This window comes from Triturus cristatus, chromosome 10 (assembly GCF_964204655.1).
Source record: "Triturus cristatus chromosome 10, aTriCri1.1, whole genome shotgun sequence".
Classification (NCBI taxonomy): domain Eukaryota; kingdom Metazoa; phylum Chordata; class Amphibia; order Caudata; family Salamandridae; genus Triturus; species Triturus cristatus.
In genome coordinates this window covers 903,637,903-903,904,132 of record NC_140593.1, presented here as the reverse complement: position 1 = coordinate 903,904,132, position 266,230 = coordinate 903,637,903, and the positions used below count along the sequence as shown (strand labels likewise).

General features: G+C 44.1%; 1 protein-coding gene and 1 long non-coding RNA gene across 2 annotated transcripts; one reads left to right on the top strand and one right to left on the bottom strand.

Moving 5' to 3' along the window:
* Positions 1-25,090: 25,090 nt before the first annotated feature.
* On the top strand, positions 25,091-128,744 carry LOC146796218 (uncharacterized). Its single transcript, XR_014969581.1, has 3 exons — positions 25,091-25,266; positions 44,904-44,972; positions 128,077-128,744. It is a non-coding gene; the product is annotated as an uncharacterized LOC146796218 (long non-coding RNA).
* LOC146796217 (cathelicidin-related peptide Pt_CRAMP2-like) lies at positions 68,632-174,754 on the bottom strand. Its single transcript, XM_085628723.1, has 4 exons — positions 174,450-174,754; positions 99,600-99,713; positions 97,012-97,095; positions 68,632-69,937 (listed from the first exon to the last, which is right to left on the bottom strand). The coding sequence occupies exons 1-4, from the start codon at positions 174,618-174,620 to the stop codon at positions 69,728-69,730; spliced, it is 579 nt and encodes a 192-aa protein (XP_085484849.1). The 5' UTR covers positions 174,621-174,754; the 3' UTR covers positions 68,632-69,727.
* Positions 174,755-266,230: the final 91,476 nt, after the last annotated feature.

Here is a 266,230-nt window from a genome sequence, read left to right as displayed (position 1 = left end):
GCCCTGACTTTTCTGGACGCAGGGCGTCCTTGCCCCTACTAGGCCAGTTGGCCCAGGGACTGCCACAGATAGTGGCTAATGTGAGTTTTTGCGCCATTGTACCTTTCCTGCACCTCTGAATGTGTTTATGCCTCATGTGCTTTGCTTCACACCTCTGAATGTATTTTATGCATCCTGTGTTTATGTGTTTAGACCCCTACAGGTAGAGTGATACTTAGGTGGTTGTTTTTCTCCTAGTACAGGTGATGCTAGTGAGGTCCTGATTCCCTGCGCAGTATTGTCCTAAGGTGGTTAGGGTTGCGTAGGTGGTACTTTCTGGTTACCAGTAGTTACTGGTTGGGTGTTATATATGTTATTGTGTACTATGTTCTCAAATATTATTCCTACGTTCTAAGTGCTATTTCTACAAAGTGCTAATTCCAGACAGTGGTCCATGTGGCCCTGTCCCCTGTATATATAATCTCTTGTAAATTCTGCCCGTGCCTGTTGGCACATTGTAAAGTGTGTGTTTTTATCTAATGTGTTGTGTATAATACAAAGGTTATTTTTATATAATACCTTGTGTGGAGTTTCCTTTGTGGTGGGCCTTGGGTGTTGTTGCTGGGTGCGCGCGCAAACGCTTTACACATCGCCTCCGGGATAAGCCTGTCTGCTCGTGCCAAGCTACCAAGGGGGTGAGCAGGGGTTATCTTTGGCGTGTAACTTCCTTGCCCTGACTAGAGTGGTGGTTTCTGCCTGACTTTGGCGCAAGCCTTAGCCAACCAGAAATCCCATTTCTAACATTGGTGATCAGCGGTGGGATTTGGAATTGCGTTTGCGCTGTACCGCAGCGGCAACTGGCCGCACTACAAAACTCTGCATTTAGATAATCACATGGTATAGGGATTATTGTTCTAAGTTTGTTTTTAATTGTCATTTCTTTGGAAATGTGTTTTTGTGCATTGTGAGTTAGGTGTCCCTAGCTCGGGAGGGTAGATCATCCCCCTAAGTGCATTGTGTTTCTGGATTCACCAGACGGTGGGATCCAGTGGTGGCAGCGTAATAGTGTCCAGTACATTTGTCCCCCGCCCTGCGCCCAGAGTTGGTACCTGTGTCACTTGGTGGTCAGGTTGAGGAATCAGGGGTGGTAGAAACTGCCTTACCAGTCCGAGGGGAGGGTTGTGTGTGTGGATGAATGGTGTGTGGCACTAGGCAAGTGAGTGTGAGTTCTCTGGGATAGAGAGCTTGCCGAATCCTTTGTGAATTGTGTACTCCTGTGTTAAACTCAGACCTCTAGGTTCCCTGTGTGATCTTTTCTCTAGAACGTCTGCCAGAATGGAGCCTTCTTTTGATCTCAGTGATCTAGTTTATTACAGTATGCAGGAGTTGGAAAGGTTCTGTAGAGAAAGAAACATAGGGGTGAGAGAGTCAGACACTGTGTACGAACTGAGGAACCACATGATTGGATGGCAAGCAGGTGAATGGGAACGTGAGCGCAGTGAGGAAGAAAGGGCCCGGGCCTCACACCTGGAGGGTGGTGGGTCTGTGGGGAGCCCTGAAGATTCAGAAGAAAATGACAGTACCTGGACGCCAGTAGAGAGTGAGGACCCCGTAGGTAGGGAGTCCCTTGCTGGGTCCAGCGTAGGAGATAGCGCCTCATCCCTTTCCCTGTCCCCTGAGCATAGTGGTAGTTTTCTGGATTCCCCAGTGAGGGTGGAGTCCAGTGGTGGCAGCGTTATAGAGTGCAGTACAGAGAGTCCCATTCCCAGTTCCCCGAGTGTGGTACCTTGTTCCGAGAGGAGGAGGAATATAGGTTGACGTTCAGGGCCAGTAGGAAGCTGTCCCACCATTCTTGGGAGGAGTTTTTGGGGGAATGTGATGATGCACTGTATGATTGGGTAAGGGTAAACACGAAACAGGATTTTAAAGGACTGTATAGTCTGATTATCAAAGAGCAGATGCTCAGTAGTTGTTCTCCAGGGTTGCGCCAACACCTGTTGAGGTATAACTCTTTTTGTCCATTTGAACTTGCAGAGGAAGCAGACCGCTGGGAAAGGGCCAGAGGTTCTCTAGTGTCATTAGTGAGTGATTCCAACAATAGTGGGTCAGAGATCCTCCAGCCCAGCGTGGTGGAGGAGGCTCAGTGAAGCCCAGCTAGGTCCCATGATAGCGAGGAGGGTGTAGGGGCTCACTGCCTGGCTCAGTGGAGCAGGAGTGAGGGGGTGACCGAGGGTCCCCAGACGCCCGAAACCCTGCCTCGGGACTTGGATGGTTTCATGAGGGAACACCAAGTTGGGGACCTAGGCTGTCCTGTTAGTCCACTTGAGGAAGATCTCTTAGTGAGTGGAGGACCTGGAGCGCCTGTAAACAGGGCTCCTGTGGTTCTGGAGTCTGGCAGTACCGCTCCGGTAGGGAGGGTACAGGAGTCCAGCGTGAGTGATTGGGGGATGAGTTCCCCAGTGGAAGAGCCGGTGGGTCAGGGACTTCCCAGTTGGGCTAGGATCCCGTGTAGTGACCAGGGTGACACCACTTCTGTTCTGGGGGATCTCCGCGCACTGTCAGGTGGACAGGGGACGGGAGATCAGCGCCAGTCAGACAGTCGCTCGACATATGTGTCATTTGATAGCCTCAGGGGGAGGGAGTGTTAGTCCCCCAAAATCCTGGAGTGCCAGGCGATTATTCCACCAAAGGTTCTAGGCCGGAGGTTGGAAGGCCAGGTTCGGGATCAGCCTGACCTGAAGGGTGGGACGTCTGTAATCAGCGTCCCGACCGGTTCTTCTTCCAGAGGTACCGCCCCAGTTGGTAGGGAGCAGGGCTCTGGAAGGGGGTGCAGAGGGTGGGAGAGCCCACCTCTGGCCCCGGTACAACCTGAGGGGTTAAACCCTGGGTTGGAATGGCGTTCTAGGTGTACCCCTTGCCAGAGGAGGAGGAACCCTAGGAGAAGAGGTAGGGGGAGGAGAGCCTTCCCTGAGACTCCTGGTCCGCCTGAGGGTGTAGACCCTAGGCTGGAGAACCAGTGGCAGTCTAGTCCTGTCTTTCAGAGAGGAAGAGTGGAGAATGGCCGCTATGTGCCAGGGGTTACTACCCCCCACTCTGTGATTAGGCAAGGACCGGTGGCACCTGGGTGGCCTAGGGCCTGGTCTTGGCTGCGGACAGCTTGGGAGTACCAGTGGGGTAGCCCAGTTGGTCCAGACAGTGGTGTTAGAAAGAATTCCATGGGTTCACCGTGGCGTAGAACCGGAGGGTGTCCCTGCAGTTGCGGGCCCGCGTCCGTGTTCTATCGCCCCAAGCAGGGAAGTCCATCACGGTGGTGATTGGGCTGCCCTGCGTTTTGGCTGGAAGGGGGTTGTGTTGGACTTGGCCCTTCTGGCAGGTTCACCCCTGAACTTTTTGCTTTTTATTGGTGACTTGGTGTGGTGATTTTTGGTTTCTGCGCACTTTCCCTGTGTCCCAGGGTAAAGTGCGTGCGCGCTCTGAGTGCATGTGGTGAGATAGGCCTGCCCTCCCATAGGAATGCATGGGGAATGTATGTGTCCCTAGTAGTTCCTGATGCGTGGGGTGTGCAGGCCCGAGTTTGGTATGTGCGGACTCGTGGGAGAGAATGCTGCGCGATGATGTGTGCGGCGTGCATGTACCTAGTGTGGAAGTGCCACTTCTAGAAGTGGGCACTTCTGTGTGCAGTGTGTCTGTCGCGTGATTGGCTGGTCATGTCATGTGACGGGCTAGGGATTCCCCAGAGTCAGGATGAGTCACCCAGTGGTGAATGGGGAGATCAGCAGCTAGATGGGTGGGAGGAGTACACCTGGGTCCTAAATAGGACAGGGTTTTCCACACACAATGCTGGCTCCGCCCCCTGTGGTGCGACTGACGACCCTAGCCCTGCCAGTGAATAGAGTGAGGGGCTGAGCACATCAAGGGTGCTCCCCAACCAGCTGCGACTGGTTTTCCCCCTCACCCTGAACCCAGAACAAAGGGTTTTGCTGTATAAAAATGGGGCTGTGTCCCCACAAAAACTGTTCTCTGCCAGGATCTTACCTGAGGGGGGCTGCTGCTGGACCAGAGGACCGCCACCTGGACTACCTCCCTGCCTGGAGGCCCAGTGAGCTGGCTCTGGGTCCAGCCTTGCCCCCCACCCCTGCCCTGCTGCATGCAGGGAAGAACTTTGCTGGATTCTACGGGGATCCTCCTTTAAAGTGCTGGGAGCGCTTCATGTGTGTCCTTAAGCGCCTGGAAGCGCTTTTATTCGCCTTAGCGCTCAGGAGCGCTTTACTGCTGCCAGCCGGTGCCCACCCGGCATTTGCCCCGTTCTCTGCAAATCTTAGAATCCCCTGGCAGGTGCCCACCCTGCCAGGGACATTGCCGCAAAATCGAGTGCCCACCTCGATCTTTTTGAATGATAAAAGCGAAGCGGGTGCCCACCCCGCATTGTGGCGCCCGAGCGGGAGCCTACCCCGCTTTATTGAAGAGTCAATATCCCTAGCGGGTGCCCACCCCGCCAGGGACCTTGCCGTTCTAGTTCACCCCCCTCGCGGGTGCCCACCCCGCATCACCGCGATCGGACAAATCACCGCTGCAGCCCGGTCCGGGCTTAGAGAGGAAGTCAGGCAGTCCTGGTGCTGACGTGGGCGGGGCTTGGCCCAGCGTGACGGGAGTTCCGGCTATCTGCCCGGGAGCGGAAGAAGCCAGCGGAGGACAGCGGAGCTCCCCTGGGGAAAGGAGAGTCCCGCGCTGCCCAACGACACGAGCAGGAGGCAGACGGGAGCCCACCCCGCGCACCTGCAACCGCCAACCAGGTGAGGAGGGGCCCGGGGGGGTGAGAGAGAGCCGGGGCACGTTTCCAGTGCCTGCCCCCCCCCCCCACGGGGATCCCGAGGAAACTGCTGGTGTGCTCCCGCCGAGGAAGGGGCCATCAGTATTGTAGAGAGTCCCCCGAGTGGGACTCGCACCAACGAAGGGGGCAGTATTCCTCTCAAGCCCAGAAGGGCTACCGCCAAAGGGGGCATATTCGTTTTAGAGCTCAGTGTAGCTCCAACGTACGGGGGCACATGTGTTCTGAGAGCCTAGAAGGCTCCCATGTTTGACCCATCATTTGGCTAGAGCCCAGAGAGGCTCCAACGCGTGGCCTACACCATTCAGAGCCCAGACAGGCTCCAACGACTCCCATAAGTGTTCTAAGGGCCCGAGGTGCCCAGGCCCCAGTCCCTACAGCTGCCCAGCACTTAGTGGGCAGCTGCAACGTTTAGGTTGGGGCCTCTGTGTTTTAGCTTGCGCAGCTTCTGCAGCCGTGCCCTGACTTTTCTGGACGCAGGGCGTCCTTGCCCCTACTAGGCCAGTTGGCCCAGGGACTGCCACAGATAGTGGCTAATGTGAGTTTTTGCGCCATTGTACCTTTCCTGCACCTCTGAATGTGTTTATGCATCATGTGCTTTGCTTCACACCTCTGAATGTATTTTATGCATCCTGTGTTTATGTGCTTAGACCCCTACAGGTAGAGTGATACTTAGGTGGTTGTTTTTCTTCTAGTACAGGTGATGCTAGTGAGGTCCTGATTCCCTGCGCAGTATTGTCCTAAGGTGGTTAGGGTTGCGTAGGTGGTACTTTCTGGTTACCAGTAGTTACTGGTTGGGTGTTATATATGTTATTGTGTACTATGTTCTCAAATATTATTCCTACGTTCTAAGTGCTATTTCTACAAAGTGCTAATTCCGGACAGTGGTCCATGTGGCCCTGTCCCCTGTATATATAATCCCTTGTAAATTCTGCCCGTGCCTGTTGGCACATTGTAAAGTGTGTGTTTTTATCTAATGTGTTGTGTATAATACAAAGGTTATTTTTATATAATACCTTGTGTGGAGTTTCCTTTGTGGTGGGCCTTGGGTGTTGTTGCTGGGTGCGCGCGCAAACGCTTTACACATCGCCTCCGGGATAAGCCTGTCTGCTCGTGCCAAGCTACCAAGGGGGTGAGCAGGGGTTATCTTTGGCGTGTAAATTCCCAACGCGGACTGCAGACTTTCTTTGATAACAGCAGCTCACGAAGGTATGGCTTCTGCCCATGCCGGCGTTTCAGAGACTGTTACTCTCTTACAACAGCGTTACTGGTGGCGCGGATTTTATAAACAGACTTGTGCTTATGTTCTTAATTGTGACATCTGCCAGCAGATTAAGCCTTCAACTGCTGCGCGCCCGCCACAAACACAGTTGTACATATCTAATAAACCACTTGGATGCGTTTATTTAGATCACTGCGGTCCTTTCTCCTCTGATACTGCGTATAAGTACATCTTAGTTGCAATGGATTCGTGCACACGCTTTCTTTGGGTATGGCCACAACGGAGTGCTGATGCTCGAACTGTCATCAGGGATTTGCGTGTCTTTGTAGGAATTTTCGCATGTAGTACCCTTCATTCTGGCCAAGGTCCTGCGTTCGCCCCTTAGGCATACAAAGAAGCCATGAGATCTTTGGGGGTCCAAGTCAAATTTTCGTCTCCACACCGGCCTGAGGGCACTAGTGTTGTGGAGCGAATGAACCGTGACTTAAAGCAATCCCTGACAACTAGGGTTTTAGGTACTGACAGAAACTGGTTGGCCCATCTGTATAGCGTTCAACATGCACTTAATTATCTCCCTAGAAGGTCTCTGGGTGGGCGGACCTCATACGAAATGCTCTTTGGCATAAAGATGTTTGTCCCGGACCTTGATGGTCTAGACATGGCGGCGGCGGCCGCAGCCTTTGACGTAGATGATCACTGTGCAGTATTACAGAATCTACAAGAGACCAGAGACAGTCTTCCAAAGGTAACCTTGCCCTCCACAACTGATGCTGCGCTTCAGATTCCGGTAGTCGGCTGGCTACCTCAAGTTGGTGACCTGGTCCATGAGAAGGTGGAGAACAAGAAGGAGTTCGGCCCCTCTTATCGTGCTCCGGTACCAGAGCTTGGCGTGCAGGGTATGAGAACAGTCATTTTACCTCCTCTTCCTGGTTGCAAGGCTAACAGGTACATCTCCATTGGCAATTTCAAACTACAGCGAGTGGCCGATTCTTCTTAGTATGACTCCAGCGGTCTCTTATCCAGCAATGCTGAGAAATTCTGTTTTGGCTCCAGCAACTACCAACAGGCCTGACATTGCCATCGAGATGGTTACAGTCACTAATCCTTTGTTGCCTCCACCAGCTGGTGATCCAGTGGAAGATACTGCATATACTTATCCCACAGATGTGTCATTGCCTGGTTTACATTCATCTGCAGCTGAACAGTCAAGTTTTTCATTTGACACTAACTCTATGACTTCCAATGCCCCATCGAAAATTTCTATTTTTGCTGCCCGGTTTAAAATACATTTTTTAATTCCCTTTGGACTTACATTTGGCTGGTGCTCGTAGCTGTTTTTTTGTTTATGTCCATTGGATTTGTGGATGTGTTTTTTCGTCTAGGAAATGGACACTATCTCACCGAGAGATCTACAATTAGATCAATTGATGGAACTTTGGCCCCCCACTCCTCATCGCACATCATGAAAAGGGACCAGACTTTTGTGAATATTGCCGCCTGGCCTGTGTGAGATGGGATTGTATGGGATGCTGTTAAGTTTCAAATTCATGGTCCCACTGAGGTGATTGATGTCCCCAATGTACTTCGTGTCTCTACGGGGGATGTTGTAAAATAAAACATCTGCTCTGATGATTGGGATGTCCAAGCCGTAGAGGCTCTTTTTTCTGATTTAAAATATTATGCTGCTTTTGATGCTGAAGATTTGTATTTAGACACAGCTAATTATGGGGAGTTGTTTTGCTACCAAAATTATGGCAATCATTTCCTACATAAAGCAAATACATTTAGGAATTTAGTAAATTTTACGCAATGGGAACATTGCCATGCGCACATTGAAGGCAGCTCCAAAACCCTTGTTAACAAATTTACATATTTTACTGGTTTCAGTGTGTCTGACCCTGAAGCGTTTTATTTTAAAGTAACTGCTGAGTCAGCTTCCAAAGTTAGGCTGACCCACACTAAATTATTATATTCCAAGTCCTTTATGAATGATTTGGCTATTGGGGGCTATGAGCTGTGGAAAGATACCATTGATCTTAAATCTGTGTGGGGTCTAAAGCATGGCAGGTACAAGGAACAGAAGCTCTGCATCATGCTTGCCTTATCCCAAACCACATTTTGTTTTTGAATTCTACCATTTTTCAAACCACCTGCTTTGGATTGGCTACTTCTAAAAAGATTAATTCCCCCTCTGTTCCTGATCTTGGCGCTTATCCGAAATGGGATAATCACACAGATCTGTCCCTTGATGCATTGCAGTCACTTATTACGAATACATCCTTCAACATCTTCAATTTAGATCCTGAGGGATGCTTGATATGGCAGAAGGGTTCGGACTCTTGTCAACTTCGTTTTCTGGGTTTGGTTCCTGGCTATACGCAAGTTAGAGTAGACCCCCGGTTTGAATCATCCCATTCTGTTACTACCTATTCTGTGGGGATGTTATGTCAGAACTGGCTGCAACATTCCACCTTGGCATCTGTTAAACTTAATTTATCAAAATTAAATGACAAAGTACATTTGAATGATTTTGTTAAAGGTATGGTGGGTGGCAGGTCCAAAAGATGGGTGTATGCTATCTATAACGAAGTTTGGAAATCATCCCAAATTGAAGCTACTTCCAGATTATGAGCTATTGATCAAGCACATTTGCAAAAAGTGCTAGCTGTTATCGATAATAGCATTAACACCCTTTCTTCCAGGATTTATACATTAGATAATATTGTTTCATCTGTCGTGGATATTGTACAGTATGATATGTCTGTTTTATACCATGGTCAAAATCAATTGCGTTCTATAATTTTCATGGACTTTGCAAACATTGAAGGCTGGGAAAGTTCCCTGGGACTATATGAATACATCGTCTTTGTTCCTGCTGTTTAATCTGACTGCAAAACAACAGTTCATGTCCATGAAAGATGCAACATACTCATTATTGCATATTGAAAAGTTGGAACCTTTACCTTTCTCTGTGGCCGAATCGAACTCAGCTGTGTGGCTTATCCACGGTTTGATCACCTTGCCGTTTCCATTGTTTGAGTTTAATCCATGTATGAAACATTATGCCCTAGGTAGATATGAACAATTGGGCACTGCTTTTCTGCATGAAGTTTGGTCGCTCCCATTTACATACAGATGCATGAGAGAGGGTAAGGAAGTTTATTTGAAAGGAGACAAATGCACGTCCACACCTTATCACTCAGTTGTCTGTAGGCAAATCCAATTACATGGCGCCTGTAATGTTCAGGCACCGAATTTAGCTTGCATTCTGAAGGGAAATCCTGTGCCAGCCAGTGCACCCACTTTTACATTATTAGCTAACGATAGTTATTTGCTGTTAAATAATTAGGCATGCTGCGGGATGCTAGTGGGGATTCCGTACATTGTAACTGTATCACAACGCGTAGTCTGCTGTAAAAATGTCCTTTTCCCGCCCGCATGGGAGACTAGATGTATCCATCTGGCCTTCCATCTCAACCTTGAAAGCAGAGTTCAACAAGATGAGCAGAATAAGGGCTCTATTGTCTCAAAAAGAAGTCACACTGACTTCCTCCCATGAAACATTCGTCCTTCACGTAGCAAACACCCACACCGAGGTGCATGCGCTTTTGAATATTGATCTCCCCCTTCATTTCGGTGCTCTGATTCATACTATATTCAATGCCTCGTCAACAACTGGCATAGTGCATTTTTTCAAAATTGTGGGCTCCGGCCTCATGACCTCCTTCCAAACAATATTTGGTGTGATACCGGCATTTTTTCATTCTATTTTTTCCAGCGTCTTCGGTGGGCTTCCGTTGATTCTCGCCCTCACTGCTGGTGTGCTTCTGTTGGCCTGCTTGCTGCGCAATGGCTGCACGATATGTATCACACGACAGCCTGCCCCGGCTGCTTCAACTGCGTAACCGGATGCTAGAATACTATGGAACACTACCTCTGGCCACTTTAAGCGTAGCCTATGGATTATCCTTCCGGTTCTCCTACTTTACTTGCGTGCAACCTGTTTTCCATTGCCTCAATTGTCCATTCGAATGGGCTCTGGATTTGTGCCTGTCTAACTCGGCGTCTCCTGCCCCGGATTATGATCGACTGATGAGTCCCTTAGTGGCTCATGAGTTGGACTGTTCTGGCATCAGGATTATGGCCTGTGGAGCGGCACAAGGAGTCCTAGGGATTTGGGATATATATGCGGCAGCATATGACTTCTTGGCGAGAAGTTATCTTGAAGAACACGCAAGTTTTCCTCTGATTGTGCTAGAGGCTCCAGTTATTGAAGAACATGTATATTCATTTACCTTACTTGACTGGATGGCAAAATCTTTTACAGAACATTATAATGACTTCCTCTTGGAGGCTGTTGGTACTTATTGTGCTTACACGTTGATGGATTAACTTGGGAGTTGTCCATCTTCCAATAGTCCAACCCCAAATTTTTGAATTTTTTCCTTTTTTTTACTCCACACTGGGCTCTTTCGCGCCTTTGCGAGATGTTATTTTTTTTTCTTTTTTAAACGGGTTTTTCGAACTGTCACTACCAATTATATGGATGGGCAATGCATGAACTTGGTTCTGTCTCTATCGAACTTGACCTCTGCGTTCCAACTTTGCTTCCCTATTTTGTTCGTGGTCCGATCAAGGGAGGGTGTAGTGGAGACAGAGTTCCATGTACACACATTGCTATGTTAGCATAAGCGCCTTAGATGTAAAACGCCATCTTGCCACTTTTGCTGCTTTTGCACGTGACACTGCAGGTAGCTGTTATTACAAGAAGAACTGCTTGCTTGCTTTTTCTTCACATGAGAACGGTCTGTTGTTCACATCCCTAGACGTGCACTGCGACCTTAGTCTGAACACTGTGTGCAGAAGCCGTCAAGGTCAAATAACAATGTATGCTTTTGAATTCATGTTGATTGGCCCACGCTCTAGCCATAACATGCACACAGCTGCAAATATCTGAGACTCGGGTGCCTTTAATATTGCATTTGCATGCATGATTCAGACACTTTGGAGACAACCGTTTTCAGACACAGAGCAGAGCTGATCCTGTGATGTGATTCTCCTAAGCTGATATTTACGGTATGGGGTTCCCCATTCAAACCTAGAGACCTTCTATTAGTTTCATAAAACTAGCTTACTAACGAAGGGAGGGTGGCTGTATTCCACTATCATTTGTAATATGATTTCTCCCTTCATTTTCCATGGTATTGTAACAATGCTGATGGTTTTGTTTTTAATCATTTGCCTGCTTATGTTAGCCAAAGTACTGCTCCTTAGGGCACGTAGTTAAAAATAAACATTTTAAACTTTACTGTGTCTCTGATTACTCTTGTTGTGGACTGATATGAGAATAATAACGAAAAGGTGTTTCTGATTCCCACCATTCCTGAGAGTACTCTAAGTCACTTGTTCTGGGTTGTCTAATCATTGGTAGCTTCAAGATGATACGGAGAACGAATGAGACACTGATGCTAGTCGGATAGGGGTTCTGGGTACTGAGGTGAGTTTTTAGTAAACCGCAATTCACTGAGGTCCTGGTTTCCTGCGCATAGTTCTGTGCATGAGCAGAATCCCTGCAACACTACCAGAGTGTTAAGCACAGGTTAATTTGGTGTCTTTTTGTGCTCCATCCTGACAAGGACTGTGATTGTTGCACACCCTCTCAATCAATAAGTTATTGTGCAACCCACTTGTAGGAGAGTAGGGTCTGCTATCCTATGGTCACCCCAAATTTTTGCTTTTTGCTTCACTGGTTTTTGACATATTGAGGCTGTGGGCCTGCCAATAAGACCCCCAGCCTGCTGTTCTCTCTACTAAATTAAAACTATGCACCCTAGGTGCATAACCAATTGGAAGTGGATCACCCTGTCAGCCCCTGTACCAGTGTACACTAGGTACCCAGGGCATTGGTGTACCCAAGGCCTGCCAGGGGCTGAAGCATGCATTATGCCACCCCAGGCTTGGCCTAACAATTTGACACAACTGGCTGATCACTCAGCTGGGGTAAGTTGGTGTAATCACCTCTTACTTAGGTGTAGTATACCTATACCTAACCTTAAATGGGACACCTGGTAACCTATAAGTCACTCCTATGGCAGGCCTTAACAATCCTGAAGGCAGAGTGCTTGGTTCCATGTGAGATGGTGCTCTGGCATGAGCTGAGCCTGTCTGCAGTGGTCGGAACAACTTCCTTCTACTGTTTACAGATATCGTCATACCATATACTCTTAAGTGCATTATGAACCTCGCGGTTAAATGCTATCTTTGGTTTGGCTTTATCAAAACATGTCGAGTAAGGTGTCATACGAATTGGAATACTAACCCCTCGCCAATTCTGGCGACGGGGTTAGCATTCCACCCTTCTAGAGGGACACGCCATGTACAGTACCTGAAACCCGGGTAAAATCAGACATGGCCTCAGCTCCACAAAATGGATGCTGCCACCACAGACACAAGTCTGCCCTCCTGCTGCTGGGAGTCCTTCCAGCTTGGGAGGTGTGGACAAAGGGTTTCCTGCCAGGGGAGGTGCATGCACCACCCCAGACAGGATTTTGTGTATTGGTCAGGTAGGGCTTGAAAGAAACCAGACATGCCTGTGGCTCACAAGGAGCCTCGGTGCATATGCCAGTTCAAACCGGTCCTGGGGCACACCAGTCCCGGGCCTGGGGCAAGCTGGACAAAGGATTGGGGGTGTAACCACCCCCCTTCCTGGTCCCACCCATAGGGAGGGACCTAGCAGGTAGTCCGGCCCCTAGAATCCGCTTAAAGGTAGGAGCTGTGTCCTAAGACTTCAGACATCCTGGAATCAACTTGAAACTAAGAAGAAGACAGGAACTTCGACATTCTGCTGCACAGAAGACTGAAGGAAATCTCCCCTGTGGTCAGGGAGTGACCACCTTGCTAACGCAAGCACCATCCAGCGAATCAACGTCTGCTTTGCCGCCGCCTCCCGCCGGAGCCCGAGCTCAGAGACTGACAAGACCTGGACCTCCAGACCTCTCACCGCCCGATCCACAGTCCCTGAAAAGAGGAGACCCGTGGAGGTACCGAGACACGTGGAGCCAGCCATCTTGAAACGACCACGACAAGCTGACAAGTGCAACAACCGAGGCTCCCTCCAAGTTGTGCTTTGGGATCTGAGAAGCCCAGCCCTCGAGCAGCATCTGCACCAAAGGTGAGCCCTCCAGCATCTCCACGATCTGCGTGGGGCCCTTCTGCATTTTGCCACTCGACGCGCCTAACCGGTTGCTGGCCCGCTGGCTAGTAGCCATCTTGGCGACGAACTTTACAAAATACACCACTGGTCTGGTTGCTCCAGACTGGCCCTTGCTCCCCTCCAAAGGAGCAGTCCCTCTGACCTTGCTGGTCAGAACCATTCAGCTTATTTCATCTCCTACAACAATTGCTTTTGCCAAGGCTTGTTTGCTTCGATCAAGTCGCCAACACTGCCGACAGCGAGAACCTGCGTGGGACAGCTGGTGAACCGACTCCTGGACGTCGTCGACCTCCAGGGACCACGTGGCTGCAGAGACAAGCTACACCTTTCTTCCTGTTTGCACCCGACATTGCCTGGTACCCACCTGGTGCCACGCTGGTCACTGGCTAGTGACTGTGAACACTGTCCCCTCTGCTTACAGGTCTTCAACATCTCCGATCCACTCTTGGATCCACCGCATCTCTCCCGGACCGACCGCCTGCAGCCTCTTTGTCTTCAGGCCCCACGGAACAGATAGAAGAAACCCGACGCACTTCGAGGCCTATGCACCCGCTTCCTGTGGGTGAGGTAAAGCTGGCACTCCAGTGCCCAAGTGTAGTATTGCATCTCTAGTGCCTGTGTTCCAAATCTTGAGTTCCTAGTCCATCCGGAAGATCCTTTTTGCAGTAACTTTGTACTTTTTACGCACCCATTGAAACCTATGGGAGCACGCGTGTGACTATTTGCTCTGCACACGCCACCCGTGGACCTCCTGGTCACTAACTGAAGTTAGCTCCTTGTAGGCCCAGCGATTCTAGAGGCCCTAGGCCTTTTCCCTTTTCTGTTCGTGGTACTTATACCACTATTTTAGTATATGGTTCGAGCGGCCACCAGGGCCTATCCATATAAAGTGCAACTTCTGTGTATTCTACTGTAATCTTGTTTGAGGATTTGTGCTCCTGTGCTCATAAAGAGACTAGGGGTTACTTTGAGAAATAAATACATATATATTTTGAATATATATCTGTGTGGTGTCCTTTCATTGGTATAAAAGGGGGTTGCATTTGGTAAAACAGCTGGCTTAACACGCTTCACGAGTTTAGCCTCAAAGACTGCTTAGCCTACGCTACCACTAGGGCAGCTAGTCCGAAAAGGTTGACTTACAACCACACCATAAGGGTTGCTTGGCATGGTACAAGGTGATCACTTTAACTAGTGAGCATCATATACCAGGCCAACTTCTCACATTGGTGAGCAGCGGTTGGATTTGAGCTTGCTGTGTTTTACCATTGTAATCTCTTGGTTACCAATTGAAAGATCACATAGGTACCTGTAGGTACATATAAAACAAGATTAGATATACATAAGTTCTACTGAACTTAGTTGTTGTAGAGCAAAGGGAGTAGCACACCCTGACTACAACTGCTAGATAGGTTTAGTAGGTAAACCCAAGTGTAGGTAGATTGCAACACATCCACCCACACTTAAGAGCAATGGCTGGGGCAGAGGGGTCCACTGTACCCATCTCTGTTGAGAGTGACCCCCAGAGGGCACCATCCATCTTTGCTACCCTTAATCAGAATGAGCTCAGGCATTTGGCAACTCTTAGAGGCCTTAAACAGCCCAAGAACCCTACCTCTGCTGAGCTCAGAGAACTCTTGCAAAATGATGAGAATCAGAGAGAGCTCAAGAAAGCTTCCCAGTTAGCCCCCTTAGGGTCAGGAACAGGAGGCCCCCCTTCTGAAGATGCTACAGAGGTACCCAGTTCCAATAGTCACCCCTTAGATGGCAATAATACCACAGAGGATGAGAGTGATAAAGGTGCTGATACAGAAAGTAGTGATGATGAAGGGAGAACTAGCCCAGTGCCAAGTGTTATACTTGGCCCAGCTAAACTAAGGCTATTGGGGACTGACAGTGGGTTTACCCCATTGGATCTCCCCAGTGGACTTAACACAGGGCTTGGGAGGCAAAGGAATCGCTCAGGTGACTCCAATGCTTCTCATGGCTCTAGAGGCTCTCAAGGTCACTCCAGGAAAAGGATGACCACCCCTCAGAGGAGGGAACATGAGGCCAGAATGCAGGAAGCCCAGCTGAGGATCAGGAAGCAGGAGCTAGAAGTAGCCCTGATGGAAGAAAAACTGAACAAGGCTAGGCAACCTAGAGAGAGTGGGTATATACCCACTGGTGGCAGCATTGTCCCTAAGGACAAAGATAGGGTCTTTGATAATAGGAACCTGTCTAAGGTTGTGCCCCCCTACAAAAGTGGGGATGACATCCACAAATGGATAACTGCTCTTGAGAGAGCCTGCAAAGTACAGCAGGTTCCTGAAGACCAGTGGGCAGCAATCCTCTGGCTCTCCTTTGAAGGAAGAGGCAGAGACAGACTCCTCACTGTTAGAGAAGAGGATGTCAGAAATTACAGAGTCCTGAAGAGTGTTCTGGTTGATGGGTTAGGCTTAACCACTGAGCAGTACAGGTTAATGTTCAGAGACACCCAAAAGACACAGACTCAGGACTGGTCTGAATATGTTGAATGTGCCACTAAGGCTTTGGAGGGTTGGTTGCTGGGAAGTAAGGTATCTGATTTTACAGGATTGTATAATTTGATGATGAGAGAACAGATTTTAAATAACTGTCAAAATCAGCAACTGCATCAACACTTGGTTGACTCTGATCTGACCTCTCCCCAAGAATTGGGAAAGAAGGCAGACAAATGGGTCAGAACCAGGGTTAAGCAAAAGAACCAGAACCAGGGCCAAGGGGGTGATCAGAAGAAAACAGACCAAAAGGGTGGAGATCAGAAACCTAAAGACCAGAAGTCTTCAACAGGGCCCCAAACTACTGCTAAGGAGGGTGGGTCCCAACAGTCCAAAAAGAAGAAAGAAGGTCAAAAGAAACCCTGGTGCAATCATTGCAAAAATACAACTCACTGGACTAGTGATTGCAAAAAGGGTGGAGCCCCCAACACTGTTGCCCCTAAGGCACCTGCTCCCAGGACTACTGTTAGCAGTGTTGGTCCCCAGACAAAGGGTGTAGTGGGAATCACTATGGGAACTGATGGAGATTCTGACTTAGACAGAACCCTGACACAGGCAGTCTTGATCTGTGATGGGGACATTGATTTGTCCCTGACTGTGAGCCCCAGTAACCTGGGCAAGTACAGACAGACTCCTTTAATTAATGAAAAAGTGGCTCAAGCCTACAGGGACACATGTGCCAGTGTCACTATGGTGACACCAGGCTTTGTGGACCCTGGACAGTACATACCAGGTGAGAATTACCTGGTGACCAATGCCAGCAATGCCACTACTTCACATAGTGTGGCAGTTGTTAACTTCTCATGGGGAGGGGTAACTGGCCTCAAAAGGGTTGTGGTTAGTGCAGACCTCCCAGTAGAATGTTTGTTGGGCAATGACCTAGAGAGTTCTCTATGGTCAGAAGTGGAGTACAGGACTCATGCAGAGATGTTAGGTATATCATCACATGTCCTTGCTGTGACCAGGTCACAGGCCAAAAAGTGCCTCACTGAACCTCAGGTCTTGGATCATGGAACAATGGACCAAGCACCTACCAAGAAGAAGAACAGGAGGGTCAAGGCTGTGCCTTCCCCCCTGCCTCAGAGTGATGATCAGCCTTCCCAGGAAGCTGATCTAGAGGACCTTGAAGGAACTGTCCCTGAAGAGCTGGAACCTGATCAGGTTGAGTTTCTGGGGACAGGGGGACCTTCAAGGGCTGACTTGAGGCAGGCTCAGTTATCCTGTCCCTCTCTTGAACCCCTCAGACAGCTGGCTGCTGCTGAGGCTGCTGGGAATGCTCAAGGTACCCATAAAGTGTATTGGGATGAAGGGCTCCTTTATTCAGAGGCTAGAGACCCCAAGCCTGGTGCTACCAGGAGGTTGGTTATACCTCTGCAATTTAGGGGCTTCCTTCTTACCTTGGCCCATGATATTCCTTTAGCAGGACACTTAGGCCAGAATAAGACTTGGGGCAGGCTTGTCCCTCACTTTCACTGGCCTCATATGAATGAAGATACAAAGGAGTTTTGTCGCTCCTGTGTGACCTGCCAAGCCAGTGGCAAATCAGGTGGCACAGCAAAGGCCCCCCTAATACCACTACCTGTGGTGGGGGTCCCCTTTGAAAGAGTGGGAATAGACATAGTGGGTCCCATGGATCCTCCCACTGCATCTGGGCACAGATTTATACTGGTGGTAGTGGATCATGCCACCAGGTATCCAGAGGCAATTCCCCTTAGGACCACTACAGCTCCTGTTGTGGCCAGGGCCCTGCTGGGAGTATTCTCCAGAGTGGGGTTTCCTAAGGAGGTAGTATCTGACAGAGGTACCAACTTTATGTCAGGATACTTGACAGCTATGTGGAAGGAATGTGGTGTCAACTACAAGTTCACCACCCCTTATCACCCACAATGCAATGGGCTTGTTGAGAGATTCAACAAGACCCTAAAGGGTATGATCAAAGGATTACCTGAAAAGCTCAGGCGAAGATGGGACATCCTTCTACCCTGCCTTCTGTTTGCTTACAGAGAGGTCCCACAAAAAGGAGTTGGCTACAGCCCCTTTGAATTGTTGTTTGGGCACCCTGTAAGAGGCCCACTGTGTTTAGTGAAGGAAGGATGGGAGTTACCTCTCAAAAAGCCTAAACAAGACATAGTGGACTATGTACTTGGTCTCCGCTCCAGGATGGCTGAGTATATGGAGAAGGCATCCAAAAACCTTGAGGCAAGCCAGGCCTTACAGAAAGCTTGGCATGACCAAAAGGCTGTCTTGGTTGAGTTTCAGCCAGGACAGAAGGTATGGGTGTTGGAGCCAGTGGCCCCAGCAGCACTCCAAGACAAATGGTCTGGACCCCATACAATCCTGGAAAAGAAGGGAGAGGTCACCTACTTGGTGGACCTAGGAACTCCCAGGAGTCCCCACAGGGTACTCCATGTTAACAGGCTTAAAGCATATGTTGACAGGGCAGACATGGGCTTGCTCATGGCTACAGATGAGGGACAGGAGAAAGAGAGTGACCCTCTCCCAGACCTGTTGTCTCAGAACCCTGAAGATGGCTCAGTTGAAGGAGTGACCCTTGGAGGCAACCTCACTGCCCATCAGCAGACTGAATGTAGACAGGTTCTACAATCATTTTCACATATGTTTTCCTTGATACCTAGTCAAACTGACTGGTGTACCCATGTGGTGGACACTGGTGACAGTCTGCCTGTAAAGAACAAGCTTTACAGACAACCTGACCACGTCAGGGACTGTATAAAGGCTGAGGTACATAAAATGCTGGAATTAGGTGTCATTGAACCCTCAGAGAGCCCCTGGGCTAGCCCAGTGGTTCTGGTCCCCAAACCTCACACCAAAGATGGCAAGAGAGAGATGAGGTTCTGTGTGGATTACAGAGGATTCAATGCTGTCACCAGGACAGATGCACACCCTATTCCAAGGGCAGATGAGCTCATAGACAAACTAGCTTCTGCAAAGTTTTTGAGCACATTTGACTTAACAGCTGGCTATTGGCAAATCAGATTAGCTGAGGAGTCTAAGGCCAAAACAGCATTCTCAACCCCAGGTGGGCACTACCAGTTTGTGGTGATGCCCTTTGGTCTGAAGAATGCACCTGCCACCTTCCAAAGGCTGGTGAACCAAGTCCTTACTGGGTTGGATGACGTTTGCGCAGCATATCTTGATGACATTGCTGTCTTTAGCTCCACCTGGGAGGATCACCTGATCCACCTGAAGAAGGCTCTTGAGGCTCTGCAAAGGGCAGGCCTCACTATCAAGGCTACTAAGTGCCAGATAGGGCAGAGTAAGGTTGTATATTTGGGCCACCTTGTAGGTGGAGGCCAAGTTCAACCACTGGAGAGTAAGATATAATCCATCAAGGAGTGGTCCCCTCCAACCACCCAGACTCAAGTTCGAGCTTTCTTGGGCTTGACCGGTTACTACAGGAAGTTTGTTAAGAACTATGGGTCCATTGTGACTCCTCTTAATGATCTGACATCCAAAAAGATGCCCAAAAAGGTTCAGTGGACAGTAAGCTGTCAAAAGGCATTTGATGACCTGAAGGAGGCCATGTGCCCTGCACCTATCCTGAAAAGTCCTGACTACTCCAAAGAGTTTATTGTCCAAACAGATGCTTCTGAGTTGGGTGTGGGAGCTGTGCTGTCACAACTTAATGTAGATGGTCAAGACCAACCCATTGCTTTTATTAGCAGAAGGTTGACCCCCAGAGAGAAGAATTGGTCAGCTATTGAGAGGGAGGCCTTTGCTGTGGTGTGGGCCCTGAAGAAGCTGAGGCCATACTTGTTTGGCACTCACTTCAAGATTCAGACCGACCATAAGCCCCTCTTGTGGCTAAATCAGATGGAGGGTGAAAACCCCAAACTGCTTAGGCGGTCCATTTCCCTACAGGGGATGGACTTTACAGTGGAGCACCGGCCAGGTACTGACCATGGGAATGCAGATGGTCTCTCCAGGTACTTCCACTTAGGACATGAAGACGAGACTGGTCAAGGCTAGTTTAATGTCCCAGCGTTTGGGGGGGGGGGGTTGTGTAGGAGAGTAGGGTCTGCTATCCTATGGTCACCCCAAATTTTTGCTTTTTGCTTCACTGGTTTTTGACATATTGAGGCTGTGGGCCTGCCAATCAGACCCCCAGCCTGCTGTTCTCTCTACTAAATTAAAACTATGCACCCTAGGTGCATAACCAATTGGAAGTGGATCACCCTGTCAGCCCCTGTACCAGTGTACACTAGGTACCCAGGGCATTGGTGTACCCAAGGCCTGCCAGGGGCTGAAGCATGCATTATGCCACCCCAGGCTTGGCCTAACAATTTGACACAACTGGCTGATCACTCAGCTGGGGTAAGTTGGTGTAATCACCTCTTACTTAGGTGTAGTATACCTATACCTAACCTTAAATGGGACAACTGGTAACCTATAAGTCACTCCTATGGCAGGCCTTAACAATCCTGAAGGCAGAGTGCTTGGTTCCATGTGAGATGGTGCTCTGGCATGAGCTGAGCCTGTCTGCAGTGGTCGGAACAACTTCCTTCTACTGTTTCCAGATATCGTCATACCATATACTCTTAAGTGCATTATGAACCTCGCGGTTAAATGCTATCTTTGGTTTGGCTTTATCAAAACATGTCGAGTAAGGTGTCATACGAATTGGAATACTAACCCCTCTCCAATTCTGGCGACGGGGTTAGCATTCCACCCTTCTAGAGGGACACGCCATGTACAGTACCTGAAACCCGGGTAAAATCAGACATAGCCTCAGCTCCACAAAATGGATGCTGCCACCACAGACACAAGTCTGCCCTCCTGCTTCTGGGAGTCCTTCCAGCTTGGGAGGTGTGGACAAAGGGTTTCCTGCCAGGGGAGGTGCATGCACCACCCCAGACAGGATTTTGTGTATTGGTCAGGTAGGGCTTGAAAGAAACCAGACATGCCTGTGGCTCACAAGGAGCCTCGGTGCATATGCCAGTTCAAACCGGTCCTGGGGCACACCAGTCCCGGGCCTGGGGCGAGCTGGACAAAGGATTGGGGGTGTAACCACCCCCCTTCCTGGTCCCACCCATAGGGAGGGACCTAGCAGGTAGTCCGGCCCCTAGAATCCGCTTAAAGGTAGGAGCTGTGTCCTAAGACTTCAGACATCCTGGAATCAACTTGAAACTAAGAAGAAGACGGGAACTTCGACATTCTGCTGCACAGAAGACTGAAGGAAATCTCCCCTGTGGTCAGGGAGTGACCACCTTGCTAACGCAAGCACCATCCAGCGAATCAACGTCTGCTTTGCCGCCGCCTCCCGCCGGAGCCCGAGCCCAGAGACTGACAAAACCTGGACCTCCAGACCTCTCACCGCCCGATCCACAGTCCCTGAAAAGAAGAGACCCGTGGAGGCACCGAGACACGTGGAGCCAGCCATCTTGAAACGACCACGACAAGCTGACAAGTGCAACAACCGAGGCTCCCTCCAAGTTGTGCTTTGGGATCTGAGAAGCCCAGCCCTCGAGCAGCATCTGCACCAAAGGTGAGCCCTCCAGCATCTCCACGATCTGCGTGGGGCCCTTCTGCATTTTGCCACTCGACGCGCCTAACCGGTTGCTGGCCCGCTGGCTAGTAGCCATCTTGGCGACGAACTTTACGAAATACACCACTGGTCTGGTTGCTCCAGACTGGCCCTTGCTCCCCTCCAAAGGAGCAGTCCCTCTGACCTTGCTGGTCAGAACCATCAGCTTATTTCATCTCCTACAACAATTGCTTTTGCCAAGGCTTGTTTGCTTCGATCAAGTCGCCGACACCGCCGACAGCGAGAACCTGCATGGGACAGCTGGTGAACCGACTCCTGGATGTCGTCGACCTCCAGGGACCACGTGGCTGCAGAGACAAGCTACACCTTTCTTCCTGTTTGCACCCGACATTGCCTGGTACCCACCTGGTGCCACGCTGGTCACTGGCTAGTGACTGTGAACACTGTCCCCTCTGCTTACAGGTCTTCAACATCTCCGATCCACTCTTGGATCCACCGCATCTCTCCCGGACCGACCGCCTGCAGCCTCTTTGTCTTCAGGCCCCACGGAACAGATAGAACAAACCCGACGCACTTCGAGGCCTATGCACCCGCTTCCTGTGGGTGAGGTAAAGCTGGCACTCCGGTGCCCAAGTGTAGTATTACATCTCTAGTGCCTGTGTTCCAAATCTTGAGTTCCTAGTCCACCCGGAAGATCCTTTTTGCAGTAACTTTGTACTTTTTACGCACCCATTGAAACCTATGGGAGCACGCGTGTGACTATTTGCTCTGCACACGCCACCCGTGGACCTCCTGGTCACTAACTGAAGTTAGCTCCTTGTAGGCCCAGCGATTCTAGAGGCCCTAGGCCTTTTCCCTTTTCTGTTCGTGGTACTTATACCACTATTTTAGTATATGGTTCGAGTGGCCACCAGGGCCTATCCATATAAAGTGCAACTTCTGTGTATTCTACTGTAATCTTGTTTGACGATTTGTGCTCCTGTGCTCATAAAGAGACTAGGGGTTACTTTGAGAAATAAATACATATATATTTTGAATATATATCTGTGTGGTGTGCTTTCATTGGTATAAAAGGGGGTTGCATTTGGTAAAACAGCTGGCTTAACACGCTTCACGAGTTTAGCCTCAAAGACTGCTTAGCCTACGCTACCACTAGGGCAGCTAGTCCGAAAAGGTTGACTTACAACCACACCATAAGGGTTGCTTGGCATGGTACAAGGTGATCACTTTAACTAGTGAGCATCATATACCAGGCCAACTTCTCACACCACTTAAGTAGCATTTAAAAGATGTCTCATGACTCACCCCTAGAGTAAGCCCTGAAGAGCCCTTAGGGCAGTGATACTCAAAGTACGGCCCCGGGGCCGCATGCAGCCCTTCTGACCTTTAGGTGTGGCCCTCTGGTCAACAGCAGCCCTGGGCTGATGTCTACTCGACAGAGTACTATCATTAAAATATTTTAAATAAATAGGCAAGTGTTAATTTAAATGTTAATTGTAATTAAAAGGAGGAATTAAATTGGGTGTCCTGAACTGCCCAATTTTAGGAACACCGTCATTTATAGAGACATCTTACAGCAAGCATGCAAAAATATGGTAAAGACTCTTAAAATTCAATAAGGGTATTTCATTAACATACAGAACCTTTCACCGTAGTAAATCAGATTCTATCAGTGCATTGAGAAGTATTTTTTTAAAAGGTGATAGTTTTCAATCATGTCTTTAGAAATATTCATGCCATCTTGGCAAAATGCCAATGGTGAACTAAGAGGCAAGCCAGATAATAGGTGCACCCTTTGGGTGGCTGGGGTTGCTATCATACATGAACATTATAGTGTATCATATGAAACAAAGGAGAAGTTTTTGTACAGCGCACATTCTTAAGTCATGTATTTCAAGGTCCTCTTGTATGTGAAAATGAAGAAAAAGGAGGGAAAGTAAAATAAAACAAAAATTACCCAAGATCACACAATTTGGTCAATGGTAAAGCCGGGATTGTTACCAGGTTTCCTGTTTCCACTTTGTGCAATTCAATTCAGCCAATAGATTTATATGCTTCACCTCCCTCACACCCACCTCCAACCCCGACCCGACCACTCCCTGCTGGTATCTGTGCGGCCCTTAGTCACATCAGAGACCAAACTTTGTGGCCCCTGGGGAAATGTTTGTGAGTACCCAGGCCTTAGGGCTACGTGTAGTGTATTTAAAAAAGTTAGACATGTACTTTTAAATTTTGCATGTCCTAATAGTGAAGAACTCTTAATTTAGTTTTTTACTACTTTCACAATCACACATTGCTAAATTATTAGTGACAAATTGTGAACGTCACTGTGCCAGTGACTGTTGACCTCTGAGATCCACGAAGAGAGCCAGAAGCATTACAACCGATCCTTGGAGAGAGCACACTTGTAAAACACTGCTTAAATCAAAAGATTGTGCCTAATGTCGAGCCAGGAGCCACAAAAGAGGTGTAGAGAAATTTAAACTAGGAATAGGAGATCCTAGTTGAACATTGTGTTCCTGAAAATGGGAACTCTTTTGAAAGGCCTAACTCAGCATCCCAGTGCCCACCATGAACAAATATAGTGGTAGATATAAGCAAAGTGTAGCTGTGGTACTTTTAAGAGATTGTGCCAAAGGTAAAGGCAAGGAGGCTTATCTTGTTTCGCAGTGTGGTCTTTTATTCAGATTTGTTTGCAATTTTTATAGGCAAGGATGTTAAACAAAACAGAATATCTGCAAATTATAGATTTCTTCTATCTCTTTTTGTTCTTCTAGTCTTTGGGTGTGGCTGGATTTTCCTGGGGTGCTCTCGGTGTAAAGCAAATCAAGTGGTAAGTAAGGCGTTCAGAAGCAACACTTGAGAGTATCCGTCACCAACACCTTTGGGATTTATGTGGGAAAAGAAAGAGTAACCCTGTGAAAATACCATCAGGGTTACAGGTTTAGCCCTCCCTCTAAATAACAAAAAAAGGGCCTCTTCTCTTTAAGTGCATCCTAATTTCCTCCCACCGGTACAAAAGAAAATGGCATATGAAAAGGAAAATGTAAAAATATATGTAACGTAAAATCTAGGCTGTTTGTTTGCAGTATTTCTTCTCTGATACAGGTCTTACTGCCTTCTGGTGAGACCCACACTTAGGGATTCTATTATACCTGCTGCTCAGCCAGTGTGAATGTGCTGTGGAATGTTGGTGTGCAGAGTGATGTAATGGAATGTGAGGATGCCTGGATGTGGAGAGTGCCAGTTGGAGGATGGGCTGAGCAGCAGGAATGCTGCTCCTGGTGGGGCTCTACTTTACATCATAACAACTTATCCTGAATAAACCTACTTCATATTTACATGGACTACGAAGCTTCCTTCTTCATTACAACATATTTTGGCGATGATTTGAAAAGACCTACATGTGCAAATGGACTGAAAAAGGAACAGACTGAGAGAAGAAAATAAATGTAAGGATCCTTTGAAACTTGTAAAAGAACCTGCCTGAGAGGCTCATATGCAACCTGAGATTGAAGAGTGAAGACTGAAGTAACTCCTTGATGTAGAACACAGTTTTCTGGCAGCCTGAGCCCCACCAGTGACCAAGAGACCAGTCGGCCCCAACTCGGGTGTGCCAGATCCTGCTGTGTTTTCCTGTTTTTTTAGGTGTGAACCTGTGCTCCCACGTGTGAGCTCTGTATCGCTCTGCCATCACTGCAGCGTGCGAGGACCTGCCGTGATGTATAAAAGCCCAGCCTTCGAGCTCTCATACAGAGGTGAGGTGCTCTGAAACTTAATGCTATGCAGCACGCACGTGCCCAGAGCCACCCGGCGTACGTGTGCTGTGTTCTGGTCAGCTGGTTCAGTCTTGGAAGTCTGGTTTCCTGCATCTGTGCTTTCGACCTAGAAACGCTCCCTCCAAGCGTAACGCTGCAGCAAAACTGGAATCGGTAATCTTCTGTGTTGCCATGGATATCTAACCAGGCTTGTGCGTCCCTGTTTTCTTCAACCCTTCCTGTAAGTGGTGTACTCAGGTCAGCAATGAGTAAGTGTGCTGGGACACACTTCGAGCCTGACACCGTTAAAGTAGTAATACATTGTGAATTTGCTATTTATCTGCTCATGCGAACATGGATATCGATATTTAAAGTTCTATGTGGTTCCATAACTACTTTGTCTTGGCTGCTGCGTGTGGGAACTGTGCTGTACTTCGGGTGAGAGGTCGCTCACCGGAGCTTGCCACTTGTCCTTGCTCAGTGCTTTTCTTTTTTTGTTCAATGGTTTACTTCTTGCTTTGTGCTGCACTGATAGTGGATTCTTTATTACATAACCTGGGTTTGCCATTTTGCTATTTTTCTCTTCGGTTTGTGTCGCACAGTGCTTTCTTTGCTATTTCGCATCTGACCTGTTGATATTGTGCTGTGTCTTATCCTTATACGTATACAGTGTGTGGGTACTACTTTCTGAGTGTTGCATGTTCTAGATTTAAAGATGAAGGGTAGAATTTTTGCCTTTTTACTGGTCTTTAGAGTTTTTTTTAATGTTTTTTTCCCCCTTCCTACAGGGTGAGGGTGAAGGGCACGGTTTTAGCCAAATGATGTTTGGGAGGTCTAGTTTCCCCTTCAATGTGTTCGGGTGATGGGTTGTGTTAGCCCTTCATGTTTCCATGATGAGTTTTTCTTTATGCTTAGTGTAGAGCTTTGTTCCACACTCACCGCCCTAACTTTGAAGGGCTTGAGTTAAAGGCAGATTTGCGAAGAGTTTGTTTTTGCTAGCGTGTGCTGTTTTCTCTTACTATTTGATTGGGTGTAGCGCTGTACACTTTTACATGTTCTGTGTGGAGCGTCTTTCCACATGTACCACCCTTACTTCGGGTTTGGGTGAAGGGCTGAGTTTAAGCCAGATTTTGATGGGTGAGTGTTTTTTCCTGGTGATTGCTGTTTCTCTTACGATTTGGTTGGGTGTTGAGTTGTGCTCTTTGATATGTTCCGTGTGGAGCGTCTTACCACACATACCACCCTTACTTCAGGTCTGGGTGTAGGGCAATGTTCATGCCATATGTTTTGTGTGGAGTTGTTTTCCACACGTACCACCCTTACTACGGGTAAGGGTGGAGGGCAGCGTTCATGCCGTTTGTTTGGTGTGGAATCATTTTCCTCATTTTCTATTGGTTTTTTTATTGCTCTTGTTTGTATGGTTCCCTACCGCGCCTCACTGTTGGTATCCTTCGTACCACTTTCTTGTTGGCCTGGCCAGCCAGCTTTTTTTTGGTATCTGGGTTTAGTTTGTGTTTTGTGTTGTGGTAGTGTGTGCTTTTCTTTGGTTTGGTTAAAAAAGGAGATGATGTGTGCATATGCCTTTTATTATCTTTATGGTTTTCTTTGCTTGTATTATTTTTAGGTCTCGCTGAGTCAGCGCGCATGCACTGCTCGGAGAGACTTTAGTAGGTGAGTTTTGAAAGTGCTGCTGGCTGGCGAGAAGCTTGCGTTCACGCGCGAACCGCCAGCCTTAATTCATGCACGTGAAAGCATTTGCCTTTACAGCCATGTCATAAAACTGATACTGACTACCATTTTTAGAGGAGGTAGCTGTAACTGCATATATCGCGTCACAGGCCGACAGTCTACTACACTTACCCGTTCGGGGTACTCCTTCGTCACGCAGTCTGTACACATTGCACCTGGTCCTCACTTCGGAGTTCCTGCTCTAAATATTATTGTTATTATTATTTGAGGTAGTTTAGCGGAAATGCAAGCGATAAGAAGGAATTCCTCTTTCACTATTCCGAATCAGTCACAAATTTGGGTTCCGCCTTTCAAGGTGCACAGCGGGCGCCATCTTGGAACGGATAGCAACCGGCACCACTGAACGTAGAAGGCAGAAACAAACCTCAAAACACGCTTGATTTCCCATAAATGTATCCCTTAGGAATTCAAAATATTATAAACTATAGCTTGTTAATTAATGATGTCATTGACTCTTTTTTATTTAACGGGGCATGTGAGTCAACATATATTTCCTGTATTACCTTGTTGAAAGATTTATTTTTCCTGCCACATAACGTCCCGAATTTAAAATGGTGTGAGGGCAATATGGTAGTCACACGCCTTTCTAATTCAAGGCAGACCCGAGTTAGTTATTTGCTCAAGTAAGTTCCTTTTTTCCTTTCATCAGCTTTCGAACGTTCTATGGTCTCCTAACTCTCTGAAAGAAAACTAGAAGGCATACTACAATCACGTGACCTGGAGAAGACGGTTCTGACAGGTGGCCATAATGCCTGGATTACCTTCTGGCAGGGCTTTAAGTGGGATGAAAAAACTGGGGGAGGGGTCTCTCAAAGGTGCGTGGCCAATGTAATTAAGGGCGTGGCTTTAAAAAACGTGAGCTAGAAATCTGTACTTAGCATAGTGTGCCGCCAGACTTGTATTTTGCTGTTCCTGTCATTGCATCCAGATATATGATACAACAAGTAACATCATACCTACAACAAGTCAGGACTATTGGTTTTGAAATTTGTAGGGGTGCATCTTATTCACTGTTAGTTGGCACCCGCAAATAATCAATGTATATTTAGATGTGTCGTGCGAAATGTATTAAGAAATGTATCAGCTATATCGCAACATAGAAGTGTTAGAGATGTGAAAACATATTGTGAATGTATTCAGTAAAATGCATGACGATTAGGTTTCATTCAATGCAATGTATTAGGTTAAACGTGTGACATGTTAAAATTACTCATGTAGGTCGCTTATTCATGTATATGAAAGTAAAAGTACTAATGCTTAGAATGTGATTTAATAGCGTGTTTAACCGAGTAGAGGCCCGAATGCACATATATCGTTGAGAAGAAAGGCCTGTTATTTTCTTATGTTAGCTGAATGCGGTAGGCCGCAAATGATTTATTCTGGTAGAGGTTTTGGGCTGCAGTAAATTGTAAAGTTAAAAGATGCAAAGTATTTCTCCATCCCATGATCTCACCGCAGGTGCAAGGACAGTTGCTTCGTTAGTAGAAAAGGTCTTTGTCTAAGAGTTGAATTATGGAGGAAGCCAGACATGGGAGTACTTTGGAATGTGCCAATCGCAACTCCTAGTGCGGACGGTGTCTGGGACCCAAGGCCAAGCTGATGGACGATGGAGGATGGACAGCTCTGGATGGAAAAGTACTGGAACAAGACCTGGTTGAGAAGGTGTGCCGGAGGGCGTGTTCTATGATTTGGGGTTTTGTATTAGGGACAGCGCCCCGTGGGTTGACCAGAGTGGAGTAGAGCAGAGGAGAGGAGAGTAGGAGTGGAGTAGAGCAGAGGAGAGGAGAGTAGGAGAGGAGAGGAGCAGAGGAGAGGAAAGTAAGAGGAGAGTAGAGCAGAGGAGAGATGGGTAGAGAGAGAGGAAAGGTGGGCGAGGAGCTAGAAGGAACACTTTAGATCGAGCTCTCTCTAAGTGAAGACTTCTTAGGGAGTTTCACTTCTGACACCTTTTCACGATTTCTTGGGTCTTAAGGGAACGCTAAGTAGAAATGTCAGCTAGCATAGAGTAGGGACAGAGATGCTTTTGGATTAATGATTCCTAATATTGACATTGGCTTGGTAGTTATCTACCTCATGCTTTTAGAAGTTGTACTTTTGTTTATATTTAGTCGAATGCGGATTCTTCGTAGAGTAGCATTTGTGTTAGTGCCTATTTACCTGTTGTGCCTTGTGTTAAGGTGCCTATATCTGCAGATGTTCATGTTGATAATAAAATCCCGAGAGCAATAGAAATTGAGTCTTGAGTCCGTAATTATGTCAAATTGCGAAAGTATTCTCTGATAATTGTGTTTGCTCCCTCCACGCTATTGGGCAAGTAAAAAGGTTCAATCGACCAGAGTGGGTTCTTGGAGATAATGGAAAACAAGAAATTGGGCCCCAGCAGTTGGTAGCAGAGGATGGTTACTTCCGATAGCGAGGGACGATTAGACTAGGATAAGTGATCCTTGAGATCCATAGACGATAAGTGATGGTGAATCATCAGACGGTGAGCAGCAGACGACGGCGGATGATGAACATTGACGGAGAGTAGCAGTGCGGCAGGAAGCAGCAGTTCGTGGAGTGAGTATGAATAGGATGAGATGTTGTAGATTGCGGTGTTGATTTGTTGTGTGATGTCTTGCGGAGTTGGAGTGAATGTTGAGTGATTGTGAGATCAGGCTGTGAGCGCGCGCAGCCCGGGAATTGTGGTGTGGAAGACACCCGTGGTAGATTTTTTTGACCACCCAAAGGAGATCGTGAGGTACCATCGATCACCTGGACCGAGATAGGGGGAGCGAATGTGTGAGTGCATGACAACTCGACGCTGGTCGTGGGTTGCTGTATGTGGATTTGAGTATTTGTAACCTATCAGAGGCGATCTGTCTGGCCGGACGGGGACAGACAGTTGCCAACCGAGGTCAACAATTTCGAGAGACTGTTGACGAAACAGTCAGAGGATGTGTACGGACAGCCAGAGAAGTAACTTGTTTGGGACAAACGGTTATTTCAGTGTATGAATGGGACGAATGCAGGCGTGAGACGTAAGCGTAAGGAAAGGGAACTGCTGCGAACGAAGGAAGGTGACGTCAGAGAGTGTCGCGCTGTGATAGGCTGGTTGGTGTTAGTCGCGCTGTTATTGGAGGGTTTGACATCAAGAGGTAAACAGTGTGGGATCGAATTTTGTCAATCATGAAGTGTTTTAAGGTTTTTCGAGAACTGTGTAGAGGCGACAAACATGTAGTTTCTCGAGGAGGAGAAGAAGCTCCTCCTGAGGATACTCCAGCACATTACATGACAAGGAATGGGGGATTGCATACAATAATTTGGCTTGAGAATTGGAATAACATGACTCAAAGTGAAGGAGAATTAGCTTTCCCGAGATATTGTTCATTTAGATTAGAAGTTTTGTACCAGTTGAAGTCTGTGATGGCGTCTTTACGACCTTTGCCCAGACCAACACAATTTGAAGCGCTACATGCGTGGATTAGAGCAGCGCATGATAGGAAAAGAGACAAAACCCAGGAAAGAGTGAAAAAGTCGATTAAGGCGTTCCAGAATGCCAGATGGGATGCAGAAGAGAAAAGATGGAGAGCACAGGCAATAGAGGGAGATAGACTGTACCCCTTATTGATGACTTCGGAGGGGATAAAGAACATGAAGTCAGATGATGAGGATGATAGTGATACGGAGGATAGCCTATTGGAGAGGTTGTTATCAGAGAGACCACCTCCGTATAACCCAGAGGTCCCAGAAGAGACGTTGGTTCAGATAGAAGAGACTAGAGGAGTAACAATCCAACCAGAGACGAGAGTAGAAGGAAGGATCTCGATAGGAACAGAGAGTACAAGGAGCCAGTCTGTGGCTAGCGTAAAGGTCGAGAGAGATGTGAGGTTACCGGATGCTCTAAAGGTACCGGTCACTATTGGACCTATTGTTTCGATTTACCACCCAGATTCAGAGGAGGTTGCGAACCCAGAGCAGACAGCCGAGGGGGTAAGGAGAGAGGTCGCAGAAAGTGGCCTAGTGGGTGGAATGGCCCAGACTCCGAACCCTATAGAATCGAGTACACCATTGCCAGCCATGTCAGACTCATCTAGGGGACAAGGAGAACAGAGACCAGAGAGGCCGAGGTCTCTGATGGAGTCGAGATCAGGTTTACGATCATGGGTACCACCAGTGAGAAACCAAAGCCCAAGAGGGATGACAGCAGAGAGAGAGCGGGTCATTTTCATGAATCGGTCTGCTCCAATGGGCATCCCAGAAGAGAGTAGGTCGCAGGAGCAAGAATGTGAGGACAGCGATAGAGAAGGGGTAGTCTGCCGAGACGTGCTGAGAGGAGCCCTGAAAGGGGGGATGATAGATGTAGTAAGGTTAAAGGCCGAATTGGATGAGATAATAGGTGAAAACTTACCCCTTGAGAGAGTATTAATATATGGACCAGATGAATTACTCTTCGTAGCGAAGGATGTGATTCGGAAAGCACGAGTTGCACATGAGAAATTGTCAGAATTGGCTAAGCGATATGAAGTGGATCTGTCCAAGACTAAAACATTGCAAGGAAGTCATAGGTTGCAATACAGTGACCAGGAACTGGAGGAGAAAAGGGTTACCGGACTGAGGACCCATATCAAAGATCTGATCACAGCCATGCGTGCATGGATGATGCTTGATAAATGGGAAGAAAAATGGTCCAAGAAGAAAAGCTCTAGGAGAACGATAGGAGAGACCCCACCTCCGGGTGGAGGGGTGTTGGAGATAAGGATTTTCCCTTTAAGGGAAGTGCAGAATGGAGGATACGTGCATGTACCCTGGAACAGGGGTGATTTGGCGGCATTTACGAATGATTTTCCCTGGCTTAGGGAGAAGCCCGCAGAGTGGTATAAGCAGGTTGACCGCTTTGTTAAGATCGCGAAGGTATTGCGGATCAATTTGAATACCTTATTTGATATTGTGATTCCGGGAGATTTGTGGGCAGCATGCAAGATTGCCATTGAGTGTCCGGCTTACGAGCCTGATAGGAACACGATCACGAATGGTCCGTCACCGCTAGTGATGAGGAAGTACGAGCAAGTGATTACTTGGTTGAAGTCGAAAGTCTCACCACAAGACATCGATTGGGTGAAGATAGACAGGACAGTGCAGGAACCTAAGGAGACGGTACATGAATTCTATGAGAGACTCTTGCAGGCTTTCAAGCAGTACAGTGGCCTAGATGCGTTGGACACGAAAGATATGGGACAGTTTGTTTCAAAGTTTGTGTTGGGATTGAGGCCAGAGGTTAGTCTCATGATACAGCAGCATTTGATTTGTTGGCAGAACAAGCCTGTTGATGAGATTTTACGGTACGCCAGATATTGCACAGATGAGATTGAATCCAAACACAGGAAATTGAAAGATAACTTGATGCTTGTTCAGATGCAAACCGCTCAGGGACAGCCTAATGGGGGAGCGTTGGTAAGGAGACAGGGAAATTATCAGGTGGGAAATCAAAATGTTCAGGGGCAGGGAAGGCCAAGACCAATAGATCCTAGAACAGGTATGGATGTGGAGATATTGAAAAAGACTACAGCATGTCATCAGTGTCACCAGGTTGGACACTGGAAACGCGAGTGTCCCCTGAACCCATGGAATCAGATACAGCCGGAAGGAGAAATAGGTCAGGTCCCTGGGGCGGAGGCGGTACCGATAGTGACTAGACCTAAAACGCTAAAAGGGGGGACTGGTGTTCCGCAGGTGCAGGTTCCCCAGCCACCCTGAATACAGAATATACAGCAGGGAGCTCGAACTTATTTGCACATGCCAATGTTTGAAGTGAGCGAGGAAAACGATACAAGCCTGTTGGCACGATCATGTTCAAAGAGACAGAAGGATTGCATGCTTAGAGCCATCCTAGAGGTAGATCAGAAAGGACCCTTTGTGGAAGCAGACCTTGACGGTCACCCTACAACCTTTTTGGTTGATACGGGGGCTACCAGATAGACTATAAGATCGGCAGTGGTTCCAGGTTTAGCTCTTTCTGGACAAAGTATCCAGGTTGTTGGTGTGGCAAATAAGAAACTGATTAGTCCACTGACGGAGCCAATTCCAATCAGGATAGGAAATTTCAGTGATCGACACCAGTTCGTGGTGTGCGATTCTAGTCCGGTTTGCTTGTTAGGAAGAGATCTATTGTGCAAGCTCAACTGCACAATCTACTGTACCCCGAAAGGAGTGGAGGTACAGACGAGAGACGAGGACGCGACCTTTAAGGTTGCGAATCAGCGTGTGTGTGTAGAAATGTACCCAGCATTGACGGTGGAGGAGCTTCCACTTGATCTGAGGGACTCAGTGTTTATTGACGTATGGGACCTTAGTGGTGAGGAGATTGGTTTAGTCAAGGGAGTAGACCCAGTGAAAATCCAGATTAAACCAAACGTGGAGTTTCCGAGGACACCCCAGTATAAGTTATCTCCTGAAACCATTGCAGGGATTAAACCTGTGATTGAGTCTATGATCAAGCAGGGAATACTAATGGAAATTATGGGTGGCCCATGTAATTCGCCTATCATGGGACTACAGAAACCAAGTGGGAAATTTAGGATTGTGCAAGATTTGCGGAAAATAAACGAAATAATTGTTCCATGTTGTCCAGTGGTACCGAATCCATCTGTGATCCTATTTCAGATCCCATGTGAAGCTGAATGGTTCACAGTGATTGACTTGTGTCAAGCTTTTTTCTCGATTCCTCTACATAAGGAAAGCCGATTTCTTTTTTCATTTTGGCTGGAAAATCGTGTGTTAACGTGGTGTCGTATCCCACAGGGGTATACAGAGAGCCCATCTATCTTTAATCAGATCTTGAAGAAAAATCTTGAAGGTCTTGCGTTGCCACAAAACTCTGTTTTAGTGCAATATATTGATGATCTGATTGTCGCGTCGGAGACGGAAGACGCCTGCAGAATTGATACCGTTGCTCTGTTGAATTACCTGGGAGAGAATGGTCACAAGGTGTCTCCAAACAAGCTGCAATACTGTTTGAGCGAGGTACAGTATTTGGGGCACCGAACTGAGAAAGGCAAGAGAAAGGTGTCTCCAGATCGCATTGATGTGATTTTGAGAATGCTGGTTCCCTCGACTCAGAGAGAAGTCAGAATGTTTCTGGGAATGGTGGGCTATTGCCGCCAGTGGATCCCAAACTTTGCCTTTGAAGCGAAGCCTTTACAGCGGCTGACGCGTAAGGATGTGAGTGATCCGGTACCATGGGATGATGACTGCTTAAGGTCATTTTTGAGGCTGAGAGAAGCTTTATGCAGCGCACCAGCTTTGGGAATGCCAGATTATCACAAGGCATTCGCCTTATTCTGTTGCGAAAAGGAAGGTTGCGCATTAGCAATGTTGACTCAGAGTCACGGAGGTGTCCGTAGACCAGTTGCCTATTTTTCAGCTACTTTAGATCCAGTAGCTTCTGCGTTGCCCGGATGTCTCAGATCCGTTGCTGCAACAGGTGTCAGTATCGAAAGATGTGACAGCATTGTGATGGGTCATCCGCTTACTGTTCATGTGCCACATTCTGTTGAATTGTTGATGATTAGGACTAAAACACAGCACCTCACAAATAATAGTTTGACTCGTTATGAGCAAGTCATCCTTGCTGCAGACAATGTGACGCTGAAGAGGTGTTCTGTTTTAAATCCTGCTACACTGTTGCCTATTCCAAATGTAGATGATAGATTGTGAGGACCATGATTGTCTCGATGTGACTGAACTATGCACCAAACCGAGACCTGACATTGTCGATGAACCACTCCCAGTTTCAGATGAAATTTTCTTTGTGGACGGTTCATGTTTAAGAGACAGTGTTGGTCGACTGAGAGCAGCGTTTGCTGTGTGTACCATCACAGGGGTGGTTGAAGCCGCTTGTTTAGAAGGAGTACACTCCGCACAGGTGGCTGAGCTTATTGCCTTGACCCGTGCTTGTTTGGCCGCCGATAAGATCCGTGTATAATTTACACGGATAGTCAATATGGGTTTGGTGTGGTTCATGATTTCGGACAGCTATGGTCCCAGAGAGGGTTTATGACATCTTCTGGTTCACCCATCAGAAATGGGGATTATGTACGACAATTGTTGGAAGCATTGCAAGGCCCAGATGAAATTGCTGTTGTTAAATGTTCTGCACACACTAAAGGAAACGATTTTGTGTCATTGGGTAATAATTACGCAGATGAAGTTGCTGGATTTTGTGCAGAGCAGGGATGTAATTTTACTGAGAAACATGTTGTGGAAAGCGAAGAGAAAACAGATTACGATGTGATGTTAGCTCTGGCAGACTCATGGGAGGAACTGAAGCAGTTGCAAGATGGGGTCTCTGATCAGGAGCGGGACAGCTGGATACGAGCTGGATGTGAGAAGGGAGATGTGGATATATGGGTTTCGAGTGATGGACGAGCTGTGTTACCGGAATGTTTGCTGAACCCCATGGCGATATTGATACACGGTGCTGTACATCTTGGCCGAGATGCAATGATGCGAGTGTTTCGCCAGACGTGGTACAATCCGAAGTTTCGGACGGTAGCTGAAGCTGTGTGCCAGATGTGTGTCACATGTCAACAGATGAATGTAGGAAAGAGGACCGCTGTGACGTTGAGTCACATAGGTAGGTCAGGTGGACCTTTTAATAGAATGCAGCTGGATTTTATCGAAATGCCAAAGTGTAATGGGTTGAGGTACATATTAGTCATAGTATGTGTCTTTTCCAGGTGGGTGGAGGCTTACCCGACATGTAGGTGTGACACACTCACGGTAGCTAAGTTACTATTGAGAGAACTAATCCCGAGGTACGGTTTCCCGACCTCTTTTGAATCAGATAGAGGAACACATTTCCACAGTGAAATCATGAAGCTGCTTTGTGCTGCCTTGAATGTAGACCAAAGATTACACTGCAGTTACCGACCAGAGGCTTCTGGGATTGTGGAGCAAGTTAATTGGACTTTGAAAGCCCGAATGGCGAAAGTGTGTTCTTCGACATCTTTGAAGTGGCCAGATGCATTACCTTTGGGCCTCATGAGTCTCCGTAGTGTCCCTGATAGGAGGACTGGATTGTCACCCCATGAAATTCTTATGGGAAGGGCGATGCGCTTACCGGCAATACCCGCCACTGCTTTGATTAACATCACTGATGATATGATTCTGGACTATTGTAAAGGCCTGGCTTACGTGGTCCGTTCTGTGTCTCAGCAGGTGCAGACAGCAACGGTTCCAGCCGCAAGTGACCTGTGCCACGACTTGTGCCCAGGGGACAGGGTATTGGTGCGCAAACACGTGAGGAAGAGTTGCCTGGATGCTCGGTGGCGTGGGCCATATCAAATCATTCTAATCACGAACACAGCAGTCAAGTGTGGAGGATTGCTGAACTGGGTACACGCCTCCCATACCCGTAGAGTTCCAGCACCCTTGGAAGAAACAGCCCCTCTCGAGAACGAAAACCCAGTTGAGGTGGCGGAGCCATCTGAGAGGGTAAGTCAAGCTGTAGGGGTTGCTGATGCAGCTGGTTGTGCACTAAACCAAGCCGAAAGGGAACGTGAAAGTAACACTGAAACGGACTCAGAAGAAGAAAGAGCTGCAGTGGGCAGTACCGAGTCAAATTCTGCTGAAGAAGAAAGCAGTGCACAGGGTACCAGTAGGGAGAGTGGAGGTGCCACAGAAGCAGAAAGGGTTTGGCCCGTGAGTCAGAGACGGGTAAACTTGAGATCGGCATCAAGAACAGATCTCGCCCCAGTTTCCGAAGAATCAGAAGCAGAGCAAAGTGACGAAGATCGACCCCAAGGTGCTCTGAGAAGATCGAAGAGAACAAGAGAGCCGTGCCAAAAGTACGCCTCACCAGAGTGGGCATACTCAGTGACTGATGCCAGGTTTACTGAACACGGGAAGGCTGAGATCGATCACACTGGTCAGCAGTTCTCCGTTTCCGAGAGTGGAAGTGTTGTTGAGGATTCCAGGATTGGAGATCGAAGGAATATTGACCATCAATATTCCGAGTCTGCCACTTTTGAGCATCATTCGTGGTCTGATTTTGGAAACGCTGGACATCCCAACCTTTGCAGTTATACCAGCTCCCCAAGAACTGCCAACCCTTAAACTTGAAATTTTGCAGGGGGTCCTAGAGCTGTTGGGACCGACAGTTATTCTGGACTGATTGTAAAACTTGCTGTATATAAAGTTTGAAAAGAAGATAACCTAGGCCCGAGAGGAAGAAGAATAAATTTAGGGATTTTCCGTTGGAGGGCGAAGAAGAGCTAGGGAAGTCTTCCTGATCTAAAGAAATGAGAAATTGAACTTTGTTAGAGGTTTCCCCCAATTTATGAGAGCAGCTGAACTGAATTGCTGGATGGGAAAGAGACTTGTGTCAACGGAGACTGTACTGAACATTGAGAATATTTCAAAGATGGCGGAACCTGGAAATACACACCGTAGAGTCAAAATAGTGATAGGCACACTGTTAGGGGTAGTGATAGCTGTTATATTTGCAGTAGTAGTAACCTCGTACATGGTGGCCCATAGACAGGAGGGGGAGGTTCAGGGAACACCCACACCTACCACTCTAGGACAGAGAGGGGTCACTGTTAGAGATCAGAGAGCTTGGACGCTTGAGGAGAGTCGTATGTTTCATATAGATTTGTCTAGAGCTGATTTTAAACTTAATGCTTATGCGAAGCTGTTGTATGAGTATGTTGATGCGATGGATGCGAAGGATTGTTATGTGTGCATGCAGTTGCCTGCTTCAGTAGACGAAGGTATTAGATACCATCATCTCCCATTGACATACGGGATTTCTTGTAGCCTATTGCTTGGTTTGTTTTATGAAAGGAAACAGTTTGAGTATTTCTTTTCAAATTATGACACAGTACTTCCTGAAGTTCCGGCATATAAGCATTTGAATAAGTATGATTATTACAAGTCAGAGGATAGACTTCGGAAGTATTTCATACCGACTGTGAAGCTAGATACAGCTTATGCTCATAGACATAATTTGACATGTTGGTTGTCCGAAACGGAAAAGAAGTTCATAGGTCAGATAGAGGATAGATATAGAAAACTGACCCAGACACGAGATACAGGAGATAGTCCAGTGGATTGGACTGATGAGGAGAGATTGCACAAATCTAAGGGAAGTTATGGACCGATTGCATTAGATGAAGTACAGAAGGGGAAATTGTGTGTTGCCCGTCCTCAAACTCCTAAGGAGAAGGTTCCAGTGGGGCAGAGTACGTGTGATCATACCTTTACCATGGAGGACTCTGCTAAGAACTTCTTGCAAGGTCCGGTACAGGTGATTCCGACTGTGTATTATGTATGTGGGAAGAATGCATATGTGAGATTGCCTGCGAATTGGTATGGTACGTGTTATTTGGCAATCATTTTCCCAAAGATTTATCATGCTGAAGATTTAAACCTACTAGAGTCGGGACGTCATTCTAAAGTGCGTAGAGCTGCAAGTGCAGGAGCAGTGATTGGTGATATATTCGGAGCGACTATACCTAGTTTGGGTGTGGTCCTGGATGATGTGAAAATGAGAAGATTGGCGACTGTGGTGGATGAATTGTCAATGAATACGGCGAGGTCATTGCTGTTGGTGAATGGAGAAATGTTATTGATACGGAATATGGTTTTGCAGAATCGACTTGCGTTAGACGTATTATTGGCAAAAGAGGGCGGAGTCTGTAAATTGCTGAAGGTCCAGGAATGTTGCACGTATATTCCAGACAATAGTAAGGACCTGGAGAAATACATAGACAACATTACCACAATCCATAAGGAAATAGTAGATTTGACAGAAGAGAATGTGTGGGAGAAGATTGGTCAAGGATTTGGTCGAGTGGGGACTTGGTTCGCGAACTTGGGAATGGGATTTCTTGGATCTGTGTTGAAGCCAATAATAATTGCTGTGGTTTGTGTGATCTGTCTGTGGGGACTCGTAAGAGCCTGGAAATGGTACAGAGGGAATAAGGTCGAAAGAGCCCTCAGAGCGAATGAGCAGAGAATGGCGAGATTGCAGGACCGCCAATATCAGAATCTTAAAAGGATGGAAGGGATTCGACAGAGTAGAATGATAGCAAGTACCGTTTAGATCAGCTTCTTATTCCAAGAGAAATGAGAATATGATGGTGTGATGACAGTTGTCATCAAAGGGGGGAACTGATGTAGCGCCTAAAGGTTTTGAAATTTGTAGGGGTGCATCATATTCACTGTTAGTTGGCACCCGCATATATATGTATATTTAGATGTGTCGTGCCAAATGTATTAAGAAATGTATCAGCTATATCGCAACATAGAAGTGTTAGAGATGTGAAAACATATTGTGAATGTATTCAGTAAAATGCATGACGATTAGGTTTCGTTCAATGCAATGTATTAGGTTAAACGTGTGACATGATTAAAATTACTCATGTAGGTCGCTTATTCATGTATATGAAAGTAAAAGTACTAATGCTTAGAATGTGATTTAATAGCGTGTTTAACCGAGTAGAGGCCCGAATGCACATATATCGTTGAGAAGAAAGGCCTGTTATTTTCTTATGTTAGCTGAATGCGGTAGGCCGCAAATGATTTATTCTGGTAGAGGTTTTGGGCTGCAGTAAATTGTAAAGTTAAAAGATGCGAAGTATTTCTCCATCCCATGATCTCACCGCAGGTGCAAGGACAGTTGCTTCGTTAGTAGAAAAGGTCTTTGTCTAAGAGTTGAATTATGGAGGAAGCCAGACATGGGAGTACCAATCGCAACTCCTAGTGCGGACGGTGTCTGGGACCCAAGGCCAAGCTGATGGACGATGGAGGATGGACAGCTCTGGATGGAAAAGTACTGGAAGAAGACCTGGTCGAGGAGGTGTGCCGGAGGGCGTGTTCTATGATTTGCGGTTTTGTATTAGGGACAGCGCCCCGTGGGTTGACCAGAGTGGAGTAGAGCAGAGGAGAGGAGAGTAGGAGTAGAGTAGAGCAGAGGAGAGGAGAGGAGCAGAGGAGAGGAGAGTAAGAGGAGAGTAGAGCAGAGGAGAGATGGGTAGAGAGAGAGGAAAGGTGGGCGAGGAGCTAGAAGGAACACTTTAGATCGAGCTCTCTCTAAGTGAAGACTTCTTAGGGAGTTTCACTTCTGACTTTTCACGATTTCTTGGGTCTTAAGGGAACGCTAAATAGAGATGTCATCTAGCATAGAGTAGAGACAGAGATGCTTTTGGATTAATGATTCCTAATATTGACATTGGCTTGGTAGTTATCTACCTCATGCTTTTAGAAGTTGTACTTTTGTTTATATTTAGTCGAATGCGGATTCTTCGTAGAGTAGCATTTGTGTTAGTGCCTATTTGCCTGTTGTGCCTTGTGTTAAGGTGCCTATATCTGCAGATGTTCATGTTGATAATAAAATCCCGAGAGCAATAGAAATTGAGTCTCGAGTCCGTAATTATGTCAAATTGCGGAATGTATTCTCTGATAATTGTGTTTGCTCCCTCCACGCTATTGGGCAAGTAAAAAGGTTCAATCAACCAGAGTGGGTTCTTGGAGATAATGGAAAACAAGAAATTGGGCCCCAGCAATTGCGTCTACCTGGCATTCCTTGCAGTGCACGTGCACCGCGCTTGTCTCCTTATTTACCTAATACTGGCTGTAAACGGGACTACGATAATGTGCAGAGGCAGTCTTTCTTTTTTTTTGAGCGGAGTATTTGCAGAATATGAAAAGTGCCATTCATACAGGGAACCCACTAGTTATTGGCATGGCCCAGCGCAGTTTCTCGCTTGCCCACTGCCGCTCTCTTACCCTTTATGGGTATCTATAATCTATTCCGAGCGCTGTCTTGTTGCCTTTCCCCTTCCACTTCGTCCCCCTCCTCTCCCTTTTCTCTGCGCTTACTAGTTTTTATTTCTTTAAAAAAAAAATTTTATTAAATTGTAAAGCAATAGAAGATGCGTCAAGATCGACGCTGATCTCCTATCTTCACGGTGTGAGGACAGCAGCTGACGGATGTCTTAGGCGCTCCTCCTCTCAGCAGCTGCCGGAGGTCTCACACGCTCCTCGTCTCAGCACTCTGGCCCAGCCTTATTTACTCCGGCAGCCAGGCGGCTTCTTTTTACTGCTACACGGGCCGGTGGTTGTTCCTTCTGCTATGTGTATGCCGAGGGCTCCAGTTCTGTGGTCATGTGACGCGGCTCTCTGACCCCTTTAATCATGCAGCAACCTCAATGCGACCCAATAAGTTGTTTCAGAGGGGAGGCCACCCCTCAAGCTCCAGAGGGATCCAGCAATAAAATGCCTTCGTGACACATACCAGACAGTGCATTTCTATCTAACTTGATTAGTCTAACTGCTTTTAAGCAACCCTTTTCCCCAGGTGATTCCAGGGGCGGCTGGTGACATTTGAAGGTGGTGGGGCGTGGAGGTCTGAGTTGAGTGCCCAGTGGTGGGAGGGGGAGGGGGGCTCGGGAGGGTTAAACTGACTTCTGCCAAACAGAAACAATGCCTGATGCCTTCTTTCGGCAGCCAAAGCTCAGCTCCGTGTGCGCACAAATCTATAAATTAAACCACCCAAGCCACATTCGGGAATTTCTGAAAGTACTGTACACGACACGTTCGTAATACCAATTTTTATCATCTTCCTGCTTATAAAAACATAATAAAAATAGCACAAAAAGGTTTTATTGAGACAATATTTTACAGAAACATGGATTATTTAATTTTGTGCCTACCTGGCGTCACTCTGCTTGTGCTTTCCTAGCTGCCGAATCGATTAATTATTTTTCAACACAACCTGCATCGTTCGAGAATGTTCATGAGCGCCACCCACTGCACTGTTTTATTGAATGCAAGCAAGCAACCCATATCTCTCGCTGCTGACAGGCTATTCTGTCGTTTCCAAGTGTCCTATGAATATTTAGGTCGGCTTAATAATTAATATTCCCCGTGGTTTGCTACTTGGAATGTCAGACGTTGGTAAAATCTATCACACCCCTGATACCATCGCACGCGCCAACTTGAGACAGAGAAGGGGAAAGCGAAAGATCTATTCTGCAGAGAAGCCAGAAAGCGGACAAAATACACTGAGGCAGGAGGAGACAAGAGGAGGCGTCTGATGGATAGAAAAGAAACGTAAAACACAAGAGAAACTGAGAAAATACACACAGAAATGTCCAGCGGAGAAACGGAACGATTTACTCTGACATGCCTCGCACCAGAAGCCGTCCCAGTAGTGACGCTCCAGCGAAGATCCACTTACCAAGACATCGATCATCTCTGCTCAAGAAACAACACATCCGACTCCGAGTCTGTGGCGTGTGAGAGGCTGGAGGGAGAGTGTGGTGCAGTGCGGGGCTGTGACTGTGGCCGGTGCCGGTGTCCGTCCTGAGCAATGCACAAGCTCCCGCCTCCCATCCATTTTCCAATCAGGAGGCCTGGGACTGCCGCGAAGGAAAGGGGCGTGCTCCGGTGTGGCCACCCACTGCCCTGCCCCTTGCCATTGATTTCAGTGGCGCTATGCTGAAGACGCCTGGGGCGCAGCACAGGCGCCCCATTTGAAACCAGGCATTTTCCGCTGTCTTTGGCCACTCCCTTCATGTTGACATCACTCTTTCCACATGTGCTTCCAGGGCGAGCAATATTCCTCGCCCCGGCCAGCACATGCAAGCAGGAGGTCTCGGACCTGCTGTGACCTCGTCGTTGTCCGTGCCATGAAGAAAAAAAGTCATAGTGAGTGAGTCAGACAATTTAATTTGTATTATTATTGTCTATTGTTTGTGATCGACACATGGGGCAGAGAGACTGAGAGCACTTCTTTTGACTGAGGCTGCTGCATTGCGTGTGGGGTCTTTCCCCGATCCTCGTCCAGAGGCTGGTGGGCAACGCCACATTCGCCCCTATGCACAAGCCGCCACTGGGTGATTCCTTGTTTATCGTATATGAAAAATAAATACGACCTTTAAACATAAAAGAAGCACTATTTAGTTCCTAAGTCTTCCCCCCCCAAAATAGAGCATAAAACGCCACCTGACATGTGATGTTATTTCCCTTTATTTTCCATGTTTCTCGAGAACAAGAAAAATGTAAAGGAAACTGTTTCACAGTGAAACACTTATGAGACGTGCTTTCTGGCGTTGAATCTCACATGAGGCATCAGATGTTTCAAATAACTGGCTGCTGCTTAATCTGAGCTCCATCAGTACCAAGGATCGTGCATAAATATGGGCCATGGGGAGGCGCTGCTCATCACTCCTGGCGCCCGCACTGCATCCTGTCCTCGTGAGAGCCTCTCCGTCTCTGCCTGCAGTGAGACCCCATGCAGTCCGCCATGATGAAGTTCTCCAGCAAATATTGGGCTAAGAGGGGCCTCTTTCTGGACTCGGCCATGCCTGGGGAGCTGCAGGTGAAGGTCAACCAACCAGTGAATACCGGCCTAGGCTGTCCTTTAGCAGTGTTGAACAAGGCCTCGGGACGTTCGCTTGCACCTTTCAAACACTTTAGGAGAACACGGTTATCAGTGTTGCATGGGATTAACGATATTACAATTTTTGTTGTTTTTCGTATTCTTATTATACTTTTTATTCTTGTTTGATGCATAGTTATTGTATTTATTTATTTATTTACTGAGTTTTATATAGCGCTGGCTAGACCAGGAGGTATGAGAGTGCTTTACATGAGGAAGAAACATTGTTTCACAACATGGTTACAAAATTTCTGTTGCTGTCTTGTGGACCTGGATGTTTAGCCCCAGCTCCTAGTAACTGACCTAAAAATGTGTAATTCTGGGCAGATCACTTACTTTCCCTGTGCTAAAAATTGTGAATGGATACAATTGTAAACATAATGCAACTGAAATGAGAAAATGCACACTTGATACGTATGATATATTACTTTCTCTTAGCATCCTCATGGTACACAACACCCTGTTACCTAACAGCAGGTTTTCTGCTGTATAGCTATCCATTTGTGCATAGCTGTTTTTATTATCTTTGTTGTTACTGCTGCTAACACCTTTTTATTATAACTTTTCAACATGCTGCATAGTAATTACAATACACTACAACATAGCTTTCATACATTGGCAAAACCAATAGCATGGCTAAACACTTGTAAGGTCCCAAATGCGAGACCTATTGGCTATGCCAATGCTTGTTAAATATTATTGTACACATGCATGAAATGTTTCCATCTCGTATCTCCATGCTTCCTCATCAGCACTTTTCTACAATGATTGTCTTGCATTTGTTCTGAAGTCATTGTGTTGCATATAATAGTTTAATTGTCATCCTTTGCATGCACTATTTTTAATGGCTCCTTTGTCATCTGTGTAAAGAAAGGAGATGTGTTATAACTGCTGCTCAGCCAGTGTGAACGTGCTATGGAATGTTGGCGTGCATGGTGATGTAATGAAATGTGAGGATGCCTGTATGTGGAGAGTGTCTTTTGGAGGATGGGCTGAGCAACAGGAAGGTTGCTCCTGATGGGGCTCTACTTTACATCATAACAACTTATCCTGAATAAACCTACTTAATACTTACATGGACTACAAAGCTCCCTTCTTCATTACAACAGATTCCAATCTCCCTTGTCTTTTAATTAAGTTATCTGCAGCATTATGGGACTTCTATTCCTTCTCAAATGTATGGCTGGTACAGAAGAAAGTTAAGGCTTTCTCTTTTGCTCTCCATCAACATCGCCCGTGTCCTGTATCCCTCCCGCACCCTACTCCCTCTGCCCTCTCCCCCTGGTGTCCCAATCCGGCCTGGGTACTAACACACTCTGCTGCAACTCTCCTGAGTTGCGTAAGCTACTCGGCAACCTCCGGGGATATCCACCACTTGTCTGGTCCTGACTAGACATCCTCCCCCTCCCAGTAGGGTTTTCAAGATTCTCCCAGACAGCTGCTTCCTCAGGGGTTTCCCTTCTGGGTGGAGACGTCTTCCTCTCCAATGGAAACTTCCAAGCAATCGGTCCTTCTTGTTCCAATTCTGTTGGGTCCTCTCGAGGCTTTGCAACCTCATTCCTTCTTTTCTCCTCTGGGGTCCGGGCTTTCTTTTTCTCCTTGTAAGCGTGTTCCCGTTGGCTGACATTGTGGGCCTGTTTGAAGAGACAGTCCCTTTTTTTTAATTGTGTGTTTAATCAACCTAGTTTTCTTTCTGTTTCCAGGTCCTGATGCATCAAGGGACACCATTGAGTGGACGACCAGGATGAGGATCGACCGGGGAGGATCCTCAGGTAAGTTAATCCTCACATAAGCTCAATATAAAAACCTTGTTATTGGTTGAAAAAGCTGCATTTTTCTCTAAGCAAATTAAATCAGTCAGCAATTCAAGTAAGGCACTGTTCAAAACTGTTTAAAAAATGTCTTTGCCTGCAAATAGGAAATCAGCAGGTAGTAGCCAGTCTTTCTGTGATAAGCCAGCGAGGTTTTGTCAGCAGAAAGTGGAGGTAATCTTCAAAAAAGTTTCCACCGGTATCTCCAAAGACCAGAACAGTAGATATCAGGCCAATGGTCCCTGGTAGGATGTCCTTTAGGGAATTTCCTCATCTGACTGAGGACCAAGTTAAGTTGGTCATTTCTAGCATAAAATTGGGATCTCCTTCAGCCCCATGTCTTCCCAAGATCATGCATCTAGTACCTGACTCAGTGGTCCCCAACCTAACCAAGATCTTTAGTGCCATTTTCAGTTCTGGATTGTTTCTCAAACAGTAGAAAAATAAGTTGGTTCCTCCACTGCTGAAGAAAACAAACTTAAATGCATTGAACCCGAATAGTTATCTGCCCATCTCCAGGCTCCCCTTTCCAGCTAAGCTGGTAGAAAAGGCCATGAACATGCAGTTGACAGGTTGTTGGAAGATAATCATTTGCTGGACGATACACAGTTTTGTTTCTGAACTGTCCACAGCACGGAGTTGGTGTTGGTTGTGGCCACCCAGGAAATTAGGTCTTCAGTGGATGGGGGAAGCAATGCTGCCCTCATACTACTTGACCCGCCTGCAGCATTTGACACGGTCATTCATGATTTTTTGATTGACTGATTACAGAGGCTATGGGTTGAGGGCCTAGCCCTGGCCCTGCTGCGTTTTTTTCTTACAGCTCACAATCAATCTGTGTCTTTGGAATACTACACATCTGAACTCTTTTCGTTATCATGTGGGGTCACACAGGAATCCCTGCTAGCCTGACTTTGTTTAATTTGTATGCTACACCACTGGCAATCCTGATCAAGTCCTTTGGGTTGTGGTTAGTCTCTTCTGCTGATGACACATAAATTGTGGTTTCGCTTTCTAAAAAGGGCCCAAACATGAGTAACACCTTCCAGAACTGTATGAGTGCAGTCAGCAGATGGATTGACAAAATCTGTGTTAAGTTGAACTCTTCAAAGACAGAAGTCATTTTATTCAGCAACAGCACCTCCTTTTGGATCCCTTCGTGGTGGCCAGAGGAGTGCAGTCCTCATTGGATACCAGCCAATAAGGTCTAAATCTCGGGTGTTCTGATGGACAAATTAATAATTAAGTATAAATACAGTTTAATCTCTGCATCCTTTAATTCTCTATAGATTATAAACAAAATTGCTAACTTTCTGCCATTTGACCTGTTAAAGACAGTTGTAATTGCATTGTTCTTGCCCAGAATAGACTACTGCAATGGTCTTTTTCAAAATCTTCAGAAAAAGTAATCGAACAAACTGCAAATTCTTCAAAAGGCAGCAGCTCGGATGCTGATGCGGGTCCCTAGATTCTATTCAGCCTCACAAGCCATTAGAAGGCTATATTGTCTTCCTGTAAAGAAGCGGATAATTTTCAAGGGCATCTGATTTGCTTTCAAGGCTTTCCATGGTCGCGGGCCAACATATTTGAAGAAAAGGTTCAGATGGTACCAGCCTGCCAGGACTCTTCATTCAAACCTGTCAAGAAATCTAGTCCCCCCCCCCCACCCCACAGACTGTCCTCCTGGGGAGGCAGAAGTTTCGTTATTTGCACTGCTTATAACTAGAACCATCTCCGGTAGGACCTTTAAAGCACCTCGCTCTATCAAGTTTCAGGAAATCTCTGAAAACATGTCTGTTTAGTCATGATTAGTTCATTGGTTTTAGTCACTAGTCACTGGTAAGCACCAAGACGCCGCCAGGCAAAAGTTACACTCCATAAATGTAAAAATCAATAAATAAACAGTGTGACAACTGGATACATAAAACAGTAGCAACAGTCGGGGGACCCAGCTTGGATCCACCAACTTAACCAAGTAGCAATTAATAAAATTATCTTTTTAGCCATAAGCACTGACTAGAGTATCATTTATTGATACACCAGTTTTAAAGCAACACATACCAGGTCTTTTTAAAATCAAAATATTATTTCAAAAAGTTCACCTTTATCCTTTGTGCACTAATGTATAATAAATACATTTAGTGCAAAATAAAAAAAACAAAAAAACGTAGGTAGACGTTCTATTTTAGATATTATATATGTCACAAAAATGAATGATGAATAACGTAAATTTTCTATTTGGGACAACGGCGGACCTCTCTTGCCGCACCTCACACCAGTTCCAATGACAGTAATATTTGTGCAATCAACCCCAAACGCCAGCCGTTGAGCAGCGTAACTGTGTTCCAGATCAACAAAGATTGAGCATAGGTGGGGGTGCACAGTTCAGAAAGTCCAAGAGGCAGGTAGTAATAAATAAATTACCGACGAGAAGAACCTAAGAACCACAGACACTCTGAGAACCAGATTCTGGGACTGTTGGTGCAAGTGCAATACACTACATCCTATGAATGATTTGAAATTATTTGGAAAAAGGGAATTTAGAAATGTAAGCCCTGATGAAGTTCCCCTTGTGGGAATGAAACGCGTTGGCTGGACCTTTTATAACAGATGAACTCTTTAACAAGTTGAAATAAAGAAGCTATTTATTTATTAATACCTGCCTCTTGGACTTTCTGAACTGTGCACCCCACCTATGCTCAAATGATGAATAACGTAGTCCTTGTTGAATGGGGCTTCCCACTAACCAAAAGTCAAGCACATAGTATCATCCTCAAAGAGATAAACCTAAACAATTTTAATAAGAACAAATATTATTTTAACATTTTTGATGTCAAATTTACAATATTAACGCACAATTTTAAGAAAAGATTAATTTATTCAAATAATGTTTTCATCTTTACACAATCAGAAATAGAAAGTAGCAAGAGAAGCCAGACATAGACTGAGGGAGAACCATCAGAGCAGGAAGGCATAATTCCAGGTGTAACAATTTATTCTTAAAATGCTTGTGCATTAGAGGAACACACAGCTTTACAAACACAACAGACTGCACAGAAATATCACAAAATAACCACCATTCAATCAAAACAACAAATGTATGGAGACAAGTAGAGACATTTGATATTCAGCAGTCAGAGCACGCCTTCTAGGCAATTGTTAACTCCAAGTGTTATCCAAAGTGCCTATTGGAACTCTTACTGCCTCACATTTCCACACCTTAGAAAAATACATGCTAATCCTTCAGCGTAAGCAACATAGGGCCACATGTGAGCTTAGTAGGAGGGTTGAGGATGTTAGAAAACCCATGTGTGAGGCGAACTCTATCACTAGATCTGGTATGTCTGAATTAATGCAGGCAGTGTAGGGCCTGTGCCAAGTTATTGTTGTTGACTTGAGGCTCACAAGCGTGGTCAAAAGCACACAGAAAACTTTCAGCCTACAGGCCACCCTGGGCAAAGACTGGAAACTTCTAAAGCAATCAGGTGGAGACATACTGCAAATAAGCAAGAAGAGAGTGCTCATTACAGAGGCAACGTAGTCAGAAGCTTGGCATTAATACTCTTCGGGAATTTCTGCTAACACTTTAAACAGATCTGCTACATCACCAGTGTAGAGTGAAGAGACTTCACGAGTATTTGTAGTAGTGTTTCTGTGACATTAGAGGCATCAATTACAATGAGTAGAAGAACCCAGTGTTAAGGGAGAGAGTAATAGATTTCACCTTCCTGCAAAAAGAGCAAGCATGAGTAAACAAGGGCATAAATAGAATCTTACAAGAAAGTTCATTATGTTTAGAATTTTTTTTCTTCAAAAATTAGGGAAAATAAATTCAGAACAATTTGAAACCATTGCTGATTAAAAAATAGGTCTGAAACATTTTTATTATGTCATAGATATAAAACAAGAAATCGATATGAACTGCAAAATAAAGCTGATTTGTTTCTGCCTCTTTCACCTTAAAAGTAATCGTGTGTTAGTTCAAAGTAGCATATTGGTCCTTCTGCCATTCTTTCTGCATGCTGTCTTGTAGTGGAAGTTGAGTGCACACTCCATCATCCCTAGACTCTTTACTAATGTTGATTATATCTACAAACGCACAGGTGGCTGTGATTTTGTAACCAGCACCAGAATCAGATTCAAGTGCACCCCACTCTTGGGCAAACAACAAAATCTGCCTCTCAGCAGGCCAAATGTCTGTTCTATAACCAACTTGTTTTACTTGTGAGTTGTGTAACGAAATGCCTCTTTTTGCATGTTCACCTCCACATTTTTGGATTGATGCTGCTGGTTTTTCGAATCTGAGAGTGCACTGAGGTCTGCTAACCAGATCTCAGTACCAGTGTTCTAATCCTATTCAAAAGATATGTTGAATTGGATACACCCAATTGGCAAGTGCTGACTTACTTATAAGTCCCTAGTACATGGTACCCAGGGCATGTAAGGTAGAGTGTTCACCCAGGGCTACAGCACTGTTTGTGCCACCCTGTGTATGACAAGGACAAGATGGCTCCCAGCCTGCCACGGCAGACTGAAGGGGCAGTGTTTACACTTCTAGTTCAACTTTGCCATTACAACTAATGACAAAGCCCCCACTTCCCTTAATGTTATCTGGAAGTCTCTCCTACGGAAGGCCTATGGAGCCTTATGGCAGGGAGCTATATATTATTAAGTAGGACGTATAGTTTTCATATGTCGTAACAGCAACACCTCCAAAATGTTTTTTTGCTGTGCAAAAGTCAGTAGCCCCATTGGCTAACACAGGGTTACGGCTGGCACCCCAGCCTGGCTAACCTCTGAATGGCACATACCTATGTTTGTCAAGTAAGGTATCAAATTAATTGTGGCATTAAACACGGCATGATGCCCCAGTTAAATTTATTGTCACTATTAAGAAAGCCACTTTTAAGAAGTTGCCACTCCACGCTCCAGCCAGTCTAGCGACCTCAAAAAGGCCCTGGCACACAGAGAGCTTTCTGCCCATCTGAAGAGATATGTGAATGACTCCTTAGCCCAGGAACAAAGGCATTTGCCACAGACCAAGGTTTACCTCCTCTCCCAGGATGGCCTCTTGGGATGTTAGCCAAAAAGGCGTGCTTCAAAGGGGAAGCTGCCTTTGAAGGGCCGACTGCAATAACATCCCTGAGCAGGATGACCTTTGTTCCTGCAAACAATTAGGAGACTGAGCAAGAGAGGGAAAATCCGTCCCTAAACCTGTTTACCCTTGGGAGTGTAGCCCAGTGCTAACCACACCTCTAGGGTGGGCTACAGTGCTCCTGATGACCGAGGAAGGGTTGTGCCATTTTGAAAGGGCCAAGAATGGGGCACACTGGGATAGCTAGATGCCACACATTGCAAGAAACACGTAACTAGATAAGAGGAGCCCAGTAGCCAATTGGCTAGTGACTGCGTGGCCCCCTCTGGGCTCTCTCCTGGGATAAATGTGATACAACTGGCACCTTGCCCTTCAGATCATGCTGGAATCAAAGAGAGGACTGAAAATGTACTGCCCTGTTTCCCTTAACCTGCACACAGAGAGGCTGCATCATCGAGAGGACAGCACCTGTTGCACTTTTGGGCTAGTGAGATTGGAACTGTGCCTGCGGCTCCTGACTCATGGTAAAGATGGTTTCCCACCTTCACACATAGCAGTGACTCCACCGAGCAGTTGACTGATCCCCTGGGACCAGCTTCAGGGACACAAGAGTTGAAAGAACCCAAACCGACAAGTTGGTAGCCACAGCAGAAGTTTTGACGATACCAGTTGCCGGGCGCACAGAAGGATAAGTCCGAGATAGCCAAAAGTTGAACCTGTGTCTACCGGGTCTGGGAGTGCTATCAAAGTCCAGATTCCAGAGTCCAGTAGCGCAGCATCAGCTGGCCAGCTACTGAAACTTCGAGGGACCCAATCTCCATAACAAAAGTCACCCTTCATCACCCATGTACCGAAGGACCACCACAGAGATGCCCCTGTCGACTGCACCATAACCGGAGCATCCTTTGAACATCTTTTGCCTGTGTTCTCAGCATCAGGACTACTCCTGGGATGTCTATGGTGGTTGTCCTGTAAAGTTTGGAACTTGCTTTAAAAACACTCTGGGGCCGTATTATACATGCAGCGCATTTTCCTTCATTGCGCTGGGTGCATCTTTTAAAAGGAAGGTGTGCCCAGGGCAATGAAGGAAGATGCACCATATTATGATGAATGCGCTGCCCCCCAGGGCAGCCACGCACTCACGCTGACCTGGGAGCAGCACATTCATGTGAAAAATTGAGTGGCTGCTTTGAAGCCGCTCCGTGTTTTCACAGTGCAGGCAGCGACCTGGTAGCACTTTGAAGGGTGAATAGAGATCCCCTTGCAGGTGGGTGCTGTGAGTGACTGCACCCGCCTGCAAGGGGATGTCTGGGGGGTCCATGGTACTCCCTTTCCCGCTTCAAAGGGCTGACATCAGGTGGCGCACTGTCAGTGCGCCTCCTGAGAGCTTCTTTGCCTCTGCGCACGCATCTTCAATACGGCGCAAGCACAGAGGCAAAGGCATTACTTCATTTGCATGGGGCACTCCCCCATGCAAATGAGGGAACACCCTCTGAAGATAGCGCTGGCACTTTATGTGTGCCAGTGCTATCGGTATTACAGAAGGGGCCGCTCAAGCATCTGCGGCCCATTCTGTAGAACCAAAATGCCCCGGGGGCGCGTAAAGCAGGCGCTAACGCCCATTGCACCCCCAGGCCACTTGTATAATATGGCCCCTGGTGGGCAGGTAATTGTCCAAATTATCTTTTCTGGCCCCACAGACCTTTTCCCTGCCAGACAGGTTGCCTAACCTGGGTCGGAGTACCCGCACTAACTATTTTAAACTTTTTAAAAGATTACAAGCTTTATGTTGACCAGTGCTTGTTTGTAGTTGCATTTAAAAGTGATAAAATCTGTATCTCCAGAACCCTCTGGTGGATTTGGATGATCAAGGTCTCTAAAAGTTCCAAAAAAATACACTCCATTTTAATAAATTGTTGTCTTTTAATTTATGTGCGTGACTTTCTTATTCTGCTGTTTGGTGCTGTTAAATACTTTACACTAAATTACTTTGCTAAGCCCTACTCCTCGCAGACGCAGCTATCCAGAGTTGAGCTAAGGTTAAGTAAATTATACAGACTGGACCCAGGATGGTATTTGTGAGTGTACTCCACAATAAGGCCCCACAGCCCATCTAATAGTACCCCAAATCTCACAAGTTCCATTATTCCTCCTGTCTCCAGCTGTCTGTTGAAATAAGTATGGTGGCATTATCAATAGCCATAGGTAATAGGCTGTGCCACTTGAAATGGGAAGGTGAGTATATATTTAGAAACAACAAACAACCACTAAATACCTTAACTAAACAATGTAACTTTATGTATCTTTACAAAAACAGCCACCTTTCTCCAAACTTTCCTCTCACTAGTGAAAAAGGATATAGAGGTCATGCGCGCTTCCTTGATATTGTGCAACAAGGTCAATAATGAAGCACGTGGCTTTGCATATTACTTGTATATTCAGGCAGCGTTGGCTCTTACGATTTATGTAAAGAAACGTATTCCCTGAGGGGGGCATAGGAGGACTTGGGTTCTATCCACACATCCAGTGACGTGGAAATTGTGCAATCACCTAAAATTGGGTACTATTAGCCTGTAACACAGTAGGAGGATTTGGAAAATGTATGTGTGAATTTTTTATTCCCATCAAAACATCGCAAAAGATCCTGAAAACCCTTCAACAGACCCCTCTGTGATATGCCCCCAACAACTGCACTATATGCTGGTAGCTACCAGAGGCTAGTAAGTGTAAGCAGTACGAAACTTGAATATCTGTGATATTGCTTCACTGCAATTGTCACACCTGGCTAGAACAGACAACTATCAGCAAGAAAATTCTCTCCTTTCTTCTCCTCCTTTTCTGTTCTCAAAGGCTGCTCATCCTTGTCATCATAGCATAGAGTGCCACCCAGGGGTGTAGCTTTTGGGGGGGGGGGTATTTGGGGTCTTACACTCCCCTAAAAAAGTTATTCTGTAGTAAATAGTTTACACCTCCCAATTTTACTGACTAAGCTACCCCTGTGGTGCTACCTCTGTGAAAGTTTGCTTAGCAATTTGGATGAGCTTTTATACTTTGTACCCTGTTACCACCTACTTCCACTTGATGCTAAATTCCCCATGCAAATTGCTGTTATTGCAACTATTTGCAATTTGTGCATTTTGTTTGTACAGGAATTTGTGAGTCCATAATTGGAAATTGCAATCTGGGCATTTTTAATTTGAGTTGCAAAATAATGAATCCTTAAACATTCACTACATTTTGAAAATGATTTGAACACTGGTTTTGTGACCCTTAACAAATCACAAATGGTTTATGACTTGTAAAAGCTTGGTACATCTGGCCTTCTGTTTATAAATAATGCACATGAAAGAGCGGCATCTCATAAACCATATAGGCTGATTAATGAAATGTAACGTGCTATTTATATCTTGGTTGACGGATGATAGAGGCATAATGCCCTTCACCCTTGGCCTCTTGTGAATCATCACCCCTCCTCACAATCGGGTATTAAGAGATGGTAATAAAAAGCACATTACACACATACTCTCTCTGTCACTCTGTTTCTCTGCCTCTCTCTCTCTCTTTGTCTCTCTCTCCTCTCCTCAAAGCAAAGATTAAAGTAACATTATAGTTGGGTCAATATGTCAGTGACAATATTAATGTTTTGAACTAAAAAAAAACACAGAAATTCACCAGTTATATTTAACAGAGATAACTATAACTTGTGCCCCCGCCATGTGCTGCTTATGACCTCACATATTACATCACTCATGGCATGTTCTATGACATCATTTTTGACAACACAGATGAAATTCCAAATGGAATCATTAATGACATCATGGATGACATCACAGATGAAAGATCCAATAAGTGTGTCATCTTGTTTTATAGTTTGGATAGTGACAGGTACCTACCAGATTAGTTCTCTACCTAATTGTATGCAGCCTGTGTCCAGGTAATGATTGTAAGAGATTAAAAAACACATGTTCTGCTAATGAATCATAGGTGTGTAGAGGTATTTAGCATGTTATAAATCTTTGTATTGAAGAGTAACTCTGTGTGTAGATGACTGTTGATGACTTGTGTCCAGTATGTTCAACACTAGTTTTTGGGTTCTGCAGAAAACGTTTGCAGCAGGACAAATAATCTATGTAATAGATACTAAGTATTGTAGGCAGCCTTGAGTTACTATACAGAATCGTCTCAGCATGACAACTTCTACATAACAAAGAAGACTGTGTGCACCAGGTATTAAGATATGTGCATGTGCTTGTTTTGCTTCCTACAATGGACTATCCGTTAAGGTTTCAGCATAGTATGAAGGCTGCAGGTAGTATAATCTTTAACACCTTCAGAATAGTGTCTTTTTTGCCAAGTCGTGCATAGAGTGTACACTGTTCTTAGTAGATACTTTTAATACACTGTAGTGTACTTTGCATGAGATTTTCACTGTCTGCAAACTGTGTAGAACAGGGGAAACTCTCTCCATAGAGTGAATACTGTTTACAGTACCCACATCTCTACTCATAACAACTTCATTTCTTAATGTAGGTTTGGTAACTCTAAGGGGTTTAATACAGATAAAAGCTGTCCGTATTAGGTCATTTGTTGTGGAACAGATGTTTATTATTTTTTGAAGCTTGGTTTTCTCTGAACAGTTGTATACAGACTGAACATTGTATGCAATGAAGATGTCCCATACATTTGCGGTTGATTGTTAATGTGAACTACGCTACCTGTGATTTGTATGGGACAGGGTCAATGTGGCACATAACCCATGCTTTCTACAGCTAAGGGAGTTGTTTCTCTAATGGCATTTAGGATGCCTCATATTCTTCTTAATTATTTATACTTACATTCTGAGCTGTAATGCTTTACCTTCTTATACAGCAATGTGTACAAAAGAAGCTTGGGAAGCTTGGATGATGTCATCACTGATGTCATCAATATTGTCATTTGAGGTGTCAAGTGTTGAGTTCAGGTTTAAATTATTGAGACCTAACTGGACCTGGAATAGTGCCTCTACTTTTGTTTCTTCCTTGATTGCTGTTTTTATTTATTTATTACTCTCTCCATTGGGTATCAGAGTGCTTTACAAATTTGCTTCATCTTTTGACTTGTTGCTTATTCTTTGATCACATGGACTTTTAATTCACCCAACCATGCTCCTCCTCATCTGTCCTTCCTTCCTTGCCCAATTTCTTCCCTCCAAGCTTGACTTCCCTCCCTCTCTCTCTCCTTCCGTTCTGAGGGCATGCAATCTTCTTTTTATCCTTACTTATACCTTTTTAATATTGTAGGCATGTTCTCCATCTTCCAAGTAGTTAGGTTTTAAAAAGTCACCCGTCAGGGGTCGTGCAGTCACTCAGCCGATCCCATAGAAAATAAGACTAATCCAGGGGTCGACATATTTTCAGTAGTGAGAGCTACATCTGGTCACTGAAAAGCATCATGAGCCGCTGCCTAATGTGGATGTTAGCTAATAGCACATAAATTCCATGTAACTTGAACATCCCACCTAGATACTAGTCCTTCTTCAGAGTGTACAAAAACAGAATAGCTGCCTTATTACTTCTGGATTTTTCATCATCAGCTGCATTTGACACTGTCCATCGTCTGACAATCTCCACAATACTTTTATAAATGTATTTGTTGAAGTAAGAATACATGTAATGAGGGCTCACAGGATCAGGACCAACTGACACTAAGGTGTTCTAATCCTTAGCCCATACATGCCAAACACTACAATACACATAATACAAGCTCCAGGGAAACCAGAACATTCCATATAAAGTCTGTAACATAAGCTCATTAATAACTACAGCATTTAACTTAAACACCAGAGGGGGGCCAAAAATGTAATAACTACTCTGAAAACGTATTGTGCCTTGTTTTCAGCCACTTCAATCTTGCTTTCAAAAAAGGCCTTTTTGGCAGTCTTGAGCGAGGCATGGTATTTCCTTAAGGCCTCCCAATATGTCTCTTTCTCTGTTGTTTTATACCCTTTATGCCAAGTTCTCTCACCCTTTCTGCAAACTTTTTTTCTCTTCTGCAAGAGCTTTCATAAACCAAGGAGCAGAAGGTCTGCTTCTGCCAGACTTTCAAGACATAGTAGGGGCAAGTGTGTTGACTACCGAACCTATCCAATTCTCCACCCTGATAGTGTCAGTTTCGATATATCCCACCACCTAAGGGGTGGTCTCATTGAGAGAGGCCAGAAGCTCACTCTGCTTTACTTCACTGTAAGGTTTATACGAGGTGAGGGCCTCTTCTACCTGAACATCCTTCAGTAAAGTGTCAGACCAGCTGAACCTAATTAAGAAGTGGTCTGTCCATGGTAGGGGAGAGGATCCCACATCTGCAATTTAACATTGGAGAAAACCAAATCAATCATATGATCCGCCAAGTGGGTGAGGTGTGAAACAAATTGAGTCAGGGTAAAGAAGGGCATAGTATCCAAAAAGGATACCGACTCATTAGCTGTGGTGCAATCTAAATGAATATTAAAATCCCAAGTATCATGAAATGTGAACATCTGATGCCAAATGAGATGGGGCATTACACAAGTAGTTGAGTAATGCACCAGCCTGACCAGGGGGTCTGAAAATTAAGACATCACCAATAGATTGCTGAGGAGAAAGGTATAGGCAGAACCCAAAAGACTCAGAACCAACCAGTTCATTGGCGTAAAAAAACCACAATTATAAATCTTATAGCCTGTGGAAATGGTCATTTCAATTACAGTAGTAGTTATACAGGAGAGCCAAGTCGCCATAATAAAAAGGGCACCAGGTGAGTCATCGCAAAATAAATAAAAAATAAAGGTAGCGTGTTTATGGAGGGAGAGCACATTTACCAGATATTCTGAGAATGGCCTAGCCTGGGGTGTCTTAGCCACATGCAAAAAAAGGCATTAACAGAGGGGGCACACATCCACGCTAAAGCCCCACAATGGTAAACAGCGTTAACAACGCATGCGAAACAACGCATGGCGTTACAACGGGGTCGTTATAACGACGGTGTTGTTAGTTCGCATACCGTTACAACGCAAGTCGCCACAACGACTTGCGTTGTAAGGGGCTGAAGGTGTTGGATTTAAAATCCAACACCTTCCCTACTGTCCGCACAGACTGGAGTTGGAATAGTAAATTATACTATTCCAACATCCAGCGCCCCTTACAACGTAAGTCATTTTTCTGACTTGCATTGTAACGGTATGTGAACTAACAACGCGGTTGTTGCAACAACCAAGTTGTAATGCCATGCATTGTAAACGCATGCGAAATATTGTGGCATATTCCCCCACAACAAACAAATGAGTGAGGTAGTATATTTACTTAATGCTGCCGTAAAGCTTCTTCTCCACCTTCAACTAAGAAACCCACATTCTCCAGCAATGCAATCGCTCCACTGGCTACTGTAGCTAGAGGGGAAATGTTCAAGGCACTCTGCATTGTCCACAGAGCCTCCTGAGAAAAAGGGCCATTATACCTACAAGTTACCTCATCAAGATCCCCAAGAAAGGTGACATGACGAACTGCGCAGGCAGAACCCAAAAGACTCAGAACCAACCAGTTCATTGGTGTAAAAAAAACACAATTATAAATCTTATAGCCTGTGGAAATGGTCATTTCAATTACAGTAGTAGTTATACAGGAGAGCCAAGTCTCCATAATAAAAAGGGCACCAGGTGAGTCATCGCAAAATAAATAAAAAATAAAGGTAGCGTGTTTATGGAGGGAGAGCACATTTACCAGATATTCTGAGAATGGCCTAGCCTGGGGTGTCTTAGCCACATGCAAAAAAAGGCATTAACAGAGGGGGCACACATCCACGCTAAAGCCCCACAATGGTAAACAGCGTTAACAACGCATGCGAAACAACGCATGGCGTTACAACGGGGTCGTTATAACGACGGTGTTGTTAGTTCGCATACCGTTATAACGCAAGTCGCAACAACGACTTGCATTGTAAGGGGCTGAAGGTGTTGGATTTAAAATCCAACACCTTCCCTACTGTCCGCACAGACTGGAGTTGGAATAGTAAATTATACTATTCCAACATCCAGCGCCCCTTACAACGTAAGTCATTTTTTTGACTTCCATTGTAACGGTATGTGAACTAACAACGCGGTTGTTGCAACAACCAAGATGTAATGCCATGCATTGTAAACGCATGCGAAATATTGTGGCATATTCCCCCACAACAAACAAATGAGTGAGGTAGCATATTTACTTAATGCTGCCGTAAAGCTTCTTCTCCACCTTCAACTAAGATACCCACATTCTCCAGCAATGCAATCGCTCCACTGGCTACTGTAGCTAGAGGGGAAATGTTCAAGGCACTCTGCATTGTCCACAGAGCCTCCTGAGAAAAAGGGCCATTATACCTACAAGTTACCTCATCAAGATCCCCAAGAAAGGTGACATGACGAACTGCGCAAACTACAGAGGGATAACTCTTTTATCAACTCCAGGCAAAGTGTTAGTCAGAGTTATCCTGAACAGAATGAAGGAGCAAGCCAACGCTCAGTTGTGAGATCAGCAAACTGGCTTACGCAAACATAGATCCTGCGCAGACCAGATTGCAACACTGTGCATCATCATTGAGCAGTTGATGGGATGGAACTTCCCCCTCTGTGTCAACTTCATCGTCCACGAGAAGGCATTCAACAGCGTTGACAGAAGGCCCCTTTGGACACTACGATGTGCCAGATAAACTCATAAGAATCATCAGGAACTCTTACTAGGGAATGACCTGAAAGATGGCCTATGACTCCTTCCAAGTGAGGACCGTAGTCTGCCAGGGTTGTTTGCTCTTTCCTTTCTCTTCCTGCTGGCCATAGACTAGAGAAGAAATGGGATCCAGTGGACACCTTAGATGCAGCATGACGACCTGGACTTTGCAGACGACCTGACCATACTCTCCCATACCCATCTGCAGATGCAAGAGAAGATCGACAATGTGGCAGTCACACTAGCACAACTTGGCCTCAACATCCACAGGAAAAAACCCAAGATCCTGAAGGCTAACATGGCCAGCACAACTGTAGACACTTTTGAAGGCAACACACTGTGAGAGGTTGGCCTGATATATGCTGTCCACTAATTAAAGTAGGCACCTTGGATCAGACCAAACGACCATTATGATGTATGAGGTCAAAGATAACCTTTAGAAAGCTATCCTAGTGGTAGCTGTGGAGAGCAGCCTTCAGGCTTAATCTTGAAGGAATGTAAAGCAGCTTGTTTTACCAGAATATCACCTCTTGCATTAATTAAATGAAAGGAGAGCCACACAGTAGTTATGTAAAATATGTATTTATTAATATAACACTCGCTAGTATCCTCTACCCGAGGATAGAACACAAAGCACACAATACGATATCAATAGAACAATTATAAGTAGCACAATACACAGTGGGCTCCAGGGGGAGAACAAACCATATACTAAAATAGAGGTATAACGACCACAACTCGGGTCAAGACAAGATCTGGAGCAAGTAGAATCATTGGGACCCCAAGGAACCACCCAAGGTGAGTAGATAGGGACCCCAGAGAGGACGGGTGCAGTGTACTAACACGACCGCGGGCTCCGTACAATTCCATGGGGAAGACGTGGTTGCAATTTTACAGTTTAAGGACCCTTCTAGGAGGACTTCTAGGAAACCCTTCAGAACTTAAGAGGTTGGAGCGCCACGCCACCCATGGATACCAAAGTACCAGAGTTACCCATCCCATAGGAGCCGGGTGTCTAAGGTTGAAGTGGCGTAGGAAACCGCCGTTGTTCTCTATGGAAGGCTTCAAAGTAGTGCCGCTGCCGTGAAGGTGAAAAGGGTCAGGTGAAATCCCTGAATGGATTCTTGAAGAAAGGTCTGGGTTACTTCATAGTGACCAGGGGCTCAGAGATGAATGCCCACCGATGTCGGGTGCTTCAGGTGCGAAGAAGGGATGCTTGACTCTGCAGCCACGAGGACCAGGACATGTTGATGATGACCAGGAGCCAGATGCAAGCTGTCCCACAAAGGATGTTGAGTGCTGAAGGGACGGTGCCCGGCTGGGGCTCCAACAAGCCTTGGCAAAAGCAACCCACGCAGGAAGGTCAAGCAGGTTACCGTGTGGACCAGCAAGGTCCAGGGGACTCACCAAGCAATGGGAGTCAGGACACGTCTGGAGCAACCAGGAAAGCCCAAGAGAAATCAAGATGACCCTCAAGAGGACCCACTGGCTGAATGAACAGGAGTCGCGAGGGGACTTCGAGCAAGATCACAAAGTACCAGCCCACAGAGAACTCGGTGCAAGGAGGCCGGAGTTCTTTGGTGAAAATACTGCTCAAGGTGAGGACTAAAAGGAGTCTAATGCACAAGCTTTGGAAATGCCAACAAGCATATGCACTTTCATATAGACGCGGTGCACAGATATTTGGGTTATGCAGTCCCAACGAGGGATACTGACCTCAAACTTGCTGAGAGGGTAGATCAACCTCAGGGACCTTCGGAACACACCTCCTGTGTTGCTGGAGCCTTCGTAGTCCGCAGGAGCTCAGGAGCAGCAGACCGGTCAGTTGCGTTGTGGTGCCTGCGAATGCAGGGGGGTGACTCCTTCACCCAAGGGAGATTCTTCAGTTGTTCTTAATGCACCACAGGTCCTGCATGGAGCCTGTATGGATCAAGGGCACAGACAAAGCTTTTGACAGAGAGGGAGACGAAGTCGGGCCCAGTCGAAGTCCAGAGTGTTCAGACGGTCGAAGTTCAGTGGTTTCTTCTTGTAGAATCTTGTCCACATAAAATCTAAAGAGCTACAGTCAGATAAGCCCCTTTGTACCCACAGGAGAGGGTTGGACAGATTCATGGGACCCTCCTAGGGGAGGGTCAGGACAGAGGGGAGGTTACTTCCATGTCCTTTGTCCAGTTTCGTGCCAGAGCAGGTGCCAACGGATCCCAGAACTGGTTTGAGCTGGAATATGCACAGGGACACCAAATGTGCCCTAGGTGCAGACTTTCAGGCACTCTCAGAGTGCACCCACCCAGCCCCAATACACTAAATCCCGTCTGGGAGGTGGTCACAAGGTGCCTATTGTGCTGCCTTCCTCTGCTCAAGCTTGGCTCAGCAACAGGAGGGCAGAAATGTGTCTCTGGTTGGCAGCATCCATTTTGTGCTGACTAGGTCGAGAAGGCTGGCTCCGGATAGACCAGTGACCTCACGAAGCTTGCTTTAGAAGGGTGGAATCATACCTCCCACACTGGTTACCGGTGTGGAGGTATGATTCCAAGGTGTTTGATTCCAAACACGACATGTTTTGTTTCAGCCTTTTTCGAGATAGCATTTACCGCGAGGTTATAATGCACCTCTACCTATATGTCTGGCTGAGTCACAAACAACCCGGGAGAATGTTCTGAGAAGGCTGCAGTGGGGCTCTGCTCATGCAGGGGCCCCCTCTCACGTAAAACCCAGCACCCTGCCTTCAGAATTGTTAAGGCCTGCTGTAGGGGTGACTTATAAGTTTTAAGTGTAGTGACCTATAGATATAGGGAACCTATATCTAAAGTAAGTGGTGCAAGCACCAGCTTACACAGGTTGTCATAGCAGACCTGTAGTTCCATTTTGCATGGCCTCTCATGGGTGACATAATACATGCTCCAGCCCATGGGAGGCCTCTGGGGTACTTATGCCCTGGGTAGATGGGTACCATATACTAGGGACTTATAAGGGTACCCCAGTATCCAATCTGGAGTGTACCAAAGTACATGCATAACATTTTTTAAAGGAGAAAGCAGATAGACTGGGGTCCTGATTAGCAGGATCCCAGTCAGACTAGTCAAAGCAGTGTAACATCAAGCAAAAAGTGGGGGTAACCATAAGAAGACGATCCTACTTTCCTACACGCACTACCTGGGCAGTGTCCTAGACAAGCCGGGCAGCACAAATGCAGATGTCAAGACAAGAATTGGCACATCAAGGGCTGTCTCCGTTCAACTAAAGATGATCTGGAGCTCCAAGGAACAAACCCTGCAACCCAAGTTCAGGCTATTTAACACCAATGTAAAATTGGCCTTTCTGTATGCAGCAGAAACTTGGAGTACATATGCAAAGAAACGGTTCAAAGCCGGAGGGTCAAAGGGAACTTTTTAAGACCACACAGGGTTGGATCCCCAACTCAAGTACCAGAAACAACAAGAACCCTGAGGTCTAAACTAGATGAGAAAAAGAACGAAAAGGTGATGTATAAATAACAAACAAAAGCCCAATTCACTAAGTGAGAGGGCAATCCCTTTTAAGGACGTAATCCCTCACTCACCCTGGGTGACATGCTTCATCATATGGGATTCTCCTCCCAGAGAAAAATCCTAGTTTCTCTGGGGGCTACAACCCCCTCTATGAGAGGGAGGAGCTCAGGGATGTTTTGAATGTACACTAAAAGGTGGACTAAATCCACATATGATGAGCTAATTCGTATGAGTGAGGGGTGCAGTGCTGACAAATTTGATTGTGCAGTGAAAAAAGTGTATTAAAACTAGTCACGGGACAGCAAGGTGAAGTCCTCTTGGCACAGCCGTGCCGAAGCTAGATTAAAATAGTGGATACCACCAGTCAAATGTAAACTGTGGTGGTAAACAACAAAGAGAGGTCGACATGTTTCAGCCAACACGCCTAAAGAGGCTCGGCTTTCATCAGGACCACAAGAGCTACTGCAAAATGAAGCTGTGTAAATCCTACACAGGAAAAAGGATACTGTGGACACCCAATGACTGCTTGAAGGGTGTGCATCACCTTGTCATCTTAACATCACCCGTGAAAACTGGGTGGGACCATAACCTCCACCTGGCAACCGCTCAGGAAGGGAACACCGCTCTGTCATTGGGTGTCCACAGTATCCTTTTTCCTGTGTAGGATTTACACAGCTTCATTTTGCAGTAGCTCTTGTGGTCCTGATGAAAGCCGAGCCTCTTTAGGCGTGTTGGCTGAAACATGTCGACCTCTCTTTGTTGTTTACCACCACAGTTTACATTTGACTGGTGGTGTCCACTATTTTAATCTAGCTTCGGCACGGCTGTGCCAAGAGAACTTCCCCTTGCTGTCCCGTGACTAGTTTTAATACACTTTTTTCACTGCACAATCAAATTTGTCAGCACTGCACCCCTCACTCATACGAATTAGCTCATCATATGTGGATTTAGTCCACCTTTTAGTGTACATTCAAAACATCCCTGAGCTCCTCCCTCTCATAGAGGGGGTTGTAGCCCCCAGAGAAACTAGGATTTTTCTCTGGGAGGAGAATCCCATATGATGAAGCATGTCACCCAGGGTGAGTGAGGGATTACGTCCTTAAAAGGGATTGCCCTCTCACTTAGTGAATTGGGCTTTTGTTTGTTATTCATACATCACCTTTTCGTTCTTTTTCTCATCTAGTTTAGACCTCAGGGTTCTTGTTGTTTCTGAAACTTGGAGTACAACAGTGACCACCACCAACAAACTCCAGACCTTTATCAACATCTGTCTAATGAAAATCTTCCAAATCCGCTGGCTAAACACTGCTATTTTTTAAAAAAAATTCTCCTCATCTCACCATTCAGCTTCTGCAATTCTGACAAGAAGCCATCCATCCGACCTGGGCACCCCAGACTTCTACAACTGCATTGACTTTAGGCCTAACCAGGCAATCTTCTTTGTGTAAAGCTTGGTGTAATCATAGGACCAAGGGGCATTCGGCCAGTCTTATCTCTCTACCCCATGATAAAAGCTGTGACCAAATATTACAATTATTATCATTTAAATGCCCCTGGTCCAAACGGGCCAAACCAAATGAAGCTTTGAACCAATTATCAAATAGTGGGGGCCGAGGATCTTTCCAAAGTTTGCATATCTCCCTTCGGGGCGATAAGAATTAGGTATAATAACCAGCCTCTTTGAGTTGACCGCAGTAAGTTCATCAATTCAGAATCCACACCAAAAATTACTATAGAAAGATTCAGATTGATCTTAACTTTAAAGATGGCGCCAAGAGCACGCTCCACCTTTTGCCAAAACCCGCTTAGCTTAGAGCACTCGAAAAATATATGTACATCATCAGCAGCGGAAAAGTCACATCTTGGACATTTAGAGGAGACTAGAGGGGCAAATCTAGCTATTTTCACGGGGGTATAGTATAGTCTATTAATAACATTAAAATGATTCTTTTTTAAAAATGCCGGTTTAACAAACTTATATAAGGTTTGAAGTGATAAATCATATAGGTCTGCGGCTTTAGAGTCCAAGGCTGACTGGTTCCAGGCAGCATACTGTGGAGGGAGATCTACGTTGTCTGCATCAAGGAATTTCTTGTACCAATATGCGACCTCCTTTTTTAAGGTTTAGGATTCTGAAGAGTAAACTCAATTTCCCAATTACCACACATAGACTCTTTTTCAGCTGTGTACCAGGAGGCCATTTGCAGATATTTAAATTTAGAAAAAGAGCTTCCTATTTTTTATCTTAAAACTTCCCACGGATGGATTCCATCTGAGGATACAAGGTCCGACCAAATCGCGATGCCAGCCCTTTTAATAGGCAACACAAGACTATCCTCTAAGCAAGCAGGCAGCCCGGGGGAATCACAGATGGAAGCAGATTCAGAATAGTAACCAATCCCCTATCTGCATCTAACCTTGTACCACACGATAAGTGCTGCTTTTAGAACTTTCAGGCGAACCTTTTTAAAAAACCTTGGTGCCCCGAACTTGTATAGAAAACCTTCTCCCCCGCCCTCAAGTATGGCCATTTCTCTCAATATCTTCCCCCAGTTAGTTTCCTCGGTTATGGTCAACAGCATCCGCTAAACACTGCTCTTGAAGAAATCATGAAAAGACACTGGGGTTTGATGTCACACATTCTGTAAGCTTGCATCAAACACCACCAGGCAGGCCCTGACCTGGACCCCTCAAGGGAAAAGGAAAAGAGGAAAGCTAAGAAACTCCTGGCACCGTGGCCTCAAGGCTATCTGCATGGAGATGGGTTACACCTGGAGTCAGATTGAAAGAAAATACCAAGACAGAGATGGCTGGGGATGGATTGATGGCCTATACCCCAGGAGGCATCCGTAAGTAATACCTACAAGTTAAATTCAAGCAATACAAGCCAAATAGAACATTTCACTGCAGGCTTGCACTACTTATCATCTTACCACCTTAGCTTAAGAAATCTATAGGAGGCACTGCTTTCTCAGCACAAGTTGCCAACCTGTGTTACTCACTACCAGCTGGCATTAGAATCACCCAGGAACATATGCACTTAAAAGACAGTTGAAAACTTGGGTATTTTGTAAATAAATGCACCACCTGCAGACGGGCAACAGAGCAGAGAAAACAGTCACACCTTCAACGAAATCCTAAGGTTGCAATCCACAAATTACAAACAACTCAACCAGCAAACAGCGTTCATTAAGCAGGTTAGCAAAAAAATGCTGACCTATGGGTCACCATGACATCATATAGTCATGTCCTTCCATATATAACAGTTTTTCTCCACAACAATACAAGTCCATAATATGCACCCGTCGGGACCAAATCATAACTTATACCATATTCATATAATACATGTCTACAATGAGGGCTGTTCATCACCAGCACTGTACAGCCAAATATCAAGCATCACCAAATGAACAGGCACAGAATAACTGAAGAGATCTGTCACACAATACTGGACAAATTGGAAGGACTTTAAAATAGTCCATTCACTGCAGGTCCCAAATATCTATACAATCTGACTGCTTCTTTACATTTCATATAGGCACCCTACAACCATGCCAGCTCATGACCACAAATCTACAATCTCAGATTGGAGAACCCATTGCAGTAAACAGCTAAGGTGACTATATCATATGAAATACCATAAAGGGACCTGCAAAGCTGTTCTAAGCTAACAGCATACTAAAAAACATAAAACTGTGTGTCCATCTCTTACACTTCCTCATCCAACACACTGCTACGCGCTGAGTCTCATAACACGATAACCGTATCTCAGTTGTCATCACGCATGACATAGAAAGACTTGCCACATAGGATGAAAACAAAAACAGCATCCTTCCAACCACACATCCCTACATGGTGTAGCATGCTACTCAGTAGGCAAGCACTTCAGTGCCCCACATAGGAGTAGTAAGTGTAAATGCTGCTGTACAATACATTACAGTGAGCATAAAACAGTAATGCCACATGAGCTGTATAGCAAATGTTAATTTTTGGCATCCCAAGGACCAGTTTTGTCCCTTGTTTGTGAATCATGCTGAGAGGTGAAAGTCTGATTTAGACTTGTGTTCTTACTATTGTGAAATACTTAACTTGCACTGCTCATTCTGAGAGTTAGGGCAAGAAGGGCCAATGCCAGTGAAAGAAAGAGAAGATGATACAAAAAAAGAAAAGAAGTTAAGAAGGGGGAGTGAATGAGAGAGAAAAGTAGGGGGAGAGAGAGAAAAGTGGGGTAACAAACTGCGTGAGAGGAATGGAGAAAGAAGATAATAAAAAAGAGATGAAGAAAGAAAAGGACAAGCAAAACAAACAAAAAGGATAGAATGAAAAAAATAAGACATGAAAAAAGGCAGAAAAATAAAGAAAAAGAATGAAAATACATAAGGAAGAGGAAAAGGGAAGAAGAAAAGAAGGAAAAAGAAACAGAAGCTAAATAAAATAGAACAAATAAAGGAAAAAAGCAATAAGGAACAAAAGAAAAAAAAGGAAGAAGTGATAGGGAAGGAAGAAAGAAAAAAGAAAGAGGTAGAAAAGTGTAAGACTGAAACGAGGAAAGAGCAATCGATAAGAAAAACAACGATTTGCAATGCAATAGGACTAGCATTTATGCAAGACCTATTGCATTGCAAACGGGAGTGCGGGCGGGCGGGGGGCAGGAGGGCGAGAAGGCATGGGAAGAAAATAGCGCTCACAATCTAAATAACACATACAATAAAACACTCGAAGTAAAGGAGCCAGTAGCCATGGAAGGATACAAATGACAACATGGCCGTCATAAGGAGGGACTAACAGCCTATAAACCAATCGGAAGGCAGCATTTAGAATGGACAAAGACACAAGCCAATGAAAAAGATGGGTGGGGGAGTGGGCGCAGATTCCACTCCATACTCCATTACTGCATGCCTCGCAGAGCGAGCAGCGCATGCGTCCTGCCGCTAGAGGCTCGACCGAAAGAGCAAAGAACAGAATGAAGGAAAGCTAGTAGAGTACAAGTCGAGAAGGAAGGGTAGGAAAAAAAGCACACAAAAAAAGTGAAAGAAAGAGAAAATCAGGAAAGGAGAGTATGGCGAGACAATAGGAGAGAATGAAGGAGGGGGAAGAAAAAAAATGTAACATGGCAAGATTAAGGAGAGAAAATGGAGAGAAGTAGAAGAAAGGAGAAAATAAAATAAAGAATGAAACAAAGACAGCAAGAAGTTCTGAAAGTCAGGCTGAAAAAGGATATGAAACAGACTAGAAGTTGAGAAAGAATCTTCGAATGGAAGAAGGAAAAGAGAAAGAAGGAGAAAGGAGAGAAAGAGAGAACAGAGAATTGTAGAAAAGAGAGCCAAAGAAAGAGGAAAAAGTAATTATTAACAACACAGAAAGATGTACAGAAGAAAAGGAGAAAAAGAAAGCAGCAAAAGAAGAAACAAAGAAGTAGCAAAAGAAAATTAAAGAAAAGAAATACCTTTTCAGAAGTGTGGGCTACATGGTCCTGCATTTTCAGCTTCTCAGGCGCCACAGAATGCGGTGCACTGTGTTTTCCAGTGCTACCGTAGCATTTTGGCAGCTGCATATCATCAAGCCAGCTCACATGTAATTACCATGGACGTGCTACTCAGCCTGAGACCTACTGGTAGCTCGCTGTCGACCTATTGGAGACCCCTGGACTAATGTCACAATGCATGCACAGTGCTGATAATTTTGCTATTTTTGTCTATGAAACGATGAAGACCATTAGGAAACCCCTATAACTCCTCCTTGCCCTCCCTCTCCTCTCTCACATAGAGCACTACTTCTACATTCTGGTGTGTAAAATTGGTATTTTCTGTATAATATTCTTAATTCTTACAAACCTATTATGTAAATATGTTTCATTTGTATCTCAAATAAGTGCTCTGCCTAAGGGTGCACCTCGGATAAAATGTTTTTTAAAAAGCAGTGGAAACTACTGGTAGGTCCAGGATAACATGTCCATCTGTACCTAAAATTCGGACACGTTCAGTTCCACAGACAACTCACTCTTCATTTAATTTCCGGATACAACTCTTTATACTCTGGTAAAACAATCCACCATACACATATTTATCGCCTAAATAATCAATATGTTCTCCCCCCTCAATCCCCATCTATCTCACTAATGAACCACTCCTCTCACTGCATCTACCCTCACTTCTTAAAAAATGGCATAGTCCTATGATAATCTCAAGAAAGAAATCATCTCTTTGTACCTAAAGGGATTATTAAATTCCATAAAAATAAGGTGTGCAAGAAAGAACAATTAACATTATTTGTTAGTTTATGTAAACTCCATAAAATGAGGTGTGCAAGAAAGAACAATTACATTTCAATTACATTATTTTTTATTTTGTTTTGGAAAACATGTCTAGTGATTAATTTGTGTCTGTGTTGGCACCAGCACTTATTTTTTGGTACCCAACTCATTTTTCATCCGATTTTGACAAAAGAAAGAGAAAGCAAGGGACAAAGGGATTAAACAAAGAGGAACAGAAAGACATTAGGAAAGAAGAAGAGAAAATAGCAAAACAGGGACAAATAGAAACCGCAGGGATAAAAAGAATCTGCAAACGGCAAGTAAAGAACCAGCAACAGTAGGGTGGTGGAAGAAAGAGACATGAGGTAGAATTTATGCTCAGCAGCCTTAGTATTCAGCAACCCCGGCATTCGGCATCACCGGTGACAGGTTCCTAAAAACCATGGTCCCTCCACTTATTTTATTTTTTTACAAGTACCAATAACATTTTTAATAAATAGGTAATCAGATGTCCACAAAGAATGCCCATTTAATACCATTGAATGTATGAAGTTACAAAGCATACATTTACAACGCATGCCTTTACAATGCAGTTTTTACATCGCAACATCCTTTACAATGCATTCTTTTACATCGCATGCCACTACTTCGCATTTCTAGAAACTACCTTTACTACGCATTCCATTAAATAGCATTATACCATTACAACGCATACCATTACAACGCATACCATTACATCGCATTTAAGGTAAGTGTTGGATAGTGTAGAGGTAATAATTACTATTCTAACTCCAGGGAGTGCAACAGTAGTGTAAGTGTTGGATAGTGTAGGGGTAAAAATTACGATTCTAACTCCAGTGAAGGCAACAGTAGGGTAAGTGTTGGATAGTGTAGGGGTAACAATTACTATTCTAACTCCAGTGAGTGCAACAGTAGGGTAAGTGTCGGATAGTGTAGGGGTACTATGCGTTGTAATGGTATGCCTTGTAATGACTTGCGATGTAATGCCTGCGTTGTAGTGACATGCATTGTAATGACATGCGTTGTAATGACATGCGATGTAATGGCTGCATTGTAATGACATGCGATGTAAAGGATGTTTCCTCATTCCATCACATAACATTACAGGACAGCTTATTTATCTACATCATCTTCCAAGATATAAGTCAAATATGTGGAATCCTGCCAGGATGAGTTCTCGCTGGGGGGGGGATTATTTCTTTATTCACCCCTTCGCCTTGTTCAAAACCAGGGTACTTGGAGATCAGTTCAGGCTGTATTGTCAGATTCCCCTGAGTTGGCCTCATGTGCCCAATGAGGCTGTAGCAGCCAATTCTGTGACACCATCGCCATGGTGCCCTCCGTGCACGAGTGCGCTGGAATTCCAAAAACAAGATAACTTGTCAGTTAAGGCCTGAAGATGAGAAGCCTGGCACAGCAGTGCAGTGTTCTGCCATTATTTCAGCAGTTAATGTGGCAGGAGAGCAGTTCCCAAACCTTCATGGTTAAACTAAATGAAGGCACAAAAGGCCAAAAGACAGAGCAAAGAACAAAAGCCCAGAGGTACCAGTGGGAAACAGACAGAAATGGAAGCTTTGTAAAATAGATTATAATGAGGGTAAGTAGAATTAAGCGTCGACGGCAGAAAAAATTATGCATCAGTGTTAATTTTTATGCATCAGGGTTGAATAAATTATGCAGCAAATATAGCACATTATGCAAGGTAAATCGGCACATTGTGTAACAATATTATTTCAATACCGTGTCATTTTAATACGCATCAATACTGTCTGGGCAAACGATTCACCTCATCAGTAGTAGATTATTACCAGACCACAGCAATCAGCAACTAAAAGGTGACCAATGAACCTTTGCAAAGGGTCTGCTTCTGTGCAGCATCACTTGAATTCTTCAATACGCATCATCAAATAACAAAGTGCTGATGATCTAAGAAATAATTTCCTATCTCAGGTGTGATTTCAACTGAAATGATGGCAATAGATTGACATCACAGCCGCATGATGACTGTTCTTGATCTCATTTACTACAAGTCATGACATCAGAAGGGGCATCCTATTACCTATGGGCAAGTTTCTTACTGTTCAGGACTAGGCGAGAAAAAAGTATCAATGTTACTCAAGTGCTGGAAGAAATCTCTCAGCACAACAGGGAGACTGATTTTCTGTATTCTGAAACCAAACCCTGCTTAGGAGTTTGAACTTGCAAAAGGAACCAAATGTTGGTTGGTTTGTAATGGGATGGTGGGCCTGCTGACTCTGTGGGCCCGATTCACAAAGGTAAACTTACACTTTTGTGTAAGTTTGCATTTTTTTGTCCTATTCACAAAGACTCCGAAATCGTAAAAATGCTACTCGTAAAATACCTTTGTGAATAGGAAAATAAAGGAAGCTTACACAAAAGTATAAGTAAGTTTACCTTGGTGAATATGCCAAGGTCTGTTTTCAGTGAATGGGATATTTCAGTGATACAATAGCTTGGGTTATAACTCAATCAATCAATCAAAATCCTTTATTCGATCAATTACAAAATTATCATAAAAGTACATGTATAAAAAAAACAATTTTCGATATTCAATTTAATTTAAAATCCAAAATACAATAGTTCATTTTAATCTTACTAAAAATGTTAAAATTAAATCTATAAAGGATTGTCCGTTTCCATGGTTTTACTCCTATTACATACTTTTCATCCAGTAATTGGTTCTAGTGCTGGGTTTTTCCTTTTTTTCATGCACGCCCATAGAAACGAAGCTAATGTAAAACAAGTCAGAGGATCTGATAGACTCTTTAAAAAATATAGTGCCACCCTACATTGTTTCAAATTCATCTTCTGCAATATCGGTTTTAAGTAACTATTCCTCTCCTTCTTATACAAGTTGCAGAATAAAACAAGGTGCAGATCAGTTTGTCTTGACAAGCCATCACAGGGGCACAAAGTTAAATCTGCATAGGTATAAGTTTTACCAGGGTAACCTAACATAACAGGGATCATATTCAGACGAAACCAAATCAATATGAATCTATGATGTGCATTTGTAACGTCTGAAAGATAAAGGAAATATCCCCTCTCTATCACTGGGGGGATTGATCTATAGTTCACCATTGCCTGCTTTTTACCATAAGTATCCCTTCTCTCAAACTCTACCCTCATCCTAAATACATTTTTGATCTTTTCTTTACAGATCTTTCTACATTCATCTGGAACTTGAAACAGTTCGGGTAACCCAATCTTGTTTAGGAGTTTTTCTACATAGCACAACCATCTGTATCTCTTCCACTTACCCATATTTAAGCAATTCTTAATTATTGTGTGTGTCAGGGGGAGTGTGTCCCTTCTCCAGATTGCGTGCCACAAAAGGACAGGGGCCAATTGTATTGAGTCGGTGATCTAGGGGAGTCCCAGTTCTAAGTGCAAAATGTAGTTAGGGGTCGAGGTGGGGAGGCCAACTATAGACTTGAAAAACTTGTTTTCTATAGTTTGCAGTGTACCCGTTTCGACAGTACCCCATACCCCCGTCCCATACGTCACTGCTGCTGTAACTTTAGCCTGATACATTTGTTTTATTGGCAATAATGGCCTATCGCCCAGTTTTTTAACAAAGGACTTTACTGCCGACAGGGTTCTTTCCATTACCCCTCTGCGTCCTTGCACTAGTTTTGTCTATGCCAAATCCTTATCAATAAGAACCCCCCAAGTACGGGAAGGAATCCACCACCTCAATCCTCTCATTCTCCACATGGAGGTATGGTGTTCTCTCTCTTTTCCTTGCCCCCACTATCACAGCAAAGGATTTGGTACGGTTCACCCTCAAATCAAGTGAGTCCATAAACAATACATATGAAGATATGAGGTGCTGAAGGCCGGACCCAGTCCTGGCCATCAACACCGCATCGTCTGCGTATGCCAAGATAGGTAGAGGTTGTGAATTCAATATTGGAACATCTCTTGTAGACTTGATAAGGGCTTTTTCTACTCCATTTGTATAAATGGAGAAGAGAAATGGCGCAAGAACACAACCCTGCCTAACTCCTCTGGCGATTTTGAATGGGCGTGTACAGCCTCCATTTTTTGTGTAACGTACCGAGGCCATAGCGTTGGAAAACATCGGTCTAATAAAATTTAAAATTAGTTGGTCGACTCCCATCTCCCTCATGATAGTCCACAGCTTTTCATGGGTCACACAGTCGAACGCTGCCGACAAGTCCATGAAAGCCATGTACATCTTCCCCTCCTTCATCCTGATGTATTTTTCTATTATAAGTGACAGGTTTAGACACTGGTCTACAGTGCCCCTTCCCTGCTGGAAACCATATTGGGCCTGCATAAGAATATTCTTACCTTTGGCCCAATTCTCTAGCTTAGAGAGGAGAAGCCGTCCCATTAGCTTCGCTGTCGTGTCCAGCAGGGAAATTGGCCTGTAGTTTTTTGGGTCAGATCTGTCCCCTTTTTTAAATATAGGGACTATAACACCAACAGACCAAGATTGAGGGGGGCCAGCTCGAATTATGCTGTTCATCACATTCGTCAATAATGGTGCCCATAGGTCTGGAATTCCCCGAAAGAGATCTATTGGTACACCGTTCGGGCCTGGGGCCCTGCCTGAACTACACAACAACAAGTTCTTCCTTACTTCGCTGAGAGAGAAGAACGAAGAAGAGGCCTGTTGATCATCTTCCATATTTAGAACAGGGGGTTGGAGGGTAGAGGCGAAGATACTCTCAAAATGAGCTACCCAAGCTTCCTCATCTACATTGTTGTCTACTGTAGGGTCTGCAGGATTTTTAAAATGCGGTGCATTTATTATCCTCCAGAAGTCGCGGCTGTTTCCCATTTTTGCTGCCTCTCTAAGGTCCTCCCGTATAGTTTCTTTTAATGCCTTCTCTCTATTTCTTCTATTAAGTCTGTATTTAACCCGCAGTTCCTTAATTTCTTCCTGGTTTCTGGGTCTACTTTTCAGAGCATGGATCAAAGCTCTCCTTGCCGCTGAACATGGTGAGTCAAACCATCCCCTTTCAGATTTCTTATTAATATCTTTAGAACGTGTAAGGGTCAGTTTTGCCTGCTCTAGGAGATCACAAAAGGCCTTTACCATTTCGTCTACTTCGGTCTCAGGATCTAGACATGTTGCTATATTATTAAGTGTAGCAGATACAATTTTCACAGTCAGTTTAGGTTGGTTAACATGAGCCCATTTTAGTTGTATTAAATTTCTTCTTGCCACTATTGGGGTATCTATATTTAAGATTTTTGGAGATTCCACCCTGGCTGTTTTTATCTGTAGTGATAGCAGAGCATGGTCACTATAAATTGTAAATTGGTTTTCCAACCTAGTGGCTCTTAAACTAATAGGGGCAGTGACTAACATATAGTCAATAATTGACTCTCGGTCGTTTCGTAGGAAGGTTCCACCCATTTTCCTTGATAGTGCTTCTAGGTCACCCATGATTACCAAGTTTCTCTGCTAGGATCCTATTTAGGCAGTTGCCATATTCATTGTGCATAAAATGGTTAAGGCTTTCTTCCCCCAGGTCCTCTAAACCACAAATAGGAACTGTGTTGTATTTACAGGGATATATATTAAAATCTCCCACCCATAGAAGATTAAAAGGACAATTGCTGCTATTGTTTGTGCCGTGTTCTATCGCTTTGTCGACCTCTTCCACAATAGCATATTTATTTGGGCCAATTTCGTTGTTATAAGTATTAATTAAAAGCAACATGCCTTCTTTATGTATCTCTAGTGTGAGAATATTGGAGTTTTCACTTACAGATTCGAATTTCGATACCTTTCCTGGGAAATTGTTCAGGATTAAGGTCAGAATACCCCCCTTGGCCCTCCCCGAAGGTGAGAATTTGGCTGGAGTTTGATAGGAGCAATATCCATTTACAAAAATTGGGTCAATCGACCACGTCTCCTGGAAACATATAATATCATGGTCTTGCCACGTTTTTAACCAGTTTTCATTCCTTAATTTTTGCATAATGCCTGCCAAATTCCATGAGGTTATCTTTAGGAAACATTTACTAGGCTCCTTTTGTGGTTCACTCACGATCGAAACTATTTCATTGGAAGGAAGGTGGAGCTCTAGTCTTTCGGGGCTAATTTGAGTGGTTGTAGTGGATTGATGTAGTCAATCACACTCTTCCAGGTCAGTTAATGGCACAAATCGGTTTTCAAGGGTCAGATTTTCCATCCTCCTCGAAACTCCCCCATTCTTCCACGGGCGAATCTCCCTTTGATTTAAATTTGGTCTTTGGAATGTCAGGTTAGTTGGTTTATAGAAATAGCCCAACGGTAGAACAACTATTCCTGAATCCATTATGGGTTATAACTCTATTTTCTCTTATTTTCTAAGTTTTGTAGAGTTAGAAAGTAAAGACGATTTGTAAATTTCTGAAGTAAAGATATATATGTCTCCCAAATTTAGTGTTAATATGCATATTGGGTGGAAAAAGTGAAATATATAAAGCTGTAGTACAAATAATATTATCTATATATAAGAAATTCTTCAATAAAACGAATTCAAACAGATTAACATGTATTACAATTAATATTAAACTGTGTAACTTGCACTAAAGGAGCGCTCTCCATTTTCCATTGCGCTAAGAACCGCATGTACACTTTAGATACTTAGGGGCATATTTATAATCCCCAATCGCCCAGGGAATGTCACTTTTTACGACATTCCTGTGGCGATAGGGTCTTTGCCTTATTTACAATGCAGCGTTAAGCCGCTTAAAATGGCTTAGCATTGACTTGTAAATAAGGCCCCCTTCCAAGCTATGCTTAGCGTGAAATGGGAGGGTAATGGATGCTTCTGTGGGCGTTCAACCGCAACACCCATTGATTTTGACGCTGCCTCCTATTTACAAGGGCAGCGTAAATAGTAGCAGCGCCAAAATTAAGACCAGGGAAAACCTGATCTTACCCTGGTGCAACGAGGAGAAATGTTCAATTTCTCCTAGTTTTTGCTGTTTTCATGTGTGCTGCGTTTTGCAGCACACATGGAAACAGCAAAAGGCAATGATTGTTTATGTACAGGAAGGTCCCCCTTCCTGCACATAAACAATCATTTTTTGAAAGTGCCGTTTTGCAACTTCTATGTGTGCTGCATTAAGCAGCACACATAGAAGCTACATAACAGCATTTAAAGATTTTTTATGTGCAGGAAGGGGGACCTTCCTGTACATAAACAATCTTCCCCTGAACGCAGTCACCCTTGCACTATGGTGCAGGGTGCCCACGTTGGCGCTAGGCTGCTAAGTTTAAGTTTCTTCTAAATATGGTGCAGCCCTGCATTTCTGAAGTGGCAGAGTGAGGCGTTAAGCCAAGAACGCTAATGCCCCACTCCACCACTTGCCTTGTAAATATGCCCCTTAATTGGTTGTCCAAAAGATTAGTGCCAAAGATTGTTCTCTTTTAACCCCTTCGGTGCCCGCCCCTTTCCCCGCCCTGTGCCGGCCGTTGCATTAGCGGGCGGGGTTTGTGACGAGCTGGACTCGTCATGGGCACAGCGCCACCGCGGCCCATGACGAGTCCAGCTCGTCACGGGCACCAAAGAGGTTAAAGAAAAACAAATATAACTATACTGATGTGCCTGCAACTTTCAAATCATAATTGCATTGGACATTTAGATGCAAAAGGTAAATTAACCTACACTGCTAAACCTAAGACCTTGAGGAATAGTTGACGTGCGCATGTACTTTATTATATTGAGGGTACTGCTCCTTTCATTTTAGATAAAGTTTTTTACTGATCCCAATGAGAAGATGACAAACAAAATGAGGCAACTCAATATCTTAAATGTGGTTCTCAAAATTTTATTTGAAAATTCAATATCACCTCTATGACTTCTCAATTTCAGAATGTGACCACAATGAAGTATTGTTGGGACTGGTTGCAAGGCTTGCTAGCATGGGTGGAAAAGGCCTGCAGCACAAACTGCCATGGCAATATGGGTGTTTGTAAACATCCGCCACACGCTACAGGGGTAACAGGCCCTATAGGCGAGGGCCAGGTGGGAAGGGGTCCCTGCTAGGGGCCTCCTAAGTAATTTTTCAACAGCCTTTCCATGTCAGATGGGCCAAAATGGAAAGGCTGTTGAAAACTGACATAAAAATCCAGACGGCAAAGCTGCCATCATTAACAGATTATGAGCATTTCCGACACAGTGACGGGCTCCTTGAGCCTGTTGGAAGTCCCTCCGCCCGATGCCTCCGCCCACAGCATCGTTATGCGGCGGGCACACTGAGGGGCAGATGTCGGTGGGTCCGACACCGACGTGGCATTGGTGTCAGACGCACTGACATCATAATTAGCCCTATAGTGTCAAAAATATTGGGATGTCAAGAATATCATGGTCCAGAAAATCCCAGATATGAATATCATTTTTTAAAGTGGTTAATATACATTTTGATATAGTTGGATTTAAATAATTTTTGAAATATTTTATTTTCATTACTTTTTGTGTTATAACTTACTATTTTAAAGTTACTTGTGTGCAACTATTTTTAATATAGTGTATATTTTTGCTTTGCTAATATATTTGAAATCATATTTTTCAGATTTTATTAAAATGTATTTATTTGTTGGCAGACTGTTGGGGTTCTCTGGATATAGGGTGGTAAATTTTTTTAATAGATATATTTTTATAAATAGTGTATTTATTTTATAAATCTTAATTTGTTGTTTTAGTTATTAATTACAAATTATTTTATCGATACATTTTTAATAGGATTTAAAAAATATTATTTAACTGTTAATTAGTTGAATTATTGATTATATACATTTTGTAAACAAATTTTATTCGTCAAAGACACATCCAGCGAAGCTCTGTGACCCAGAGACTTCAACCATATCAAAAGACAACATACCAGTTTTGACATTTTTCTCATGAAGTATCGTATAGATTATATACATTTTAAATTAATTTTTATAGTCAATTAAATGTATTATGTGTTTTTAGATAATAATAGTATAACATTTTTGTTTATTGTTGTGTGCTATTATTATTTTTTTCAGCAGTTTTTTTAGTCTTTTTTGTGGGTGCTGTTTTTCAGTTTACTAGGATGGGAAGTGTTTTTAATACATATAACATGAGCCGAGAGAAGACACACACTCCTACAGTGTGCTTCAGATAGATTTAATCCATGTAACCCATAAAATCAGCCATCAGAACAACTAGTGATATAGAAAAACAAACACCTAAAGCTTTTTGGTGTACTTTCCACCTTGCTCACGGGTGAAAAGCATTTCTCTTCATTGGTTTTTAAACGCATCACATGATACAGAGAACAACCAAAATGAGTGAGGACTTGCAGAGTGCATAGAATCATACACTAGTCATAGTAAAGTCCTTTGTGAAATTGGGAGGTAGATGTAGCTAGAAATTAGGTGCAAAGGTGGTACAGTGGTTTAGGTATGATGGAACTCTGTATGTTTTGGGGATGGTTTAATGTAACATATGTAATCAATATAAGTGAAGAAGATGTTTCACTTGAAACAGTAACTTCACATAAGTAGAAATTAAATGAGTTTTCAGTCATTGCTTACAGTTTTCTTAATGAATATAACATTTAAAAAAACATATATTTCAAGGTATCCTCATAAAATGTATTGATCCAAATATGGTGGTAATGTAGTGCCTCTGATCAAAAGGCCAACGTGTAAATATAATACAACATAATACGTTCAAGAAAAATCTAAGGAATATCTGTGCAGCTGGATACTATCCACAGTTCATTAGATGAATTCCACCCAGTTTGGTCTTTTGTTAGATCTGAAGACGTTCAGGGCTCAAATGTGTTAAATGCTGAATCTGGGGGACATTCCTTTATCTACATGAAGGAAGGCTGATCTGAGTTCAGTGCAGTGGGTTTAGGAAACACCTGAAGTGCAAATTTACAGAGTCACAAGTCATGGTCTGAAGTTCTAATCAATTTAGCATTTTAGTTCTCTTTACAGTGTGTGGAACATAAACACTCACAAGGATTAGCAGACTTAGCAGACCTGGTTATGATGTCGGCGTACAGACTGCCGACAGCCCATCGGTGGTGGTCCCACCCCCGACAGACCTTCTGTCTGACTGCCGTATTATGATAACGGAGGTCGGATGCAGGACTGCTGCCTCCACCAGGATCATAGATCCCGAAGGTGCTGAGGTCGGACCAGCATCCCAGAATGGCAGCCGTGCCAAGGCAGGCGCTGCCATAGGCATTATGAAATCCCTTTCTGGCAGACTTTTCATGGTGGGAGAAAAAGTAAGAAAGAGACACATAAGTCTCTAATGGGTTCAAATAGATTGAAGAGACTCGCTCATTACAAACTTATAAGCTGGGAATGTTTCACTTTCCTTAGCTACCCTTTACTTCAGACTTGCCCTCCTAGAGCTAGGACTCTCTTTCTCTCATTATTAAACTTCTGAATAATCATTGTGCCTACAGAAAACCTTGGACCTGCCGAGTCGCATGAATGCCATGTAAACTTCACCACTGGAAAACTGCTGGGCATTGACACGGAGGAGGCAGGAGGAAGGAAACCACACTCTCCACCATCCTTTGCGCTCTGGTGCGCATAAAACAACATTGCCCACCCGCAGCTCGCTCTAGCTCGGAAAACTGCTGGGCATTGACACGGAGGAGGCATGAGGAAGGAAACCACCCTCCCCACCATCCTTTGCGTTTTGGTGCGCATAAAACAACACCTCAGACCTGTGGTGCGGGACGCGCGTGGGGGACGCGCCCAGGCTGTGCCCGGGCTGTGCGCGGGCCAAGGGCGGGCCCGTCCATGCCCATCTGAGCCCGGAAGGGCTGGGCCCCCCTCTAAAGACTGCATCACTATAAGGTACAGTGCCTTGTTTTGCTATCATTGGCTGCTTGGTATTTTTTGCCGCTATATTCAGCATCCAAGTACTGAGTCAGGATGAGCAAGCGCGAGGCCCAGAGTGCCCAGCCGGGTGGAAGTATTGCGGGAACACTTGACTCCTTTCTAACTAGGGCGATGTCAGTCCTAGCACATGAGATTGAATGGATGGAACTCCGTCTATCTTTGGAGCCTTTTTTTCCAAAAAAGATCCTCTTTGGGGGCATGACCGACTGAAATTAGGCGATCTAAGCCTCTTGGAATTACCAACTGTTAGACCTCTGGCTTCTTGTACAGTTAGCTGGCAATCCTAGGTTGCTCAGGTGCCTGTTTTATAAAGAGTAAGACACTTTATAGAGAGTCCCTTACATATTGTGGAGGCGGAGTTTGAACACGCTCCCTACCTTTAAATGCCAGCCAATCAAGGGAACAGGTGCTTGGCTTTGAATTCCTGAACCTGACTCCACGCCCCTCCCTTCTCCTCCACTCAACTTCCTTGTTCCCTAACTGTTTGCTGAGCTCTTAGGAACTGTGTGCCTTTTTCTAGGTATCACTTTCATTAGAGTCTGTTTTAGAACCTATTTGCATCTCGACCTTCAGATACACCAAGAAGCCCACGCCTGACTGCCAACCCGACGACGCAGACAGTTACACCTCAGGTTAGATATTTTTGTATTTTTTCTATGCTTGTGTGCTCCTTTCGCACACAGTCCGTTAAATCTCTACCATTACGAGACCGTGTTCTGATCTTTCTGTGTTTGAAATACCTTTCCTCCCTTGAGAACGTGGTGCGTAAAAGACCTGCTCTCCCTGCAGACATTGAATTCCCGTACGCGCGAGGCGCGTTTGAATTGTCTTTCATAATTAGATATTTTTGTTTCCTCAGACTCACGATACGCGTTTGCAGTGTAGGTTGGCTACATTGCTCTTTATTTTTAAACGCGTGGTACGTGCTAGCGTTTTTGCACCGTATACATTGTTTATTTGCTGGCGCGAGGTACGCGTCTTTATTTTCTGGGCTGGATACATTGTGTTTGAACTGGTTGTTTGTCTACAAGCGCGAGGTACGCGTCTTTATTTTCCGAGCTAGATACATTATTTGAAGTATGTGTTGTGCACACTAGACTTCCTACAAAAGTTGACAGATAGGGAGTGTGTGTTTACCAGCACAGAATGCTTCTAACAGCCTGATCTTTAACTTTTACTTGTGACACCCTATGACTCTCTTCCATTTTTTTTATGAGTGACAAGATTCCTGTAAAGATTTTATTTACATTATTGACTTCAGCCTTGGAAGACTATCCAGCGTTCGCCACATTGCGACTTCTAGCTGTTACTGTACTGCTTTCAGAGATGTCCAGTCGGTAAGAGATTGTCTACCTTTATAGAGCAGGCACTGAGTTTACCTTGTATGTTTCAGGTGGGAGGGCATTCAGCTAAAGTTGTTCTGTTGTATTCCCCACAGGTTCTCTTCCGCCTACTTCCACTGTTGACTTGACTATGGGGAACCGGCTGGGGGATTGCGACATAGTCAAACCTACGCAGTCTCTCCCCACATCTCCTTGGGTCAGTTCATAGGTATATAGTATGTAAGTATATCGGGCACTGGCCTGGGGAGTGTGGGGAACATCTCTTCGCTCCTGTGGGTTGGGCCGTGATCCCTGCAACAGGTTAGTGGCATCGGCAAAACCAACCTTAACTGCATGCCCTTTGAAGAAGGAGGCCATGTGGCAGAGATTAGAAACATTGGTCTCCACCATGTTGAATCCCATTTCATTAAAGCTAAGCCAGATTGAAGATAAATTAGCAGGCTTAGAAAGCCAGGCCACAAATAATTTTCATGCACTGCAGACATTATCTATAAGGACTGGAACAGCGACTGACCCAGAGCCCAAACATACCAAGCAATACACAGAACAGATTTGATTACAATGCCCACAAAGTCAGCGCCTACACCTTCTAGTTTGAATAATCCTCCATCTACTAATTCTGATATTCACACTGGCACGATCCCTGGTATGTCCCTGGTACAACTGCTGGCACAGTTGGCAGAATTGGCATAACCACCCACAGCCACCTTAGCATGAAACATCCCACTGCAGCGGGGGATACATTAAATTGTCAAAGAGATCATCTCAACACAGTCTCTATATGCCAGGACAGGATCCCACGGGGGGTGGGGGGGGAGGCAGTCTTGCTAATTATCGGAGGGAGGAAAAATCAAATTCTGGGCTCTTGGTGTCTGGAATACAGACTGTACATCTCCCCCAGCAGCCGCTCTCCTGGTACTGGTCCTGGGCAACGTACCATCATTGAGGGAGGGCCAGATTGAATCAACAGCCCAATTGCTGTCTAAAGCCCTTCATTGGTTAACGCAAAATCTGAACGAGGTGGGGGGCAGATGCAGGAGCCTCCCAAGTCAAATGATTATGGCTAGAAGAGTTCCTTGGGTAGGCCACACAAGGAAAGAAATGTCAGGGGATTGTGTGGTCTTAAATTTTAAAAATGAATTTGTTGTTAGATTTCCTTTAGAGCAATTAGGTAATGTTTTTTTTTAAAAGCACCCATATTACTGTGTTACCACTAGGATATTTTTATAGACCCCCCCTCCCATTGGGACCAGGGGGCAACCTACAGCATATGGAGGGACAAACATGGAGGTACTCATGGGGGAACCCCAGGACACCGGACTTGAGACTGGTCAATAGATGTGCACCCCTATCTGACCTAGAAACATGCGATTGACTGCATTCAGTGAAATTAAACCCTCAAGTTAACTGTGAGAGTCATGCTACACCGGCCCCTGTTATCAGGGGAAGCCTACAGTCACCTAAATTACAACGGGGGCACATAAAACTTTTTTAAGATAGCCTCATGGAATGTGGCTGGTATTGCCTCTAAACTGAGCGATAATAACTGACTAAAAGTCTGGCAAGATCATGATAGTGCATGCTTTTAGGAGAACTGGGCAACAGAGCCAGTATTTATAAATGGATACCGCTCCTTTCAGACTTTAGCCAAACTATCTGCTTCGAGGAGGGCTAAGGGGGGCATCCTGACTGTAATTCTAAACAACCTACTGGTAAAGGTAATAAAATTTGACCTCTCAAATCCAAATTTCCCTATCCTCACGATCGAGGTACAACAGGAAGGGATATGGTTATTAATACATTTTTATAATAATATGTTCGGCCCAAATATGCACTCTATTGTGGGAGAGGTTGAGAAGGCAATAGATAACACCCAACGTAGCATCAAGAATAAGAAGGTTAACGTCATTTGGATGGGTGATTATAACATACATCCTTGTAAATACAACAGATTTTTCTATATTTGGACTAAAGGACATGGGTGGAAATCCAATATATCACTTCACCCACAATGAGTATGATAATTGCCTAAATAGGTTACTAGCCTCCCTAAATATGGAAGTAATTAGTAATCTAGACCCCACAAAAGGTAATTCAGGGGGAACCTTCCAGCAAAATGGGGCCGAGTCAACAATAGATTATATACTATTAACAAATCCCCTTAGTACAAGGGCCACAAAGGCAGGAAATTGTTTTTCGATTTTCAGTGATCATACCATTTTATACCTAGAGCTAAAGGTACTTACATGGGACCCATCTAATCACCAGAATATTTGAATCCCCATTGTGGCAAAAAGAAACGGAGTCCATTTAAAATGGGCCCACATTGATAAAATAAAGTTGATCCCAGAAATTATATCAAACATACGGGACAATATATTACTATGTCTAGAACCAGAAGCGGATCCAGGGGAAATGGTGTCTGCCTTATGTGGCATCTTAGACACGGTAAAGCTGGCACTCACAAGCACAAAAGCATTAAACAAACCAAAGGACAGGGGTTGGTTTGACTCTCCATGCACAAAAGCAAGAAAGGCGCTGACGCAAGCTTTGAAAACAGACCCAGAATTCCAGACCAAATAAAAATACTGTGGGCCTCATATAAATTGGCATGAACAAACAGAGAAAAGGCTATAAAGGAGGAGGTTTGGGCGGACCTTGATGAGGCAGCTAGAACAGGAAACAGCCGTGATTTCTGGAAGCTAGTAAATGCACCACACTTTAAAAATTCCAGAGATCCCACAATAGATACAAATGTAGATGAGGAGGCATGGGTTTCCCATTTTGAAAACGTTTTTGCCCCAAGTTTTCACCCACGCATTCCCCCCTTGTCCTTGGATCTAAACTCCTACGCTCCTCTCTCTTTTTCACTCATGGAAGTAAAAATAGGGCTGACATTTTTGTAGTATGGGAAAGGTGTCCCAATTGATTTCTTTCAGGAGAACCCAGACCTATGGGTACCCGTCTTAACAAATGTGTTGAACAGTATAGCTTTGGTAGGTCCTCCCCCCTCATGGTCAAAGGGTGTGATTGTCCCAATTTATAAAAAAGGAGACAGGGCTAACCCAAAGAATTATAGACCAATTTCCCTGCCAGATACAACATCGAAACTTATGCTCCGCCTACCCCTCTCTAAGTTAGAGGGATGGGCTAAGGAGAATAACTTCTTAATCCAGGCCCAGTATGGTTTCCAGCAGGGAAGGAGCACTGTGGATCAGTGCTTAAATTTACCACTGACCATAGAAAAATACACAAGAATGAAGAATGAAACATGGCATTCATGGACCTGTCGGCTGCATTCAACTGTGTGGTCCACGCAAAGCTATGGAATATAATGGAGGGGATGAGGGTTGACTAGGCCATACTAAATTTAATCAGACAGCTGTATTCAAATGCCGCGGCATCAGTCCGCTACACTAAATCCGGAGACTGCACACGTCCATTTAAAAAAATCGCCAGGGGAGTTAGGCAGGGTTGGGTCCTTGCCCCATTCCTTTACTCCAAATACACAAATGGAGTTGAGGAAGCACTCACCAGGGCCACCCGGGACGTTCCTATCTTTGATTCAAAATTGCTACCAATATTGGCTTATGCGGACGACGCAGTGTTGATCGCCAGAACAGGGCTTGGCCTACAACGCCTGATAACTGCATATGTCTCCTTCATGGATTCAATACAGCTGAAGGTAAACCAATCTAAGTCCTTTGTAATCATAGCTGGGGCTAGAAAAAAGACAAAACCCCGGATCTACGTGCGGACACCGAAAGAATAGCGGTGGTTGACACCTTCCCCCTATTTGGGAGTCCTTTTTGACAAAGACCTATCATGGTCAAAGTTGGTGGAAGGAAGAAAGTTGGTGATGGAGAGAAGTACCTCGGCTGTTAAAAATTTCGCTCCAAAATTGGGCACAAGACCTTTAATACCAATAAAAAACACCTACCAGGCCAAAGTAAAGGCAGCAGTAATGCACAGGGCTGGAGTTTGGGGCGTGGTAGCGCCAACCATATTGCAAACCATTGAGAATAACTTTTTTAAATCTATAGTGGGCCTCCCCCTCTCTTCCTCAAACCACATTTTACATTTGGAACTGGGTTTGCCTCATATTGCAGATTCGATACAACTAGCCCCATTCAATCTGGCAGAGGGATACATTGACTCTGACACACACAATAATAAAAAGCTGCTTAAGCATGGACAATCGGAGAATGTCTAGATAGATTTAATCCATGTAACCCATAAAATCAGCCATCAGAACAACTAGTGATATAGAAAAACAAACACCTAAAGCTTTTTGGTGTACTTTCCACCTTGCTCACGGGTGAAAAGCATTTCTCTTCATTGGTTTTTAAACGCATCACATGATACAGAGAACAACCAAAATGAGTGAGGACTTGCAGAGTGCATAGAATCATACACTAGTAAAGTCCTTTGTGAAATTGGGAGGTAGATGTAGCTAGAAATTAGGTGCAAAGGTGGTACAGTGGTTTAGGTATGATGGAACTCTGTATGTTTTGGGGATGGTTTAATGTAACATATGTAATCAATATAAGTGAAGAAGATGTTTCACTTGAAACAGTAACTTCACATAAGTAGAAATTAAATGAGTTTTCAGTCATTGCTTACAGTTTTCTTAATGAATATAACATTTAAAAAAAACATATATTTCAAGGTATCCTCATAAAATGTATTGATCCAAATATGGTGGTAATGTAGTGCCTCTGATCAAAAGGCCAACGTGTAAATATAATACAACATAATACGTTCAAGAAAAATCTAAGGAATATCTGTGCAGCTGGATACTATCCACAGTTCATTAGATGAATTCCACCCAGTTTGGTCTTTTGTTAGATCTGAAGACGTTCAGGGCTCAAATGTGTTAAATGCTGAATCTGGGGGACATTCCTTTATCTACATGAAGGAAGGCTGATCTGAGTTCAGTGCAGTGGGTTTAGGAAACACCTGAAGTGCAAATTTACAGAGTCACAAGTCATGGTCTGAAGTTCTAATCAATTTAGCATTTTAGTTCTCTTTACAGTGTGTGGAACATAAACACTCACAAGGATTAGCAGACTTAGCAGACCTGGTTATGATGTCGGCGTACAGACTGCCGACAGCCCATCGGTGGTGGTCCCACCCCCGACAGACCTTCTGTCTGACTGCCGTATTATGATAACGGAGGTCGGATGCAGGACTGCTGCCTCCACCAGGATCATAGATCCCGAAGGTGCTGAGGTCGGACCAGCATCCCAGAATGGCAGCCGTGCCAAGGCAGGCGCTGCCATAGGCATTATGAAATCCCTTTCTGGCAGACTTTTCATGGTGGGAGAAAAAGTAAGAAAGAGACACATAAGTCTCTAATGGGTTCAAATAGATTGAAGAGACTCGCTCATTACAAACTTATAAGCTGGGAATGCTTCACTTTCCTTAGCTACCCTTTACTTCAGACTTGCCCTCCTAGAGCTAGGACTCTCTTTCTCTCAATATTAAACTTCTGAATAATCATTGTGCCTACAGAAAACCTTGGACCTGCCGAGTCGCATGAATGCCATGTAAACTTCACCACTGGAAAACTGCTGGGCATTGACACGGAGGAGGCAGGAGGAAGGAAACCACACTCTCCACCATCCTTTGCGCTCTGGTGCGCATAAAACAACATTGCCCACCCGCAGCTCGCTCTAGCTCGGAAAACTGCTGGGCATTGACACGGAGGAGGCATGAGGAAGGAAACCACCCTCCCCACCATCCTTTGCGTTTTGGTGCGCATAAAACAACACCTCAGACCTGTGGTGCGGGACGCGCGTGGGGGACGCGCCCAGGCTGTGCCCGGGCTGTGCGCGGGCCAAGGGCGGGCCCGTCCATGCCCATCTGAGCCCGGAAGGGCTGGGCCCCCCTCTAAAGACTGCATCACTATAAGGTACAGTGCCTTGTTTTGCTATCATTGGCTGCTTGGTATTTTTTGCCGCTATATTCAGCATCCAAGTACTGAGTCAGGATGAGCAAGCGCGAGGCCCAGAGTGCCCAGCCGGGTGGAAGTATTGCGGGAACACTTGACTCCTTTCTAACTAGGGCGATGTCAGTCCTAGCACATGAGATTGAATGGATGGAACTCCGTCTATCTTTGGAGCCTTTTTTTCCAAAAAAGATCCTCTTTGGGGGCATAACCGACTGAAATTAGGCGATCTAAGCCTCTTGGAATTACCAACTGTTAGACCTCTGGCTTCTTGTACAGTTAGCTGGCAATCCTAGGTTGCTCAGGTGCCTGTTTTATAAAGAGTAAGACACTTTATAGAGAGTCCCTTACATATTGTGGAGGCGGAGTTTGAACACGCTCCCTACCTTTAAATGCCAGCCAATCAAGGGAACAGGTGCTTGGCTTTGAATTTCTGAACCTGACTCCACGCCCCTCCCTTCTCCTCCACTCAACTTCCTTGTTCCCTAACTGTTTGCTGAGCTCTTAGGAACTGTGTGCCTTTTTCTAGGTATCACTTTCATTAGAGTCTGTTTTAGAACCTATTTGCATCTCGACCTTCAGATACACCAAGAAGCCCACGCCTGACTGCCAACCCGACGACGCAGACAGTTACACCTCAGGTTAGATATTTTTGTATTTTTTCTATGCTTGTGTGCTCCTTTCGCACACAGTCCGTTAAATCTCTACCATTACGAGACCGTGTTCTGATCTTTCTGTGTTTGAAATACCTTTCCTCCCTTGAGAACGTGGTGCGTAAAAGACCTGCTCTCCCTGCAGACATTGAATTCCCGTACGCGCGAGGCGCGTTTGAATTGTCTTTCATAATTAGATATTTTTGTTTCCTCAGACTCACGATACGCGTTTGCAGTGTAGGTTGGCTACATTGCTCTTTATTTTTAAACGCGTGGTACGTGCTAGCGTTTTTGCACCGTATACATTGTTTATTTGCTGGCGCGAGGTACGCGTCTTTATTTTCTGGGCTGGATACATTGTGTTTGAACTGGTTGTTTGTCTACAAGCGCGAGGTACGCGTCTTTATTTTCCGAGCTAGATACATTATTTGAAGTATGTGTTGTGCACACTAGACTTCCTACAAAAGTTGACAGATAGGGAGTGTGTGTTTACCAGCACAGAATGCTTCTAACAGCCTGATCTTTAACTTTTACTTGTGACACCCTATGACTCTCTTCCATTTTTTTTATGAGTGACAAGATTCCTGTAAAGATTTTATTTACATTATTGACTTCAGCCTTGGAAGACTATCCAGCGTTCGCCACATTGCGACTTCTAGCTGTTACTGTACTGCTTTCAGAGATGTCCAGTCGGTAAGAGATTGTCTACCTTTATAGAGCAGGCACTGAGTTTACCTTGTATGTTTCAGGTGGGAGGGCATTCAGCTAAAGTTGTTCTGTTGTATTCCCCACAGGTTCTCTTCCGCCTACTTCCACTGTTGACTTGACTATGGGGAACCGGCTGGGGGATTGCGACATAGTCAAACCTACGCAGTCTCTCCCCACATCTCCTTGGGTCAGTTCATAGGTATATAGTATGTAAGTATATCGGGCACTGGCCTGGGGAGTGTGGGGAACATCTCTTCGCTCCTGTGGGTTGGGCCGTGATCCCTGCAACAGGTTAGTGGCATCGGCAAAACCAACCTTAACTGCATGCCCTTTGAAGAAGGAGGCCATGTGGCAGAGATTAGAAACATTGGTCTCCACCATGTTGAATCCCATTTCATTAAAGCTAAGCCAGATTGAAGATAAATTAGCAGGCTTAGAAAGCCAGGCCACAAATAATTTTCATGCACTGCAGACATTATCTATAAGGACTGGAACAGCGACTGACCCAGAGCCCAAACATACCAAGCAATACACAGAACAGATTTGATTACAATGCCCACAAAGTCAGCGCCTACACCTTCTAGTTTGAATAATCCTCCATCTACTAATTCTGATATTCACACTGGCACGATCCCTGGTATGTCCCTGGTACAACTGCTGGCACAGTTGGCAGAATTGGCATAACCACCCACAGCCACCTTAGCATGAAACATCCCACTGCAGCGGGGGATACATTAAATTGTCAAAGAGATCATCTCAACACAGTCTCTATATGCCAGGACAGGATCCCACGGGGGGTGGGGGGGGAGGCAGTCTTGCTAATTATCGGAGGGAGGAAAAATCAAATTCTGGGCTCTTGGTGTCTGGAATACAGACTGTACATCTCCCCCAGCAGCCGCTCTCCTGGTACTGGTCCTGGGCAACGTACCATCATTGAGGGAGGGCCAGATTGAATCAACAGCCCAATTGCTGTCTAAAGCCCTTCATTGGTTAACGCAAAATCTGAACGAGGTGGGGGGCAGATGCAGGAGCCTCCCAAGTCAAATGATTATGGCTAGAAGAGTTCCTTGGGTAGGCCACACAAGGAAAGAAATGTCAGGGGATTGTGTGGTCTTAAATTTTAAAAATGAATTTGTTGTTAGATTTCCTTTAGAGCAATTAGGTAATGTTTTTTTTTAAAAGCACCCATATTACTGTGTTACCACTAGGATATTTTTATAGACCCCCCCTCCCATTGGGACCAGGGGGCAACCTACAGCATATGGAGGGACAAACATGGAGGTACTCATGGGGGAACCCCAGGACACCGGACTTGAGACTGGTCAATAGATGTGCACCCCTATCTGACCTAGAAACATGCGATTGACTGCATTCAGTGAAATTAAACCCTCAAGTTAACTGTGAGAGTCATGCTACACCGGCCCCTGTTATCAGGGGAAGCCTACAGTCACCTAAATTACAACGGGGGCACATAAAACTTTTTTAAGATAGCCTCATGGAATGTGGCTGGTATTGCCTCTAAACTGAGCGATAATAACTGACTAAAAGTCTGGCAAGATCATGATAGTGCATGCTTTTAGGAGAACTGGGCAACAGAGCCAGTATTTATAAATGGATACCGCTCCTTTCAGACTTTAGCCAAACTATCTGCTTCGAGGAGGGCTAAGGGGGGCATCCTGACTGTAATTCTAAACAACCTACTGGTAAAGGTAATAAAATTTGACCTCTCAAATCCAAATTTCCCTATCCTCACGATCGAGGTACAACAGGAAGGGATATGGTTATTAATACATTTTTATAATAATATGTTCGGCCCAAATATGCACTCTATTGTGGGAGAGGTTGAGAAGGCAATAGATAACACCCAACGTAGCATCAAGAATAAGAAGGTTAACGTCATTTGGATGGGTGATTTTAACATACATCCTTGTAAATACAACAGATTTTTCTATATTTGGACTAAAGGACATGGGTGGAAATCCAATATATCACTTCACCCACAATGAGTATGATAATTGCCTAAATAGGTTACTAGCCTCCCTAAATATGGAAGTAATTAGTAATCTAGACCCCACAAAAGGTAATTCAGGGGGAACCTTCCAGCAAAATGGGGCCGAGTCAACAATAGATTATATACTATTAACAAATCCCCTTAGTACAAGGGCCACAAAGGCAGGAAATTGTTTTTCGATTTTCAGTGATCATACCATTTTATACCTAGAGCTAAAGGTACTTACATGGGACCCATCTAATCACCAGAATATTTGAATCCCCATTGTGGCAAAAAGAAACGGAGTCCATTTAAAATGGGCCCACATTGATAAAATAAAGTTGATCCCAGAAATTATATCAAACATACGGGACAATATATTACTATGTCTAGAACCAGAAGCGGATCCAGGGGAAATGGTGTCTGCCTTATGTGGCATCTTAGACACGGTAAAGCTGGCACTCACAAGCACAAAAGCATTAAACAAACCAAAGGACAGGGGTTGGTTTGACTCTCCATGCACAAAAGCAAGAAAGGCGCTGACGCAAGCTTTGAAAACAGACCCAGAATTCCAGACCAAATAAAAATACTGTGGGCCTCATATAAATTGGCATGAACAAACAGAGAAAAGGCTATAAAGGAGGAGGTTTGGGCGGACCTTGATGAGGCAGCTAGAACAGGAAACAGCCGTGATTTCTGGAAGCTAGTAAATGCACCACACTTTAAAAATTCCAGAGATCCCACAATAGATACAAATGTAGATGAGGAGGCATGGGTTTCCCATTTTGAAAACGTTTTTGCCCCAAGTTTTCACCCACGCATTCCCCCCTTGTCCTTGGATCTAAACTCCTACGCTCCTCTCTCTTTTTCACTCATGGAAGTAAAAATAGGGCTGACATTTTTGTAGTATGGGAAAGGTGTCCCAATTGATTTCTTTCAGGAGAACCCAGACCTATGGGTACCCGTCTTAACAAATGTGTTGAACAGTATAGCTTTGGTAGGTCCTCCCCCCTCATGGTCAAAGGGTGTGATTGTCCCAATTTATAAAAAAGGAGACAGGGCTAACCCAAAGAATTATAGACCAATTTCCCTGCCAGATACAACATCGAAACTTATGCTCCGCCTACCCCTCTCTAAGTTAGAGGGATGGGCTAAGGAGAATAACTTCTTAATCCAGGCCCAGTATGGTTTCCAGCAGGGAAGGAGCACTGTGGATCAGTGCTTAAATTTACCACTGACCATAGAAAAATACACAAGAATGAAGAATGAAACATGGCATTCATGGACCTGTCGGCTGCATTCAACTGTGTGGTCCACGCAAAGCTATGGAATATAATGGAGGGGATGAGGGTTGACTAGGCCATACTAAATTTAATCAGACAGCTGTATTCAAATGCCGCGGCATCAGTCCGCTACACTAAATCCGGAGACTGCACACGTCCATTTAAAAAAATCGCCAGGGGAGTTAGGCAGGGTTGGGTCCTTGCCCCATTCCTTTACTCCAAATACACAAATGGAGTTGAGGAAGCACTCACCAGGGCCACCCGGGACGTTCCTATCTTTGATTCAAAATTGCTACCAATATTGGCTTATGCGGACGACGCAGTGTTGATCGCCAGAACAGGGCTTGGCCTACAACGCCTGATAACTGCATATGTCTCCTTCATGGATTCAATACAGCTGAAGGTAAACCAATCTAAGTCCTTTGTAATCATAGCTGGGGCTAGAAAAAAGACAAAACCCCGGATCTACGTGCGGACACCGAAAGAATAGCGGTGGTTGACACCTTCCCCCTATTTGGGAGTCCTTTTTGACAAAGACCTATCATGGTCAAAGTTGGTGGAAGGAAGAAAGTTGGTGATGGAGAGAAGTACCTCGGCTGTTAAAAATTTCGCTCCAAAATTGGGCACAAGACCTTTAATACCAATAAAAAACACCTACCAGGCCAAAGTAAAGGCAGCAGTAATGCACAGGGCTGGAGTTTGGGGCGTGGTAGCGCCAACCATATTGCAAACCATTGAGAATAACTTTTTTAAATCTATAGTGGGCCTCCCCCTCTCTTCCTCAAACCACATTTTACATTTGGAACTGGGTTTGCCTCATATTGCAGATTCGATACAACTAGCCCCATTCAATCTGGCAGAGGGATACATTGACTCTGACACACACAATAATAAAAAGCTGCTTAAGCATGGACAATCGGAGAATGTCTAGATGGCTCAGCAATGTGGAGTCAGTACTGAAGGAGATTGGCCGCCCTGAAATGTTTAAGGACCCACTGGACTGCAGAAAGGTTTCTAAACAAAAGGTTACCAACATGTTCCCACTGATGGCGGACTACAAGCGAAAGGAATACCATAGAGAGAAACACGCTGTTAGTATATATCATCAGAACCCCCCATTAATAGAGGGAGGGTACTCCTATTTGGTAAACGTCACCAGGCCACAACATAGATTTATATTATTGAGGTTCCACATGAACATGATTTCTTTGATGCTAGGTTATCCAGAAAAAACATATAACCATTTAGATTTAAGTGTATGCCCATGTGATATTCTTTCACCACAAACTGAGTTGCATCTAATTTTATTCTGCAGGCTTTATGAGAAAAAAAGGAACGCCTACCTTAACTCAATTTTAAAGCAAGGGAATTTTAACCAATGCCGGGTTGCATTATATTTCTTAAAATCGTTATCTGATCCCTTGGTTTGCTTTTCGGTAGCTACGTTTTTATGAGCATGCATGAGAAAATGGAAGGGGAGGGTCGCCAAGAGTCTTGAGCCAGTTATGCGGTAACCTCATTCTAGTTTTTAGCACATGAAATGACACTGTTGTAATATGATTTTTACTTAAGATGAATGATGAATTATTTGTTGATTATATCTTATTATTATGTATTTTAACTGTGCTTTTATGATCATTTTAACCTGATCGAATAAAAATTGAAAATTGAAATTGAAATTGAATAATCATTGTGCCTACAGCCAACAAATCAGCACTGAATTTGATTATATTGGACACATGATTTTAGTAGATAAGTGATGGGTTATCTCTCATCAGCACCAGAAGGCCACTCCAGGAGTCCTAGTAGTATATTAAAAAAAGTAGCTCTTGTTAAATAATCCATAACATAACCTAGCTTTACCATTATTTTAATAATGATGCAAAAGCTTAGTTGGATACATTTGCAAAATGGACAATTTCGCAATCATCCACGAAAATACACAGCAATTCGAGCCACAAGTTAATTCAAAAAGGTGTATCTGGTTTTGTGAAAAGTGTTTCATATGATAAACCTCCCTTTTAGTGGAACATGAGAATCTTCTATTGCAGAATAATTGACAAAAAATAGAAATTTCTGAAAGTAATCTAGAATAAGGAACAGTATCCTGACTACAAGCTGGTTAAACTCCTTTTTGATATATTTCCAAAATGAGAGAAAACTTGAAGAGATCCCGAAATAGGTGACAAGAAAGACATGAAAATTACACAAAAAATATGTATGAGCAAAAGTTGCTGTATTATTGGAATAATAAAATAGAAAGGGCAAGAGATAGTATGGTATAAATAATTGGTGAGGTTCTAGAGTATAGGGAGAGGTAGAGATTCCAGAAAAAAGCTAGTGTCAGAGAGACTCGGGTTCAGATAAGGGGAGAGGTATGAAGATATTGATAGAGGTATACAAAGAGTTATCAGAAAAAGGGTGTAGGAAGAGGTAATGGTACAGATAGTGTTTAATGTTTCACTGTATAGGTAGGGGAATAGGGTGAACACCCAAAATATCGATTCCAAAATATAGAATGGACAGAATATCGACTCCAAAATATAGAATGGACAGAATATCGAAAATCAAAATATAGATAGGTCAGAATATCGAAATTGGGGTACAAAATATCGATTTCCATAATATAGAATGTAAAAATATAGAATTCCATAATATCGACTTTAAAAATATAGAATCCCATAATATCGAATTTTTTTTAGTGTTATGTATGGTAGTATATGTGTTAAAATTATGTATTATGTTTGTAATGTATGTTTACATTTTTTAAACTAATGAATGTTATGTAATTTAATTTTTGCGTAATTTAATTCCGTAGCGGGTTGTGGGTTTATAGGGGAATAGGGTGGGAAGTAATTTAATTATGGTAAATTAAATATTAATTATATTTAAATATTTAAATTAATTATTAATTGGTCATTAATTTGTATTAATTGATAATTAATTTATATTAATTGATTAATTGATCATTATGTTAATTTTAATTTTGATTATTAGCAGCGGGTTGTGGGTTTATAGGGGAATGGGGTGGGAAGTAATTTAATTGTAATAAAGTAAATATTAATTATTTAATTTATGTGTATTGATAATTAATTGATAATTAATTATTAATTGGTAATTAATTTGTGTTAATGGGTAATTAATTTGTACGAATTGCTAATGAATTTTTATTAATTGCTAAATTATTTTTATTAATTGATTAATTGATAATAATGTTAATTGTATTTTTTATTATTGGGAGTGGGTTGTGAGTTTATAGGGGAATTGGGTGGGAAGTAAATTAATTGTAATAAAGTAAATATTAATATTTTTATTTATGTGTATTGATAATTGATAATTAATTTTTAATTGGGAATTAATTATTATTAATTGGTAATACATTTTTATCAATTGATACTTAATATTTTTAAAAGGTAATTAATTGTTATTAATTGGTAATTATTTTTAATTAACTTTTTATCGGTATTGATAATTAATGTAATCTTATTTTAAATTTAAATCATTACTTTCCCTACTTTTGCACTCTCAGGAGTGGGAATAGTATGTTTTACCCTCTGCTATCCAACTCTTTCCCTACTGGTGCACTCATTGGAGTGGGAATAGTAATTTTTACCCTCCTGCTATCCAACGCTTTCCCTACTGTTGCACTCTTTGGAGTGGGAATAGCAATTTTTACCCTCCCGCTATCCAACGCTTTCCCTACTGTTGCACTCACTGGAGTGGGAATAGTAATTTTTACCCCTGCGCTATCCAACGCTTTCCCTAGTGTTGCACTCTCTGGAGTGGGAATAGTAATTGTTACACTCCCGCTATCCAACGCTTTCCCTACTGTTGCACTCTCTGGAGTGGGAATAGTAATTTTTACCTCTACGCTATCCAACACTTTCCCTACTGTTGCACTCTCTGGAGTGGGAATAGTAATTTTTACCCCTACGCTATCCAACCCTTTCCCTGCTGTTGCACTCTCTGCAGTGGGAATAGTAATTGTTACCCTCCCGCTATCCAACACTTTCCCTACTGTTGCACTCTCTGGAGTGGGAATAGTAATTGTTACCCTCCCGCTATCCAACGCTTTCCCTACTGTTGCACTCACTGGAGTGGGAATAGTAATTTTTACCCCTGCGCTATCCAACGCTTTCCCTAGTGTTGCACTCTGTGGAGTGGGAATAGTAATTGTTACCCTCCCGCTATCCAACGCTTTCCCTACTGTTGCACTCTCTGGAGTGGGAATAGTAATTTTTACCTCTACGCTATCCAACGCTTTCCCTACTGTTGCACTGTTTGGAGTTGGAATAGTAATTTTTACCCCTACGCTATCCAACGTTTTCCCTACTGTTGCACTCACTGGAGTGGGAATAGTAATTTTTACCCCTACGCTATCCAACGCTTTCCCTACTGTTGCACTCACTGGAGTGGGAATAGTAATTTTTACCTCTACGCTATCCAACGCTTTCCCTACTGTTGCACTCACTGGAGTGGGAATAGTAATTTTTACGCTCTCACTATCCAACAAAATCTCGACTTTTTTAAATTACTTATATTATGTTTACATTTTAAGCATTTTTATATTATATTATGTATGTTTTATTTAATTGTTTTTAATATTTAATTAATTTTATATTAATTTGAAGATATTTAAAAAATTTGATATTTTGGCTAACTATATTTTGACAGTCTATATTTTGGAATCGATATTTTAATACTTACCTGTTTGTAGATAGGGAGTCGATATTCTGTCCCTCTATATTTTGGTGTCGATTTTTTGTGTACTCGATATTTTGTCCCTCGATATTTAGTCACTGAACCGGGGAATAGATACTACTGTACAAATAGGTATGGATAGAGGTAGTAGGTTATTAGAAGTAGCTGGGGTATAGGTAAAGTGTTATGAGAGCATAGGTGGAGGTAAGGTGAGTAGAGTATTGGATTGAACTGCAGCATAAAGGTATAATTTGGTATAAAGGAAATAAGGGATAGTTAGTGGTTGGGTACAATATATAGGTAAGGGTGGGTGAATATATTACAGTTTCAGATGGGGCAAGGTTGAAGTGATAAGTATAGATAAGAGTAGATGCATGAGGTTATAAGTAGGAATAGAGGTAGTTTGGTATAGCCAGGGGTTGAGGTACAAATGTAAAGGAATGGGGTAGAGAAACCAGGGGATTGGTAGATGATGAGGTATTATGGCATATGTACTAAGGTGTAATCAATGATAGATGTATTATAATATAGAAGGAGCAGGGGACAGGGATAAACATAAAAACACATAGTTTAGAGAGAAAGTCAAGGAAATAGGAAGATCTATGAATAGAGAACAGAGAGAAGACAGAGGGTGAAAATGGCCCTAAGAGTTTCTCCTGTAAAGCAGGAACAAGAGATCTATTTGATCCCAGAAGAAACAGACTGAAGGACATGTTTCAACATGACGGATATTCAGCAGGATGGATTGGAAATACTTGCAATTCCATTCATTTAAACACAGTTGAGTAAACAGGTTAGTGGTTAATGTTTTTCCAGATAAGGCTTCATTGAATGTGCTTTTATGTAGAATCACACACTGTACAACTCAACACATTACGCTTTGACAAGCCAAGGTAGGAGATGGGACAATTACCTTCGGAGTTAAGCTGCCACAATCGATCTTAATCAAGTTTCTATCAGGTTCCACCAGCAGACCTGCTGTGCAAGCTTTTATTGCCTGCAATATAGAATGAAGCAGAGTAGCATTCAACATTAGTTGATCCAGCCTTGAATGCAGGCAGGTGGCTCACAGAAAGGGTGGGCACGAATAGAGGGCATCTGTTACACTGAGATGGAGCTGAAAATGGCAAGCTTCTACAACATTAACAGACTGTTAAAACATCAAACTTTAATACACAAAAATACAAATGCTTGTTAATTGTTATAAAGTCATGACTTCCTTCTCTATGGCTTCAATCGAGCCAAATTAAATTAGTGTAACACTCTCAGCCACCGCTCAATGCTTACACACATCTCATAAAACTGTGTAGAAATGAGAAGACCTAAGTAAGACAATAAACATGGCAGATGGTCTACCAAATAAGGTGGGTCTGAGCTATATGTTGGCTTTGAAGAGATGGAAAGTGGGGGAAGGTTCGGTTCTGAGATGTAAATCATTTGATAGCAGAAAGAGGAAAGAAGGAGGAAGTGGCACCTATAACCAATTGCCTACATTGGGAGATTACATTTTGTTGTTTTTTTCACTAATAATTTGGAATTACGAGGGTGAATCTCACATGCTGGGTTAATGCCTTGTACAACATTTTTTAAAAGCGTGGTTGGTGGACAGTCTGATCGAAAGAAGGGGAGAAAATGTAAGCCAAATGTTGCTGGCATGCAACTCACATGAATTTGGAAAACTGTGGCACCAAACATATTTATCGTAGAAGCCAATACTCTGAAATATCGAGATTTAACACACACAAACGTTTGCAGATTGATAAAAAGGGCCTGATTATGATGTCAGTCAGAGTTGCCTCTGACCAACATCTCTGCGGTTTTGGGACCGAAAACCTCACGTCGGCGGTCCGAAACCACAATTACAATGCCACCACACACTATGGGAGCTTCTGTGGGGGTTCGAAACTGACAGCAGTACAAGATCCCATAGAGAAATGGGAGTTACTGTAAATCCCTGCACCGTGTGGCAGGCACATGACGATGCCTTTTGCACGGGGCAAGAATTTACAAGGGGGCACCCAGGCCAACAACCAGAGGCTGCAGAGGGAAGAGGGCCCTGTCAGGGCCCCCCAAAGTCACTTTCTGACAGGCTCTCCTTGTCGGACAACCCAACATGGAAAGCCCGTTCGAAACTGACATCATAATCCCAATGGTCAAAACGTCATCCATAAGGGATTATGTATGGTTTACAACTGGCTGAGGGCTCTTTGAGCCCGTTGGAAGCCAGTTGGTTTGACCGACCAGTTTAAATTCTGACCAACCTCATTGTAATCAGGCGGATGGAGAGGCTTTCTGACTGACATCCAAATGAGGCCCAAAATGTTTACTTTTTAGGTCTCACTTATCAACAGCATTAGCAGTTGACATTGACAAATCTATTGTATCCAATATAGTTTAATCTATACTTAGAGAGGGCTTTTGGGAATTCCACTTCAACCATTGACTTATTTTGTCCTTCCTGTTTCTGTCACTTGCTTCATTGGCAGTCACATTTGATCTCATCCCACTGTTAATTGGATCTCTCACTTCAAGTGTTCTGTGTCCATTTGCCTCCTATACAGTTTGGTTGCACGACAGTGCATGGGGGATTATTTTCTCTCCCTTTCCTTCTGTCAGTGTCTCTAGCAGCTTAGAAATGCCTCACACCCGTTCTTTGCATTCCCTGATCTGTTACTTTCCTCCTGTGTACGTATTGCTCACTTCATGTTAGAGCACTCCTTGCAACGCTGCTTTGTCTTCCCATCATTCTGATGCACCCACTTTCACACCCTCTTGCTCTAAGGCTCCCACTTCCGCCTCCACCATCCCGGCTTTGGCAGATTTTCTGCCACCTGGCACTTACTTACCACTTGCAGGTACTGAAAAAACATTTGCAAAGGCAATAGCAGTGGATGGCTATCTTTAAATTGTTCTTTTTGAATACTTGCAAAATTCAAAGATGATTGCCGTATTGTGTGTAAACTCAGCAGGCAGCCACCTTGAAACAATATGTTTTCTTACACTTGTTCCTTTGCAAGATAGCCATGAAGTTGAGTCTAAACATGACATGCACACTTCATGTGACCAACATCTTGGGATTGTACAAGTTATAAAATACTATATTTAAAAAGAAACCATTAATATCAAGACACCAATATTTCTCATTTGCTTTTCAAAAAAGTAACTATTTTCATCAAAGAAACACTGTCAGTGATCTTTGTGTGTGCCTGATGCACAGTGCAGAACTGTTCCTGGTCCACACATACTTTCTGTGTGCTGGGCTGCCTAGGCTTTAACATTTAGCCAAGGGGATTGTGCACTGTTATTTACAGGCGAATTGGGCTAGTGATTTCAGCACCGCTCTATGTTTACTGCTAGGAGAGAGACCCTGCTTCTAGGCTACTAAACAAAATTGTCATACATACGCAGGACTCTGCCGCCCATGCAGATTTCTTAATGTATTTAGATGCATTTACCACAAATATAAATCACATTGCTCTGTTAATGTGCAGTTCTACTTACCCCATCCTTTTTGAAGTCACAGTCTTGTGTATTTTTGTTCTCAGACACTAGACATCGGGTCTCCATTATTGTAAAATGCATCTGATGAGGTCTTGTAGACTGGTCCTGAGGAATCTTTAAATACAAAAAAAGGCTGATAAACTCATCTTTCCACATACTGAGTGTTGCTTAGTTTCTTGTATTTAAAATACACACATCAATAAAGGAATATGATGAATTGGGATTTACAGAGCCCCACGGCTTGAAGACAGACTAAAACGTTTTTGAGCTTGGAACCTCTTCTTCTAGAAATTCCAGCCATCACATGACCATGATTTGACCATGGATAGAGGGGTTAGAAAGTGTCAAAATCTGTGACACCTAATTTTACGTAATTTAATCAGATTTGATAGCCAAGCGTTGTCATAAATTGGGTTTCTAGTTGGCAGAGTTATGTATCCTGTCCATGCAATAACCACAATCCTAGTCAGGGTAAGTCAGAACACATCCTAAATTATCCTGCACTCACCCTCTGGTAGCTTCGCACACAGCAGTCAAGCTTAACGTAAGAGGCACTATGTAAAGTATTTGTGCAACATTTCAAACAGTAATACAGTGACAACCCACAAAAAGACTCCACCCCAGGTTATGAACATAGAGCCTAATTTTATAAATAAAACAAGACAAAAGTGACAAAAATTCAACAAGTAGAAGTCGAGATATTAATTTTTTAAGAATAAGGGCTCAATTATGATTTGGGGGCAGATCCCCACCAACAGGCTGTCGGTGGAGATCCACCTGACATCGGACTCAGTGGTCCGACCTCTGCATTACGATGCGGCAGGTCAGAATGCTGTGACCTGGAAGAAAGACAGACGCCTGTGACAGGATCAGAGATCCTGTCTGGCCATCGGTCAGACACATAAACCCCAAAGGGCAGCGGTATCTGCTCTGGTACCGCCTTCGGGATTATGATGTCTGTTTCCCACAGCCTTTCCATGTCTGGCTTTCCAACATGGGAAGGCTGTTGGAAAGTGACTTTGGGAGCCCCTAGCAGAGCTCCTTTCCCCACTGGCCCTCCGCTATGGGAATTGGGGATAGGTGTCTGCCTTAACATCCCAGCACCGTGTGGCAGGACCAAATGGTGCCTGCCACACGGGACAGAGATGTTTGCAAGCATCCATTTTACAATTGTAGCTTGTGCTGCAGGTTTTTTCACCCACCACACAAGCTGTGAATGTAAAATGGATGTTTCCGATCACCAATAGGGCGGTCACATCCCATTTCAGCGGGTGCAACCGCCCTTCTGACCGACATCATAATTAGACCCTTAATGTAAAATAGCGCTTAGAAGAAATAAGCACTTAAATGGGTTATCTGGTTGCGCTGTACCGGGGCAAAGTCAAAAGTTTGGACTGATTGCAATGGAGTGTTGGCCAGATACCTGTATCTTGCGCCAGCTGAACCAAAGTACCTAGATTTGTGATGCACTGTTCTCGACAAAGATGCAAGGTACATTTGAAGCAATGCCTTGGTGTTGAGCCATGCAGTGGATGAGGTGCAATGATATTCTTCAGGCATCTGAGGCGATGCTTCGGTTCTGAGTGTGAGGCGCTGGTTCCGAATGTAATGCGCGGCTGCTGCATCATGAGTAGGGGATGTGTTGATTCCAAAGGCGATGCTCAGGGTCTGCTCCACACAACAATAAGGATACGCTAATTCGGGCTCATGCAAAGGTGAAGATGGGCCATTTCGGATGAGGTTGTATGGGTGCTGGGTGAAGCAGCACTTTATACCCTCTTCAAAGGGCCCAGGACTGTGATGGCACCACTTTGCATGGTAAGAGTTGCAGCCAGCAAAGTCCAGGTGCTGTAGCAGGGTTTACTGACAAAATAGTGAGTAAAAAATATCTACTTACCAAAATATAGAGTAAAAAATATACATTATAAAAATATCATCTCCCTATACTTATAATTAAAATTAACAAAATATCTGAAAAAATATATCATTTTCACTAATATGGTTGTCTGAAATATCGATTTTTACATAAATATAAATGTAAATAATAAACACTAACTCCATTAAATATTAATACTAATATAATCAAAACAAAATATATGTAATAATGTTTGGGGAAAATGTAACATTATTCTTTTAATAAACACAAAAAAGTATACATTAATATATATATATATGTGTATAGTCAATAAAGTTTTCTCGTACTGCAATCCTGAGTGCGGCTCTTACCTTGTTGTTGTGAAGCAAGAGGGTTTTGCATATATGTATATATATATATATATATATATATATATATATATATATATATATATATATATATTCCAACCAAATCCGACTTCATATAAAAATCAGACACCGACACTTGGAGATGCTTTCTGCCATCCGGCTTGGGTATTTATTCTTCGCGTAACGCGTTTCGGGACACCTCCCTTGATCACACAAAAATATATATATATATACGTTTTTGTTTTTTACAAAAAAAACAAAGGTTACAGTGACGTTATAGGTAGCAAATATAATTTAAAGAAACCTTAGAAATTCCCAACAAAGGTTATAGGGACGTCCTCAATTTCTAAAAGTGCTCTGCACTATGTGCAATAAGACTTTGTGCTATGGTGAGCAGTTGATCGATCTGATCTGCCACCGGCAAGAAAGTCACATTTGCTAGTTTTTTTTTGTTTTTTTTTATTGTTCCCTGAAGTTCATTGTTTGGTTTCTCCTGTTTTGTTTTTTGTTTTGTTTTTTGCAGAAAAAACCCCAAAAATTAAAAATTGTTCAGAAAACCCCCGAAAAATTATAAAAGAAGAAAGAAGAAAAAAAAAAGTTCTTGTAAGAACTAACTTTCCTGGTTTAAAAAAAGAGCTAAATTTCTTTGTTAGTGTTAGTTTAGATGAATGTATGTGTAGTACGTAATTGACTGAATGAATGCATTAGTAGCGTATGGTGAATGTATAAGTTATGTTATGTTATGTTACGAGTTTGTTGAAGCGCGACAGCTGCCCCAGCAACGGGGCGTCCCGGCGCTGAGAAACCATAGCATAACCTACTGAGAAGGGGGGGGGAGGCCGAAGGATTAAGGCAGTGGAAACAGGTGAGTTTTAATTGCCTTGCGGAAGGCAGATAGATTATCAAGGCGACGAATGTTCAGGGGAAGGGAGTTCCAGAGTTAAGTGCAGAACTATGAGGAAGTGCTGCAGCATCACACAGTAACCTCTTTAACTGCAGTGTGCTGTAGTACTTCCAAAGCACAGGGATGAAACATATGTACATAAATATGTTGCAAATCTATGCTTCTGTCTGCACGGCTGCTTAAACTGCAGCCATGTGGTGACACAGGCACCCTTGCACCATAGTGCAAGGATATCTGTGTCATGTGCTGTTTGTTTTTCTGCAGGAAGACACACCTTCCTGCACAAAAACAATCAGAAAATGCATTTTTCTCCTTCAATGTATGCTGAACATTTCAGCATACATTGAAGATATAAAAATGTGGAGAAATTAAAACAATTCTCCTTGTTGTGCTTTCCTAAACCAATTTTAGAATGGTGCACCATTCACACACATATCGAGATTCATTATTTCTGATAAATCTAGACATGTGTCTTGTTCTATGAGTATTAAGTGCAATCATGCACAACAACACTTATAGAACACCCGTTCAACACAAAGTGGTCTGCATGATGAGGTTGTATTTACATGGAGTATAAAAAGTGCACAGAGTGCTTTTTCCTCTCTTTGTAAATATGAAAGAGTATCTTACACAAAAACTATGTTACAAAAAGTGACATATTTCCGTTTTTAAAATTCCTTGCGAATGATAAAAGGTAAGAACAGAGTTTTGTCTGCAAAGATGTTCAAAGAAGAATGATTGAAATAATTGCGGTCCTTCAATAGCTAAAATAGGAAATATTATGAACCCCTCAAATCTCTTTTTTTGCAGGTCACATGATATCTGATTATGGTCAGATTTCAAAACTACATAGGTATAAACAGAGTGTTTTTAGAAATATGTTTCAACTTTGTAGCTTCTTGCAGACCTCCTCATTCTGCATATTGATACTTAGTTAAACTTACCTTCACAGTAATAGGAATAAAAAATGGTACACATTTTCTTCACATTTTCATTCCAATCTAAATTCATAAAAATTGCTTATTTTAAAATTTGGATTCGTGAAAGAAAAGGAAAAAAAATTATAACATGTAATAATACATTTTTTATAACACAGCATAATTTCCACAAAGTAATTTTTTTGCCTTTTTTGCTGTTCTCAGAATATATTAAATTTCACTAAAAATAGTGATTTCACTCGTACTCATCACTTAACAGCGGGCAAAAAAAAAACAATCTCAAAGATTGTTAAAAAACAACCAACATGCTATTCTAAAAAAAAAACAAGATACAAATCACAGATATATAAAATGCATACAGCTAACAAAATTTTATAAGTTTAACTTATAAAAACTGTAAATGTTGTTGCTTTAAAATATTCGCCGAATCTAAGGATGAATTTTTGGAGGATGCACCACGCCCACAACGTTTTCCTTCTGTGGTGTGGAAATTTTCTACTTTTTCTTGAGGGGCAAACAAAGACCAATGCCACCTTCGTCACGCGCAAGATTTGCAAAAGAGTTCTGTTACGAGGGGATCCTAACAAAAAATACTCGTGCGGCACAGCAAGTATGATGAAACACCTAAGGACCCTTCATCCAAACAATCTTGCATGAGAAGAGTGAAAACAGATGAGAAACACTCCTGTTCTGTATCTGTAAAAAAGAATCACAAATAAATGTATATTAATAACTTTCAAATTTATACTATTCCATTACTGTTCAAACACATTTTATATAAAAACTGACTAAGAAACTATAGCCCTGAACCACAAGTGTGACGATGGTTAAAACACTACATGCATAGTGCATACTACTTTGAAGCAGTTCATGCCCTAAAGCCTACCTCACTAAAAGACTGCATGCTAACTGACTAAATGATTACAGTACTATAAGGAGACACACTGGGTGAGTGACAGGGTGTTTCCTAGAAGTGTATGAATACTAACTAGGGAATTGAAGGTGTGAAAGACAACTGTGTAGGTGATTAGGGGACTGCATCCATACTGCATAGGCATTTAAAGCAGTCCATGTGCTAAAGCCTGGCTCACTGCATGACTACTTGGGTACTGGCTGAATGATTAGAGTACAGCAAGGAGAGTGCCTAGGTGAATTTATAAGTGGTAGGGTTGTCACACAGGGAATGGTTTAGTACTTGGTACTGAATGGGTCACTAGAGGAGTGCAAAGGGAGTGACAGGATGTTTGCTGGACTGTATGGATACTGACTAGGGAATTGAAAGTGTGAAAGACAAGTGTCTAGGTGGTTAGAAGACTGCATACATAGTGGATAGGGGTTTGAAGCAGTCCATGTGCTAAGGCCTGGCTCAGTGCATGAATACTTAGGCAGTGACTGAATCATTAGAGTACTGATAAGAGAGTGTCTTGGTGAATTTATAAGTGTTTGGGTTTTAGCACAGTGAATGGATTAGTACATGATGCTGAATGGGTCACTAGAGGACTGCAAAGGGAGTTACAGGGTGTTTCCTGGAAGTGTATGGATACTGACTAGCGAATTGAAAATGTGAAAGACAAGTGTATAGTATGTTAGAAGACTGCATGCATACTGCATAGACATTTGAAACAATCTATGTGGTAATGTATGGTTCACAACATGAGTACTTGGAAACTGACTAAATCATCAGACTACTGCTAGGTTAGTGCCTGGGTAAAACTTTTAAATTTTCAGTTCTGGCACAGTGAAGAGAATAGTACATAGTACTGCACTTTAGTGTCAAACCCTGACTCATTTTATCAATGCATAAGCAAAGACTAGCTTCTAATGCTACTAAAACTTGACAACATGACCGGTTTTAAAACAGTTATCTGTCATCAAATACACTATGTTACCAAATGCTTCTCTCAAAATCCTTACCCAAATGTACACAGACTCACAGTGTGATTTTAGACAAGCAACACTATCCCTAGCAGTTTACCAAAACTCATTCACTAGTCTAGAAGAGGTAATGGTACTGCACACAATCTACATATTTAAGTACAGCACATTAGTGTCAAAGCATGACTCATTTAATCAACGCATAAGCAAAGACTGGCTTCTAATGCTACTAAAACTTGACAACATGACAGGTTTTAAAAGATTTATCTGCTAAAAAATACACAATGTTACCAAATGCTTCTCTCACAGTGGTTCCCAAATGCACACAGACTCACAGTGTGATTCTAGACAACAACCACTATACCTAGGACTTTACCAAAAATCATTCACTACTGTGAAACTGATAAGGGAACTGCACACAATCTACATATTTCAGGACTGCACTTTTCTATCAAAGCCTGACTCATTTAATAAAAGCATAAGCAAAAACTGGCTTCTAATTCTACTAAAACTTGACAACATGACAGGTTTTAAAAAAGTTATCTGTCAGAAAATACATGATGTTACCAAATGCTTCTCTCACAGTGGTTCCCAAATACACACTAACTCACAGTGTGATTCTAGACAAGCACCACTATCCCTAGGAGTTTACCAAAACTCATTCACTACAGTGCAAGTGGTAAGGGAACTGCACACAATCTACATATTTCAGGACTGCAGTTTTGTGTCAAAGCCTGACTCATTTAATCAAAGCATAACTAAAAACTGCCTTCTAATGCTACTAAAACTTGACAACAAGACAGGTTTTAAAACAGTTATCTGTCAGCAAATACACAATATTACCACATACTTCTCTCACAGTGGTTCCCAAATGCACACAGACTCACAGTGTGATTCTAGACAAGCAACACTATCCCTAGCAGCTTACCAAAACTAATTCACTACTGTGCAAGGGGTAAGGAAACTACACACAATCTACATATTAAAGTACAGCACATTAGTGTCAAAGCATGACTTATTTTATCAATGCATAAGCAAAGACTGGCTTCTAATGCTACTAAAACTTGACCTGAAGAACAAGCTCGGGTTTTGGCTATATAGCAGCAAGGCCAAGCCACATATGATCAACAAAACAAGAACGGTGCCAATGCTGCACTTAACTCTAGTGAAGAATTATACCATGAACTGAATGAAACAGTTTCACTCTCAACCACTTTTTCCGTTGGCTTTAATCCAAAATATTTTCATATAATACATTTGTTTTTTCAATTTGCATGGATTCAATGTGACACTTATCGCATATCAAAATAGAAAAGGACAATACAACATTAATATCTACATTTACATATATTAATTTTTGCGACACCCCCACTTACATACAACAATCACTCATACACACTAAACCAACACCCTTATCAAACATACTCAATAGACACTGTTCGTGGCAAAGAAAATAATTCAATGTAATGAATATACATAAGGCCATCAACAAATATCAATTGTCACAATTAAGATACACTGTATTCTCTTGTTTTAAACTGATTGGCCAAAAGCGAAGAAAGGTCTACGCGTTTCGAATCCCTTCGCATATAGGGATAGCCACCAGACCGGCTTGGAGGATGGGCTATGTCTGATCTCAGGAGTGAGAGAGAGTTCCAGATTGTGAGATTGGTAGAAGAATCTGTTGTATGCTTTCTTTTTGTTGGATTTTTGTGGCTTAAGTAGTTTGGAACTTGTGCTTCTGGAATATCTGTTTCCACCTGATAGGGTCAGTTTCTGTGTCAGTTAAAAGGGGGTATTGTGGTACAGCACTTTAAGGGTCATCCATGCAATTTTTAGATGGAGCCAAGCCTCATAGGGTAGCCATTTCAGTGATTGGAGGTCAGAGGTGATATGATTGCTTTTTTTGATCCTGTGATGAGCCTAGCTGCCACATCCAAAGTAGCCTTCAGTGGTGCAAGCATGATATTCACGAGGCCCACAAGGGTAGCACTACCATAATCTAATTTCAATAACACAAGAGCTTGAACCACTTTTTGAGGTCTGCCGGGGGAGGAAATGTTTTAGTTCCCTTAGTGCATGCAGTTGATGGTTAGCTCCTCTGGTGGTGGCACTGAAGTGGTTTTTCATGGAGAGGGCTTTATCCAAGATTATATCGAAGGATTTAGCAGGGTCAAGGATGTGTGGGGTGCAGTTCAAAGCACTAAGATGTGGATGTCAGTCATTGATACTAGGGACGATGGTGGACAGTGCGGTCAATAAGAATTCTGTTTTGAGGGCATTGAGTTTGAGGTGGTTACGAGTCAGCCAATGTTGTGTTTTTTGTCAAGGTGTGATTGAGGATATTTATGTCATTGGGAGAGTCAATTTTCATGTAGTGTAATTTACATATATGTGGTAGGAGATGTGAGCCAGTTTGAGGATTTTGGTTAAGGGCTCCCTGTGTAGGTTGAACAATGTCGGAGAGAGAATAGAAACTTGGGGTATGCCAAGCAACACTGGTGACTGTTCGTGGAGGGCATTGTTGGTTAGGATGCACTGAGATCTATTGTGAGGGAAAGAAGAGAACCATTTTAGCATGGTACTGGAGAGACACCTCCTGTGTTCTGATAGGTTCAAAAGGATATCATGATTGACCGTGTCAAACGCGGCTGATAGGTGAAGTACGATTAGTATGCAAGATTATTTCTGACCGAGTCAGCAGAGGGCATCATCAACAATGTGCATCAGGGCAGTTTCGGTGCTATGACCTGATTGAAAGCCAGATTGACATTGGTGGAGGAGTTGGAATTGCTCAATGTGATCGGGAAGCTGTGTGTACACATTTTTTTAAGAGATTGGCTAAAGTTGGGATGTTGGAGATACAGCTGTAGTTGTTGGGGTCGGACTGGTAGGAATTCTTTTTTTTTTTAGGACAGGAGTACCCAGGCCACTATTGAGGCATCTGGGAATGGAGCCTGTGGGGAATGAGGCATTGATTATCATGGAGGAGGGCAGGAGTAGGATGTTGTTACTAAAAGCTGACCTAGTGTATGGGTTAATGTTGCGAGTGTCTCTGATCCAATGTTTGGCTTTCATAGGTTGGCCTTTAGTGATGATTGACCTTTCTGAGATGAGGAAGGGTATGCAGTTGTGGTTAGTTCAGTTGCAAGGTAGGATAGATTCAATTTATATTGTATTCTCTCTAGTCATGATTAAGTCTAAGGTTATGAGTTGTACTGTTGCAGGCTTGGATGAGGCTGAGGTCCTGGAGTAAGTATTTAAAACTGTTCACAAGAAGGTCGTTAGAATTGTTCCAATGAATGTTGAAGTTGCTGAGAACAATCTGGTTGTTATGCTCAACATTGTTAGAGGAGATAATCTCCATGATCTATTTGATGAATGTGTGGTTATCTCCGGGAGTATGATAAAAGGTGTGAAGAGAGCATGTTGAGTTGTCATTGGTGGTGATGTTGATCTTAAGGTATTGTTAGGACATCAGTGACAAAGCATGTGGTTGGTTCTTAGATAGCATGGACCTATATATGCAGGCTAGGCCACCCCCTGAATGGCCTGAATGGTCTAGTCTGATGATGTCATGACTGGGGGGCCTAACATGTCAAGAATTGGGAATGAAGATTCATTCAGCCAAGTTTCAGTAAGTATAATGATGTTGAGGTCAAAGTTCACTATAAAATCGACTGTGTCCACTTCGTGTTTCACAGCTGAATGACAGTTGAGTAATAAGCATTTAAGGTATGTTTTGGAGGTAATTTTAGACGTATGTGAGATGGGAACTTGTTTGTGGTTTGCTTTATTTATATACCTGGTGCTGTGGAGGGATGTCTGAAGATGGTGAGTGATTATAGTCTTGATTATAGTCTTGATTTTCATAGTAGGTACAGTATGGTCTGTCAGGCATGGGTATAAGTGTCTAGGAGGGAGAGTATATCGATAATAGAAAGCTGTCTAACTAGCCTATTGGGATGAGAGGAATGGTTATGATTTGGTATAGAACTCAAGCAAAGGTGAGTAACTAGGGTGTAAGCAGGAATAAAAAGGATAGGAGCAGATTGGCATTTTGGGGTAAGAGTGTTGTTAGTCTGGAGGTGAGTCATTTGTGAGGATAGCTTGTGTTCAAGGCTGGAGGTGATGGGAACTAGTTGAAGGATGTCAGCCATAATCAGCTGCAGTTCTGATTTTATAGTGGCAAGCACATAGTAAGTGTAGCAACTCATAAGAGGCTCCTGCCTAGGGAGGGCCCCATAGTGTGGTTAACTGGCTGAATCAGGGCAGTTGGGGGAGCCTGCGTCGGTAGGGTCCGCAGTCAGAGCTTTGGTCATGGTTGGCTAAGAGGGGGTGGTGGATGTACTGAATCCATTGAGGGGTGTGTAGATGCAGGGGTCTAAAGAAGAATAGGTAATACAGGTGTCAGAACATTAACTCTGGAAGAGGGTGTGTGTTGAATTGCAGTGGTGACGGTGGAAAAACAGATGTCCACCAGGGGTGAGAGGTGGAAAGAGTGGTAAGGGGGGAGGGAGAGATGGGGTTGTCTGATGGAGAGGAATCAGGGGAGAGTTGCAAGGGTACAGACAAGGGAGTCGGCATGTCTAATATGTTCTTGAGGTAGGGGAAAAGATTGATGAAGAGTTCCAGATTGCGATCTGAAGCTTGAATGAGCACGGTGCTGTTGTTATAAATGGAGACGGTGGCATCTGCCTTATACAACATGAAGGGCGCTATAGTAAGTTGATGGCCATGTGGAATTTTCTTGGTGATGGTGGTGTTCAGTGATGAGGATAGGACTTTCCTTCATCGAGCATGTCGGTTGGTAGTGAAGATGAGGGTATTCAGTGGGGTTGCCTTTTTGAGGCAGAAGAAGAAGTAAGTGATGAGGATTTCTTTATTAAGGTTAAGGATTTTGTTTTGGTGATTTCTCTTGGAATTTTTGGTTAGGGTATGAGGGTTATTTATTAGGTATGATTTATTTCCTACATGCAAAAGTAGGGTGTTCAGCTTGCTGGCATGGGTAAAATCCATGCTGGGTGAAGTAAGCAGGAGAGAGATGAGGAGAGCGGATGGGGCCTCTTCCAGATATATGCCTTTATGGAAGCAGTTGAGAAGGCTACTACATCGGGTGGCAGGGAGGATCCCTATCCATATCTAATACTAGGACCTATTTGATAGGCCTTGATGCCCATTTTCCATATCTTGCTTCAGTAGGCGTTGCAAGCAAGGGACCATTTTAGTGGTCATTTAAGTTCTGGGATATAAGAGCAAAGTGGAGTGACAAATGAAATAGACCATTTAGATGTAAAATACAATTAAAAGTGAGACATTCCTCATGACAAGAACATAATAAATGTTTGGGGTAAGGCTCACACAGGATTGAGAGATTCAAGCAGTTCCTGGTCTGACAAGAGGCCAGACTTCCTGGAGACCGACACAGTTGGCGCCGTGTGGCAAAGTCTCGGGGGGGGGGCATCGGGGCCACACACAGTTGAGTGGGCAGACGCAAAACTCAGTTGCTTGTCCACTGCTCTCCAAATGGACGCAGGAGATTACACATCCACAGTCAAAGAGGCTGACTGATATAATGTTAGAGATCATACGGTGTTATACGGTTTCTACTGATTTAGTAGGACTGTATATTAGATCAACAAAACTTCATAATACAGAGAATGAGTCTTCTTATATCATCATCAAATGTTGTTCCGGCTACCACACAGTACCTTATCTGAACTCCTAGACCTCCAGAGTTGAAGATGCTGTCGGCAACCTTGAACATGAACAGTCTTCTTCCCAAGGAATTTATGGAAACTGATCTTACCCTTTCATTTGTCACTTTTGCATGCCAAAGTTTTACAAAGAGAAGAGACAATAATACATTTACAAAGCTTTATTGAAAAGATCTTATCCTTGTGAGTAAAATATGAACTGCGATTATTAGACAGCTGAAACGATTAATTGTTATAAGCATTATTAAAATGGTGAAAAGCCAAAACAATTCAACCATGCTAATTGTTCCTTATGTTACTCCTATGTATCTCCAATATCCCTACTCTGTAGAGAGCATGATAGGAGTACCCTTCTGTCAGACCCACTTGGAATGCTCTAACCCCATACCTTATTATAATGTCTCAGGAAGTCAGCCTCAGTGCAGTAACAAATGCACTCCATCTCAGTGCGCAATTCTGCATACATCTCATCTTTTACATCTATCTTCCTTTCTCGGATGAATGTTGGGGCCTGCGTAGCTGCATCTCATTCACAGCTCTCTGCAGTGTTCAGAATAATGATTCACTGATAGAATATCGATGTCACAAACATCGATGTTCTAAATATCGAGTACAAAATATTGACTGTAAAAATATCGACTCCCATACCCTAACAGGTAAGTACAAAAATATTGACTCAAAAATATCGAGGTGAAAAATATTGGTATAATAAATATCAAATAAAAAATATATATAAAATAATATATATTGAATAATAATATTTTTTTTTTACAAAATGGATTACATTTATTATACATGTTAACTACTTATAACAAATAAACTTAATAAAAATAAAATAAAAACACAAACATATTCATTTATACAATAAATTCAAAAGTGGTAGTAGTGGTCCCTACTGGGAAAATTACCACACTTCAAACACTGTTTGTTGTTTTCTATCTAGTCATGTGTGAACACAATTTAAAAGCAAATTATTGTAATATAGAGGTGCTATAACGGTTCTAACACCCTACTACCTAAGGTGACAATTTGTACAATAGAGATCTAATGTACATACAATATGTATCTAGCAGAACCTCGGTCAACACCTTCATAGGTAAGTCAACATAAATATTAAGTCATAGAGATCTTGGAAACACAGATACAGTCAATCGAGATACCGCTCTTTAGCACAATAGGTCCAGATTGATTGATCTTCTCGAGAGTTAAGACAACACAAGAGTCCATTAGGTTATTTCAAATTATTTCTGCTGTTGGTTTATTTATTGTTACTTCCAGCACAGCTCAGCCAACACGTGTTTACTTACAAATTCTATTTTATATACATCTTTCCGGGCAGGACTTTTGACGTTGTGGTGGAAACCTATGGACATAAACGACTAGGTACCTGAATTTAGAACTGCCTTGAAAAAGTCTGTAAAAGATTAAACACATGTTGGCTGGGCTGTGCTGGAAGTACCAATGAATAAACCAACAGTGGAAATAATATGAAATAACCTAATGGACTCTTGTGTTGTCTTCACTTTTAAGAAGATCAATCAATCTGGACTTATTGTGCTAAAAAGGGATATCTCAATTGACTGTATCTGTGTTTATAAGATATCTATTATAAATTAATTAATTAAAATTCATTAACCAATTATTAATTCATAAATTAAAAATACATTTCTTCCCATCTTTGCTACCTATAAACTCCACAACACACAACTAAAATTAATTACACATTTCCCATAATTAATTATTAATTAAAATTAATTAACAACCAATTATTAATAATACATTCATTTACACATTTAACACTATAACATCTCAAGTAAACAAATATTATTAAATACAAATTAATCAATAAATTAAATATAATTAAATTACTTCCCACCCTATTCCCCTATAAACCCACAACCTGCTACGGAACTAAAAATGCCAAAATAAAATTTAAAAGAAATAATAAATTGTATATAATTAAATTACTTCCCACCCTATTCCCCTATAAACCCACAACCCACTACGGAAGTAAAAACGCAAAATTCAAATAAAAAAAACAAATTAATTTAATATAATCAAATTGCTTCCCACACTATTCCCCTATAAATCCAAAACCCGCTACAGGACTAAAAGCGCAAAATTCAAATAAAAAGATTTTAATAACTACTAAAAATGTAACACATATATTAAAAATACAACCAAATCTTATACAAAAAACATACATCACATACATATAAAACATATACTAAAATACATAACAATAATAAAAAACAATATTTTTAACAACAATATTTTTGCAAACAATATTTAACATAGATTTTTAAAAACTATATTTCTTACCTTATGTCGATATTCTTGACCACGATATTCTTGCTGTTGATATTCCTGACCCACGATATTAATGACTCGATATTTGTGCAACTCAATATTTTGTACTCGACATTCTGCCTCTGCATCCATAATAAAGCCACTGTGAAGTGCCTCTCACCCAATTCAAAATGGAAGCAGTTTAAAATAATAAAACATTAGCCCTGTCTCATTCTGCTACTGATGCAGAATAACATCTTTACTAAGTCTGGGGAAAAGATGACATCTCCTACGTTCACATAATAAATCAAGGACATTGCGTTCTAGTATGTCTGTCCCTGGAACTAACAGTGCAGACTACAAAACAACGTCTACCAAAAATACATGCATATGTGCACTCCTATTGTGTTAGCGAAAAACATTTTCAAACCACAATCTTAAAAAAAAGCTTTTTTAAAAAGAAAAACTAAAATGGAGACTAAATATAGTCCCTGTAACAACAGTGCCTTAGACCTACATTTTATGTTGAAGGGTGTTCAGAAAAGGAAGTAGTTCCATAAACACAAAGGACTGAATAAATAATAGTACGGGGCATAAATTCTATAGCAGGCAAGTGCAGTGAATGACTGCACCAGCAAGCATAGGGATGTCTGAGGGGTCCACTGGATTCCTTTTGACCACTTTCAAAGGGTGCCATCAGGGTGCAGACTGACTGAATTTTGTAGCAGACAGTCAGTGTGCCCCTGCCCTTACAGCTCCTTTGCATTTGTGCCCACATGCATAATACAGAGAATGCACAGAGAAAAGAGTTTCCTTTATTTTCACGTGGTTATCCTCCCACACAAATGAGGGAACGTTCCTTTCAGTTCATGCTGGAATAATCTATATTATTCACGGCGTCTTGCAAGCACTGAATGCCCATTTTGTAATACCAAAGTGCCTTGAAGGTGCAGAAGTCATCCACAGATGATCATTGCACCCCCATGGGCACCTTCAATAGTAGGGCCTATTTTATGTATTGGGTGTGCAATCCTTGTCGGAGCCAATGGCGCATCTTTAAATGTACGCTCTGGGCTCGGACTTGGTCAGTATGCCCTAATACAGTCAATGCGCTACCCCCAGTGCAGCTGCAACCTCATGCCTGCCCTGGGGACAGCACATTAATGAAAGGTCGACAAGCTGTTTGAAGCGGTCAGTTCATCTTTTACTGAGCAGATGGCCATGCAGAATACTTTTGAAAGAGGGACAGAAATCACACTGCAGGCAGGTGTAGTGAGTGACTGAACCCACCTACAGGGAGATATCTGTGGGGTTCTACAGATTCCATTTCCACTTTTGCAAGAGTCACCCTCTGTGCACCACTTCTTTGTGGCACACAACCAGTGCACTGTCTGTCAGATCCATTGCCTTTGCTCCCACATCTATAATGTGGTGCACTTTGTAATACCAAAGTGCTCATGAGAGCAGAAAGCAGGTGCACATGCTCATGGGGAGCTTTGATTAATAAGGCCCCTGCTCTTCCTACGGTCAGGCTATCGTGTAATATACATGTTGATACCACTTTTTTTAATCTTTTTTATTTTACAGGGTTTTATATAGTACGAACTAGACCTGAATCGGGTATCATAGCGCTTTACATAGCACCAGTTGCATTACATGAGGACACATTCATTTGTTTTAGACACGGGGAGATTAAGTGATTTGCCCAGAATCATAGGATGTTCAGCCTCATTGCCGAGACTCGAACCCAGTTCCCCAGATTCGAGGTCGACCGCCCTAGCCGTTAGGCCAACTCCTCTCCCCTCTACCACTGAAATTGTCCTATGCGACCCCCCAAAAAATAGAACTGTGGCTCTTTTCAAAATACGATGCACAAAAGTAGGAATCCCATATTTATTTTAAAAAAAAGTTAAATTATAATGTACTTTTGAGTGATCATTGATAGAGTGGAACAGGAATAACACCCACAGTGCGGGGGTTTATCAGATTGTCTTATTGCCTTAAATAAACCCTACTAACAAAAATGTTTTCTGATTTAACAACTGTACCTGAAGGTAATGCTAAACTGGAGTGCTGGAAGCGGGGAACGGCCAAACTAAGAATAACTGAGAATTGTTACTGCTGGCCATTGAAAGACTTTCTCCTCGCTTCTATTTCTGAAATATCCATCTAAATTAAAGAACAAAAATCCAATATGGTTCTTGGTCTGGATTTTACTTTAGCAGACATGTATCGAGCTGACCCATTGATGTTGGCCCCTGGAGTGGCATGTGAATATGATTCTATCAACACTGGATGTGGAGATGATTCATCGAAAAATCAACAGTTATACCTGTTCATAAGATGTGGAAGAATATGAAATTTAAAACTACAGTCATTTTACTCTCCTGGATGGTACAGGGAAAATGTATGGAAAAGTCTTGCAAGGTTGCATTCTGTACTGGATGTAAGAATATAACATAGTAGCTAAAGTCAAAGTTAATATTATGGAACTTGTGGATGAAATCGATATTTGAATGCCTTGTGGATATGTATACCCTGGACACTAACTTCTAAATCATCAAGAAAGTGATTTTAAATGTGAAGCGTTCAAATGTTCAGCTGGTCACAGTGCATTCTGTAATGGATGTTCTGCCTCTTTTATGTACTATGCGAAAATCTCAGCATAATACTAAGGCTGATTTGAGAGTTGGAGACTTTGGTGGAAATAACCATAGATGAATAAACAGACTTTTGAAATGTGCATGAAAGAGCCATGATAAATTCCAATAGGATCCATGCAAAAGATAAACAATATGAATGGGATATATTGAGCAGGAAAAATTAGAAACCGGCGCCCATGCGTCTTGTTAGTCCTTATTGAGAAGATAAGGAATGTAAACCAGGATAAAGTCTTCGAATTCTACAACACTTTTTATTGCTGATCTGGACGCTTACAGATAATCAGACGAGATGCTCAGCCAATCCTTGGACTCTCTGCAGAGATCACAGGCCATTTGTCACATATGTACCATCTGTAAATATGGGAAAGTATGTGAAGGGGTACACAGCTGTCAAAATATGGTTAAAGTCAGGAAAAGAAATTGCAGTGCTTACAGGTGAGGGGAAACAGCATTTACAACGCTGTTTCCACAACGCGCGTTGTTACCAACCGTGCCATTACATCACAAGTCGTAACAACGACTCGCTGTAGGGGGCGTGCAACACCAGGTAATGTGTTGGATTTTAAATCCTGAAAACGAATAGGTCCCTAGCAACTAAATGGTCAAAACACATGCTAAACAATGCTGGTGGTCAGAAAATTGCAAATATAAGGGGACATAACAGTTACTAAATATCATGAAGGCATCATTACAGTTCAATCATCCCAAAAAATAAATTATAAAGAAAATCTTACGTTTTCATTAAGTATTTGTTTAATACATTTTTATACACAATAACATATAAAATAGTGTCATATAAAAACATTTCATTAAAAATACATTGTTATGAGAAAGCAAATGTCGACGCAGCGTTCCGGTGTGTAATGAACACCTTCTTCAGGACAGTTTTCTAACAATAACGAAGATGCAGTCAGGATTCAATTAAACTAACACATCTGTAGGTTTGTCTTGTTGCGGTATAAAATCATACAAAGAAGGGGGAATGATGATCACCACTTCATTAAAAACCTTATGGTACAGGATATTCACAATGTAGGTATGTATACTGGTGCCACCGTTGGTATATATGGTAGGGACTCGGAGTTAATAAGAACTATGTAATGCCTACTGTTATATGATTGAATGGCATGCGTGGTAACAACGTGGTTGTTGTAACGACCATGTTGTAAAACCATGCGTGGTGAATGTATGCATAGTAACGTCATACATTCACAGGTGAGTGAATGGGTTTGCTGTGTAGGGGGGTGGTGAAGTGAAGGAGATGAAAGGAAGTACATGCAACAGAAAAGAGTGAAAAGGCAGAACTGAAGAGGAAGACATGTGAGATATGCAGATGAAAGATTCCAGAAACATGTGTGGACAAAAGGGTGCAAGTATCTAACAGAGCCGGAGAATACAGAGGAATGTGGTGTGAATGGGAGAACTTGAGTGATAGAGATTACTCCGAATACCGCAACCTCTTCCACAGACATTGGTAATGTTCAATTCACAGTCTCAGATTTTCAGAATGTATGTGATAATACAAACACTGCCAAAGTCAATAGGTCTGGCTTGATTCAGGCCTATGTCCAATGTTGTGCAGTGCTTGAAATGGAAAAATAGAAGTGAGAACAGAGTACCTGCTTGTTTCTGAGAAGTGCCAGTACTCCCTCTCCAAAAAAAAGGGCCAGTACTTCGTACCGGACAGTACCGGCCCATTTAAAGCACTGGATGCAAAACAGAAAACTTACAGAGAGGCACCCGAATACAAACAACTTTGTTCTGAAGAGTAGAGCTGCACAGAAAGCGAACCACCTTGGATCAAATTCAGGACCCTGACAGGGTAATCATCATCCCCCACCTGGGACATAACTACAAAAGTATGATTGAAACTTCCTTACAGGGTTTCAGATTTTTTCGCTGACTGAGTAAGTAGTACTCCACTGAATACAAGCAGAATTCATGTGATCCAGGGGGGTGACACTGAACTTCTCAGAGGTGAGAAGACCTTATCTGGGAAGTCAGAGAGGAGCTACTGGACAAGCCGTGACTCTGTACCGGAGTCTGCCTGGCATGCTAAGAGAGTGAAGAACATATACCTGCAAGTTGAGATTGCCCAGAGGAGCCCTGCCACCATACCTGGGTGCAGGAACTCGCTTGAAGTACTAGAAGTGCATCTTCCTGTCTCCCAATCACTGATCAAACTCTAACCAGCATGCTGCACCAACAAGAGAGAGGGACAAACAAGAGAGCATCATCGCCTCTGCACCCTACAAAGACAGCTCCTGACACCTGACTTTCTAGAATCCGCCGCCAGATTAGAATATTGGTATTGGGCTTTGGGCTGTTCACTTGTTTGGGAAGGGGCTTTTATGTGTTACCTACTGGAGCCCGCAGCAGTATCCTCCAACCAATAGTAGTCTGCGTGGAGCTCTTGAACAGCACGGGAGGAAGATGTGGCCGTTGTACTCTAGAGTGAGAGCTTTGAGCTGGGGTCTTTATTGCCACTACACTGAGGTAATCCTGAGCCCTTGAGCTTGTTATCAGCAGAGATTGAGACTTTTCTGGCTTTAAGAGAAGCTACAGTGTTGGTTGCCAGTGACTGGGTCATTGAGAGACTGACCAATGGCCAAAGACATAGAAGTCTTCTCAAGCTAGTCACAATCAACCTGTTGGAAGAACCTTCAGCAGCAGTTGTGCAGCTGTCAGAGACTTGTTGATAATGATCTTGCTGGGCTGCGAGCTGGGATTCACCTTGAACAGGTTCAGTTCACAGCCTCCCTTAAAGCAGTTAATGACTCCCCTGCACCTCAGAGAACTCTCCCTTGCATATCATGATGCTGTAGATTTATAGCGTATGTAGGTCCCTGGAATTGAACATGCATCCAGTGGCAGTGGTGGGGAAATAGGAGAGAGTTTCCCTAAAGGGGCTACCTAAAGCCCTGCCCCATCACAAGAGTGAATGCAAAACAAAATCCTAAAGCCATGTAACTTTTCACAAAATGCCATGGCTTTAAGGAGAGCCCATCCAACCAACGAGTGGCAAGGCCATATTACTAAGGAACGGTGACACATTATCGCCGCCTTAACGGCAGGAAACTGCCGCTAAAGCGGCGATAATGCGCTTGATAATATGTCCTTGTGAATTCCCATAGAAGCCCAGGTTCACACCAGAACCTGGGCTTCTATGGAAATTCACAAGGGCATATTATCAAGCCCATTATCGCCGCTTTAGCGGCAGTTTCCTGCCGCTAAAGCGGCGATAATGTTATCGCCGTTCCTTGATAATATGGCCCACAGTTCTTAAAAGTGGCTGAAGGGAGCTGACCAAAAGTCACCTTTCTGTGTAGTGCATGTGCAGGTTGTATGTAGCAGTGTATTAGCAACATGAGGTCGTTGACAAGACAGCTACAGCTGCCATCAGACCTGAAAAAAGAACTACATGAAATATTTACTGAACTGAAATGCATCAGCTTGAATGATACGAAAATAAGTGCCAAGTCATGTGTGACATTGTCAATCAGGGTTGGCTTTCATGCCAAACGCTCTTTTCAACTTGAAACATATAGGTCCAGATGTAGGTGGCTAAATACCGGTTGGTAATGCCAAAATTCGATAAATATCTGCGTTACCGACTGGTATTTAGCCATGTGCGATGTAGGGAATACCGAACGCCATCGCAAATAAGGAATCATTAAAAATAAGGGAAACCAGTTACCGATTCCTTATTTAGCGATTAGCAGACACCGAAACCCCTAAATACCGAATTGGTAAATAAGAAATCCTTAAGTAATCGCAAATGCGATGTACTGAAAATCAGTAATACCGAATTTACGAAATTTCGGTATTTAAGAGTCGATAATTACCACTGACTCAAAGCAGGGGGTAATCAGGTGCACTGCATATAAACAGCCCCAAAATGCAACAGTGTGAACACAATGGCGGCCCTCTACGCAAGAGCAAGGCGGCTACATTTGCGAGCAGCAGGACTGAGGATCTGGAGACGGGAGGAGCACGTGTACAGACTGCGTGTTACACTGTTCCAAATGACTGAGGCTGAAATCCATGAGAGGTACAGGCTACACCCCCAAACCATCCTAGACCTGATACAGGACCTGCACCCACTCCTGGAGCATCAGACACCAAGGGCGCATGACATACCAACACATGTTCAGGTGCTCTGCAGCCTGCACCTACATGCATCAGCAGAGGCGTCACTAGGGTTGGTGTCACCCAGTGCGGGTAACTCATGGTGTCACCACCTCAGACACGACTTACCCCATGAATCCATGGTGGACCTCCTCCGAGTCCGCCAGTGCCAAATAACGGGGCCATACAGAATGTGGTTTCAGTGCTAACTCCCACATTGCCCCATACCCCCATACCTTGTCACCCCCAGTCCCCGCCTCTCATTTGCCCCTATTCCCTCCAGGTCCGGGACCTAACAGCTTCATTACAGAAATGCTCTGCAGTCTGCGCATAAACTCCCTTCCCTCCTCTGATAAACAAACAGCCTCGCAAGTCGCAACGCTCCGACCCGTCTATGGCTCGCTTTCTGATCTCTGCACTTCCTTTAATGAAATGTGTTTCCATTACACTTTTCTCTACAGCTGAAAGATATAGCCACGCCCCCTCGGTGGGGGTGGCCGGTGGCTTGTACTGAAAACAATGCAAATGCCCACATTTAAAAACTAAAAAGAGCCAAGCCGGGTCAGGCAGGGCAGAGGCCAGCGTCGCTCAAAGCGGTGGGCACCATGTGGTATGTGCGCAACGCACCCCGCTTCCTGGAGGAGTCTGCCGGTTTACAGCACGAGCTGTCCCACTGCCAGATTTGCTACAGTGCATCGTTTCCTTGGTTAATAAACGCCTGCTGGCAGGTGACTGCTCCTGAGAGTGAAACTCTGTGTTCCAGGCTAAGTTTGGCCAACTTTGGAACACGTTCAGCAGCAGGCTGGCGTCTCCATGCGGATACCTGTGCGCAATAATTAAGGCTCCCAGATGTTTTTTTACTTTTATTGATGAAGCCAGAAAATCATCAAATTACCTGCCTGTAATTACTTTCAAATAAAGATGGAAACAAAAAGCTGATTTTACTTTCATCTATGTGAATGGATATGTGAGGTCAGGATAAAATACATCGAAGTAAAACTAAGTTTATTGTAAAAAGATACCGAAAAATCCAAGTAGTAGCTTCATTTTTCAAAATACAGATCATAAGTAAGGGCAAACTACTAGTGCTAAAAAGAGCAACATAACTTAGGATACATACAGGCCTATCGGTGAAATATAAAATACCACCATTGCCTTAATTGCACTTTCTTACCAGTTCGGAGATATTCAGTTATGTTTAGAGAGAACATTAGCTGAGGCAAATCAATACATACGTACTTCTACAAGCCCCCATTGCTGACAGTCGAAGTCCCCTTAAATAACTTGGCCAGCGTTCGGGTATTAATGTTCTGATGCAAATATATGTGCACGTCAAGTCCTCTCTAAACACTCCTGGGCGCGCTTAACTTTGACAGGATGCAGCAGGGAGTCCAGCAGCAGGAGGGCAGTCACAAGGTGCAGGGGAAAGAAAAAAGGAAGATATCCAGATTTTGTAAGGCCCGGAATATTGGTGTGATCTGTCATGAGTGCATACAGCACAAATGGCGATGCTGTTTACTCAGGACAGGGTGCTCTTATCCCTCCTGGGATACAGGATGCAGATAATAAAGGTGATGGAGTTGTTGTAGTGTTTGTTGGGACAGAGGGTTTAACAAGATGGCGGAGAGAGGGTTTTCTATAGGTGTAAGCCAAAGCTCAGGTTAATACAACGAGAGAACAGGGAAGGTTAAGGGCCTGAGAAGCAGAGTAAAGAGCATAAACAAGGAGAAAAACAGAGATATCTTGGTCCTGGTGCAGCAGGCTGGCAAGGAAGCTAATTGAGATTGAGGCTAAAGTAATAAGACTTCATTAGGGCCAAAGCTCTCAATCGTGCCCCTTTCATGAACACCCCTGAACAAACTGAACTAAAACAAACACCTAGAGGGTACTCAGTTCACAGTACACACAAAACAAGAGTCACACGTTACATGAAAATACAACTACAGAGGCATAGCATCCGGAAAATCCAAATACTCTTTAGTAATGCAAAGTAAGGTACAACAAGTGAAATGCAAACACGTCCTGCATTGTTGACATCGATTACATTAAATTTGTTAAAGTCCTGTTTGAGAAACTGAACAATTGTTGCTTGGATTTCAGTATCTGGCACTGTAGTGACTCATTTCAGAGTCACGTAAAGCCCCGTTATAGGCAGACACATGCATGTCTTTTGATTGTGCGCTGTTCAAAAGGATTAGATCAGATTGTACCCCAGACATACCAACCGCAGGGGTGAATTTAAAAAAATGAAGGGGCTCAAAGATTTTCCTAAGAGCCCGCTGCCATTGCTGTTGAATGCTGGGATTGCCAGATACCAAGGCTGAGTACTTTTGATTCCACCTCATGCCTCTTTCTTCCACCCATCTACACTGCACTCCTAGTCTGTCTCACCCTTGGTGATTCTTTTTCAGTTTTCTTCTTTTTTACTTTTTTATTATCCTCTTCGTTTTCCTCTTCTCTCTGCCTTTGTCTCTCGGGATCGAAGTCTGATAATGAAAAGTAAATCTTAGCCCCAAAATAAGTGTATCCATTGGCACACATGGATCACTGATCCATCACTGCCTGCCTTTTATCGAGCACCTCTGCCTGCTCAGCAATTGCTCTAATTTTCACCAGTAGTGTGCTGCACAATTTCTCCATCTCTAGTGAACACCGTGAATCCTGTTTTTGCTTTTCCATTTACAAATCATTATTAGATGTGCTAGACAACTTGTTTTTAATTGAACCAAACAAAGCCTACAAGCCCCACAATGCACTTGTGTGTTCAGAGGAAGACCCTAGCAGAAACAGAGAGGACACGCCAGGCTTCCCTCTTTATAACTGGCGCGAGAATCCGCTCCATTTAAAGTCAGTCTGACCTTCCAGACCAGAGGTAAGGTGGCGCACTGTGAGCTCTCTCATCGAAACACCGAGGAAATTTGGTGCCGCCTCCCGGGCTGTGTTTTTTCTCCTCAGGAGTCTGAACGCCCCCGATGGAAGGACCTGTTCAGGCATAGCAGTAATAGGTGTTCGTGGGGAACAAAGAGGAGGGGGGTCAGGTCAGACATTTAATGTGAGGGCTCGGTAACGACACAGCCCGTCTGCTACAGCCACAGAGGAGTCGCGCTCCGCCCTGCCTGACCCCACCCCACCGTGCTTCCTTACCTGCTGGTGCTGGTGATGATGGGGGACGAAGAAACAGCAGTGGCAGTGTAGTGCTTAACTTTTAAGCACGTGTAGTGGTGGGCTTTGGCAGTGGCCTGATGAAATCGGCGGGTCCGGGAGCTGCCACGTCACGTGAGCGTTTTGAACGTCGTCGACGTCCGGACGCCGACGTCGTATTATAGCTCAAATTTAATTGGACGGACTTGGACAATAATCAATCTCATAGCAGCAGAAACATATAGAATCATAGAGAGCAGAACAGCAATATTTAGCATTTTATTTAGTTGTCACGGTGTCACCCCATGTGATGGTGTCACCCGGTGCGGTCCGCACCCCCCGCACCTCCCTAGTGACGCCACTGTGCATCAGGAAGTTACCAGGGGGTGATAGCTGTAGCAGGTGGTGTGTCACAGAGTTGCCTGTCCCATTTCTTCAACTCATTCTTGGATGCCATGATACAGAGAATGCATCACTACATATGCTTCCCCAGCACACAGGCGGAACTGCAGAAGACAAAGCTTGATTTCTACCAAAAGGCACAGTTCCACATGTAATAGGGTAAATTGATGGGACCCACATACCAATCTGCCCACCTGCAGCTACAGAATACATATGCCGGAACTGCAAATCTACGCATTCCATCAACGTGCAGGTGAAATGCGATGCGGACAAGATCATCACTGACATCGTGGCCAAATTTCCAGGGAGTACCCATGACTCCTACATATTCGGGAACAGTGGGATCTATACACGTCTGGCAAGGGGTGAAATTGGAGAAGGATACCTGCTAGGTAAATCAATGTGACACACCCTGATGTGTACCTTGGATGAATGTGTTGGTGACTCTTATTAATGGCACTTCCTTTCCCATTTAGGTGACAGCGCATATGCCGTGCGGGCATTTATCCTAACTCCATATCTCAACCCTTCCACCTCAAGTGAGAGAAGATACAATGTGGCACATAAAAGCACGCGCAACGTTGTGGAGCGCACTTTTGGTCTTCTAAAAAGCAGGTTCCGTTGCCTCCACAAAAGTGGAGGTGCACGTCAGTACCGCCCCATCATCTGCTGCAAAATAATAGCAACATGTGCCATGCTGCATAACCTTGCCACAAAGAAAGGAACAGCAGTGGAACTAACTGACTCGGAGGACGAGGGTGAGGACTGTCCACAGCTAGAGCATAGCGCAGCAGGTGTGGCAGCAGCACCAGATGGGAGGCACAGACAGGCTGAGATAACACGCAACTATTTCTGAGTAAGTAAGGAGACACAGCCAGTTACTGTAAGTGAGTGACGGTGTTTAATTTCATAGCACACCACCACAACATGAAGGGCGTCACATGCCAGGCCTACTATAAATGCAGTTTCCAAAACCAAAACGGGTTACACCACTTATTTCGGTAAACCATGTGATGGCTGGCATCATTACTTCCTGCGCCCACGCGCTGCACTGCTGCGTTCCTTGGGCACATTGTCCTCACTGCCAGTCTGTCCTGCGACAGTGCTGTGCCGTTCGCTGCGCCTCCTGGACTCTGTGATAGGTGGCGTGATGCTACTGCGGCTAGTAGTCTCTTCACTATCCCCCCCATCACCTGTAGTGGCTACCTGGTTGGTCTGTAGCACTTCTAGTGCACTGGTCACTGTGACCAGCCCCCTTGCCACATCACGGCTGCAGTGGGCCATCTCCTTCTGCATGGCTACCGAGCGCCTGCAGAGCAGAGAGGTGGCAGTGGAGAGGCGGTTAACTGCCTTGGTGTAGTTCTCAAGTTTCTGCCTCTCCCTGCGCCTTGCCAAACAGTCCTCATCAAATTTGCTGCACAGCAGCCTCACTGCCTCGGAGATGTCCCTCATGCCCTCAGCCACTGTATCGTTCATGGAACAGATGCCCTTCTCTATTCGCATGTGCCCATTCATCTGTACCATCTGCCGCTGGACTGACCTTATGGCTTTGCCTTGCAGGCGCTGCACCTTTAGCATGTTGCCCTCAAGACCGGTGAACACACTCTTATCATCGCCCTGTGAAGCTGGACTGGCAGCCCTTGCCCTGCGGCGTCTGGCACGTGTGTGGGCGCGCTCTGTGGGGGACTGTGAGCCTGCACCGTTGGCATCCTCAGCCACCGTGGACTGTTGTCCTCCTATGCTGTCCTCCTCAAACACCTCCATCGGCTGGAGGCTAGCCACTGCAGGCCTCCTGGCTCTCGGTGCTGGTGGCGTTGATGGTGGCGGTGGTGATGGTGATAGTGGTGGTGGTGGTGGTGGTGGTGGTGGTGGTGATGGTGGTGGGGTGGTGTGCCCTGCGGGCGACAAGACCTCCTCCTCTTGTGTCCTCTCTGTCCTGGGTGCCTTTCCTTTGCTCCCCTCTGCAGCCCTGCACAATGGCTCACCTGTGAAGACAGAATTTACATTTGCTCACTTATCTGGCAGCATTTGTATAATAATAAATTGCATGCCTGACAATCAAACTAACTGTCCTCTGCTTGCAAATTCCTGATGTGTGTCACATGCCTTTGGGTTCAGTGGACTGACTGTTCTGACATGTGTTACTTCTGACTACATCTCCCATAATGCATTGCTGGTTTTTTAGTAAAACATGTACTGGAGTGGGATTCACAATGCCTCATTGGGGATTGGGGTTAGGGAGTGGGGGCACAGCAAGCAGTGCATGCATCTTACCTTTTTTGTTGCCACCTCTGGCTGAGCTGTCTGCATCCCCAATCCCACTCACACTCTCCGGCAGGAGGGTGCACTCGACCAGGAGATCCAGGACAGTTGGTGCAGGTGCTGTGTTTCTTCCTCCACCTGTGCGTTTGGCTTGCTTCTGCCTCTTTGCCAGCCTCTCCTTAGCACGCTTCCTCAGGTCATACCAGCGTTTTTTTAGTTCCTCGATGGAGCGCTGGGTTACTCAAATGGCATTTATTTTTTCTTGGATGACAAGCCAAATCTGCCTTTTCTGGGATTCAGGCACGTGCAGAAACTGTTTCCCAAAAAGTTTGTTGTGGTCCTTAGTGACATCCTCCATAAGGACCTCCAGCTCCCGCTCGCTGAATTTGTGCTTCCTCTTTCTTTCAGCTGCATCCTTCTCCCTCTCCTGGTTGTCCATAGTTGCTCAGTGTTGTCAGCAAATAGTTTGTTGAGTTGGTCCTAACTTGTTTTCTGTGCTCCCTGCCTCACAAACAGCATCAGGATCAGTGCAGCTGCATGGGTGTGGCCACTTCCTGTTTGGGAGGTAATGAGGAGGCACAGGATTGACTGATTCGACAATTACCGATGTTTTAAATGACCGAATCGCTAATTACCGATTCGTTATTAAGGAATCGGTGTTACCGATTCAGTAATGGGGATTCGGTATTTATTTTTCTTTCCGAATCGCTAATTTTTACCGCTTATTACCGATTCAGTAATTTTTACCGAATTTTTACGTACATCTGTAATACCGAGTCCTTAATAGCGATTCGGTAAAATTCGCTATTAAGGACTCGGTATTTCAGGATTACCTACATCTGGCCCTAAGTTTCATTTTGCCCTTACTGATTAAGAGCCTTCAAGACCCACATAGGCCTTTTTTCTTTTCTACAGAGATACTTTATTTGACCACAGTTTGACCAGTGTCTGCAGTACAAGTGCAGCTTGCACTTGTTTTGTTTACTTATTTCTGAAGGAGCTGCACGTTAAGCTGTCAATGCTAGCTCTAGGAGGTGAATATGAATGTTGAACTCAGATACTATATGATTTAGTCATCTCACTCAATAAAAACAATCCTCAACTGAAATGATATCATTAGAAACACGTCTATTTTATTTATCGATATGGAATTAAGGGAGGTGAAATACGACATAGCAAAGAAAACAAGGTTGTTTTCTGAAGTTCTGGGACTTGGATATAACCCAAAATGTAATTATAGGGCTTTTGAAGTAAGGTGCTGTGATTCTATTATTGTGAGGACCTATGGACAATGTTATCCAATGGGAAGATAAAGCAAAGTCTCAGCAGACTATATATCTCCTGCAACGGTCTTGAATTGCAACAATCCTGTGAAAGTAAAAATATTTTGGTTGATAGCAGTGATGGACAGAAAAAAAATCCCATCACACTGCCAACCCTAACAGGGATGGTGGTCTGATGGTTTACTCTGAAGGCCTCTACTTTGTTGAGTTGTTGGAGTATATATAACGGAGCTAATGGGAGCACCTCCATTGGAAAACTGATGGTCCTGCTGGAGCAGAGTTTTCTGTTAGAAAATTCTGGGGCTTTTGAAGCTCTGGCATGTCTATGCGTTTTATTAATTTATTAATAATTAACAACTAATTATTTGTCTTGTGCAAGTGTGTTTCACTAATCAACCTGTTTGTCCTAACACAAGAGAAGGTTACACGAGGGTTAGCATGCGTGTGCTGTTTTTGTATTTACAAATAACGTGCGAGTTTTTCATGTTTAAACGTTGCTGTGTGCTATTTATTTTGAGCACAAAACGCTGTCTGAATTAATGCTTTATATGTCGCAAAGCTAGATAAATGCATACACATAAGGGTGTTAGTGGGGTTAACACTGTCTAATCATTATGATGTAGTAATCTTTATTTTGTCTCTTTAATTAAAGATGGTCTATTGTGGCCTATGGAGGCCTTCATGAAAATAACTGAGAATAATTTGAAGCCTGGCTGAGCTGTGGTGCAGGCAAAATCTGTGATGTGACAAGGGAGACCCCTGCTGGAATTCGGTTACAGACAACTGACCGTAGTCCTTATATGGAAATTTCCGGGAGGACATCAGCAAGTTTGGAGGATCTCCAAAAGAAATGATTTGTCCTTGGTAAACAAAGAGCCTCAGAAAGAACATTGTGCTAAAGCCGGTTTGCCGAGGGAAATGAGCGAGATGGATACTTTAATAGTTTCTAGTTCTTGGTTCCTGTTCCGTGATTTGCGTATTGTGACTTTTCCTGAGCGGAGATTTCAAGATGTTGCAGAGTTACATCCCTTCCTTCTCGTTCTGCTCAGTGATACAATTTTGCTTGATTAATTCATGTGGGTTTTCATTGTATTTTGCATTATAAAATGTTAGCTTAGGGAGGGCTCTCCCCACACTTTCTTTCGTCGCCTTGCCGCGTGAACTTGCGTTGCTGAGGACTGATGCTAAGGACCTGGTCCTGAAAGACTTTACCGAGAGACTGGTCCTGACCCGTTCTGACACTAGTTAGAATAGGTAACTATGAGAAATGATTTATTCTGATTTACTCTGACTAATTTTAGATAAAGCAATATAACTTTTAAACATGGTATTGGTTGTTTCTTTTCTTGTCGTTTATTGAAGACTTTATGATTATTGTTTATAGATTGTTTATATTATGTTAGGCAACCACTAAACTGGTCCTATCGCCTAGATATAGATGCAGGGTGCTTTAGGAGTTTTCTTCCCACAGGTTTGCTGCTGGTAGAGTATTGGAGCGTATGTTAGTGAAATGGGCCCTAGCGTATGATGAATGTATGTGCGTGTAACTGTGAAATTACTCTATCTGTGGTAGTGGGCATAATTCTGATACCCTGATCTGTATCAATTTCTCTGGTAGCAGAGGATGGTTTAGATGGTTGTCTTGATCTGATAAGATAAGATTGCTTGTAAATTAGCTTATTGATTATTGATTTATTTTGATGTTTTTGGTATATGTACTAATACTAAATGTTGGAGTCGTAATGTTGAGTTATATGTAGTGCTTCTGGAACTTGGAAGCTGGAAGCAGTTCCGTAGTAGGGCAGAGGAAGGTGTATATGCTGCTCTCGGGAAAGACGGGATTGTAAGGAATTACGTGTGACAATTGAAGTTGCGCGTTCACATTGTCTGGGTTCGGAATCAGTGACATTGTATGTTACTATTAGAACATTTCTGGAATATAAGGAGTGTGTATCGTAGTGAAGGTTATCTGTGAAACTCTGGTCTTAAGTCCCAGGGATCCGTAAGGATTGCCGTTAAAGCTTATTGCGGGAGGAGTAATAGGTATTCTCTGAGCTTGTTTGCAGAACTGGGTGGAGGTAAGCTGCTTAGTTGTTGTGAGTTATAATTCTGTACAGAGGCAGATTGTGCGCTGTTCTCAAGAAGCAGGATTTTGTGTGTATGTACTATATTTTTCTCGTATGAATGTGCGTGAATGCATATACATTTATTGATTGTAAGACTCTTTTGGATACGTCCTAGAGGAAACAGTTATGAGATGTATGTAAAATTGTTGACTCTTGAGAAATAGACTCTCTTTTTACTATTCTGTGGTTAGCGAAGCAGACAATGGAGATGTTTTCATGTTGTAACTAATAGATTTTGTAGAAATTTTGACACACGAAGTCTACTGAGAGTTTTTGTAAAAGAGGGGTAGACGAGTGACAGAGACAGGAGACAGAGACTGCAGCGGTTACTGACGTCAGAAGGTTCGCGCACTGATTGGATAGTGACTCAGAATAGGGTTCGCGCTAGGATTGGTGCGTAGTGTGAGTCGCGCAGGGATTGGAAGAGCTGCTTAGTGACGTAGACGCTCCAGGACTGGTGCGTTGCGAGAATTGAGTTTTTCAACCTAAAAAGTAGAGAGTTTAATAAGTATTAGCTAAGATGTATTATCAAGAAGAGAAAAAGGAAAAGACGTTCTTTGGAAAGGTTAAGAAGTGGTTTAGCAAGGATAAAGAGGTTAAGACAAGAGAGGGTGAGTTGCTACCTCCAGCGAAAACACCTGCATCCTTCATGGTTGCGAAATATGGATTACATACCTGTATATGGTTGCAAAATTGGGTCAGGTATACTAAAGAAGATGGTGTTTTAGCATTCCCAGAACATGGTTCATTTAATCTAGCCGTGTTGAGAAATTTACGGGAAAAGATGGTACATCTGGACCCGAAGCCGAGACCTACACAATTCGAGGCTTTAGTGGAATGGGAAGAAGAAGTATTAAATCGAGAAAGACAGAGAACTGGAGGTCAGTACAGGTACATGTTTGGGAGGAGACATGATCGTGAGACACATCAAGATAGAATGAAAAGATGGCGAGATGCTACCATGTCAGATGGATTATATCCTATGAGAACAGTTGAAGCTTCGGCTCCTTCAGAAGAAGGGGTTTCTGAGACAGATAGGAGAAGATATGGAGAGTTTGAAGATGAGGTCTTGAATGATATGATGTACAAGAGACCACCTCCATATAGATCAGAATCGGAAGAGAGTACACCAGTTGTTTCTCCGATAAGAGATACAGTTGAGAAAGAAAAAATGACATCTGAATCAAGGAATAATAGTTCTTTCAGAGAGGAAAATGCCAGGAATGCCAGACAATTAGCGAAGACGACAACAGAACTGACTGAGAAAATTAGAGAGTTAACGATGAATATGGAAGCTGTTACAGTGCCTGTTACTATAGGTCCGGTAATTCCTATGTTTGACGGACAGAGAGCAAGTGAAAATGGGCTGGTAGTTCCATATATTGCAAATAATACAGCTGGTCCTTCAGGAGATTCAGGTAAAAGAACAGGGAGAAATGACCTGAGACAAACAAGACATGACGCAGGTAATGAATTCATGAATGTTAGTGATTCTAGTAGTTTAGGGATGCCAATTTTAGAACCGCAGAGAAAAATAGTTTCAGCAAGAAAAACTGCGGAAATAACAGTTGACGACCTAAATGACTGGATGAAAGTTCTTCAGAAAAAGGATAAAGATTCACAAGTTGTTGATGTGGTTAAATTACGTATAGAATTAGAGGAGCTTGTGACAGGAACGGTTCCGACAGAAATCCTGAAAAGTCATCATGATGGTGAATTATTGTTCATGTGCAAGAGCATAACATGGAGAGCAAGAAATACTCATGATAGACTGAGAGCGATAGCAAATGAGCAAGGAGTTGACATTGATAAAGTAAAGGCTTTACAGAAAACGTACAGAATGGATTTCACAGAGAAGGACATAGAGAATTTGAATAATTCTGGTAGAACAGGACAGATTAAAGAAATGGTGGCATTATTGCGTAGATGGGGTGATGTAGAAAAGTGGAAGGATAGGTGGTATAAGAAAAGGGATGAATCTGAAGATAGAACAACTTACTCAGCATTTCCAGTGAGAGAAAAAGAGAAACCAGTGGAGCAGTTTCCCATGAGAGAAATACCTGGAGGAGGATATGTACATGTTCCATGGACCAGACAGGATATTTTATCATTTACGAATGATTTCCCTCGATTGAGAGAAAAGCCCGTTGAGTGGTATAGGCAGGTAGATAGGTTTGTGAAATTGTCAAAAGTGCTGTGGGTTGACCTGAATAGTCTGTTTGATATAATTGTTCCAGCAGACTTGTGGACTGAGTGTAAAATAGTTGTGAGTTGGCCTAGTGAGGAATATCCAAGAGATCCGAGAACAGGGGCACCAGATCCAGAAGTGATGAGGAAGTACGATCAGGTGATGGTATACCTGAAGAGTAAAGTTCCTCCAAAAGAGACAGACTGGGTTAAAATAGATCGAACACAACAGGAAGCAAAAGAATCAGTTCATGCTTTTTACGAAAGGCTGATACTGGCTTTTAAACAATTCAGTGGAGATGAACACCTGGGTGACAAGGATTTGAGTCATTTTGTATACCGATTTGTATATGGTCTTAGACCTGAAATTGGTGAGAGAATTCGTGAACACACAGTGGATTGGCAGAGTAAGAAAGTAGATGAGATTCTGAGACATGCAAAATATTTCAGTGATGAAATTGAAGCAAAACAAAGAAAGCTGAAGGAAAAAGCAATGTGGGCACAGGTGAAAGTTGCAGAAAGACAAGAAGCACAGTTAGTGGAACAGGCAAATAATCCAGGAAATAATACGGGAAATAGGCCAAGATTTGCAGGAAAGGGAAGGGGAAGTCTTGAGGAAGCAAAGAAAAAGTTCCCGTGTCACAACTGTGGCCAACTGGGACACTGGAGATCGGAATGTCCTAATCCACCATTAAATGAGGGTAAATCCTTAAATCAACAGGTGCAGAATGAAGGGAATAACCAGCAGCAACAGCAACAACAGCAGAAAGTTGTGAGACAGCAGCAGAGTCAAGAGCCAAAACCACCTTTACCGCAGAATAGAGGGGTACAAAAGTACAGTCAGGATTCGGGATTCTTCAATGATGAGCAGGTAAACAAACCAAGACGTACTAACAAGGTACAACAGTACTTGTTAAAGAGTGAAGGGAGTGAGTCTGAAGGTGATTATTGACGGTGCCGAGGAGAGGAAGAAGAGTGCATACTTGGTGCAACTCTAGAAATAGACCAGGCAGGACCATTTGTGGATGGGAAAATAAATGAAGAGAGTGTTACTTTTTTAGTAGACACAGGTGCGACAAGATCAACTGTCAGGTCAACAGATGTTAGAAATCTTCCTCTCTCGGATGAAGCAATCCAAGTAGTTGGTGTAGCGAATACACAAATCAGAACACGTCTTACTGAACCAGTGAAAGTACAGATAGGGAAATTTTCAGACATGCACAGATTTATTGTCTGTGACACAAGCCCAGTGAACCTGTTAGGTAGAGACTTATTATGCAAGATGAACTGCACAATTTTCTGTACACCAGATGGAATAGCTTTTGAGACACCAGATGATGATGTTTTCTACCGGATGACTCTAGAAAATAGAGAAAATGAATTAATTGGTACATTTCCAGTGTTCAATCCGGAGGATCTGCCTCAAGTGCTGAGAGACACAGTGAAAAGAGCAGTTTGGGATTTTACAGGAGAGGATGTGGGATTGATGAATAATGTAGATCCAGTGAAAATTGCAGTGAAAGAGGGAATTGCATATCCTAACATTCCTCAGTACAAAATGACACCAGAGATAATTGAAGGGATAACTCCTATAATTGAGAAAATGATTCAGCAAGGAGTCCTAAGAGAACTACTGAGTAGTCCGTGTAATTCACCGATAATGGGACTGAAAAAGCCTAATGGCAAGTTCAGGATCGTGCAGGACCTGAGAAAGGTTAATCAGATTGTGGTGGCATGTTGTCCTATCGTGCCGAATCCATCGGTGATTCTGTATCAAATTCCACATGACGCTGAGAGGTATACAGTGATTGATTTGTGTCATGCATTCTTTTCAATTCCATTGCATCATGACAGCCAGCCGATTTTTGCATTTAGGTTTGGCCAGCGTATTTTAGCATGGTGTCGTATCCCACAGGGGTATACGGAGAGTCCTTCGATATTCAATCAGTTATTGAAAAGATCGTTGGAAAGTCTGATCATGCCTGAAAGCTCAGTGCTAGTACAATACATTGATGACCTACTGGTGGCATCAAAGACACGTGAAGCTTGTGAAGTGGATACCATAGCTTTACTGAATCATCTGGCAGATGGAGGGTTAAAGGTATCCCCAGCCAAATTACAATTTTGCAAGAAAGAGGTGCATTATCTTGGACATAATATTGAGAAAGGTTTGAGAAAAGTGACTACTGACAGGATCAAAATAATCAGAGAAATGAAAGCTCCAAAAACCCAGAGAGAAGTGAGAATGTTCCTGGGTATGGTGGGATATTGTCCTCAGTGGATAATTAATTTTTCCCTGATAGCAAAGCCATTGATTAAATTGACAAAAAGTGACATGACAGATCCATTGGATCTAGATGCAGAACAATTGGCAGCATTTGAAGAGCTCAAAACAAAAATGTGTGAAGCTCCAGCTCTGGGTATGCCAGACTATGAAAAAGAATTTGAACTGTACTGCAGTGAGAGAAATGGATGTGCACTTTCAGTGTTAATCCAGAAACATGGACAATTGAGAAGGCCTATTGCGTACTTCTCATCGACACTTGACCCTGTAGCTGTGGGTTTACCAGGTTGTCTAAAATCTGTGGCTGCAACATGCAGAAGCCTGGAACAGAGTGAGGGGATCATAATGGGGTATCCTGTAAGGGTATTCGTACCTCACAATGTGGCGATTCTTTTGACAAGAAGCAGAACTCAGCATATGTCAAATAGTCGGTTGACTAAGTATGAAAAGGTGATTCTGGGAGCATCAAATGTGACTCTTGAAAGATGTACGAATGTGAATCCAGCAACACTTTTGCCGGATATTGAGAATGTGGGTATAAAGATGGAAGATGATCATGATTGTTTGGATGTGCTTGAGTACTGTACGAAACCAAGACCAGATATCAAGGATGTTCCCTTGCCTGAGAATGATCATGTGTTGTTTGTGGATGGATCATGCCTGAGAAATGATAATGGTGTGCTATGTGCAGCATATGCAGTGTGCAAAGTTTCAGAAGTTATGGAAGCATCACCATTGAAAGGAGTAAAATCTGCGCAAGTTGCTGAATTAGTGGCATTGACAAGAGCTTGTGAGATTGGGAAAGATTTGAGAACAACTGTGTTGACTGATAGTCAGTATGGGTTTGGAGTGGTGCATGATTTTGGCCAACTGTGGCTACAAAGAGGTTTCTTGACATCGGGTGGAACTCCGATAAAGAATGCTGAGCTGATTGGAAAATTGCTTGAGGCGATACAGCTGCCTAAGGAGTTAGCAGTTGTAAAATGTGCAGCACATATTTCAGGAGAGGATTTTATCACTGTTGGCAACAGGTATGCTAACGATGTGGCACAGTATTGTGCGAAACTAAACCAATCGATTAACAGGGAAAGAGAAAAAAAAGGAAATGTCTTTCCCTTCTGTGATGTTTACTAATGTCCTAGAAACGTGGGATGAAGTGAAACAGTTACAGGATGAGGCAGGAGAAGAAGAGAAACGAGATTGGGTTAAGGCAGGATGTGCTCCAAGGGAAACAGACCATGTTTGGGTCTACAGAGATGGCAGACCAGTGATGCCAAACTCAATTTTGTCGTCAATGGCAAGGATGTATCATGGCCAGGGACATCTGGGGAGGGACGCGATGATTAGGTCCTTTAAACAGACCTGGTACAATGCAAAGTTTAGGACAATTGCGGAAAGCATCTGTCAAAGGTGTTTAATTTGTCAGCAGTTTAACACTGGGAAAAAGACAGTGGTGAGTTTAGGGACAATTGGCAGAGAAGGAGGTCCTTTCACAAGGATGCAAATTGATTTCATTGAAATGCCCCAAGTGAACAGACTGAGGTATGTCCTAGTGGTAGTCTGTTTGTTTTCAAGGTGGGTGGAAGCTTACCCGACAAGGAGGAATGATGGATTAACAGTGGCAAAATTACTGTTGAGGGAGTTGATTCCTAGGTTTGGGTTTCCAGTCACAGTTGAATCTGACAGAGGTAGACACTTTCAAAATGAACTCATTGGTTTGATTTGTGAAGCATTAAAAATACAGCAGAAGCTACATTGTGCAGACCGACCAGAGGCTTCTGGTGTGGTTGAGCAGATTAATGGCACAATCAAAAACAGAATTGGAAAAATGTGCTTAGCCACTGGCATGAAATGGCCAGATGTTCTGCCTCTAGTCTTGATGACTATGAGATCTACTCCAGACAGAACTACAGGATTGAGTCCGCATGAAATCATTATGGGACGTGCAATGCGCCATGCATTCGTGCCTGTGAATAAGTTGATGACAATAACTGATGACATGATTTTGGATTACTGTAAAGGCCTGGCTGACGCAGTTCATTCTGTGTTTCACCAGGTTGGAGAAGAAGCTACCACACTTGAGAAGAAGCAAGCCCATGATCTGAGTCCAGGTGACTGGGTAAGGATTAAGGTGCACAGAAGAAGAAATTGCTTGATTCCAAGGTGGGGAAGGCCAAGACAAGTTATTCTGACTACAACGACTGCAGTAAAGTGTGCTGGAGTGAGACACTGGGTACATGCAAGTCATACTCTGAGAATTCCAAGTCCGAGAGAGGGAACTGGTGAAGAGTATTATGAAGAGTCAGATTCCAGTGATGGTGAAGATCCTGAAGATACAGAATCAGTGAGAAAAGAAGCAGAGAAAGCTTCAAGAGATTCACTGCGAGTATCAGAAGGAATATCAGATTCTGATTCTGTGAAAGAGCCTGAAGTTTCGAATAGCAGTGGAGGAAAAAGAAAAGAGAAAACACATTGAGACTACTCCTGAATCAGAAGAGGAGGAGATTGAAGAGCCACTTGAGATTATTCTTGAAGAAACAGGGTCAGAAGAAGATAGAGAGGGACAGATTGCGGAAGACCCCCGAGGAGGTGTAGAGAACATTGATGAGGAGCTAGGTAAAGGGACAAATAGACAGCAAGAAGATTGCGTGTCGGAGACCCGAGGAGGGACAGAAGTAGGGAAGTCTCAAATAGTGGTGAAAGAATCTGTGAAAGAAAAGAAAACTGCTAAGAAACGAAAGCAAAAGGCAATTGAAACAGAATCGGATGATGAGAATGAACAAACAGAAGGTCGAGTTCTGAGAAAGAGAACTTTGATTGGAGAAAGGAGTGTTAAAGAAAAGCCGAAAAAGGTTGTGAAAGGAGATCGTTGGCCTAACAATAGAGTGAAAAGACTGAGATACAGGATAATAAAAGCAAATACATCGGAAGCTGAACAAGTGAATGAGGTATCCAGTCAAACTTCAAAGGCTGAAGAAGAAGAATCAAAAAGAACAAAAGAACCAGTAGAAATAAAAAGAGTTAAAAGACCCAACCAAAAGTACAGATCACCGGAATGGTCTTATGTGACACTGTCTGAAGAAGGAAAAGAAGAAACAGTGACTCGAGATAATTCGGAAGTGGTCTTGAGAAAAGTGGTTGAGGAAGATACTGGTGAAATTTTGAAAGTACTCTTGACTGACATTGGAGAAGAGTCGAGTACTGAGGATTCCGACGTTGGAGATCTGATACAATTTGATGTTGAAGAAATTGGAGTGAAAAATGATGAGTATCCAAACTGAGTAAAAAGGATTTACTTGGACTAAGTGAACGGAAGGATCTTTGAAAAAGCTGAAGAGTTTGGAACAAACGTTGGAGATTTGAAAAGCTCTAATTACAGTAGTGGAGTAGTAGAAGTTAAAGCGGAATGGCTAACATAGAGAGTAATCAAAATAGATGTGCCTTCTTTAAAAGGTGGTGCAAGATGTGCTGCTGTTGTACTGGAATATTAATGCTTCTATGGGGTGTTTTAGTTTTATTAGTTACTTTTAAGGTTGAATTTGGGATGGATACAGAAAACATGACTAATATAGAGAAGAATTCACAAAAAGTAGTTCCAATTAGAAATAGTTACATACACAAGGATAGGTCAATTAATAATTTTTCTAGTAATGTTTTTTCTAAACTGTTATATGAATATGTGAAGACAATGGAAGTGAGGGATTGCTATGTCTGCATGCAGTTACCTGCATCCGTTTCGGAGGGTGTTACTTATCACCATTTACCAGCGACATATGGTATTTCTTGTAGTATTTTAAGTAGTGTTTTTTATTTGTTAGGGAAAATAGATTATAACATGTCTAACAGAGATAGTATTTTTGGGCACTTGCCAATGAACAAAGAGCTGAATCCAGCTAAAGAAGCTAACACTTTTGGTGAGATTTTTATTGAAGAAAAAGGACTAACATTAGATTACATTTTTAAGAATAATTTAACTTGCAGTTTGAAAGAAGAGGAGAAAGCTTTCCTGGATATGGTAGAGGAAAGGAGAGTGAACATGCATGAGAAAGCAGGGAAATATGAAGTGAGTGAGACAATTTGGGACATTGAAATGGGAAAAGAGTTGAGAAATGGGGCTAGTCCAACTTTGGCTCTAGATGCACCGCAGAAGGGTAAACTATGCATTACCAGAAGGAAATCCCAATATGATACATATTTTGTAGGGACTAGTGAGTGCCATGATACATACTTCGTTGCGACTGGTTGGGGTTTCAGAGGTGGAGAAGATACTATTTTTCCAGGAGTGTACTATGTGTGTGGGAACAAGGCTTATTACAAGTTGCCTGACCATTGGTATGGCACATGTTATGTGGGTTTGGTTTTTCCTAAGATTTTTCATACAGATAAAATAAGTGATGTAGAAGATATTAACCTATTAAAACGTTTTAAGAGAGAAACTTGGTCTGAAATTGTGGGTGATATTTTTGGGGTTTTGATTCCAGCAGTGGGAATTTCTTTAAATGCTTATGGAATTAGGAAATTGTCCACAGTGGTTGATCGTTTATCGACAAATACCGCAGGAGGATTTCTTTTGGTAAATACGGAGTTAAGTGCCGTACGTGCCATGTCTATGCAAAATCGACTTGCCCTTGATATTCTTTTGGCTAAGGAGGGTGGAGTTTGTGGAATTTTGAAAGTTCAACATTGTTGCACTTATATTCCTGATGAAAGTAGAGACCTGAAGGTCTATATCAAAAATATTACTGATTTGCATGAAGATTTAGTACCACTTGAAACTGGGAGTTTATGGACTAAACTAGCTAATAAGATGATAGCTGTTAAGGATTTTATTGCAAAAATAGGTAGTACTATCGTAGGTAGAATATTGTTTCCCTTGTCTTGTATAATTGTTGCTTTGCTGATACTGAGATTAGTGTGTGTGTGTTGTAAAAACAGGAGAGGGAAAGAGAAATTGAAAAATGAAAAGAAAAATAAGAATTCGAAAAATTTGAAAAGAGAACCAGAAGAGATTGAATTAGAAGAATTGAGGGAGAGTGTTTATTTAGAGACTAAGAGAGATGATGAAAGAGTGACTGGTGTTTAATGTTGTGTAAGGGGAAAAGACATTTCTGATTTCTCCTAAAATGGGACTACATTTTCACTAATTTTTTTTTTGGGTTTATTTGGTGATAAAATCACCAAAGGGGGGATTGCTGGAGCAGAGTTTTCTGTTAGAAAATTCTGGGGCTTTTGAAGCTCTGGCATGTCTATGCGTTTTATTAATTTATTAATAATTAACAACTAATTATTTGTCTTGTGCAAGTGTGTTTCACTAATCAACCTGTTTGTCCTAACACAAGAGAAGGTTACACGAGGGTTAGCATGCGTGTGCTGTTTTTGTATTTACAAATAACGTGCGAGTTTTTCATGTTTAAACGTTGCTGTGTGCTATTTATTTTGAGCACAAAACGCTGTCTGAATTAATGCTTTATATGTCGCAAAGCTAGATAAATGCATACACATAAGGGTGTTAGTGGGGTTAACACTGTCTAATCATTATGATGTAGTAATCTTTATTTTGTCTCTTTAATTAAAGATGGTCTATTGTGGCCTATGGAGGCCTTCATGAAAATAACTGAGAATAATTTGAAGCCTGGCTGAGCTGTGGTGCAGGCAAAATCTGTGATGTGACAAGGGAGACCCCTGCTGGAATTCGGTTACAGACAACTGACCGTAGTCCTTATATGGAAATTTCCGGGAGGACATCAGCAAGTTTGGAGGATCTCCAAAAGAAATGATTTGTCCTTGGTAAACAAAGAGCCTCAGAAAGAACATTGTGCTAAAGCCGGTTTGCCGAGGGAAATGAGCGAGATGGATACTTTAATAGTTTCTAGTTCTTGGTTCCTGTTCCGTGATTTGCGTATTGTGACTTTTCCTGAGCGGAGATTTCAAGATGTTGCAGAGTTACATCCCTTCCTTCTCGTTCTGCTCAGTGATACAATTTTGCTTGATTAATTCATGTGGGTTTTCATTGTATTTTGCATTATAAAATGTTAGCTTAGGGAGGGCTCTCCCCACACTTTCTTTCGTCGCCTTGCCGCGTGAACTTGCGTTGCTGAGGACTGATGCTAAGGACCTGGTCCTGAAAGACTTTACCGAGAGACTGGTCCTGACCCGTTCTGACACTAGTTAGAATAGGTAACTATGAGAAATGATTTATTCTGATTTACTCTGACTAATTTTAGATAAAGCAATATAACTTTTAAACATGGTATTGGTTGTTTCTTTTCTTGTCGTTTATTGAAGACTTTATGATTATTGTTTATAGATTGTTTATATTATGTTAGGCAACCACTAAACTGGTCCTATCGCCTAGATATAGATGCAGGGTGCTTTAGGAGTTTTCTTCCCACAGGTTTGCTGCTGGTAGAGTATTGGAGCGTATGTTAGTGAAATGGGCCCTAGCGTATGATGAATGTATGTGCGTGTAACTGTGAAATTACTCTATCTGTGGTAGTGGGCATAATTCTGATACCCTGATCTGTATCAGTCCACCTGACTTATAATTGAGTTGGCAGACCAAGTGTTTGGTAGGAAAAGTACTTTGTCATGTTTGTAACTGAGTACCCTGTCTGCCAAAACTTACATCTGGCTCTTAATCTTAAAGCCAAAGTAAGTCTATATAACATATACTGATGCCCATGGAAAGCACTCTAACGCACTAGGGCCAGGTTTGTGCTATATAAAATTGCAAAAAAATAATTAAAGCACAGTTATGATAATAAAGTTGTCTTGATCATATGTATATATTCATGGTATGTAGATGTGGAGTTAAGAAGAGTAAAATAATTGATAATTTTCTCTCAGGTACCTCACAATTCAGAAAATCTGCTATACCTGACATCATGGAATGTATATGTGCTGTATGATAAAGTGGGCTTCTACTCTTTGAGCTTAGGGTATGTTTCATGCAATTAACAAATAAATGCCACTTTTATCATTATTAATATTTTATATGTTTTAATGTTTTGGGGGGGAAAAGAAAAAACAAATCAAAAGAAATAAAAAGAAAAGAACAGAACAGAGAATACAAAGTTAGAATAGAATAATGAAGAGAAGAACAGAGTGTAAAATAGAATGGAACAGAACAAACCAATGATGAGTAGAATAGAGTAAAGTGAAATAGAATAGAACAATGAATAATAGAACAGAGTAGAGCTGGATAGAATAATAGATTAGATTAAAATAAAGTATAGAAGAGTGGAAAAGAGTGGAACGCAATAGAATAGAATAGAATAGAATAGAATAGCATAGAAAAGGTGCATGTTTGCTCATCTGATGGGTGGAAGAGTAGTAAATGAAATCGAAGTTTAGGATTAACTCCCGGCCACCATGCTGATAGCCTTGTTTTAAGTAATCTTATGTTTTGTAACAGCATTAATGGAAGAGATTGTGTACATTATAGAGGCAAAGACCTTTATAATAAGTGTTTTGAACAACAAAAGGGCATTTTCACTCTGAAATAATATTTTTATTTTTTAGAAAGCTAATCTATTTTTGTAAATTCATTTTACTGTCCAACACATTGTTCTATTTTTTTTTAATGATGTAATTGTGATTTTTTATTATTGGATATGCAGAGAAAAATAAAGTGTTATTGAAGCTATGAAATAGAATAGAATGGGATAGAATAGAAAAAGAACATTTGTAAAGAACGACATAGATGAAAAGAGTTTCTAGGTAGATGTAATAACACATTTTAATCTAATATATTGTTTACATTATGTGCCATAAGGCAAAATAGCACTATGAAAGATATTAAAATGTAAGTTGTAAAAATGATCAAAGTGATGCTCTGAATAACAGAATAAATAATTGTTGAGAAATTAGTTTCTTTCTGTATAGCCCTTCCTACTATACTTTTGCCATTTTTAAGAGCAGAAAATACATTTTTTTATTGTTACCCAATTTAGAGCATATTTACAAGGGGATTGCACCACCGGAACATCACTTTTTTTCACCGATCTGGTGGCGCAATGCCCTGCACCATATTTACAAAGCGGTGTTAAGCTACTTTGCATAGCTTAACTCCGCTTTGTAAATATAGTACCCTTTTATGCAGTTTTCTGCATGAAAGGGGCATGCAATGGGTGTTGCTGTTGGCGTTCAACCACTATACCAGTTGTCTTTTGTCGCTGCCCCAGATGTACATGGATGTGTAAATCTGAGACAGCGTCAAAAACTAACGGCATGCAAAAGCAGGTGTTAGATTGGCACAACATGGAGAAATACTTTTATTTCTCCTCGTTTTTAGGTCTCGCTGAGACAGCGCAAGCTGTCTCTTTGAGACATTTTGTAAGTGGGCTTTCAAAAGTGCTACCCACATGATTTGGCAGGCCTAAAGCTTGAGTGCACGATGACGTGCACGTGCACAGCTGCTGCTCGCACTCCCTCCTCCCTTCTCCCCCTCCCTTTTCGTCAGCTTCAGGCTCCTTTGATGCTGGCATTCCCCCCTCCCTTCTCGCTCAGCCCTTCTTGTCACCTCGGCTTGTTTATTCGCATGGTCGTGTCACTTTCACGGCCAATGCTTGTTTTCTCTTGATTTCCTGCTTGTTTCTGGCGAAGCTTCCCTTTTCATTTGCAGAGCATTTTTGCTCTGAGCTTGCCTTCCCTACAACACTTTCTGTAAATTGGGCTGTAATCACACGGTTATCTCCTTCACATTCACAACACCCTTGCCCCACTTGTGTTTTATTTTTATTCTCGCATCAGGTTATTTTTATTCTCGCATCAGGTAAACTGCAGTGCTCGGTTCTGCTCTTTGTCCTGCGGGCCTCGCCCTTCAAACCTTTCTGGGGTCGGTCATTTCCTGGTGGTCTGCATGCTATTCTGAAGGTTTCCACGCCCTCTCCTCTCCTGCCGAGTACATGGCTTCAGGAGACCACCTTACCAGCCCCTGCTTGGTGTGATCAGCAGTGAGGCACACCAGCGCGCTCAGTTTGTAGCATCACTAAAGCTGCCAATTTCATTTCTCCCTGTTAATTCAGCTTCAGCGCAGTAGCTGGCACGAAGCATTGCAGCCCCTCCCTCCTTCTGCCTTGGGCTCTCGTCCCTCACCCCTCCCACCAGGTTACTTGGTTCAGTTAGGAGTCACTTCGGAGCTCCAGCATCTCAACAGCCTAAAAGAGGATTGCAAACCCCCCCCCCCCCACCCTTCAGCTGACATCAGGGCAGCATTCCTCCTCCCAGGGGTCAAAGGAGTCTCGAAACTCCAGGCTCCAGCAGAGGTAATTGAAGGCCATAAAAGCTGTGGGCTGCGCTTAATCACACGAGAGCGCCCTCCCTCACTTGAGTCTTTTGTAATTACATTTACGTAGCGCTTCCTACCAGTGACGAGGCCTTGAGGAGTTATAGGAAAGAGACAGTGTCAGTAATTGAATGCTCTTCTTCAGAAGCATTTGTTGACAGAATCAGAGCACCAAACTTCTCTCTACTGTAAATCTAATAAAGAAAAGAAGGATAAATCCGTGTTTTTAAATCTCAGTACAAATACATTTTTAATGCCGACATTGCCTATATAAAGTACGCGGCGCAACGTCCTCCGTTACGTAATTAATTGTGGCGGAAAGATACGAAGCAGTAATGGCAGCTTCTCTCTCATGACTACAGGAAGGAGGAGATGAAAGAAGCGAGTCTGCTCATGCTGGCTGTTAGCAACAGACTCTCTCTATCGTGAGAACAGAAAGGAGCGGCGAAAAACATGCAAACAAACAGGGCAGAAGAGAGAACCCCAAAGCACACCGTTCAACATTAAATCAATCCAGGCAGGTCTGGCTTTAACTCATTGTGGCCAGCTCTGAGGCAACGAGACTGAAACAAACATATTCAAAGCAGAAAGAGAGACACATGGGAGCTACGACAGCGAGCTGTGCGCTTCGAGAGGGAGAAATGAATGAGCTATAAATAGCCTGGTTTCTTTAGAATGAGGGCTGGTGAGGAAAGTACAGTTGAGCCCAAACTCGCTCTGAAGACAAACGTATACATCATGATTGACGTCACCCAGTGCTTTAAATGGGGAAAAATAAGTGCAGGTAGCCATTAAAATAGAGGTGTGGCAAGTGGGCGGGCTAGGGGCGGGGCTAAGGGCAAAATATGATCCTGCATAATTATTCTGTACCAGTTGCAGCACATACTAAATAAAACACATGAGAAATGTGTTTGTCAGAAAAAAAAAAACAGATTAACTCATTACACAAAGTGAAAGTCATGATGGCACTTTCACCCGAATGGTCGCTGCGCACCTGATTGACAGTGCAGGGTCTGTCTAGAGACCCTGTCCTGTTAATCACAGCGTGGCACAAACCCTCTCACCCCCCTGCAGTTTGGGGACATTCACATGGGCGCTGCTGGAATCTGCAAAGGCTGCTTCAGCCGAGTTAATTACTGCCCTGCACTGGAGGAGAAAACTAACCTGAGCCTGCCGTGCCGCCGATCAGGGTACCGTCACTCTCCCTGGCTACAGAGAAGTGCCGGTACTGATGTTAAAAAAAAATCGGAAGTGCCGGTACTCCGTACCGGCGAGTACCAGCCCATTTAAAGCACTGAAGTCGTCACCTCGATGAACAATGCCCTAAAACCGCCCCTATAGAGCAGCCCTCTGTGCAGCTGGTGCACGTTTAACCCTGAAGTCTGGGTGACTCTAGGCCCCTAGGGGCTGTCGAGGCCTGTGTGACTGAGTGCAGCAGGGCCAAGCCGGACAGGCGCCTGTCCCCTCCCGGCGCTAAAATACAGTCACATCACCAGCCCACTGCATTAATAGAAAACTCCGGGACAAAGCACCTCCCTGCCTAAGGTTCACAACCCACCACAGATGCATGGACCTTAAACTGTGCGCGCTGGGTCTAGGCCCAAACACAAGGGAGTGAACCCAAATACAAACTTTCCAACGAACACCTGTAGGGAAGGGTGACGGCAGAAAAAAACAGCAAAACCACTTTTACAGCGCAAATGTTACTGCAAAGAAAGGTTACCACAGAAAAATCTTTTGCATAAAACATCTATTGCAAGAATTTTCACCCACAACTTTTCATCAAATGTGAACTTTGTTAACGTTATTTGTGAACGTTCCGTTTTTTGTAGCACCAACAGACAGCTAAGAGCTTGTGTCCAAGCGGTTTGCCAGAGAGCTTGCATTGAATGCTGCTCTCCCATCCCAGCCACCCCAAAACACTCATTACTTCCTCGTTCACTCCCTTGCTGCAGTGACTGGTGGTAGGACAAATGGACTCAAAGTAATGGAATTACCAGTAAGTAATTGGAACATTAACTAGTCAGTTTCACCCACAATGCAATGTCTTCCCATGGCTGGGCCCTTGGAGTGGTGGTTTTGGCACCTCTGCTTTACTGCACCTTGGATTCTGGGTCCAGCCGGAAATCCAAAATCAAATTTCTTTAATCACCACAGAAAATGGACATGAAAAGGTTCATTAAAAAAATCACAAAAAATCATACACAAAATATAAATCGGCTTAAAAGACGACAATAGAACAATTAATCAAATACACTATACATATTTCTCGTGTCCCCAAAATCAGTATAGCCATCTTATTGCACCTAGCCATGCATCTACTTTAGAGCCCTCACCACCAGTGGTTAATTTGTAAAAAAATATAAGTGATGGGGCTCTTGTCAGTAGATAGCCTGCGCCAGCCCATTTCTCCTGTTAGTGCCGCCTAAAACAGAACCAACTACTAACAATGAAAGTGAGGAAAGGATGTGGTGGTACGGCCAGAGCTGCCGACTTCAAAGCTGGAGAACCAGGTTTGAGTCTCAGCTCAAAATCCAATGATTCTGGGAAAATATCTTAAATCTCTCGTGCTATAAATGTCCTTAACTGGTGCTCATAAAAAGCGTGGGGGTTGAAAATTAAGTGCCAGGGCTGAGCACTGGAAACCACTGTTGCAAATTAAGCACTGTTCATGACTGCTTTCAGAAATGCATGAACATTTAAACAGACATCATGACCATTTGAAGGTTGAAGGAAAAACACAGCATCCCTGCACTTATGTAAACTCATTGATATGAAAATAGACACAATAAATAAGATAAAATAAGTTTAATAAAATTGGCAAAAGAGCATAAAGTGCATTATGGTCTGGCCAGATGATCCATCACAGGGACAAACTAGACCCGGTGACCCCGAGGAGCCACCAGCACCTGTGAAATTCAGAAGCTGTACCACAGGATGGCACCAAAACAAAACAATAAAGATCTCTCCCACAAAGAGAGTGGAATTGCAAATTAGAGTACTGGCTTCTCAGATAAAGACAGGGTATGATACTCGGTAACAGTGCTTTTGCTGTTGTTAGCTTAAACTCTCACAAATGCGAGACCTATTGCATTGCAAATGCTTGTTGCTCTTTCTATGTGGGCTGCATTCCGAAGCACACCTGAAAAAAGCAAAATGCCTTTAAAGATTGTTTATGTGCAGGAAGGTGTCCACTCCTGCACATAAACAATCATTGCCTGCAACACAGATACCCTTACACTATGGTGCAATGGTGTCTGTGTTGGTGCTAGGCATCTATGTTTTGTGCCAGCGCAAGGGAAAACAAATGGGTGCGCCATATTCTTGTGAGTATGAAGCAACCATGTGTATTTAAAAGGAGACTACACAGTGCTGTGAAATTTGCCGCAGTACAGCGCTGTTCCATTGCCATGTGAATATACCCCTTAAAGTTACTCAATTTAGCAAAGTAGAAAGGACTGAGGGCTCAGTCGGTCTTGTCGGTCTTGTCATGATTGAAATTGGTGACTTTGCATGCCTTAATACAGAGGTCTTCAAACTTTTTGATGCCGAGACCCTCCTGTCAAGATTTTTTAGGTGTAAGGACACCCTCCTGACAAAAATGTCTAGAACATGGTACTCATCATCATTGATAAATATCGACAACCATAAATGCCCCCAATTTCCATAGCAGATAATTTTTACAGTGGGGAAATAATATTAAACAGTGTTTATCACACCAAAGGTCAGTGAGCGTGGAAGCGTCCTATAAACAAAGGGCCTCTTTATGAGGAATTGGCATAGGGCAACGCCGCAAGTCTTCTTGCTGCGCTGTTCTACGCCAATGTGAAAGGGCAGGAATGCACCTTATTTATGAAATATGGCGCATTGCTGTCCTTTCCCCCTGCGTTGACGCACAAATTGCTGCCTAGCGCCAATGTAGGCAGGAGGGTTTTTGTGCAGAAAGGGGCACCTTCCTGCACAAAAACAATCCTTAGAGGCGTTTCCTTCTTGTATGTGAGCTACTTATTGTAATCAAGATGGAGACGCATTAGCGCGAGTGTTTGAAGCAGCGCACCCTGATGAAGGGCACTTGGGGCCCGAAATGCATTGGTCTTTTAAAATAAACGCTGCTTTGAATGAATTCCTGCACTTGTCGTGTTTGAGCAAGAGGTCCGGATGGGCACAGCTTTTACATCAGAAGTTTTGAAAATAGCACAACGTCCCGCGTGTGGATTAAAAATGTGAAATGAAAGGAAAAATACATAAAGTATGGTTTATATGGTTAAATATTGGATTAAAAACGGATGAAAAACATGAACTGTTAGCCAAAGAGGCGCAATCCAGTTGTGCGGTCGGATGGGGGCATGACAGTGCCCCTCCCTATACATGTTGTTCAAATTCAGATGCCTGTTGGGTTAGGCATTTTACCGATGAGCACGCCAACCAGGACCACTAGATACACAATTAAAATTTATATAAAAATGAGAAGAAGGTGTGCGCCCCACAACCCCCATTTGAACAACCCCCATTTGAATATTCACAAGCTGCAGAATGAAACACACATGGAAAGAGGAAAAAACAAGGTGAAATGAAAACATTTCTCCTCGTTACGCCTGCTGTAGGGAGGCGCGAATTATTGGCACTGTCCCAGGTTTACATGGTTTTGTAAATCTGGGACAGCGTCAAAGTCCTTGGGTGTTGCATGGGTAAACCCACCACAATGCCCATGGAACACCTACTTGACAGACCAAGGCAAGGCAGCGACTTGCGCTGCATTGGCTTAGTCCATATGTATGAGGCCATGGAAAGCCACGCAGGGTGACTTTTCGTTGCCTCATATATGATTATTAATAATGATTATTATTAAATTGAATTTGTAGGGGGCGCAGCTACCCCGAAGGGTTTACCGGCACCGTCCAGGTAGGGAGGAAAAGGTAATGAGTGAAAGGAAAAGGTATTAGAGGGTTAAAAAACAAGTCTTTAAACCCTTGCGGAAGGCACCGAACACGATTTCCTCTTGTAGGGAAGCAGGTAGAGAATTCCACAGGGTCAGTTCTAAATAAGAAAAGGACCGACCACGCATACAAGTACGTTTGACCTTTGGGACAATAAACCTAGTCTGCTAGATGGAGTGCAAAGGTCACAAGGGCTGGTAATGCTGAACTAGGTCTTGCAAATATTTTGGGGCCACTCCTGTTTTAATTTTAAACATATTGTACAAGGCTTTTGTTAGACCTGGCACCATTGGCGTGGGTCTCCCTTCCATTTTTTTGCTGTTGCCTCGTGTGTTTTTGCTGGTTATAGATGCTTTGGGCACTGTGCCACTGCTGTTCAGTGCCACAGTGAAAGTGCTCCCTATAGTAAATTGATGTATGGATTAGTGACTCCATGATTGGCTTGATTGGTTTACTTGTCAGTCCCTAGTACAGTGCACTGCATGTGCCCAGGGATTGTAACCAATGCTGCTGGTAGGCTTGCAGCACTGATTGTGCCACCCACCGGAGCAGCTTGTGAAGTGTGTCTCAGGTCTGCCAATGCAGAGCCTGTGTGCAGTCTGGTACTGCCATGCTGACTGGGCAAGTGCACCCACTTGCCAGTCCTAAACCTTCCCTTTTATACAAATTAGTCACCCCTATGGTAGGCCCAAGGGCAGGGTGCATTGGAGGTAAAAGGTAGGACATGCCCTGGTGTGAGTGTCATGTCCTAATAGTGAATTACAGCCATTTTCGTTTTTCACTATTGCAAGGCTAACTGTTCTTCATAGGCCAGAATGGGCAGTTTGGGTATTACATTTTATAATTCTAACTGACTCAGGGGACATGGTAGAAATTAGAGTTTAGTAAGCCTGAACTCAGAATGATAAAATACATCTTTTAGTGAAGTTGGTTTTCACATTCTGTGTTTGAAAATGCCACTTTTAGAAAGTAGGCATTTTCTTGTCTAACCATCCAAACCTGCCTCTGCGAGGTTGTGTATTCCTTGTCTGGAGTTTGAGTGACAGGGCTGGGGAATTCCAGGAGACAGGGTGAGGTGGCCCAGTGGTAAATAGAGAGATCTGCATCTAGATGGGAGGGAGGAGCTGCACCTGGGACCTGAATAGGGCTGTGCCTTCCCTCCACAATGCTGGCTCCACCTCCTGTGGTGGGTCTGATGTCCCTGCCCTGCACTGTGAAAGGAAAGAAGGAGACATGTCAACAAAGTGCTCCAGGACTGACCAGAACTGGTTTGGACTAGGCAAAGGCCTCTCTCACTTCAGAGAACAAAGGGAAAAGGAGTATAACTATTGGGACCCAGACACAAGAACTTTAGATCACTTCTGGGAATCAAGACGAACCTTTGCTGAGGAGAAGAACCAGGAAGCTGAAGGAGGAGACTAACCCCGTGCTGTGTGTTTGGGGGTTGGCCTGCAGTGGTTGCTTCATTGTCAAAGAGAGGAGAAAAGGACTGAGTGTACTTTCTATCAACTTAAGGAAGAATCTCCAAGGGCTTGAACTAGAGCTTGCCTCCTGCCTGAAGTCTCAGGGATACAAGACTTCACCAACCAGCTCCCCCCTGAATCCCCTTGCTGGGAACTGAAGTGCCTGCTGTTGTGCTGGGCCTTCTGAGAGACTGCGTGTCGCTGGGAGCTGGAAGCGTGACGCAACAACAAGAAGCGTGTCGCCGCCGCAGCCGCTGTCATCGCATCCCCGAGGAAGAGAGCCGCCGCTGTCATCATCGCATTGCCGAAGCACGGAGCATCACCGGAGAAGCGGGACGCTGCCACAGAGGTAATCGTCGCATCACCGGAGAAGCGCGTGGCAGGGCCTGTCGCAGCTCCCAAGATCATCGAGTCGCCGCACGGCCATCGGGCGTGTCGCATCACACCAACGTTGTCGCATCGCATCCAAGATGCCATTTTGTTGCATTGCACCGGAGAAGAGTATCGCATTGAGGTGCCAGCGTGTCGCATCGCACCGGAGAGCAGTAAGAAACTGACGCATCTACTCCCCACACAGTAAGGAAGTGAGCATCAACTCCCCTGCACAGCACTAAGGACCAGACGCATACACTCCCCTGCGTGTAAGGAACCGGCGCATCACCTTCTCTGCAACCCTTTTGTTTTCTTTGCGCTACGCATCTAAGGTACATTGAGAGTAAAGTGTCGCATATACAACTTGAGAGAACTGAGCTATGTTTATAACATTTAAGAGACTATTTTTGAGTATAGTATTGTGGATTTTTGTCCTCTGGTCTTGTGTTAAGTCTATATAAAAATACCAATTTTTATAACACAACCTGTGTGGTGTCTATTTGTAGTTTTGTCACTGTATTACTGTATGTGTTCACAAATGCTTTACACACTGCCTCTGAGATAAGCCTGCCTGCTCGTGCTAAGCTACCAAGGGGGTGAGCAGGGGTTATTTTAGGAGTGTAGCCCCTTACCCTGACTAGACACAAGGGTCCCTATTTGTCACAGGTACCTACCTATGCCAACTAGAGACCCCCAAATATAACATTGGGGGTCAGCAGTGAGGATTTGGACTTGCATTTGTGATTCATAAACAGTGATTGGTGTACACTACTAGTGAGTGCAGACCATAACGCAACCACATACTTTGAGAGAATTTTTCCTTGGAACTTCTTTTCTATTTTTGATTCCCGAGAACTGCCAGTCTTTTTGCTACCATGAGCAATTCAGCATCCATAGTATCTGTAGACACTGTGTTGGAAGAAGAGAGAATTGATACTTACACTGTGCCTAATCTCAAAGCTTTGTGCAAGAAATTTAAAAATCTCTTTGAAAGGCCTCACCAGGAGGGAGGAATTTCTAAAGGCGCTGAGGGCCTGGATGGAATCTAGGAATGCCCCTGAGCATCCTGAAGAGCCAACAGTGGATGCAGAGGATTTGAATGAGCAGCTTGAGAGGCTAGTGGGCCTAGATGGAGGGAAAGCACCTCCAGGGGCGGGCAATAGTGTTTCTTCCAAAGGATTGTCCTCAGGAGAGCGGAGGACAGAGCAAAGGAGAAGATGCATAAATTGGAGCTGGCTAGGTTAAAAATTAATGGACAGAAAGACATAGAGAGCAAGAAAATAGAGCTTGGGATGGAATTAGAGATGAAGAAGTTAGCCTTAGAGGAAAAGAGGATGCATTTTGAGCATGAGAGAGGATTGAGGGAATTGGAACTCAAGGCCAAAAGTTTAGAGGTTCCTACCTCTGGTGGCAGCATACTGCCAGTGCAGGTAGAATCAAGAGCTTACATCCCCAAAGTTGTAATGAAAGATTTCCACAAGAATGAGGATATTGGTCAATGGTTTAGGGCTTATGAAGCTGCAATGTTGGCCCACCGGGTCCCTGAGAAGGATTGGGGAGCGGGGTTGTGGGGCCGCTTTGTTAGTGATGGGAGGGACACTTTGTTGGATTTGCCTACAGAGGAGCAGATGTCCTATACCCACATGAAGGGAGCCCTAATGTCCAGGTTTGGTTTGACCCCAGAGTTATACAGGTAAAGGTTTAGAAATTGCAGAAAACTGGAGTCTACCACCTGGGTGGAATAGGTGTCTTTCTTTTGCAGAGAATTGGATGGTTGGGTGAAGGGTAGCAAAGTGGATACGTTTGAAGCGCTCTATGATTTGTTAGCATGGGAGAACTTGTCTAATAACTTTTTTCCAGAGCTACACCAGCATCTTATTGATAGCAAGCTAACTAACCCTAGGAAGCTTGCTGAGGAGGCGGACTGCTGTGTTAGCACCCGGGTCCAGAAGGGTCATGTGGGAGACTTTGCCAAAGGTGGGCAGGGTCCCCAGCAGAAGAGTGGGGGGGACAAGGGTAAACAGAGGGAGTTACAGAAAGGGCCCCAAAGTAATCCCCAAGGGAAATGTTCCCAGCCTCCACCTGAGAAGAAGGCAGTGGCCCGACAGATAAACCTGTTCACAAAGTGCCCAAGACCTGCTTTAAGTGTGGTCAGGTAGGCCAATGTTCTTATGATGCTAGATGTAACTTGAATGGGAAAGCAAAAGAGGTTTGAAGGTGCACACCAAGTTAATTCTAATAATGTTCAACTTAATATGTAGAATAATAGGTGCCATGGTACTACATCCTCTGTCAAACAGGCTTGAATGAAAAAATAAGTCATAAATATAGCAGGAAAACCTACTAGTACCATGCACTGTTCAGTTAGTTTTATCCAAAACCACTGTAGATAAAAAAGCATAAACGAAACTAGACCAATGAATAAACAAACATTGTATTGAATGTCTTCACAAAATCATAATAATGAATCACATAATGACATTTATAATCTAAGAACAATGTCTCTGTTCTTAATTCAGCAAAACATTAATTGCTCTTAATGATGCAGAAAACATTAGATACGACAGAATCACGGTTGTTCAATTCTTCATCCATGTTTCACTTGTAGCCCGATGCATTTCGGGACCAAAATGTCCCTTCCTCAGGGGCAAACATATAACAAATATTCTAAAATTTCTCTTGATGTCAATTTGCAAGCGGTGAACTCATTTAGCTCAACAGTACAAGGGAAAAGGAAATAGATCATGCAAGAGGTATGCACGTTGCTAGGAAGGTACTTAGTTGAAAAGAATAGATTAGAAAATCACCAGAAAAGTGTTCAGTGTCGGAGATGTGTATGGAAGAAAACCGCGTAGATGACTAAGAATAGGTGAAGATAGATTCAGTGTGCTAAACGTTTGATGCTACCCCCCTTTTTTTGGGTGAAAATAAGAATGTGAACTCGGTAAAAAACGACTCACCATAACTCGAACTACAGGCATTTATGGTGAAAAAATGGCATGTATAACTGTAAGAAACAAAGAGTGTCAGGGAGTTGCGGGAAATAGATGCTAAGAGCGATAGAACAATAAGTGTGCACTAGAGGCTCACCTCTGGTTCAGTGAGTATGGCGCGTAATGCATAGGGAACTTGAACACGATAATGTTTGGAATAAATATTAGCCAGAACCTGTAGAGAAAATGGACCTGATATAAGGAAGGAAAACTCCGAAATATATCCATGCGTATCACGAACAAAAAGTGGTAAAGGACTTACAGTAGGAAATTTTCAAATAGACTACGAAGTAGTCAACTCGGGCCTCGAATTGTTCAGGGAACCATGTTGTGTTCGCGTAGAGAGGACGCGAAGGATTTGAACCATAAACTGAGGGAACACGGAAGTAATCGTGCACTGTGAGTAGTTTCACGAAGTTAAGGAAAACTACCCGGGTGAAATAAAGTAAAGGAAAAAGTTTTAATGAGAGCGAAAGGGTAACAACTGGTCAGTGGATGAAGCGCTTGTGAGATACGTGTGTGATACAGATAAAAGTACAATAATCATGTGCGAGGATCTGTGAGCCAATAATAAATAAAAACTAAACAAAAAACGGCTCCAGACGCGTCATAGTCTGGTGATGGGTATAAATACCAATGAGGAACTAGTGGTAGTAAAAAGATTAAACAGCCCGAATATGCATAATCGGGACTGGAAAAAATAAGGTGATAGTGCCCACAGGCTCTAAATACAGTAAAACAAAAGTGTTCTAATAAACAAATAAATACCATAAGTGAGTGGCAACTGCAGTTGCCACTTAAGATAAGGGGAGAAGAATAGCAACAACTACGAATGAAGGTAAATAGTGAAGAAGTGTATACATAAGTATAAGGTGCTTCTGTAAATAACAATAACCAAGAATGAGTGATATGAGATGCAAAGTAAAGAAGCAGAGAGCCATCACCATAGATGCCTAAAGGATACATGTTGTGATATTAACAGTATTAGACGACAAACTATGTGGTTCCAAACTGAAAATAAGGATAACTGAACATAAAAGCAAGATCAGGAATCATAGCTCAACGTCATCTTTAGCAACACATTGGGATGAATCCAAACACACCATTTCCCAATTAAGATTCCAAATTGTTGAATCCTTGACCATATACCCCGGGGTAGACATCACTAAAAAACTCCTCCAAAGAGAAAGATTTTGGATTAAAAATCTAAATACTACGATGCCCTCCGGGCTCAATGATAGATTAGATATGTCTTGTTTTTTATGATCTACAGTTCTTGTGACTACATACCAGTATGTTTTCTCATGTTACTGTAATTATGTTCACTTTGAATATTATTATGGAGTATGATATGTGTTATCTTGTGGTCCTCTTGTCAAAACATTCACATTGGAACCACATATTTTGTTGTCTAATACTGTTAATATCACAACATGTATCCTTTAGGCATCTATGGTGATGGCTCTCTGCTTCTTTACTTTGCATCTCATTTCACTCATTCTTGGTTACTGTTATTTACAGAAGCACCTTCTACTTATGTATACACTTCTTCACTATTTACCTTCAATCGTAGTTGTTGCTATTCTTCTCCCCTTACCTTACGTGGCAACTGCAGTTGCCACTCACTTATGCTATTTATTTGTTTATTAGAACACTTTTGTTTTACAGTATTTACAGCCTGTGGGCACTATTACCTTATTTTTTCTAGTCCCGATTATGCATATTCGGGATGTTTAATATTTTTACTACCACTAGTTCCTCATTGGTATTTATACCCATCACCAGACTATGACGCGTCTGGAGCTGTTTTTTGTTTCGTTTTGATTTATTATTGGCTCACAGATCCTCGCACATGATTATTGTACTTTTATCTGTATCACACACGTATCTCACGAGCGCTTCATCCACTGACCATGTTCCTTAACAGTTGTTACCCTTTCGCTCTCATTAAAATTTTTTCCTTTACTTTATTTCACCCGGGTAGTTTTCCTTAACTTCGTGAAACTACTCACAGTGCATTGTTTGTTTTTATCACCCGACACGTGACCACGATTACTTCCGTGTTCCGTCGGTTTACGGTTCAAATCCTTCGCGTCCTCTCTATGCGAACACAACATGGTTCCCTGAACAATTCGAGCCCCGAGTTGACTACTTCATAGTCTATTTGAACATTTCCTATGGTAAGCCCTTTACCACTTTTTGTTTGTGATGCGCATGGATATATTTCGGAGTTTTCTTTCCTTATATCAGGTCCATTTTCTCTACAGGTTCTGGCTAATATTTATTCCAAACTTTATCGTGTTCAAGTTCCCTATGCATTACGTGCCATACTCACTGAACCAGAGGTGAGCCTCTAGTGCATGCTTATTGTTCTATCGCTCTTAGCATCTATTTCCCGCAACTCCCTGACACTCTTTGTTTCTTACAGTTATACACGCCATTTTTTCACCATAAACGCCTGTAGTTCGAGTTATGGTGAGTCGTTTTTTACCGAGTTCACATTCTTATTTTCACCCAAAAAAAGGGGGGTAGCATCTAACGTTTAGCACACTGAATCTATCTTCACCTATTCTTGGTCCTCTACGCGGTTTTCTTCCATGCACATCTCCGACACTGAACACTTTTCTGGTGATTTTCTAATCTATTCTTTTCAGCTAAGTACCATCCTAGCAACGTGCATATCTCTTGTATGATCTATTTCATTTTCCCTTGTACTGTTGAGCTAAATGAGTTCACCGCTTGCAAATTGACATCAAGAGGAATTTTAGAATATTTGTTATAGGTTTGCCTCTGAGGAAGGGACATTTTGGTCCCGAAATGCATCGGGCTACAAGTGAAATATGGATGAAGAATTGAACAACTGTGATTCTGTTGTATCTAATGTTTTCTGCATCATTAAGAGCAATTAATGTTTTGCTGAATTAAGAACAGAGACATTGTTCTTAGATTATGAATGTCATTATGTGATTGATTATTATGATTTTTGAAGACATTCAATGCAATATTTGTTTATTCATTGGTTTAGTTTTGTTTATGCTTTTTTATCTACAGTGGTTTTGGATAAAACGAACAGAACAGTGCATGGTACTAGTAGGTTTTCAAGCTATATTTATGACCTTGTATGGGAAGACGGCACCCATTGGTGCACCACCCCGGCAGTTGGCTAGTGTAGCCATGGGGGAAGGGATAGGTGCCCAAGGTGGGTGGGGTCCCGCAGAGATGTCCCTTGTCTCTTTACGAGACTGTGAAGTGGTCCCCAGGACCCAGCAGCCTGATAACACTAAGAGATACAGGCAGTGGGTGACCATAAATGGCAAGAGGGTGGAAGCTCTTAGAGACACCGGAGCCAGTGTGACAGCTGTCAGTTGTCAGCTGGTGTCTGAAGAGCAGGTAGTCCCAAATGCATTCTACCCAGTTGTTGCAGCTGACAAACAGGTTCCCTTTGAGTGGGGGAGGGTCTCAGGGACTCTTCAAGTAGCTGTGAGGCCGGCCATGCCTGTTGAATGTCTGTTAGGTAACGATCCAGAGAGCTCCCCTTGGGCTAAGGTGGAGCAGAAAGCTCATTTAGAGATGTTGGGTTTGCCTGAGTGGGCCTGCGTGACCACTCGGTCTATGGCAGCCAGTAAGGGTGTTCAAGAGGACCTGGAGTCTGAGAAAATGGCCCAGGTGCCTGCCTTTAAGAGAAGCGGTAGGGGGCGCAGGAAACCGGCCCCTGAGATTCCCACGACCCAGGAGGAGGTGGACCCTGAGTGGGATGCCCGGGAGCCTACCGGGGAAGAGATTGCTGAACTGGGAGACCTGCCTGAGCTGACCCATTGGCAGCAGGAAGGAGGTCCCTCCAGGGAGGAGTTCTGTGAGGAGCAGAACAAGTGCCCTTCTCTTGTGGGTTTGCGGCAAACCAGGCAGCAGGTGCTCAGTCTGGATCACATTGGATCTACTGGGAGAATGGTCTCCTGTATAGTGCGCCTAAGGTTGCTGAGCCTGGGTCAGCCCGTGTGCTGGTGGTACCCCAGCGCTTCAGAGCCTTCCTACTGGGGCTGGCTCATGATGTGCCTTTAGCAGGACATTTGGGGCAGGACAAGACCTTTGAAAGGCTTGTCACCCATTTTAATTGGCCCCAGATGCGCAAGAGTTCAGACACTTCTTGCAGGACCTGTCAGACTTGCCAGGCAAGTGGAAAGAGCGGGAGGAAGCGCAAGGCTCCTCTCCAGCCATTCCCTGTGGTCAGCACCCCCTTTGAACGGGTGGGTATTGACATTGTGGGGCCACTGGACCCCAAGACAGCCATGAGCAACAGGTTCATCCTGGTCTTGGTGGACCATGCCACCCGGTACCCAGAAGTCATACCTCTGAGGACAGTGACGGCCCCCGTGGTGGGACGGGCACTGATAGGAGTTTTCTCACGAGTAGGATTCCCTAGAGAGGTGGTGTCTGACCAAGGTACCAACTTCATTTCTAAGTATATGAAGTCCCTGTGGCAGGAGTGTGGTGTAACCTACAAGTTCACTGCTCCTTACCTCCCCCAAGGACATGGGTTGGTTGAAAGGTTCAACCGAACCTTAAAAGGCATGATAATCGGTCTTGAGGAACTTATGAGGCTTACCGTGAGGTGTCACAGAAATCTCTAGGGTTCAGTCCCTTTGAGCTTCTCTATGGACACCCAGTGAGAGGACCTTTGAGTTTGGTCAAGGAAAGCTGGGAGCAATCTGCCAGGAAACCTCCCCAGGATGTATATAGCTACATGCTGGCCTTCAGGAACCAAACTAGGAGTTTCAGAAAACTCGCTGAGGTGAATCTAGAAGCCAGCCAGGAGGAGATGAAGCGGTGGTACGACCAGAATGCCACTCTGGTAGAGCTTCAGCCTGTTCAGAGAGTGTGGGTCATGGCCCCCATGGAGCCCTGTGCGCTCCAGGATAAGTGGACCGGACCATTTGAGGTGGTGGAGCGCAAGAGTCCGGTTACCTACTTGGTGGACTTGCGGTCTCCAAGGAACCCCTTGCGGGTCCTGCATGTCAACCGCCTGAAGCCCCACTTAGAAAGGTCCGAAGTGGGAATGCTCCTAGCAACAGATGCTGGAATGGAGGAGGAGACTGAGCCTCTTCCTGACCTCCTGTCGGCAACAGAGCAAGATGGGTCAGTGGATGGAGTAAACCTCTCTGCCACCCGGACCCCTGAGCAACAGAATGGATGTCATTAGTTGCTGGGACAGTTTTCTGACCTGTTCTCCCTAATTCCCAGTGTCACTGATGTAGACACCGGGGACAGTCCTCCTGTCAAGCACAAAACTTACAGAGTGACTGACAGGGTGAGAGCTTGCATCAAGGAGGAGGTCTCCAAGATGCTTGCGTTGGGGGTGATTGAGTCCTCTAACAGTCCTTGGGACAGCCCAGTGGTCTTGGTCCCAAAGGCTGCCGCACCGGGTGTCGCGCCAGAACTGCAGTTCTGTGTGGACTACCGAGGACTCAATTCAGTCACCAGGACTGACATGCACCCCATCCCCAGAGCTGATGAGATCATTGATCGGTTAGGGGTTGCCCGGTACCTCAGCATGTTTGACTTAACGTCTGGGTACTAGCAGATCGCCTTGACTGATGGGGCAAGAGAGAGGTCAGCATTCTCCACACCAGATGGGCACTACCAATTCCGGGTTATGCCCATTGGGATGAAGAATGCCCCTGCCACCTTTCAGAGGTCGGTCAACCAGTTGTTGGTTGGACTGGATGAGTTCAGTGCCGCCTACCTGGATGACATCGCAATGTTCAGCGCTAGTTGGGAAGAACATCTGCGCCACCTCTGGGAAGTGTTGATGGCCCTGCGGAGAGCAGGCCTCACAATCAAGGCAAGTAAGTGCCAGATCGGGCAGGGTTCCATGGTGTACTTGGGACACCAGGTTGGGAGCAGCCAGGTGGCGCCCCTACAGCCCAAGATTGAAACCATCCTGGCTTGGGAACCCCCCAAGACCCCGACAGAGGTGAGAGCCTTTTTAGGACTCACCGGGTATTACAGGAGGTTTGTCAAGGGGTATGGCAGCATTGTTGCACCCTTGACAGAGCTGACTTCCAGGAAGCAGCCCAAGAGAGTGATTTGGACTGACACCTGTCAGAGAGCTTTTGATGCCCTGAAGACTGCCATGTACACGGCACCCGTGCTCCTGGCACCCAACTTCTCAAAAGAGTTTATTGTGCAAACAGACGCTTCAGAGCATGGTGTTGGGGCTGTTCTATCACAGATTAATGAAGAGGGCCTAGATCAACCTGTAGCCTTCATCAGTAGAGGGTTAGTTCCACGGGAACAGAGGTGGAGTGCAATTGAGCGTGAGGCATTTGCTGTGGTCTGGGCTCTGAAGAAGTTGAGACCATACTTGTTTGGGACTCACTTCCGGGTTCAGTCAGACTACAGGCCCCTCAGATGGTTGATGCAGATGAGGGGTGAGAATCCAAAACTGTTGAGGTGGTCCATTTCCCTACAGGGAATGGATTTCACGGTGGAACACCACCCTGGTACAGAACACGCCAACGCTGATGGTCTGTCCAGATTTTTCTGCCTTAGGGATGAGAACTCCCAGGAGGTAGGGTAGTTCTCCCCACATTTCAGCTGGAGGGGACACATGTTACACCTGGCACCATTGGCGTGGGTCTCCCTTCCATTTTTTTGCTGTTGCCTCATGTGTTTTTGCTGGTTATAGATGCTATGGGCACTGTGCCACTGCTGTTCAGTGCCACAGTGCAAGTGCTCCCTATAGTAAATTGATGTATGGATTAGTGACTCCATGATTGGCTTGATTGGTTTACTTGTCAGACCCTAGTACAGTGCACTGCGTGTGCCCAGGGCTTGTAACCAATGCTGATGGTGGGATTGCAGCACTGATTGTGCCACCCACCAGAGCAGCTTGTAAAGTGTGTCTCAGGTCTGCCATTGCAGAGCCTGTGTGCAGTCTGGTACTGCCATGCTGACTGGGCAAGTGCACCCACTTGCCAGTCCCTAAACCGTCCCTTTTATACATATTAGTCACCCCTATGGTAGGCCCAAGGGCAGGGTGCATTGTAGGTAAAAGGTAGGACATGCCCTGGTGTGAGTGGCATGTCCTAATAGTGAATTACAGCCATTTTCGTTTTTCACTATTGCAAGGCTAACTGTTCTCCATAGGCCAGAATGGGCAGTTTGGTTATTACATTTTATAATCCTAACTGACTCAGGGAACATGGTAGAAATTCGAGTTTAGTATGCCTGAACTCAGAATGATAAAATACATCTTTTAGTGAAGTTGGTTTTCACATTCTGTGTTTGAAAATGCCACTTTTAGAAAGTAGGCATTTTCTTGTCTAACCATCCAAACCAGACAAGGAATACGCAACCTAGCAGAGGCCTGCTAGGTTGCGTATTCCTTGTCTGGAGTTTGAGTGACAGGGCTGGGGAATTCCAGGAGGCAGGGTGAGGTGGCCCAGTGGTAAATAGAGAGATCTGCATCTAGATGGGATGGAGGAGCTGCATCTGGGTCCTGAATAGGGCTGTGCCTTCCCTCCACAATGCTGGCTCCACCTCCTGTGGTGTGTCTGGTGTGTCTGATGTCCCTGCCCTGCAATGTGAAAGGAAAGAAGGAGGCATGTCAACAAAGTGCTCCAGGACTGACCAGAACTGGTTTGGACTAGGCAAAGGCCTCTCTGCCTTCAGAGAACAAAGGGAAAAGGAGTATAAATATTGGGACCAAGAACTTTAGATCACTTCTGGGAATCAAGACGAACCTTTGCTGAGGAGAAGAACCAGGAAGCTGAAGGAGGAGACTAGCCCTGTGCTGTGTGTTTGGGGGTTGGCCTGCAGTGGTTGCTTCATTGCCAAAGAGAGGAGAAAAGGACTGAGTGTGCTTTTTATCAACTTGAGGCAGAATCTCCAAGGGCTTGAACTAGAGCTTGCCTCCTGCCTGAAGTCTCAGGGATACAAGACTTCACCAACCAGCTCCCTCCTGAATTCCCTTGCTGGGAACTGAAGTGCCTGCTGTTGTGCTGGGCCTTCTGAGAGACTGCGTGTCGCTGGGAGCTGGAAGCGTGACGCAACAACGAGAAATGTGTCGCAGCCGCTATCATCGCATCGCCGAGGAAGCGAGCCGCCGCTGCCGCTGACATCATCGCATCGCCGAAGCGGAGTAGCGGGACGCTGCCACAGAGGTCATCGTCGCATCACTGGAGAAGCGCGTCGCAGGGCCTGTCGCGGCTCTCAAGATCATCGAGTCGCCGCACGGCCGTCGGGCATGTCGCATCACACCAACCTTGTTGCATCGCAACCAAGACGCCATTTTGTCGCATCGCACCGGAGAAGAGTATCGCATCGAGGTGCCAGCGTGTCGCATCGCACCGGAGAGCAGTAAGAAACTGACGCATCAACTCCCCACACAGTAAGGAAGCGAGCATCAACTGCCCTGCGCAGCAGTAAAGAACCAACGCATCCACTCCCCTGCGTGTAAGGAACCGACGCATCACCTTCCCTGCAACCCTTTTGTTTTCTTTGCGCTACACATCTAAGGTACATTGAGAGTAAAGTGTCGCATTTACAACTTGAGAGAACTGAGCTATGTTTATAACATTTAAGAGACTATTTTTGAGTATAGTATTGTGTTAAGTCTATATAAAAATACCTATTTTTATAATACAACCTGTGTGGTGTCCATTTGTAGTGTTGTCACTGTATTACTGTATATGTTCACAAATGCTTTACACACTGCCTCTGAGATAAGCCTGCCTGCTCGTGCCAAGCTACCAAGGGGGTGAGCAGGGGTTATTTTAGGAGTGTAGCCCCCATTCTGACTAGACGCAAGGGTTCCTATTTGTCACAGGTACCTACTTATGCCAACTAGAGACCCCCAAATCTAACAGCTTTAAATTTGACCCGATTCTCCACCTTCAACCAGAATAGGTCACAAAGAAAGCCTAAGATAGAAGAAATCTTAGGCACACGCAAAGCAGTCTAACCGCCACATTTTGCACCAATTAAAGTCCCTGGATCGTTGCTTTGCTGGTGCCTAGATAAAGAACATTGCTTTAGTCCAGTCTAAAGGTAACTAGGGCATGGACTACTGTTCTCTGTGCTGAGAGGGGAATCATCCATAAAATCTTATTTTATTGATTGAGAAGTTTGTGCCACTGGACCTTCAAAAAAAGTGACTCTCCGGTGGCGCAAGCCTCTCATAAATCAGCCCCAAAATATTTTGTTTGTTTTTTAGGTCTTCCACCATCAGGTAGCTACATATAAAATAATGGGTAGCTTATTTGAAAAATAAAATTTTAAAAGTTGTTACTCAGTGGAAAATGCACTGTAGTACATTTTGAAACATTAGTTCATGCACTGCAGAGGTCTGTGTGTAACCTGAGAGCCACAGATTCAAATTTGGTTAGCGCAGTGGAGAATAGTGGCTTATGTATTTTTAGTGCTACGTGGTCACAGCCTGTCTGTGACAGAAGGCACTGTGAATGTGTAAGTCATTATTTTATTTTTGCATTACATGCATTATAAGATAGACTGCTACAAACTGTGCAAATAGTTTTAGGATAAAATGAAGCTTCCAAAATGTAAATTTTGGTAATACCGGAGCAGAAGTAATGCATTTTTGTTTGCATGACTGTCCCTTCAACATCTCCTCAGGAGTACTAAGCGCTGTGTATATTATGTTTAAAAGCATGCACTTCACAGCCCAGTTGTTAACTCTTTCTACTACCACTCAAAACAAAACAAAATCTTTGCCATCACAAATAATTACAGCCAGAATCACTCCCAAGCTCCCTTTAGATTTTCAGATTAACTCATAACACACAATTGCATTTAATTCAGGCAACCTGGCATGAAGGATTGTTTTACCTGTCTGCCCAGCCTCTTAGTTTCACAGCACAGGAAACACAATTAACTTCAGCTGAAGCATTTTAACCACTGGAATGAAGCCTCACGGTTTCCACAAGGAAGAGCACGTTTTTGATGCCAGGCAGAAGTGAGGCCTGGAAATGCCAACCCCCTTCCCACGACTCCGCAGCCCTCCTGGGGGTCGTGGCCCAAAGATTGAAGACCTCTGCCTTAATAAGATGTGCTCAATTCACTGAACCCCCCTACAACCATAGAAATTTATTAATTTATTTAAAATAAGTAAAGTGCCTTTGTCACAAAGAGGAAAGTAGACTGACAACTTTTCCCATGATAATTATGAGTGGCATTCAGTCTTGATTCTTGTTTTTAGTTTGCATATTGTTTCTGATACTTACACATTTTCCATAATGAATTGTAGACTACCTGTACACAAATAGAAATCAATAGCAGGACTCATGTGAGCTGCTCACATTTCATATTGATCAACTTAAAATTTCAGCTTTTTTTTTAATTTCCTCATTCAAGTGCCTGCAATGGTTACTCCAAGCGTCACATATAAGGCACACAAACACCCCAAAAACCACATCGTTGTTCACCAGCAGTACACTTCACCTCCAACATGGCACCTTCATTCCACAATGCTGCACTAACACAGTCACAGCACCCCACAACCACTTTCCAGTACAGCACTACCATCTCACTGACCGACACCCACCTCTTTAACTGGTCTACTACAAGAATTTTGAAAAAATGTGATCAACTGAGGCGTTCTGATCAGCTGAAGCGCTAGCGCCCCACCCTTCCGCCACGTCAGATGCCAGAACACGGCATGGCGGCGATCGTGCTGGCCACCAGATACTTGCTCTTCATGGCTGTGTGCGGCTCCAAAATCGGCTGCGATTATAACACCCGCACAGGGCCCACTCCCGGATGGCCTGCCAGCTTCCTTACATACGTATTACCAAAAACACAGCCAACACGAGTTGTAGTTTGTTGTGGTCGTTGTTGGCCGCAGTTTTATTACCACTATATACAAACTCATTTTTCTGTCCCCTGGGCATAACTTTTCGTGGCCAGGGTCATAAATCATTATCATAGCTTATCATAAATCATGTGTCATACATCATCCGTGTGTCATAAATCATTTGGGTCATGACAGCCCTAAATTGGGCGTCATAAATAATTACCGTTGCTTGTCATAAATCATTTGTCATAAATCATTTTGTTGGTCAAAAATCATTTGTTTGTCGTCACTTATTTGCATATCAAAGGACCGTACATCATGTGTCATAAATAATTTGTGTACCATAAATCATTTGTGTCATGAACAGCCATAACTTGGACGTCATAAATCATTTGCGTTACATTGTCGTAAATAATTTGTCATCCATCATTCTTGGTCATAAATCATTTGCTTGTCATACCTCCTTTGCATATCATAGAATCATGAATCACCATGACAGTTTGTTATTCCGCTCTCTTACAGGCGTATCTCCTTTCTTGCACCTTTTGGGGTCCAACTTGTTCTGTTGGTTTCCACGCCCCTTTGCATGTGGGGTTAGCCGCTCCCCGGAGTTAGGCCCCAACTCGCTACCCTGCTAGTCTCTTTTTGTGCCCTGCCATCTGGCTGGGTCTGGGCTGCGAGCGCCGTCTCCGTTTGCTGCCCCCTTTTGTCAGGCCTACTCACCCTGCCGTACGGCATCCCAGAGTGAGTGGCCCTCCTTCTACACACCGCCCTGTCGGTGTGCCTCCATAACCATCCGCTGTACCTCTCTTATCCGCCGGCACTGCGACATTGCTGGTACGTAGGTGTGGGTGGGTGAGACTCGCAACTCCTTCTGCGAGGTTCCCCAGCTCCACAATGTAGTGATGAGCAGTAGTATGGGAAGCGGCGTCTTATAATCCCCCCACAATATTCCCGCCATGAACGGGCGGTTGCTGCAATTGGGGGAGGTTCGAACATCACCTGCCCCCCCCCCATTGGCCAGGCGACTAGGCGCCTTCCTGGCGCGCGTTTTGCTGCGATGGAAGCGCCCCTTCTGCTTCGGGGCGCTTACCAGCGGCTAGAACAGGATCCTTCCGGATCCCTGGCGTCCGTTATGGCGCCGGCCCTCGAGGCCTCCTTCAGGGGCGGCCTCTGCAAAAGCAGAGCACCAAGGCGAGTTTCTGATCAAGGATCAGATTGCTGCTCGCAGAGATAAAGGGGATAAGCTCTCTGTAGGCATGGCTCTAGAGGGCTGCGAGGAGTGACGAGTGTGAAGCTACTTGGGAGCTGTTTGGATTACAACATTGTGCGAGGCCTGTTTTCTCCCTGGCACGGTTTTCTGGATAGCAGGGGTGTTTACATACAGAGGCAGAAAGGATTTTCACTCTTGATCGTCTCCAGGTTTCTCACGGGGTGGGGGTGGGGGAATAAGTGCCTGCGCTCTGCTCAAATTATTATTGTTTTAGGCAGGATTGTATCACTACCCGGCAGAGGGTCGCTGGGGAAGGCCACAATAGTTTCTTTTTTGCCTTGTTCTAGTGACATTTGATATAGTTACAAGAGTGGATTTGCTAGAAGGGCTAAATTAAGGGATACAAGAATCTTATTTTTGGATTTCGTAGTATTAGAAAATGCAAACAATTCTGAGGCATCTGGCTCTACAGCAAGGACACATTTTGAGATATCTGCTCCAAATCAACGTGCCAAGAAAAAGGTGGGGCATGCCACTCCACGAGCTATTTGCACTGCTTCGGCTCATAAGAATTATACTCTCCACGACGTAGGCGCAAGCCGTATCAAGGATCAGCACCCCTTGGAGGGGGGTAGGGAAATAATTTCTATGAGCTCTGGGCAGAGGGACAGCAGCACGTAATTCATATCTGTGATGCCCACTCAGATCTCAATGCAAGAATCAAGAGATACCTATTTCGGAACCAGATACTGCTCTCCTGAAACCCAAAGAAGTTATGGAATACCCCCTGTTTATGAAACCGAAATTGGGCCCTGGCACAAGTGTGGCCCCTGTGACTGATCAGTCCAAGCAGGCAGAGCTCCCACAGTCTGTACAGCCTCCACAGTCACCACGGCTTCAGTCATAGTTACCTGATTTTTCCTCAGAGGGCAAATTTATGGTATTTCAACCCTTGAAAGTTTTTACTGCTCCAGCTATTGCCCTGGGGTCATCCACCCCTGAGCAGGAAGGCCTGGGATGTGACAAAGTGCAACATAATCCACCTCTTTCAAATAAAGAGACATGTCAGGACAGCTTTTTTTCCGCGATGCAATGGGACACCAAGACGATGCTAAATCTTATCCTGGAGGAAATACGGGACTTTAAAGCCTCACAAACCATGGAGATCGCTGCATTAGATGCATGCCTTATGAAAATTGAGGAGACTGTGGCCCAGATTCCGGAGAGACTTAGAGAGGCAGAAGGTAGGATCGCTCAGCCAGAAGATCAAGTAGTTAGCCTACAGGAAAGGACAGCCACTTTCCAGAAACAGCAATCCTTGATTAAATACAAGTTTGAGGTGTTGGAAAATCACTCAAGGCACACAAATCTTCTCATGCTGCAATGGGTAAACACCTTCATTAAAAAATATGTCCTCCTTGTGACATAGGCCCTCCATAAGGACTGGGGGGGCAGCAAATGCTGCAATGGGTAAACATCTTCATTAAAAAAATGTGTCCTCCTGGAAAATCCTGGGGATTTCGCACTTACAAGAGTCCACCAAGTACCTGCGCATTTGCCTCCAACTTCAAAATGTCCTCGCGCAATCCTGGTCAATTGTGGGGGCTACAGGGTGAAGGAGTCTGCTATCTAAAACTATCAAAGAGAAACAGAGTAGTACCCCTGAAATCCCTCTCTGTCACATCTTTTCTGACATGTCCACCTCAACAGTGAGGAGGGGGAAAGAATTTATAAAGATGCTTCATTTTTTTAAGGCTCAAGGAGCACAGGCAATGATCGCACAGCAGTCAAAGCTGAAGGTGCTAGTAAAGGATCGGGTCCATGTTTTCTGTGATGTTTCGGAGGCTCTAGAACTATTACAACAAATAGCAGAGAAGCCGTAAGCAAGGAGTGCGCAAGCAGAAAAGTGGACTATGGGGCAATCTAAAATCGGGGAACCACGATGATAATCTGTGACTCTCCCTTTCTCTACCATTACTATGGGGGCCGTGGTTAATTGGCCAATCTTTATAAGTTTTACTAAAAAAAGTTGATGAGCCTTATTTAGATAACTTTATAAGAGAGAGGGAAGGAGGGCTAGCGGCCTTGGAGCAAGGGTGTGTCTAAGTCTATATAGGGGGCCTCTCCGCCTTTTCTCCCTCTTTGTCCTTCTTTTTCTCTTTTCTTTTTATTCTTTCCTTTTTGCTGATGTGGTGGGGGTAAGGGTAGGCCGATTAATCTGGGCACAAGACCAGGGTTCCAGATTCTTAGGGGAAGGAAGCATGTTAGGTGTGAGTGCGATGGCGCTCCACTCACCACACCTGAGGAGTTGAGAGGGTGATGGAGGGCAGGGTGGGGGGCACATGTTAGGTGGAAGGGAGGGGTGAAAGGAATACAAAATATGGATTTAGGTCTGCAAATACTTAATTTAAGCAGTAAGGAAGGTAGATTAGAATGTTAGGCTGGCTTGAGGGGAGCTTCAATCAGCAGCGAGGGCCTCTCCATTTTATTAGTTTAAGGCAGGAGAAAGGAGGGGCAAAAAGTGTGAATTGTATGTATACTCTCTCTGTGTGAGAAAGTTCGCTCTATATCTGCAGCACCTTTGACTTATCAGGAGAGACCCTGTGTAGGTTATACGCCCTTTTTTTTTTAGAACATTGGTGTGAGTAATTCTCTGAAGGTAATGTCCTTTAATGCAAATGGGCTCAACAATGTTAAGAAACTTCGTGCAATAGAAAGCTGGGGTTTTGTCCAGAATCCTGTAGTGATGTTGTCCAGGAGACCAATATCCCAGCTGGTACACTGTCAGGATTCTCGATGTTCCAAAAATGGGCAATTTATAGAGGGTTTTCATCTGCCCAAGCCGCCCATCGAAGTATGGCTATTTTCTTGTCAAATGGGCAGGTGGAGAAGTGGTTAACAGCGATAGTGATAAAGAGGGCAATTGGTGTTGGGTTAGTTGTGTAATAGGGTCAAAACCATTTACATTTTCTAGCTTTTATGCCCCAGTGGACGACAGCATTACTCCATGTGTGAATTTATTCCAGTCACTTATGCAAAACACAGGGGGATTGATTATCAGTGGGGATTTTAATTTGCTGCAGGATCAAAGACTGGATTTCTCGGTTAAGGCAAAAAAAAAACAGACAAGTCCAAAATCCTTGAGAATCATTAGGAACTTCAAGGATATTTTCACTTTAATTCACCCCTGGCGGGCAGCTTGCCCTACAGAAATTGCATTTACCTGCTTTTCGGGGAGGTTTCCTACCTCCTCTCATACATTTGTTCCTAATCTCTCACGCTCTTATTTATAAGCCTCAAACCACTCTGCCTAATGGATTCTCCGATTATGCAATGATTGGCCTTAAGCTCGAAGTGACCAAATCCCCGCAGGGCCCTTGACGATGAGTGTTAAATAATCAAAATCTGCAGGAGGAAGGGAGGGCACAAATTCTTAAAGATGAGATTAGGAAATTTATGATGATTAATGATAAGACTGCATCAGAGGACAATGTTTGAGACTCTATGACGGTATTAATTAGAGAGAGAATGATGAGTAAGGATGCAGAGAATAGCCTCAAAGCCAATAAACAAAAAGAGATGTTAGAAGAAAAGGTACAACAGAGCTATGCCAGGTTTCTGCAGAAGTCATGCATGGCTAACAAAAAAGCATTCAACACTGCCAGACAGGTGATGAGGGAAACTTACTATGCTAGATGTGCCGCCTCGCCCAGATTCAGTCACAAAAGGTTTATGAAGAAAGTAACTGAACTAGCAAATTTCTAGCATGGCAGGCTCTGGAACAGGCTGCCAAGAATCAGATAAATGACTTGAAATGTCCAACCATCAGAATAGTAAGGAGGGAATCAGAGAAGGTGGGAGAAATTATGCTAAATCATTATAGACAGATTTCTTCACAGATTCAGTCAATTGGCAGACTCCCTTTAGAACGATTTTTAGTAGATTGTGATATCCCAGCCCTAACTAGAGAGGAAGGAGTTGATATGTCTTGACCCTTCTCGAGGGAGGGATTGATGGAGGTCATCACAAATCTGCCTAATGGGAAAATCTGTGGACCAGATGGATTCCCTGGGGAATTTTTGTAAACTTTTTTTCTGATGTTTTATCGAGTCCTCTTTTATCACTAGCTAATAGATTGTTACAGGGAGGTGACATACCATCTTCTTTTTTAAAAGGGAATATGGTAAGCTTTTTGAAGACTAACAATGAGGCTGATGATCCTAATTCGTACCGCCCTATCACATTGTTAAACACAGATTATAAGATACTTACAAAGCTACTTGCAAATAGATTCAATCTTATAGCCACAAGATTGATCCACTTAGACCAGAGTGGTTTTTTAGCAGGAAGGCAGCTAGGAACAAACACTCACTATTTGTAAGAAGTCCTGGATTACTTTTCTGCAAATAGGATGCAAGCCTTAGTGTTCCTGCTAGATGCAGAAAAAGCTTTTGACCTCGTGGTCCGGGAAGCTTTATTTAATATCCTGACCACATTTGATATTCCATCCCCGATCACGAGGCTTATATATAATATGTATTGTAAAGCTAAAGCAGGTATTATCAATAATTCAGTTGAAGTGAAGCAAATAAAGGTGTTGCAGGGCACAAGACATGTGGGTCCATTACCCCCTATTTTATTTGCCTTCTCAATTGATCCACTAGCTAAAGGAAACCGAGCAAATAAAAGTATCCCGCCTACACTCCCACAAATGGATTAAATAAAATGATATGCTGACAATATCATGGTAATTTTAGATAGTTAAAAGGACACTCAAGAACAGATTTTTGAGATTTTCGCTCAATATGAGGCAATGAGAGGGCATAAATTAATAAGAGAAAGACAGAAATGATACTCTGTGGCTGTACTTCTGATGCTGTACTTCCAGATGTGGCTGGTTGTGCTAATTCTCAACCAAAGCGCTATTTGGGGATAAGGTTTGCTTCTAAAATCGAGGATCTGTACGACCTTAATTTCTCTCCCCTTCTCAGAAACGTACGAAATGTACTCTCTCGGTGGATTTCTCTTCCTGTGAGTATCCTATGGAGAGTCTCCTTTAATAAAATACAGTTTCTCCCTTTATTTCATTTTTTATTCTCAGCCATCCAATGCGTGTTAACTACCTCATTTTTTTAAACTGTTGAGTCCATGCGCTCATCTTTTATATGGCAAAAAAATCACCCAGAATTGCATTAAGCACTCCATATGAATCACGGGAGAATGGAGGATTGGCACTCCCCAATCTCAGAGATTACAACTATGCCTATTTTACACAATTCATGTCTTGGTTCAATACAAAGACACTTAGGGTTTTTTTTATAAATAACTTTATGCCCTTAATTTTTAAAGAGCTTAATATCCAGGACGAACTAAAGACAACTAAGTTGCCAAAACGAGTACGTTATAAGAGCTTGATGTGGCTCTTTCTGAAATATGGAGATCTCTATAGGAGATACTCCATTCCTCAGAATAATGCGGCGACTCCCTTGGCTGCTGCGGAAATAGGTCCGGGGGGAATCTCTCACCTGATATTGTTCAAAGGTGGGATACATCAGGATATTGGGAAATTTCAGACTTCCTTATGGGAGACAGATGGCAAAACATATGAGAAGTAAGGCAGAGTATACAGGCTGACTTTCTCCTCTCTGGCTCATTTTGAACAGTCAATGAAGTTCTGTTGGATTTTAATTTAGGCCAGATTCTTAGTAGCAGGGAGGTGGTGTCTGCCCTAAACGAGGACGGGGTTTTAAAAAGGCCTAGGGAATGGAAAAGAATACTTGTAGTATGTAAAGGCCTTGATTTCGCCCAAAAGGCAAATAAAATTGGGACAGGTATGAAGGCCTTTGAATCATAAGTAAGATGTGGAAGGAAGTCAATATATACAATTTTAGTGTGTTAAGTGGAGCCAATTGGCTCAAATGCTTTTTTTCTCTAAATGACTTCTATATAGAACCCCAGCATTTTTAACAGGTATTAACCCATTCTACCTGGGGACTTGTGCCCAGTGTTTAGGGCCTTCCCCGGCAAATTGAATGTGTATTATCAGCCACTGTTCAGCTATACAGGGATTTTGGATTGAAATATTTCAGTATCTTGTAGGTGTCTGGAGGGTCCTGGGTTACGACCCAGCATTGGGCTTGGCCAATAGGTGGGAAAAACTAGTATATATTGCAACAGATATAGCTCGATCTCTTTTACTTCATAATTAGCAAACTCAAATAAATCCCTCAATGAAGGATTGGCTACAAAAAACCAAGACGAATAAGAAACAGTGAACAGCTATACGCAATACAAACTGGAGGAGTTAGGAAGTTTGGGATACTCTGGGGACAATATTTCCAATCTGAAGATGTAGGAGTGACATGAAAGGGACTGATTAAATCGCCCTAGCTCCCTTCCTCATCCTATTGTAGGCATTTCATGAGCTATTCTCCCTCCTTTTATCTGGTTTTAAGTCAATTGCATTTAGGGTTTTAGAGTTTTTTAAAGTATTTTCTGCTTGCTAGGATTAAAATATTTTGTTGTAAGATGCTGTAGTCTGTGTATTTATTTCTAATGATATAATATGAAATTATATTTGTATTGAAGACGCTTATATGCAATTTATGATGAACATTTACTGCAACATGATACTACAATACCTGGATCCTAATAAAAATATCAATTAAAAAAAAGAACATTGAAAAAAGTAAATGTGCAAAATAATTGTGATCTAACAATCAACTGGCAAAATATGTATTTATTTCTACGTACATTGACAATCTATGTCTATGGTGATGGACTTGAAGCTTATTGCAGTCCTTTTAATGCAGGACCTGTATTGCACTAAGTGAGTGAGCCTGGCACGTCTTCCCCACAGTAGATGGATTTGAATGGAGCATTAGGTTTCCCCCTAAAAATATTTTTGATGGGGCTAATATATTACCAAAAATCAATAGCTTTTGCAACCTTTTCTGAAAAGAACCTCATTAAATATTCCTGTACTCCAAGGGCTAGCACAGTACCAGGGGGCATTACTTCTCCTCTGCATCAAATCACGCATGTGTCTATTGGAAAATTGCCATCGTCAGGGCTGCTTTCAGATGAGGTTGAGCCCCCTGTGTTTCATTTTGCCAGTCCAACGCTCCTATCACCCACATTCCCATAATACCACCCTATATCACCATGCAAACACCCCAAACCACCACACTCCTACCCTCTATCTTGGCACTGCCACCCTTGAACACTTCATCACAGCACTCATTATCCTGCTAGCTAACAACACTTCGCTCACCACCCCAAAACACCCTATACTATAGCACTATCACCCTCACAATACTGCACATTCACTGAACTACAATAACACCCTCTAGGGCCATAATACCACCCAAATGTAATTCACTGCCACGCCTCCAGTGCTCGTCTTTCCACGGCCTCACAGTGCAATAGGAGTGCACTACATAATCTTTTAAACACTTACTACTGTACTACACTAATACTGCACTAGCACTTAATCTCAGAGTGCATAACAACTTCTACAGCACTGCATTACCACTCATAAAATGCACTACCATCATCTACACTGTACCACCATGTCCAGAACCACAAAACCACTCTATTGCAACACTGCCATCTAAGCAGCACAATGGCATTGCTTTCAACAACATACTACAACTTCTAGCACTTCCTCCTCCAGGTGCTACATGTTAACCCCAAAAGCTACACCACCAAGCCAATAATACTTAATCACCTCTTCACCATCACTATATTACTACCTTTCAGAAGCACAGTATAACAGTATAACCCACCACCATAATGTAATGTTCCAGCTCCAGCTAGAATCCCCATTGCGACACTACCGCTTGCATCACACATCGACCATTCTATTAGTACATTGTCACAAAAACAACCACAATATCACCACCCGTCACCAGACAAATAGCCAAATGGACTGCACGCCCACCCTGGCACAACATTGTCACTCAAACAGTTCATTATCAACCACATGGAAAAGGTTATCACGCCACTGCCACACCTAAGCACAGACTAACACATGTCACGTGGCCGATGGGTACATTGTCAACGTTACTAAGTTAGCATAAGCCCTGCAGCCATGATGCCGCTTTTGCGCACGTTACTACAAAGCTTTATTTTTGCAATGCTGTGTTTATGCCTTTCACATGAGAACTGTTTGCTGTGTACGTTCTCTGCTTGTTCCTGGAGTTTAGTCTGAACATTATGAGCAAGGTCGATAAACAATGCCCCTTGTTTTTCTGTTCTGGTCCGGCTCTAGCACCTAGACAAAACACACTAGCGCAGCTGCTGCTGCTGGATGCTCGTACTTTGATATTATGGGGAAACATGTTTAGGTAACAGACACTTGCAGAGGGGCCTTTCCAGGGAGAAGAGCAACACACACCTATGATATAGAAATACCATCTATGGAGTAAGGTACGGGGTCTGCTGACAAAGCCCAGAGATCTTCTATAATATAATAATACTCGTTCTAGCCAAGGGGAGGGAGGTTAGGCACTATAGTCCTTTCTCCATAGTCTTTATACGATGACATCTCCCTTTATGATGTATAGCCTAGCTACAATGCTAACGATATTCGTGTTATGCATTTTTCTGCTTGTTGGCACGTATACTGCATGTTTGAGCAAGTTAGTTAAAATAAACATTTTAAACTATATTCGTGTCTCAGTCAGATCTTATTATGGACAGGTACGAGAGTGTGAGCGCAAAATTGTATCTTGTTACCGCGATTCCTGAGAGATACAGGAGTGTTGTGTTCTAGGGTGTCTAATCATTTGCTTCTCCGTGAGTGTGTAGGAGGGCGAGTGAGACACTATAGCTAGTCGGTCCTGGACTCGTGGGTACTAAGGCTGTAGGAAGGCTCAGTCCCTATGCACCGAAGTCCCATCATCATGCGCATAGTTCTGTGTATGTGCAGAATCCCTGCAACACACATTTTACACCTGTGCCACTCTACTACTGCGCTACCACACCACCATGGTACTGTTACCAAGCACTGCTCTTCCGACCCCAGAGAACCTCACTACAATCCACTACTACCCACCTCAAGTCTCCCTGCCTTCCCACACCCTGACACAAAACAAAACACATCTTCATGCTCTACAGATGCTTATTACTCCAAAAGGCAGACATATTGAATTTGCTTGAGATTTCTACACAAAGTGTTCATCATTATTATTGGAGAAACTATATAACAGTCACTGCATCAATTTGAAAGAGATTAACTTTCTGCATTGGCCACGCGGGATTCAAACCTATGAAAGGCAGGTTGCACACACATCATTCAATCCTGTAATGAACGAATAGTAGCGTAAGGGGGTGAATGAACACATAACTTACCACCACATATTCTGCATTCGTTTCTACAAGTTTAAAGATGTAGTCTTCGTTTGATCCCTTATTGAACAAATCAACAGCATCTTCTACGGTCCAGGAAACCTGTGGAAGTGAGAGAATTGTGGCGGCAGAAGCTACCGCAAGCACAGCTAAGACACTGACACATCGCTCCATTGTAGGTCTCACAGGCTGGTGATAGAGCTGAATGTGAATGAAGGAGCCCCTTTTATAAGGAATACCGCTTCTCCCCTTTTCTTAAATTTAAGCCTAAAAACTAATACATACAGGACAGATGGCTCGAGTTTCTCAAAAAGGGATTTGTGGGGGGTTTTTTTTGGGCCTGGAATTTCCCAGATTGCAACAGACATTGGCACAAGGCACATTTCAGATTAAGTTGTTTTTGTCATTTGCTTGTTTCTTGGGACCCATCCAAAGAGCTTTATTTTGTGGACCTCTGCCAAAATTTTATGAATGGAACACTCACGTAAATTGACTGAAAACTGTACCCTTGTTAGGTACTGATTGAATCAGAAAGCACCAAACACATCTTCATTACCAGTGCCCTACTGGTAAAACGAAAACCCCTAGTAGTGTTGTTGTATTTGAAGGACAGAGTAACTAACAAAATACAAGTATTAATAAAGATGCCTTCCGTGTTCAGAGTCTTTTGCCAACGCCAATGCTTGATCGGTGTCAAGCTATGAATGATACAGCCGGGGCAAGTGCACCAGGTCTTTTTATGTGGAGTTTTACATAGCGCAAACTAGGCTCGAAGGCATCAAAGCGCTTTACCACCTGTATATTACAGACAGACATATTAATTGTTTTTTGTTAGGCACGGGAGATTACTTGATTTGCCCAGAATCACAGAATGTTGAGCGTCCATGCCGAGACTCGAACCCGGCTCCCCCCTCCGAAGTCTACCGCCCCAGCAGTTTGGCCACATCCTCTCCCCAGGCTGTGAGATCGCCATTTAATGAAGATCCGTCTGTTTGATAACATTTGTAACTCCGTTTTTATACCTGCTTATAGCACTACTAAAGCCTCAGCATTCTTAAACATTTGCAAATATTTTAAATGTACTGCCATCTTGCTATCCTTTGTTGTGCCTTGCACATTCACATTGATTGTTCAAGTAAGCTTAGCCTCGTTCTGAAGTTGGAACAGCAAAGAAAGAAGTGTAGATTTAGTAGTCAGACTTTTACTGCTGAATACATTGAGAAAAAATGTATATTGGTAGTGTGAAAATGTACAGAATTTAGCATTACATGCTCTAAATGATCAGACTTTAAAGCACCGGTCCACTTAAATGGCAAATTGCACTTAAGATATTATTAATGATTGTAACTATTTGTGCACTAAACATGTGTTAGACTTATGTGTGTTTTCCCGATGTCTGTTTTCTTTTACACTTGTAAGGGGGCCACTGCACCTAAGCTATGGCTGTTTTGTATACTCCATTCAGAGATAATGATGTTTCATTATGCTTCCTTGCATTAGGGCCAATGCAGACCTGTACCCAGGAGTAGATATTTTGAGAGTTTGGCCTGAAGGAACAACAGCAGCAAACAAGCATTTGCAATGCAATCGGTCTCGCCTTTGGGACCTAATATGTATTTAGCAATGCAGCACATTAGCCTGGGTGCTGAAACATCTACTGCTCTTTAACATGGAGGGAAAGTAAGCACCAAACTGCGTGAAACGCCAGGTATGGGAACACATGGAGAGAAATATTGCCTTTCAGCAGGAAATGGTATAGTGCAAAGCTCTGTTTTAATATAAAATTAGTGCCTTCGGTGCTCATATCACTGAAAATACAAGATTTTAAAAAAATATTATTGTCTACAGGTGCTTGTGGAAGTCAATTTCTATGTCCTGGAATCTAGAGAATGCTAATGTGATTCTGATATTTTACTAACCTCTGCTGGTTAAATAGAGGCAGTTGCCAGAAACATTTAAAAGACAGAAAGTCCCTCAGCAGAAAGCAATTCTGGTATTTTACTGACCTCTGCTGGTCATTTCCTATCCAGACAGTTAAATAGAGGCAGTTGAACATAAAAGAATGTCCCCAAGCGGAAGCAGACAAGTCCTAGGGCTGATCTCCAGAGGTCACAAAGTACATACACATATAAGTATATACTAAAGTATATCCTAAAGTATATATACTAAAGTATATACTAAAGTATATACAAGAGGTCTCGAATGCTCAACCTAAAAAGGAGCCTATTGGTCGAAGAGCCAGGTCTTGAGTTGTCTCCTGAAGGTCAGCAGGTCTTCGGTCTGTCGCAGGTAGAGGGGGAGGGTGTTCCAGGTCCTGGCCGCGCGATGGGAGAAGGATCTGCCTCCGGAAGTAGTTCTCTGGATGCGTGAGATCGTGGCCAGGGCGTGGTCGGCAGAGCGGAGTTTCCTGTTGGGTACGTAGAAGGAGAGTCGACTGTTGAGATAGGCTGGGCCGGTGTTATGGAGAGGTTTGTGTGCATGGATCAGGAGCTTGAAGAAGATTCTTTTGTCGACGGAGAGCCAGTGCAGGTTCCTTAGGTGGGGGGTGATGTGGTCGCGGCATGGGACGTCGAGGATCAGGCGTGCAGGGGCATTCTGGATTCTCTGTAGTCTGCTGATGAGCTTGGACGAGGCTCCAGCATAGAGGGCGTTTCCGTAGTCGAGTCTGCTGCTGACTAGGGCCTGGGTGACTGTTTTCCTCGTGTTTGTCGGGATCCATCTGTAATCTTGCGGAGCATGCGGAGGGTGTTGAAACAGGTGGAGGAGACTGCGTTGACTTGTGTGGTCATTGGAAGTTTCGAGTCGAGGATGACTCCCAGGTTGCGTGCGTGGTCGGTGGGGGCCGGGGGGGACCCCAGTGACGTGGGCCACCAAGAGTCGTCCCATGCAGAGGGGTTGGACCCGAGGATGAGGATTTCCGTCTTGTCTGTGTTCAGTTTGAGGCGGCTGTCCTCCATCCAGTCGGCGACGGCCTTCATTCCCTGGTGGAGGTTGGATTTGGCGGTGAGGGGGTCCTTGGTGAGGGAGAGGATCAGCTGAGTGTCGTCGGAGTAGGAGATTATGTTGAGGTTGTGCTGTCAGGCGATGCGTGCTAGTGGTGCCATGTAGACGTTGAACAGCGTTGGGCTAAGGGAGGATCCTTGAGGGACGCCGCAGATGATCTCGGAGGCATCGGATCGGAACGGGGGGAGGCGGACTCTCTGAATTCTGCCGGAGAGGAAGGAGGTGGTCCAGTCCAGGGCCTTGTCTCGGATCCCTGTGTCGTGAAGGCGTGTGCATAGTGTGCGGTGGCAGACGGTGTCGAAGGTGACGGAGAGGTCGAGGAGGATGAGGGCTGCCGTTTCGCCATTGTCTAGCAGGATCCTGATGTCGTCTGTGGCGGCGATGAGTGAAGTACTGGGTATTTTAAGCCCAGCGGTGCAGGGGAACACACCCTATGACTTCGGGGTTCTTCCTGTTTCAGACCTACAGAAACACAGAGTCTTCTGGGTGAAGTCAAAGATCAGTTTATTGGCTGCAGACCAATTACAGGCGTCCTAGAAGTACAACAGCGTGTATGTTCTCAGGAGACTGCTGAAAATCACAGAAACGGGCTTCTTCTTAAATACAGAATATCCTGCCTCAGGCATACATTCCTTAGTTTACGATATGGCCATTACATGTATATATTTCAAACGAAAAGGCAGAGTCATGATGACCATCCCACATTCCAGTTAGGCCAGCCCGCAATTATTTACACAGCAAGGTTCAGATCCCACATCAGATATCGATAGGCCCCAATAAACATGAGCATCTCCTGTTTAGAAAACAAGCCATAAAGCAGGAACAGTCAGGTGCGAAAGAGATTAGCTGGAGGCTCGTGTAGGATGAAAAGACTTTATGGTGTGTCAAGCCCTGATGCTAATCACAGGTGGCCAGAGGACGGGGAACTTGTGAGACCAGTTTGACCTGGGGCAGCGGAGCCAAGCTGCCCAGGTCACAGAAAAGTCAAAGAAAGGCACATGTGCTCTAAAAGGCCCGTATTCGCTTCATGCTATATAGCCTATGTGAGGGCAACCATAAGATGGCCACCGATACAAAATGGAACCCACGTAGTGATGTGAAATAGCGTATACACAGTGCATTCATAGCTAAAACGTTACACAAAGCACTTATACATACAGCATTAACCATTCGCGGTTCACTATTACCGGGATGGACAGGGGTAGGGCCCTGCCTCCTACGCGGTCCCAAATTCTAAAGTACGACACACCCTCCTTTTGCCCTTACATAGGCAATAACTATACTCATTTCAATCCGAGTCTAGGTCGATATTCACGAAGTCATGGAGATGTTGCTGTAGCATCATCCTATTACTTAGCTCGTCCCTCGATACAGGTTTCCTTACACATAATGTAGCACAGAGGCCACATATTGCAGGAGCACACTGTATGCACAGACAGAACAGGAAAAGGATGGCTAAGATCATTCCAATGACCATCAGAACTTTCCAACCCCAGGCAGATATCAGTTCCCAGACCCACCCCACCAGTGACCAATCTCCTTTATCCACGTGTATGGACTCAGATATTTTATGCAGTTTGGAGATGGCTTGATAAACTGTTGGAGCGTTGTCTGGTATGAAAATGCAGCAACTGGATTGGATAACCTTACATACCCCACCACGGTCTGCAAGTATGACGTCTAGAACCATGCGGTTCTGCAAAGTCATGAGGCGATCCGCTTGGAGCTCAGATGTCAAATTACCAAGGGCACCAGCCGTAACATTAACAGTGGATTCAACCACACGAGTCAGCTGTCTCAGGTTCCTACTATTGACCATAGGTCCCCAAAACGGCAGGAAACCCAAAAAGAAATCTCCCGCTTCCTGACCGGCAGTATCCTCCTTAATAATCACGCTTCTCACAACTCTGGTCTTGTGATAGTCAGAGGCGGCAGTAAATGTTGGTGGTAGCAGATTTGCAATATAACATGTGCCCGAGAAGTCAGGGGGCAACCATGTATATGCTCGGTCATTGCAGATAAAATATAGTACCCTTGGCAGCCAAAAACGCTGGGGAAAACTGTGACGGAAAAGTGTACGTTTCATTACAGTCACTTCTTCCCAGTTGAGCCCTAGGATTCTGACCATTACCTTGCAAACAGAACCGACCTATGTGGGGTACGACCTAGATTGGGGATGAGATTTTCCGCTGTCTTTCACCTAGACTAATACTATACCCCGTCTCGTTCCACCCTAAATAAGCTCTCAACTCTTCTTTGGGAATAGATGAGTATGCATCGATATCTCTGCTCATATCGGCAACTCCTTTCATTAAAGCTTTGTTATTGGTGCTAGGTCTGATGGAACGCGGTTGTCGCGGGGAGTACGCGTCTAGGGCATAGAGAAACATGGTCTGGAATGCCCATGACGATCCATTGTAACTATACGGTAGCACCAGATAGGGAATACCCTTATTAATGGCATGTGGCATTAAACCACACACCCAACAATTGGTCGTATTCATGACTAGTTGGTGCTGGTGCCGGAGCTGAATAAACGAGTTATTCACAAACTCTGATCGTCTAGCTTGTTCATGTTCAGGCAGAGGGTGAAAAGAGTGTGAGGAGATAGTAGGAGGAGGTATAGGCTGTACAGTGGGTGCAATGGGCTCTTGAGAGGAGAAGAATACAAATCCTACAATAAACACTATCATACTACATAATACAAACAGGCATAAAAATACAAAACGTTTGCTCTTCATTATTTTACATATTCTTGCTTTAAAGTTCATTTCCTCAGCGGGTTTCTCCATCTTGAAAAACTCCATCCTCTAATCCTGCCGCTCGCGGCGGGTGAGTATCTTCTGCTAAGGAGTACACCTGTCAGTCCAGGGAACGCCCTAGACCAACCAGAACCGTCGACCTAACGTCTTCGGCCTGTACCCCAAAGTCTTGGCACCGCGACCCTGCGGCTGAACCCGGATGGTGGTTCGAAAAACAAAAATCAAGAAAGTCCTTCAGATGGGAGAGCTCTGGTTATCAAAAAATAGAAAGGTAAAAGAAAAAGAATATTTATTTGTCCATAGGCCTTGGTCTTAGATTGTAATGAAAACGGCCAGGTGCTGTTTGATCTTGAAACAAGAGTTCAGGCTCTGTGGTGTCCAATCGAATTGACGGTGGCACAGCTTCTTGCAAAATATCGTCACTTTCCTGCGCTGAAGTTGTGCCTTTTATGCGTGCATCACTGAACGGCACAAAACGAGGTACAGTGTCTGTTTCAGAGTCAGCGATACCCTCCTGGACCCACTGGTCATACGGCAGAGGCAAAGGGATCCTCTTCACGTGGGCGCCGTGGATCCAGTTCCTTTTCCCCTTTACTCGAACAGCTGATCTTGTAGACAGTAGCACGAGATGAGGGCCAATCCAGCGGGGCTCATCGTTGGTTTTCCGCTGGAAGTTTTTCACAAGGACCCACGTGCCAGGTTCGATAGGGTGTCCAGGAGCTTCAGAAGCCGGGGGGAGAGTATCATGCACCTGTTGGTGTAAAACACTCAGTTTAACCGTCAAATCATACAAGTAATCAAGCAGTACTGGGTGTTCGATTTCACTGAATTTCGTAGGTCTTGGCACACCCCATACATTGGCCGGGCGGCCAAAAACAACCTCGTAGGGACTAAGTCCCACTCGTGAATGCACGGTCATTCTTGTGGATAGGAGTGCTAAAGGCAGAGTGTCAGGCCATTTAAGACCGGTGCTCGCCTGGATTTTGGCCAATTTAAGTTTTAGAGCGCCGTTGTAGCGCTCTACTAATCCAGCTGATTGGGGGTGATTTGCAGCGTGAAATTTCTGCTTAATACCCAGTCCCTCACACACATTCTTCATCACTTGGCCCACAAACTCACTCCCATTATCACTCCACACCATTCTTGGCATTCCAAACCTAGGGAAAAATTCCTTCACAAGGGCTTTGGCTGTGGATAGAGCAGTGTTATCTTTTAGAGGATAGGCCTCTATCCATTTTGAGAAAGCGCAAACAACCACCAGTACATATTTCAGGTTGTTGCACCTTTCCATGTGGATAAAATCCAACTGCAAAACTTCAAATGGATATGATGGAGGCGCAAAATGACCAGCTGGAGTTGGGGTTCCCCTCCCAGGGTTGTACTTCAAGCATACCGTACAATTCTTGACCACATTCTCTGCACACTTAGGAATTCCAGCATTCTGCCATACTGGAGCCAACAACTTACAGATTCCTTTCGTACTGATATGTGCCCTTCCATGTGCCATAGTAACCACTGGAAGCACATATGCATCAGGTAACAACCATCGCCTATGTTCTGACAAATCAATCCAACAACCATTCTCATCTAACTTACCCATACTTTCTCTCCACTTGCTTAACTCTTTCTCTGTGGCTTCAGCTTGAAGGGACTTTACACTCTCTATTGTTTTTTCACACATTCCAACATCACCAACCCATCTGGCAGGGCCTGCAACATACATTCGAGTCTTCACATCTTTTGCTGTTTCTTTCGCGACTTCATCAGCAAACGCATTACCACGACCAACATCATCAGTGATTTTCTTGTGCGCACTGCATTTCATAATCGCAACTTGCAACGGTAGGGTCAGCGACTCAAGGAGATCATTCACCAACTTGCCATTCTGAATCTTAGCTCCATGCGAAGTCAGGAACCCACGTTCCTTCCACAATCGCCCAAAACTATGAGCCACGCCAAAGGCGTACTGGCTATCCGTATATATGTTCACTTTCATTCCTTCAGACAACACGCATGCTCTCGTAAGGGCAATCAATTCTGCTGCTTGAGCCGAATTTTGTGGCACACGTGCAGTTTCCACAATCGTGTGCAAAGTCGTGATAGCATATGCAGCAGTCGTATCACCATTTGGAAGCTTGAAACACGAACCATCCACCCATAAAGTACCATCACACTTGACAGGGGAGTATCTTTAAGATCTACTCTCCCTTTCGTCTCTTCTTCTGTTCTGAACAGACAATCATGTTGCTCAATCTCATCTAAGTCTGCTGGAATTGGTAATAGTGTAGCTGGATTCAACGTGTTGCATCTCTTTATGTGTATATGATTTGCTAACAGTGTCAGCTCATAACCAGATAATCGCGCACTAGTTAAGTGTTGTGTCTTGGTCCTGTTTAACAATGTGTCCACATCATGTGGAACCATAACAATCAATGTATGATCCATTACTAGTCCAGCAGATTGTCGAATAGACATAGCTGCGGCGGCTGTGGCTCTCAGACAACTTGGCAATGCCCTCGCTACCGGGTCCAAGGTTGACGAAAAATATGCGCATGGACGCGGTCTATCGCCAAAGGGCTGTATTAACACTGATAATGCGCAACCATCTTTCTCATGAACATACAATGTAAAAGGCTTGCTGTAGTCAGGGGTACCCAACACAGGAGCTGAACACAATGCATCACGCAATTCCAAGAAACTTTTCTGACACTCTTCAGACCATGGGATAGGATTCGGTGTATCTTTACATGTTAATGCTAACAAAGGTTTTGCCAACAAGGAAAAATTGGGAATCCAATGCCTACAGTATGAAGTAATGCCCAAGAAAGCACGCACTTCTCTCTGTGTTCTTGGCACACTCAACTGTGCAATGGCTTGAATTCGTTCTGGGGTCAGTCTCCTTCCCTCCTTCGATAAGAGATGACCTAAGTAGGTCACTTCTTGTCGACAATATTGCAGCTTTGAGAGAGACACTTTGTGATGGAAGGCAGACAAATGACGCAACAATGACAAGGTAGCATTTTTGCAAATCTTTTCGGTATCCGTGGCGATTAGTAAATCATCGACGTACTGAATGAGGATGGCGCCACTGGGTAAAGCCAGTGCATCAAGCTGCGCTTTTAAAGCCTGACTGTATATTGATGGACTTTCACAGTAGCCCTGGGGTGCGCGTTTAAAGCGGAAGCTGCGACCTCCTAAACTAAAGCCAAAAATGTCTCTGCTCTCCTCTGCAATTGGGATGCTTAAGAAGGCATTCTTTAAATCGATCACTGAGAACCATGCAGCGGAGGCTGGAATCATAGTTAACAAGGCAGTTATATCAGGGACAACTGGAAACTGTGGCACAACAATCTTATTAACCTCTCTAAGATCAGTCACGAATCTATAAACAGGTGGCTGTGAAAGGTCCGTTCGTTTTAAGACAGGTAAAACAGGACTATTGCAAACGTTGCCTCTTGTCTCTTCAATTACACCCTTTTTAATCAAATCACTTACAATTGCTAACAATGCTTTCTGACCTTCATTGGAGATCTTGTACTGGGGAATACGTGGCAATCTGACATTGGCTTTTAAAGTGACCACATATGGCGGTATTTCCAAAAGACCCACATCATTTGGACCAGTAGCCCAAAGGACATCCGGAAGGGATGACAATTCAGGTGGCATTGCATTTTTAGACAAATACATCGGGGAAATCACTTTCTTACCTAATGTAAGTTGTACTGCTGAGGGAGAACAATATAGCGTTGCATGCAATCTTTTTAGCAAATCTAAGCCTAGCAAATTCTCACCACAACCTGTTGTTAGAATGAGGGGTGCTTTTAGCTCACAAGGTCCAACAGAAAGAGACATAGGACTAGAAATCGGGTTCCTAACTGGGGCGCCAGAAAAACCTACTGAGACATTCATTTCGCCAGACAAAGGCGCGCCAGGGAGTTTTGAATGCATGATTGAACTCTTTGCAGCACCAGTATCCAGCAGAAAGGGCTCCGTTACACTTGCTGTAGTTACTTTAACATAAGGTCCGCTCTGATCCACTGGCACTGAAACAACTCCCTCTCTCTGTCTACGGCGGTCCTAGTAATCATCATCATCTACATTGTCATCTTCTGCATAATAATCATTATTGTAGTACTGAGCTGTATTGCCAGTCGCATTGGCTTGCTGATCAAAGCTATTTATGGTATTTTGAGGCGGAAGAGGACGCGCGTTCTGGGGAATATTTCCACGCCCTCTGCCTCTAGGAGCTTGCTGACCACCTCTACCTCTTGCGCCATACGCATTACTGTTACGCTGTATTAATTTAGGGCAACTATATTTAAAATGACCTTCCTCTTTGCAATATGAACATTGGTTGGGACCTACAGGGATTCGTGGTTGAGAATACCCGTTCATTTGCTGATTATTCTGAAACTGTTGGGGCTGCTGATAGATACCTTGTGTTTGCCTATAATTACTCTGTCCTCCACGTGGCGTATAGGCCTGCTGTAAAAGGACCTTTGTCTTTAGTTCTTTCGTTTTCTTATCTGTTCTATCCTTCTCATCTTTGTCTCTATTCTCATAATACTGTGCAGTAGCCAGTATTTGCGCTGAAGAGGAAACAGCCCAAGAACTTTCTGAGTCTTTTAATTTCTTACACAACTCAGGAAGTAGATTCTGCACAAATTTATCAACAAATAACCGTTGGCCACCTTCAGTGCTCATGTCTTGACCACTGTGGTCGATAAACGTTTCTTCAAACCTGGTAAAGAAATCGGACACTGTCTGATCTTTCTTCTGCTTACATGCGGATAGTTTATCCCAATTTACGCGCATCGCGGGCATTATAGTTTTCATGTAGGTAATAATTCTACCAGGGAGTTCTGCTACCAAAGGCTCAGGTTTCGCACCACCAACTTGTCTAGCGTCTGCAGCAACGATATTAGCCCATGTACCCCCTAGCTCTGCAGCATGATCCGTATTACGGATGGATCCCCATAAAGGCTGTGGAACAACATTCCCAAACAACATATCTATATCGGCTAGATTCATGACACATGATTCTGCAGTTTGTGATAACTCCTTATAATATCCTGCAGGGTTTTTACGGGGATCAGGCAATGTCTGCTTGAGCGCTAACACCTCAGATCGCTTCCATGGGACGTGCACCCAAACACGCTGAAAATGTGCTGGCATAGCAGCAATACCATGAGCGGCATCAGCCGCAACAGCTTCCTTCCATACCGGAGGGACTTCTCTCATAGGGTATTGTCGCGCTTTTCCCTTTCTCCCCACAGGGAAATCTTGTGTAAACAACGGCTGTTGACAATCATCATTCCTCAAGGATAATAAGATCGCAACTGCTCTATTGACATCGGGGCCCACAATCGTACCTTTTCCAAAATCGAATCTCACCTGACACAACTCCTGCGGGCTTGGATCTCTACCATGATCATCCAATTCCTCACAGAGAATTTCACACATTTTCTCGAACACATACCTCTGTTTCCGGGCATCCCATTGATGAAACACATCAACAACTGATTCCACATCATAGCATGAAGGGAAACCAATCCACCTACGCGCCAGATGATCTAACACCTCTTTCTCGTCAGAATCAGGCAGCTGACTGCGCAATTGCTTACGCTGTAAGGCAGGAGTCGCACTAGATGACCCAAAGAGAGGCGACATTAGACTAGTAACTACATTAGCTAGTCGTTGTCGTGCTGAAGGAGAAGTTGAGGCAAAAACGGGAGGATAGACAGAGGGAAGAAAAACAGATTCAGATACAGGTACCCGGGTAGTGCAAGAAGGAGCGCCAGGGGAAGCCGCTGGCGTGCTAGGCAAAGTCGCAGGAAGCGCGGGGGTAACAGGTAACAAGACTGGCGGCCCTTGAGAGGGCTGCACTGCAGGGATAGGAGCCAGCTGAAGAGGAGCTGGCAGCTGCGGGAAGGCTTTCGGCATATTTACTGGAGGCTGCGCATTCACAAGCTGTGGAGGTGCGGTGGCATTTTGCGCTTATGGGGGTGGCGAACTTAACAAATGGTACATTAGGGAATCTTTCTCATTCTCTTTTGTCTCATCTTGCACAAGGGGTGACAAAACAGGGTAACATTTATCAATCCCTAGTTTGCGCTGTCTGTGCAATTGCTCATTCATTTGTTCCTCCTCATTATCTTTAAATTGCACAGCTGCTTGCATCACTGACATACCTCTTTCTCTCTTATTTCTTTTCGCTAGCTTAATTTCCTTCTGTTTGGCTTCCTTTCGCCATAGGCGGAAAGAATCAAACATCGCCGGCCGGGCTTTCTTTTAAAACAATTTAACTTCCAAATTATCTAAGATATCTGTATCGAAACTACCATTTTGGGGCCATTTTAAAACACCGTCCTTTCTCGTGTATCGGATCCATACTTCATTATATGCAATGGGGCCCACGCCATGTTTTACATAAAGCTCATAAGTTGGAGTTCCAATTGGAGGAACCGGACATGAATCCTCCAACTGGAAATCCCTTCTACAACTCAAACAAAACCAATTACCGAATACACTAGCACCAGGAATCTTCGCTCACTAGTCTAGTTCCAAACTTCAAAGGATTATCGATTACGATAGTCTCGTGAATACACGAGTCCTCTGGCTTTGGGGTTTGCAAACTCCAAATAAACCAAAATTATCCCGAAGGATACCAAACAAATTGGGAGACGCTCCACTTATACTTAACTGAATATCGATGATCAATGGCGTCACCAGAAGACTCTCTCGATTGTTTCGCTCTAGCAAAATCGTCAAGGGTCCAAAACAGGGCGATTAATCAGGGCAGCAGTCCTTCGTAGCCATCGGGACGCGGAGAACCTCGCAGAAAAGACCTTCGGACCACGTCGACATGCAGGGGTCGATGCAGTGGCGGCCTTCCTCCAGAATTTCCACACGAAGCTCCTCACGAACCTCTGGCTTGGACCGGTACCGCTGAAATCGTCCCGAGTTGGGCGCCAACTGAAGTACTGGGTATTTTAAGCCCAGCGGTGCAGGGGAACACACCCTATGACTTCGGGGTTCTTCCTGTTTCAGACCTACAGAAACACAGAGTCTTCTGGGTGAAGTCAAAGATCAGTTTATTGGCTGCAGACCAATTACAGGCGTCCTAGAAGTACAACAGCGTTTATGTTCTCAGGAGACTGCTGAAAATCACAGAAACGGGCTTCTTCTTAAATACAGAATATCCTGCCTCAGGCATACATTCCTTAGTTTACGATATGGCCATTACATGTATATATTTCAAACGAAAAGGCAGAGTCATGATGACCATCCCACATTCCAGTTAGGCCAGCCCGCAATTATTTACACAGCAAGGTTCAGATCCCACATCAGATATCGATAGGCCCCAATAAACATGAGCATCTCATGTTTGGAAAACAAGCCATAAAGCAGGAACAGTCAGGTGTGAAAGAGATTAGCTGGAGGCTCGTGTAGGATGAAAAGACTTTATGGTGTGTCAAGCCCTGATGCTAATCACAGGTGGCCAGAGGACGGGGAACTCGTGAGACCAGTTTGACCTGGGGCAGCGGAGCCAAGCTGCCCAGGTCACAGAAAAGTCAAAGAAAGGCACATGTGCTCTAAAAGGCCCGTATTCGCTTCATGCTATATAGCCTATGTGAGGGCAACCATAAGATGGCCATCGATACAAAATGGAACCCACGTAGTGATGTGAAATAGCGTATACACAGTGCATTCATAGCTAAAACGTTACACAAAGCACTTATACATACCGCATTAACCATTCGCGGTTCGCTATTACCGGGATGGACAGGGGTAGGGCCCTGCCTCCTACGCGGTCCCAAATTCTAAAGTACGACATGAGGGCGGTCTCGGTGCTGTGGTTGCTGCGGAATCCTGTTTGGGATGGGTCTAGGATGTTGTTGTCTTCGAGGTGCCGGGTGAGCTGGTTGTTTACTATCTTCTCGATGACCTTTGCTGGGAACGGAAGCAGGGAGATGGGGCGGAAGTTCTTGAGGTCGCTCGGGTCCTCTTTGGGTTTCTTCAGTAGGGCGTTGATCTCTGCGTGCTTCCAGTTCTCAGGGAAGGTGGCGGTTTCGAAGGAGAGGTTGATGATTTTGTGCAGGTGGGGTGCGATGGAATTGCTGGCTTTCTTGAAGATGTGGTGCGGTAGAGGGTCGGATGGGGAACCGGAGTGGATTGTTCCTATGGTCTTGATTGTGTCCTCGATGCTCACGTTGGCCCAGGTTGTCAGGGTGTCGTGGCCAGTGGGGTGCGGTGGGTTCGGTGCGGTGTGGTTGGCTGGGGTCGTCCGGGGTCTGAAGCTGTCATGGATGTTGGTGATTTTCTGGTGAAAGAAGGTGGCGAGGGAGTCGCACAGGGCTTGCGATGGTGGGATGTCGTTGGCGTTGGAGCTGGGGTTGGAGAGTTCCTTCACGATGGTGAAGAGCTCCTTGCTGATGTGCACGTTGTTGTCAAGGCGGTCTGTGAAGGAGGTTCTTTTGGCGGTCCTGATGAGGTGGTGGTGGTTGCGGATGGAGTCTTTGTGGGCAGTGCGGTTGTCTGGCGTCTTGTCGCTGTGCCATATGTTTTCCAGTTTCCGGCGGCTGCGTTTGGAGTCGAGGAGTTCCGGGGTGAACCAGCTGACTCTTATGCTGGTGTCTCTGCTGGTGGGGTTTTTCAGCGGGGCGATGGTGTTGTCGCAGTCGTTCATCCAGCGTTCGAGAGCGAGTGCACCTTCATCTGGGTTGGTGGGGTTTGTCGGAGGGTTGAGTGCGAGGCTTGTCTGTAGTTGTTCTTCACTGACTTTGCCCCAGCAGCGGTGGGGGGTCTGTAGGGTGCGGTGGTGTGTGAGGGGTTTTCGGAAAGGAGAAGTGGATGCAGTGGTGGTCTGTCCAGGTGAGTCCGGAGGCGTGGCTGAAGGTGACGTGGGGGCTAGAGGAGAAGATCGCATCTAGCGTGTGGCCGGCGATGTGGGTCGGCGTCGTGACAAGCTGTTTCAGTCCGAGGTTGGCGAGATTGTCGATCAGGGTGGAGGAGTTGCTGTTGTTGTTGTTCTCCAGGTGATAGTTCAGGTCTCCGAGGAGGATGTAGTCGGTGGAGGTCAGCTCGTGCATGCTGATGAGGTCGTCGATGGATTCGCAGAATTGAGGCCGGGGTCCTGGCGGTCTGTAGACGAGGGTGCCTCTTAGGGTGGTCTTTGGGTCCGTGTGGATCTGGAAGTGCATGTGTTCGGCGGTGCTGAGGGTGTCATTGGTGTTTGTTGAGATCCTGATGGTGTTTTTGTGGACGATGGCGATTCCTCCTCCGGTCCTGTCTGTGCGGTCTCTGTGGGTGATCTTGTACCCGTCTGGGATGGCTATGGCGATGTCTGGCGAGGAGACTTCGTTCATCCAGGTCTTGGTCAGGAAGGCGACGTCCAGTGATGTGGTGTCGAGTAGGTCCCAGAGTTTGACGGCGGGTTTGTGTGCGGAGCCGGTGTTGATCAGGATGTATCTAAGCTGGTTGGCTTCCATTGTGGTGGGTGTCTTGGCGCTTTCGTGGCAGGAGAAGCTGCAGTTCCGGCAGGTGAAGGGGCCGTGGGTGCGCCTCGGGGCGGCCTTGCAGCAGGTGTGGGTCCTTCCTGGGTTGAGAGCGATGAGGGTTTTGGCGTCGTAGCTGAGGCGGTCCTCGTGGCTGCTGCGGGGGCCAGGGGTTCTGGCGCTGGGCGCGGTCCAGGCGCGAACGGGCGCAGACGGGCTTGCCTTAGGCGCGCCAGCGGCACGCCCGCTGCGCGTGGCCGCTCAGAGGCCGCCATATATGGGGCGGTGGGGAGGGAGGAGCAGCTGGGAGGCAGAAGGCGAGGGACGGGTATGACGAATGGGCGCGGAGGGGGCGGGCCGCAGGGGAGGCAGCGGCAGGGACGGGGGACCGGAGACCGGCGCGGGGCACAGAAGAGCAAGGGTCACAGAGGCACAAAAGTCAGCGCAAGGGTAAAAAGGACGGCGAGGGGTACAGAATAAAGGGGCACAGAAGCAGAGCGGGGGGCAGGGGGCACAGACAGTTACAGGCACAAAATCAAGGGTCACAGAGGCACAAAGTCAGCACAAGGGTAAAAAGGACGGCGAGGGGTACAGAATAAAAGGGGCACAGAGCAAAGCGGCGAGCGGGGGGCAGGGGGCACAGACAGATACAGGCATAAGCAACAGGCAGCAAGCGAGAACGAACCTAAGGCCACCACTGGCCACCAGGGATGAGGCGCAGGTGGAAACCTGCGGGTGGTGGAGGGCCTCAAATTCTCCGGCGGCAACAGCGACCGCGACAGCAGGGGTGCAGGCGGAGCTGCAGCGGGGGGGGAGCGACCTACCAGAAGGTCAAGGGTCGCTCTCCTCACCGCGCAGCGCCCGCCATATATGGGGAGGTGGGGAGGGAGGAGCAGCTGGGAGGCGGGAGGCGAGGGACGGGTGTGATGAATGGGCGTGGAGGGGGCGGGGCTGCAGGGGAGGCAGCAGCGGGGACGGGGGACTGGAGACCGGCGCGGGGCACAGGAGAGCAAAAGGGGTACAAATCAAGGTCACAGAGGCACAAAAGTCAGCGCAAGGGTACGAAGGACGGTGAGGGGTACAGAGTAAAAGGGGCACAGAAGCAGAGCGGCGAGCAGGAGCAGGGGGCACAGACAGTTACAGGCACAAAATCAAGGGTCACAGAGGCACAAAGTCAGCACAAGGGTAAAAAGGACAGCGAGGGGTACAGAATAAAAGGGGCACAGAGCAAAGCGGCGAGCGGGGGCAGGGGGCACAGACAGATACAGGCACAAGCAACAGGCAGCAAGCGAGAACAAACCTAAGGCCACCAGTGGCCACCAGGGATGAGGCGCAGGTGGAAGCCTGCGGATGGTGGAGGGCCTCGAATTCTCCAGCGGCAGCAGCAACCGTGACAGTGGGGGTGCAGGCGGAGCTGCAGCGGGGGGGTCGACCTACCAGAAGGTCAAGGGTCGCAGTAAAACTGAACGCAACATAACTGCAATTATACATGTGGTTGGGTGTTTTCTGCAATGCACCTTTGTGTGAAAGTGTGTAAAATGCTGCATTTATCAGCCTGTTTTACTTACATCCACTGATATTAACTGAATGTGGTTTAAAGGTAGTGCTTAACTCATTGGCACATAGGACCTTATTTAGTGCTTGGCTATGCATGGGCAACACCACAAAATGGTGGTTTTCCCACCTCGCAAACCGTTCAGTTCCCCAACCCTAATTAGGATCAGGGAAGCCATTAGAATACTTTTGGCAGACCCCAACTGACTCTGTTAGGAGTATCCCTTGACACAGAGGTCCATCGGCCACAGGACTGTTGTGCCAGAGTGACAGCCGTCCAGCCCTATTAAGGGCAAGGAGTAGCAGAAACCGGCATGGGAAGTGTTAGCTGGTCCCCATTTGAGGGAAAAAGCTCTCTGCATGTCAGGCAGTTTCCATTTTATTCAGAAAACAAACTCCTGCTTTAGGAGTTTATTTTCTCTGAGCAAAATAAAGCAAGAGCTTAAAACATGGCACCCACTCAGCAAACTTGACTGCTGCCTTTCACTATGTCAATGCCCCTGTATCCCTTTATCCCTGTGTGCCAGTATCAATATAGCAATGTCAGTCTCCCAATGTTAGTAACAGTCGAAGTGTTGTTTTGCTTGTGTTCCACTGTGATATGTCTTCTGGATTTCTTTCCAGGGCACTTTCCAGATATTGATTTTCTAGACTCTCTGGCACCAAGGACTTAGTCAATATGCCAAGCTGAGACAAAAACCCCAGTGGACTACAACACCCCCAGCCTACTGAGCATTACTTGAGTGAGGTGTCTTGTAGCTAATGATCAATCCTGTAAGATTTCACAGGGATAGGATTTGGTACCCTCTTTCATCTTGAACAAGCACACCCAAGAACATTAGAAAACTAGGAATATATTTTGTCAGGATTTATTAAAATAAAAATCCTATCCTAGTGCACACAATATGAATAGTAACTATTATAAACAATGATCAAGACAGTGGCAATGATATTTGCCAGCAGCCAGAATAATGGTATCCTAAAGTTTCTTTGCATCAATAGCCCTAACCCACCCCTTTTCTCTCAGCTAACTAAGCTAAACATAACACTGAAAGAGGCCTAATTTGAGTTATAGATATGGTTTAAACCTGCATACCTTTTCTGCACAATAGAACCAACCTTCCGCAAAGAAACAGCAGCTGCTCCTGCAAGTCTGTAGATAAGCCGAGTGAAGGCTAGATATGCCTTCCCCATAGCCTTCAGCAAGACATGGTGATTACAGCTTCTGTATCACTCTCAGTTTTGAATCCCTGGTACGAAGTTCCTCTCTATCTTATAATTTTCAATTCTAGGTTATATACTCTATTTAAACATTGTTGAACATTTTCCAAAAAAATAATTAGTAGTAAAGTCTGACTAACGTTTCACTTACATTATTTAGAAATCAAGATATCAATTTCTATGAAGCTTTGAGCATTATTTAAAAACAATCACTGGAAAGACAATTCAATACCCTATGGCAATCATTTGAATCATTCACCTGAATAAATGAATATATATAATTTGGAAGGGTGCAAGAGAAGATATATGAAAATTGTAACAATATCGGTGTCCAAATATCAATATCCCTTTATCACTATTGATATCTGGTGTCCACATGTCTCTTTGCTAGTTTCAGTGTCCCTCAGTGAGTCTCCCAGTAGCAATATCACCCATCTCAATGTCTGTTTCATAGTCCCATTGTTGCCATTGCAATGTCCCCATGTGTGTTTAGCTGTCCCAGTGTTAGTGTCTCTTTAGCTGCATTCTTGTGGCAGCAATGTGCTTTCCCATGTCTGTGCTGGTGTTCAAGTGTCAGTGTTGATATTCTAGTGCTCCTTTGTGAATGTATTCATATAAGTGCTTGTGTGTGTGTGTCCCAGTGTCATAATCATTGTGTCAGTACCTTCACTGTCAGTATTCATGTTGATACCCAATTGTCTGCGTCCTCCAGGGGCTCTAGTGCCAGGAACTCAGTGTCAGTTCCTTCTTACTAGTGCCTTTGTGTTGGGTCACTTCCTATTGTTAGTGTAAGTATCCTTGTTTCATAGCATCCTTGTGTCAGCCGCCCATTGCTGGTGCCAATGTCTCAGCATACGTGTTTTATGAATGTGTTTGCTTTCCTGCATCGACCTCCCCATGTCAGTTTCAGTTCATGTGTGTGTCAGTGTCCCTCTGTTTGCTTCCCCCTGTAAGTGTTCTAATATCAATGCCAGTGTCACTATTTCTCTATCTACTTGTGTCTCAGTGTCCCAACGTTAATGTGACCATGTGAATTCTTCAGTGTCATTGCCATTGTCCATATACAAGTGCCAACATCCCTATGTCAATGTCCTCATGTTAGTTTCAGGGTCTATGTGTCAGTGTCCTCTGGTCCTCGCATCAGTGTCCATGGCCCTAGGCAGTGTCACTGTGGTAGTAACCCTTGCCACGATTACAGTGAATAAGAACCATGTTAGTGTTCCAGTGGCAGCATCAAATACCTGTGTCCCTATGTTAGTGTTTCCATGTCAGAGTGCATGTGTTAGCATTCCAGTTTCAATGTCCATTAACTGCACATCAGTACACCAGTGCTTCTAGTAGATGTATTTGTATTATAGTCCCTGTCTTGTGTCATTGTTCTGGTGTTGTGTCCAAACATCAGTACCTTAGTGTCAGTATCCTATTGTCCATGTATCAGTCTCTTATTGTCACTAACCTACACAATTTTGCTGTATGTGTGATCCACTGTCAGTGTCCAAGTATCTGAGAATCCAGTGGTGGTGATTTTGGGTCAGTCTCACTGTGAGATTGTTGGTGCTGCCTTGTCAGTATCCTAGTGCCAATGTTATGACCACATGTTCAGGTTCCAGTGTCCCTATGTCATTATCCCCCTGTCAGTATTGGGACCCCTGTGTCAGTGTTATAGTGTTCCCATGGCAGTGACCCCAAGTCAGTGTCTCCATGTCAGTATCCCTATGTTAGTACAATAGTAATGTGTCCCTCCAATTACTGTCTGTGTCAGTGTCTTATGCCATGTTACTATTCTGGTATTGTGTCCTAGTACCAAAATCGTAGGATATCCTGCAGTTGCCATAAGGTGGATAGGGATATCTGTCTCGTTTTGTCACAGAGTATCCATCCAACAAATGCTAAATCAGGCTCTCTGAGTCAAACTACATGGAAAGTAGGAAATATCTGTTGAGCTTGAAATTCTTGATCAGACCCAGTAAATTCTATTTAGAGTGAAAGGTAACACAAGAAGAGTTGTATGTAATTCCAACAAAAAAACATAGGGCAACATTTATTACACCGTAAGATTTTCCACGTCATCCTGTCCCTGTCAAAAAACAGAAGCTATTCAGAAACTGAGAGAAGATCATTCCAGGACCTGTATCACAAAAAGTGAGAACTGCAAGTGTGAATTTAGAACAGGGTCTCTCACCTAATTTTGGGAGGACTGGGGTCTTTAATAGTTAAAGTACCTAAAGAGATGCACTGCTTTTGGCTGGGAATATAGCAAAATTTGTCGGCATCAATAAAAACACAATAACAAGAGACTGCAAAGGAAATAATAACACAACAAAAACATAATCGTTCACAACACAACAAAGTATTCAAAACAGAAAAAACCACAAGAGCCACACTATAACACAACAATAGCACAGTGCCATTTTGCAGCACAAATCAAAGCACAAAAGGCAATGCAACACATCATCACCACAACAAAATAAAACACAATATGAACAAATATTCTTTTCAGACATTGCCACCTTCATAAATCTGCTCTCATGTTATGGTGGTATAACTCTGCCTTACTTACAGCAAGAATGTATAATAGTACAAGCACAAAATGTTCTGTGCCCAGTGCCCGCTCCACATCTGCCACAGAGCCACCTCCGCCATAGCACCCAAACTATGACGTACCATCAACTGCTCCCTCAAACCTGGCACATTACCCAATGCCTGCAAATGCGCTGCTCCTCAAGAAGCCCACAGCAGGCCCGACGGACATCAAGAACTACCGACCCATCTTTCCCCTACCCTTCGCAGCCAAAGTCACCAGGAAGATCGTCAACAACCAGCTCACTAAGTTCATAGAAGCCAATTCGATCCTCGACTCCTCACAATCTGGATTCCACCGAAACCACAGCACCGAGACCGCCCTCCTAGCCGCCACAGACGACATCAGCACCCTTCTCGGCCAGGGCCACATGGCTCCCCGCATCCTACTTGACCTCTCAGCAGCCTTCGACACCGTCTCCCACCGAACTCTCACCGCCATTCTCCATGACGCTGGCATTGGGGGAACCACCCTTGACTGGATCCGCTCCTTCCTCACTGGCTAAACCCAGGGAATCAGACTCCTGTCCTTCCTCTCTGAACCCACACAGATCAGCTGTGGAGTACCCCAAAGATCCTCACTCAGTCCCATGCTCTTCAACATCTACATGGCCCCTCTCGCCACCATTGTCAGAAAACACAGACTCAGCATAGTATCTTACCCTGACGACACCCAGCTCATCCTCTCACACACCAACGAACCCGACATCACCAGACACAGCTTCCAGGAAGAAATGAAAGACATCGCCGCCTGGATGAGCAACAGCTGCCTAAAGCTCAACTCAGAGAAAACGGAAGTCCTCGTTCCTCTGATCCACCCCCTTCACATGGGACAACACCTGGTGGCCCACTGCTCTCAGCAACCCTCCCACACCCACAGACCACGCTCGCAGCCTCAGCATCATGCTCGACTCCTCCCTCACCATGAACCGACAGATCAACGCTGTATCTTCCGTGTGCTTCAACACCCTCCGCATCCTCCGCAAGACCTTCAAATGGATCCCCCCGAATCCAGAAAGATCATCACCCACGCACTCATAACCAGCAGAATGAACTACGGAAACGTCCTCTACGCCAGAATAAACAAATCTCTACTCCTCAAACTCCAGACCATCCAGAGCACCCCAGCTAGACTTGCCCTTGGCATTCCTCGACAACACCACATCACCCAGCACCTGTGAGAACTCCACTGGCTCCCCGTCGAAAAGAGAGTGACCTTCAAGCTCCTCACTCACGCCTAGAAATCCCTTCACAACATCAGACCCCAATACTTCAACGAAAGAATCTCCTTTTACGCACCCAGGAGAAACCTCCGATCTTGTTCTGGCCAAAATCCCATGCATCCACAGAGCCAGAGTGGGGGGGGGGTGATCCTTCTCCTACACCGAAGCCAAGACCTGGAACAAACTCTCCCTCAGCATCAGACAAACCCGGACCCTGCAAGCATTCAGCAAGAGCCTCAAAGCCTGGATCTTCTAATGAGACGGAGCTGCTCCAACTCCCTGCGCCTTGAGACCCTCATGGGTGGGTAGCGCGCTTCACAAATCCCTGATTGATTGATTGATTGATTGATGTAAAACACCAATATAAGACCTAAAAAAATATGATCTAGATTGAAGTTAGACAAAATATTAAGTGGCCAGCAAGATCATAGATGTGTCTACTTCTCCTTAGGTTAAAACCAAAACGTGAATCTGCACCTTGGTTATCTGTGCAACTGTTAACTTTAAAACTCCATAAAACATTTGCTGAGAGAGCAGAGTGTCGTAAGTAGGATTCTAACAAAAGCAGCATTGTCAATACCTCGTCCGCAAACATATATCAGAACAGAGAACGGCTCAAAAAAACTATTTTTTTGTTATAGAGTCACCACAACAGATACCCAAAAAAAAATAATGAAATTACTGCACCTACATTCTTTTCCTTTATCGTAGCACTTCTCAGGCATATTGTGAATAGCTTGCTTTCTACTTAATCTTAAAATCTCCTCTATCTGAGATAAAATTGTTCAAAATGAATAGCCTTTTTGCAGTAAAACAACTATGTGAGCATTTGCTGTAAGGAAGTGAAAAAGCACGTCCTACTTTTTAATATACAGCACCCTGCCTTGGGTTTCCTTATGCCAGCCTGGGGGTGACTTATCGAAGTTAAACACAAAGGTTTGGGCTTTGCCATAAGTTTGAATGGCAAAGTTGAGTTGGCAGTTTAAATGCAGTCGGCAGTGGCAGGATGGGAGAAATGCTTTCCTTTATCACGCTCGTACTGGCACAATTAGTACTACAGTCCACGGGGGACCCTTAATTTACAGGCCCTGGGTATCCCTGCTACCATGCACCAGGGACTTATAAGTAAGGTAACAATTGGGGATAAATCAATGAAATATATACTTTTAAGGGTTAGAGCAGATGCACTGAGGCCTTGTTAGCAGGGCCCAGTGTATTACAGAGTCATTGCACCGGTTCCTCATAGTAAAAAAGCATGGGGGAAAAGTGGGGGTGAACCTGCAAAAAGCCATTGCTTCACAATCCAGATCTTCCATGATCTGGTATCAGTCACCTTTTTGCTATTTTCATCCTTTATCCTTCATTGGCTGACTCATGAATGTCTCTTGTAATTCTGGCATTCTTCAAGGAGAAGTTGTTCCCATCAAATAAAAACTAGTATTGATCTGGCCCTTTCTCTGACACTATTAGATTTTGTTTTACTGAGTATGACTGCCTCTCAGCGTCTGCTGCTGAACAGTCTGCGGGCTATTGGCCTGGTTGGATTCCTGCTGAATTGGTTTCTGCCTTTCCTCATCTCATCACACTCAATTTGCTTAGTTATAGGGCTATTCACCTGGGGTGCCATACAGGTCTGCACTCTCACCAAATTTTTCAAAATTGACACGACCCTCATAGCCCCCCACATTTACTCCAATTTTAATAATTTGCCGACAACAATGAACTTGGATTTTGGTTGAACGGTCACCTTCTACATGGCATCAAACTCCAGTAATACATGTTGGACAACAAGTGGGTGATGAGACATTGACTGAAGCTGCATGCTGAAAAGATCAAAGTGCTGGTCGTTGGTGGGCATGCGACTTTGTGGCCTACAGAGATTGGAAACATGCCCTTCCACCTCAAAATGCGCTCAAAACATGGGAGTCGATATTAATTCTAACCTCCAGATAACTTTTCAGATCACAGCAGGCCTCTCTTACTGTATATTCAAATGGTTCTCGCAAGCTCCACATTTTTCATAAACAGGCCATTGGACATCACTTCCTCTTCTGCAAAGTGGCTTCTCTTCTTAACCCCTTCCCCGCTCATGACGGAACCACTCCGTCATGAGCCACGGGTGCCGTGTTCTCATGACAGAGTGGTTCCGTCATGCTGCGGCCGTTGGCCGCCGCTCCGCCCATGCGGCGCTAATTCCCCGCCTGTGCGGGCGATTAGCGCAGTGGGCGGAGTCGTGACGGAACCACTCCGTCATGAGCACAGCTCAACCGTGACTCATGACGGAGTGGCTCCGTCATGAGCACAGCGCCACCGCACTGCCCCCAAACCCCCCCCAGCGCTGCGGCGGAATTCCTGCCGCAGCCAAGGGGTTAAAGGGCAACTCTGGTTTTTCCGAAACAAGCCAATGTTCTCCTTGATCACATCACATTATCAATGAGAAATCTTATGACTTCCGGGCAGTGCCACTGTCTAACTACACTCCCTCCCACACTCTTCAGCATATTCCAAGCTTCTAAAGAGCCAAGCTTGGCTGCTGTCCTCTCTCTCTTCTAGTTCCTCTCAGAATCTCAATGCACTTAGAGCTCCTGAGACATACTTACATGTCCCACTTTCAAGGCATTGACAATCTTTCTTTTAAGGCTTCAATTTATTTGACCCAGTGCTTGTTTTCTTTTGATCTGGCTCTCCTTCCTAAGGACAAGGAACGCTGTGAGTAAACTAGCTCGTTAATAAAACATGCACAGCATAACATGACTTGACATTTGAAATAACATGACAAATATTACCATAGCATACCATTCTGGAGAAACTTTCTCCAGAAACTCATTGCTATAAATATTCGTTAATGATTAACATTGCCAAGTTATCCAAATCCGTCTTGTGCATGGCTTCATTTTCGTAAAAATATATCCAGCCTCTTTTTGACCAGGATCACAACGATACTTTATTGTCTTTAATAAAAGGAAACAATTATCCACTACACCTTTTGTACTTTTTCTCTCGTCCCTCGTAACCCAATTATCTTTCCCTCAGCCTCCCTATTACTTATTTTGCCTTAATGCTACCCCTGCTAACACTTCTAATACTTCTACCACCCTTCAAGTGTTCACTCCTCTCCTAATCCAGCCCTACAGAGGTGCATCGCGCTTTCCGCTCATCAATAAACCTGCCCATAAACCACCTTTCCTGTTTTCCTCTGTGCTGTTTCCCTGTTCTCGAACCTGTTGACTTCCTCTCCTTCCACTTCCAATCTGGGGTCGTCAGACTAGTGTTATTCATTTTGTTTTTTTTTAACAAAACAGGTTGTGCCCGACAAACAGAGAAAAGTATTTTTGATTGCATTGTTCTTGGACTTATAGTCTCATTGGCCTTTATATGTTAATTTGTATATGTTGATTTATATTGTTTTAGGAACCCACTCTGAAGACACTTTTACACTCAGTGGACATTCGTAACTACCATAAATTAAATAAATTCCAGAGAGGGTCACCTCCTATAAACCCATAAACGTATCGAAGTTCATTGCAAATGTTATAATAAGGGCCCAATTTAGAGTTTGATGGACAGGGTACTCTTTTCAGAAATGTGGTGGAGTACCCTGTCTACCAGACCCTCATCTTTCTGATGGCAGGGCTCCTCTGGCACCAGCTTACTCCGAAGGACTGATGGAGTTGGGCATGTCAGAGTAAGGATATCAGACCGCTGCTCTATTTTTTTCCGTGCATCCGTGTCTTGAAAAACCTTAGGACCAGATAGAATAAAAAAGAAAATGGGAACATGATCCAGGGTGTGGGATTCATCAGTATTTGGGCTTTCAAAAGCAACCGCCTGCTTTGGCAAAAACGTGAGCGTTTGGTCTGCGCTTGCTAGAAAGACGGCAACATCATGTCGAACTGGCAGTGTTTTCAGGAGAGCGGCCATGATGGCAGTTCCTCTGAGGGTATTTGAGGAGGAGGATCCACACCCATTTTGTTCACTTTTTAACCACTTATTCAACAAATGCTCTAAGGCGGAAGGTTATGGCATGCAAACCTAGGTGCGTGCTCTGCCCGTAATGATATTCAAACATAACTGTGACCCACATTATGCCACAGACCAAGGTGCACAGCCTCTGAAGGGGGGTCCATTGGCCCCTGCAATCCAAAATACGATCCACATAATTTTTTCTTTTAAAGATGTAAATGTAGTGCATTTATATAGCGCTCCACACACCCCCGTGCACATACCGCTGTGGAACCCTTCCTGGCCTTTCCCAGTGAAGTGCCCACTCCTGGGCACCCCCAAGGTGAAGCCAGGCATCCTAGCGCTGTTGGGGCCATTGTGGAGATTAAGCAAGCTATTGCCCAGAGTTGCAGAGTGTGACCCATGATTAGAACAGGCACTGAGGAGAGAATTATCAGGTCCGGGGAAATTGAGCCCAAGACCCGCCGAGGCGGGAATTGGTCCGGGCCAGACCTCTGCATCAGGGTCTGCCGCTCTAACCATTGAGCCACACTTCTCCACTTAAAGTAAAAGATTACTTTTAACCAGGTCATTTATAATCTTGTCCCCTTTTTTTCAATCCAAACAGGCTGAACTCCGAGACATTCAATCAATGAATCAATCAATCATTGCATTTGTAAAGCGCACTACCCGTGAGGGTCTCAAGGCGCTGGGGGGGTGGGGGGGGGGGGAGGGAATGCTGCTACTGCTCGAATAGCCAGGTCTTGAGAAGTCTTCTGAAGGTCAGCAGGTCTTGGGTCTGCCGTAGGTGGATGGGGAGGGTGTTCCATGTCTTTGCGGCGAGGTGAAGCATTCACATTTTAATGATTTTATTAGCCATATGCTGTTTCCAACAGTGATGATCCACAATAGGTAATTCCTTCATGTTACATAGTGGTGACATGATGCGTCTTTCATCCTTATTTAAGTTGAACCCATCACTGTTGGAAACAGCATATGGCTAATAAAATCATTGAAATGTGAATGTCTCGGAGTTCAGCCTGTTTGAACTGAAAAAAAAATGGGACAAGATTATCGAATGACCTGGTTAAAGGTAATCTTTAAAATGTGGATCATATTTTGGATTGCAGGGGGCAATGGGCCCCCCTTCAGAGGCTGTGCATCTTGGTCTGTGTCATAATGTGGGTCACAGTTATGTTTGAGTTCCTCTGAAGACACATAGATTACCACAGTGATGTCTAAATGTGGCGGGTGGTAGTCCGTAAGGGTGATAGACATTATGGGGCAGATTTATGTTTCCTGGCGCATCCCTACAAATCAGCAGGGATGCACCAGGAAAGATGCGTCACGCAAGTTTACCCTTGCGCCACCACAGATGCGCCGCATTTACAATGCAGCGCATCGTGGCGCAAGGAAAAACAGATGCGTGACGCATCTGATGGCGTAAGGGCGGCGCATTGCTGGAGTCGTGTCGCAAGCACGACGCAACTCCAGCAATGTTTAGGGGCTGCCCATACCTAACATGCTGCGTCATGCCTTACGCCTGCTTCAAGCAGGCGCAAGGTTTTGACGCAGCAGCGTCGGAAAAGTGACTGAGTGAAATCTTGTAGATTTCACTGCGTCACTTTTCCGAGGCTTTTTCAGATGGAACGCCCACCGTGCATACATTAAACCTGACGCAGGTTTAATGTAGCGCAGGGCTTTACAACGTGACGCATCTCCTTAGATGCGTCACGTTGTAAATAAGGCGCAACATGGCGCATGGTTTACGCCGCCGCTGCGTCACAAAAGTGACGCAACGGCGGCGTAAAAGTGGCGCAAGTCTAACATAAATCTGCCCCTATGTTCTCTGCCACCCTTATAGAGTGAGGCCACTCTCCAAACTTAGGCCGTAATCTTTATTATATTTAAATTCAGTATATCATAACTAGAGCATGTTGCTGTTAATTATGTCTCCGTGATGCAAACACTACTGTAACATTTGCTCAGTCTGTTCAGGAGGATTGAGGTGTATGGTACCTGCTTTGCTATATGGCCCTACTCTGCATTAATAGTCTCGCAGGCTAATGATAGAGAAACACATGCCACCGCTATAGGAATGGAGAGAATAATTTAAGCACCCCAGACAAATTTCCCTGTACACTGAAAAAAACCCTATTTCTTGACTTTTACAATAATTCAGTTTCACCATCAAGCAAGTGGTGTCCCAAGGATGCAAACTCGCATTGCCCTGGAAAGTGGCACCTTTGCATTGGCTCCTGCCACAGCCACTTTAGGAAGAAAAGCGTATCCCCTCTTTTATTTAAATTGTCCCAACGAGATAACGAGAAAACTGGACTGCTGGCTCGTGTTTCTTAAAGCTGGCTTTGATATTTTTCGTTTCCGTAATTTACCAGAGGCAGAAGGGGAAAACTGACTCATGCATTTGCACGCAGTACCTTTGACATGTTGTTGTTGATTTTCATGTGACAGTTTCTTTAGACACATTCAAAGACGTGGATTATGGTGATATCTGCCAAAATTCTATAAATGGCATAATCTAGATTTTTTTTTATACATAACTTTACCCATATTATGCACTGAATCACTGTACATATTATTCAGGACAGGATACATGAGTGAATGCAACATATTCATATGACACTGCACTTTAATGTGAAGGCGAGCATCCAAAGCTCTTGAAATAACAGATGTTACCATTAACCAATTATTGGTATTCAATTTACCAATCAGGAAAGTGTAGAAGGCTGAGTATGTCTCTCAAGCTCACGGAATCCAGACCAAGCTCTCAGAGCCATCCTGCAGGCTGATAAGGTAGGAATTTGGTGAGCACTTGCATTTTGTCACTGTGTGTAAGTACACACGATTGGCAAAAGCTGTGTGCTTTAGAGACTGATTTATTTTTAGGCAGACGGCCAGAGTCTGCCCGCCTAATTTATAAATGACCACCAATCAGGCAGTAATTTATAAAGACATTGTTAGGAACAGTTCTTGTCAATATATTTTACAGTTTGCTATAGAGCTGTGACCGAAGGTCAGCGTATCAAATTGGACAAGGGGACCTTCAAATTGGTGGCATGTACACTTTGTCGCCGTTGTGACGGAGTATACATACAGGCAATATATAATTCGGGCCCTTAGTGTGCTAATGCGCGAAAGCCTCATTTATTTATGCCCATAGTTGCATGTATTTCCGTATTAAAGCCAGACCTATTGGCTTTACCAAAGTTTGCTTAATACAGAATCTAGACATTTCACAATGAGGTGAAATGAAGAGTCTCTAAAATCCTTTGGTATACTCAAGCATTTAACCACAGAACATCAACAGACTAGTTTCAATCAATCATGTTAGATACCAGAAATACCTTTCCGCATGGCAAGCCCAAACAGTGCCCTAGGACTCAACTGTTTGCTTTGGCAATAGGCTGCAAATACTTTAGACATTTTTATACGAAACATTTACCCTTATCTCGGAGGTGCAAAAATTCCCATTGAAACAGAACTGCATGTGGGAAGGCAAAACTCATGTTTTTTTTCATCACTCACCGCAACAATAAAAATAAAGAATACCATAAACTGTAATTATCAACTTGTTTAAACTTATAACTTAATTTGCCTTAAAATATGCTCATAATCTTTCACTCCCCTTTTTGTACATAAGGCTAAATACCTCTATCATTGTCATAAATTTGATAACTTTCTTTGTAAGGGAAATTGATCTGAGACTGCCAAGATGAGAATGAGGAAAAATCCTATTCGCACTGGCATGTCACAGATGGAACGTGCACCACCACAGGTCCCTGCTACCATGATGAAAAGATGCCTCCAATCAGCTGATGGGGAGAAGAGAGCATGGTAATTGCACCTTTATAGGAAAAGGGCGACATTTATTTAGTCAGAAGAATGCAGAGTTCCCTGATCCTGCAGTATGTAGTTCTTTCAACTCAAAAGTGAAAATGTGAAATATCTTGTGTATTCTCTTGGGGCTGTGGTGGTGTGCAGCAGTAGAAATGCTCTAAGAAAGGGTTGGTTTCACTCATTATTGCGTGCATTTTGCATTTCAGTGAGATATTTTACTTAAGTGGTGTTAGCGGCAATGGTCCAATTGCACAAGCTGTCACTAGATATTCCGTTTGAGACAGCATCAATAGTGCACTATTAAAGGCTTTTACTGGATGTCCATGTCCTGATTGAGTCAGGAGCATAATTGTGTAATAGCACAAGCCGTTCCTTTTTTTTTTTTCAATCCATTACAAATATCAATATAGTCTCATTTGAAAAAATGTAACACACAACATGCAAAAGCCAACATCAACAACATATCTTAAAGAAATCAATGGCTATCAATCCATAATATATCATTACAACTTATAAATATTGGGAGCTAAGGTAAAGGAGACGGGAACCATAGCAGAACACATAGAAACAGAGAGACAAAGAAAAAATAAAAAAAGATCATAGTGCCAGATGCTCCATCGGGAGTATAATACTTCCAATTGTACAGTTATATTATATCATTTCATGTGTTCAATCATGGGACCCCATATCTGTATACCCAATTTTTGCCTTTTAGTTGTTTTCAGAGAATAAGGACTAAACTCAAGATTGAAGGTGTTATAGAATTTAGCCCTCTGCATCTCGAAGGAAGGGGCCTCCTGTTGTAGCCATACTAACGCAACACATAAACTGGCCACCGCTGTGGCCATGAATATTAAATATCGGAATGGATACCCTGGTTGTCCCTCCCTGAAACTATCCCAAACCCCTAGTAACATCACCTCCATTGTTATACAGATGTCTACGCCTGTAATTTCAGACAGAAACCTTTCTATATGGCTCCTCAGTTGTGTTAGATAGGTACACGCATAAAAAATATGCACAATACCAGCGTTATCGTTCCTGCAACTAAAGCACTTTCCATTTTTTGAACCACCTCATTTCAACATCCTCGCGGCTGCATGATACAAGCAGAGACCACATTTTTTTCAGCCATTTCTAATGAATGTTCCATATCCTGCCCTTCCCACCCTACCCTAATACCACATTTACAATCTTGGGCCTCTAAATCATCCTGCTGCGTATCCATTAGGGTAGCATATAATACACCTATTTTAGCTATCCATTTTACTGCCTCAACCAAAGAGTTGGTTTTATCCCGGTCCGCTTCTAATGTTTACATAAATAATCACGTATTTGCAAATATTTAAAGAAATCAGTTTTTTGCAAACTATACCTGTCCGATAGACACGAAAATGAGGAAAGTCCTTCCTCGTCATATAAATCTCCTATTTGCGTTATACCTTTGGCCCTCCATTTATCCATTCTGAGATCCCAGAAGACAGGGGGCAGCAATATCGTAGAATGCATAGGGGTATAGAAACTTATCCCGCTAACCTGTAACATACTCTGTACTGTTTTCCAGACCTTCTATGCTGCCAGTACCACCTTAAAGCGAGTTTGTTTTAAAATAGCTTGGCTCCGAAAACCTAAATAAGCAATTTTTAGCTGCTGAACCCATCAGCATCTGATATATTGATGGTGTTTCTGCCGGGGTGTCCACTTCCTCTCCTGTTAAAAAATATCCCCATATTTTGAAGGAGACAGGCGTAGTAATAAAATGTGAAGTTGGGGACTGCCCAACCCCCAGGATTACGATCACTTAGAGATTACAATTTTTGCAGCTGTTGTTGTGTCAATTCTAGTGGTACTGCTCTAAAATAATACATAACTTTGGGTAGGATACTCATTCAGAACATTGCACCTCCCAACCAGTAAGAGATGCAAACATTCCAAGCGGTGCAATTGTTGTTTAATCCCAACCAAAATATCTCCCCAGTTCCTGGAGGCACATCCTGATTTTAATACCCAAATATGTAGCTTCCTCAGTTACACGAGCATCACCTGGGCAAGCCGCCGTTGTGCAAATAATTTGTGTCTTTGTTGGATTTAACTTAAATCCTGATACCGCCCCAAATGTATATGCCAATCGCTCTATCTCCAGAATAGCTGCCACTGGATCTGATGTCACCACTGCAATGTCATCCATGTAGGATAGAACCAGAGTTTGGTACTGCCCACAAATTGTGGAGCTGATCCTATTGCTACCCTCCAACATTGTTAAGAAGGGATTGATATACAGGGCAAATAACAGCGGGGAACTTTGGCAACCCTGCCTTGTCCTCCTAGTTATATGAACTAGATTGGATATGTTGCCCATTATACAAATCCTGGCAGTTGGGGAATTATACATAGCCTGAAACACTCTGATAAAACCTATACCAAGCCTCATCTTACGCAAGACTGCTGATAAAAAAGTCCAGGAGACATGGTCAAACGCCTTTTCGGCATCGAGATGTATCAAGCCCAACCTTCTATGTTGTACATTAGCTAGATCAATCAAGGTAACTACTGTTTATATGGCTGACCGTGCCCCTGCCAGGTATAAATCCATGTTGGTGGATAGATACCAGGGGCGTAATTACTCACGCCAATCTAGTTGCCAAGACTTTAGCATACATTTTGCCGTCACAATTTAATAAAGATATTGGTCTATAAGACCCTGGCGAAGCTGGGGCTTTATCTTTTTTTTTTTTTTTTAAACTACTATGTTGGCCTCTTGCCAAGATGGTGGAGGCTTCCCAAGCTCTGTATCTTGAAATGTGGTGAGCATATATTCCTTTATCTCCTGAAACAAAGCTCCATAGACCTTGAGCGGTAGTTTATCTGGTCCTGCTGCCTTTCCCCTGGCTAATGAGTCTATCGCCTCCTCAATCTCCTCTATGGGTATCGGGGTATAAAGTATTTCCTGCTCTTCTTGCCGTATACCTACCATCTCTAAGTGTTGAAAAAAGGCGTCAATAATTACATCATTACATTCACTCTGTGTGTAGAGCTCCTTATAAAAAACATGGAATACTTCCAGAATCCCCTGAGTTGTTTCCACTATATTCCCCCGCCGTATCAGTCATTGCTCCAATTCTTGGTGAAGCTTCCTTAGCCCGTAATCTTTGTGCCAAACAGCTCCCTATGGCTTCCCCATATTCGTATATTCCCCATATTCGTATATTTCTTCTCTGTATATCTTATACTTGCTAGCAATTTCCTTGCTCCACCCCATATTAATTTTTGATTTACAGCAAGCTATCCTTGTTTGCAACACATGCATATCCACTCCCCTGATAATTTCTTGGATAAGTTCTTCCTCCACTATTCTAAGATCGTCTAGGAGTCCCTGCATAGTAGTCTGGAGTTGCTTCTGTCTATACAGTCTATAGCTAAGCATTTCACCTCTTAATCTGGCCTTTAGAGCATCCCACACCATAGCCGTAGAGGTTGAGCCTCTGTTAATATTCAACAATTGTGTAGCTCAGGCTTTGATATGGTTAAGGTATGAGGTATCCAATAGGAGCTTCCTGTCAAAAGAAAGAAAAAGATCTCACTGGTCGACTTTTACTGATGGTGGGCATGTTTAGTAACAATGGACCATGGTCCGCCGTGATCCTTGGCCATACTTGCATCCTTGCTCCTACCATAAGTATTTTTAACGTAAAGACATAATCCTTGCTCCTACCATAAGTATTTTTGACGTAAAGACATAATCAAGCCTTATTAATTTATGGAGAGGGCAAGAATAAAAAGTATATCCCGGCTCCAGATAATTCAAGGTCTGCCAGGCATCTACCACTCCATGGTCCCCAATTAACTATCTCTCACATTAAGGAGCTACAGAGGGAAAAATGATCAGGTCGCCCTCCACTCAAAACAGCCAACAATAACCATCAAACCTGATCATAAATGGGCACTTGATTCTATCAACTTTCTGAGTGGGATTGGGGATTAATTTTATAAACCCAAACAACAACCCTTCATGATACACAGGTATTGTCCCTACTCATTCCGGCCCTATTTTTTAGAAAACAACCTTCAAAATGTACGTCACTGTGTTGTAAACAAATACCCTCTACTTAGACTGGTGTATGTGAAACAAAAAATTGTGAAAAAGTGAGATAGCACCTCATGTGCGCAACACCATAGGAGCTTACTGCTTGGTTCTCACCAGTTGTGCCCACATTTCTCATCATCGGTGACTATCTCGCGAAAAAAAATACATAACGGTAAAAAAAATCAATCCATAACAAAGAAAAGGAGGCTATCGTGAGTGTTTTAAAGGTAATTATATTTGTTCGGATGAACACAGCAACAAGATATGGGGCGTAGGACGACAGCCCTGGGGTTACGCATATGTTTCTTTAATGTCTGTGGGCTGAATAATAGCGGCAAAAGGCAACTAGTAGCGACTGATCTATAGCTAATGAAACCTGACATCCTGAGTTTACAGGAAACGCATATACCATGGAGCAAACGTAGGCTGGTAAAAGAGCTTGGCTATATATTAATTGCGGCATCTCAAAAGACTGCCACAAACAGGGGGGTGGCTATTATGGCGCGCCAAGGAATTTAAGAGACAGGGAGAATACTGGTGGATAACTTTGGCAGGTGGGCTATAGCAAAATGTGTAGTGGAGTCTGCTAAGGTTGTAATATGCACAGTCTATGGATTGAATTTTGATGAGGCAGCAATATTAGATGGGCTGAATGTTGAGCTGGCATCGTGGTGTACCCCTCTGATTCTATGTGGGGACTTTAATATTCATCTGACCTGTCAGGAGAAGGAGTTAAATTATAACAACTACAAGTGCCGTAAACCTAAGGTCTTCAAAGTGCTGCAACAGTTAATTGGGGCCAACAATAACCATCAAACCTGATCATAAACGGGCACTTGAGTCTATCAACTTTCTGAGTGGGATTGGGGATTCATTTTATAAACCCAAACAACAACCCTTCATGATACACAGGTGTTGTCCCTACTCATTCCGGCCCTATTTTTTAGAAAACAACCTTCAAAATGTACGTCACTGTATTGTAAACAAATACCCTCTACTTAGACTGGTGTATGTGAAACAAAAATTTGTGAAAAAGTGAGATAGCACCTCACATACGCAACACCATAGGAGCTTACTGCTTGGTTCTCACCAGTTGTGCCCACGTTTCTCATCATCGGTGACTATCTCGCGAAAAAAATATACATATATGTGTAACGGTGTCCAGAAAACCAGTGAAAAAATATGTGTTTCACTACCACCAAAGAAGAAAGAAAAAAAACGTGAATTTAAAATTGAGATAGGCCACACATCCACCAAGTGTCAAATTTATTCGCAACTCGTGGGCCTATTCAAAATAAAAACAAACTGCATGCTTGCAGATCATTTAATGATGGGCTTACATGTTTCATTGGCTATATCGCTTGATGGCAATTTCGTCAGGGCATAAGGTCTCAATCAACTTTTCTGGACCCTTAATTTTTTTTTTTTTTTAAACACAGTGACTGTTAAACAAACAAAAAGAAGGTTTCATTACAAGGATGTCCAACCACTCAGATTTCCACCTTACCTCTTTAAACTTAAACTAACACATCTCGTGTGCCTGCATTACCAATTAATATTTACCGGGAAGTAGCCAAGGCCCCTCGTACCAGCTATCCTCATCACATAGGTACTCAATTGTGTCTTATCATCGCTACTCGAGGTAAACACTATCCGTCCAAACAACCCTCCAAAACCCGGGTTCTCACCCTCGCGGTTTTTCACTCAGCGCGTATGGCATACCCAGTTAAACCGAAGTGCATGCTTAACCCAGGTCCTTGCACATTTACTTCTTACAGATGTAACCTGCCCCCAGATCTACTTACCGCATTCATGTCCGGACAAGCGTTTTCTCGTTCCTCAGTGAATCGCTGTCGGGGAATCAATTTAAACATGGCGGACCACTTACCGGAAACCACACTGGTTTCGTGTCACGTGACCGTCCCTGTTTAGTAAGCACCATCTTGAAGTGGAGAACTTTTATAGTCATACACTGCTATTGAAGGTTCCACATGCCACTTCTTCGGACTAGCGTTTTCTCGTCCCTCAGTGAATCACGGTCGGAGAATCAATTTAAACACGGCGGACCACGTACCGGAAACCACGCTAGTTTCGTATCACGTGACCGTCCCTGTTTTGTAAGCACCATCTTGGAGTGGAGAACTTTCATAGTCATACACTGCTATTGAAGGTTCTACATGCATTCTTCGGGTTCTACCTATACGAAATCCAATTTGTTTTAATTTGAATCCAATGCAATTTGGGCATCAGTTTTTTACAGCACAATGAAACGAGAATTCATTCTACCAATGAGCGATACAATTAGTTTTTATTTGAAAGAAATTGATTCCAGTTGAATTTAAGCACCTGGTCTCTTTAAAAAAACTTTTTTCTAAAAAACAGCACAGTAAATCAGGAACCAATTCTAAACAACACATATTGTGTCACACCTACTCACTTGTAGGTATCTCAACCATAGTTTATACGGGTAGGTGAATATTCATTAATTTTTTTAATTCAAAACCATTATTCAAATTGCAAAAAGCACCCCAGTTTATTCTCACGAGGTACGAGGGAAAAGATTTTCACTTCCAATTTTGTATTCTCCAACAAATACTAAGGTATCACTCCACTGTCTTTAATGCACCCTCAAAGGCCTCTCATCCTGAATCTCTGGAAGCAGAAATTAACTCAAAACGTTTGAAAAAAGGAAAGGCAGAGAGAATTATCAGAGACCTTAGAGGAGTACCAACTCTGATTCAAAAGAACAGTTGTATATCCCATATCAGAGCCCTGATATGGCTAGTCACACACTGACCTTGTTCCACTCTATATAATCATTTAGACCCTATTGGTCTACTTTCTCCCAAAAAATCCAACGTGCCTTCCTTCTGGTCAATATTCTTTCAATATTGTGGGCCTCCCCTACCAGTTTCTCAAGGACTACCCAAGACAATGATCTAGCATCATGGTTCTTCTCTTTGAAGTGTTGTACCAGCCACGTGGTTAGTTTGCCTGCTCGAATCGTGCTCCCCCAGCGAGCTTGTTAGTTCGAATAGAACCAAGAATGTTTCTGAAGACAGTCAGTTCCGGGTCGATTGTAGTTACATTGCCAGTAAGTGTACCCAGGACTGGCTGATTCTCATTATTAACACAGCTAAACGGCTCAGTGAAGAGCTTCTTAAAGAAATTGTTGATTTAGAGGAGAGCATCAAAAGAGATACTACCCTCACTGATACGAAAGAGCAGTTGTTGAGGATCCAAGAGGACCTCGCTGATTACAAAAATTATATGGTGAATCAAAAAATAAAAGGTCTGAAACGCAACCTTGAACGTTTCACCCATGAGTGGGCATTCCCCTATGTAGAAGACAAGTATTATCAACAGGGAACTGAACAAAGGCAACACATGAGTCAGGCACGGGGAGGGAGACAACCAGCCAGACGCACACCATACCACTGGACATTAGACAATACTTCTAGTGAAGAAGACGAAGGAGGGGCACAATCAGACAAGGCCAGTAGAGTTTTAACCATCGAGAAAAATCTAACGAAGATCTTGGAGCATTGTTACGCTCTTTTTTAGGACAAAATCAGAGGGGCAACAGAGAGGGAGGCCAGAGAGGCAGAGGACGCATCCGACAGAATCCGGATCTAACATGGCAGACATATTCACCACGGATAACCTGCAGTCGGGGAAAGACCCAATCATGAATAATATAGTGGTCAATTTATCTGACCACATGCTCACACCCACTGAATTACGGGTTTTGAATAAGGGGTTAGGATATGTGCCCACCCCTACACATAATTCTTTCAAGTGCAGGATCGAATTCCAAGAAATTATGAGGAAAATCAAGCTTAAAAAATTCTTTGCCAATAAGTCCCAGGACTCCCTGTCTTTATTTAGCACAAATCTGCATCAACCCAAACAGTACTGCCCTCCCAATTCTGCACTTGGCCCGGAGGTGCATGTCTTCGAACAAAAAGTACTGGAAGAAATCAAGGTTTTAGAACAAAATGTGCAGCACCAGTCTTTTAATAACATGAGTCGTGTCGACTGGCAGGCAATCAGGAGCTTATAAAATAATCAACTGATTACTATTAAATCAGCTGATAAAGGTGGTGCTGTAGTTGTTATGAATACGACAGATTACTAAACTGAAGTAATGAGATTGTTGGGTGTGCGTTAGAATTATCGTCCGCTTCCCTGTGACCCAATTTGGTGAACTACAGGAGATCATTAAAGGGATGGTTGGAACGGCAAAGGAGAAGTGGATCACCGTAAAAGAATCAGAATTTCTAGTGAATCCCAAACTAAGAACCCCGGCAACATACTGCCAAAAATCTCGAACCATTGTCGCAATTTGCCGATTTCTTTTTAAGGGAATTGGTAATAAAACAACCATCTTATGTCCAGGATACCATGGATATCCTCAACATTCTGGAGGACATACAGTTCGACTCCGCATGTGAGTTCCTTGTCACCATTGACATTGAGTCACTGTATACTTGCATACCCCAAGAAGCCACGCTGGTGGCAGCAGCGCGGGCTCTTGGTGAATAAGAGTGGTTTTATGACACCCCCCAGACTTTTGTGTTACAGTGCATTGAAATAGCCTTAACAAGGAATTACTTAACAAGGCAACCTTTGCGCCCAGTCTGGCCTGCATTTATGTAGGCCAGTTTGAAGGAAACTGTATCTATCATTCGTCTAACCCCTTCCAGAGGAATATCCGCCTCTGGAAGCGGTATATAGACGATGTCTTATGTATCTGGTCTGATACTGAGATGGGGGTTGCTTGAATTTTTAAACTGGCTGATTCGTCTAGACCCTAGCCTCAAGTTTACCTGGTCATTCAGTAACCAAAAGGCAGTGTATCTAGATTTGGATATAGTGGTTAACATTGACAAGCTGAGTACCATGGTCCATCATAAAGCGACTGATAGGAACTCCCTCCTGCACTACCAGTCATTCCATCCCAGGGCATTACGAGATAATTTGCCTGTGGGGCAATTCCTGCGGTACCGCAGGAATTGTTCCTCTACTATATACAGCAGTCAGAGGTACTATGTGAAAAATTGGTGCAATGAAAGTACCCCAGGAAAACAGTGAATCAGGCCAGGAAAAGAGCTCTGAATACTCCCCGGAGTGCCCTGTAGGCGAAAAATTTGAAAACCAAAAGTGATTGTCTGCCAGTCGTCTTGACCTTTGATCCTTTGACAACAAAGATCCACCAGGCTATCCGAAAACATTGGGCATTATTGTCAACTACAGATTTTAAAATGCCACAACCCAGGTTTGCCTTTAGATGGGCCAGTAATTTGAAGGACAAATTGGTACATACCCGCCCCAGAATATGCCCTGAAGAGTCAACTATTCCCCCTGGACATTACCCTTGCGGGTCATGCTCAGTGTGTGATCTCACGAAGAAGACAAAGAGTGTGCAGCTGCTGAATGGGAAAACGTAGCATTTGACAAAATTCAGCAATTGTAATACGGTGCATGTGATCTACCACCTGACGTGTGTATGTTGGTTGCACTACATAGGGCTGACGTCCTTAAAGATTAAGATTCGTATTCAGGAGCATCTGAGCACGATTCGAGCAGGCAACCTAACCACACGGCTGGTACCACACTTCAAAGAGAAGAACCATGATGCTAGATCATTGTCTTGGGTAGTCCTTGAGAAAGTGGTAGGGGAGGCCCACAATATTGAAAGAATATCGACCAGAAGGGAGGCACGTTGGATTTTTTTGCAGAAAGCAGACCAACAGGGTCTAAATTATTATATAGAGTGGAACAAGGTCAGTGTGTGACTAGCCATATCAGGGCTCTGATGTGGGATATGCAACTGTTCTTTTGAATCAGAGTTGGTACTCCTCTAAAGGTCTCTGATAATTCTCTCTGCCTTTCCTTTTTTCAAAAGTTTTCAGTAAATTTCTGCTTCCAGAGATTCAGGGTGAGAGGCAGTTAAGGGTGCAATAAAGACAGTGGAGTAATACCTTACTATTTGTTGGAGAATACAACATTGGAAGTGAAACTCTTTTCCCTCGTACCTCGTGAGAATAAACTGGGATGCTTTTTGCAATTTGAATAATGGTTTTGAATTTAAAAAATTAATGAATATTGACCAACCCGTATAAACTATGGTTGCGATACCTACAAGTGAGTAGGTGTAACACAATATGTGGTGTTTTGAATTGATTCCAGATTTACTGTGCTGTTTTTTAGAAAAAAAGTTTTTTAAAAGAGACCTGGTGCTTAAATTCGATTGGAATCAATTTCTTTCAAATCAAAACTAATTGTATCGCGCATTGGTAGAATGAATTCTCGTTTCATTGTGCTGTAAAAAACTGATGCCCAAATTGCATTGGATTTAAATTAAAACAAATTGGATTTCGTATCAGTAGAACCCGAAGAAGTGGCATGTAGAACCTTCAATAGCGGTGTATGACTATAAAAGTTCTCCACTTCAAGATGGTGCTTACAAAACAGGAACGGTCACGTGACACGAAACCAGTGTGGTTTCCAGTACGTGGTCCGCCGTGTTTAAATTGATTCTCCGACAGTGATTCACTGAGTAATGAGAAAACACTCGTCCGGACGTGAATGCCTTAAGTAGATCTGGGGGCAGGTTACAGCTGTAAGAAGTAAATGTGCAAGGACCTGGGTTAAGCGTGCTCTTCGGTTTAACTGGGTATGCCATACGTGTTGAGTGAAAAACAATGAAGGTGAGAACCCGGGTTTTGTAGGGTTATTTGGACGGATAGTCTTTACCTCGAGTAGCGATGATAAGACACACAAGGCAATAAGCCCTGGAAACCGCCTTGTTTACATAAGTACCGTGTTCTTTGCATTGTTCGCTGGTTATCTGAAAATTCCATTTGAGCTCTTTTTGGCAACAATACAAAACAGATAGGTGTGCCCATACAGTTTGGCAATAATAAGGGTGAGCCAAAAACGGTTGGACCGGTGTAAAAGTACAAGATTAACAAAATGTTGCTGTACGTGCAGCATGAATGAGTATGTGCAATGTTTGAAGATATACAGTTATTAATTGTTTGTTTGTCTTCTCACATAGAGTTGGCACAACACACATGTCTTGCAAATAAAATAGGACTCAAAGCACAATTGAGTACCTATGTGATGAGGAGGATAGCTGGTACGAGGGGCCGTGGCTACATCCCGGTAAAAATTAATTGGTAATGCAGGCACACGAGATGTCAGTTTAAAGAGGTAAGGTGGAAATCTGAGTGGTTGGACATCCTTGTAATTAAACCTTCTTTTTGTTTGTTTAACAGTCACTGTGTTTAAAAAACAAGGGTCAAGAAAAGTTGATTGAGACCTCATGCCCTGACGAAATTGCCATCAAGCGATATAGGCAATGAAACATGTCGGCCCATCATTAAAAGGTCTGCAAGCATGCAGTTTGTTTTTATTTTGAATAGGCCCACGAGTTGCGAATAAAGTTGACACTTGGTGGATGTGTGCCCTATCTCAATTTTAAATTCACATTTTTTTTCTTCTCTTTTCTTTGTTGGTAGTGAAACACATATTTTTTCACTGGTTTTCTGGACACCGTTACACATATATGTATATTTTTTGAGCGAGATAGTCACCGATGATGAGAAACGTGGGCACAACTGGTGAGAACCAACCAGTAAGCTCCTATGGTGTTGCACACATGAGGTGCTATCTTGCTTTTTCATAAATGTTTGTTTTACATACACCAGTCTAAGTAGAGGGTATTTGTTTACAACACAGTGACATACATTTTGAAGGTTGTTTTCTGAAAAATAGGGCCGGAATGAGTAGGGATAACACCTGTGTATCATGAAGGTTTGTTGTTTGGGTTTATAAAATGAATCCCCAATCCCACTCAGAAACTTGATAGAATCAAGTGCCCGTTTATGATCAGGTTTGATGGTTATTGTTGGCCCCAATTAACTGTCGCAGCGCTTTGAAGACCTTAGGTTTACGGCACTTGTCGTTGTTATGATTTAACTCCATCTCCTGACAGGTCAGATGAATATTAAAGTCCCCACATAGAATCAGAGGGGTACACCACAATGCCAGCTCAACATTCCGCCCTTCTAATATTGCTGCCTCATCAAAATTCAATCCATAAACTGTGCATATTACAACCTTAGCAGCCTCCACTACACATTCCGCTATATCACACCTGCCAAAGTTATCCACCAGTGTTCTCCCTGTCCCTTAAATTCCTTGGCGCGCCATAATAGCCACCCCCCTGTTTGTGGCAGTCTGTCGAGATGCCGCATTTAATATATAGCCAAGCTCATTTAACAACCTACGTTTGCTCCATGGGATATGTGTTTCCTGTAAACACAGGATATCAGGTTTCATTAGCCGTAGATCAGCCGCTACTCGTTGCCTTTTGCCCCTATTATTCAGCCCACAGACATTAAAGAAACATATGCGTAACCCCAGGGCTGTCGTCCTACGCCCCATATATTGTTGCTGTGTTCATCCGAACAAATATAATTACCTTTAAAACACTTACGATAGCCTCCTTTTCTTTGTTATGGATTGATTTTTTTCTCCCCCACCCCACACATCTTACCTATACCATCTACAGCACCCCCACACTCCCCAACCCCTGTGCCCCCATGCCCCCCTCATCTATCTCCCCATCCCCCCTCCCTTCCCCAAAATGAGGCAATAGGACCCATGGTCCTTGCGATGGGAAGCTCCCTTGCTACCCGGTATATGCCCCCCTCCTCCAGATCGTCTTGTCTCGCCTGACAAGAGAAACAGAGAAAAGCAAACACTTTTACGGACATATCTATATCATTTAAGACACTACCTCAGTGTCTCTATATTTCTGTATTAGGGGATCTCCGTGTATAGTCATAATCTAGTGAATAGTCCCGCCCATGTGCGTGGACCCCGGAGCAATAAAAATAATCTCTTAAATTGTCAAGTCATGCAGACCTGCATCTACACTTAAGAGAGAATTCAAAGACAGATAATGCAGCCTATATCCACAGGCTACACTGTCCAGTACTTCAACTAGAAAATTCCACCAACATCCACCAACAGCACTGCCTGCCCAGCTTTTTCCACAGAGAAAAACCTGCCTCTACCAGCAAAAGCCTCTGGAATGATAGAGAGGGAAGAATGGACAGACAAACCCCATAGGCTGCCATTATGTGGCTCAGAACAGGATACTGTGCCTTTAAGAAAACTTTCCAGAACTTTTCCAGTATCCCAGAATGCACAGCAGGTCCCTTTTACTTTCAGTTCTTTTTTGCGGCTCCTGCTAGCAGGACCCTGGAGCATTGAGCTCTCCCTTTTCAAGGGTTTATTTGGATATTGTTCACTTTTCAAGTGCTTATTAAGTACCTTGTTGCCTTCCTTCTTGTGTGTGCTCTGTGTGGTCAACATGCCTGGCTTGTTTGACAAGTGCCCAGAGTGCGAGAGAAAGAAGGCCAAGTCGGACCCACACAGGGTGTGCATCGTCTGCCTTCCCCAGTCCCATGTTCCAGAGGAGTGTGACATTTGCCAATCTTTCTCAGCCAGGACCCTGAAGGAAAGGATGAAGAACAGGCTCCTGGGCCTGGAGGACAGAAGGCTGAGGGCACAAGGTGGGTCAGGACGGGCTGATTCTGCCCAAGCTGAGGCCCCTGGGGGGCTCCCCAGGGGCAGGAAGCCCAGCAAACATCCCCATTCTCCGTCGACGACGACAGCATCTTCGTCGACTCCGTCGCCTTCTCCGTCGAGTCATCGCGTCGAGACCAGTCCTGGCGTAGGCGCTCGCCGTCGAGGCGAGATCGGCGTTCGCCGTTGGCGAAGAGGAGACGGTCACCGTCGAGGGGATCCCCGACGTCGAGGACCTGTCCCAGGCGTTCGCCGTCGAGGAGGCGTTCGCCGTCGAGGAGGCTTTCGCCGTCGAGGCGTTCGCCGTCGAGGAGGCTTTCGCCGTCGAGGCGTTCATCGACACGGAGGCTGCGCAGGAGGAGTCCTGGCACCAGGAGTTCCTCTGGGTCACAAGGGAAGAGAACGGGGTCACCGGGCTCGGTGTACTCTGTGGTGTATACACCTCCTAAGCCTAGGTCGCCACCCTTTCCGCCTTTGCCACGGGAGCCCTCACCACGGATCCCTATGCCACCTCCTCCTCCTCCTCCTCCTCCTCCTGCTCCTCCTCCTCCTCCTCCTCCGCCTCATACCATTCCAGACACACCGTTGGGCCCACCTGTGGCACCGCCGCGGTCGTTGTCGTTGCCCAGGTATCCGACGCCTCCGAAGAGAACTCCGAGGCCACGGCACCAGGTTAAGACCAGATCGAGCTCCCGCTCCGGACGGAGAGGAAGATCACGGAGCCGTGGACTGTCATCATCGGCATCTGAGCGACGCCGCAGGAGGCGCAGAGCCAGAACCCGCACCCAATCGTCTACCAGGGACTGCTCGCCGACGCTGTCGGACTCGCCAGGGACAGGAGTATCGCCTGTCGCCGATATAGTCTCCTTCCAGGAGGTGCTACTGAGGGGTGCGGCCAAGCTAGGGATCACGGTGACGGTGCCAACACCTACGACATCCGTGATCTTCGAGACGCTGCACAAGAAGCACCTGCCTCGCCCCCTGCTGCCACTAGTGCCGGGATTGGTGGAGCCCGCTAGGGAGTTGTTCCTCACTCCGGTAGTGACGAAACCAGCCCCCTCACGGCTCCTGAAGAAGTATCGGGTGCCGGAATCAGACCCGACCTTTCTGAGGATGGACCCGAAACCGGACTCGGTCATTGTGATGGCGGCAAGGAAGCAGCATGCTACCACTCCTTCCTCGACAGTGCCGCCGGATAAGGATAGCCGTTGGCTAGACTCGGCGGGCAGAAATGTTTGTGGGACGGCTGCTACCACCATGAAGGCGGCAAGTGCCGGGGCTCTGTTGGGGCAATACGACCGTGCCCTATGTCTCTCCAGCAGTACGCGGAGCTGCTGCCTCGCGACAAGAAGGAGGACTTTCTAGAGACTTTGCGTGAGGGGATGCTGGTGTCAAATCAGATTATCAGCGCGGCCGCGGATGTGTCTCTGGTAGCGGCACATGGATATTGTCATGGCATCAACCAACGGCGTCACGCTTGGCTTCGCCTTACCTCACTCAAACTGGAGGCACAACAAAGAGTGGCCAACCTGCCGTTCTCGGGGGAAACCCTGTTCGGCAAGCATGCGGACGACGAAATGGCCCGCATGAAGACGGAGGCAGAGACCCTGACGGCTGTCGGGTTAGAGAAGCCTGAGAAGAAAAAGCGCCCGTTCCAGAGACGGTTCGGGGCTGCAGGCAGAGGGCATGGGCAGGCCTCGGGACAGCAGCAACAACAGCAGCAGCAGTTCCGGAAACCCTTCCAAAAGCGCCAGAAGGGTAGAGGAGGCCAGCAGTCCGCTACAGCGACCAAGGGCCATGCTGGGTCTCGGCCCTGAACGATTACTTCCCCTGCAACCGTTACCCACTCCAGTAGGGGGAAGCGTTCAATTTTTTCTGGCAGAGTGGAGAAAAATTACTCAGGACAAGTGGGTGCTGAATATTGTTTGCAATGGATACAGTCTTCGGTTCATCAGCCCGCCTCCAGCGATTCCGCCGATAAGCTCACGGTATCAACTGCGAGAGCTCCAGGCGGAGGCAGACATCCTGTTGAGGAAAAAGGTGGTGGAAGACGTACCTCCTTCTCAAAGGGGAAGAGGTCTGTACTCTCGGTTCTTCCTGGTTCGCAAGAAGGACAAGAACGAGTTCAGGCCCATTCTGGATTTGCGGCAAGCAAACAACTGGATTCGCAGAGAAAAAATCCGCATGCTATCGTTGCATCAGATTTACCCTCAGTTGCAACGGGGAGACTGGCTCTGTGCCATAGACCTACAGGATGCGTACTTCCATGTGCCCATTGCACAGAAACACAGGAAGTTCCTGCGATTCCAAGTCGGCGCCAATCATTATCAATACACAGTACTGCCATTCGGGCTAAAGTCTGCGCCCAGGACATTCTCGAAGTGCATGGCAGTGGTAGCTGCACACCTGCGGAGGAACAAGGTGTTTGTCTACCCGTACCTGGACGATTGGTTGATCAAGGCCTCCTCCTTCTCGGAAGCACAAGCGCACTTCCAGAAGACGTGCGTTCTCTTGAACAAGCTGGGGTTGCACGTCAACATGTCCAAGTCTGTCCCGACTCCGGTCCAGTGCATACAGTACTTGGGGGGCCTCCATCAATACGCTGTCAGCAAGCGTGTCTCCTTCGGAGGAGAGACGGTTATCACTCCTTCGGAAGGCTCAGGCTCTTATGACCGCTCCATCGACGACAGTGAGGAAGGTGTCTTCGCTGCTGTGATCGATGGCCTCATGTATCTTCCTCACGCCTCACGCACGGCTGCACATGAGACCACTGCAGGAGTGCTTGGAGGATCAGTGGGATCAGAGGACAGGTTCTTGGGACGACAAGATACGGCTGTCTCTGCCTGCTCTTCAGTCGCTGAAGTGGTGGTGTTCGGCGGAAAATCTCCTCAGGGGGGTTCCCTTCCACAAGGACATTCCCACGAAGAGTATTGTGACGGATGCGTCTCTCCAAGGCTGGGGAGCGCATTCTGGAGACTTACAGATACAAGGAAAGTGGTCCCCGTTGGAGTCGACGTACCACATCAATTTCCTGGAACTCAGAGCCGTTTACTTGGCATTGAAGGCCTTCCATCCGTCCTTCCAGACCAACTCGCTGCTCATACAGACGGACAATACAACCACGATGTATTACCTCAACAAGCAGGGGGGGTCGAGATCACGCACTCTGTCGCAAGAGGCGCAGTCGATTTGGCACTGGCTTCTGGCCCGAGGACTGACGATTACGGCCACGCATCTGCCAGGTGTGCAGAATGTTCAGGCGGACGCACTGAGCAGGCTGATTCACGAAAACCACGAATGGGTCATAAACGACGAAGTACTAGGGGACGTCTTCGCAAGGTGGGGGACTCCAGACGTAGACCTGTTCGCCACCGCCGAAAACAGCAAATGCCGAGACTTCGCATCCAGGTACTACCAGCGGGGGACGCTGGGGAATGCTCTATGGATCTACTGGTCGAACAGCTTTCTGTACGCTTTTCCACCCATTCCCCTGATTCCGGCGGTGCTCATCAAGCTGTCCCAGTCCGGGGCGCGGATGATCCTGATTGCCCCGGAATGGCCCAGACAGTGGTGGTTCACGGACCTGCTTCACCGGTCTCTCCTCCCTCACATACGGCTGCCGTGCAGGCCGGACCTTCTCACGAAGTTCGGGAGGCAGATGGTGCACCCCAACCTCTTGTCTTTGAGTTTGGCGGCATGGCTCCTGAGATAGTGCAATATGGCCATTTGAATCTGCCAGCAGATTGTATGGATATACTGAAGGAGGCTAAGCGACCTTCCACTAGGACGTCCTATGCTTACAAGTGGAAGAGATTCTGCATCTGGTGCAAGTCCACGCACTTTGACCCGACGACATGTAAGGAAGATGTCATCCTTCCGTACCTTTTGCATTTGGCGCAGTCTGGCCTTAATTTCCATTCCATTAAGGTCCATCTCGCTGCTTTGACTGCTTACAGGAAATGTCCTTCACAGACTTCCTTCTTTCAGATCCCTGTGATCAAGGATTTTTTTGGAAGGCTTGAAAAAAGTGTTCCCTCCTGTCAGACTTCCCTCGCCTTCATGGGAATTGAATGTGGTGCTGTCCAGATTGATGAAGGAGCCTTTTGAACCTATTCACAAGGCTTCGTTGCAGCACCTGTCCTGGAAGGCGGCGTTCCTAGTATTTCCTAGTATTTCATGCTGCTAAGGTTGTTATGCGTACTCACCCTAAATTTCTTTCTAAGGTTATATCTGATTTTCATGTCAACCAGACCATAACTTTACCTACGTTTTTTCAGAATCCCTCTTCTCCAGCGGAAAGGTCTCTCCATTCCCTGGACGTTAGGAGGGTGTTGAAGTTTTATCTTGATAAGACCAAAGATATTCGTAGGTCAGACCAATTGTTTATCAATTATGGATCAGTCAGGACCGGTCTTGCTACCTCCAAACAGTCCATCTCTCGGTGGATTGTGTCCTGTATACAATTGTGTTACCAAAAGGCTAATAAGGCCTTAGGGGGTAAACCTAAGGCTCATTCCACCAGGGGCAAAGCTGCCACGACTGCTTTGCTGCGTAATGTTCCGATTGCAGAAATCTGCAAGGCGGCCACTTGGAGGTCGGTCCATACCTTTGCTGCGCATTACTGTCCGGACACGGATGCCAGGGCAGATGCTCAGGTTGGGCAGGCTTCGCTGTGAAATTTGTTCGCACAGTAGTGGTATGATTTTGTAGTCTTCTCCACCGCCGTTTTGGTGTGGGGATGGGCTTGCCATTCTATTCACTAGATTATGACTATACACAGAGATCCCCTACTACAGAAGGAGTAGTTTCTTTTCTGCAACTCCAATTCTGTAGTAGGGGTATCTCTGTTATAGTCATAAGCGCCCACCCTCCTCCCCGGTGGAGAGATAAATGTTAATGTAAGGAATGCTACAGGTCTGGCGTGCTATGCCTTCAAAAAGAACTGAAAGTAAAAGGGACCTGCTGTGCATTCTGGGATACTGGAAAAGTTCTGGAAAGTTTTCTTAAAGGCACAGTATCCTGTTCTGAGCCACATAATGGCAGCCTATGGGGCTTGTCTGTCCATTCCTCCCTCTTTATCATTCCAGAGGCTGTTGCTGGTAGAGGCAGGTTTTTCTCTGTGGAAAAAGCTGGGCAGGCAGTGCTGTTTGTGGATGTTGGTGGAATTTTCTAGCTGAAGTACTGGACAGTGTAGCCTGTGGATATAGGCTGCATTATCTGTCTTTGAATTCTCTCTTAAGTGTAGATGCAGGTCTGCATGACTTGACAATTTAAGAGATTATTTTTATTGCTCCGGGGTCCACGCACATGGGCGGGACTATTCACTAGATTATGACTATAACAGAGATACCCCTACTACAGAACTGGAGTTACAGAAAAGAAACTACTCCATCTGCCTCATAACTAAAAAAAAGGGAAAAAACACACACTGTTTAACAATATTACAAGACATGGTGATCACAAATCAGGACTAACGATATCCAGAACGTTTAGCCGGTCCATGCATATTTAAGCCCTTCCTTATATACTGATATCCCTGGTTGTGAATCGTGCTTAATCGTGCTTAAATTGATTGGAGAAATTCCCTCGCTTGCACTTCTTATGTAAAAAACCTTGATTGCTCCTTAAAGACAATTTTGAACGTAGCAGTATTCAACAAAAAAACTTGCGCACCCTTTTTGTGAAATGGAGTGGTTAGTTGACGGAGTTGCCACCTTTTTTCCACTGTTTGATGGCAAAAATCAGGGTGGACAAAAAATTGAGTGTCCTTCCCCGCCCTTTACCTATCTGGTCGCGCCAGATCATATACAGCCTGATGCGCAAGAAAGGTATTTAAACGTATCAAAATCACCCTAGGCCTAGAGGCATCCTGTCCCGCTTTAGTTGGTTGTTGTCTAAATGAAAACCAATGTGCCCTTTGAATTTCAGTAGTCCATTTCCACATTGAGAGTTCAGGAAAAGCTTCCGTAAATAGTTCAATTACAAATTTCCGAACATCCTGCCCCTCAATTTCCTCCGAGATGCCCAAAATTCTCAAATTATTGCGTCGGAATCAGTTCTCTAGATCAACAAGTTTTAACTGAGTGTCATCCTTTTGTGCATGGATTGCTTCTGTAGCCGTCTTTTGGGCCGCCATTTCAGCCTCAAGAGTAGATATAAGGGCTTCTGCTTCATTCATTCTTTCCGTGAACTTGGTGCAAGCTTTGGCAATCCTCCTAACAGTATTCTGGAGTTGCCGACATGCAGTGTGCGTTTTCTGACTCTCAGTTCGGGTTTCCACTCTGTGGTCTAGAATGCTTTGATATATTGCCGCCAATGAGATCTCTTCATATGGCTTTTCTGATGGACCTCCTGTCGTATGACCAGCAGAGTTTCCTCCATTATATGACATCTCTAATGATGAAGCGTAGTTCCAGAGCGGGGTGGTTGCCTCTTATGAATGTAATGTGTTTTCCTTAGATGTACATTTTTTGCGGGCCGTCTGATCTATATGATCCTGCTCCAGATGTATACTACTTTGCTCACTTCCACCACTAACGATTGATCCTTCACAAGATCGTGTTTTAGAGCCTAACATGCCTTCCTCATCCGATGTGTCTGAAGGGTCAGACATGGAGAAGAATTTTTCCCCGGAATCACTCTCCTTTACTACTCCATCACTTGCTATTCCAGAGCGACTCTCATCCGGGATATTGTCCACTGCATCACCCAGAAACAGGTCTCCTGCTGTAGATATAGATTTAGCAGCCCCCGTGTACCAGTGTAAGATCATGTTCTGCCATTGCCCCATCTCTCTACTTTCATGCCCCCTCTCATTAATGTTAGATATGACTCTGGGCTGATTACAGTTTAAATGTTCCAGGGGGTGCAACCCCTTCTGGGTGCCTGGGGGCCGCTTATTTACCTCAGCCGGTTAGGTATTCCCTGATATCTCCTCCACAGGTTTCAAAGCTGCCAACATAGGATCCTGTACAGCTATTAATTTATCTTTGTTTGCTGTCGCAAATAGTGTGGGGCTCTTTTTCTACCCTCTCCTTGCTCATCTCCTTGTAGTGAATAGTCCATATTCTCCAGTACTCCCTCCGGTGCCATGCTCTGAGTTCCAAGCCCGGCAACTACTCCTCTGTTTGTTGTAGCAGCTTCGGCTGCTGCCCGAGTCTTCCCTCCTCTAGACGTTTTGGGAGGCATGCTGATGGAGGTGTGACGCAGGCATGAGCATGAGCGCAAGCCAAGACAGACACACCCCCCACGAAAGCCGGCTCCAGCTGCAACGTCGAGACCACTGAGGGAAGCGGGCTGAAGGCTCCCCAGTCACCGCTTCACAATAGCAACTCCACTATGCAGCACTGTCAGCAAACCAGATCTCCACCAGTGAGTCTATGCAACAGTTTTTTAGTTGGTTTGGCACAATCCCAGATAACCATGTTAGGGGGGAAACCGGGAGCTAGCTGCTCACTCGTCCAACCGCGCGGCTCTATCTTGCCCACCTGAAGGTGTTCGTTTTGGGTCAGAACATTAGTGTGCAATCTTAGACACTGGTACTAAATGTGTCTGTTGCATTAGCAGCACAAGAGCACAGCTCTAGAATCCATTACTAGGTGTCCCTTCGGAGTTTACAGCACATGGGTGCAGTACTTCAGAATACTTCTAGGCACCTGTGAGTTATCAGAGTATGAAGGTCCCAGGAGAGAAAGGTGATATTGGACCCCAGGGAGCTCCAAACTGGAAAGCAATGACCCGCTTTTCACAATTGAGTCTCAGGATAGCAAGGCGGTGTGGTCTAAGGCTTACTCAGGGGAGGTGCTATAGGATAGAGACTCGGAAACCAGCAATGCAACAAACAACACTTAATAAATCGCTGTATAGTCAGTTCTTTTTCATATCAAATGGAAACTACTTTATTATATGCAGAATAGATACTAAAGGAAAATTAACTATTATATGTATATATAACAGCAAGTGGAAATATCTATAGAAACACACTGTGAAGGCCCGCACAACCTATAGAGGTAGAGCATAGTGAAAGATCACCTCAGTAAAGTACCCTCTCTAAATCTACACTGGTTTCCTTATACTGGAGACCTCTCAAACCCTTTATTTTATTTATTTATTTTTTATTTTATTTTAAAAGTTTTATATAGCGCTGGCTAGACCTGGAAGTATCAGAGCGCTTTACATGAATTACAGCAAGTTACAGGTTACATAGTTACATCACTTAAATCAAAGAGTCACAGGGGGAGAAGGAGGGGGAGAAGGAGGGGGAGGTGGGAATACACAATGGGATAAACGAGGAAAATAATGTCAGATGTCCAGCTGGGTATGTGACGGCCGAGTGGGTGAAACCAGGGCCAGACTCCTCTTTAGCTCCATATGACAGCTCCACCGGGCATCGGCCAAGGTTGCTCGTGCATCGAGGTGAGTACAAACAGTTTTGGTAACTGCCCAGGGGGCATCGTCATAGGTCCATCAGAGGTTCAGAGGAACGTTATTATGAGTTGTATATAGTGCTGGCTAGAGCCGTAGGTATCAGAGCACTTTACATTAGGCTATACACTGTTACAGAGAATGAAAACAAATACACATTGCGTCAAAAATTAAGCAACAAATTGGGAGAGGAAAGAAAGGTGAGACAAATAGAGAGGAGGGGGAAGGGGGAAGTGTGAAGGGGGAGGATGAGGGAAAAGACGGCAGGAGAGACGAAAGGAAGTCTGCCCAAAGACCGACTGGGTAGGTGACGTTCGAGGAGGGAATCTACAGCCCGTCTCCCCAATAGCTAAACAGGCAGCTCCATTGGGCATCAGTCAGATAGCTAGGTCTCAACTGATGAGGGAAATTTCACAGAAGAAAGTCCAGTGGATAGACAGGGTGGGAACTGTGAGCAAGGACGGGTGAGGGCAAAGGTCAATAGCTGGGAAGAGGAGAAGAGTAGAGAGGAGGGGAGTAGGGGGTATGGAGAAGAGGAGAAGGGAGAAAAGTTCAGTAGAGAGACGCAGGAGAGTTTCCCCAAAGACCGGCTGGGTAGGTGATGGTCAAGGAGGGAAATCCATAGCCCATCTCCCCTTTAGCTCGCGAGGTAGCTCCACCGGGCGTCAGTCAAAATGTCAAGGTCTCAGCTGCCGATGGAAAGAGCTCCGGGTCAAATGACATGGAGAGAGAGCAGGAGCAGGGTCGGTTTGGTAGTGCCCCAGTGCCTCAGGAGTCCCCCCGCGGCAGTAGTCAGGACTGGCCCCAGTCGCCATCATGGGGACAGGCACTACAGCAAACTCCACCTCCGCCTGAGGTGCAAGCATTGTGAAAGGCGGATGGGAGGGGAGCCAAGAAATCACGGTAGCCTTTCCAGCAGGAGACATGGACCAAGGTCCAGCAGGTCGATGGGCCAGCAATCCAAAGGTGTAACAGGTACTCACTGTGGACGGTGAAGGTTCAGCTGAGCGTTGGGGGCCCCTCACAGCAGCGATGGCACAGGCCCAAGATTCAACGGCACGGGGCATCAACCAGCTCCCCAGCCACAGCGACGGTGTGCACTGTGAGTTGGGCGCCGTTACGGCGCTGATTGAAATAGTGCGGGTGGCAGTCGCCATCATAGGGTCAGGCAGCATTGGGGACCCGAATGTGCTTGCAGCACGGGTTGGCTTAGATGGGGAATGTGCCTCCCAAATGGCATCTGGTGAATGGATGGATGGGACCCTTCCTTGATGGCACTAGGAGGAAAATGGGTGCACCGCTACAACTACAACGCTACATATCTGGCAACTGTTGATGCAAAACGGGCAAGGGACTGAGCTCACGGCTACTCGGAGTGCATTTCGAGACCGCCATTTTGAGTTCAGGCGTCCGCTTCAGAAAACGTGCCGTTCTCGATCCAGCAGACAGTAATTCACGATTCAGCCGCGTTTCTGAAGTCGCGGGGCATTCCGCTGCCTCGCAGGGTGTGGATCTTGGTGATTTCAGGATTCCCATACACGATTTCAGCAGTATTGTGTGGTCGAAGCTTCGGTGCTCTAGGCTCTTGCGGCCTCTTGGTTAGGCTCCTCCTCCAATTGGGACCCTTTGGGAACCAGCAGGTCCTAACCCCTAACACACTACAGCCTCCCCATTCAACTAGCACAAAATGAGTGCTGCATTGATAAAAAGTCAGTCCTACAGGCTCTCCAGGGTGTCACCAAAATAGTCAAATGCCAAATATAAGCCCTTCAGCCATACTTCATTTTAACATTACCTAACATTTCAGGTGTTAATAGAAATATGTAACTTTAGTCTGAATCGTTCATAAGAAACCTAACTCTCAGTTGTATATGTCAATAAAGCATTGAAACATTGAACATTTCTGGTTCAGAGTCTTATTTGTATATTAATTCAGTAGCCTAGTCACAAATATCAATGCTATCCAAAACCTCTGAAGAAAAGCCCCAGCTCCACAAGTGCTGAAAAACTCAGAAAATATATTCTAGGGTCATAGCGCCCGATTACGAGTTTGACGCAGTTGTACTGTCTCTCCGCCGGCACAGCTATGCCAAATACACGCAAGGACCACCCACTGTATTACGAGTTGAACAAGTTCAACTCATAATATGGCAGGCTGTCCTTTGCCCTTCCCATGGCGGTGTCTGGAAAAACGGCACAACAATGGGAACGGCAAAAAACTTTTCCAGCACAGCATGAACGTAGATATCCATGCCGTGCTGGAACTCTGTGGGAATACTGACAGGGGGCACATTTGAAAGATTAAAAGTAAAACTAGTGCTTAGAAGCAAATAGTGCTCAAAGGGTTAAAAAAGGTCATGCTGGACCGAGACAAAGTCCAGAGGTCAGGCCACCCACGATGAATCAGTTTTTCACTTACTTCCAGAAGTTTTTCTTGATGCAGGAAAGTGGTCCACAGCACTAGTAAAGTGTTCAGATGCTCTGGTTTGCCTCTTTGGGTCTGGGAACAACAACAACCTACAATGCACCTGGCCAAATTATGGAGCTTTTTACAAAAGTTGCTCCAAACTTCTGGGACTTCTTCCAGAAGGTCTCCTTGAGCGTTCAAACTGTACACAACACCAATCCAGGGGGCCGATTCACAGAACTAACTTAAGACAAAATCCTAAACTTACTACTTTTGGTATTCACAGAAGTTAGGATTTTGTCTTAAGTTTGTCTTAAGACAAACTTAAGACAGACTTAAGACAGTCTTAAGACAGACTGAAGACAGTCTTAAGACAGACTTAAGACAAACTTAAGACAGACTTAAGACAGACTTAAGACAAACTTAAGACAGACTTAAGACAGACTTAAGACAAACTTAAGTCTGTCTTAAGTCTGTCTTAAGTCTGTCTTACGTTTGTCTTAAGTCTGTCTTAAGTCTGTCTTAAGACTGTCTTAAGTCTGTCTTAAGTTTGTCGTAAGACAAACTTAAGACAAAATCCTAACTTCTGTGAATACCAAAAGTAGTAAGTTTAGGATTTTGTCTTAAGTTAGTTTTGTGAATCGGGCCCCAGGTGTCTAGAATCTCTGAGATGGTCCTTGGGATGTTGGGACTACAATTCCCACAATGCACCTGAATAAATCCTTAAAAGTTGACTGGATGCACTCCAAGCTGGGGACTTCTTGGTGGAGAGGATGCAGGTGGGCTCTGTTAACCTGTACCTTTCAGGGAGTCCACTCCTTAATCCTTGTGAAGCCAGGCAAAGTCCTTAGGGCTGTAGTACCAGATTGCGCAGCAGGTGCAGTCCTTCAGAGTGCAGCACTTTTGCTGCAGAATAGGATTGCAGCAGGGCAGTCCTTCTTCTCTGTGTTGTTTCAGGCAGTAGATCTCTCTTTTGTACCTGTTGGTTTCAAGAAGTCCCTCCTCAATTTTTTGGAAGCAAGGCAATTTCCTTAGGGCTGTAGTTCCAAAAGTTTAGTCAACATTAGTGCAGTTCTTTTGGGGTGCAGACCAGGGGTTCCAGCAGGGCAGTCCTTCTTCTCTTGATTATTTCAGGAAAGGATCTGAGTTGCTTTGCAGTTCTTCCATATATATGCTGTGTTCCTGGGTGTTAAGTAGAGGGTGCTGCTGTCCAATCAAATGCAGGGTCCACCCAGGTGTATGACCACTTCCTTCAAATTGTGGCATATTCTTGTCCCAGATAGCATTATTCTTCCAAAATGGAGAAAGTCTCTCCTGAAGAGTCAGATGTCGCTAAGCCAGCCCACTGGCATGGCTAAGATTCTCTTACACTCCCCTTCCTGCCCCTTCACTAATCTAATTACAGGGGCTCCTGTGTGGCTAGGAGTGCAGGATGTGGGGTTGATAATGTGCTGTCCTAAAGTGTCATTCCATCTTTGAAGACCAGTTTGGTTGCTCCGCTCTTATCCTGCCTTCTGCTCCTCCCACAGGAAATCATTTGTCTCTCTAGCAGGTCACTTCACACCTCCTTAAAACAGCTTGGCGCGGCCTGGCAGGGGCTGGCTAATCAGGAGAGGACAGCTTGACGGCTAGATTTTGGCATATAGAAAAGAAAGTTCTATAACTTATTTTCTGTAATAGTTATTATAAATATAACAGTGGCGAGTTGTTAGCTGTATCATAACTATCATTTGAAGTCTTTGAAAGACGTTTCTAGTTCGCTCCTGTCAATATTTAAACTTAAATAAAATATTCCCATGTTAGCCTATTGAGCTAGTTTTCTACAATGGGGGAGAATGGAATTGGCAGTTTTTCCCTCACCAGGGCTTATAAAACACCTTTTATAATATCCCTTACAAGGTACCCCACCCCTGGGGCACCTAGGGGAGACCTTAGGGGTGACATATCTAAAAATAAGGTAATTTCAGACTTTGGAAGTACCTTTAAATCCAAAGTCGAATTTGCATATAATTTCAATTTAAAAGCAGCTTCAAGCAGGGTTGGATTTTAAAATGACAGCATGCACCACAATAGTGCACACTGAAGTGCATTAAATCTACTTGATCTCTAAACCTACATGTCATACCATATACTAGGGACTTACAAGTAGGTTGTCAGTACAAGATGTAATTACATCCGTGTGGGGGGGTGTAAGACCATTACTGGTAGGGGCGGGCCACTCAGGGTTATGTTAAAAAAAAACACACTGGGGAGATTTCTTTCTTGCGGTCTCCTATGAGGAGGTTTTTGTTTTATTTTAAGGAGATGTAAGTAATACAAACAAAAAGAAAGAAAGCGTCCTGCTTAATGCCCTCCTGGTCCGGATTCAGGGCTGAATTGGGGCATAGGGTAATGAATAGGGTAAACCTCAGTTCAAGTCCTGTTGGGGTTCTTTTCTTCTCTTGCTACAGAGATGTTGCCTGGTATCACTGGGCGTCCGCGGGAAGTGACGGGAGACTGTGGCTTGTCAGTGGATGTCATAGGCGTGGTAGAGAGAAACAACAGAAGAGAAAGAAAACAAGAATCAGATCTGTGATCTGAGGTTTACAAAAAAAACATTATGGGGGGGAGTGCACCCTTCACCGGCGTCCCTGTCGTGCTGTGCCTACGTGCAAGGGGGAGGCTTAGTGTAGGAAGGGGTTGTGAGCCTTGACTCCTGCCCACCAGCCCCATAGAGAAAAGAACCCAGCCTCGGATATTTGCCTTAACCCACGACCCTCCTGGGCCATGGGGGAGGGAGTCCTAGCTTCTTCTCCAACCGTTGGAGTGCTGGACTCAAGCGCGTTGCTCCTGGAGCGGCCGTCGGTGTACTGCTTCTCCTGAGTTGGGTGCTGTTCGTCCCCGTACACCGTCTCCTTCGTCGCCTCTTCCTTGTTTGTTCCTCCGATGTTCGTCTCCTTCTCCGCGTCCATGTCTTCTTCTTTCGCTGCTGCACTTCCTAGAATTCCCTGCTCCGCCTTTATATCCCCCATAGCTCCGCCCGAGTTGGCTCTGATTGGTGGCTTGTTAGGAAAGTCCGGTTGGTCTACTAGACTGCTAACCTGACTTCCTGTTTGCCGAGTCGCGGCCGCCATCATACATTTCTCGGGTGTCACGGTGTGTAGAGGGGACTCCTCACAATACCTCCCCTCCTGGAATGGACGTGTGGGCCATTCTGATGCTGGATGTCGGGAGAGGAAGTCAACGTTTGTCTGTAGTCGCCCTGGGGCGTGCATGGTCCGGAAAGAAAAGGGCTGTAAGGCAAGGAACCAACGGAGAATTTTAGGGTTAGAGTCTTTGTTTTGAGAGAGCCAAGTCAATGGGGCGTGATCAGTCAATAACAGGAACTGTCGTCCTAACAGATAGTACTGGAGGGCTTCGATGGCCCGTTTAATGGCTAAGCACTCCTGTTCTATCATGGCATAACGAGTTTCTCTAGGGAATAGCTTGCGGCTCAGGTACAGGATAGGGCGGAGAAACCCGTCTTTGTCAGGTTGGGGGAGAACCGCTCCTAAACCCCTACCTGAGGCATCTGTTTGAAGCACGAAGGTCTTTTGATAATTGGGGCATACGAGTACAGGTGCGTTACTTATGGACTTTTTGAGTTGTGTAAAACTGTGCTCTTGTGTGGACGACCAGTGGAGGGGTTTCAGGACATGGTTATCATGAGAAGGTCGGTGAGGTGCTTGCAAGGGCTGCAGAGTGAGGTATGAACCGGCGGTAATAACCTATGAGCCCAAGGAAGGAACAGACCTCTTTCTTTGTGGTGGGACGGGGTATATTGTTTATAGCCTCTAACTTAGCTATCTGTGGCCTGATTTGTCCGGCTTGGATGTCATACCCGAGATAACGAATATGGTCAGTACCAAGGGTAGTTTTCTTGGAATTGATGGTAAGACACGCCTTCTTCAGTGTCTGTAGGATGTTACGTAGATGTACAAGGTGCGTCTCCCAATCAGGGCTATGGACAACGATGTCATCTAGGTATGCTATAGCATAGGTGTGATGTTCACGCAGTAAGATGTGCATTAGCCTTTGGAACGTTGCTGGGGCTCTATGTAGCCCAAAGGGGAGAACTTTGAAGTGGAACAGTCCGAAAGGGGTAGAGAAAGCAGTCTTTTCTCGGGAATCATGGGACATAAGAATCTGCCAATATCCTTTGGTGAGGTCGATTGTAGACATCACTCTGGCATCTCCTAGACGATCTATAAGTTCGTCCACTTGGGGCATGGGGTAGGCGTCGAACTTTGAGATGGAGTTTAATTGCAGAAAATCCATACAAAACCTAATACTCCCATCGGGTTTGGGGACCAGCACGATTGGGGAGGACCAAGCACTGTGGGAGGGCTCAATGATATCTGCTGTCAGCATTGCTTGTATCTCTTGATTTACAGCCTGTCTTCTGGCAGCGGGTATCCGATATGGTCTTAGCCTGGTTTTGCGTTTGCTGTGTCTATGTGGTGTTCGACCAGGTCTGTACATCCTGGTTTACCTGATATGACGTCCGAAAAGGAAGAACACAAGGTCAATAGCTGTTGTTTTTGTTCTTCCGTGAGTTGGGGACCTATGTGAACGGATTCTGCCTGGTCAAGGTGCGAAGGGACTGAAGGGATATCAAGGTGTCTACCCAGGGAGATGTGATGCATGGGGGAGCTTTTACCTGGTATAGACGGTAGGGGTCCTTCCCAAGCTTTTAATAGGTTAACGTGATAGGTTTGTCCTGTCTGTGCTTTGTGGGGGACAGCCACTCGATAGGATACAGGAGTTACTTTATCCAGGATTTTATATGGCCGTTGCCATGTGGCCAGCAGCTTCTTATCGGTGGTCGGTAGTAATATGAGGACGTGGTCTCCTACGTTAAATTCCCTTATCTTAGTGTTTTTGTTATAGGAGCGTTTTTGCTGTTCCTGGGCTTTCTCCATATTTGTGTGGACTTTTTCCCACAGGGATACTAGGGTATTCCTTAGTGTCGTGCTATACTGTAATAACGGTTTGCTCTCGTCTTCTTCTTCAACCCATTGTTCGACTGCCATGTCCAGAAGAGTACGGGGTGGTCGCCCGAAGAGCAATTCGTAAGGGGAGAACCCCGTAGACTTCTGCTCATGGGTCCTGATAGCGAATAACACTAGGGGCAACTGCCGATCCCAGTCCCTCCCGTCTTTTCTATGGTTTTCCTTAACATAGTTTTTATTGTTTTGTTATATCTCTCGACCAAGCAGTCGGTTTGTGGATGGTATACAGCTGTTCGGATCTGCTCAATGCCGAACAACGTACAGATCTGTTTCATTAGTCGGGACATAAAGGGGGTAACCTGATCGGTTAAGAGTTCATGTGGAAATCCTACACGGGAGAAGGAGACCATAGCCTGGGCGATGGCCGTGGTGGTTGTACTGGTTAGGGGTATTGCCTCTGAGTATCTTGTAGCGTAATCCACTAGGACTAGTATATATTGGTGGCCCCGCGCTGAAGGAGGCAGTGGCCCCACAAGATCCATGCCTACCCGTCGAAATGGGAAATCGATAATAGGTAGTGGTTGCAGGGGGGCCAGAGGGAGGACATGGTTGTTAGACAACTGGCATCGGGCACAAGATGCACAATATTTCGCTACCTCCTGGTATACCCCAGGCCAGTAAAACCTATCGAGCGGATATTTTATGGTGTGTTCTTTCCCGTGGTGACCACCCCCTGCCTGGTTGTGTGCAAGATTCAATATATATTCACGGAAGGGCCGGGGTACCAACAACTGTTCCTTGGTGTACCCTTTTTCTCTTGTTACCCAATACAATAAGCCTTTTTTTACACAAAAAATGGGGACTACCTACCCCGGGTCATCTTCCTGTGCTTGATTCCAGGCGTGCTGCAAGGTGGCGTCATCCCTCTGGGCGGCTCGGAGGTTTCGGCTTGGTACCTGGGGTTCTTCTGGGGAGACAAGAACAGGGCGGACAACATATCACAGGCCTGACGGAATTTCAGTCTTTCTGCCCTTTTTTCCCTACATGTCTTGGGTCTTTTATATGGGCCTCCCTCTATTGGCGTCTGTGCAAACGGGGCGTTTCCTAGCCACCCTGCTAGGGCCGAAGGGGGAGAAAGGGATGAGAGATACTCGTGAAAACGGGGCAAGTCGGTCCCTAAGAGCACTGATTCGGGAAGGGAGGGTATTACCCCTACTTTTCGGAGAAGCGGTTCCCCGTCTATCGTTAATAAGTCCTCTACCAAAGGGTATAACTTCTTTTCCCCATGTACGTACGTGACCTGTACGTATTCCTTCCCTACAGGTTGGGTCTTAGGCAACAGTTCCTCGCTGACCACTGTGTGGTGGCACCATGTATCTAAGAAAGCCACGACTACTTTCCCGTTTACTAGTATTCCTTTCCGGTATCTCTGTGGAGGTTCTCCCGCTTTGTAAATGCGACCTCGAGTGTAACCTACGTCCATTGGTTCCTGAGAAGGGTGTCGAGAAGGGCAGTTTCGGGCTATGTGTCTCCACGCTGTGCAGTGGAAACACTGTGGTCCCTGTAATGGCTGTGTTCCCTGTAATGGTTGTGATCCTATAGGTGGACTGGATATCTGCCTCATGGGAGTGGAAAGGGGACGACTGTCTGTAGCTGTTTTCGTGTGGGGACGCATGAGGTTTGGGGAGGGTCATTGAGGTTGTGTTTTAAAATCGGGGGACCTGTGGTAGGCACACGCCAGGTCGACGGCGACTGTTACTGTAAGATGGGGGTGTTGTTTGACCCATGACCTAGTCTGAGGAGGGAGGGCCTCTAAGTATTGTTCCAAATAGATTTTCTCTGTCACCTCGTCCATTATGGCAGTGGACAGTTGGAGCCAACGATTCCCCAGATCTCTTATCCTGTAGTATAGAGCCCTCAGATTGTCTCCGGTCACCCATTTTTCCTTCCGAAAGCGGGCACGGTAATATTCGGGGTCACATCCTAACCTTTCTAGGATGGCCCGCTTTACCTCGGTATAGGGGGCGGTTCCGGCAGGATTGGTGGCCTGAAAGGCCGCTTGTAGTTCACCAGAAAGTAAAGGAGTGATGTATTGTCCCCATCTTTCCGGGGGCCATCCAGCTGTGGACGCCACCCTCTCAAAATTCACAAAAAAAAAGTCTGGGTCGTCCCCTTCTTGACATTTCCGCAAGTAAGTACTGGGGACGTTGGGGTGTACTCGGGCACTTGTTATGGCGTCAGTGAGACGTAAAATGGCTGTGTCCTAGACCTGCTGGTTAGCGGACATAAGGGCAGCTTGCTCTTTTAAGGCAGTCTGAAAGGCTTTGCGTTCCCGTTGTGCCATTTTCGTCTGTTCTTCAAACACTAGCTGTAGATGGCCCTGCCCTTCGGCTAATTGGGTAATCATTTCTTCCATCGTAAGGGGTCGTGTCATGTTTACCTGACACCCGATCCCACTTCTGACACCACTGTAAGACCGTTACTGGTAGGGGCGAGCCACTCAGGGTTATGTAAAAAAAAAACACACTGGGAAGATTTCTTTCTTGCGGTCTCCTATGAGGAGGTTTTTGTTTTATTTTAAGGAGATGTAAGTAATACAAACAAACAAAAAATGATAGCGTCCTGCTTAATGCCCTCCTGGTCCGGATTCAGGGCTGAATTGGGGCATAGAGTAATGAATAGGGTAAAGCTCAGTTCAAGTCCTGTTGGGGTTCTTTTCTTCCCTTGCTACAGAGATGTTGCCTGGTATCACTGGGTGTCCTCGGGAGCTGACGGGAGACTGTGGCTTGTCAGTGGACGTCACAGGGCGTGGTAGAGAGAAACAACAGAAGAGAAAGAAAACAAGAATCAGATCTCTGAGCTGAGGTTTACACAAAAAACATTATAGGGGGAGTACACCCTTCACCGGTGTCCCTGTCATGCTGTGCCTAAGTGCAATGGGGAGGCTTAGTGTAGGAAGGGGTTGTGAGCCTTGACTCCTGCCCACCAGACCCGCAGAGAAAAGAACCCAGCATCGGGTACTTGCCTTAACCCACGACCCTCCTAATAACATAAAAGTCAACAGTAAAGAGGTGAGTAAGTTGAATTGAAATGAGTCAGTGTGCTGGTGAATAAGAATGAGTGTGGATAGGGTCTAAAGAGGATGAGAGGAATAGCGTCAGTCACATCCACTTGCCTTTTATCCAAATCTGATAGGGTAACAGACTTTCTTGTGTAATGCCTCTACCTAAGCAAAAGCTCTCATGCAAAGCCCTGGCATGATAGCGCGATGGGTTGCACAAACACTCATTCATCTGGTCTGGTTTTGTTCCCTTACAGGTCATTCCAAGAAAGACGTGGGGCTTCCCAGGTCTGGTGAGAGTTGATGGCTGGACCCTGCCTTAAGGTGCTTTTTAAACATTGATCGTTGTGTACTCACTGCTTGCTGATCCTCAGGGGAACTGATGCTCCGTTGGGTTAACTTTGTCCCTCTGGGGACCCTTTGATGTGTGGCTTGCCTTAAGCTGGTGCACCCAGGGTGCTGGTCCTCCCTGCATGAATAATCATTATCTGCTTGTTTGACTTCACCCTTTCAGCAAGGTCATCCCCAAACTTTTTGTCCTCACCCTCATGTTTTCTGAACCAGTTTTGTTTTTCTCTTTTAGGACTCTGCACACTTTACCACTGCTAACCAGTGCTAAAATGGTTGCACTTTCTCCTTAAAGCATGGTGAAATGGGCTGACACCAAATTGGCACATTTGATTTACTTATAAGTTCCCAGTAAAGTGGTACTGCATGTGCCCAGGCCCTGTAAATAAAGTACTGCTAATGGGCGTGCAGCAATGATTGTGCCAACCACTAAAGTAGCCCTTTAAAAATGTTTCAGGTCTGCCATGGCATCCTGTTAGTTTTACACTGGCATTTTAACCAGGCAAAATAAACCTTTTGCCAGGTCCAAACCTTCCTTTTAAATACTTATAGCTCACTCCTACGGTAGACCCTGAAAAGCCCAGAGGGCAGGGTGCGAATATTTAAAACATAGGACATGTACTTTTACATTTTACATCTCATGGTAGAAAAAAACCTCTACATTCATTTTTTACTTCAGCAAGGCCTACCTCTCATGTAGGATAACATTGGATCACATTATTACCTTTAATAAGTGATACATTTCAATTGGGAGCAGGCAGACAGGGCGATTTTGGTGTCTACACAATTGTAATTGAAAGCCCTCTTTTATTGGCAAATCAGAGTTTTAATCACAATTCTGAAAATGCCACTTTTAGAAAGTTGAAATTTTCTTGTCCTAACCATTTGGGGCCTGCTGCCTGATCCTGGGTCCCATGATTAGTTGTGGCTAGCAGTTTGTGCTTGTGTATTGCTCCCAAACAGCAAGGCAAATGTTGGATAAGTGTTGGCAGAGTGGGCCACTCTAAGCTCACGAGGGGGAGGAGCTGTCACCTACCACACTTGCACATTACAAAGGCTATGCCTGAACATGAGCACAAAGGCCGTGACACTTGGGTTTGTGACCCTAGACAACCTGGGCCAGGAGAAGGAAGAAGGAGATGCCTGACACCTCAGTGGGGCTGAAACCTCTAAAAGCAGATTCCTCTACTTCAAAGTGGGCACCATTAATATTGGTCCCCTAGACCCAACTCTTCAATACACTTCTGGACCTGTGACCTCTACCAAGAGGAAGGACTTCTGTGCTGCTGAAAATAGTTCTACTCTGCTGGCCTGCTGCCCAGAAGCACTGCTACCCCTCTTTGCTGACCTGCTGCCAGCTGTCCTTTTACCTCGGTAAGAAGGACCGGAGCTTAATCTCTAAACCCAGTACCCCAGAGTGACACCAAGGGCTCATTGGATGGCCTCTTATTCAGCAGCCTCAGTGACAGAACAGGCTTCCAACAACCTTGAACCCAGCACCTGGACTGGATTCTGCCACCTGTGAGACCCGCCCTCCCAAGAGGTACCAACCCAGTCCTGGACCCCTGTAAGTGAGCCTCAAGATGTTCTGTCAGCCCATCCATGGATTAAGCACAGCTGACATATCTCCTCTGAGTCACTGCTCATCTCCACAGAACCTGCGCATTGCCTTTGCTGCTTGCCACATCGCCTTCGTAACCGACGCATTGCCTCTACTGTGTGGACTTCCCCGATGCAAGGACTTTGCATCACCTGGCACAGCCCATTGGGACCTCTGCTATGTGATGCATCTCCAAGCAAGATATCACCTCACTCATCACAGCCCATTGGAACTTCCATTGCACAATGCATCCCCAGCGAACGAAATCACCTCACCCAATGCAGCCTATCAGAACCACCACTGTGCGGCACATCTCCAACCAAGGACATCACCTTGCCCAACGCAGCCCACTGAAACTGCCGCTGAACGATACATCTCCACGCAAGGATATTGCTTCACCTAAAGCAGCTCCCCGGAACCGTTGTTGCGGGACCCATTGTCAACACGGGACTCCGCATCTCTTTGCAACCAGGATTAAGGTACTACTGTGCTCAGGGTCCAAAAGCCAGCCCACACTCTATCGCGGTTGGCCTGAACTTGTTACTTTGTCTTGGTTAGGTTTGAGCAGATAACCACAGTTGGCACTTTGTGCTTTTAGCACTCTTTTCATTTATATCTTGAAAATTGCATATCAGCGATTGTACTGATTGGATTTTTGTCATCTTGGTCTTGATATATTGATTGAAACTTACTCTATGTTTCTAAATTAGTGTGGCCTTTTTCTTGGGCTATGCTGTCACTTTATTACTCTTTGAAGTGCTGCATAAATACTTTACACATTTCCTCTCTGTTAGGCCTGACTACTGTATTCCAAGTTATATAAGGGTTGAGCACAGATTAATTCGGGGCTTGCTTATGACTTCACCCTGACAAGGATTGTGGTAGCCTCTTGAGGAGGGTTTCAGCCTCTTCAATCAGTAACCCAATTTCTCACATTGCTCAATGTGATAGAGATTTGCTCAACACAGCAGCCCTGGGGACCCACAGGCAACTATCCCACAAAGACCATTATATCAAGTCTCATAGGAGCTTTTGATAAGGGGGTTGTTGAATTTTGCTACTGGTGATATGCTTCAGAAATGAGGAGTGTTTATTCAGGGCCTCTTAGCTTCTAAATGTTTGATGATTTTTTGGGGTAGCCAAATGTATATGCTCTCTCTATCTCCTTGTTAAGGGAGGACCCCAGGAATCTGCCATTATGTCCTAAAGTGGAATGAGCTCTTTGTTTTCCTGTAGGAGCACTTCATGGCTCACAATGCTAACTGCTGCTTCCTTGCATTCCCCAGGTCGCAAAGGCTCAAAAAGAACTTGCAGGTGGCTGAGATACTCCTTTTTCATTGCACTTTCAGCCAGAACTGTCCATTTAAAATCTATTCTTTAGGGTTCAAAGCATTTCCACCCTCTACTGTCCTCCAGCGGTAGAGGAGCCCAGTGCACTGACCCAGACACAGAGTCCCATAGGGTACATTCCTAGAGTCCTTTCCAATTAAAGACTTGTCTCTACTGTAGTCCCCTCTTCTCACAAAGTCTTTCTTTTGTGAAGTAATATAAATGTGGAGGTGGAGAATTTTAAAAGGTTGTTGTCACTGCACAATCCAGAGATGCCACACCACTCCATTCCTGACAGAAACATCCTAGGAGCATCCCATAAGCCGGGCCACTCCCCTGCACAGCATTTGGGGTACTCTCAAAATGGCAGAATCAAGCTGTGGTCTTCAAGAACTTACCCTGTGGCTGAGTTCTGCCCCTATGTGACACTGCAAAACTGGTTTCTTCCCTCCAAGACTTCAAAGGGAGCACATGGTGTGACTGATACCAAAGTTCTGCATATTCTCCTTTCGTTACTGTGAGAAGGGCATGTCCCAGCTTGTCAGTCAATTAGTCTATGCAGGTTTCTCCTCTGCCTCCTACACTATGAGGATAATGTTAATATCAACAAATTGGGCTTACTGTCTAGAAATAGATGGACTTGCTAGCTGGCTATCAGAGCAATTAACTTGGACCAGCAAAGAATTTCAAAATCCAGATCTCATTGGTGCTCATCGGTATGATTTTGTAATCTGTTCTAGACACCTCAAAGAAAATAATATGCCTCTTTTTCATGCATGCCATCAACCCGCATGCAATTACAATGTGGTAGTTACAACGACCGCGTAGTAACAACGCATACCATTATCCCGCAAGTTGTTACAACGACTTGCGGAGGGGGGCGCTGGATATTGGAATAGTATAATTTACTATTCCAACTCCAGAAATGTGAGGACAGTAGGGAAGGTGTTGGATTTTAAATCCAACAGCTTCTCCCCCCTCCGCAAGTCGTTGTTTCGACTTGCGGGGTAATGGTATGCGTTGTTACAACACGGTTGTTGTAACGACCGTGTTGTAATTGCATGCAGGGTGACGGCTTCGTTGTCAGGGCTGTTTACCTAAAGAATATAGTCATTGCAGTTTCACACTTGTTTTGGTTTTCCAGGTTACCCAGACTCACTCATGGTGAGAAAGAAGTGCAACAACAAAATGAAGCAAAAGGACCAAAGATCTCCAGATTCCTGCTATGGAAGTGATCCATAGTGACTACGGCAGCAAGAGGAAGTGCAGGAGGGGAGATGGCGAGACAGCCTACAGAACCCCTCTGGCCCAGGTGACGATCGTCAAAACTGGAAAGTACAAAGGGTGACAGGAGGGCTGTTTGGATCAGTAAATTTCTTTGTCTACATGAGCACCAAAATTGACTGTTTAACACATTAAAGTATCACCCAATTGCCATTTTCTTAATGTTTGCACCTCTTTGCAATTAGCACTAACATGCCACTCAAAGATATGCTGAGGTACTACGCATGACTTTAGTTAACTTGGAATATCCGTGGAATTCTTGGTGTATTTGTGCTGCTCCCACTCCGTTATTCCCACTTACACTGTGTTACCGGGGGAGGGGGGGAGGTTTGTGCAATGCAACACTGTAGCGTTTGGTGTTGTGCTTGCACCAACTTTCAACTAGAAAACCCATTTTTTTTGCAAAAGTTGTTTGACGCTGCCCTTTGAGTTGCACAGCGTTGCTTTGTGTCACATGACTTTTGCAAAAAGCATTTTTAAATCTAAGCAAAAATCTTTAAAATAACCTTCCATATTGATCCTCATCAGTTTCTGAAATGTCTTTTTCAATAGCTATCTACTGTTTGGTAAATTTGCTGTGTCATTTGACCTCATCAGTGCTTTCATAAACCAAGAATAAATATTTTAATATAAAAATAAAAAATTACATAAAATTGTTTTTTCACTAAAAGTATTGATAAAGGAAAAGAGCGAGCGTCTGTTTTTGCAACAGGTTTTCTTTTTTGCGGGCACAGCGATCAGAAAATAGCTTTTCATCTCAGCTCAGTTTCTTTGGCATTCAAGTGCAGCTCAACAAGCTTCACAATAGCGGCTGTTTGTAAAGATAGTGCAAGGAGGGAGATCAAGGCTCTTTTGTAGGAGAGACACTGTAAACAATGTCTTAGCAGAACATTTAAAGTCTCACGATTCCTGTGCATATTATCTTTATACCCAGAATCCTTTGCACAATTGCAAACACTTCTTTTGATTTCTCCCAGGACAAAATGCATTCCTTTGTAGTAGTAAGTGCAAGTAAGTAAGAGCCTCTTTGAACTATAGACTTTCTGGATACTTTGTTTCTTTCTTTCCCGCATTGCTGCTTCATCATAACTTCGCCGGAGCCCACGGATACACTGTAGCAATACCGCAGGCCCACAGGACTTCATCTCCCGGAACCCCTGCGGCACGTACGCTACTAACGCATGTGGACAGCATCTGGAGGCGGTCATACGGCAGTCATGGCTCCTGCTGCACGGGAGCCTCTTAGAACTATAGACTTTCTGGAGGCGGTCATAAGGCTGTCAGGGATGGGCCAGGTTATTTCTATTGGCAATCTGGACATTTTTGGACCTTTATCCTGAACATTAGGCCCACGGATTGAGACCTAAGAACTGAGTTATGAGGTCATTATATTGTTGCACAAAGAAATCTTGATAAAGGATGTGGCGCTGAAACTACTGAATAAAAGGAAATCACTAACAAGCCAGGGAGTGTTGGGGACTTTAGATGCTTTTCTTTTAAGGGCAGAGTCAGCCCTTATTCATGAAATCGCTCTTACTGAGCATAGATTGTCATTAGAGCCACAATCCCCTCCTAGACAGCCTACGCTGCTTGACCCCGTAGACCACTCTAACTCTGGTCACAGTTCCCCTTGGCTAATGTATCGCTCAATCAGGTCCCCGTACCAAACGACGCCCCAAAGATAAGCGACATATCCACTAGACCTAAGGTATTTACCAGAGGCCAAAAAAGTAAAATCCGCTAGGGGGGTAGTCCCTTAACTCAGTTCAAGAAAATAAAAGGGCAGGGCTCCAATGAGCAATCTCATCCAATACCAAAAAGAGGGCGTAGAGGTACAATTAGGGAGGATGAGGAGGAAGGAAACCATCTAGTAACTGACACTGCTACTACTGCTAAGAAGTCTACCCCATTATCTCGATCTCCTCTGTAGACTAATGACAGCGGGGAGTTTTGGACAAAAATAGGTGAGGTTGTATCAGTTTTATTGAATCCGCTGATACAAAAGCTATCCAGATTGGAAGCGAGCATAGACAAACTAGAAAAGCTCGCAAGCATTGTGTATACAAATCAACAGAGCCAGCAGAGTCAGCAAAGCCAAAAGAGTACTCAGTCTCCTCAGCCACACCAGGCCAACACATGCAATTGTAGCACTAAGATCGCCCAGCCTAATAGTCTTAACAGCTATTCAAATGATCAGCCCGGCACTTCCGATCTCAGCCTAGTGTTAGTACCTCAAACTGCCCCATTGGACTCCCAACTTAATATTCATAACAGGGTAGCATCGGGGAGGCAACATGATATAGTGCATACCCAAAGCACCATCCAAGAACGGCTGTTGAATATTCAAAAGGCACAACCCCCTTATAGGGTTAATTATGCACATAGAGAGGAAGCCCGGTCACAAAGCACCCAAGGACAACATAACCAACCAATGAGAGAACAGCAGGTGTTAACACATTACATCTACCCCCAGCAGCAACACCTTACACTATAGTGTTGGCTAATGTCCCTACGCTGCCATATGGAGCAATGGAACATTGGACCTCTCTGAACAACAAATTGTTACATGAGATAAGCATAAGGACACGACTATCGAACCCTCTTTTTTCAGAGTTCAAGATGGTGAGACAGGTCAGTTGGTTAAGGAGATCCAAAAAATCGCTAGAGGGGGACTGTGTAGTATTATCATTTGGGTCACCAGATCTAGTTCAAGCAATACTAGAAAGGGCGGGCAACTGGTCTATAGAAAACACGGGGATTAACATCCTACCACTTGGTTACTTCTACAAACCACACAGCTTTCACAAGGGGAGAACATAGAGGGGCGGAGGCAGCATAGATATGACATTCCAGTGAATAACTACTATGGTGTTTTCAACCCCTTAGATGATAATGACTGACTGCCCTCATTAAACGGAGGATCAGTCGTTGATGTAGGCATCTTAAGGGATAACACGATTGTAATAACTCATACTGATCATCTGGTAGTTCAGGAGACCCTTGATCACAATTCTCCCTACAGGATAAATGTAAGGGAACCCCCTGAGACATGTACCACGAGCAGCTCTTGCAAAGGGCAAAGGTCCAAATGGGGCACTGATTTCAATGCATATATTGCAGATCATTTGATTACTGATAATGAGCCAAATTTTGAGCCTCAGGGTAATAGTCATACTGCTGAACCAATTATTAGCAATTTGCAATTGACTGCAAATATCGATGTGCTAACCAATAATACCATCAGTATAGCTACAATCACGCCCCCGTTGCAATATTATCTAACAGTACTCCCGATTGACTCAATTAGTGACAATGATCCACCATGTAGTGCCGATACGCATGGATGTTTACCCATAGTCAAAAACTAGGCAAATAATAGATTAACATTAATATCTTGGAACCTAGCGGAGATCTATTCTAAACTTCAAGATCCAGAATGGTTCTCCTATAAAGGAAAAAATGATATCTGTGTCTTTCAACAGACCTGGGCCGTAGATCGGGTGCACATAAACGGCTATACTACATATAGTGTGGAAGCTAACCCGCCCAAAACAAAGGGGAGGGCTAGTGGTGGGCAGTTAATCCTTGTAAAAAATACTCTAGCCTGCAAGTACAAGCAACTATTAATACATTCACAAGATGTTATGGGGATCCAGCTTGTCTTCCCGACTGGCTTAATTTTGACCTTGTTTAATGTTTATGCCAGGTCAGAATCATATAGCAGCGAATCTCCTTTACTTTCATTGTTAGACGACTTGGTGGGAGTTCATCAATCTATTAGAAAATTATAGTTGCGGGAAATTTTAACGCTGCATTTGAACTCTCTTTCCTACTAAACACTTTGCTTGAGGAAGAGGATGAGGTATGGGGTATTCCTAACCTGGTTGCTGGTGAACATGGCCAACGTCTATCAACTGTCTCCTTGCAGATTGCTTCTTTAATCACAGGCAGGAGCCTGAGGGCTTGTAATGGGAGAACTGCATCTGATTTAGGAAGACAGGCTACTTTTGAAAGGGGCACCTACACAAGTATTACTGATTATATTTTTGTTGATGTAAGAGTGTGGTCGTTAGTGGAAGATATGACTATCGAACAAAGGACTGATAGCGACCATAATTCGTTATTACTAAAAATGAGGGGCACAGACCTGGATAAGAATTTCTCAAGCTGCATCTCTAAAATTGAAGAGCCCCATGTAACTAATAATCGCAAAAGAGTTACTTAGCCCAAAGTCCAAGCTGATCAGGACTTATACATTAGAATATATAAGCTTTTTGTATTGTTTTTATTAACTTGTGTAGTAGTGTGGGAAGTACACAGCTCCCTGAATTAACGCATATTACATCAGTGCACCATGAGTTCTTTGAAGTTTTACAAACTGTTTTCACCAAAAATAGTTCTGGCAGAAGGCGTGAAAGCACAGGGGATAATAAATGGTTTAATAATGAATGCAAGAGAGCCACGAAGGTTCTGCAACTAGCAGTCAGAGAGCGCAGTAGAGCCAAAGTAATCTTGGCTCGTAACAGTTATAAAGCAGTGCTAAGCAAAGCAAAGCTAGACTTCACTGATAAAAATTGGCAAGATCTGGTTTAGCTGCACAATGCAAAGATAGTCGGCTTTTTTGGCATATAGTCTCAAACAAAGGGCAGCCTAGAGAGTGTTTCAACTCTCAACTATCATATACAGCCGGAGGCTCGGTGGACCATTTTTCAAAACTATATTCCAGGACGGAGGACCAGGGCAGCTCAAATACCGAGTGGGCCAATCATAACTCTGTAATTTTTGCCCCTTGGCGACTGCAAATGACAGATCACTGGTCTTTAGCCTAGAAGACACCCTGTCAGCGATCAGCAGATTAAAGGCAGGTAAAGCCCCTGGTCCTGACCTGATACCGGGTGATCTGTACAAATCAGAACCTATGATATGGGCCCCATATATAAATCTTTTGTCTAATTGCATAGTGGCTGGTAGGGATATTCCAGTAACATGGAGGGGAGCTGAGATAATTACCATCTCTAAAAAGGGTGATGCTGCTATCCCCTCCAATTACAGACCTATCAGTCTGATAGACAATTTACAAAAGATTTTTGCTAGACAAGTTTTAGATAAACTTCAAGGCTGAATGGTTGATAACATGATATTGTCCACTTATCAGGCGGGATTTCGTTCTAAAATAAGCATGTGTGACCAAGCTTTCAGATTCACTTTACTAACATGGAAATATGTGCTACTCGGGAAACAGAAGCTTTATGTAGCATTCGTGGATCTGAGAGCTGCTTTTGATCTAGTACCGCGTGACTTGTTATGGAAGATCATGCTTGATCTAGGTGCTCCAGCAGATTTGGTAGCAGTGATAGCCAGAGTCCTCAGGGACAACTACGCCCAGGTCAGATGGGTGGAAAAATGGCGAATTAACAGAGAAGATACCGATACAACGAGGGGTGCGACAGGGGTGTGTCCTCGCCCCCACGTTATTTTCTTTGTTCATTAATGATGTGGCAAGTAGTTTAATGGGTTGTAGGAATGCCGCCTCCTTCTTCAACGGTGAGAAAGTCCCTATCCTGCTTTTTGCAAATGACTCCTTATTAATATCTACAACACCTATGGGTCTGTAAATTTAATTGGACTGATTTTTTGAATTTTGCAGGGACATGAGATTGTAACTTAACACCTCCAATACAAAATATATGGTGTTTGGGAAAGTACGGGGAGGCTTACGGGAGATTACGATCACATGCAAACCCCTTGAATGGGTAAAAAACTTTGATTACCTAGGCTTAGGTTTGAACAAGTCACTCAGCTGGGAATATCAGTTAAGTAAGAGCTACCTAACCCTATGTCAAAGATCTAAATCTATACTAAGATTCCATAAACACCCAATCCCTATCCCCAGCATTGAAAATCTACTGTGCAAAAGCCCAAAGTGGAGCACTGTACGGAGCCAAGATATGGGGCTACACTACTGTTAATAAATTAAAGATCTGCAAAAATATCTTTGTTAGGTCTCTCATTTCGGTACCCATTTCAACTCCTTTAATTCCCCTTTTTTGTGATCTTGGGTTGAACAGAATTGGTGACATGGCTGCCCTGAAAGCTTTAATCTACTGGTTGCGTCTATGGATAACCCCCCAACTCATCGACTACCGAAACTCTTTACAGGATGTACTGATGATCAATAGTGCAAAAAAACTACCATGGTTTAAACATATCGCTGACTGGTGCAAATCAGTGAATATGCTGGACCTGTGGGAATGCCCAGATAGGGCCACAAGAGGTGATTAATTGAGATTAAAAGTCAGGTACTGGGAGGTGATGGGAGACCACTATACTAATAAATTAACTAGTGGTCAGTTATCATCCACATTTTTAGCTATAAAATCATGCTCACAATTCGAACCCTTCCTGGATCAAATCTTGCCCCCTCTTGCTAAAAGTTTATATGTTAGATTCAGATATGGCAATTTGCTCCTAAAAATCCCTGGAAAGGAGGCGGTTGGTTTATTTTTAGACTCTTGTCCTGTCTGCACTAAAGCTAAAGAAACTGAAGAACATGTTTTGTTCTTTTGTCCTAAATACCGACAGATACGCAGGAGGTGGATAAGACCAATTTGCCTTAACCTAGGAGCAAGGCGATACCAGATTGCGTATAGAATACTAAAAGCGGACGTATCTGGGCCAATAGTTTCTGCTGTTAGCTGCTTTTTACTTGCCTTCTGGGTAATTCGACTGAAGCTTTTACCACAGCCTGCAATGCAATATTAACTGTCTTGATTGTATTACATTGAACAATGTATATTATGCACTGTGTATTGTAGGAACGCTTCCTCTTTTCTTAATGCATTTGCAAGCAGCGTGGCTGCTAGTAGGCTGATGTAGGCTTTGGTTGACTATTCCTATTGCCCTCTTCTAATTGAGATCTGGAAATGCACTTGTTTTTATACTTTTAGATTGTAAATAGACAAATGTTTTTATTTTTTGTACACTTTGATTATTTTTGAACAAATAACCAAATAAAGTTATTTGAATTGAATTGAAAGTGCAAGGGTAAGTTTCAGTTATTCGTACATTATTATTTTCATCCGAGGATGATGTATAATTACTCATCTATGCGGAAGGAATTCCTGCTAGAATTCAATGTCTGTAATTGCTGCAATGAAATAATTCTCACTTTTGAGTCGTGTGCCATTGTTCTACTGGTGAGTTTATTGTTTGATTTGTTTTTTATTTTTGTGAACAAAGTGATCAGAAGAGTGAAGGCAAGTCCTTGCTGGAACATTAGCAAGCCAACAATCCTCTCTGCACCAACTTTATTCCCAGAATTATTAGCTAGCTCATTGCTAAAAGCTTATTTTAATGTGAAGAATGCATGTCTTAATAGTATTTAGTACTAGGAAAGGTTTACAGCGGGACAACTGAATGACTCTTAATTTCCCTTTTAGTAATCATTGGATACAATTTATGAAACAACAGAATGTCTATGTTTCTTAATGCTCATGTCTGAAAGTATGGTATTGGATGATGGGACATAATTAACATCTTAAGGTAGATCTCAAATAATAGCCATCTTAGAATGGGGTTATCATTGTGGTCAATGGGGAGCACTATCACCTGTCTACAAGTGCTGGTGACAGCTGCAAACCTGCTCTCTGCAAGAGTTTTAGCTAATTGCGTGCACACCGTGTAATAGCAGCTCCTCACCAGGTGACCGTATGAAGGAAACCGATGCTGTGTGACACACGGTGGCACCATGTGAGTGGAACATCTGGGGAAGCTAAAATGACAAAGGATGCAGAGGGACTGTGATTTAGTATTGTGTGTGTGAAACAAGCTGATAGGATCCCTTCCACTTACTCATGTCAAGACTTGCCATATAGATCCTAGAAAAAGACGTTTTTTAAAGACATGAGATAGGTGACCTGAGATACATAGAGATAAGAAGAGAACATGCAGCCTAATTTGACCAAGTATGGACTAAAATGTTTTGGGCCTGCCAAAAAAGGGCGTCAAGCATCTATTGGAGAAGGGAGAGTTTCATAAACATAGGGGGTGCGGAGAGGCGGGGTGCAGGTAGAAAAAGAGGGGGATACAATAGTCCCTTTGATGCATTGCACTGCAAGGTCTGAAGTCAGCATTGGAAGGATAGATATCAACCAGTCAAATCGTAATGATCCCATCTTGTAAGGGGTTTTGGTCTGGACCATTATGTGAACTGCATATAAAAAGTGTTAGTTTTGGGGGTCTCTAGTTGGCATAGGTAGGTACCTGTGACAAATAGGGACCCTTGCGTCTAGTCAGGGTAAAGGGGTACACTCCTAAAATAACCCTTGCTCACCCACTTGGTAGCTTGGCACATCTCAGAGGCAGTGTGTAAAGCATTTGTGTATTCAAAAATAGCAAGGACCCCCTGATAATTCCAATTCCTAGGACAGGGTAATATATATTGACAAGTAACAACCTAGGCAATCAAGGAGTAATAACACTAATAAAATATGTGTCTCTAAATTAAAAATAACAAGTTCTTGTGATCAATAAAATATAAACAGTGAACAGTCTTGCCACAGAAATATCTCTTTTTTTATGTAAGGATATACAAACAGCTTTGCCACAGAAATATCTACTCTTTTGATGTAAAAATGAATTTATGACCATTATGCATTTGTATTCAGAATAATAATTGTGTTTTAATGTTTTTATGTTATTCATACTCCATATATGAATAAATTTATATATTTTCTTAAGAATAAATGTTTCTTCACTGTTTATATTTTATTGATCACAAGAACTTGTTATTTTTAATTTAGAGACACATATTTTATTAGTGTTATTACTCCTTGATTGCCTAGGTTGTTACTTGTCAATATGTAAAGCATTTGTGAACACATACAGTAATCAAATGACAACACTACACATGGACACCACACAAGTTTTATATAAAAAATAAGTATTCTTTATATAGATTTAACACAAGACCATAAACGACAAAAATCCACAATACTGTTACTTTAAAATGGTAGAATCTAGCTTAGTTCTCTTAAGATGGTAAATTCGACACTCAGAGTCAATGAACCTTAAGATGTGACACGCAGGTCAACAAAAGTGTTGCAGGGAAGGTGATGCGGTAAGTCCTTACACGCACAGGCGGTGATGCGTTGAAGATCTGGTGCAAAGAAACAAAGATGGCGTCTTCTTGTTGATGTGACACGCTTCTCCGATGTTGCGAGATGTCTTAGCTCGATGCGGCAGCTGCAGCAGCGACACCCTTGTCCAGTGATGCGACGACAGCGGCTTTGGCGGCAACACTCTTCTCCAACGATGCGAGACGCTTTTTGCTCGATACGACATTTGCAGCGGTGACACCCTTGTTCAGTGATGCGACGACAGCGGCTGCGACGGCGGTACGCTTCTCCGTGGATGCAAGGTGCTTCTTGTGATGTGTTGCAATGCGACAGCTCCAGCGGCGACACCCTTGTTAAGTGATGCGACGGCAGCGGCTGCGACGGAGACGCGCTTATTCGATGTTGCGAGACGTTTCTTGTGATGCGGTGCAATGCGACAGATACAGCGGCGACACCCTTGTTCAGTGATGTGACGGCAGCGGCTGCGACTGCGACACTCTTCTTCAGTGACAGCGGCTGCAATGGCGACACGCTTCTTCTTCTTGAGTCGCGCTTCCAGCTCCTTGCGACACGCAGTCCCTCAGAAGGCCCAAATACAGCTACAGGCACTTCCAAAGAACTCTTGGGGAGCTGGTGGTTGAAGTCTGTTGTCCCTGAGACTTCAGCAGGAGGCAAGCTCTTCTCTCAAGCCCTTGGAGATCCTTTACAAGTTGAATAAAGTGCACACAAAGTCCTTTCTCCTTTCTTTGGCAGTCAGGCAACCACTGCAGGCCAATCCCCCAGGTTCAGGGATAGTCTCGCCTCAGTCTCTCTGGTTCCACTCCTCAGCAAAGGTTTCTTCTTGTTCCCAAAGTGATCTAAAGTTCTTGGGTTTGGGTCCCAATATTTATACCCAGTTTCTCTTTGTTCTCTGAAGGCAGAGAGGCCTTTGCCTAGTCCAAACCAGTTCTGGTCAGTCCTGGAGCACTTTGTTTACATGACTCCTTCTTTCCTTTCACAGTGCAGGGCAGAGAAATCAGACGCACCACAGGAGGTGGAGCCAGCATTGTGGAAGGAAAGCATAGCCCTATTCAGGTCCCAGGTGCAACTCCTCCCACCCATCTACATGGAGATCTCTCTATTCAGCCCTGTGCTCACTCTGTCTCCGGGAATTCCCCAGCCCCCTGGAATACCCTAGCCCCTGTCACTCACACTCCAGACAAGGAATACACAACCTAGCAGAGGCAGGTTTGGATGGTTAGACAAGAAAATACCTACTTTCTAAAAGTGGTATTTTCAAACACAGAATGTTAAAACCAACTTCACTAAAAGATGTATTTTATCATTCTGAGTTTAGGCACACTAAACTCGAATTTCTACCATGTTCCCTGAGTCAGTTAGGATTATAAGATGTAATAATCAAACTGTCCATTCTGGCCTATGGGTAGCCTTGCAATAGTGAAAAACGAAAATGGATGTAATTCACTATTAGGACATGCCACACACAACAGGGCATGTCCTACCTAATACTTACAATGTACCCTGCCCTTAGGCCTACCATAGGGGTGTCTGATATGAAGAAAAGGGAAGGTTTAGGGACTGGCAAGTGGGTGCACTTGCCCAGTCAGCATGGCAGTACCAGACTGCACACAGGCTCTGAAATGGCAAGCCTTAGACACATGTTTACAGGCTGCTTCTGTGGGTGTCACAACCAGTGCTGCAAGCCCACCAGCAGCATTTGGATTACCAGCCCTGGGCACTCCTGGTGCACTGTACTAGGATATGACAGGTAAACCAAACCAGCCAATCATGGAATCACTAATCCATACATCAATTTACCATAGGGAGATCATATGCACTTTAGCACTGATCAGTAGTGGTAAAGTGTCCAGAATCATAAAACAGCCAACAACAGGTCAGAATTAATATAGGAGGAAGGCAAAAAGTTCAGGGATGACCCTGCAAACTGGGCCAAGTCCAACAAAAAGAAAGTGAGTTCACATGCCCAGTCAGTCAAATGGTGTGTACACTCTACTATGTGGCCTTCTTTCACTTTATTCAGCACTGAATGGTGTTGAAGCTGCAGTGGTGTAGAAGCTGAAGTGGCTTTAAGAGAATAAGAATGAGAGTTGGGAGGAGCCTTCAAACCACTTCTTTGAAGAATCTATTGTCCAGTTCACTAACAGGTGTTGAAGCGAAATGAGAGAATGTGCATCATTAAGGATCATTTATTTTGAATTATTTTCAAATGGGGTCGAAACTTAATTCTTCTAAATCACCATTCTTTGTCATCCAGACTTCTTGTGGACTAATTTTAATTCTATTTAGTTAATTTTGACTTTCTCCCTAATGCGTAAATATCCCAAGTATGAGCTTATCTTCTGGTGTCATGTCAGGTCTGTTTCACAGTTCAGGCTCTTTCCTCCTATCATTCTCAGGTTGGTTGCTGTATCCACCCCCTTCCTCTCTTTGTCTCAGAGAGCCTTTCTTGGCAAAGGGTCTCTGTCAATCCTCCCTTGGGGCTGAAGCTCTCTCTTTTGGTGTGTTTTGGTGATTATCTGGTATGGGTTCTCCTGTATCCCCTGATAGGACAGATTTCTCTCTCCCATTCCACCAAAATAATTGTGCTTCATGCCTGGCAGGGTTGTTTGATTTCAGACACGCCAGTATGTATATCCCAGGTGAGATGTTCGTCCGATGTAGCGTGGCAATCAAGAATTATAATTGGATCAATTACCATTGATGTCTAGTGGCCACTGTACTATTGGAATCCAACCACCAACTACTACCCTCTACGGTTAGCGACCCAGAACAAAAGAAGGCTTAATCAAAGAAGTGGTGTGGGCTAAAAACTGAGAACATAGTAAAATAACCACACATCCCTTAATAAATCAATATCCAGTGAGTGCTTTACATTTACTTGTTATGTCTAGGTTCGGGGCTAGCCAGGGCCTAGTATGGCTAGTAATCCTTAAGGTTATTGGCCTATTCCCCCTAGGCCAACATGGATTTGTGGGTGCTGTACAAACTGTGTAAAATTACGCAAGCATCACATGGAGTGGACATTGAGGGGTCACCCTTGTGGAGGAGCCCTATTTAAGACCTCTGGTGAATGTTTGTACAGACCTGCTCTCTTGGGGACACAATACACACATAGTAATGGGGCAGCATTTTTGCCACAGTCTGCTCTTAAAGTGAGAGTACTTCGCCAAGACAGTAGGGTATTTTTCAACATGATAGGAGTGTTGGACCTCTATGTATTTTCTAATAACTGTGGTCTGAGACCTTTTATTTCACCAGGCATTTCCCTGTGTGCTGGAGCCCTTGGAGGCCGATTTTGAAAACCTAGGGTCCTCTTTGGTGCCTCTGTCACTTTCCCCAGCTCCGCAAGATAAATTGTAGTAGGCAAGGGTATATCCAGAAGAATAAAACACCCCCCACTTTGAATAATATAGCACTACTTGAGTGAGTGAAAGCTTAGAATGGCCATTGGAATTAGTCTCATAAAGTTTTCTTCCTCCCTACTTCCACTCTGTCTTTGTTTCTTTCTTTCTTTGTTAGGCTGTTTGTTTCTTTCTTTCTTGCCTATTTGTAGTCCTGCTTACTTTCTTTCCATCTGTGCATTTACTGAGCTTCATTTGCATCTCACTTTTTCTCTTTCCACATTTTGTTCTTTCAGTCAGTCAGTCAGAAAAGCTTTATTTCGGCTACAAGCCATAAAAGTCATAAAATAGCATAGTATAATGTTAACAAGAATGATAAAAACAAATTTAAAACGTGATTGTTAGTGCAAATACAATTCAGCAATTCACGGATTAAAACAGATTAATAACAATAAATGGTGCCAATATAATTGACTTAGTGAGGTAGTAGTTGTAAAAACCTCGCCATTCCTGGTTGCACTGCTGCTCCCTAGCCCCACATCTGTGTCATGTAATCTTCTTTCTTATGGGCTAATTTATTAACTACTGCTTCCGTCTTTTAGGGACCTGCAAGTCTCAGATTAAAGTTATTAGTAAGTACATAGAGGTCCAACAATCCCATCCTGTTGAAAAATACCCTATTGTCTGGGAGTAACCCACTCTTGATGTTTGGGCCTACTGCACCTCTCTCAAGTCAGGCTTTTTCAAGGCTCTTAAGAACTCTGGTTAAATCCATAACCAATCCTTACGGATTTAACCAGAGTTCTTAGGAGCCTTTATAAAAACCCCAGGCTTTACTGCTTTGCAGGGGGCGAAACACTTGTCAGCTGTTTTTGAAACGCCAACAATGTAAACCATACAACGGAATGTATTATGTATTATTATGACTTAAAGAATTGATGACTTGAGGATAAATGAAGGAAAATAAAATAAATAGAATCACCTCAAGAATAAGACATACTTGTTTCTTTTCCAGTCAACGCAAATATCTGGAAAACTACTACAAGGAAATGACCTTTGGGTAGATACACTCAATTTTTGCCCAGATCAAAAGTTATGAAGGCTTATTAAAATCTACTTAACTTGTCCAGTGGTACCACAGCTGAACTTGGTATTGTAGGAGCCCTGCTGCGCCCTTAGCAACAGGCGTGGATGACTTCAAAAGAGAGAGAGGGAAAGAGAAGGCAGAGAGAAAGTGATAAGAAAAGCAGAAGAGAGAGTAGAGAAGGCAAGAGAGAGAAAGGATGGATAGAAACAGAGAGGTTGCTATGTTATATGTTATATGTTATAGAGGATTTTATACCACGCTCAAATACTCAAGAGTGTCCTGAAAACAGAAGAAACAGAAGAAATGGGGCTGGTTTGAGCATTTTACCAGGGCTGAATTTGGTACCTCAGTCCGACCAAGATGCACTGCTTTTAGTAGAGGAGAGGAGACATAGGTGAGTAGAGTTAACTGGAGCTGCAGAATGGAAAAAGTGACGCTAACGAAGAAACAAGGTTGACCAAGGCGGTCGAGAGAGATGACTGAGTGATTCCTGGATGAGGCTCACACAGAAAGTTAGATTCTGGTGAAAGGCTGAATATCCCTCTATCACATTTTTTTTTTTGTTGCATATTGATATAGCGCGACCTCGACCCGAAGGTATTGGAGCGCTTTACATAGCACCGTATTTACATTACACATTCAGGCACGGGGAGATTAAGTGATTTGCCCAGAATCACAGGATGTGGACGCGACCTCAAGGCTCAAACCCTGGTTTCCTGCACCAGAGGCGGCAGCGCAGCCGACGGACCACATCCTCTCCCCTACATGTTCTGACCTTCTGGAAGCCCCCCACGGAACAAGACTTGGAAGAGACATTTTGACGGGGTTGTTGAGCCCCCTTGATCTGTGATTAAGTTAGTGTGAGTTGGGTGACTTCTGCACAACACAAGCAAAGATACCTGGAGGTCAGCTCTATGGCAGAAAGAAACAGGAAGGAACGCTTTCCTACTCTATTTTGGGGGTGCTCAGAAAAGTGATTTAAAGACTTTGAGCTAACCACATTTGAAGATGCTGACTTGTCTAATAGAGAGAGAGCTTAACAAGGTCCCTCAATGCTCGTCACACTAATCCGGCTGACAGATCTTTAAATGTATTAATGGTGTTTACTGATACTGTGGAGATACATCCGAACAGTCAGCGCTTACAGAGAATGCCCTACTGATGCTCTTTCTCAGGGACATCACAAATACCTCTCTGTTCTCTAGTGACTTATTAAGAAACACTGTATTCCACCATTAAGAATGCCCATACTTCATTACTAATCATTCTTCTGTGTTATCTTATGGATCACATCAAATTGCAACTATCTCTCAATGCACTATGGGAACAAATCAGCCTTGAAAATGTCTTATTGCTAAAGCATGTCTGCTGTAGTTGATGTCCACCAAATCTGAATTGGCTGTAATCTCTTAACTGTTTGTCTCACCCCTAAAAAAAGCTGTAAACAATTTACAGGATTTCTGGACATATTGCTTTCATATGTGAACAAAATATTAATTTTACAAAATTGTATGACTCTTTGACCATACTGTTCAACTTTGTATTTCTAATGAACACTCATTAGACACTGTCTATCACAGACACACTTGGTATGCTACAGACAATTCCTATTAATGGGACTGAGGGCTGAAGAGCAAAAACTGGGGGGTCTTTCAGAAAGGGTAAGCACTTTGGAATCTGCACAGACACAAGTGGGGCTCAGGGCCCAAGCAGTGAAAACCTAAACCTGTGAAATATACTCCAAGGTGGGTGACTTTGTCACCTTTAAACCATTTGGAATAGCTTCCATCCTGAAGCTGGGTGCAAGGATGGACGTTCTTGACAACCTACACAATAGAACAGATATTTGTTTCTTGGGGTGTTGCTTCATCTATAACTGTGAAATCACAAGCTGTGGATTTGGAAAAGGTTCTGCAGGACTTGCTAGGACCACAAAATGCTGATGAAGCACCGTTGGTCACTCAAGCTTATAGTCTCTCCCTGGCCCAGAGAAATAACAACACAGCAGTGGGACCCTCGGTTCGGATTGTGATGCCGACCCTAAGCTCCCTGTCTTTGAAAGGCAAAATCCTATGGTCAACAATTTGCGTATAAACTGTATTTCTAAGACAGCACAGTATTCTCTTTCTTGATTTGCATCCTGACACTTTGCTGTGTACGAAATGGAGATTTGATAATGGCAAGTATGGAATTAATCACAAGGTTTGTTTGGCACGTGCACAGCTCCTTTTAAAACAGTTTAACAGTTAATGTTGACTTTTTGACTTTTTGATTTGATATTATAACCGTGCTTCCAGGGTGTCACTCCTCTGATGTGAGTGCCTCAAATAAATCCTAATGTAGCAAACCCTAGGTTTAGGGTGTGTCCCCCAGGCACTGGTTGAACGAATGAATCATTAGCTTTGTTTGAACCAATAAACATTTGTTTGTAATTTTCAATAAAGTTGCACTCTTGTCAATTCATTTAAACGTTCGTTTAATTCATCACGACGTTTATTTTGTAACGAAAATGCAGTGATTAACAATTTCTACGCGTCTCACATATCCCAATGCATTTCGGCTTCAAGATAAAGCCTTCGTCAGGGGTTTATCTACAACATAAATGAACAAAATCAGCAAGTTGTATCTTTCCTTCAATATGTCTTTAACAAACAAAGAAAACGATAAGTTCATTTTGGCTAAAAATGTGTCAATTACATAACGTAGGTTTGTGGTTTCTCCTGTTCATCATTAATCTAGCGTGCTCTGTGTGGGTCTTTGCGTGGGTTAGTGCGAGTGGTTATTGGACTTCGTGGTGCGGAGGTGACTATGTGTACTCGAATTAATGTGTTCGTTGGGTACTTACTCGTGAGTCAGCGTGGTCTAATTCTGGTTGGTGTCCTTCAGTATGTGTCGGTAGCTGAAACGCTCTCCCTTCGTTTCAGTGTTGAAGTTGGAAATTTCACGTGGGTTCTATGAGCGTGTGATTAAGTGTGCCTCGGAGTGTAAGAGTCAAAATAGGACTATGAGTGTGGCGGTTGGTAATGGTGCAAGGGTTTCTGGGTCTTGTAGTGCATGTGCGCTGGTTGAATACTACATTATGCCTGATGGTGGTTTTAGTTAACACATAATAATAAACGAGCATAAGATAGACTTATCAAGGTGATATCAATTAAGCAATATAAATCAGAGGTAACATGCGAATTCCATGCGATCATTCATCCCATGCGGTTTCATGGAATTTAGTAGACGTATCCAATAATTTTCCCGTTTTAACAATGTCTTATGGTTGTCTCTTTCTTCAATTTTTTTAACTGTTTCTAGAACCATGAATTTCAATTGGCTTACGTTGTGACCACTTTCTTGGAAGTGGCTGGCTACGGTGGATTTAGCATTGTTTGTTCTGATGTTACTTTTATGTTCATTCAAGCGTACTTTTATTTTTCTTTCTGTTTGTCCTACATATATCTTCCCACATGGGCATTTTAAGGCATATATGGTGTTTGTCGTATCACACGTGGCTGTTACTTTCAGTTTGATGTTGTGTCCTCTCATTGGGTGAGTTATCTGTGATCCTGGTATAATATTATTGCAATTGTTGCAATTTTTACAAGCGATTGTGCCTTTGTGTTGGACGGGTTGATCTGATTGAATTGGGTTCTTTATTATTTCTCCCAAGTTTTTGGCTCTGGTGTATGCGAATATAGGTTCATTTTCAAAAATTTGGTGAAAATCTGGTTCTAAACGAAGTATGGGCCAGTGCTTTTTGATGGTATCCTTAAATCTTTTGCTCATGGTTGAGTATTTTGACACCACAGTCATACGATCTTGTTGGTTCCTCTTACTTGGTAGTAGTGCCATTTTTCTGCTGATCTTATTATTTCTCTCCTCTGCTTGATGTAGGATATTTTGGGGATATCCTCTGTTTTTGAATCGCTGTAACATTTCCTCAGTGCGTGTTGTTATATTGTCTGGTTCTGATACAATGCGTTTAACTCTGAGGATTTGTGTGAAGGGTAAATGGTTTTTTAAGGCGTTGAGGTGGAAACTGTTGTATGCCAGAGTGTTATTTTTGTCCGTGGTTTTTCTGTAAAGATCAGTCTGAAAACCTTTGTCTGTTTGTATGATCGTCACATCCAAGAAGTTTATTTTGTGATGTTGAATCTCAAAGGTGAATTGTAATCTTTGATCAATGGTATTGAGTTGTTCCAATAGGTTAGTAAGAATTGTTGTAGATCCTTGCCATAAGATAAAGATGTCATCTATGAAACGTACAAACATTTTCAAATGATTATGCCATTCTGGATCAGCTAGTATGTATGTCTGTTCAAAATTGCCCATAAAGATATTGGCATATGTTGGGGCAGTACAATTGCCCATCGATGTTCCTGTCTTTTGTAAATACCAGTTAGATTTCCATTTAAAATAGCTGTGGTGGAGTGTAAACATTAGAAGTTCCATTAGAAAAATTTGTAGGTCTAGGTCGTAGTCGCTTCGTAACAATGCTTGTTCTGTGGCTTCTATGCCAAGTTGATGGGGTATTGAGGTGTAGAGAGATTTTACGTCTACTGTGCACATGATCATTGGTGTTGTTATATCTTTTGTTGTTTGATGAAATTTTATTAAAAAGTCTGTGGTGTCTTTAATGTAGGTTGGTAGTTTGGTGACACTCTCTTGTAAATGTCTGTCAAGGTACTTTCCCACTGGTTCGTGAATACTGTTTTTTGTGGATACAATCGGTCGAAAATGTGGGTGAGTCGGATGTTTGTGTATTTTTGGCACCATATAAATGGTTGGACTTTTTGGATGCGTTTGGATTAAGTATTTTTTAACCTTTTCATTGATGGTTCCTCTTTGGATTGCTTTATCCACTATTTGAATAAGTGTTTCTTTGATTGGATTAGTGGGATTGATATCCAGTTTCATGTAAGTTTCAGTATCTGATAAGTGTAGTTCCACTTGTTCTTCATAATAGTTGGTGTTAAGTATTACCAATGCTCCGCCTTTGTCTGCTTTCTGGTAGGTAATGTTGGTTCTATTGGCCAAAGTTGTTAAGGCTCCCCATTCTTTCTGGGTGAGGTTTTTATGTCTTCGTTGTTTTTGGAAATTGAATTTCTGTAGGTCTTGTTTTACCAGAGCTTCAAATGTGTCGAGGGTTTTGTGGCTAATAGGGGCCAAATAAGTGCTTCTTGGTCTCAATCCTTTCAAGGGATCATCCTGAATGATTTCTCTGGGTTCTACTATGTTGGAAAAGTAGTGTTTTAATCGTAATTTCCTCATTAGTTTAAAAAAGCTGATCTCTATTTCCAATTGGTTGGTGTTTGTCGTAGGAACAAAAGATGTGCCTTTTTGGAGTACTTTATGTTCAATTTCTGTTAGTTGATAATCCGAGATGTTGATGATTAGGTCATTCTCTGTCCTCCTTTCTTCTGTTTGTTGGATTTGGAGGTCGTCTGACGTGTTTGCGGTGGTGCGCTTGTTTTTTCTTTTGCCCCTCCTGGGTCTTCCTCGTCGTTGGTTCCTACCCCTAAAAAAGGGGCCGATGAGGCTGTTTCACAGTGTGATGTTGTCGGAATATTGGATTCAGTAGGTTTACTAGTGGTGCTTGCGGGCTCTCCTTCAGATGAGGATGTATCCGTGTTGATGTTATATGGTCTATTCTGTCTTCTTTTGGCGTATATATCCGCCCAGGTGTAAACCTCTCCCAATTTATAATCAACTGTGTCTCTTCGGTATTTACGGATTTTTCTTTCGTTGACTTCTTGTGTGTGTTTTGACAATTGACCATTAATGTCTTCAAGTATCTTGTTCCAATCCTCTATGGTTGAATTTGCTTCCAATTCGGTTTTTACCACTTCTATTTCTTTGGTCAATTCTTCCAGAATGTTGGAGAGTTCTTCTATTATTAATAGGATAAGATCCAATGAACATTTGTTCAGTATCGCGAACCAGCGGTCTTTGAATGGTTGATTATTCTTGCATAATGATGGTTTCAATGGAATCCTAAGTCCTCTAGGGATCCTTTGGGCTTTGTGGTATTTTATCATGGTGCTGGCATGTAATTTCTGATTAATTGCCTTTCTTGAGAGATACAGTAGTTGTCGTACGTTTTGTTCATTTGTTCTAGTTGATGACGATTCTGTGATATCTTCCTGAATAAGTGCGTAGATTTTGTTCGCTGCATCTTCTGAATAGGCGAATGTATCTGCTCGTATATCCGTTAGATTTGTAATTTGTTCATAGGCCATGTTTGTGGTTGGCGTGCTCCGTGTCAGAGTTCAGAGATGTAGGATTTATCACAAGGTTTGTTTGGCACGTGCACAGCTCCTTTTAAAACAGTTTAACAGTTAATGTTGACTTTTTGACTTTTTGATTTGATATTATAACCGTGCTTCCAGGGTGTCACTCCTCTGATGTGAGTGCCTCAAATAAATCCTAATGTAGCAAACCCTAGGTTTAGGGTGTGTCCCCCAGGCACTGGTTGAACGAATGAATCATTAGCTTTGTTTGAACCAATAAACATTTGTTTGTAATTTTCAATAAAGTTGCACTCTTGTCAATTCATTTAAACGTTCGTTTAATTCATCACGACGTTTATTTTGTAACGAAAATGCAGTGATTAACAATTTCTACGCGTCTCACATATCCCAATGCATTTCGGCTTCAAGATAAAGCCTTCGTCAGGGGTTTATCTACAACATAAATGAACAAAATCAGCAAGTTGTATCTTTCCTTCAATATGTCTTTAACAAACAAAGAAAACGATAAGTTCATTTTGGCTAAAAATGTGTCAATTACATAACGTAGGTTTGTGGTTTCTCCTGTTCATCATTAATCTAGCGTGCTGAGCACGCTAGATTAATGATGAACAGGAGAAACCACAAACCTACGTTATGTAATTGACACATTTTTAGCCAAAATGAACTTATCGTTTTCTTTGTTTGTTAAAGACATATTGAAGGAAAGATACAACTTGCTGATTTTGTTCATTTATGTTGTAGATAAACCCCTGACGAAGGCTTTATCTTGAAGCCGAAATGCATTGGGATATGTGAGACGCGTAGAAATTGTTAATCACTGCATTTTCGTTACAAAATAAACGTCGTGATGAATTAAACGAACGTTTAAATGAATTGACAAGAGTGCAACTTTATTGAAAATTACAAACAAATGTTTATTGGTTCAAACAAAGCTAATGATTCATTCGTTCAACCAGTGCCTGGGGGACACACCCTAAACCTAGGGTTTGCTACATTAGGATTTATTTGAGGCACTCACATCAGAGGAGTGACACCCTGGAAGCACGGTTATAATATCAAATCAAAAAGTCAAAAAGTCAACATTAACTGTTAAACTGTTTTAAAAGGAGCTGTGCACGTGCCAAACAAACCTTGTGATAAATCCTACATCTCTGAACTCTGACACGGAGCACGCCAACCACAAACATGGCCTATGAACAAATTACAAATCTAACGGATATACGAGCAGATACATTCGCCTATTCAGAAGATGCAGCGAACAAAATCTACGCACTTATTCAGGAAGATATCACAGAATCGTCATCAACTAGAACAAATGAACAAAACGTACGACAACTACTGTATCTCTCAAGAAAGGCAATTAATCAGAAATTACATGCCAGCACCATGATAAAATACCACAAAGCCCAAAGGATCCCTAGAGGACTTAGGATTCCATTGAAACCATCATTATGCAAGAATAATCAACCATTCAAAGACCGCTGGTTCGCGATACTGAACAAATGTTCATTGGATCTTATCCTATTAATAATAGAAGAACTCTCCAACATTCTGGAAGAATTGACCAAAGAAATAGAAGTGGTAAAAACCGAATTGGAAGCAAATTCAACCATAGAGGATTGGAACAAGATACTTGAAGACATTAATGGTCAATTGTCAAAACACACACAAGAAGTCAACGAAAGAAAAATCCGTAAATACCGAAGAGACACAGTTGATTATAAATTGGGAGAGGTTTACACCTGGGCGGATATATACGCCAAAAGAAGACAGAATAGACCATATAACATCAACACGGATACATCCTCATCTGAAGGAGAGCCCGCAAGCACCACTAGTAAACCTACTGAATCCAATATTCCGACAACATCACACTGTGAAACAGCCTCATCGGCCCCTTTTTTAGGGGTAGGAACCAACGACGAGGAAGACCCAGGAGGGGCAAAAGAAAAAACAAGCGCACCACCGCAAACACGTCAGACGACCTCCAAATCCAACAAACAGAAGAAAGGAGGACAGAGAATGACCTAATCATCAACATCTCGGATTATCAACTAACAGAAATTGAACATAAAGTACTCCAAAAAGGCACATCTTTTGTTCCTACGACAAACACCAACCAATTGGAAATAGAGATCAGCTTTTTTAAACTAATGAGGAAATTACGATTAAAACACTACTTTTCCAACATAGTAGAACCCAGAGAAATCATTCAGGATGATCCCTTGAAAGGATTGAGACCAAGAAGCACTTATTTGGCCCCTATTAGCCACAAAACCCTCGACACATTTGAAGCTCTGGTAAAACAAGACCTACAGAAATTCAATTTCCAAAAACAACGAAGACATAAAAACCTCACCCAGAAAGAATGGGGAGCCTTAACAACTTTGGCCAATAGAACCAACATTACCTACCAGAAAGCAGACAAAGGCGGAGCATTGGTAATACTTAATACCAACTATTATGAAGAACAAGTGGAACTACACTTATCAGATACTGAAACTTACATGAAACTGGATATCAATCCCACTAATCCAATCAAAGAAACACTTATTCAAATAGTGGATAAAGCAATCCAAAGAGGAACCATCAATGAAAAGGTTAAAAAATACTTAATCCAAACGCATCCAAAAAGTCCAACCATTTATATGGTGCCAAAAATACACAAACATCCGACTCACCCACCTTTTCGACCGATTGTATCCACAAAAAACAGTATTCACGAACCAGTGGGAAAGTACCTTGACAGACATTTACAAGAGAGTGTCACCAAACTACCAACCTACATTAAAGACACCACAGACTTTTTAATAAAATTTCATCAAACAACAAAAGATATAACAACACCAATGATCATGTGCACAGTAGACGTAAAATCTCTCTACACCTCAATACCCCATCAACTTGGCATAGAAGCCACAGAACAAGCATTGTTACGAAGCGACTACGACCTAGACCTACAAATTTTTCTAATGGAACTTCTAATGTTTACACTCCACCACAGCTATTTTAAATGGAAATCTAACTGGTATTTACAAAAGACAGGAACATCGATGGGCAATTGTACTGCCCCAACATATGCCAATATCTTTATGGGCAATTTTGAACAGACATACATACTAGCTGATCCAGAATGGCATAATCATTTGAAAATGTTTGTACGTTTCATAGATGACATCTTTATCTTATGGCAAGGATCTACAACAATTCTTACTAACCTATTGGAACAACTCAATACCATTGATCAAAGATTACAATTCACCTTTGAGATTCAACATCACAAAATAAACTTCTTGGATGTGACGATCATACAAACAGACAAAGGTTTTCAGACTGATCTTTACAGAAAAACCACGGACAAAAATAACACTCTGGCATACAACAGTTTCCACCTCAACGCCTTAAAAAACCATTTACCCTTCACACAAATCCTCAGAGTTAAACGCATTGTATCAGAACCAGACAATATAACAACACGCACTGAGGAAATGTTACAGCGATTCAAAAACAGAGGATATCCCCAAAATATCCTACATCAAGCAGAGGAGAGAAATAATAAGATCAGCAGAAAAATGGCACTACTACCAAGTAAGAGGAACCAACAAGATCGTATGACTGTGGTGTCAAAATACTCAACCATGAGCAAAAGATTTAAGGATACCATCAAAAAGCACTGGCCCATACTTCGTTTAGAACCAGATTTTCACCAAATTTTTGAAAATGAACCTATATTCGCATACACCAGAGCCAAAAACTTGGGAGAAATAATAAAGAACCCAATTCAATCAGATCAACCCGTCCAACACAAAGGCACAATCGCTTGTAAAAATTGCAACAATTGCAATAATATTATACCAGGATCACAGATAACTCACCCAATGAGAGGACACAACATCAAACTGAAAGTAACAGCCACGTGTGATACGACAAACACCATATATGCCTTAAAATGCCCATGTGGGAAGATATATGTAGGACAAACAGAAAGAAAAATAAAAGTACGCTTGAATGAACATAAAAGTAACATCAGAACAAACAATGCTAAATCCACCGTAGCCAGCCACTTCCAAGAAAGTGGTCACAACGTAAGCCAATTGAAATTCATGGTTCTAGAAACAGTTAAAAAAATTGAAGAAAGAGACAACCATAAGACATTGTTAAAACGGGAAAATTATTGGATACGTCTACTAAATTCCATGAAACCGCATGGGATGAATGATCGCATGGAATTCGCATGTTACCTCTGATTTATATTGCTTAATTGATATCACCTTGATAAGTCTATCTTATGCTCGTTTATTATTATGTGTTAACTAAAACCACCATCAGGCATAATGTAGTATTCAACCAGCGCACATGCACTACAAGACCCAGAAACCCTTGCACCATTACCAACCGCCACACTCATAGTCCTATTTTGACTCTTACACTCCGAGGCACACTTAATCACACGCTCATAGAACCCACGTGAAATTTCCAACTTCAACACTGAAACGAAGGGAGAGCGTTTCAGCTACCGACACATACTGAAGGACACCAACCAGAATTAGACCACGCTGACTCACGAGTAAGTACCCAACGAACACATTAATTCGAGTACACATAGTCACCTCCGCACCACGAAGTCCAATAACCACTCGCACTAACCCACGCAAAGACCCACACAGAGCACGCTAGATTAATGATGAACAGGAGAAACCACAAACCTACGTTATGTAATTGACACATTTTTAGCCAAAATGAACTTATCGTTTTCTTTGTTTGTTAAAGACATATTGAAGGAAAGATACAACTTGCTGATTTTGTTCATTTATGTTGTAGATAAACCCCTGACGAAGGCTTTATCTTGAAGCCGAAATGCATTGGGATATGTGAGACGCGTAGAAATTGTTAATCACTGCATTTTCGTTACAAAATAAACGTCGTGATGAATTAAACGAACGTTTAAATGAATTGACAAGAGTGCAACTTTATTGAAAATTACAAACAAATGTTTATTGGTTCAAACAAAGCTAATGATTCATTCGTTCAACCAGTGCCTGGGGGACACACCCTAAACCTAGGGTTTGCTACATTAGGAAGTATGGAATTAATAACATTCTGGCAATGCCTGAGTTGTTGAGAGGACCAAAAAATATCAAAATGGTGCAAATATGAGATCTTTCAGAGTGTAATGAAGTGGGCAAAGGGTGTTAGGGAAACGATAGCTACGGTGTGCAATGAATTGAGA

Bases quoted from the DNA above. Each gene is read 5' to 3' on its own strand.
- LOC146796217 (XM_085628723.1), bottom strand. From the start codon at position 174,620: ATGGAGCGATGTGTCAGTGTCTTAGCTGTGCTTGCGGTAGCTTCTGCC. The intron at 99,714-174,449 runs GTAAGTTATGTG...TTGTATTTAAAG, and splicing joins CGAATGCAGAATATGTGGTG to ATTCCTCAGGACCAGTCTAC. The intron at 69,938-97,011 runs GTAATTGTCCCA...TTGGAATTCCAG, and splicing joins GTGGCAGCTTAACTCCGAAG to CGCACTCGTGCACGGAGGGC.